At 31.6% G+C, this 288,358-nt stretch overlaps 1 long non-coding RNA gene across 1 annotated transcript; it reads left to right on the top strand.

The window, feature by feature from the left end:
• The first annotated feature begins 214,349 nt into the window (after positions 1-214,349).
• Positions 214,350-222,877, top strand: LOC143236397 (uncharacterized). The gene is made up of 3 exons (XR_013019547.1): positions 214,350-214,441; positions 217,510-217,615; positions 222,653-222,877. It is a non-coding gene; the product is annotated as an uncharacterized LOC143236397 (long non-coding RNA).
• The last annotated feature ends 65,481 nt before the right edge of the window (positions 222,878-288,358 follow it).

Raw genomic sequence — 288,358 nt, 5'->3', positions numbered from 1 at the left:
ACATTCATTTGTTTAGTTTAACATGGTTTTAGTGTTCGAATTTCCAAACATTTGGTTAAGTTAATTAATTCGTTATATTGCACAATTATATTGGTAAAGATAATAATATGTATCTGTTGCTTTGTTGTTGTTGTTTTGAATTAAGCACAAAGCTATACAATGGGCTATCTGTGCTCTGCGCACCACGGGTATTAAAACCCAGTTTTTAGTGTTCTAAGTCCGCAGACATACCGCTGAGCTACTGGGGGGGGGTGTCTGTTGCTTTAACAGACGTCTTAAGGTGTAATAGTGACTCAGTAGAAATAATTAATTCGAAAAGTCTTACATACACTTCCTAGACATGTAAATGTTGCATTAAGACAGATGTTGATTTTATACAGAAACACCTAAAGTTTCCACTAAAAGTTATGTATAATAGATCTTCAAATGCATTTTTTTATTTTATTGGCCTCTTAGTATAGATGTGTGTACGTAGTGAGAGAACTTCCCAGAGAAGATTGTCTTTTCAATTTACTTTCTCTTGGATCTGTACATCCACCCACGTGTTGGCCGTGCGTGGGGACTTGTAAATAGGAAGATAAAATTTTGGTGGTTGAGGGATCCAATCCTAACACACCACTTTGGCTTTGAATGTTTGTAAATAGGTAGCCTTGGGGTGTCCTCACGGTCAACCGACTGGTCTCTTTCTTTGTTCCTTTTTTCATTAGCATATATAACTGTTAGAATTTATTGTTAAAATTTCGTTCTTCTTACTAAATCTGTAAAGTATCTTAATGCTTATTCATTCACGTATTAAGTCGCAACAATTTTTTTTATACCAGAATTCCTTACAATAATCGAAGTCATAAGTGACAGCTACCGAGTGTCAAAATATTCATGATTGCTGTTAGTCGATAATCATTCACATTGTACATAGTATAAAGTATAAATCAATTAAGGAAAACAAATATGACTTCTAGCTTATCTTTAGCAAACATGCTCAAAAACTGCACATTAGAATGCTTATGTGTTACTATTTTTGCCATGTATACTGTTTAACAAGATACTCTCTGTGGGTTTTTGAAATATTAACAATTTTCTTTCTGAGCTATTTCAAATTTTACTAATGCCAAATTCTTTAAAATTTGCTCTGTCTAAGGAACTTCAGTTTCTAAGACAGTGGGTTCAGCAGATAGCTTGATGTGGCTTTACTATAAGAAAACACACACAAACACACCTTTTATAAGATTTTATTTTTAATTTGGGTACAAAAACACAAACTTATCCATTTAAATAAATATATATAAAAACTAAAAATTTCAGTAGTTTACAGTTTCTTGAATTAAAAATTAATGTGGTTGGCGGTAATTAGAAAATTCATCAATTAATTACATCAGTAAATGGTGTATGGATATTAATTAACTTATTCAATCTTTACTTTCTCAAAATAAAAAATAAGAATTTATATTTAAAGGAATTTGAAATAAGTATAAAACAAAGTTATTTTATTGTGGTTATACGATCTATATATAAATTATTTTTTTTAGAGGAAGCATAAGATTAAAATATATTTCAGAATTTCATGCACAGCTACCCAAGGGCTATCTTCGCATAGTCATCCTTAATTTTGATCTGATAGTACAGAAGGAAGACAGCTACTCAACAACACTCACTGCCAACTCTTTGGTTACTATTATTTAACCAGATAGTGAGATCTTGTCATAATTCTTAGAATAAACTCACATCTATAAGTGTGTAATGCGTTTGTGCGGTAACGAATCGGATTCACAGTCTAAATCTGCTATTATCTATGATGTATAAGTCATCCAAATGTGGTAGTCAGACAGTTAAAAAGTGCCTTACCAAGATTTGTTAAGTGTTTAAGCCTTAAGTTTAGTTTGTAAAGAATTCACCTAGCGTGCAGGGTTATAGGGCTTGAACTACACGCTCTGCAAATGTTAAAACATCACTAATGTGTTTATAAGTATGCCCACGGACTAACTTTGTTTGAAAAGGGAAAGTAGTAACAATATAGACTAATTTGATTAAAGGTTACTTCAAAATATCAAGGTAGGCAACTGATGTAGTGCTCACCTAACATTTAAGATGTAACGATCTCAACAAACCCTACATTGCTAGTATTGACAAAGTATTGTGTCATAGTGCAAGCCAATCAACATTAAATTATTGAACGACGAAATAAATTTCACTTGATAACTTATATCCCAGTTGAGTTAGAATTTATGTCTGTTGTTTGAAAAATTTTAGAGCGCATGGAAACAACGCAGTTTTTATTTTGATGATTCTTCAATTCGTTAAATTTTCTGTTACTATTTTCTTTATTAAAAATCATGCATTTAGGTTCTTCATCCAGATCTCATTTTAATTGTTACATTACCTGTTATCCTTAATTTGTGTTCTAATGTTCTTTTCTCTTCTTTTCCTAATTTCCATATTGTAATTTCAACTTTATATCTCATAACACATTTTTCAGTCTGTTACAGGTACTTAATATCAGTTTTTAAAATTATATGAGATATAAGTAAATATACCAACTGATAAAATTTATGTATTGTTTTAAACAACAAAATCAGCAATTACGTTATTAATTTATATTAGATTATTTAACAAAACATAAGCCACCCCAATGGTACAGCAATATGTCTGCGGAGTTACAACGTTAGAAACCAGATTTTGATACCCGTAGTGAGATGAGCACCGAGAGGCCATTGTGTATCTTTGTATTTAATTTCAAACAAACAAATAAAACATGATCGTCGTCAAAAACTAGAGCTATTATTTTACGAAAAACGACTAATATTCATCAAGATGCAGTTAACTAAATATTTAATTTAATAAAATTTTGCATCCATTATTAGAAAGTGTGTGTTTTTCTTATAGCAAAGCCACATCGGGCTATCTGCTCAGCCCACCGAGGGGGTCGAACGCCTGATTTTAGCGTTGTAAATTCGGAGACATACCGCTGTACTAGCGGAGGACATATTAGAAAGAGAGTGCATTCCTAATAAAAAATTGTTATAGTTTTATGAAAAACAATTGTTTCAAAATCTTGCCATTAAAGTCGTAAATAAAAAAGTTCGCCATCATGAGAAATGGTTTCCATTTTAAATTTCGACTGATAGTACCAAAGTAATGACAATTAAGCATGTGTAAAATCTATTTTTAGTAACTTCAATTCAAACTATTTAACTAACATTTTTTTACTTTAATATATTTTTGTTACTAATGCTGTATCTATATCATTTTTTAAGTGTTAGAAAATGCTTGTCAACAATAGCATTTTAATAATGTGTTTTAAGGCTTAGTTACACGTCTTTTACCGTAGATAAATGAGATTCTATTGAACAATGTGTTTATAGATATAACTGGTTCAACCCTCTCGTTTTTCTATAGACATCACGAATAGCCTACCGCCATTTTGCAATTCACTGTCTGCGCACGTGCTCACTAAGCTGATTTTAACCTGTGGAATGGGTTATGCATCATTATTTCTGTCTGCGATACTTTTACAACATGCATTAGTGTGCCTTGCGTGAGGAAAGTGTTCATGCTTTCTCTCGTGCCCAGTGAATGCATCACGTAGAACGTGAATAATTTTTGACAGCCTTGAATGACGGCCGTTACTGAAGAAATGTCTTTCACAAGAATGTTTTTCACCTGAGGTTCTGAAGTTCATTTGCTAAATGTTCAAATATTTGAAAAAAAAGTTAATAAAAAATCGGGCCGCCCTCACGGATTTCAGATAACATAACATCTTGTCTGAGCTCCTAGAGTTGTATAAATGACGGTATTCTACTCATCATTAAACGTCAGACGTTCTTTTTTCTTCCTACTTTACAACGTCCTATGAATCTCAAGAAGAATTATACCCTGATTAGTCTAATGAAAGCTCTACCACTTGTAGAAGTTACATTTCAAAAATCCCTTGTTACCACTAGATCAAACGTAAACTCTTGTTATTAAGCCAATTTATCATTCTGTTAATCCGATAAAGTTCTGTGTGGCTTATTTTTTTTAATGTTGGTCGATTGTATTTTGAATAGGTAAAACATGTAATTATTTCTATGCTATTCGCTTTTAATGAGCACGATTTATTTTGATGAAACATGTGCTTGTTTATGTAGTATTTGCTTTTAATAAATACGTTTTTACTTTGTTAAAACGTATGACTGTTCAAATATTATTCGCTTTTAATGAGCACATACAATAAATAATGTTTCGATTCTTTTATACTGAAAATCATTAACTCAGCACAAAAACAAATCAAATATGAGATTATGTACAACTTTACGACAGCTAAGAGACGTAGTTTTAACAACAATAGTGTAAACTACATTGTTCCACCACTACAGCTATATACGTTTACTAAAACCATGTTATTAATTTTTCATCTGACAGTATTCCATCAAAAAGTAACTATATTCTCGTACATCATTATCATGTTGTATTTTTCAGTTAAACTGCTTGTTTTTCTTACTCAAAATGATTTATTTTTAACATTTCTTTTACCGTTGGCATAAATAAAAATTTATATCACTTGTATATTTTAATAAAACAAGATTATTTCCCTCTAGCTGGGGAACCGTATTAATTTGTAAACGTATATGTAAACTAATTTTGGATAAAAAGTTATCTTCGCAAGTTTTTACTTTACACTTACTTTTATTAGGTTAATATTATAATACGAAAAGTAACCAAAGTTGTCAAATGTTTTTATGCTGTTGTCAGTTAAAGAAATTTAATCTGATTTCTTTAAGCTAGTACCTTTGAAATATTTATCCCGAGACCTTCCTACCGCTTCTAGATTGTCTTTTGATTCTTCTGAGATTGTTGGACCATAGTGACAACCTTTACTGATAAGATTAAGATGTAAAGTAGTTAAGACAGAACGAGTTAATAGCTTGCGAGTTTTGAAGTTTCTGTATAGTTTTGTACTGTGTGGTGAAAAGGTATAAAAATGTTTTTATTGTCTTTGTTCGAGGCCATTTCGGTTGAATTAGTTCTAATTTATCTTTCTTCTCTTGGTACTTGGTTAGTCCTCTTTTCTTTGAAAATGTACAGTTTAGTTTGTGCGTAAAATAATCAGAATTAGCCAGAGTTAGTTAAAGTCAGCCATAACCGAGGGACCAAACATATAGTGCATAAACGTAGATTATAAAAATAGTCTACATGTATTTCCTTTGCATGTGTTGTTTTTCATTCTCTTGATTTTAACACTTTATCAATTTACATCACGGCTTTTTATTCAGTTTTATTTTCTTTTAATACACTCACCTGCGAGTCACATAGACATTTCTCTTTATATCTTACTTCATACAATAATCACGAATACCACAGTAGTTACACAGCTTTTAAGCTAAGATGCGACAAAGTTGTTGTCGATGCTTTCTAATCATAAATGGATGAGCAAAGTTATGACTCAAAAAGTCTGTAATCTCCTATATTACGAATAATAATCATTGTAAGTTTATGAAACCAAAACTGTATTTCATATCAGTATAATATGTGTATAGTTTTTAGTGGGGTAAAAATATTAGGTTTTGTATGTTTTTTAGTTACTGATTCTGTTATTTGAAGTAAAAAAATACTGAAGCAATATTTGATATTTACTCCAGTAGGTTTGTTTGTTTTTTTCTTATAGCAAAGCCACATCGGGCTATCTACTCAGCCCACCGAGGGGAATCGAACCCCTGATTTTAGCGTTGTAAATCCGGAGACATACCGCTGTACTAGCGGGGGGCACTCCAATAGGTGTGTTGTATTGATGGGCTTACATATCGTTTCATTTGTGAATAATTTTTCAAATCTCATAAAAACAAAGGTTATCATCAGAGTATTGCTTTTTTTTTTTTCAGCCAGGTCACGCACATCTATGGACTTCATCTTGTATCGGATGGTGTACTGAAATCAAGAGTTTGACATAATTACCTTAATTAAATTGGAGAAATGTGATGAGAATATTTAGAACTATCTTTAGTGTTACAAACCACTTTAAAATATAAATCCTTCCGACAAAGGGAACTAAGTTAAACATACGTAATAAACTGTTATAATTCAGCTCCTATGTTACACTGACATTAAGTATATCATATGCATATTTCGAAACGTTGTAATAGATTTGATTATGTGGACGCAAACTGATGCTTTCTATTTACCTGACAACAATGATGTTGTAAAATAATAAGGCTAACACTTTTTTTTTCAAGTTTACTCAATTACTGAAAGACTGTCTATGTTCATTGAATAAAATATATTGATATGATCAAGAAAATGCAAGGAGATTAAAATGTTTAAAAGTAACTGTGTCCATGATGATAAAATTTGATAAGAAAAACATTCTTACGTAATGTTAATTGGCAAATCTATCTTTATTACTTATTATAGGTACCAAGTCAAATATAAAGGACAAGTCTAATTTATTTTAAAAATTGTGTAAGCTTCTGTAGCAGCTACCTTCGTGCAATAAAATAAGTGAAAATACTGTAAATGGTGCACCTTGCGTTGATCTCCCTTTAAGAGAAAATACAACTTAAGTAAATATAGTTTATATTTTAATATTCTGTGTTTCTTTATGGTGTGATTTTAAACCTAAACAATTAGAAGTCATAATTTATGTTATATATATATATATATATATTCTATCACAGTGCACTAAATGCTTATTTGTTTAACCAAACTAAGGCATTCAATTAGTACGTAACAGATGACTTGAAAAGTAACTGAGTTTTATGGTTGTTTACAAAGTATGCAAACGAGAGTGGTTGAAAATACAAACGTATCTAATAAAAATGTTCATTAACGCCATTTATTATGAATATTTAATGCGTTTAAAATTGGTGCTATATAGGTTTTGTAATTAAATATCTGTTTAGTAAAGAAAACTTCCTCTTTACTTTTATATTTGTGCTACTACTTTTATAATGGAGTTACTTTCGTTGCCAACGAATAAAACAGAAATCCCTAACTTTGTACAGCTAAATCTTACGTACTACAGATATAGGTGATTAACAAACTCTATAAGTTAATGTATGTTTAAGGCAGAGTGACTCAGAGCGGTGTATTATACAGGAAAACGCACTCAAAAATAATTCTATTCACTATTATCTCTGGCACACCAAAGAAGAACTTCTTTTTCTTTAAGAAGTATTGATACCTAAGTTTTATGGGGTTTACAAGAGGTTAATCCAGATGGTACCTAACACACCCCTTGTGCAACAGATGGCCTACTGGAATTCCCTCTAGTAGTGGCAAAGTCTGTTTTCTAAAGCTTTTCTGTATTATTTGAAGATTTTTTCCTAATTCCACTTGCCCTGTCGCCCGGTATTCTTGGTTCATTTTAAAGTACTTTCCTGTTAATCCTACTCTGTAATCAGTATGGCCACGGAAGCCTTATTGTAGGCTGTATGCTAGAACGAAATAGAAAAAAATCAAGTAGAAAGAACACCTTATACTAAGACAAGATTGACTGTGGGACATGCTATTTATATATCAAAGCATGAAGTGACCTTAAGCACAATATGTTTCAGAGAGCATGAGGCAATTAAAGACTTCAGTGCCGTTATCCTGAAGGAAACAAAATACGGATCCACCACACTCTCATAGTTGCACAATAAATACAAAACATAAGCATAATACAAGAAATAGACAATGGTATTGAAAAGTTGCGCGTATTTTCTCATTATTTCCGTTAAGTTTAGTTAAATATGGTTTGTTTTATTCAATGTATACCGAATGATTAAGGTCGCATACAAGAATAATATATTTTAGCTATCATGAACTATAAACCAGTTGTAATTATTCACATTAGTTGTTGATAGAAAACAATTTATTCGCGATAGTAAACATTTTGTAATAACTTACAATGCCAAAGGATCTCAGACCGGCTAGGATACGACAGAGATAAAAGTAGTATAGGTGATATATATATATATTCACGTATAGTGTGTGTTTGTGTTTTCTTATAGCAAAGCCACGTCGTGCTATCTACTAACCACACGGAGGGGAATCGAGCCCCTGCCTTTAGCGTAGTCCGTAGACTTACCGCTATAGTAGCAGAGAGCATATAAGTACAAAAGATTAACACTCAACAGACAAGTAAAACAAAATCAAAACAGCAAATCCAGACCTCTGAAAATGGCATTCTGATAAACAAAAAGAAACCCAAACAAAAATGAAAGACGATACTCAAATCTAAACCTAGACTTTGGAGGTGACTACGCGAGTAGGACCCACATTGAGGAATGGATACATCAACTATCTATCAGTTTTAATCTTCCTTTGTCAATCTCATATGAATAAATTTGTAAAGTTAAATAATAATAAAATAATCAAAAGTAAATTAAAATAAAATAATCATAAGTAAATTAAAATAAAATAATCATAAGTAAATAATAATAAAATAATCAAATTTAAACAATAATAATAAATTAATGAAATTAAATAATAATAATAAATTAATGAAATTAAACAATAATAATAAAATAATTAGAATAAATTGAAATTAGGAGGGGAGATGTGGTTGCTCAAACCTACAACGCTCAGATCTATATCACCCTTCCCTGCCCGCAGACAGTTGTGGGAAGATGACTGTTCTTCAAACTAAAGAAGAAAAAAATAGAAAATAAAGAAAACTGAAAAAAAACATTACTCTTTATGAATAACTCTACTTAATGTCATTGCTTTTTTTAATCTATGTAGCTCGTAAAATTTATTGAGGTCTTAAGCGATGAAATAAGAAAACGAATATCGTTTGGGTAAAGATTACATTCATACCAAAAATCAATCATTTCATTCTCATTCCTCGCTGGTACAGTAGTAAGTCTACGGATATGAAACGCTAAAATCAGCGATTCGATTCTCCTCGGTGAACTCAGCAAATAGCCGAATGTGGTTTGCTATAAAAAAAATACATTTTATTTTTTCCGCTATCTTACTTTGAAACCATTTTAAAGTATTTAAATATATAAGGTAAAAACAAAGTTTTCTTGCGTATTAGCAAGCTGAAACCTTTGACTAAGCCTTTGTCATAGTCATTAAAATTGTAGCATTGTGTTCAAAACAATTTCTTAAACAAAACAAAACTATTTTGATGACAAGAAACCCACGGCTTGAAAGAGTAAAGAAAAATTTTATTACAGGTTCAACCGTAGTAACAACTGTACAGGGTTTCGATAAGCTCTTGCCATCAAAACCTTGTGAAACGTTGTACATTTGTTACTATGTGGAACTTTGCAAAATGTTTTCTTCATTACCCATTCAAGCTGGCCCGGCATGTCCAGGTGGTTAAGGCACTCAACTCGTAAACTGAAAGTTGTGAGTTCGAATCTCAGTCTCACCAAACATGTTCGCCCTTTCAGATGTGGGAACGTTATACTGTTACGATCAATCCCATTATTCGTTGGTGAAAGAGTAGTCCAAGAGTTAGTGGTGGGGGTTATGACTAGTCTTACACTGCTAAATCAGGGACTACTAGCGCAGATAGCCCTCGTGTAGCTTTGCGCGAAATTTAAAACAAACTAATCCATTCAAGTCGTCTTCATATTAAAACTATACCCAGACAAGATATCTTTATTGTTGATTTCTCGTTTAAATTAATTTTTTTTCTAACTTACTAATTGAAAATATCCATTACAAATGCCAATAAAAGAAACGAAACGATGCTTAAAAAGAACGTGATATGGTGTGTTAGTCATGAAATTCTTATTATTTCTTGGAAAAAAGAGTCATCAGATGGAATATAAAGACTTGCGAAAGAACAAAATAATTGGCGTCCTCATTTGAGTCCTCCAACCAGTTTGTCTATAAAACTCTTCACTGACAATAATTATTACCTAATAACAATGTGTCTGTTTATTACTTTTTTTTTTCTTTTTTACTGGGGTTAAGTTTGTACCATATTTAAGTATTTATCTATTCCCTTCGATTTGGCTAGTTCGAGGGTATGATTTAACTCTAACATAAAAATTATCCACTATAGGTGATTGATTGCATAAGCTATAAAAAACTAAATTTTTTACACTTTAATTTTGGAAGGAATTACTAAATAGGAGTGCTCGAGCAGCATGTAACATTAGGATTCATTCTAATAAACAGGTCGCGAGCTCGAATCCCTGTCGCACCAAACATGCTTGCCTTTTTAGCTGTGGGGGCGTTATAATGTGACGATCAAGCTCACTATTCGTTTGTAAAAGAGTAGCGCAAGAGTTGGCGGTAGGTGGTTATGACTAGCTGCCTTCCGTCTAGTCTTACACTGCTAAATTAGTGATGGCTAGCGCAGATAGTCATTGTGTAGCTTTGCGCGAAATTCAAAACAATTAATCAAATTAATCTAATAAACAGTTTAGATGAAAATTGGTTTTCAAAAACATATTTTATCGATTAATACGTTTCTAGAAATATATCTTATTTTCTTGACGAAACAAACATAAACAAACGCAAAATTAAAGAAGCCTTACTTGTACAACAACTCAAGCCGAAAATAAACCAATACAAAGGATTATATTAAATATAATTAAATATATTAAATAGTCAAACATCTAAGCACGCTCTCTACATTCCTACACGTAATTACACAACCCCCTTCAAACATGTGGTCAGCTATCGGTCAGTTACCTCTTTCTTTCTTTGTGAAACTGACTATGACCGAATAAGGTCGAAACATTGTTCGCTCCTCCACAGGAGAAGTTTTTCAATTCATACCAGTCGTTTTTACCTATAAATTGTTGTTACTGTTTTCATTTGGTAATTACAACCAAGAAATCAGACGATAGCGCTAAAGATCAAATAGTATTTTTCGATAGACGATGGGTACCGCGCATGGATAACAAGCCAGCCTAAATAGAATCAAACCCAACAAAATATTAAAACTCCCAAGAAAACTTCTATTCAGCACTCTTTAATAGAGATTTATTAAACGTTATTTTACAAATGTTATCCGCATACTATTCACCTCTGCTTTTCGCTTGTTTAGGTTTTTCCTTAGCTCTTAATTTCATCTCAAGCATGAGCACATTTTACCGCAAGTTTCAGAATAATTTCCGTATCAACCAAACAACCTTAACACACGGGTTTTTATCACTTATTAAATTAGATTCATATTTCAGAATCATCTCTTTAACCTTGCAGCTTAGAATTAAATAAGTTTAGTTATTTCTTTTAAAAAGTGAAAATTTATTTATGTGGTGTCCAATTTAAGACAAAATATTTTCAATGTAGATATATTTTTATATGTTTGTATATCGAATAAAAGCTGACCATTATGTTTGTACAAGAATGCGTCAATAATAGATATCGTACTTGTTCAAGATATGATAATCTGGAACATTATGTAGAGTGATATCTTATATTTGATTGAGAAGAATAGTGGTTATTATTCGAAGTCTTTTCGAGGATTAATTATGTATACACCTTCTTTCAATAGCATTATATGAATTTTTGTTTTTAAATTTAAGTAGTCGGTAGCATATAATTTATACATAAATTATTATCCTATTTCTCGTGATAACATTTAACACGTAACTCTTTGTTAAATGCGCTTGACTCACAATTAAAAGGTCACAGGATCAACTCCTATGGTAGAATAGTCTCAGCCGTTTCAGCCGTTATAATGTGTATGCTAATTCCATTATTATTCAGTAAGAAAGCAGCTACAGAGCTGGAGTGAGTGGTATTAACTAGCTAGCTGCCTTCCCTTTTTCCTATCACTTTAAGATAAGGGTCGGTTAGTGCTGACATAGCTTTTCGCGAAATTCAACAAAAAATGAATGCAAAGAAATATGGACAAATATCATAATGAGTTTACGACAACTAAGCTGATGTTCATGTCTAAGGAAATACATAAAAAATATTATAAGGTTGACATGTCGAAAACATAAATGAAAAGTTTAATTACTAAAAATTAATGAAATAAAACAAAATGAGATTTTTCAAAACATTCTTTAAACATCACATGACAATGTCTAATAGATGAATAGGTATTAAAAGGAAATTAAATTTTTTGTAAAGGAAAAGCAGCACTTGAATCTCATTGTGAATTCGATGCTCACGAAAAATTGAAATGTTTTATGGCTTTTAAGATTTCAGGAAATTTTGTAAAAAGATTAAATGAGGTTACTTATGCCGCCAGTGAATACAGTACCTATAATCGAGAAATCAAATATAAATTAAGCGTAAAACGAACAAGGTTTTATGTTTTTTCATACATATTTTAGCCATAACGATCCTTTTTCTCTTAGCGAATTAAATGTTAATTTCAGATCTATATATTTTGTAACAAATATTTGCCTGTGAAACCTTTCATTCAGTACCAAAACCCATCAACTGGGCTGGACCTATATTGGCCAAAAGTAGAAATGAAATACTATTTGGTTGGTTTGTATTTAGTTTCGCACAAAGTTACACGAGAGCTATCTACGCTAGCCGTCCCTAATTTAGCAGTGAAAGACTAGAGAGAAGGCATTTACTAAACATCACCCACCACTAACTCTTGGGCTACATTTTTACCAACGAATAGTGGGATTGAACGTACATTATAACGTTTCCAACGGGTGAAAAGATAAGCATGTTTAGTTGGACTGAAACCCGAACCCGTGACCATTACATTGTGTGTAAAGTACCTAAACCACCTGATCAATAATACTTTTATACAATGCAATAAATGCATTGCAGTGGTGTAGAACAAAATTAAACAAAATATATGATAATTTGCCATTTATCAAAATTACTTTTTTGTTTAGATCACGATTATAATGTTTCGAGTTTAATTAGATCCATGTCTATTATTGCTAAATGTATATAAAAGCAGATAGATTATTTTAATTTATGTTCTACTGATGTTCAAATGAAACGCTGATAACTGTGCACAAGAGTTTGCGTTTTCTCTACTTACTATAGTTTACAAGTTAGTCTAGGACTAGATATTTCTGTTTGGAACTGAAAGTGCATACCGTCTTAAACGCAGAAAAGAGAAACAGAATCAAACATGTTATTTGCATTTAATGATAGTTTACGGCTCCGATTAAAGCGTTCTTTAGCTGCCATGAATGCTGTATTAAGTATTTCTCGTTAATAAATGTACGAAAGTGATAAACGTTCCCAGTCTAAGTTAATTACATGTTCTCCAAATTGTTTTTTGTTAAAAAAAACACACCAGAAATATCTCGCATGTGTTTTAGTTTTCAGCGTATTTGCCAAAAAAGTTTATTTCAATTTCTGGTGGCGATTTCTGTTCATAAGCTAGGTTTTTAGACACTAAAAAAATGTGCAAAGTTTACTTCACCTAAAGATAACATTTCTCTGATTAGAAGTTTTGCAAATATAATTCATACAGGCTGTATAGAACTAATAATGGATTATTTAAATTAGATAAATAACTTACTTTGTCTTACATACGATACTACTTGTGTCTCTGGTACGTCATTGAAAACACAACAGTTAAAAATATGTACTGAGGCATTGTGATTCCGAGGTTCGCATCCCGTTACCACACTAAACAAACAGAAACATATATCGCTCCACACTTTGAGCATTGAGTGTGTTTTAATTTCGACTTTCAGGTACCACAGATTGGTCTGTTAAGCGTAACCCTATAATTTAGTAGGTGGAGTTGACTAGGTGACTTCACTTTAGTCTATCACCTCAGAAGTACGGACAGATGAATGCAAACAAACCTCAATCACCTTTTTATGAAATGCAATAAACAGGCACGGCATGTTGGTTATGGCGCTTGACTCATAATCTACAGGGTCAAAACTCGTCACTGAACATGTTTGCTTTTTTCATTCGTGGGCAAGTTAATTTTTTTGGTTAATCCCACTATCTGTTGGTAATTAGTACCAAAACATTGTTGCTGACTTTTCTTTAGTCTGTTTCTTATACATTACTTACGACCAGCAGTGATGAACATCAACTAGTTTTGCACGATATTTAAGAAATAAAGAAAACTTGCAAGGTGAAGGATAATTGTGAAATCTAACAAGTGAAATACTTACGCAAGCTGATGCTGATAGAGGTCGCAATCTAAAATAAGCTTCGGTATTAAAGTTGTTCTATTGTTATTTAGTTTCACAAAGGTTTTGCACAAAGTTTATTATGGTGCTTTATAAAAAAGTAAACTTAAGACGTAACTGCTCATGGGTTGAAGATTGAATAAAATTTTAATCTCAGGTTGTAGCATTGAGCAATTATTACGGTAATTTCCACTTTATCATAAAATACTTTATCGGAGGAAAAAGAGAAAGTAACTATTAATCTTTGTAATGTCAAATTAGTATGTGAAGTTAAAAATCACTGTTATATTAGTAGCACATTTACCATGACGTTTAATATCTATATTCAAAGGTAATTATTACATCCGAAAGAATTATTTAAATAAACACTGCAATGAAGTACTCTAACACACACACGTTAATGACTTAGTCAAATCGGTGCTTTGTTTATAGGATATGAAACAAGACTTGCAATATCAATTGTTCAGTATTAGAAACATTAAACTAAATATGAGTTAACTCAGTTACGTGCTAAAGCGAGTTTAGTACAAACTACTATGCAACTGTTATCTAATTTAAATCATTTTTTTTAAAGCAGGCACCGGAATTTCTTTCTGTCACAGGTGTCTTGACCGTCTATCCATTTACTCAGTATATAAACAAGGTTGGACTTTCTTTAAATGTTATCTTACCTTTACGAACCATTAAGTCAGGAAAGAACTTAAGGTATTTGTTCCGACTCTTATTATTTTACCTAGTTCTGAGTAGATTATTGTACAGTTCTTTTTAATAAGTACAAAATAATATATTTTGAATATTACAGTATTACTTCTATGACTCATAGACGATTTTCCTCATAGATTTACAACTTCTTTTTTATTGAGCCAATTTATAAAAAAAAACATAAAACCTTAATTATTAATACAGGTGGACTACTTAAAATAGTAAGGTTTTAGTTTCTTCACGTGTTAACCAGCATGTTTTATTCTATGTATTTTTAACTCTTGCAAATTTAATATTAATTTTAGAGTCTCTTCTGTGGTTTATATCTATTTAATAAACTTCAGTGAAAAACTTCAATAACTTTTTCTTTATTCAGCAAGTAGAAGAAAAATGTAAAGTAGTTTAAGTTGACATATTATGCATATTTGACTTTCACGGCCTTTTTTTAAAAAATCTTTGTTTGGATTTTCCTCTGGTTTAGCTATAGAAGCTATAAAAAAGGAAGAAAGTGACCGAGAAACAGTAGTTTAAACCTTTTTAGCAAATACTAAATATACTTTTCACGAAATTCCACGATGACAAACGAGGATCACAGAAATTATAAAATTTCTAAACGTATTGTTAAAAGTGAGACCATGTTTCATATCATATCGAAATATAATATCAATTAATAACATCACTGCTTTAAAAGCTCTGTTTAAATCATTCTATAAAGAAAAACCAAGCAAAGAATATACAAAAACTGAATCTAATAAGGTAGAGAATTAGTTCTATCAAGTGTTTTGCATATCTCATTGTAATATCATTGTACACAAAACTAATAAACAGATTGATAGGTGGTTTTGTTTATGTTCTTGTAGTAGAGCAGTGACGAGGTAAAAATTTCATATTTTTTGAATGATTGACTTTTGGAAGCAATACTATGAATATTTTATCACGTAAAAGAATTTATGAACTTTTTAGTTTTTATAGACCGCATAGCTCAATTTAAAATTTTAGTTTTTGGATCCACCCACCTGATAAAATAAACTATTATTCAGAACAAATAGAAAATGGTACCACAGAGAGTTATAGATAAAGGGAATTAGACATACAAACAGACAGTAGATAAATAAAAAGAGCCAGAGTCAAACGAATAGATAAATAGACAGCTGAGAGCGAAGTTATCTTGATGTTATTTTCACTTTATATATTTACTTTAAGTAGCTTACACAGGCAGGGTTAACAACTATTTCTTTCAGATAATCATCTGTGTAATACCTACAAACTTATGAGGATCTAATAAATTGAGATTTAGCGATTTAAACCAATGGATATTTAAGTATACTTACGTATTATTTTACTTGCGAAGTAATTTAAAGATATTAGTAGTCCTTTATCATTCACTTCATTTAGCACTCTTAAAATTGCTTCTCATTCTTTAAATTATGAGATAGCTTTCCCCTATATTCTAGACACACGCACGTACAAGTTCATCCTAATCTTTATTGCTTTTCTCCCTCACATACACTTGTTCCCACTGAAACGATTATTACAAGTTTACAGTGATTTCTCAAAAGACGTGGAACTTGAGGGAAAACAAACATTCTTAGATGATTAAATCTTCGTGCTTCTTTGTTATGGTAATTAGAAAATCCCCATCAATTCACCAGCGTGGTTGAGGACAATAATGCTATAGATTCAATACGCTTGACCTTAAAAAGAAAAGAAAAAGTACTTTGTGTCTCCCTAGCAAATGTCAGTTCATAATATATGTAACGTAAACATGAAATTAAGTATTCAGTAAGAACAAGTCAAAGAGCTAAATGTTAAAAGAGTCTACACATAAATTCAAAAGGAACGGTTCTGCTCTATAATTTGGAATATTACCCGAACCTTACACTATATTAAGTTAAAGTATGCTGACATTAATGGCTACTTAGTAGCTTGACTGATTTTCTTTTTATTCCAGTCTGACGTTTATTCTCTGTGACAGAGGGCTGAGTAGTCCATATTTTGATATGAAGTTATATTAGCCATCGTTTTCTTTGTTCCTATCTCTGGCAGAATACATGAAAGTCCCTTGATATCTTAGAAGTAATCAGCCTACTCAAATACTGGTCATAGTTTGTTATAGCCTCAGAATTATAACTTGCTTCCATCTTTGAACAGCATGTGTGCTACTAAATAATATTAACAAAAACACCTGGATTAATGAATAAAGACATTAGTTTCCAATACAGAAGTATAATAAAATAATAACAACAGAAAATGTATTTTTTATTTTATTTTTGCTTCAAGAAAATAAAAACATTATAAATAAAATTTCTATATATATATTTTCATGTTTGAATTTTATTGAAATATTTTGAACGTATAAGCAATATTTATAATAATTAATCGTTCAATAAAAATAACTATCTGACATTGTGTAGGCATTTTTCAAACATTTAACTATCGAATCTCTACATGTAATTAATGAAAGACATTTATGATATAACTGACAAGTTTGTGATGTTGCATGACATACAGAAATTGTTATTACATAATCTTCCTGATAACATTGTCTTGACGAAGACTTGTGCATAAATATTATAGTTAATAACATTTTCTCTTGATAAAGACGCTTGAATAAGTGCTAGTAAAACCTTTTTACAAGAGGGCTGACTGGCTTCGAGTTTCTTATGCATTTATTTAATAGTTTCAGTTAAATTTAGAGGATGAGGCAGCCTAGATGGACCAATGGATCATTTCTTGTTCTAAACATTATGTTATGTGTTATATTAAGATTCTATCTTGATGAATGTTGATAGCATAATATTTTTCAAGAGCTATTAGTCATATCAACTTTCTGTATACTTATGTCGAATTATGCAGCTAGTGATTTAAGAAAAATAAATAGTTTCTTTAATACCTATCCCTTTACAGTAAGAAATCCAGCAAACATGGATGGAAACAATACCAAAAGCATAGTATTGAGAAATAAAAATATTACGAGAACATTTCCTTTATTGCATGAGATGTGAATTAAAAGTTATATATTACTATTTGAATGAAGTCACTTATATAGTTCTGGCGCCCAAAGTATTATCATATTTCACTATTTTTAGTCGAAACGTCCATGAGGTATACCTTAACGTTATATATATTTAAACAAACTCAAAGCATCGAAAATTATTGAATTACAGTGTTTTTGATTATAGTCATATCTTTTTAGAATGTTACAAACTTTATTTGCTGCATCAATATTTACTAATATGCAAGGAATTATTTTTTTTAAATTATTACTTAAAAGTAACTTGTAAAAGAAACAATAAATTTTAAACTGTTGTATTACAATATTGTTCATAACATTCCGATAATTTATATTTTTAGAAGTTTCATTCAAAGCAAAATTATTATAATTATTATTTACTTGTGCAAATGTTTGCTTTTTTGTTCTTTCGTTTATTTGCTGTTAAGTACAAAGATCAATGAGGTGATTGTGCTGTGTCCATTAAGGGTATCGAAGCCTGATTTTAAATGAAGTGATAACCAACAAGAAAGGGCCGGCATGACCAAGTGATTTGAGAGTTCGACTTGTAATCTGAGGGTCGGGGGCTTGAATCTTCCTCACATCAAAGATGCTAGCTCTTTCATCCGTGGGTGCGTTAAAAATATCACGGTCAATCGCACTATTCTTTGGTAAACGAATAGCCCAAGAGTTGGCGGTGCATGGTGGTGACTAGCTGCCTTTATTCTAGTCTTATACTGCTAAATTAGAAACGGCTAGCGCAGATAACCCTCGTGTAGAGTTGGTGTTGCAAAAATTCGAACCCTTAAACTAAGATAACAAGTCGAGTGCCTTAACCACCAGGCCTATAATAATAGTTTTTTCCAATCTAGTAATCCACATCAACATATTGATCTAAATAACCGCTCTATGTTCTGGGCGATACTTTAAGTAATATAACTCTTTATTTTGACCTTTTTACTTTCTTCATACACACAATATCACCTTTATTTGCTGCACTTTAAAAAATTATAAGGTAAAATACCAGTTTCAATAATCATTCTCAGTCAATAAAATATATTAGTCCTCTTAACGTTTATTATTATCGTCGTGTGATTCAAAACAAATAAACAATATACTCAGCAAATACTGATTACGCATCGTTTCATTTTTTGTTAAGTTTGATTTGTATTGCAAATTTCATATATTAAAACAAAAGTATGCATCAATAAACATTAAATTCTTTTTCATTGTACTTTTCAATCAGAGTTATAAAAGTAAGTTACCTAGTTTCAAATTAAGTAAGGATTTTAACATAAAAACGTTAAGTAATGAAATAGTTATTTTTTAGGTAGAAAAAGTAAGGTCTACAAATAGAAATAAAAGATATAGCTGTGTATTTATTTTTGTTGGTTATACATAAATAATTTTTAAATCTAGGAATTAATATTTGTTTTAGATTAAATTCAAAAACATGTTATTTTAGTAACCCCGTAAGTGAGTAAATGTAATAATAGAAAAGTGTAAGCGCCTCAGAAGTAATACCTGGGAAAATATAAACAAAGAAGTTTATGAAAATGTAATATATATATATGTTTTTGTACTGTAGACTAAGCTTTCTGTGCGAATATCTAAACGCTGTAAGTTGTCTGTATCCTAATTCATGACACTTGCTTTTACGTTACGTCTACACAGAAAATCTTTTTAAGATTATTACTTTATAACTTTGAAAACTTAAATTTGTACTTTAATTGATGGTTTGTCTTTAAAATCTTCCTGTGACAACGTATCCATATTTATTGAGCTACTGTTCATTGTCCTTTTAATTGGTATACACTGGCCTGTTTTCCTTCGCAGAATTGACTTCGAAATGTTTTACAGGGGAGGTCAAGATAAGTATTCAGAAAAACTTTCTAAATCCCACGGAATAAGCTACTTTCACAATTTTAGAAAACTGTAATTGTTTAAGAAACAACTTCAGACGTAAAAAAGGAATATAAAGGGATAATGTTTTTATCGAAAGTCAATTCTTAAGAGTATGTATTAAATACATAAATACTCAGGTTCAAAGATAGACCCTCAGCGAGTATGTGTTTGTTACATATAATTGCATTTGGTCCGTATTTCTCTTTTGATATTCATCTGGTATTCTTATACCAGACTATTGATATCCTTTTGATCTAATAAGAAGATTTTGTTCATACAACGTTCAAGTAATTTTAATAAGACGTGTAACGCATTTTTTTTGTTATCTATAGGTACATTTATCATAAAAGAACTGACTTAGCCAAATGATTTATCTTACAGGAGTAGACTTGGTTAACTCACTCATTAAAGGTGAAAAATAGGTAAATAGTTAAAAATAGGGTTACAATTATCCAATGTTATTCCAAATATGTAACAGATTATGAAAAATATCCAAAAGCTCTCTCTTACCTCATGTTTTGAAAGCGATTGATATACTTTTTTATTTTCGAAATTTTGAGAAAATCGTATATACATAAACATTCTCTAACTATTTCAGGACCTGTTAGTGACTTAAGATAATCATTCACACTCGTTATTGAAAAGAAGAGGTTTAGTATCCTGTTGGCTTTCTCGACACCATATATCAAAAATATGATTTTTTTTTCAAATTATCTGTAGTTTTTAATCATTTTCGATAAAATTCAATTAGGATTTAAAACATGGAAATACATGATAAGAATATGCATAACACTTTTTTGAATACAAAATAAATTGTTTATCCATGCAGAAACAGTAGCTAGAAGGACGACAAAAAGTTTGACAATCATTTTAAGAGCTAATTTACGATCCCCCCCTAGTGGCTCAGTTGTATGTCTGCGGACTTACCACCCTAATATCCGGATTTTGATACCCGTAGTGGGCAGAGCACAGATAGCCCATGGTGTAGCTTTGTGTTTAATTCAAAACAATAGCAGCTAACTTACATATATATATATATAAACTTTTTTTAATGATTTGCCTTTATAGAGCTTTCCGTGTTAATCTGTGTCTCCAGGTTTCAGATCGGATCTCTTATATTACACAAGATTTTTCTTTGAGCTGAAGTATCATATTCACCGATATGTTTGAATTATTTTACACCGCCTTCATTATTCATGATAATATTTTCAATTGTTCTATAGGCAAGTAAATTAACACATTAATAGCCCTATATACTTCTGAATTTTAGATTACCATTTTATGTTATATCGTATGCTATTCTCTTGTACTAATGGAAGATAAAATATGTATAAAAAGTAAATTAAATTTGCGTACGTCTAACCGGCTTAATAAGAAGTCACTATATGTTACAATATCAAATAAATTGACAAATACATACAGGTAATATTTGTCTCATGTTCTTGAAAAATTAACCTGGTACTATTAAGGGTTAAGATTGTGACGTACATGATGTTATTAGGTTAAATCTGGAGAGGGGCCTAATAACGAATTGTTCAGCACGCCAACGGTAAGTCGTATACATCTGTTTCTTACGTCATTGTGTTGTTTTTAATTTTTTTAGTATAACATTAATATCATGTACTTACAGGTATTGAGTTACCTGAAATATATAGTTAACTATTTTTGAAACGTTGGTTAAGTTTGGTTTGTTTTGAATTTCGTGTAAACCTACACGAGTGCTATCTGCCCTACCGCTCCTAATTTTGCAGTGCAAGACTAGAAGGAAGGAAGTTAATCATCATCACCCACCGCCAACTCTTGGGTTACCGTTTTACCAACGAATAGTGTGATCGAGTCTACATAATAACTCCCACACAGCTGAAAGGTCAAGCATGTTTAATGGGACGGAGATTCGAACCCCGCGACCCCCAGATTATGTGTCAAGTGCCCTTAGCCACCTGGCCGTGCTGGGCCAGTTGGTTAAGTAAGAAACAACATGTATTCATTTTCAACCTTCAAATTATCAAATCTTTCTTAAATATCATTCATTGCTAATGGGATGAAACTATTATTTTTTGTTAACAGATATTCACACATAATTATTTGAGGCCTACTTGCACTAACATTCTCTAATGTTGGACTGATACACTTGAGAGAAAGTAGCTAGTCAACGTTAATCAGCAGCACCCTTCGTTAACTCTCGAGTCACTCCTGTCTAAAATAATAGTGGAATGGGCCATCGCTCTTAAAACGCATCCATGGTCTTAAATTGTGGAGCGCAATTATTATTGTTGCATAACGGGGCGAATGTTAAACACTCAGATCCACAGACCGATACGTCAACCACGATCGGCCCATGGTCAAGCAGACTCTCTGTTATTATACGTGAGAAATTACACTACTTATAATTTCTAATACTTTAATTTTAGTTCATGATGGTTAAAGTTGGTTTGTTTTAGATTATCGTTATGCTGTCTTATTCAATTTCATTTTGTAATGGTCATTAAAGCAACAGTTTTGATACTTTGCACATTATGCACTGCGTTTTGTTTCATATTCTCCAAGATTATAATTACTGATGACCGTTTGAGAAATTACATATATTTCTCTTTAAAATAACAAAAATATCCTTTTTGCGTTTCTTTTTTTGAAGAGTATATTTAGCTGTAGTCTACACATCAGCAGCAACATAGGGCTAAGTCTAAATGAATTATATTTGTAAAGACTCAGTTAAAGCAATAAATCTAACATATGTGAATTTTTTTTTCATGTTTTGAATTGCGTGTAACATTTTAGGCAGGCTATTTAGGTGCATTTGTAATTTACTGGATAGAAATCACATAATAGCATGTTGCAAGTATTTCAGTATTTTAAAAGCGTAAGAATGATAAACAGAAAAAAAACACACACCTACTGAAAATCTTTTACGAAAGATTTAAAACAGTTCAGATTCACAAATTTACCTAAGGTTCATGGTGTCTTTCATCATGAGCCGTAAATTAAAACAAGTAACATTGTTGTTTAACTAATCATTGAATTAGAGTCACGAGTTTTGGTTTTCATGTTATAGACGTAGGATGAACAAGATCATTTTTACGATTTATAAAATAAGCGTGATTTAAAAATGGGTTATAAAGGGAGATCATAAAATCATAGAATAATTCCTGATTAGCGAGGAATCTTCTGAAACAAGAAGAAACAAAATCAAAACCGTGGCACGTTTTGAAACTTTACAAATTCTCCAACATCATTTCAGTTTCGTACCAAACGATTGATTCATAGTTATGCTTTGATCATGAGCCAGAATATATCGTCGTAATTAATTTTTCCTGATAGTCTGACTTAAGCTTCACTTTGGTGGTCTTTCATTAACCTTTCTTGAATTATGTGCAAGCATGATAAAAATAATTAACTAGCTCATATCAGGTTCGCAGCTTCAAGGTCATTTTCAACAATTTTAAAATAATGATCACGCATACAGTTCAGATAAATCTTTATTTCGTCAACCAATACTTTAGTTTAAACAAATATTTAGATCCACTTAAATATTCCAACCGTTAAACAAGTCAGTCACTCAAAAACTCTCAAACTAATCAGATGCACATTTGTCTTTTTTTATTTGCTATATATAAAGAAATCAGATTTTTCGTTGAGCTATAGTGCAGATAGTACAAAGCAGTAATACTCTATAGCATAAAGAGAAGCTACATATTACAGATTGAAGACATAACAAATATTTGATGGGAAAAAATGTAGCAGGAAAATCAAATTACTCTTACTAACGTTAAGAAGTAATAACTGCTCTTTTATTTGTATTACTTGTCAATATGTCATTCTTACAAATTAAAATCAGTGGCTTGTTTTGGAATTTCGTACAAAGCTACTCGAGGGCTATCTGTGCTAGCCGTCCCTAATTTAGCAGTGTAAGACTAGAGAAAGGCACCTAGTCATCACCACCCACCGCCAACTCTTGGGCTACTCTTTTACCAACGAAACGTGGGATTGACCGTCACATTATAACGCCCCCACTGCTGGGAGGGCGAACATGTTTGGCGCGACGCGGGCGCGAACCCTCGACCCTCGGATTACGAGTCGCGCGGCTTACGCGCTTGGCCATGACGGCCAAAATTAGTGGCATATTGACTATAAGTAGTTTGTCGTAAAAACCTTTAATCCATAGAATATCATTTTCCAAAACCTATCGAAACTAAAGAAAAATTGATTACTACATGAATCTTTTCAATCTTTTTGTAAAAAAGTACCAGTCAAAGATACGTTCATTATCTTCTTATAAATTTTATTTGTGAATTATTTGGATATATATAAATTTTAATTAACATTTATTAAAAGTATTTAATTCAGAAATCACTGAATTAAAGAAAATATTTTCTTTCTTCAGGCTTTATTGTGTCATTAAATTGGTAACTTATTATTATTATTATCTATTTCTACCATAACATTATTTCTGTAAGTGACTGAACGATGGGTGTATTATTGTTCCATTCTTGGGTTTTTGATTTTTAAAAATTAAATCTTCCTTCTGCACCACAGATATCTCAGAAAATGAAACTTACAGTTTTACACCAGTCTAATAACTTTTTATAAACTTATACATATAAATACAAGCTCTAAAACCTTTAATAAAAACGTCTTCCTTTTTACGTACGTTTGATTAAACACCAATAAATGAAAATATCTATTACACTACCGGTTGCAATTTCAAAAACTTAATGGGCAAAATAAGTCTTGTCGAGTTAATACTTTTCGGTCAAATGACAGCCTCAATCAATATGTAATGAGTAGTAATTTAAAGTTTTATATGACTTAGCTTAAACACCTTGAAAAACGGTCCCAATAATTAGTAAAGGCAAATTCAGACTCCGTAAACTCCAATCTTTTTACTTCATGGAACTAACGTATGTGTTTTGAAAAATTTGCTTACCATTACGTGTAACGTTTTTCAAAAATATCCGATAATTTTATGTCTTTTTTTTTATATCTCGAAATGATGCTCGTTTACACTCTATTTAACTCTGATTGATTTCATTTCTACTATGAAAAAAAATTTAGCATAAAACCCGCCCTTAACTTCACATAACCAGACCTTGACTGAGTCGAAACCGTACTAAACACAGATGATATTAGTTTACGGCTGGTTATACTTGATAATACTAGTGAATCACATGAAAACATTTTCTACACTGCATCTAAGTAATTAGAGTCTAACGCAACAATAAAAGTCGAAATGTAACTCGATGTCTAAAATGTATTTCCATAATTTGTACAACTGATGCTCGGTAATAAGTCTCTACATCTAGGAACTCAAAAATGTAGAATGGACTACTCGCATAAAACATAATTAAAAAAAAAGTTAACGCCGTCTCTTAGACAAGAAATATCAAAAGAGGTTAAATATAATGCAATATTAGCAGAGTAGCATTTAACATTATTTAGCTGATTATAGGTCTCGTTATGGTAGAGTTTCGAAAACAACTGGATCAACTGTATAACTAAAGCGTTCATCACGTGATTACTTTCTAGCTTTGAGTCCTTTCACTTTTTTTAATCTAGTTCACACCATTACAGTTACTTTTTAAACAATTGATTATAAAATTTTGCCTGAACCAGTACTCTGTACGTTGTACTTTTTTTAAGCGAATGGTGTTTTTGGTGCTGAATATGAAAGATATAGAATGGTTTACATATCATTTCAGATAATTTGACCCATAAGTTTTAAATACTAATTTTTCGTTAAATTGTCTTCAAAGAACAATCATAAACCTTTTAACTTTACATTCACTCGTACAGATACTGTAAATTAACAGTTTTGGTAATTGGTCAATCTTAATCATTAACACCCACTTTCAACAATAATTATTTTGAAGTTCTAAATCAGTCATTTACATTTTTTCTAATAGAGATCAAAGACAACCAAACCAAAGCTGTTAATATTTTAACTAGTTTTATAATAAAAGTATTAATTTATGATTCATAATTGTTGCATTTATAAAAACTATTTTATTACGTACACTGCTGGCCAAAATCTTAAGGCCAATGAACATAAAGAAAAAAATATGCAATTTGCGTTGTTAGACTCAACTACTTATTTGAGTAGAGCTTCAAAAAATGAAAATAAAAAAGGGAAAATAAAAAACTTTTTAGCATTTAATAGGGAAAATTTGAACAATTTTTTCCCTATTAAATGCTAAAAAAAGTTTTTTATTTTTATTTTCTCTTTTCTTATTTTCATCTTTCGAAGCCCTACTCAAATAAGTTGTTGAGTCTAGCAACGCAAAATGCATATTGTTTTTTTATGTTCATTGGCCTTAAATTTTTGGCTAGCAGTGTATCTCGTTTGATAAAGCAAGTCACATTTCAGTAAAAGCATAAATTGTAATTTTTTCTGTAAACTTAGTATGCCATTAATTGTGTGATTATAAGTACAATCACACACGTTTGAACATAAATTTCAAAAGCGTATTTTCTATGGAGTTTAAACACTATATTAAACTTTGATATTGGATCGCAGCTTCTGTATGATCTTATTCTATATGTCATCTTTACTGTTATGACAACTGAAAGTAATTTTTTTCCCAAACTGAAACATATTTCATGAGATATGAAGAAGAAACCCTTAAGAAAAGCAGTAAAAATCAACTCTATAAAGCAAAAATCATGAAAATAGGAATTTTAAGTAAAATATACTGAAGTTATGATAAAAATAAGTATTAAGAAAAATTTCATGAAAACTGATGGAAATCGGTATTGTGAAGAGATACTCAAGAAAAAAATAACAGAAGTCAGAAATATAAAATAAAACTTGTAAATACAACGAAGGAAATCACCATTAATGGAAAAACTCATTAAACAGTGATAAAAAAAGTAGAGTTATAGAACAGTACTCATGAAAAGAAGGCCCGGCATGGCCAGGTGGTTAGGGCATTCGTATCGTAATCTAAAGATTGAGAATTTCAAATCCCATCTACGAAACATGCGTGGGGGCGTTACATTTCTGACGGTCAGTTCCAGTATTCATTGGTAAAAGAATAACCCTAGAGTTGATGTTGTAGTCTTACATTGCTAAATTATGAGCGGCTAGTGCGGATAACTCTCGTGTAACTTTGTGCAAAATTCAAAAACAAAACAAAAACAAATAAAAGTTGGCTTACGTGTAAAGGAATTTGTTGCATTCGTCGCATATTTTCTAAGCGAATCGTAAAACTGTTACTATGTTGTACATGCTAGTTTACAATATTTCTCAAATGTTTCATACCAATACGCACTTTTCATTTTGTAACCCTTTAATTTCAGAATTACTTTATCATATCACACCGACCTATTCCTTTTTGCTCTATGAAGGTTTACACTTCCTTGACACAGTGGTTAATGTAAACTCATTTTATTTTCCACAAATTACAAATACGCACTAGTTTGTCGACTTTATATTAAAAGGAACCCCGAGATGAAGTTATTTTGAGAGAGTATATATAACAGAATAGAGAGAGTGTTGTGTAACATAGCGATGTTGACTTATTAATGAGGGGAAACTGTAGTTCAGAGAAAGCCATTTAGTGTGTCTGGGAAATTTATGGGTCTTCTAAAGCTAAGACCTATCCTGATGTTAGTGTGAGCCTGATGATTAATTCTTTATTATGAATTACTTCGCCTAACTATTTTGAAAGAAATGAGAATAAGACAAAGAAAGCGGTATCTATGAAATAAAGGTATTTTTCCTTGTCGTGTTTGTTGTGAATAATAACCACCAAAACTAATGGTTAAGCTCTCAGAGCGAATACTTTTGTCCCTTGAATATAGTATAATACATTACAATAAACCCCGTTCTAGTAGACAGACTTTTTTGTAAACATAATTATCTATGATAACAACTAGCCATATGGAAATAAATAATAAAAAAAAAACTCAGGCGTGAAGCCTAAATTGTCAGTTCGGTTCTTTGTTATATTTAAACGACGATAGTTTTTCTTTATGTGTATGTCTGAGTAAATTTTTAAGAATCTTAGAAGAGAAAAAACGATTGAGTTAAACATTCATAAGAGTTTCTTAGAATAATAAACTATAGAACTCTTCTAATAAGGTAAAAGTTAAATGAACAGAACTGAAACATTTGTCATTTATCACTCCTAACTTGGTTGTAAATGTTAAAAAGCTGTATGTATTTTCATACACACATACACACGTTTGTAAAATTCTTTTACGTCACTTTAGACGATTTGCTTTTTTTATTTTTTCAATACTTACTTTAAAAAATATCTTTATATAAGCAAGTAATGGAAATACATTGCATCCGTTGAGAGCATACCACCGATAGCCTATTGTGTAGTTTTGTGGATATCTACAAAGAAACAATAAATGTGTACTTTATAAAATCTCATATTCATATTCTGTCAATAGAAAAACAAAAACAAAAACAGCACATGATCCAATAAACATAACTTTATATGCCTTCAATACACTTTTGGTTGTAACACAATTAATAAATAATTTAGCAAGCATTCTATTGTCTATACCTTCAAAGACACTATATCCGATAATGTTCGTTTTTGCACTTGGCGCGGTTAGGAATGATTTAGTTTTCTATTATTGTTTAAAACTAGCACTGCACTGTTTTACATACTTTTGAAAGATCAAATATTTCTTTTACATAATGAAGTACATTCTGTATGTACACTAATTTACTTAGAGCTATAAAGCAGACTAGTAAATGTTAATACGGTAAATATTAACCGCATACAGACAACTAAAAGCAAACTGACTTCTTTGTCAAACTTTTTTTGACGGAATCGGTTTATTTATACATATAAGTCAAGAAAGCAAACCTTTGGTTTTTACTTTTCCATAACTTAGGGAAGTTGGATACATATTTGCACTGAAAACATGAAAAACGTATTTTAAGCAATATTCAGTTTGTGCACGAATTTATGTACGTAATATTTTAATATTATATACATATACATAAACAATTTTAAGCTAACTCAATAATTTCTTCTTTCTCGTGCGACTCGTACTCTGAGGGTCGCGGGTTCACATCCCCGTCGCACCAAACATGCTCGCCTTTTTAGCCGTGGGGGCGTTATTATGTTACGATCAATCCCACTATTAGTTGGTAAAAGAATAGCCCAAGAGTTGACGGTAGGTGGTAATGACTAGCTGCCTTCCTTCTAATCTTACACTGCTAAATTAGGAACGGCTAGCACAGATAGTCCTCGAGTAGCTTTGCGTGACATTAAAAAAACAAACCCACTCTCGTTTCATTATAGTTTTCGTTTTTGTCTGTGACGTATGTTGTTGGCTGTGTATTGCGCAAGTCTACCTGTTCTGGAAATTAGTAGAAGATTTTCAAAGTAAGAATCAACAATACTTGTTTCACGGAAACGCGATAGAACTTTGTTAGTACTCATTATTAATATTAGTACTATATCTTTCTATTACAAGTACTGCTACATATATTGATTTTGATGTAAAATTCATATTGTTGTTAAATATATAAATTGGGAGCTAACTTCTGCTCCATAATTGAATTTTCATTAAAGGACATATACATGTTAGCCACATTGGAAGGAAAGCTTGTTCCTATTGTAGTACCCACCATTTGCTTATATACTTGTTCGTTAAAAATAATATAACTATTATAAATACAAAAATGGAGTATATTTTACAATGAATTTAAATAAATTTAAATTTGGGAACAGTTATATTATTATTTATGAAATTATCAAAAAATCTCAATGAAAACTCTGATCAAAGCTTTTAGGACTATTTTAGTATATAGTGTAGCAAAGTCATATGTAACATGAGAACTGGCAGTTTTTGAAGAATTTAAATTATTCAAACATTTCTGAAGTTAAACGTTATTTTAAATAATCAAAAATAATGATTCTGATTGTTCAAAAACTGTGTCTTTATATTTTCGAACAATACATCTAGAATGTTGTTAAGCATGGAGACAGATTTAATAACTGTATTTAAAGAATTATTAATAAAGCTGAATTTCACGGAATTATTTAAGTGAAAATTATATTTAGAAATTCACACAACTATATCGTTAAGAAAAACTATTTAATTACTTATATTTATGTTTAGTTCTATTTAATATTTTATATTCGTATTTAATATTTTTTTGTAAAGGTGGAGTTTGGGAATTTAATTAGTGCAAATATCAGGGTGGATTCATTTCTACTTTAAGAAATTTAAGGATATCTGCCTGTCCACAAATGGCTATAGAGAGTGAAACACAGTATAAGCTGAGACGTTGTTGATGTAGGATTCGTACTCTTATTTGATTTTCTACGACAGCTGACAATATTAGCATCACCATTTGATTTTGTATGATAGATAGGATATTCCGAACGCTTTGTTTGTTTGTTTTGAATTTTTGCACTAGTTATTACCACCCATCGCCATTTCTTGGGCTACTATTTTACCAACGAAAAGTGGGATTGATCGTACCAATATAACGTCCCCTCGGCTAAAAAGTCAAGCATGTTTGGTATGATGTTGCTTCCAACCCGCGACTCTCAGATTACGAGTCGAGCGCCCTAACCACCTGGCCGTGCTAAGTATTTGGGTGCTATTACCACAAACGTTATCCGCTATGACATTAAGTTGACAACACGAACCGATAACGATGATGTGATATTCAATTCATTATTGTTTTATAATGCTGATCCAATCGCCTTTTAAAAATTACTGTAATCAGTAGTTTGAAAAATATACAATATAATTATAAATTACTAAACGTTGAAAATAAATTGGCATTAGAACTATTACTTTCACAAGTAATCGAAAGTTGTTTTTTTTTTGCTGTGTATTTAGGATTCTTATTTTTTCATAGTACTTATTTGTTTTAAAACAAACAAAGCTAAAGCAGTTCAAAAATTGTTTACAGGTTGCTCAGAAACTTGAACATTTGGCGTTGATACCTGTTTTCCGAAATTTGAGCTAATATAGTCAATTGGTAATGAACAGAAAATTTAAATATTTGTATAATTTGTTTTATTCAGAGCCGGTATGAAGACTTCAATATTAACGTTATGAGGTCGTATACTTAACGCTGAGCCAAAGTGAGATTTGATACTAAAAAGTTTTATTTTCGTTATTATTATTTTGTGACCAGAAAACTGGTGTTTATGTATCTTACTTCGTTTTGTTTTATTTTTCTTTTCATTTCGCGTTCTCTTTCAATGACCAGCGCATATTCCTGGGAATAGACATAACTCAGTTTGAGAAACATTGAAATATACCGTTACTAATGCATTTTTTAACAACTCAAACTACTAGTGTACGGCAAAAACTTTATAAAACATTTCAGACACTATTTGCAATTTTACCAATATGGGTCTAAATTGAAAATTTGATTGTCTTTTACAATGTTCTATGTCTGGTATCCAGTTTTACATTAAAAATCAAAACATTTTTAAAAGCAAATTTAAAGAAAATGTCGTCAACATCTTGTAAGTCTTATTGATGTTTATAAATTAAATCAGTCACAGGCGTAAAATGATTATTTATCGATGAGGACCTTAGTGTACAAGTCTAAGATAAAATATTTAAAACTTTAATGATTGTGAAATAAAAGGCATTGCCTTCCTCAGGAGACACAATGGTATTTTTGATGGCTTATCAGATTAAAATTCTGTTTTTGATACCCATGATGGATAGAGTAAAAATATGTCATTATGCATCTTTGCTCTTAATAATAAAGAAGCAAAATAAATGGATAACAATCTAATATTTGAAATAGATTTTGCTCAAAAATCCACAGATATTCTAAACCTGATAGTCCTGTAAAGTCATTGAAATAATAATTTTTTTCAGAACCAAGTATTTTAGTTCACAAATAGCATATCAGCAAATATATTTATACACAGTCTTGAGCACAAAGTTTGCATATTTTGTGTCAACTAAAATCCCAAACAAATTTAATCAGACACGTGTAGAAGGACGTGTAATTCAGCATTTCACTTATCACAACAAAATCTTACCATAGATATATAATGACAAAATAGCACACCAAGTTATTATAAATATCGTCTGCAAGTTTATATCACTTTATATTAAATACTCATTACTCGGCTGATCCTCTTCGCAGCCTAATAAACTTAGCAAAGCGACATGACATGATGTTTACGAGGTTATTGATGTAATCCGCCGTGATTTCATTCACAATTGTTACTAGAAGGAGTTAAAACTTTTCAAAAATAGTGGTTTTGAATTTTCATTAGCTATTTTCCAACTCCGTTATGCTTAACAGTTCCCAATAGGATTACAGTTTGCAGACTTTTCTAACCATGGCAATCTCCTAATATCCTCCTGGTCCAGGTAATTCTATAAATCTACTACTGTGCCCTAGCATATGGCAGAAATATTATCTCCATGTGATGCCTGTTGGAGGAGCCATTGACATTTTCTTGAAGGATATGATTATCAGTCATATCAATTCTTCTTTCCGATCTGGAATTTTCGTGATATCTTATCAAGGGTTCATGATGATTTCGAAATTAATTTCGAGTCAACGTAGATACTATTCACTCAAAAAGGGAGCTAGCTAGCTCTGTATTCTTTGCTGGCCTCACGGCGTTTACAAGCTAGTTTTTCACCCCTGAATTTATGTAATGTTTTTGTAAAAACATTAATAGCCAAAGTAAATTCAGTGAAGTTGAATGTTTTGTAATGCTCGAAATCTACAAACGTTGCTGGTTAAATATTTGTAGTTTTCCGGCTGATAAGCGTCAATCATAATTACAGCTTCCGAGGTTTATACTGTACTAACTGTAGCAAACCAACAATATAAAATATCTCTCGGCATGTTGGCTTATAAACGTCAAGGCAAAGTTCTAGAAATTTCAATTTCGTAAAACATATATGGGTGATTTATACACTCGAGATTCTTCTACACATTTTTGTAATGGACGAGAATTTTGCAATACACATTTAACAGTATAAGTTACACGCATTTCGGAATATAAATATAACTTACGCAAACATCGATATTAAAATAAATATATAATAGTAAACCCGTTACAATACAGTCAGAGTAGCGATTGTTAAGCTGTCCAAAGCATTGCAGTACATTTGTTTACTATTTACTAAAAACAATAGAAAATACATGCAATACAATTTCGTAATCGTAATTCTAATAAAAATAAGATATTCATTTAGATATCTATTATTGTAATTAGGTGGGCTTATATCGATTCGTAAGTTTTGATATGTTTCACGATAGCTGGTCACATTGTTATACCTTATGAGTTCACTATATGTGCTTGATTTAAATAAAGAAAAATAAATGCAATCGCAGTTCAGTTCAAAGCCTTTTACAGCGATTTACAAATATTACAAGAAAGAGCCTCTGAAGTACCACATCAAAGATTTGGCAGTCTTTTTTTTGGACATGAGATTTACATGAGTAACGATGAATTTCACAAATATATCATATTTAGTTTCAAAGTATTTTTGTATTCTGGTCCTGGTTGTTGTATTGACGCAGCTCTCTTTTACTGTAAAAAAAATTACAAATGCATCAATAAACAAACGTCAAACAGCAAACCGCAAGTCTCCAATTCCACACCTTGTGATCGTTAAAGAAAACAAATGCGAGTACACCTAATCCGTTACTTTGATCTTAAAGAGACACTAACAACCTTATGATTCATGATGAATTTGTTTCTTGGAACGAATGCTTTTCTACCCCAACAAATATGACAAAATTAATGAAGTAGAACGTATTAAAATAGAAACTAAAGTAAAGAAATTTATTTGGAAATCTGATTGAATACGAATAAGCAAATTACAAAAGAACGGAGTTCAGTTTGTTATGTTTCACCGTAAAGTAATAAATGTCATTTTCGCCAGTACATTTTGAGAAAATAAACAAACATGAAGTTTTTAACGGATAAATGCTTATTATAAATCACTTATATTGGTTTAATCGTTGGCCAATATGTGACTAAACACATTAATTCAGTTTCTAATGTTAATAACAATTCTAGACGTTTAAACATATAACCGCATACGTATTTTAGCCAGATCATTTTTACATGAAATTAATTTAAGATAATGAATATAAGTCAAAATCACTAGAAATATGTTATACATTTATATTTTCCTACAGTTTAAAGTTGTGCCTTTTTAGTATAGATTACATGTCTATCTAGCTAACCAACCAAATCGTCTTCATGAATGAAAGAAAAGCTAATAATGATATTCATTCCCTACATTCAATACGTTAATTGAAGTTATAAATGTAATGGCTCACTGTTAAGTTTGAAGTATTCATATAAAGGCTAGGATATCATATTGAAGGGCCCGGCATGCCTAAGTGTGTTAAGGCGTGCGACTCGTAATTTGAAAGTCGCGGGTTCCCATCCCCGTCGCGCCAAACATGCTCACCCTTTCATGACTAGAGCTGCTAGTCTTCGTGTTGCTTTGCACGAAATTCAAACCAATCTGAAATATCTATTTGTTGTTCAATGGAATTCACAATTTTAATAAGTACCATTTTGGGACTTAGTGACGAATATCGTTGAAACCAACTTTCCAGCATAAATCTGGCTGGTTGGTGTAGTTTGGGCAAAGGTGCATACGATGGGGAATCGAATTCAAGAATTTAGCACTGTAAGTTCGAAAACTTACTTCTGATACACGGAGCAAAAGGAAAATACAAATGACTAAATGGAGAGAAAAAACGTCTAGAAAGGTATAAAAATATATTTCTTTATCTATTTATTTATGAGTATAATTAATCTGGATATATTATAATTTAATAGAAAGTACTTTTCAAGCTCTGATAACTTATTGTCCTTCGTATAATCGAAAAATGATATTTATGTGAGTCTTTTAGTTTCTATTCGTAGAAAAAGCTTAAAAGGTGAAAGATTAAATATTTTTTCCAAGTAATTTAAACAAAACTTAGAAACCATGGAATAAAAGATCAAGATTTAACTCAAACTCATGTAAGTATGTGAACCAGAAAGACTTTACAATACGTGTTTTTTATATTGTTTGTTGTTTTTAATCAGTGTACGGAACTTGAAAATCAAATTTCAACAATAAATGTATCAGATGCATGATACTCTGACGTTAAACTAAAAACTCTATAATCTACCAATTATGGCTTCTGCTTTCACACTGACATTTAACAGCAATTTTCAAGGAAAAGCATTATTAATAGAATTTATTAAACTAATTAGGGTGTTTATGTGTGTGCTTTTTTATTAGAGCTAACTCACATCGGGCTATCTGTTGTGTCTACCGAGAGGAATCGAACCCATAATTTTTGCGATGTAAATCGGAAGAGTTACCGCTGTCCTAAAGGGGAACAACTAATTAGGGAAGGTAGAATAATGTGAATAAGTTAAATATGAAATGTTAATATCTGAAGTGGGGGTTTGTAGAACGTAAACCAGTACAATGAAACGTTTTGATATTATGACGATTATATTGAAATTTAAAGTGACCTAAAAACTCAAGTAACAATTACTCCAAGTTATAAGATCTTAAATCTACATGCAAGAGTAAATTTCACAACTTTTTCCATCATTTTATAATTGCAATATGAAAAACTAGTTAAAAATGAAACATATGTCACTAAGAGAAATACAATGTTTTCGCAGTCATTCCAAATATTTACGTTTATTATCTCAAAAATAATAAATGATTATGCATCTTGATTATCGAAAAGAAGTACGAACCTTTCATATCAATAAAAATTTACTATTTTACATGAAATTTTCAAAATTGCTTGGAAAAGACATTTAAATTGCTAAGCCTCTAATTAATTTAATAATGTCAAACTTATTAAGAATATTTATTACTTATAAAACCACCACTCCCGTTATATTTGATAAGGTACTGTAACATTTTAACAATAACATAGTTGGTTTTATCAATATTAATTTCAGAAGTCTAAATCTTTTTTGCACTTATTTTACAGAAATTGCTTATTGATGCATTTTTAATTACCTTTTTGAAAGTGAAAGAGAGCTATGTCAATAACAATATCCAGAAGCAGAATATAGGGATATACTTTGAATCTAAATATGATACCTTTGTGGAATTGCTTGCTATTCACCTTCTAAACACTATTCATCTTGAAAGAATTCAAAGAAGCAGGAACTTCAGGTGACTGTTTCTCCGACTTTTTGAAACCTAATAGCAGTTTTATAGTATATAGATGTAGATAAAAGAGAGGTAATTACTATGATTATTTAGAGTTATTTCGTATTACTATCTCACGCTAGACAAGGTAACATATTCGTTCAGTACGATCATTCTAATAACTAGTGAAACGAGTAAGTTGGCGCTTTTTCATTTTTTGTTTTCCTATTGAACTTAGACATCATCCGCCTGTGAGGTTCAATCGCGCATGCCCTCTCTTTTAATGGTTGGTCTGTTTCTAAAAGATATTTTTGTGTTGGTGCTCTAAGTCAACGAGTTTCACGAGATACTCCAAGGATCGGATTAACTCATGTGAATCAATCGTAAAACAGGCGTTTTGACGTATTCCAGTTGGTTTGTTTTATTTTCTAACTTACCTTTCAAATTTTTGCAAAAGTTGTTTGCACAACCGGAATCAGGCTGAAGTAAATGATTAGGCAAATACGTTGTGTAATTAGGGAGATATTTTTACGCGACTGAAGACTTACATATGTAACAAGAAACTAATTACAAGCAAGCACTTATATAGGAATTTGATTTCATGCCTCATTATTAGCCTCATTCTCAATTTTTCTTTCACGCAGTTACTTATTACATAATAAGAGCACATATATACCACTGTTAAACGATACAGAGCTCAAAATAGCTCGTAGCTTTCTCAAACAGTTATGTGGGCCTGAAATTTTTGTTATATTATTTTAATAGCTAAAATTCATGCCTTCTGGACGGAAGTTATGTAAATTCATGATTATTAAAAGGTTATTTTAGGACATGAAATGTTACTTCACTTATACGTCATTTAAAACTCACATACACACAAATGCCCGTAAAAACTGCAAAACACAAAGTGTCAAATCGCAAAATTGTATGTCGCTCTCCCATGAATCCTATGAGCTTCCATGCCAAATTTGGTGAAGTTTCATCTAAAGGGAGTAAATTAATGGTAAAAGACACCCTTAAAAATGTCAAAAAGCAAAATGTCAAACTAGAAATTTGTATGTAGCCCTGCACAGACCTATTTAAACTCTGCGAAGTAGTTGTATGGACAGACAATAGACAAAACAATTTTATTCATATAGATTTACAACTTCGCGCATTAGAAAAGGAGTGCAATAAGGATTCGTTATTCTTAATGATAACGTCGAAAAAATATCCAAAAGAAACAGTAAGGTTTCACAAAAGGCTAGTTAGAAATATAAGTTAATCTGAATCCCATATTATAATTTGATTATTTAAAAACTTTCTCTTTTTAGCAGGCTTTATATAATTATGTTGCTGGTTTATAAGATTCGTTTAAAAACTAAACAATACAACATATTTTTGTAAATACGCAAAAACAACTGCTTCTAACTAAGCAAAACAAATTGTTTGTGTATTTTATTGAAATTTACTACTTCTTATATCACTTGTAGCGTTTTCATTTAATTTTTTTAAATCAGTGTTGTTCATTCACTTCTGGTATTGATGCTTCCTAATCATTACTAAAATATACATTTGTTTCAATATTTTTATAATTAGTTCGTTTTAAATTTATATGCATAGCAGTTAATTTATAAATATTCATGACTGGACTACTGATCAGGTGCAGTGAACGAATTCTTATTTTTCGAGAAAGTTAAACTTCAAACATTCTAACCAACGAAATTGTATTGTAGCGTTTTACTTAAAACTATAGAAAATATATAAATCAAAATCAAATGTTTTATTTTTTATTTTAATATATATGAACGTCGACAACAACAAAAACTGTAAGCCATATGTCCACATATATATATATTGGAACAACAAAAACAAAGACGAGTGAACTATATGCCCATTAAGTTATTGGAAACTGCATATTGACTTATAACTATAACTTTCAGTAATTCTTGCAAGCTAGAGCGATTGTTTCTCAGGTTTGACATGCATTGTTTTGAAATGTGATATCTGTTTTCTGCGACTGAGTTGTAGTTAAACATATGGAACAAGAGAGATCTCGGAAAACTGTGTTGTTTGCGATAGTGGAGACAGAACGATAGACCTTTCTATTAGCGTGGAAGAGATTATTGGATGTTTTCACTGCTGTATCACACGCACTGTTCCTGTAAATTGATCGTTACATTGAAACATTCCTTGGTACATAAAGTGACAAAGGAATATAGTTGACGTTATTTTTTTTGTTTGTTTCTGAATTTCGCACAAAGCTAAACGAGGGCTATCTGTGCTAGCCGTCCCTAATTTAGCAGTGTAAGACTAAAGGGAAGGCAGCTAGTCATCACCACCCACCGCCAACTCTTGGGGTACTCTTTTACCAACGAATAGTGGGATTGACTGTCACTTTATAACGCCCCCACGGCTGAAAGGGCGAGCATGTTTTGCGCGAACGGGAAGCGAACCCGCGACCCTCAGATTATGAGTCGCACGCCTGAACACGCTTAGCCATGCCGAGCCAGTTGACGTTAAAGACGCCTATTTGTTACTTGGTAAAGTTGTAACCGGTGGTAACCAATAGCATACGTGGCTGCAAAATTTAAAACATAAATTGAAAGGGATATCTACAATTTTTTCAGCCTATAAAGTACCACGTAGTGCTTCATCCACGTTCATGCACAAGTATGCAAACATAGAGACAATATCTGCAAGACTCTTGCATAATGCACTAAATTATTTTAATAAAAATTGGCATAAAAATGATTTAATGTGTAATCTCGACAGATACTACGTACATAGTCCTACGTATCTCTCTCCTATAAATATATATTTAAGAAATATAATCAAGCTGGCTACCATGCACTAAACGCTTAAAACTAGTATTTTTTTTTTTTTTTTATGTTTTCCTTTTTATTTATTTTTTCCTTTTTAGTATTATTATTATTTTATTTTTCCGATAAATATATATGGAAAAAGGAATATATATATATATATATAAAAGAATAAATGTGAAAAAAATGAAATAAAATAAAAAATAATAATAAACAGATAATGGAAAAAAAAGAGTAAATCAAGACAATACATCGACATTGCCCTGAAAAGAGCCGGAGTAATGTTTGATACTCTGGCTCAAAAGTACTACAACAACAACATAATAGTAGCCGACATGAAAGCTAGGGATGGAGGAAGAGGTATTGTGCACCTGGCCCTCCTGAGTATTTAAAAATTCAACATACCCAAATACCCACAAAGAAGAAGCGAGCAAACGGTGATCTACAATTTTACAACGTTACCTGATCCATATTCCTACCTTACAGAGATGAATCTTCATTAAAGCGAATTGTTTAATTTGTTTTAGCTAAGGAAATGTGAATGAAAATAGATACGTGACACTTCTTTATTCAGTTGTACTTAATAATTGTACATTATGAGGAAAATAGAACTTGTTGTTTGTTTCTTTTGACATCGATCCAAATTATATAGTGGTAAATATTATAAAATATTAGACAATTGTATTTCAAGCTGAATTGATAGATAAGGGTCAGTTTCTTTCGTATACAGAAAATTATATCTTAATTTGACAGCATTTTAAACTTCAATATGATTGTTTGTTTGTTTTTGAATTTCGCACAAAGCTACTCGAGGGCTATCTGTGCTAGCCGTCCCTAATTTAGCAGTGTAAGACTAGAGGGAAGGCAGCTAGTCATCACCACCCACCGCCAACTCTTGGGCTACTCTTTTACCAACGAATAGTGGGATTGACCGTAGCATTATAACGCCCCCAATGATGCTGAAAGGGCGAGCATGTTTGATGTAACGGGGAAATCCTCAGATTACGAGTCGAGAGCCTTAACCACCTAGTCATGTCTGTCCTGTTTCATATTGTCGTAGTTATATTATTCCATTCAGATATGCTAATAGTGCTGCATTAATTAAGGCTTATCAATATTTTGAAATATCTATAAATATGCAGGTATACACACACATATACATATATGCATAGAGAACTTCCTCTCAGAAGTTTATAACGACGGATCATTTTAAATATCACTATAATATTAATATAATGAATAACTTAGAGTATCAGCAACACCTTTACATCGTGCGAAGCCACGACTGGTCAGAAGAAATTTTTCTGATATTCATGTGCACTTCTCTTAACTTACATTTGCAGACTTAGCTCACCAAAAATGGTATTTCTCTCTGTTTTTATGGGTAATGTATAATTTCCAGTTTATTATAATTTGTATGGAAGGCACTTTAATTCATACAAATTTCAAACATTTTCCTCACAACCAAAATGAAGCACTTATTTCTTACTTATGTGGTGTTTGTTTATACTAATTAATTTTTAAATTGAAAAATTTGATTCATGAACACTTGGCTAACAAAACAATGAAGTTGTTACAAATAAATAGCGACACACAACATGGATAGTGTTAAGACTATACATATATATCCAGTGCTAAAAGTATGTAAGCAAATATTTGCAATGCTAAAACATTATATCTTAGCGTACAACATAAAAAAGATACAAGATAAGACGTTTACCAGTCTGTAACAAATATTCTAATTGAGTATTACAGAATATCATTTTAAATACTTTTAAATACATGATTCCTTTGACTAAATTATTTGCTTTCAGAAACAAATTTGGTTTATGTTTCTTTATATCAGCTAAGGGAACAAACAACGTAGTTTACTACGTTTAAATATAAAAACACTAATTTATTTGTATATTATTAGTTTAAACGTTGCATTATAGAACTCATGTATTTTTGAAAAAAAATACTTCATTGTACATTTAGAACTTAAAAATCATTATTACTTCTTAACTTAACAGTTATTAAGTAAGTACAAAAATAAGTGTTTATAGAGAATATATTTAAATGTTTCTGTGACATTTCATTATAATTTGTAGGGTAAAAGGAGTAAAATACAATGATCTTTCTTGTCATATAGGCAACATGAATCATGCTCATAGTTAAAAGATTTAAATAATGTTTCGATAAAATTAGGCAATTGAGGAAGGCAGATGGTTTGATGAGTTCTAGAATATATACTGTTTATGTCGTTTTAGTGTAAAGCTGTACAAAATTATCGCCCTCTGTCCATCATGTGGAATTGAGTCTACGATTTTTGTGTTGGAAGTTCGTAGACTCACCTGACCCAACGAATGACTACATAATTCAAAAGGACCACAATAGCTACCAACTACAATGAATAAAGAGAGCTTGAAATTCTGAAATACAATATATGCTCATTTCATCAATATTAAGGTATAGGTATTTTAGTTTTTCAGTAGAAGCATTACTCGAACATTATTATCATTTGTCTTTACGCAAACTCAAAATAATGATGCTTATTTATTTTGTGAGCACATATTTCAAGCCTAAATATTTATACAATTAAAAGACGGAAATTCAAAGCAATCCTTTTGAATTAAGTATCCATATCAAGCATAAATGTGAAATTATTTGACAAGCAGATCTGAATCATTCTATCAAAAGACAAGAGTGAACTTTATTTTCTGAAGCTACTTAATAAAACACGAGGACATTTAATTCTCAAACTCATTTATTTCTAAAAATGGATTAAACAAATTCACTTATTACAGTTTTACCTCGTCAGTTCTGATAATATTGTAATAAACTATATCCTGTTAATAGTGAACTCATAAAGTTATAGCAAAAGTTAGCGCAGTGTATGGCATTTTATATTTATTTCTGTTTCTCAGCCTCTATGCCATTTACTAAGTGTTACATTCAAAAGAAACGAACCAGATATTCATTCGCATTACAAGAGAGCCCACACTTCAGCATAACAACAACTTCTTTAAACTGTTAAAGTTATGAGGTTGTTTAATGCACATTTTTTTCCTGTATCGTTGGAACGTTAGATAAGAGATAAATAATAAAACTAGGATTTTTCTTCATCACTTTGAAAAGCAGCTAGAACTGAAACGGAATAAATAAATGTATTTATAAATGTTTCTAATGTGAAATTAATTACCTGAAAGAATTGACCACGCTGTAAAAAGTATATATTCCTGAATGTTATAGAAAAATTACGACGGAAAATATGATTCATTATTAGGGATCCTATTTTCTCTTTATTTGCAGCTAATAAAGGCATTAAATGTAAATATCAGCACAGGTATCAAAAGATAGTAATATAATTCAACTTTACGTCAATCCAAGATAAAGGTAAAGTTTTTTTTTAATTTTAGACACCTCTGTTAGGTATACAAGCAATGCGAAATCGTTTATGAAGGAAAACTTAAATGTAAAGATATATTAAATGAAACGAAAACAATTGATTAGAACATATGCTCTTGAAAGAGTGTTAAACAAATTGTTCAATATTTTTAACAGTTCCAGATAAAAGTTTTCAACGACAAAATGTATATAATTTGAAGTTCTTAATATGAGCCACTAAAGTGATATTCAGTGCAGTTTCTTCACTTCTCTTCTTATGAGTTAACATTTGAGAATCGTATTGATTACAAAATTATTGTTTCTTTCTCCAAAGAACAAAAACAAAGAGGGATTAATAAAGTGACAAAGACAAGCAAATCACTAATGGCAAGGAAAAATACGCTGATCGAATATTATTTAGTTAAACATCAGGCAAAACAAGAATACAAAAACAGAATAAAATATTAGGTTATCCTATAGTAATGTTCGAAAATTTAATACAGAAAGTGCATCATCATTTCTTTCTTTGTAGAAGTCTCTAATGACTAAAATATGTAGTAAGACATGCATGAAAATGTTCAGACAAATAAAAGAAACTAATTCCACTCTACTTTTTAGATCATTATTCAAATAAATCTTATGAAGATGGATGGGTCTCAAAAGTACATTAAGCAAATAATGCTTTATGAGTTTATAAAAGGCAATACTGCAGCAGAAACTGCACGAAACATTCAAGGTGTTTATGGTGCGGAGTCTCGCAATGAAATAAAATGTCGAAGGTGGTTTCAGAAGTTCAGCTCAGGTGACTACAGCTTAAGTGATGCGCCACGTTCAGGTCGTCCTGTTGAGTTTAATGAAGACTTACTGCTGGCTGCACTTTATGAGGATTGTGTTGTAACAGTAGAAGACCTATCACTGAAGCTTAATTCAACCCATTCAACAGTTTACCGTCATCTGTAACAGCTTGGAAAGGTATAAAAACTTGGAAAGTGGGTCTCCCACGATTTGACAGAAGCTAATCTTAGAGCAAAAGTGAACATTTGCACTTCTCTGCACTCTCGTGAACATCTCACCTCTTTTAGACAGGTTAGTGACTGGATATGATAAATGAGCATATTATTAAAATGTTAAGCGCTGCAGACAACGATTCAGTGCAGGTAAACTGGCTAAAGCACAGTCCAAAATGGGCCTCCACCCTAGGAATGTCTTGAACCGTTTGGATGGGATACTGTTGGTGTAATTCATTTGATGTTGCTTCCACTCAATGTAACGATTACATTAGACTTCTATTGTTAACAGTTAGAGCACTTGGATTTTGCACTGAAAGAAAAGATGCCTGTTTTGATCAATCGTAAAGGTGTTGTGTTACACCAGGATAATGCACGGCCTCATAGATCAATTATAACGTCTGCAAGAATGAAGAGATAGACAAGGAAAAATTTCCACACCCTCCTTATTTTCCAGACCTTGCCCCATCTGATTATCATCTATTTCGAAGTTTGCAGAACCATCTTGATGGAATAGAGCTTGAAACACATGAAAATGTCCAAATTACCCTCTCTACATTCTTTTCCTCTAAATCTCAAAAAATTTTATAGAAGTAGCATTCAGAAGATTGTGAATTGTTGACAGGAAGTAATTAATAATAATGGAACATACATTACTGATGAAATAACATTAAAAGCATTTGAAGTCCTCCCTCTTTTACTAAACCTAAAATCAGACATTACTTAAGGGATGACCTGAAAGATTAATCATAACGTAGTTTGTTACTACCTTTCTTTGAAACACAGTATCGAGATGGCGAGATTTAATTGTCTATACTATGTTCTCATGTGATTTATTGGAGTAATTTCATCAATATAATATTTTTATTTATTTAAGTGTAAAATGTTTTTGAATCACGTTGCCTGCAATGCAATTTAACATCACAGTTATTGTTCCGTATCTTCATCAAAACAACCTAAGTTTGACTGCATTATAGAAAATAATAGTTTTTTTTTCAAACTAAATTTATCTAAAATAAACTACATGGAAAATACTTAGTTATGAAATTTAAAAAACAAATATTTATTTTAAATCATTAAACAGTTCAAAGGTGTTCCAGAATTCCAAACAAATTCTATGTTTATTCAACTTCTAAAACCCCCACTTTTCATTTCATTTACATCATATATGTTTTTAGTATTTTAAAGTGCAATAACATATGACAGATTTCAAAACCAAGCAGAACAGATTTTGTAGCAGATGCTTTCATATTCGCCTACGTTTGAAACGTTACGTATAGGACTTCTAAATAACGCAAAAAGAGCATATACATTTAAACATCTTTGAGATATATGCCTTATTATATGCGTTTTTGGATTGTTCCATATTATTTATTGTTTTTCAGGAAATTCTTAAAATGCTATAGTGGGATCATTTGGTCATACCAAATATTTGCATTTCTATTCACGACACAACTGAGGCCCAGCATGGTCAGGTGGTTAAGGCACTCGACTCATAATCTGAGGGTCGCTAGTTCGAATTCCTGTCACACAAAACATACCTCCCCTTTCAGCCGTGGGAGCGTTATAATGTGGCAGTCAATTCTACAATTCGTTGGTAAAAGAGTAGCCCGAGAGTTGGCGATCTGTAGTGATGACTAGCTACCTTCCTTTTAGTCTTAAACTGCTAAATTAGGGACGTCTAGCGCAGATAGCCGTCGTGTAGTTTTGCGCAAAATTAAAAAACAAACTCAACGTAAAATAGATCTTCTCTAATGAATCTGAAATTTTAAAGTTTGCTTAGATTAATTAAATTTTATCTAAGAATATGTTATCACAATAATATAAATGAAGTAAAATATTCCAAAACTGAACAATCTACTGAATACTAATAATATTAAAATAAATATTGAACAGCGAAGAAGTTTTCAATTTAAATTGTTCACGTTGAACTTTTCATTTATCATGCACCAATTCTCGGTTTCTTATTGTATTAAGCTCTAATAACTATAAATTTTGAAGTTTTAAAATAAAAACACATGTTTTATAAATAGTGTGATCATTTCTTGGAAGATTTAACTTCCTATAACTTCCAGAGTTTTTATAGCTTATGTAATTAATAATAACTGAATATTTTCGCCTAAAATTAAATAATGTGACTAAGAATGATCCTAAATAACAACCCATATTGTTTCGTATTTATGAAAACAAAATTTGAACGAAAATATTTAAATGAATTATCAAAACAAATTGAAATTCTGTAGCACTAGGAAAAAAAGGAAGAAAATAAGCACTAACACTTTGCATTATCAGCAAGTCAAAATTTCAACAACTTACGACAATTTAACACAATCTTTTTCTTCAAAATTTACAAGAAGCATAAATTATGTTCTATTCCCTTAGAAAATTCCTTTTCTTCAACATGAAAGAAATGGAAACTAAATCACATAATTTTTAATAAAGGACGGCCACCAAATTGCACTACGCAACATTAAATATACTTAAGGTATTTTTATTGAATATACTGCTAAAATTAACACGAATAAAACAGATAGAGTGATTTGTCATTGCCAAATTATAATTTAGGAACCGACTTTGTATCACTTTCTACTAGAAATGACTTGCTGCCTTTGAAATGAAATATTGCGTGAAGATTTTCCCCTAGCTTTCATTTGAAAAAGTAATGACATTTTCCGCCCTGAAGTCATGCAGTAGCATCTCCAAATTTAGAAACTACAGCTACAGTATGCTTTTATTTTGTCTGACTTCAAGCTAATAGATTTGAAGAAACTATCTTATCAACAACATATTTTTTATTTGTAAAGACAACTGAAGATGCCAAACAACGTCTACATGCTTTAAAAGTATCAGAAAAAAGTGTGAAAAGCTAAAACATTAGTCTGTTCTGTTTTGTCTAATTATTAAAATATTTTCGTACTCTTACAAATTAATTTAGAAGAGAATAATATAAAATTATGGAATAAGAAACAATGCTTTAACCATAATTTTATGAAGAACAAAGTACTTCAGTTTATCCAGTAACAAAAGAGGATGGCTTTGACTTTGATATATAGTATTAAGAGAATAAAACATTCCCAACAGCGCAACAACATGTCTGTGGTTTGTTATTCTATAAACCGGTTTTTGATACACGTGATGAACATCACACAGATAATCCAGTGTAAAGTTTTGTGCTTAAACTACAAACACAACAGTACTTTAGTTAGTCATTATATCACTTTAGTAAATACTAAAACACCATTAGATATATTAGAAACAAATACAAAGAGGAAGACATATTAAAATTTCGTATAGCTAGTTTTACAGAATTATTGGGAATTTTGAATAAAATATTGAAGTGCTACTTTGCGTGACTTTTCCGAAGAAGTGGCTAATGATATTTGTTGTGTACACTAGTCTGTAATACGATATTATTGATTCGATATCTTCTATCGTCTACATATGTTCATTCGTAAAATGGTTCAATTTAGTGAATAGTATTGATTTAGTTTTTACTTCGTAATCCATCAGAGATCGGCCAGAATGTATCATAATGATTTCTAACTACACAACAAGGTTTTATAGGTTATTATATGTGGTTTATCTAAAACGTTGAAAACTCCATTATATATATAGTGAAAATATATGGTAGGAGATAATTCGGTTAAATTCAAACAATATTACTTTTTTCACTTCCTGGGGTATATCATATTTGAATAAAAAATCATTTAATATATTTTTCTTTCATCGAAGAAATATTTCCTGAAATTTCCAATTTTTTTTTTTTTACTTTAGAAACTACCAACTTTTAAACTATTTCGGACAATCATACATTAACTGTATATTTTTTATGTCTGTCATTAAGGAAACCACGATAATACACAATTTTGTAGGATTTGCAGCATAAGGAGCTGAATGTCATATTGAAATAATTGATTGTTCCAAAAATCTTGTTTTCTCTTTAACGCTTCAAATAACATTTTATGATATAAACATGTTTATAATTTCATGTTTATATCATAAAACAGTCTACTCCAAATAAATCAAAGTCACTTTTTGTCTAGTAACTGAAAGAGAGTGAATGAATGAAAAAAATTACTTTTAGTATATCCATTTAACACACAATTTCAGAAGAAGAAGCACGATTAGAAACCAGATCTTGTGGTTGTTTTACTTATAGAAAATGATAATAAAAATCCTTATTGGATAAAATAATTATTTTTCACTTCATAGCATTATTTCATGCAAATAATATATTAGTCCAATGACATTTTGCACTAATATTTTCCAGTCACAAATATAATCGAACGAAAGTTTAGTTTACAAATCTCAAATAGTATTAAAATCAACTTATCAAATTTCTTGAACCCAACCTTCAGTTACAACAATAGCTTTTTATTGATATAATTAGAAGTTTTCCCAACACATTAAATTAGAAGATATAAAAAACTCATGTTATTTTTCTTTGTTTGTGTAGATCGATAGGTAAAAAAAAATTCTTTCATTTGGAAAATATATCAGGCATCATATTCACTAGTGAATTAATCAAGTTGATCATATGTGATAACTGAATTACATTAAGCGATGCTGCTTCATGGATTTTTGGCATGAGAGGTCATATAACTTATCGGAAGACCAAATTTTAGCGAGTAATTCAAATTATTCGAGAATAACAGTGCAATAAAATGAAGCATAAGAAGACAGGTGTAAATCACACGATAATCTAATAATCTTATAAACTAAACGTCTCTCAAAAAGAAAACTAATAACCAATCTGGTTCGTAAAATTAATTGATACAAATAACAGATAAATAAGGCTTATATTGACCTATGAAAATATGTCTTGGTTATTATTACTTTTTCGGAGTACACGTAATATACTGTCAAGGTGAAAAAACTGTATTTTTCAAAAGTCAGTGGATAATAGAAGTGACAAACCTGGGAAATGTTTTCTAACAGTTTTCGTTTGGGGTTGTAATATCGACTTTTTACATTGAGAATGTTTTATTTTGTTTTCTCAGCCACAGTTGAAGGTACTATAAAAGAAGATTATAATCTAAATTGCGTTATTGAAAATATCAATTCCAGAAAATATAATGATAAATGAATCATTTGAAAAGTCGTCATATTGTCTTTTATACTCATATCCCGTTAATTGGAACCTGGTTTAGTTCCCATGTTTCAGGTATTCATATATATATATATTAGTATATTAGTGTTTCCTATGGTTAGAGATATACAGATATTGTAGTTACTTTTTTGTGAATACATTTATACAGTGACTTATGGGAGAAACCCCTCGGTGGACTCAGCAGATAATCCGATGTGGCTTTGCTATAAGAAAACACACACATACATCATAACAAGCGTTTCAATCTAATTTTATATTTTAAATGATTCCAGTGAATAGCCTTCATGAAGAAAAGTGAAGATTAGTTAATTTTAGTTGAATGACATCGTTGCTTTGAATCTTATTGATCTGTACATTTATTCAATGTTCCATCAAACAGTTTCCATACTTTACCAAGAAACTCTACACCATGTTCTCTCATAATGCTTCACACATTTTTCAGAGTGCTTAAAAGCTGCACAACTGAATAGGTAAGTAGAGAAAAGGTGACTTGGCTATCAACATTCCATAAACAATTATTCTTTAGCATAAAAAATCACGAATATGAAAATAAAAATATCATCTCACATTCACTTTTTTCACACTAATAGCAAAAATAAACTATTTTTTTTATAAAATGATATGTTTTCTTGTGGCTTCAAACTAAAAATCACTAAATCATTACTTAATAACTGTTTAGAGCTCAGTAATAAGCATTGTTTTTCAGTCTAAGAAGTTGAAAATGAAGCTATATCAAAATATACTGTTAATGGCAACAGCAAAACCAAAAAAAGAAGTGTATGAAGTTTCTTTAAAGATATAGTCCTTCCTAGTTTTAGAAAGTAACTGAGGAGACATGCATTTCGTGCAGCAGCACCAGTTAACTATTTACCAAATTTAATAATTACATGGAACTAAAAAACCGTCATAATGTAACAAAATATCGTGTGTAGAGAACAGTAACAAAATTAAACAGTAAACAGGACAAGTTTTCAGAAGTAATAATATTGCAAAAACTGGTTTCGTCACATTCGTGAGAAATGTGAGACTGATAACAACACACGAAAGTGTCGAAACTAGTTTATCCAATAACAAGACTTCTGACAGTTTGTCCCTTTCATTTTTGTTGTTATTGTTTTTTGGAAAAGAAAAGCTATATTAATATATGTTTATATATAAATAAGCAGATATGTTCATCACCCAGTCGTAACATTAAGTATATTTTGCGTACTTGCAACCCAGAAGTTTTATCATTATTCACGAAGTGCCTAAGGTTGTACCATTGATGAAATAAAAACATTCCACATGACGGTTATCGTACAATTTTATTTGAGAACGATGTTGAAGGCCTTCGACCTTAAAGGTCTGCACTGATAACATTCAACTTAAAACATCACGATCTCCACTTTTGTTTTTGTTTATCTCAAGATTAAGAGGTTTTCAGTCTCAATTTTATTATTAATACAGTCTTACCTTTAAAATAAATGGATGGCCTCAAGTACTTAGCATAGAAGTTCAATTACGTTTTATTAAAAATGAAAAAAGACATTTAAGAAAGACTTCTCGACCTGAGAAAAATTACATGTTATGCTTTGGATAGAAAAATTAAAACCATTCTGTTAATTAAATAAAGAACGTTTTTAAAATCATAAAATTTAAGTAATAGCTGAATGTCTCTTTTAAAGCTACAAATATCACAAAATAAATAAATACATAAATAGATAGAATATTAAAGAGACTGACAAAATATAATGAAGAGAGAGATAAGCGAATAGGATGAAGGATAAATTAATAGCTTTAGACAAAAAGAAAATATAAATAGAAAGATTCATATAAAAAGATAAACAGATAAAATGTATGGAATAGACATATGCATAAAAATAAAAAAATGAATGTATAATTTAAGCAAATAAACTGGCTGAGATAGATATACGAATAAGTTTACAAAAGAGGATGATATATATATGAGTGTGAATTTAGCGTTAAATAAATACTTAGATTAATAGATTCAGATAATTAGAGGTGTAAATAAAAAGAGAAGGATAAAGAAATCGATTATTCTAAAGAAAAATAAAAGAAAGACAGACACGAAGAGATGGAGATCCATAGATAGATTCATAAATTAAATATAGTTACGCACATGTAAAGAAAATATGGTTAGAAGTTTGATTTTTATTGTATTGTAACATAGACAAAACAAGTTTGAAGTGTTTCTGTACGTGACTTCTCAACAGCTTTGCATTAGGTTTTTACCGTTTTATAGCTGATACTTATTTTGCTCTATTTGAATATTAATGCTATTAAGTGAAGAAAGATAGCAGACAAACTGAATAATAGACACATAGACTAATTGAGAAAAGAACAGAGACATTAAAAGAGAAGTTGAAATATCAGTTCTATCAGCCTGACTGATAGGAGTTTAAGACGTATATGAACTATGTTTATAGTTGTTTATCCGTAACACTACATTCTCGATCTGAAATGCCTTAGTGCGTGAGTTCTAGTCGTTTATATAGTGATTGTGTATTGTATTATTTTTCATTCATGGAGTCTCAATTTAACATCTTATCCAATTTGCTTTTGTATATCCTCAAACAATCTAAACTTGCACTGAAATGTTGATATAGTAAAACTGAGAAAAATATATTTCAATAAATTACTGCCTGTTGTAACAGTAGCAAAGTGTTAATAACAAGTTTTTCAATATATATTTTAGTATTTGGAATTAAGTAGTTTGCATAAAATATCGTTATACACATACGTGATATACACGTGTTCGTCTTTAAAAAATACAGAATGTTACAGCTATTGTTTAATATTTTCTTATCTGGATCTGTTCTTTTGCACAAATTTTTAAAGATTTTACGATCGTTAAATTTACGTTTTCTTGAAGAAAGCTCTTGGCTTTAAGTTTCAACGTCATGATAAATTTAAAACGTCATTAACCAATACAGCTTATAACCAAAGTATACAATAAGATTCATAAACGTGAGATTATTTTGTGCGTATAGCGCTACACATTAGGTTATCTCTATTTTGTCCATCACTAAGAATCAAACCCCAGATTTTAGCAATGTAAGCTTGTAAATTCACTGCAGTCCCATCGGAAAAGCTTAATTATCGTGTCTGAGGTATTTTAAACGAGAAGAAGACTTATATTGCCAAATTGTATTATAATATCTTATATATACGAGGTCTGTTCAAAAAATACGCGGACTGACGTCATAAAACAAAATGTACTTTATTTAGAAGTTACAGGTCTGGGACCCCTTCAAAGTATTCTCCTCCCTAACGCCCACACACTTATCCCAACGGTGTTTCCACTTGTTGAAACAGTCCTGGTACGCTTCTTTTGTAATGTCCTCCAGCTCCTTCGTCGCATTTGCCTTAATCTCGGAAATCGTCTCAAATCTTCTTCCTTTCAAGGGTCTTTTGAGTTTGGGGAACAAGAAAAAATCGCAAGGAGCAAGGTCAGGTGAGTAGGGGGGTGGGGAAGAACAGTGATCGAGTGTTTGGCCAAAAACTCACGAGTTCTGAGGCACAAATTTCACAGCAACGCGGTGCATCTTCAATTTTTCGGTCAAAATCTCGTAACAAGATCCAACTGATATCCCACACTCTTCAGCAAGCTCCCTGACAGTCAGACGTCGATTTTCCCGCACCAGGGTGTTGATTTTGTCGACGTGGAAGGACGTCCAGGACGCTCATCATCTTCAATGGACTGTCGACCATCCTTAAAACGTTCATGCCACTTGAAACATGCCGTACGATTCATAGCAACATCACCGTAAGCCGTGTTAAGCATAGCAAACGTTTCAGTCGCAGATTTTCCAAGTTTAACACAAAATTTCACAGCAAGTCGTTGCTCCTTCAGGTCATTCATTCTGAAATTCACCAAACGAAAAAAATCGCACTTCACTTAAAACCGCGTGGCTAATACACAAATGAAAATATCTGCAATCGGGAAATGGCGTCGTAATCAGCTGATCTGTGCAAACCTAGCAACACCAAGCGGATTCACCTGGAACCAACTGGAGCCGCGCAATTCAAACAGTCCACGTATTTTTTGAACAGACCTCGTATATATATGATTAATGTAACAGGTTTACTGTTGTATATTTATTTTAGTGCCTACGTTTGTTTCAGCATAGTTTTGTTGTTTGTTTGTTTTTGCAAGTGACGTATGTTCTTGACTGTATTGTGCAAGTCCCGCCTCTTCTTGAAATCTTGAAACGCTTTTGAGTGTTAAAATCAACAATATTTCCTTGACGAAAAAGCACTAGAACATTGTGGAAATTTTTATAAACTCATCTGATTCCTATAAAAGGCGACTAGCCGAGAGACAAATTAAAAATTTTATTGGACAGTTAGGGTTAATATGCTGTAGGTCTAGGAAGCTATAATTCTGATAAAGGCTTATTAATAGAAAAACTACAGAACTGGACCAGGAACGTTATAGATTTTGAAAATTACAAACTGTTCCATTCAGTGAATTACTTCGGACGTTGTTATTTCTGCGAGGACATTAAATTCCTTCCGCGGTAAGAAGTGAACTGATAACCGGTGTGAGGCCAACCGAACTTGTTAGTTTATACGAGGTGCAACAATGTCAACTCAAAATTCATTTGCTCGTCGTGGACGTAGATCGTCGATAACATAACCACTTCCAGACCGGATATAACACTCAGTATTGTATGTAAGTTTGTAGAATTTTGTATATAAATCATCATTTATAATAACGATTAATAATAATTGTCACTATAAACTGTGTTGTTTTTATGTGTGTATGTTAAAATAGATTTGTGTTAAAAAAGAAAATTGTATGTATGAATCTTGTTGGCAAATACCATAAATTTGATACATTTTAACATTTTTATATATGCAAAAACGGCTCGTTTGGGTTGAGAAAATATTTTACATAGAAGAGCGAACAACGTTTCGACCTTCTATGTAAAATATTTTCTCAACCCGAACGAGCCGTTTTTGCATATATATTTCTCTACAAGTGGGTTTTCTCGACATCACTGAATTTTAACATTTTATTAACTTCTACGTTAAAGTTCAAATTTCCGATTATTTGAAACAGTAATACGCTAAAATAAGTAACATAATAAATCAGAGACTCGTTCCGAATAAATTACAATACGTAACGTTAAAAGAAGTAACGTGTGTACATGTGTGGTTGCGTGTGAAGTTTTTGAAACTTCTTTATAAATAAAATTAATAATATGGAAATACAGACTACGTCATCATATGCGTAACAGATGGCTAATTGTAGAATATGTTAGGCATTGCAAAAGGGTATGTACTTGGAAAACGGATTTGTCATTTCTCAGAAACCCATCTCAGACAGCAATGTTTATTTCTTAGGGTTTTATGTGTGAAATTCTTCATTTGCTTATACGCTCTTAAAGTAGCAATAACGTCACATTGTTAAAGTTTCATACTTGATCCCCATTCACACGTTTTAAAAGTGTTGTTAGATCTAATGTTTTCAAAAAATCAAGTCAATTGGTTTGTTTTTTATCTCCTCATTCAGCTAACATTATATTTTGTACTAGATTTTTTTTTTTTAGATATCATGTATTGTAGACTAGGTTAACCCTTGCACTCATTGAGATACCCCACACAGCTATCAGAGTGGTTCAGACAAAAATATGTACCTAACCTCTTACGTGAGAAGTTCAGACAGGTCACGTAACTTTTTTACTTATTTCAAATAATGAACATTGTCATTCCATTTAATAATCTTTGTACATAGAAATACAAAATGCCATAACCAAAAAAAAAAAAAGTATTTCGCACATGAACCACAAGTTTCTTTTCTAATAAACAATTAAAATAACATTCTTGTAAACCTGACACCGTACTTTGATTTATGATTTTTTTTAAACGGGTGAAACTGAACCTATGTGTATTAAAACACAATACTTTTTTTTATTTAGATGTTTACATTTCACAACTATATGAGGCATAAGTTATTTGTTTGCTTCGCTCGTCCAATGAGACGTGAATTCGGCAAAATTAATCTATTGTAGTTGGAGTAACGAACGAAGAATAGATTAGACCTCTACACCACGTTTTCTTCACGTAAGTTCAGTTTTGTCGGAAAAAAGAAAGTAACGAACATATAGAAAACTCACACTATGTCGCAGTAATATTTTAGATATCCTTTTTTACTGGTAAACCTTATAGGGTCACTAAGGAAAGATGTGTATTTAGTCTTATTATTAAGCATATTACACTAACTATCAATCAACAGTTAGTAGTACGCCAGTCTAAGATGTTATATACTAAAACGCTTGATGTTTCGGAAACAACTCACATAAATAGCATTCTGATTGAGGTTTTGGGCGATGTAAGTGAAAGTTACCTGATTACCACTGGTTCTAAATGAAAGACTTCATTGGTAATGTTGACCAATATGTAAAACAAATCATTCAAAGGCTATTATGCGTTTTATTATTATTTTGATAATTTAACACCACAAATATTACGTAATTGGCCTTAAAACTAAGACAAAAATAAACCTTCATCATTAACAAATATCTTTTATCCTTTGTACAGTCGAAAGCGTTGACAATTTGCGTTGGTATTTAAAACGTTTTAAATGGTGAATAAATGTCAATTATTAAATATTTCGCTGGAATTTTAACACATGTTTCATCTATTTGGTCTTAAAACTAAAACAAAAAATAAACGTTTATCATTACGAAATATATTTTATCCTTTGTACAGTCGAAAGAGTTCACAATCTGTGACAGAATGTCCACACTATTTTTCCTACTTTCTGACCTAGAATAAAATAAAAAGGCTCAAGTTTGCTATTTAGTCTCTTTCAAAGTGCACACGTACTTTTGTTAACAATAACATTTCATTTTTCTGCGAAGTTTTCACTAAAAATTTGATGATTAAAGAATTATTTCGAGACTGATGAAATAAGTAAAGATTAGGTACGTTTTAAGAGTACAAACAAATTCATTTGTTTTCAATTCTGTAACTTTCGTTAATGATTCAACAATGGCTTCCCATTACTTGTGATTGACTACTACACTAATAAACCAAAATATTTGACATAACATCCTAAAAGACAATATTTGTGAATATATTGCGTTAAATTGTGATACGCAATGTTAATAGTATTGTAATAACAATAGTAGTTATAAGACCATTAATGTGATATCCTATGTATTCTATAGATTTAAATATTCTTGATTGATAGGATTGGAAAGTCTCTAAACTGAAACTTTCGAAGACGAGTGCTGAGATTCTTATGGATTAAGTAAAGTTTGTTTTGTTGAATTTCGCACAAAGCTACTGCAAGACTATCTGTGTCAACCGTTCCTAATTTTGGATAATGGAATTAAACATCACGTTATAACGCCCCAACTCTTGAAAGAGCGAGTTTGTTTGGGTGATGAGATTGGAATCCGCGATCTACAGATTGCGAATAAAGTGCAATTGAGAAAATATAGAAATAAAACTGAAAAATATCTCACTTGTTACCAAGTCTACAGCCAAGAAATTTTCATTGGGAAAGGTGAAGAAGTAATTATATAGAAAAAGCAAAATTACTTTAAACAATATTAAAATGTGATTTAAATCAATTTGAACTGCTTAATTTATATTCAATTAAAATGGCTACACACAGTGAAGAGATAATAAAAAAGGCAATTTTTTTATAATGATTTAATGAGGGAAAGACCAGACTCGTGTTTCATTCATAGTACCGGGAATATGCGTTAATGTATACCTTAGATTACATTTAAAATATACTTTAGTGTTATGTAAAAACTATTGTTAAGACTCACTATTGACCTATCAGAGAAAGGTTCTCTCTGTACAGAACAATTGATGTGAAGGAAAAGTTTTCAAACAATAATCCAAGCTGTAGCACATTAGATATTTTAAATAAAATGTTCAATATTAATGTAAGTGAGGTCTGTGTTGGAATGTGATACAGTTGTTAGTAAAAAGAAAAAGAGAAGAAAAGTACTTGAATAAATTTAACATCTTGGAAATTATCCATTAAATGTTCATAAAATTTTGGTAACAAGTGAGAAGCAAAAGTATTTAAGCATCAAACATTGTGACTGATAATGTTTTCTCGGGAGTTGCAAAACTCAAAAAAAGTATCAAACTGACGATTAAAATATGAAATGGAACGAGAAAAAATGTTATATAAATGCTCAATGACATGATCCTAAGCTAAATAGGCCTGGCATGGCCAAGCGTGTTAAGGCGTTCGACGCGTAATCCGAGGGTCGCGGGATTGAATCCTGGTCACACTAAACATGCTCGCCCTTTCAGCTGTGAGGGCGTTATAATATCACGGTCAGTCCCACTATTCGTTGGTAAAAAGAGTAGCCCAAGAGTTGGCGGTGGGTGGTGATGACTAGCTGCCTTCCCTCTGTTCTTACACTGCTAAATTAGGGACGGCTAGCTCAGATAGCGCTCGAGTAGTTTTGCGTGAAATTCAAAAAACAAACCTATGTTAAAGATTTATAAGTATATAGAGATGTGTAATATTCTAGGAAAATTCATAAGCTGTGCAAAAACACCATCCAACAAACATTTATATCGTATGAAAGATACAAAAACGTAGCTTATATTACTAACACCCGTGACACACATCACAGTTAGAACTTATATAATGAGACAAAATTATAAAGTGCAATAAATGACGTCCAAAATATTTAACTAAATTGGTGAAACAAGAAGTATTCATACTGAAGTAAAGGTATGCACTCTACAACAAGGAGAACCGACTATTCGGGATTGGACTTTTTTTTTTTTTGTCACTGATATTTTGCAATTTATGCTAAATCCCAAAAGATTTGTTTTTGGTTTGTTTTGAAATCTCGCAAAGCTACAAGAGGGCTAGGTGCGCTAGCCGTCCCTAACTTAGCATTGTAAAACTAGGGAGGGCAGCTAGTCATCACCACTCACCGCCAACTCTAGGGCTACTTTTTTACCAACGAATAGTGGGATTCACCATCACTTTTTAACTCCCCCCATGGCTGAAAGAGCGAGCATGTTTGGTGTGACGGGGATTCGGTCCCATAACCCACAGATTACGTGTCGAGTGCCTTATGCACGTGACCATGCCGGGTCAAATGCTGCAAGAAAACGCATTCATAGATGAGGACAAATAACAACACTAAAGTTTACTTGTTTTCTAATATATAATTTACGTTACAAATAAACTGTCAAAACAACAGAAGAACAGCAGTGTATTAAAACTGTCAGAATCTATGAAATATATCTTTCTCATCCCTTTTTCTTTAATCAAGTGTTATTTTAAGACGTTCTAACGCGTAACATAGATCTGTTTCTATAGATATATACACATAAACATGTTCATACATCCGTAGACACAGATTAACATTTCTTTTTGTATGCGCGTAGTTTCTTGTACGACTAAATTATACATAACATCCGAAATGGTATTTTAACTCTGCCATCTTTCTTTTTCTATTTTATTTTAGGGTGGAGGTTTTATTTTTCCCTCCGTATATTTGATATACAAATCATCAAATCTAAACCTCTGACTTATGATATTCTAATAAACAAAAACAAATCTAAAGAAAAATAAAATCAAAGACATTGTACAATGGCCTGGCATGGTCAGGTGGTTAAAGCGTTCGACTCATAATCTGAGGGACGCGAGTTCAAATCCCCTTCGCACCCAACATGCTCGTCCATTCAGCCATGAGAGCGTTATGATATGACTGTCAATCTCACTATTCGTTGGTAAAAGAGTAGCCCAAGAGTTGGCGGTTGGTGGTGATAACTAGCTGCCTTCCCTCTAGTCTTACACTGCTAAATTAAGGATGTCTAGCACAGATAGCCCTCGTGTAGCTTTACGCAAAATTAAAAAATAAACAAATTAAAATGATCTAAGGGTGCAGGCTACAATAGGGGTTATAAAATAACCAAAATTAAATAATTATAATAAAATAATCGAAAGAAATAAAAATTAGGAGAATGTGAAATGAGTGCTCAAGCCCACAAAGTCCCATATCTGCATCATCCTTCACTGACCAGGGAACAGAAGTTAAGACTGGCAGACAGTGTATCCGCTCAGCAAGGTGGGTTTTCTTGCGCAGACACCTCCAAAACCCAGGATACATTTTATATCCCACATTATAGTCTGTACTTTGGAGACCCTATTGATTTGTTCAGTTTCTTTATTTCGACATTTGGTTATTATTATATATATGTATACTAGCGGAAACAGTTAAATATTTACAGTCAAATTAGTATCTTCATTGCAACTTAAATACAGGATTTTTTTGAATAATGCAAAATAATTATATTAGTAGACTCTGAATTCTATAAGCCTACTTATCTTAGGGTTAACATTAGTTATACCTTTATTAAGTACACCCGATGTTAAATAAAGAGATAAATTAACACCGTGGCTTGTGTATTTTTGGGTTTAATTTAGTTAGGGCAAAACTTTACTATACTAATACTGTCAATAAATAAACTTGTAGTCTAACCTTAGACGTATTTAAAACATTTCTAAATTTTTAATATCTTTTTGTGCAAAATATCTGCTAAAGTATGTGTACATCCTCTGAAGTGAAGTGCGCCTGAATAGGTATTTATATAGTAAAATACGCGTGTTTTCGAGACAAACAAAACAGCGTTCATTATTATAACATTTGTAAGTAAATGTGTTTAATCTTAATAATCTTAATAATCTTAAAAATCTTAATTTCTTTGTATGAAATATATATTTTGCAGCAGTCAGATAAAACATTACATCACATTATCACGTCGGTTTCAAGCACGCATAACAAAAATGATGTTATCAAAATCATAAAACTCGAAATTTTACTTTTGTTTATTCTGAAATACCAAACCTAATCTCTACAATTAGATAAATGCAAATGTGCATCAACATATTATATGTAAGAAAGTGTATTTTGTTTATTACATAAGCCAGCAGATCTAATCCCAGAGGTTAGTATTTATATAAACGTATATGTAATTTACGTTTTTAAATTCCTTTTTGATGAAGTTCAGCTTATACTTAGACTGAGCACGTGACATTGCTCAACATTCAAATTGAATTATTCTATAATGAGTATATTTAGAATATAACTTATTAAACTTATTATATAGTGTTGTAGAATAGCATTTGATCTGTTGTTCTATATACATCTTGATACTTTACAGTGTCAGCTGGCTTCTGTTGACTTTTGTCAATCACTTGAATTCATATCACGTGTGTTAAAATTGAAGTTTACTTATCGATGTAATGATGTTACATACACAATGAACATTATAAAAAGAACCTCAAATTTAAACGTTCAACTCCTCCTCTGATTCGAATAGCTCTTTTCCATAAAGTGTACGAAACTGTTTACTATCCATAAGGAAAGTGAATAACTTTTTCACGAAATACCAAAGAACACCCAAAAGAAATAATAAACTGTTAATTAAACACTAGTCATACAATTAACTATAAAATATTCAGGTGTGTCCTTAAAAGTTTGTTGATCAATCTTCATGAACAAGGTAAAAATTCAAACATGATATAATGTTAAATAAAAATTAATAAGAAATTTATCATATGTGTTAATTGTTTGTTTGTTTTTTTGGAATTTCGCACAAAGCTACTCGAGGGCTATCTGCGGTAGTCGTCCCTAATTTAGCAGTGTAAATCTAGAGAGAAGGCAGCTAGTCATCACCACCCACCGCCAACTCTTGGGCTACTCTTTTACCAACGAATAGTGGGATTGACCGTCACATTATAACGCCCCACGGCTGGGAGGGCGAGCATGTTTGGCGCAACTCGGGCGCAAACCCGCGACCCTCATATTACGAAGCGCACACCTTAACGCACTAGGCCATGTCAGGCTCCGTATGTGTCAAAGTAACCAACTTTGAAATGATGTTTATATACATACACCTTCTGCTTACGAAAAGAGGACTATTGTTCTCTTTATTCAACGTGTTATACAGTGTCTGCTGAATCAAAATTAGTCCCAATCTATACCATTTTTGTGGGGAAATGTTTTTGTGCGTTTTTCAGGATAAATGTATTCTTTTTTTTAAAAACAAAGTTGCAACTAATAATCTCTATATGGGCTATTAAGCCAAATATTCGAATCAACACGACCATTTGAAATTTCAGTCATAAATGTACCTTAAAATATGGGCAATCAATTTGTCTCTATGTTTGTTTTTATTTAAGCACAAAGCTACAAAATGGGCTATCTGTGCTCTATCCACTGACATATTTCTCTGCTACTGGGGTCGATTACTTATTGACAAAACAGAAAGGAAGCATTAAATCCTGCGAGTACTATAAATATGACTTCTTTATCAAACCATTAACTTCCAGGAAAATTTCATCGTCGTAACTCTTTCCCATAGATCATTTAAATCCATGACATTTTTTTAAGATTTTATCTTATCATAAATTTACAAATTTAAAACAATGGTTATTTCAGTTGTTATCCGGAGCTTTTTAGAACATGACTCGTGATTCTATATTGCAACGGCTTTGAATATAGTCAAGTTGAAGAATTCTAAATTAGAGATTAATGAAACATAGAGTCTCGTGAGTGTTAACTGAAGCTGTATAGAATATAGGTTTCGGTTATTCTATTCTGTAATTTTTTTACAATATAGATTACGGAGATTCTAAGCTGGAGCTTTGTAAAATATAAATAGTATAGTGATCATAAGCTGAAACGTTTCAGAAAAAAGAATCTAGTTATTCTAAACACACGAACTTAAAATTGAACCTTCATGTTGTTGCAATCCTCACACTTTACAATTTTACTTCCTTAATGATAAACAAAGTACTATCAACATTGATTTGAAATTAAGTAACTGAATCATAGTCACTAAAGTAAATCGTAAATTTGATATAGTTGCGACAGATAATGTAATTAATTCACTATGTTTAAAGTAAGTGTTTTCTAGGTAACACTTTCTTCATTCTAATTTTTTACGCCCTTATATACTGATAATTGTTAAAATTTAACTGACGCTCATAAGTTGTAAACTAATATTTTCAATAAGACGAAAAACAAATCTACACACTGAATCTTATTTGCTAAGCGCTAACATTGGGAACAATTTATATTTACTTTTGTAGCATGTGCAAAAAAATAGTAAATACACTAGTGCACTAATTTATCGATCTCGTTTATTGGATTAATTACAACAATGTGGAATCTAACGTAGTGGATGACCAAAATAATGGTAGAAAACTAATACATAAATATTACTAAAATTCTGGACTATCAAAAGAATTGCCGGTTTATTTTTTTTAAAGTATGATAGTTATATGTAGTGTTCTTGCTAATTCTCATAAGTAAGTTTTAAATTACTAAATAACTTTGTTTAAAAATAAGAAGTATTAAACTCTTTTATCTTCGTACAGTTTATTTTGAAAGTATCTTCGGTACTGTTCATCAATAAGCTGTCACTGTGTTACTCTGTTAAGAATGAAAATAGTAGTACGAAACTTTAATAATATTTCATCCATAAGTTTCCACTATTGTCTGTAAAAATACTAATATTTACGTGTAAACCTACCTCGTCCATAACTTCATATTTGGCTCTACATGGCCAGATGGTTAAGGCGCTTGACCTCAAATCTAAGGGCCTCAGGTTCGGATCTCTGTCTCATCAAACATGATTGCCCTTTCAGCCGTTGGGCGTTATAATGTGATGGTCACTCCCACTATTTGTTGGTAAAAGAGTAGCCCAAGAGTTGGTAGTGAGTAATGGTGACTTATTGCCTTCCATCTAGTCTTACACTGTAAATTAAGGACGGCTAGCGCCGATAGCCCTCGTGTAACTTTGCGCGAAATTCAAAAACAAACAAACAAACTACCCTCGTATTCTTATTCCACTCCTTATTATTAGTATCAGTATAAGTTTGTAATTACCATTTTCAAAATCAGCTTATTTTGATATAAATACGCATAATCTGCTATGCAACTCTTCATAAATTAATATCCAACTGAAATTCTAAGATTAACGCAATTCCTTTTCGTAGAAGATACATTTCAAATATACTTTATCCTTATGTCTATGAGCCGAATACCCTCTGAAAAACTTAGGAAATAAGAGAGTTGTAAAAAAAAATGTATAGTTGTGATAAATTCGTAGTATAAATTACTTGCAGCTTGCCCCCAGTGGCTCAGCGCTATGTCTGCGGACTTACAACGCTAAAAACCGGGTTTCGATACCCGTGGTAGGCAGAGCAGAAATAGCCCTCGAGTAGCTTTGTACGAAATTCAAAAACAAACAAACTTGCAGCTTAACATCCAAATTATAATGCAGTATTTCAAAAAAAAATCTGATATTTGAATCTCAAACATCTTACACACGTTTTAGAGTTATTTGTTACATATATTTTTCCCAAGCAGTATAAGAAAAGAACTAGCAGCATTGATTTACCACACTTTTATAACTCTGCATAACTTACAAGATGATAACATTATATAAGGCATGACTTATCAAGAAACTGTGAATTTGCAAATGAGTTGACAAGGATGAAAAATTTTTAAAGCGAGTCACAGAAGAAGCTTTCTCTGGGAAACATGTGTCACTTGTCTAAATGTGTCACACATTTTTAGCAACAAATGTCACATGCTAATCTTAGGCCCCGGAACGGACTTTTCTTCCGTTTTTGGAGTAAGCAAAATATGCATGAGAACAACTATGATTTTCCAAAAGGTTTGGTATACACGCTTATAGTTTCAATCGAGCCAACAGAATGAGCGTTAACATTCCATCATTTCTTCAAGATCATTAGTATGTGCCTCGATCGAAACAAAAACCTTTACGTGGAACCTACACGAAACCTTCATAGTAAGTAGTTATATTTCAACTATTAAGATTTAAGGATATTCGAAAGGAGCACGTTATCGTGTGAGTGAATACAGAAGACACGAAGTTTGCACATTATAACATTCTTGACGACAAACCCAAAGTACAGTGGCATACTGACTAATTGTGCAGCTGAAAACTTCAAGTGCAACGAACACTTATTACTGGAAAAAAATTAGTGAGTTACAAAACGTGCATTTTTACTTACAATCCTTCAATATAAGTAGTCTTTGCAAAATACTGTATTTTGCACAAACACGTATAGTACAAATCGTTCATACAGAGAGATTATTGTAAGATTTTTTTTATTATTATTATAGAGAAAACGAAATATTTATGGTGAAAGTACTTAATACAAGTCGATTAGATATGTAATTAAAGTTCTAACATTTAAACCTTAAGTCAACATATTTCAGTATATCCGATGCTTGAACAAATAGTGATGTAGTGTGAAACGCAAGTGTAATGAAAACTTAGTAATAACTTAAAATAAATCGACTTTTTGTTGTTATTAACACTTATCCATGTAATTTATACTTTACTGCTGAGGTTCGTTTCTTCCCTCTATTTACATGAAAATTAATTGTAATATATACGAAAAATAAACGTTTATGTACCTAAAAAGAACAATGCTATTTATTCTATACCAATTTCTTTTTGTTTGCTTTTTTCTATATAGGAATCCACCCAGTTTCCTAAAGTCTACTAACAATGTCTTTAAACATAAATGTCGAATGACTTTAAAAAGTATTTAAGTTAATTTTTCTTAACATACAGTTGGGTTGCTTTAGGAACATGAAAATAACGTCATAATACCTAAGCTGATAAAAATGTTAATCATTCTAGACAATTTGATAATTTCGCAAGCAACGAAATAAAACATGCAAGGTGCTCAAAACTGTCACAAGTCTTCAATCATTTAATTCCTAATGTTATAATGTACGCACAGTTTTGTGTTACAGCACATTTACCAATAATGCGAATACACTTCTGATTCATTCAATATACGAAAATAATTTGTATTCTCATACTAAATGCCAAAATGATCGCTATAGATAAATATGGAATTTTTGGAGCACTAACTTCAAACAAGATTATATTAAACATTTGAGAAATTTTACAGAAGGAACATAATTTTCAAACGAAGTTTTTCTTCAACATGTAAAGAACTACACAATTTCGTATGAAAGTTTGAAACACATTATTACTAAAAAGTTAAATTTATCTTTCGTGTCAAAAATATACTTGAATGGATAAAAATAATGTGTAAACCTCATTGATAGAAAGTAAAAAGGAATTATTATGAAAAATCAGATAACGAGTAAGTGTCACAATAAACTTAGTAAGTATGAAAAATTACTTCTCTAGCTCTACCGTTAACTGTCATCATTTTAGAAAGAAAGAGGATTTCGAAATAAAATTAAATAACAGGAGCTGTTGTTGACGTTACACTAAATATAAAGAACATTATATACACTAGCTTCATGCACCAAACGACCACAATTTTATTTTTAACCGGCTTATGTTGCCATATATCAATAATATAAAAAGTAATTCTGACGCGCAGGTGCATGAAGAGAGGTTCAATACTCGCTAAAAAGAATAATCGTCAGTGTTCGCTCAGCAGTCTTTGTGGTGGTAATAAAAATATGTCTGTTTTGAAAATTTATTTGAAATACATTTTCATTAACTGTCTTCTTCTTTTTTTCCGTTTGTTACTGGACTTTCTGCTCCTATAAAAATTCAGCATGGGCTCACCAATATGAGTTAAATACTTTTGGGTTTTTTTTTAGAAAACGATAACGTAACCAAACGTTTCACTGTTAACTTAGCACAAAATAGTGTCATTCGTAGTGTTACACATAATTAATAGTGTTTCAACAGGTAATATCGTTCAAAATATCATGTTGCCACGTAGTGTTAAACAGAAATGGTAATCTGTAATGGTTAGACGTAAATCTTACTTTTTTTTAAATATTGAACTCAGTACATGGTCAGAATTTAAAAGCCACATAACATCCGATCAAAATTCTTAGCGTAAGTAATATGATTAACACTCATCGAATATTCTTGAACTACAGAAAAATTATTAAATATTCTGTAACGCTTATGACTTAGGCCTAAAATCCTATAAAGTGCCGAAACTTTCTGGAATGCAGATTTGAGATCAGCGAACTTAATAGGTTCGAACTTTCCAGAGAGGATGTGATGACTTACATGTGCGGAACTTTTTACACTCTAGAAGTTTCTAAACTTCTATAATAGCATACAAAGTTCGGTAAGGATGGTGTGAAATTAGTACGTTCTGCAGTGACCTTTCACAGGCAATGCAGCCTGCCGAAAATCATCACGCTCGAGTTTTCAGGAAACTTGGGACTGTGTGTGACGGTTGATGAAAAAAAGCTGTGATTGTATTTGATGGTGAAACTGGATATTTTAAGGCATATTGTTTCAAGAAATTTTTTATTCTGACCAGATTAGTTAATTTTTTAGTATGTTTTTGTGACTGAGTGAATACTACTTCGTAATTGTGTAAATATTATTACTGTAAAATTATTTTGTTGTAATTTAGTAAATTTGTGAATAATTATTATTGTAAATTTGCCCTGTCTTGTTTATTCGTTTCACGATCGGTAATGCCTATCGTGACACGTTACTCTTTGCTATGGTTCTAAAAGTCATGTTCTGCAGACAAATTCCTTTTTCTGGATTATTCTAAAGAACTGTAGAACTTAGTGTTTGATTACTTTGAAAAAAAATAAATGCTTCCTTCAGATGTTAAAACAAGAATGTTAAATATTAAACGTAAGTGATCCACTTTTGTCAAAACTAGTGTGATGTAGGAATATACCAAAGGTTTTTCCTTTCCATAGGATTAATGTTTAAGTTCAATTTATTATTAATTCTGAATAGTTTCTAGCTTGGCTTATGAAAGTGACTCAGAAAATCGTTAATGTTGCTCAGAACTAGCTTTATTACTTTGTCTATTTTTCTCTGTCTTTCTTTGTTGATATCATATGTCACCTTTTCTTCCTATGAAAATACTCCAGCATTCTTTCTCAGGACAATTGGATGATGCTCGTAAGTTTCATTTGACGAATATGTGAGAGAATAACTCGTCACCAGTTGCCGCAATAAAATACAAAGAACCGAGGTGTCTTACAGGATGGAAACTTTGTTTCACTACAGATTTACAGGGCTTTTATCATGACTAATTTTGCAGAGTTCAACTAATGAGAAGTGAAGCTGAAGGTCCAGTCACTGACCGAGGAAAGTGAGCGTCGATTTATCCACCCCAATGCACATACATTGTGTTTTTGCCTTTGTAATGATAAATATTAAATTCATAATACCATATCTTGTCGAAGTTTTTGTTCATTGGACTTATTTAGTTAAGTTTTAATTTTAATTAATTCACTTTTATGCGCCTTAGAATGGTTAAGGAACAAAAAAGTTGGGTGCGCTGACTTCAAGATATTGGGTTATTGTAGACATTAATCTTATATTATTGAAGTATATACTGTTTCTAATTCGCACACTTTGATTTAAATGTTTAACAGACTTTTTTTGGGGGAAATAACATTCTAAACACAAATATGAATGTATGTTCTGAAATGATATTTGGTCGCTTGAGATAACAGTCAAGGGTAGGAAACGTCCTCTTGTGGTTGTTGGGGTTTCACAACTCTGTGAAGGTCCATTACAAGTACATTACAACCTCAAGACTCATGGATAACTAACAGCTTCTGGTACACCTAAATTTCTGATCAATAAGGCTATTTCTTTAAGAGTTGATATTGATGAAAGTGTAATTCAGTGTGAAAACTATCATGGAGCTGTGGCTTCACGTGAGGGGAGGGGTCTGTAGAGGTGGTCTCTCATTATAATTATAGGCAGAGTGCAACCAGAGTACAACCCATCTCAGGTGGTAACGCGACGAGAAACGATTGGAGGTACTATTGGTGAACAATATCTGCCAACTGGACCCTCTCACCAATAAATAAGATAGTGAGCACTGAGTGGATCATGAAACAGTGCTGAAACTTCCCGAGTGTGAAGTTAGGCTGTTGACGTAAATACATTCCACCAAAGATTTTCAGATCTGACTGAGATCAGAAATAAGCTGCTACGAACACCTTGCTACTCTTTCATTCACATCTAGCATCCTTCTGGATGTACGATCATAAATGACATTGAGAACTTCGTGAATAGGTAATGATGAAGAAGTTAATGAAGAGATTGTTTGGTCTCATCCACAGGTATCTTTGAGGAAGGATAAACAAATTACTCCTTTGGCATTTAACGGTTGGACACAGGAGGATTTGAATCAGTTTTTAAAATGTTTTAGACAATTACATACGTGGAATCGTTGAACTTTCAAGTTGGAGGATTAACACCACGTATTGAGTTTGGATAGATAAGCTTTAAACGTGGCTGAGTATCTAAGCAAGAAGCAACTTAAAAGTTATAAAATATTTCATCATCGAGTTGTACCAAACTTTTGACCAAATGTAAAACAGCGCAATCCTTCAGGTCGCGTTCAAGACTCAAAGGAGATGACCTACAGAAACCTAACCACATATGTGGATGATCTTCATAAGATACATTTAAAGTGCATTCTGTGAAGGCTTCAACGCATTGTGAGGGTATCTAAATGGACAAATATACGGAGATTCTACTAAGTAAAATGTTGTAACACCACTTGCATATGAAATACCTCTCATCAAGACAGGCAGTTTTCCGTGATAAGATTTAATGTAAAAGGTACAAATACTTCACAGGAAGTGAAGAAAAGTGCAATAACACATACAGTGATTTCGATCCCAACAAACCATTCCTTCCCAGACTCACATTTTGCATCAAAGCCAAAAGCAGCTACGGGTTTAACCAATCTCCCATGCGTGTTGAGTTGCAGTTCAACTATTACATGGACAGAACTATTCCATTCCTCCAGTAGCATAAATGTTGCACTGGTTGCTGGTACCTCTTCCTAAATGTGGGGAGAGAACCAAGTACTTTGTTCGCGCAAGCTTGTTATTTTTGAGTAAAATGTCCACACCTTGCCACTTCGCAACGTATGGGCATTTGACATATTTCACTCACAGGACAGTAGTTTTTCCAGAACAAACAGCAAAAAATTCAGTGATTATAGTGCAAGAGGCTAGAGAAACCTAAAACAGGTTTGACTGCTGACTTAGATTAGTCCAATGAAGAAGAACCTGCACCAAAAAGTGTGGCAGTCAGCCCAGCTTTTTCAGAGTTGGGTGGATCTTGGTTTCTGCTTCTTACCAAGGTAAGATAAATAGACAGTCATAAAATTGCAAGATTTCATGGTATATCAGGCACGAAGAGCAAACCATTACTAGTGTCAATTGGTACAAACATTATTCTAGTGGTGAAGAATAGTTAGACATTAAAGTAGAACCGAATAAACAGAGGACTGTATAAGTGTGAATTCGTGACTTGGACTCATAGCTAGGTGGTTGTTAGTTCAAGGCTAACCCTCGTCATGCTGTTGCGTCCTTCAGCAAGATAATTTACCCTCTACTTGTTCCATTTATCGAACTATATGGTAGACAGCAGTTATTAACTGAATATTAACATATAACGGATTGGCGTCCCCCCCCCAGGAGGAATGTATCATCATTCCCATCAGCTTTTGTCATTTGAAATTGGATTCAAGAGCCACAGACCTATGTGCCTCGCAAAGACACAGCAAGGATTTAACTAACTTACTCATATATAAGTGACATTTCACAGTTTACTACAAATAATGTATTGTGCATTGGTGTCATATTAAACAAACATTAAACCAAAATCCTAAAGTAAGAGAAAGTAGAGTAGTCAATTGTCCAAGATGGAACAAAGTCTTCGTGTTGCTCTGTAATTATAAATACTTGACTATCCATCTATAAAATGAAATTGTTATCAATAGAGAAAGTGAAGTGGTAGCAACCAGTGCCTATGATAATGTTGGGGTTGCATCTGTAGCACAACATCAAAAAGTAAATACAAGCATTTCAACAACCTGAGATTTTTAACTGAATATAGTGATGTCAGTCTAGAGTTAACCCAGGAGAAAAACTAAGTGATTGTTGACAGAATTTGTCAATGTGTTAAATCTCTTGAGGAACGAGCGTTTTGACTGGCCTTGTAGCTACCAGGTAATCATGAATGTACTCACCGTTTTAACCAATAACTCTACGATACAAATTGCAAGTAACACGAGATAAAGTTACCATGTTGAATGATGTAATGCACGAGTTCTTGTAAGCGAGCAATTTATCGCTTACGTTTACCCTCTGTTTTTATGCTGTTGGACTATTTATGAAAGTCGAGCTTCCTTTCTTGCACTGATGATACTTCTACAATAGGTAATAGTTATTAATTTAAAGTGTGTATTTACAATATAAAATAAAAACATTTAAAAAGTGAAGAATGTCTTACAGCTATTACAATTTAGGTGACTTTCTAACTGAAGCGTAATTGCATTAAAATAAGTTTCATAACTACTTCATTTTTACTAGGTGATAACAACTTTCAATCTGTAGGTTAAATCACTAAATATCTTAAAACAATGTAACATTATATGTTGTTAACATTAAAATTTTGTCTTTCATTTGCTTATAAATGTTGTAATAGAAATAGAAGTTTGAAGGTTAAATGTAAAAATGAAACTATTCATTTGTAATATTTATATTATAATAATTTAAGTTAAACATAGAACCTCGGAGACTTGTAAAGAAACATAGAGAATGGGTACTTTTTGAACAAATAAATGTCACGATATACATACAAAGATAAATTTAGAATTTATTTAAATACTTTATTTCAAAATTCAGAAGTTAAAACCTCGTTCAAGAGTTATGTTTTAACTCAAGCATATTTGTACACACTGATAATAAAGCAGTTTAATTAACATTTGAATGTAACATTGTAGATGACCATGATATACACACTTTTCCTACCTATACTATGTATTGATCTTAGGCAAGTGAGTACTGTAACGCCCGTTGACATCTTTCTTTTATCATGAAGAAACAAAATGTATGGATATTTTAGAAAGGACCCTTTAGCTAAATACCTTAGATGTAGCATCTGAACATAAGTATATAAAACTAGACAATAAAAGTAGATCCAAGACTGCTTTTATGAGTAAATATATCTTGTATGAATTTGCCATCACGCAAATCGGTCAGTATACCACACTCCAAGATTTTAAAGACTAATAGAGCTTACAGTGAAAGAAATGCCTGATTAGGGTCAATTTTATATTAGTGTTCGGTCACACATTAAATGTGCTTCTAAGAACTACAAATTGCATGATTATTTACATGAAAGTGAACATTGTGATATTGTATGTAGAGACTGAATCACCACAGATACTGCTAAAATAGCAGTAATTCATCATTGGCTTCAAACAGTTATTGCTTATATTTTGTGGCCACCTTCTCAAAGAATTCTTTGAGAATTCCCCATTGCAGTTTGGAATTTGAGCAAGCATAACAGTCCCTAAAATGTGCTTTAGTAAAAGCCCTAGTTTTGACATGTCCACAACAGAGTCATGAATATCTGCTGGTCACCATTACCAGTAATAGTGGAATAAGAGCAACGTTGTCACAGTAACAACATGGAGTAGAATGAGTAAAAGGATACACTGGTTGTATAACCATGACTCCCATACACAGACACTATATTATGAAGAAATAGTTGTTTGTAACTGTTGTCTTTATGAAACCATTTCTAACTCTACTTGCATCATAAAAATACATTGATTGAGCGAACCATGGGTCATTGAAGGAACTCATAAGTTTTAAAGACCCGAAGGAATGATAGCACACTAGATAAAAGCAATGCATGATTATAACTTCTGTAAAGTGTTGGTTTTATGATGACACGAATTTTAAATCACCGCCTCAAGAATGACGAGTTAGTGAGAAGTAATACAAATTGTCAATCATAAACTTACTAAGAGTTTTAGTTTTAAGTGCAACGAATGAATACGCACTTGCCCAAAATAGTTGCCTAACAACACAAATGACTAAAAGTTAAGAAGTTGTTCATGTATATGCTCGTATTTGATCAAGACGTTTTGCTCTGGCAGACGTTATGTATGGTCTTTCATTTTCAGTAGATGTTCCACAGAATGCAAAGGAATTTGTAAAGTACATAAGACCTGCAATGGTTGTTGCAAAAAATTGCATGTCAACAGCTTGGAAAGGCTGTCATATGTCAGAAAGGTGCTGTAATAAGACATTGAAAAAGTGGATATACCAAAATGAAGCATCTAGAATCTACATCATATGTAAATCATATCTCATATTTTGATCCAATGAATTGGTACTTTGACTTGTGAGATACAACAGCCAGAAGCACATATAGGCATATAGTACAGTTTTGGTCAAAATGTTTGCATATTTTGTAACAAATAAGATCATTATTATTAAGATAAAATACAACTACAATTAGCACTGTCAAATGTAGTTCATGTTAAGCATCTACATGTCAATTTACATAATGAGTCAGGCTCTAAAGACATTATGAACGATTTATTGGAACAGAAAATTTCATGAGACACCCGTAGAAAGATGTATAACTCAGCATTTCGTCTATTATAACAAACCTTACTAAAACCTATAAAGAGGCATGATGATGATGAATAGCTAGCTGTCTGCATATGTACTGTATAATCGTCTTTGTACTTCCTGTGAGAATGACAAGCTTATATATTCTGTTCTCTAGACGTACGACGAACACAAATCCTATCGTCAGATAAAACAAATCAGAAACTCATCTAAAAATATGACAAGTAACCAGTGTCCTAACTGTAAATTGGTATGCTGTCTTGCCCAAATAACACAGGGACGGTGGTGAATTACAGTTAATATTGGTTTGCAGATAGCTTTTCTTGCAAATTAACCTTTCTTACTCACTCTCTTATTCACTGTTCTTCTAGATACCGTAGAATGAATGCATTCATATGATTTCTGATTACTGGCTAGTGTGTTATTATCTCTATAACAGCATATATGTTACTTAAATTTTCAAAAAAAAAAAGTTTCACTTTTGACATTGGAATATTTGACAGATTTTGAATGCTCACAGAAAGATAAAAGTAAATGCAAAATTAACACTATGTTTGAGAGAAACTGCATGGAGAAATAATCAATAGAATGAATCATATGAAACTTGCAGACAGTAGCTAAGATATTCTAATAACAAATATGAACATGATGAAGCCATTATTTTATATGCTTCTGATAGAATACCTTCAGTCATGCATATAGGAAACAGTGAGAGACGACTACAGTTTTAAAATGTTTTCATACCATTGTTTCAGCAAAGAGGTAATCGTAATGCATGAAAATTCAGACAGAAAGTCTACTAGGGGAGCATGAAATGTATCATCCCTAGAGTCAAACTTTGCAATTCATTCTTTTGCTAATACATATTTTATAATTTAGGGAATGTTCCCATAAATGGACAATAGAAAGGTTGTTGTTTTACATACTCAAAAGGAGGAAAACTATTACTTAATCCTACTTAATGCGTATGTGTAGAACATGGATTTCCAACAATGGGATGTAAGTTTTTACGAGAATAACAATAATGGCAGCATGGCTGGCTCAATGTAGGTGCGGTTAGAACCCATTAATTACCAGTGGGTTAAGTCATTCAATATAAATGGTGAAAATACATTCTTTATAGTTATATTTCGCGTGATGTAGGTATGAAGCCTGTTTAGGTGTCACTTGACCTCGAGTCTCATGAAATACTTGGCCTTTAAACGTATTTTTAGGGAGTAACAGCCCTAACCGATTAGTTTATGAACCTCCTTTAGCCTTTCAACCAATTAGATTTTAACAACCTAGTTAATTAGTTAGTTCGTTATCACCATTAGATTCCATCTAGGAACATAGGGCCGCAATCTCTTGCGGATTCTTCAACAAGTATTTAAGTGAGTAGGTTGTTAGCCCACTGCACCGAGCCGTCCCTAATTTAGCAGTGTAAGACTAGAGGGAAGGCAGCTAGTCATCACCACCCATCGCCAACTCTTGGGCTACTCTTTTACCAACGAATAGTGGGATTGACCGTCACATTATAACGACCCCACGGCTGGGAGGGCGAGCATGTTTGGCGCGACGCGGGCTCGAACCCGCGACCCTCGGATTACGAGTCGCACGCCTTACGCGCTTGGCCATGCCAGGCCAATAACCTCGTACTTTCTCTATAAACATTCAGTATTTAAGGTCAAGATGAACTAATCTCAGTATCTCCGTTACATTTTAATCATAAGAAACATTCAGTAGTTTTATCTGCATAACAGAACCATCTGCAATGAAACCAACTTCTCGTTTGATGGAGACTTTTACTTTTCCTTGAACCCAAGGATCCCTGAAAATAAATTGACTTTTAAACAGTGGAGACCAAGGATAAAGATGTACTGCTGGAGAATACGTCTAAAGTAAGGAATCTTGCCAAGCTGGTAGCTGGACTAACTCCAAAAGCCCAGATGTCAAACCATTTCATAAGAAAGATATTCTAGTAATAACCACTCAGATCTTGACAGGCAGGAAGGGAGAAATGCCTCACCTTATTCCTGAACCTAAAAATCAGAAATAACGCCAGCAGTACTTTCAATCAAAATATAGTAGCGGTCGTCAGAGACAGAGCCAGCATTTCGAAGTCCAAGCAGAAGGTCTTGACTGACAATAATGGAACCCTAGTAACTGCAGAAATTGAAGTACCAAAAATGTTCGTTTGTAATTTTGCGCAAAGCTACAAGAGGACTATCTGCGCTAGCCGTCCATAATTTAACAGTGTAAAACTAAAGGGAAGGCAGGTAGTCATCACCACCCACCGCCAACTTTTGGGCTACTCTTTTACTAACGAATAGTGGGATTGAACGTCACATTATACGCTCCTACCACTGACGGGGATTCAAACATGTGACTTTCATATTACGAGTCGAATGCCGTAACCCACCTGGCCAGGGCCAGCCCAATAAAAAGTGAAGTAGAGAAACTACTGAGTGGCATTAAAAACTGGAATTACTTACGATCTTGTCCACTAATATTCATCATATCCAGCTTATCCTTCTGTAGATCCTGGTGCTCAAGTGTTGTTATCAGAAATGATGGTGAATTTCGACTGAACCCTGTTCAATAAAGTAAAAGATCAGCTGTGGAAAGGATGAACTCCTCTCTGTTGTGATTTCAGGAAGACATATGATAACTATCCATGGGGATATAAGTTATAAAAAAGTCTTAACTAAAGATTGAGTGAGTTCAATAACCCACGTATAAACAACAGACACACTCAGGAATTTGATGGTAGGACTGCATTAACTCTAGCTGCACTGGGTAAGCGTGTGTGTGTGTGTCTCATAATGTTAATATACCGTTAAATGGTATCACGCTATTACTTTAATGTGGTCATTGTGATTTGGAGTATGATTATTTCATAAATTTGTGAAGATTTTTATTGATAAAAATAGTTTTTAAAAACTTTAAGTATAAAAGTTTCATTGTTATACGCGTATCTGCTTATGAGTTAAGTTTTTGCTAATTTTCAATTTTGGCGATTCAACTAATTTGCTAATTTGTATATTGTATTGTGTCTGTTAGTTAAGTGATTTTATTTATGTATTAGTATTTCATTTTCTGTGTAAAATGTTAGACTACTCCCATTAAAATGGGGCAGGTGATCAATGCTATGCATTTTACCTGATTTTCTTATAATATTTTTAAGCAGTTTGTTTTTAAAGCGAACAATGTATCTGCGCATATTTGATATGGTTTTCTTTTCAATCTGTTTTATTTTTTGATCTTTATGTGCACGCATGTCGTATTTACGATAAAAGGTTCATAAGTGTATGGAATTATTTTCATGGTAAAGAACTTATTTTTGTATTGTATTCATATTAGTTTTGTTTTACATGGCTCATAATATTATTGTAAATGGTCATGTATTTGATGTAAAATAATATTTGGAGAAGAGGAAACTTAACATGCTTCTTTAAAAGCCAACTTGAGGCAAGACTATGATAAGGAAGACAGGAAATGTGGCAATGGTATATACGATAGATTTCTCTTTGCTGTACAATTTATATTTTTTGTTGTATTATTATTATATTTTTTTAATATATGTCATTTTAAATAAAATACGTGAACCACAAAATCATCACGTTTTCTCTTTCTCTGTGTTGATATCATACCCTCCTATGCTTGTGAAAATGTTACAGTGCCCTTCCATTAGCTACTGGTCGATTAGATTATTTCTGTAAGTCCTAGTATACATGTGTCGTAAGATGGTAATCATTCAGGTAGTGGTATAATCCAAAAGAGAAAAGTTGATGTTACTTGCAATATAGCTTTTATCATGAATGGTTATGCATAAATTCGTCTCGAAAGAAGAAAAACTGAAAATTAAGTTACTGATTTAGAAGAGATAATGATCAGTTTATTCACAAACACATACATACACTATGTTTTTATCTTTGAGTTCACAAATCTTGTGTTGTAGTGCTTTAAATTTTATATTTCTATTTATCTCTAGAGCTAAGATCAGTCAATAGATAATTACTGCTGTCCCGTAATATCGAATTTTGTTGAACCCCTGTTTAATGGACTTATCCAATATAGTTTTCAAGTTAATTTAGTTCACCTAAATGTGACACACTGTTAACGTAACGATCAACACAAGAAGGTTGAGATAATTTTTAATGTATATGTATATATCGTAGAATATTTACTATTATACATTTATTTTAATATCTATGTTTGTTTCAGCTTAATATATATTTAGAAATGCAAGTAACTTATACTGTTAAATGTGTATTGCGAAAATACCGCCTATTCTCTAAATTTATAGAAGACTTTCGAGTGTAACAATCAACAATGTTTCATGTGCGTATGTATATACTGGTGATTTCCGGTATTATTGTCAACAGGACTTTTCAGAACCTCGCCTTAACGTTTATAAATCGACGCACCAGGCGACAGTTAAATATTGCTGATGGATTGTTATAATTGGTATATTATGATTTTCGGAATCTATAACTGTAATAAATTATTATTATTCGGGAAATTATAGTTACTTTACGAGAAACGTTTATAGATTTCGAGCAATACAAAACATTTTACTTCAGTAAACAAACTTTAGGCGTTAATATTTCTACGAGGATATTAGATATCTTTATCGTACAAAAGTCAGCTTTTAAACGGAGTGAAGCCAGCCAAGAATAGAGTGCTAGTTAGCCATTAAAATACGTATAATAGTATCAACTCAAAATTGATTCGCTTATCATGAACCATCCATAAAATATTCAACTCCAGGTCAGATAGAAGACTCAGTATTGCTTGTAAGTTTGTAAAATTTTTGTATGTAAATCATTATTTGTGATAACTATTACTAGTAACCATTATTATAAATTGTATTGTTGTTTGTACATTAAAATGTATTTGTGTTGAGAAATAAAATTTTGTGTATTAGTCTTGTTGGCAAATGTTATAAAGTTAATACATACCGACATTTGATTAACCCTTATATTTAAATCGTAATACATAAGAAAATAAATCGAAAATTCGTCTGAGATAAATTATAATATGTGACAACATATAAGTATACATACATACATTTAAATAAAGTTAAATAAGTAAACAAAATCATAAGGAAGGGCTGCGTTTAAAATAGGAAATCCCAACCTCTTGTTAATTATATTATAATGATAAATTTTTAAGCCATAAACAAAACTTATTAAACTTAAACAAAATACGCTGGATATTTTAAAAAAGATCCTAGGGTACAACTATAACGTGGAATTATAAAATGTATCCTAGGTTTTAGAAGTGACTACGGAAGAAGAACTCACATTGCAGTGGGTATACATCATCTATCAGTCTTAACCTCCAATTCATTCGTCTCACATAAAAAGACCCCACAACGTCTCACATCTATATCACTACCCGCAGATAGTTGTGGGAAGGTGACTGCTCTCCCAAGTTAAAATAATAATAAGAAAAATATAAACTAAAGATGACAAATAAGTAAAAAAAAAAAAAAAAAAATAAGGACAACAAGGAACTTATGTATGCAAAAACGGCTCGTTTGGGTTGAGTAAATATTTTACGTAGAAGAGCGAACAACGTTTCGACCTTCTTCGGTCATCGTCAGGTTCACAAAGAAAGAAAGGGGTAACTGACCGGAAGCTGACCACATGTTTGAAAGGGGTTGTGTAACTGAGTGTCGGAATGTAGAGGGCGGTGTTAGATGTTTGAATATATAATTTTATTTTATTATATTTAATATAGGTATAAAGGCGTCCCTTTATATTGTTTTATTTTGGATTTAAGTTGTTGTATAAGTAAGGCTTCTTTAATTTTGCGTTTGTTTATGTTTGTTTCTTTATTTAGTATTTGAGTGTTTTCTATGTTTATGTTGTGTTTATTTGACTTGCAGTGTTCAAAAACGTGTGAAGGTAACTTTTTATGTTCTTTGAATCAGGTTTCCATTTTTTCTATTTTTTCTCCAATATAGAAGTCGTGGCAGTTATCACATTGTATTTTATAAATAATGTTGGTGTGGTGTTTGTCAGTGTAGTTTTTACATAGTATAGACCTCAGTTTTGTGCCTGGTTTTTGAATAAATTTGGTACTAACTGGAATGTCATATTTTGTTAGTAGTTTTTGCCAAATGTTGGTTATTTGTTTGCTGATGTCGGGAATATATGTTATGCAGCAGTATATGGTTTCGTGATTTTTTGATTCATGAGATATATTTACTTTTGTTGATAAAAACAAAAATAAAGGTAATACACAAAAGGTAATGAATAAAAAATAAATAAAGGTAAGATAAAACTTACCTCTTGAAGTTAGCATTCCTCCCCCCCTCCCAGTATGGTAGAAGCACTAATTAACACGACATATTGTTGGGAAGAATGCTAACTTCAAGAAGTAAGTTTTATCTTACTTACTCCCAAATGATAGTATCTTATTTTATTTGTTTTTAATCTTGTCTGTCTATCTTTTTCTTATTCTTATTTTAACTTGGGAGAGCAATCACCTTCCCACGATTGTCTGTAGGCAGTGAAGGGTGATGCATATGTGGGACCCACATCTAGCTCTTCTAATTTCTAATCTTCTTATGTGAGACTAGCACTGGAGGTTAAGACTGATAGACGATGTATCCTCACCGTAGTGTGGTTTCTACTTCCGTAGTCACCTCCTAAACCAAGAATACATTTTATAATACCACGTTGTAGCTTGTATCCTAGGATTTTTAAAAAAAATATGAAGCGTATTTTGTTTAATTTTAATGTGTTTTGTATAAAGCTTAAAAATTTATGATTATACTACATACATACATATATATTTAAAGATAGTATTTTTGTTTTATTTTAGAGTAAAGCACTATCTGCCATTTGAAGCCACATGTGTTAATATCTAATTGCTATCGTTCTAATCCCTTATACTTTTTAATGACTCAGAGAAATATATATTTAAATGGGCATTAAATAGGAATTATGTTAAAGCATTCCAAAAAACAAACAGTTTGTTTTGAATCAAATACATCTTACTTTGGGAATATTTCTTCTTATATTATGTATCGTTTATAAAGCGACACACGATTTACTTATGTACAGTTAATGCTTAATGATGTTATACTTACAAGGTTTCAGTTAAAGTAAAGGTCACCTTCTAATTGAAACATCCTATAAGCATATTAAGTATTTTAGCCATCCCGTTGTTTTTTCTTCTGCTATTTATCGTCCGCAGCATTATGGTTTGCTTATATCCAGCAGGTAAGTTCAGAGAACTTAAATATCTGAGAAACGCATAATCTCGGAAGTAGTATGCATCGAACATGGATTTCGAGTGAGAAAAAAACATACACTCACACAAGTGAACACATAATAATAATTTTTATCCATCAATATCTTATGCTTAGTGTTTCGTTACAGCATTGTTAAGACTTAATAATAAATTTAATAATAAATTAACTTCAGTATTTTGCTCGTTCAACCTCGGTTTAAGTATATTTATCCTTTGTACGCAGTCTTCGTTCCCTGTTCGTTTTTGTGAAGATTTTTAATTGTCTTTCATTTATACGTTCTTTACATTCATTCAGTGTATACTTCTTGGTGCTTGATCTTCCAGCTTAATATTTCTGTGTGAACTGTTAATCACCTAGTGGCGGCTCTAATATAACCTATAGAAAATATAGAAAAGTTATTTCCCTATACTACATTAAACGTTGTGAAGGTAGATATTTGATCCTTATACCTGAAAACACACTTCAATCTGCAAACAAGTCTGCAGATTTACGAGTTATACTAGATGACAACATACATAAGTGGCTTCTGATCGGAATAGTCTATTTATTTTATATACGGCAGGGCTAAATAACATTTTTTGTTTAGGTTAAATAGAAAGACTCATTTTGTTCAAATAATCTTATAGCAAATATTTTAATTCTAGAAAATGTTTCACACATTACAAGAACTGCGTTTTTTTTTCTCATGAAATTATTTTCCGATAGAACTGACAAAACAAAAAAAACTTTATGGGTCACTAATAGATGATTAAGAATAATTGCATCACGACTATAAACGAATGTAATAGATGTAATGGTACCAGATATGATGTTATATTACAAAAAACAAACAAAAACATTTTATTCCTTATAAACCGATTAGAAACAAATACTGTTAAAATTTAGGGTTAAATTACCCCCTCTTATCGACTTAGTTTATCTAAAACATGATGTAAAACGCCATCATAAACTCCGAAGATAAGGTTAATGACTTATTTTAAATACACAATGAAATCACAACGTTTTGCTTGGGAATCGCTTACACTGTAATAAAGTTATGGGTATCATTCATAGTGAGACAAGGAAAGATAATGATGTCATTCGACTTCAACATATGTCTGTATCTAATCTTGTCCCGTTGCTGTAACAGTGCTTGAACACTGTGATTAATAAAATTGCGTATGAAGCTGCTTTTAATGATAACTGTGTGTCGTACTCTCAGTTTCATACTTCTTCAACGCATGTAAAATACCTTCAAATAAAAAATCCTGAATGAGTTTGAAGGGGCTATTGCACGTATATTTTTTCTGTATGAAATAATAAGTTGTTAAATATGATGTTTTAAAAATTGAAATCACTTCAAACCATTGAAAGATATCAAATAATAAATTATATTTAACGAAAGCTTAGTGTTTTACAAGGTGACTTTTTTATCTTTACTTTTGTCATAAATGTGGAAGAATTAAAGTTTTATTTTCAGTATGTGATAATACAGCGGACAAACTCAAGACTTAAGATTTAAGCGATTGAACTAATACTACGAACTAGATATGTTAAAATTGATCTGTGATCTTTGGTTTTAAGCTTTCAAAATTGATTGATTAAGCTTTTCGTATAGAATCCTTATTTATCAGAAAATGACCTCAATAACATAATCATTAAATTAAATATTATTAAATTTTAAAACGTTGCAGATCAAAGCACATACAGAACCAATACTGAATCAGAGTGCCCGTGATAAACGTCAGCGCTAGTAACCATATCAAAATTCTTTATGAACCATGTAGTAAGATATTTTGTCTTTAATTACACGCTAAAAATGATCACATATGATACTATTTATCGTCTTCCGTTAAACAGAATTTTAGAGAAGGGAAGTAGAAGCTAAAATCAATATACAACGTTGAACTAAAATTTCATATGAGACTAATTCATTTGCGTATTTCTCAGGATGTTTGCCTTATTTCCTTTCCTTCATAAAACGCACACAGTAATGGTTTGGGATACGTTATAGCATACAATGGACTAAACTATACTAAATTTATTTAATGTATTCTGCCTCACACATACCGTACATATAAATAAGCTAGTCATAACATCTCATTAACCTATTTAATTAACTTGTTCTAGCTTGTACGTACAATAAAGCGCGTATAAACAAACTAGTCACAACATATCTTCAACTTACTGAAGTACATTTTTCCAGGTTATATATAGAGTATGACATGTATAAATAAGCTAGTTTTTTACATGTCCTCTACTTAAATAAGGGAAAGGTTCCAAGTGAACACAGTATAACGTCAATAAATAAGCTAGTTACAACATCTCCTCAGGTTGCTTAAGTAAATTGTTACAGGTTAAACATACAATATGATGCGTATAAATAGCTAGTAATACCATGTTCTCAGCTACTTTAAATAAATTGTTCCAGGTTATACATGTGTATACAAACTAGTCACAATATTGTGTCAACTATATTAATATCATTAATTTATCTAGGCTATTATTCTGACTAAACTTACTGTGTTACATATAAAATAAACACGCGCATGTTTTCAACAAGCTTATGTCTAGAGTCTTTATGTTTACATGGAGAGTTAGGTGTGTCAAATAGTCACGTTTTATACGGACAAGTACGAGTCTGTGATCTCAATTTACAAATGTTTCATTTCTGTTACGATCGCGTGTTTTACAAAACTCATACTATATATAATTTTTTTTTTATTTCAATAATGGCGATGGAGTATTTTGTTTCCATTTTCATAATTAAAAGCTGCATATTATGAAACTGTTTTGTTTCTATGTCATCTAATAACAGGATAACTTCATTGTCATCTCTACAATGAGCAGAACAGATTAAGTACACTATGCTCGTACTGAAATATTGAAATGTATTTGTAGCTATATACATTTCATTCTGAATATAACAGATTTGTTTGTTTGTTGATAGGTACAAAGCAGCCCAATGGGCTATGTGTACTATGCCCAGTAAAAATATCGTCGAAACCCGGTTATTAACATTACAAGCCTCTAAAATTGTCACTGATCACTGGCAGGTATTAAGAAGAATATAGTGATAGAGAGATAGATAAAATATTTCTCAGAACGGCTGGTATGGGTATGAACAGTTTTATCAAAATAAAGCAGAGAACAATGTTTCGACCTTCTTAGGTCATCTTCAGGTTAACAGAGATTCTCGTCATCATGAGATAGCTAGATAGACGGACAGATTACTTAAACCTAGAATTTTTTTTATTATTGTAAGTTAATCCTTTAGTGAAGCTTCTACAGAGAAAATTTAGAAACATAAATATCTTATGTAGTGATTAACTAGTTATTAACTGTTTTAAATAAGTACCATTCTCCAGGTTACATTATAATAATAGAAAAAGTAATGCATAAGCGTTATATACATTAAATTTGTTTTTCGTTAAACACAAAGCTACAGTATGTGCTATATCCACCATGGGTATCGAACCCAATGTTAAGCTTTACAAGTCTATAGACTTGACGCTGAGCCACTGGCGACTACACTTTAAAAATGCAATAATTCTGTGTGATGTGTTTGCAGATGTGTATTAATAATCACCAAACTAACCTAAAGCCAAGTTTAAATATGAAGTTAAAATATCGCCAAGAACTATTATAGCTTTATAAATAAATTACTCAAAACCATTTTATAATAGCTACCACACCAATATGAGACAGGTACCGTTGTATAATATTCATTTTCACACCAACTATGACTTAGACGGTTACGATTTGTAGAAATACACCAGATATTTTTAACTAGTATTATACATGTAAAATCTAATAGGTCGAAGGACGGATACCAAATTTTACCCCAGTTTGAAGTAAAATAATGCCTATTCTTCAGTCATCGTAGAGACTAATTCCAGTTTTAAATACATTTTTAACAAAAAAAATTTATATGAAATTGTTCTCAATAGAATAGCAAGGTATGTATTTTACTGAATTTTAGAACATTTTATCAAAGAAGTTTACTCATACTATATTAAAACTAATATGAGTTTTGTGTTACAATTTTAGTTACCTAGTTTACGGTGATAAAGAAGAAAAACAACCTTCTCGTATATGTGTCACACATAAATTACATTGTTCCTCACTCTATGCAAATACAGAATTATATTGTTAAAATAAATACACAGTTTCGTCAGTATAACTTATAAAAATAGTCTCTCTGTGTTATAGCGTTGAAAGAAATCTTCATTTGTACTGGTTTGAAAGTTAATACCAATTTTAGATGTGTTGTATATTCATTCACTTAACACAAAAACCTCTAAACTTTGAACATATAAAAAATAAATATATATCTAGTGTTAATTCTTATCCTTGTCACAAAGATGGACACTATCTGCAATATATACATATATATATATACAAGCTTATGTAATATGTATTTCCTTGTTTTGGTAGTTCTTTAAGACAACATAATTACTTGTATGTTTCCACATAGACTGAATAGCATGTTACCTCTAGTAACTATGTCATAAATAAATAACAAACGCATATGGTTGCCATGGTATCGAATGCTTTGACCACAATGGTAACGAATTACACGTTTCTTACATTTTCGCTGTGTAAGTAAGCTTCAAAAGCAAATTAACACGTCTAATCTTATAAATTGCGAAACAAATTGTAAGAGTGAAAGTTTAGTTTGTTTTATCAGTACGTTATAAATACATTATACGATATTCTCTTTGGTTAAATAAAGCTACAATTTATATCAAATTACCAAATTTTTTCTTTACTGTTACAGTCAAAGTTAACGCCCTACTACAAATATATCACTTAATAAAGATTTTCATTTACATTAATTCATTTATACTAGAAGCTCTAGTGTAATTGAATGATCCAGCCATCAGTTTCAGAATAGCTTATGCAATAATAAAATACTGATTTATTATATTAATGAATAGAGATGAAGATTTCCTATGTATATATTCTCGAATTTAAAGTATTAATTCATTTTGGTTTTATATAAAATTTATAGGACTGTTATATTAAGCTTCATAGGCATACTGTATAGATTTTTAAATCTGCAGCCTTGATATCTTTAAAGTTAACTAGCTTAGCATATGAGAACAAAGAAATGCAAACATTAAGAGAAATTAAGTAGGTAGACAGATATCTTTAGATTTAAATAAGATCGTTTTTACAATATAAAACATTTGTCAGAGAAACTCAAACATTACTTGTAACTATTTATTTGTTTTTGACTAATCCTCGCTATTTTTGTCGATTTATACATTGGACTGATTATTTTAGAATAATAAAATTTCAGGTAATAAAACTGTAGGTTATTTGCAAGAGATCTGCACTTATGTTTTGATAAAAATAAGACAAGTTAATCATTATCAACTAATACAACATAGTAATTTCGTATTAAGAATAAAGTCTTGTTTTTGTAATAGGGAATATGCAAATTGATTATGAAAACAAAGCAAAGTGAAAATCTATCCTATTATAAGGAAAAATATATTAAACTAAAATTCAATTCATATAAAGAGACAACGGGAACGTCAGTGAAAATTTACTACGTCAGCAACTTAAAAAAAACTAACCGTCTTCAAGAAATCGGAACAAATAAAATATTTGTTACACATTCAATATAGTTTAGTACTAAGATATATTATTGATAATCAATACGTTCTAAAAGAAACGTATAAGTAAATATTTTCATTGTTATGACAAAACGAATCTAATAAACAAAGGTATGGTGACCTATAACTTCAGACAATATCGTGTAGAAAAATGTTACGTGATAAAACATGTTTTATTTATATCCATAATTTTCTTGAATAACAAGACATTAGACAGTGTCTGCTAAGGTAGAAATTTAATAATTATCAATGGCTGCAAAAATATTTAAACGAAATTATTTTGAGGATTACGCTTGCAACATAACCAAAATAATCACGAAAATACAGCGAAAAACTATGTCTAGAGTTCTTTATTGGTACTAAGTAAAACCTTGTCAATTACCTAAATTTTATTTTTTATTTTACTTAGTGATGAATCAGCTTGAATTGTCAATTTCGGCTTTATACTCTAATGTTTCCCGATACATAGCGCTTAGGTATACGGTGTGGCTCTTCAATCAATTTCTATAGCAAACGGGTAGATTTTGTCAACTAAATAGATCACTTAATAAATGTAAACAGTTTTTAAACGATCATACGAACATGCCCCATGATGTGTAGAGCACAAATAGCTCATTGTGTAGATTTGTGGTTAATTTCAAACAAACAAATTTATGACCGCGAGAACTGTTTGGACAAGTTGAGTCGAAAGGACAAAATGGAATAATGCAGCTTGATCTGTGTAAGATTTTTCTCCCTAAAATAGTAATGAATACATTTTTGACTTGAATTAGTACTATTTTGCTTATATGACATACAAGAATAATTTTAACATTTTTATAAATAGACATTGGGAATCTATATGGAGCTGAATGTTCGTAAAGGAGAATACATTTTTCATTCGGTAATCTCTAAGTTAAGCTAATATTCAGTAAATGACTAAGCTTACAATAACATTAAACCAAAATAGCTTTAAATAGCGCCTTTTATTTATGCTAAGCCTTCTTTACTACCAAATTCTGTCGTCATTTGGTCTAGTGGACGAATGTTTGCCATGAATAAACAGCTTAGCGTGATGAAAAAGCAGTTAAAGTTAATACTATTGAATTTAAGATCTACGCCCAAGAGAGAAAAGACACTTAAAGAATGATATTTTTATGCAGAATCGAATAATATTTGCTTTTAATCGATATTTTAGACAACATAGAAAGCTCGATAAGTCAAGAAATATTTTTAACAGTAATGCGCCATTGAAGCTATTCGTCTCCATTTGCTCTTAAGTATCATTTTAACCCCCTTATTTTCAGTTACCAAAGATACTTGCAACACAGAAAACAGGAGAAAGCAATGGACTTACAATCGATAAGGACTAATGTGTGTAGTATTATCTTCTCAATTGTTTCCTAATTATCATCCCTAATCTTTAGTAATGCTATTCTGTCCAATAAATTATATTTCTATATGGCAGTCAGTATGGGTAGGGATGAATTAACTGGCTTAATAATAGTAGGGAAGTATTTACTTGAAGCAATACTTACCAACAGATTACATTTAAAAGCTCGCCTTACAGAATTGTTTTTAGAGATTGTTCAGATACAGATAAGTTGTGATTCCCAAAGGAGCAGAAAATTGGTGATTAGGAAAAGTAAATAATTTTACTGATTTATTTTGTAGCTTGTGTATGTGTGTGTATCAAAATGTACAGTGAATAATATACAGGCAAAAATATGTAGGGAATCATCAGTTGGGGTCTTTGTTGACGCAATGTGTTTCAAAAAGGAAATATATATATATATATTGAAAGGATTTCATTATGGTAAAATATGGCAGTAATACACCAAGAATTGAGCTTCCACTATAGACCTCATCTAATATTCTTATTATTTGCCTTCAGTTGGTAAGTAACTAAGGTTTGGTGGTATGTGCTGTTAACCAACTGCCTTCCTTCTAATGCATCAATTTGAAATTAGGGACGGCTAGTACAAATAGCTTTTAGGTAGCTTTGCGTGAATATCTAAAATAATCAAAATTAACATACCCATGTGAAACATATAAACTTAATAATACTAATTTTTACCAAAAAAAAATTATGACATTCATTCTTAAATAGTATGTAAACTATCAGCCTCAAACTACACAATTCGAGTTAAATTATACAAAAACGATTAATGTATTGTTTTTCCATGCCGTGTAAAAATAGATGGCTCAAATTAAAATTATTTGTAATGTTCACAGTTAATAATTGTTTGAAAGCAAATATTTTCAATGTACACAAAGTAGAGTAAGACGGTAATTTTTAACAGTATTTAAACGATTGCTTCAGGTAAACCTTACAAAAATCTAGGTGTAAACAATTTTATTGGAAACAGAGATAACCAAATTTGTCACCATTTGGTGAAACCAGACTGTATTTACCATTCTGCTTGTTTTATTAAGCACAATGTTTATCTGCAATCTTAAGATTTTGTTGTTACCACAAAAGTCAAAGAATGTTAAAGTAACTTTGAATCGTACACTGTGTGCAAAACTTTTCACTTAACAGTATAAAAAGAATGGCAACTTATTGCAATTACTTTTAATCATTATTTTATGATGATCGTAATTTTGAAATATTCGTGAAAAACTATCAATTTAGCTGTATTTGTACAATCATAATATTAAAAGATTGCCAGTTATTTGATGGTAACCATTTTCAGTGAATGCCCATTATTGTATAGTAAAATTATCTGATAGATATATTTTGTTGACAGAAGATATTTTAATTGTTGTTAATTATTACAGCTGGTTTAAAATGATCTAAAATTAGATCTGTCCTGCTTCTTATGACTTTAAAAAAAGTGGTCCACCAGACTGTTAACTGTTACTCAAATTTCCTGGGCCACATCAAAGAGACTTTACTGTAGGTCTATGATATAAATCAGTGATCATCTGTTTCTTGAATAACATATATTTTTCTTTGTCCCATAGGCAGTTAAAAATATAATATTAAGGTTTACTATTACTTAAAAGCACATTTATAACGAAGCATAAATTTGTACATTAGTAGTTTTAAGCTACTTTTTTATAAGGTTTGTTCAGGCATCTATAATTCCTAGGTTTGATTTAGATGTGCAGTTCTCAAAAAGTCAGAGTACGTCTTTGCTATAGCTTTTGCTAAATTCTGAAGTTCGCTTTTCTGGAATACTGCATATACTTATAATGTCTTAACGGAGAAAATGTACCATATACATAGCATCCAGTTTACTTGATCGCCCCTTCTCTTCACAAACTCTCATCAATGCTTGTGGAATGTCTTCCCATCGAATACTGCTGTTTTATCTTGGTGTGTTTGGAAGTGAGCTGTCAAAGAATGAGTAGATTGAGCTGGTTGATATTGATAAACAACGATGAGGTGTGGGTGCTAGAGAAGACTGTGAATAAAAATAAACTTCACGGGTAGGACGATTTAAATGGGTAATTACAGGCTACTTCACTGGAATTAAAATATCACAATGAATGATTAAATAATTCAAATAAGAATTTACGTCAATTAGAAACTTAGATCTGGAGAAAAGAACTATGATGCATTAATAATCAATTCCACTATGAAGACGGATTGAAGTAAATCTAGAGTTGATACTTGTAAATAAACTGAAAATAAGATATTGTAAAGATAAAAAAAAAAAACATCATGAATATTTTAACTGTTCGCCATGTAAATCTTTCAAAAATTTAAAATAATAGTAACTATAAAAATTGCTTTGAAACAGTGAAGTTACGTATCACATGGTTAGTTTTTGTATATTTCACCCCACAAATATCCTATAAATTATTGTACAGGCCAGATTAGAGAGCCCAGTGTTAAATGCCACTGAACTTGGCTGCTGTTTGTCAAACCACAAAATAGCCAATTATAGTACATATTAAGTATATAGCTGCTAATATTGATCACTGTTTCGTAATAGGTTATATTCGGCTTTCTTTCCAAAAACAACAACAAAAAAAATGTCAGTATGGTCCGTGTTTCAAATTTGATGATCGAATTCTTCTTTTGTAAAACATGAATAAATAATTAAATATAAGCGGTATACAAGCCACAGTAGACACATTCCCTGGTTTATTTTGTTGTTAACAAAAAAGTGAAAGGTCGTGGAAGTTTATATGTCATGTAAAGTAGAAATGTTGTTTCCAATAATACAACAATTGATTTGAAAATCATGATAGTAAAAGGAAAAATGAAAAACACGGCTTTGTCTTATCTTACCATTTTATTTCTTTTAATGTATTACAGATACTTTTTTTCACATTTAACCTAAGACTGTTTATTAAAAGTGGGACAGTTATTGTAGCTAATATAATTTAGGTGCACCAAAACTTCAGAAAAAGCAAAACTTCCGTACTGCATAGATAGTAATTGATAGTTCTTTGCCGACTTTTTACAAAAACTGGCCTTTAGGACAAACATTGTTCCCGATATGTCATCCAATAGTTCCTAGATTAAAGATTTACGCATTTATACCTATTATGCAAGTGATAAAACTAATAAAGAGAAAATAAATAAAACACTGTTTCAAGCACTACATAAAAATCTGCTTCTACCTTTATTTACATCACCGTAATATATGAAAATCTGAACAAAGAGTAAAAATAACTACATCAATGGACGTGCGTGTATGTTATGTATATATTGACAGAGCTTTATTTCAAAGCTTTTAACTACTTTATAAATGGCCCGGCATGGCCAGGTGGGTTAAGGGGCGCGACTCGTAATCTGAGGGTTGCGGGTTTGCATCCTTGTCGCACCAAACATGCTCGCCCTTTCAGCCGTGGGGCGTTATAATGTGATGGTCCATCCCACTATTCGTTGGTAAAAGAATAGCCCAAGAGTTGGCGGTGCGTGGTGATGACTATCTGCCTTCCCTCTATTCTTATACTGCTAAATTAGGGACGACTAACACAGATATAGCCCTCGTGTAGCTTTGCGCGAAATTAAAAAAAAACAAGCAAACAAACATATTTTGTAAATAAAATGTAACGTGCTTTTCTGGTTTTCATGCGTTCTCGTTATAAAATCTTATTAATTTTTTAACTGATTGGGCAAAAGAACAATTACGACTTATGTATATTATGTTGATATATTGTTCCCTTCATCCATCTCCATCCTTTACTCAGTATATGTATGAATTATTTCTATGTGCGGATAATTGCATGTGTGTTGCAAAAGCTATATTAGGAATAAAAACATGATAATCCATTATTATTTTATTTTATTATGTAAAACACTCATAATGTGTTATTTATATTATATAAACGAAAAAAGAGAATTATAGACATCTCTTCAGTGAATAAATATATGAATGAAAATATATGTTTTTTTTTTGTTTTAATATTCTAATCGTTATCATGTGATTTCATTTGTTCAAGGTTTTATTTATATAGCTGAATGCGGATATGAATCATGAAGACCTAAGTTAAACAGATACGTTTTCCCATCGTATGCAAGCTCGACACTTCGCGGCGGTGTATAATAATGAAACTGATGTAAATAACCAGAGGTCGTTATTGATTTCTATAACATAGAAATCCGTTGATGATTATCTATGAACTCGGTAAGCGAACTACTGGCCTTAATACTAGTTTGAAACTATTGAAGAACTTTCTGCTAGAAACTGATTATCAGGGGAAACGGAATAGAAGTTTGTGCCTCTGAAAGTGATCCTTAGATCCTGTGGTATTAAGCCTAAAAGTATTACTATGTCTTTAACTTTAATTAACTATCACAAGATAAATCAATCATTTTTCTGGTGATTAATAAATTATTTAAAAAATGCTTATCTTTCTGAGATAGAGCATTCATAATATTATGTTTTTTTTTCATATACTCTTGAAGAAAAGAAAATAAACGATGTGGATATCTGCTATTGAACTTGTACGTACAAATTGAAAAAAAAACAAAAACAGTATTGATTTGTTACCTAAGAATAAACACAGAATTCGAGGAGACAAAAGCAGATACCTTAACATTTCGTACTCAGTATGTTAAGAAGTTATCAGGGTGGAGTAATGCTGAAAGTATCGATGTTATTATTCCAAAGTACTGGCTCGCATAGAAACCTTAACCTGGAGGTGTTGTACGATGATAAAGTTCAATAAAAAGTATTTATTACCTATCTACGCTGAGTGATGTTAGTTACTAGTATTTGGAAAACAGATAGAAAAACATTAATAGAGGCATGTCGAGCGACATGGAATATATTTAATAACTAAATTCATATTATTTCCAACACTTATCACATCCTCTATATACTTTACTATAATTCAATACATAAATCAAATAAAAATAAGAGACTATTAGTGTCGCACACATAAGTTAGACAAATCAGTTTAAGCGTAGTATTACAGTTGTACAATATAATATACTCTAACATTATCATTTGATATCTCGGTATTATATTTTAATTTCGTAAAGATGTTAGAAGAATAGTAACACAGAGCTACTTTCTGCTTATTGTTCTATCGGGCCATCATTAAAACATTTACGTGTTTCCTTACAAATGGTGACCTTTGAAATGCTATGGGTGTATACCAATATAGTATGGTTTAAAAAAAAATGTGTTCACCATGCTTCTTATGTCGATTTTCTAAATTATTTTAATAACCTTTTGGCTCAAACATTTTTATGATTAATATCATATGTATTTCATTATTTAAACAACATTTATGATGGGCGTAAAAGATCCTTTTCCGTTTACAGTGACTGTAGAGAAAAAAAAACAATTGATAAGGTAAAGATACATTAACATCTGTTACTTGTAAAGAAACTATAGATATCACCAAAGGCACTTTAAGAATCATAAGTTTAATTCAGAAAAGTCTACAATGATGCAGAGTGTTTCAAAAACTACCACAGAACGTATTTTAAACATTTTCTATAATTCTCAATTAGTATATCAAGCCTGATGGTAAACGAAGTTGAAGAAAGTATCACAGCGTTGATACTCGTAATACTCTCCATATTGACATGCATTTCAGTAGTGTTGAAAGAGAGAGAAAGAAAAGTGTGGAAACGATGTCATTTTGTGAGAAAATCGTTCGGTATGCAGTAAGATGTGGGTTTGAAGCACTTTGTACCATGTATATTCACTTTACTGAATAAAAACTATTTGTGTCTTGTGGTCAAATATTACTCCTCCTACCATAAGTGGTTTTAAAATATAGACATTTTATATATATATATTTTTTTACAATCGCCTTCTAATGTAGGCTATACATACTGATTTTATGCTAATTATTTCTAGAACGAGCTAGTCCGAGTTTAAAAGTGAAGTTAGGAAGGACATTAAAATACTTTGCCAATTAATACCTTGTATGTGTAATCTAACACCCTATTCCGTTGTTTTTATTTTAAGTGTTATTAGAAAACTTTAAAAATATAACTGAATACACTTTAAAGCATTTGAGAAATTACAATTTTTAACTGCAAATTGTGAACTTCTGCTTAAACGCATTCATAATAATTAATATTTGTTCTTTCAATTAAGAAAAAATTTAATATATATTAAGTTATATACAACGTTAACATGTTTCTCAACATTGTGTACCTGGAGCAAAACGTAATTGGCACACTTACTTATGATTACAGTTAACATACTTCGGCTTTAAAGTTAAGATTAAGCAACCTATAATTTACTAGAGACTAAATATATTTTAAATACAATCACATACTGATGAAAAGATTAAACTAGTAGCTTGATTAAGAAACTTTACGGGCTTGGTTACCTATATCTACTTTCAGTTAAAGTGTTCGTTTTATCGTCACATTTTAAGCTTGCAAGAAGCGGTGACATCCTAGTGACAAGAAGTGGTTTATTCCTCGTCTTTATAAGCAATATATCCATGTATATCACCTATACCTAGAGACATTTTGATTTTCCATTTCATTATTGGTGCTCTAAAGTTCTCTGTTTAATGTAAGAAAACTCTAATTTTTAGTTTAGTTGTTTAATTTGACTAACATACAGACACATATATACATTAGTTTATGGAATGATGCAGAATTCAGGAATGCCAGTTAACAAAGACTGTACCGCTTGCAAAACGTCTTTACTCTGCTATTAACTTGTAGAGACCAGGTGGCGTTCGTACATTATGCATGGTAAAGACTAAGTTAATTAAAGATGTCGAAGAAAGAGTTTACGCTCATTAAACAGCAGCTGCTAAATGTTGTGGAGGCATTGTTCTGACTTCTTTTACAAACCTTTAAAGACTTAGTATATCTAATACTTCTTACAGGTTAATCGCTCTGTCACTCTTATGTAGGAAGACGTGATATTCGGTTAAAAGAAGTAGAAACTTCATATATCAACGTATGACTCTCTGCGAATAGCTGTATATCGGTTTTTATTCACATATGTATGATGCTAATTATCTAATTCGTGCTTCATTAACGTTACTTTGAAAATTATCTTGAAAGAAACAAATGTAATAAAATAACCGAGCTCGGAAAGATAAATTTTCCTTTACTATAACTAACAACTTATACGATGTCTGTTTCATTAACAGCACGTCAACAAAATAGGTTGTTTGTCTCACTGTCAAGTTTTAGGTCTAACCCTTCAGAATTTTACAAACTTTTCACAAAATATGACAAATGATCTTTGTCTTAACTCTTAAAACCAATTACCACAGTAGATTTCAACACGTGCTGCTAAGTAATTTATGAAAAAAGACTCCATTAAATTCTATCCGAAGTTCGTTCTTTATTTAATTATATTGTGTATTTTAACCCATTTTACTTATTATGACAAAGCACAATAAAAAACAACTAATAATCGGTATAATTGCTTCAGCTAGAAGTTACGGATTTATCATCATCTATCTATTTTAATATTAATGTTTGTTTAAGTTCAATTTATATTTATAAATGTTCATAACTTATACTGTTAAATCTGTATTACAAAATTTCCGCCTATTCAACAAACCTGCAGAAAATTCCTATCAAGTTTTAGGTTATTTGCAATTGTAATACGTAACATAAGATAATTAATTTATTCTGGAATTTTAAAACAAAACGGGTTTACCCTCAGACGTACAATTTTCATCCGGTTGTGATTTCATAAAATTTAAACCAATAGTGTACCGTGGTTATGATTTTATACAACAACAAAATTTTATTATACACAAACACATATGTACAAGGACGATTATAGAATATCAAAGACGTTCCACAGATTAACACATGTGGTGCCTAGTCCTATATTGAAAGAAAAAAATTTAAATACATATCAGAAGTTTTAAGTTAAAAGTTTTTCGTTATAGCACAAAATTTCGATCTTTATATTAAAAAAAACAACTTTTCTATATTTTAACTTATATATTTGTTAGATTTTAATGTAATATTTTGTAAACACCTGTTCTAACTGCATAGTTTCCAATCTCAAAATGTAAAAAATTAAAGTTTTTTTAATTAAAAATCCATCTTTTTCTTATCAAGTATGCCAAATAATATACTTCAGTTATCTTTCGCTCGTAAAAAATATCTGGAATCGTTTATAGAACTCTTTATTAAGTATAATTGATAGTATAAGCTACAAATATTTCAATTTTACATATTTATTTTCGTTTTCAATTTTTAATTGATATGTGGAGAATTACATGATTGTGTAACTAAAATATTGCCCCCAATGGCATAGCTATATGTTTGTGGAGTTAGAATGTTAGCAATCTGGTTTCAATACCCGTGTTGGGCAAAGCACTGCTAGCATTTTATGTAACTTTAGACAAATCTCAAATAATCATAGTTTAAACAATTCTTAAGATAATTCGTATTCGATTATGAAGAAAGAGAAAATTTATTTACTTTTCATTATTTTTAACACAAAGCCGGACAGTAGGTTATCTGTATGGATGTCCGCCATTGGGATTGTGTCCCAAATTATAGTTTTATAAGCCATCCCGCTTACAGCTATATTACCAGGGGATTTTAATATTCATAACAAATTAATAATTGCGTTTATTGTATTACATAAATCATGACATAATTTAATAGTTAATGTATGAAATTAGTACTTATTATAATAAATAAAATTCACCAAAAAAGCTATTGTATTCTTGAATCATTATACTTTACATTACTTGGATTTTTTAATATATTTTGTAAATTCAACAACTTGTAAAGTAGTTTTATATTCTAATTTGATAATTGTTTGTGAAATAAAATAATAATTTGTAAGTTATAATTCTTTATTTAAACTTCTTAAAATTGATAGTAATTCGAAATGTAAAACGTAATATTACATTTTGTGTTAATGTTGCTTGGTTATCTAGAATTCTTAGATAAGAAAAATGTATTGGAAACTCCAATAACTATAAAAAAATTCATTTCTTAAATTTCAGGAGCTTATATATTTATCGTTTGTTGATAGGTCTAACTTATATTACATTAAACAAGGTTTTTACTTACTCGCTCATTTATTTTATTTGTGCTGCACTTTAACCGACATTTGTTAACTTTATAAAAAAACGTATTCAAAATTCATAAACCAATTTAGGCTAAAGAATGGTTGAACAAAAGAGTTAGGTCATTGTTAGGGTGTAATCTGATATAATATCACATAGGTCTGTTTCTGGTTTGTTTTGTATTTCGCGCAAAACTACACAAGAGCTATCTTCGCTAGCCATATCTAATTTAGCAGTGTAAGACTAAAGGGAAAGAGGTTAATCATCACCACCTACCGCCAATTCTTGGGCTACTCTTTTACCAGCGAATAGTGGGATTGACCGTAGCATTATAACGCCCCCACGGCTGAAAGGGCGAGCATATTTGGTATGATGGGGATTTGAACCAGCGATCGACGGATTACGAGTCAAGTACCTTTACCACCTGGCCATGCCGGGCCCAAAGGATTTGTCTGTCCTGGTTATGCGAGCGTATGTGACTATCTAAACACGCGCGTAGTTATTTAAACGGATATAAACGACGAAGCTTATATAAATATGCCGGTAGTAGCCATTTTCTACAACATATTCAAACCTTACTAATGTCTTTAGAAATAGATCTAATATTACGTCGTAGAATAACATTAGTACGAAAAAGTGTATCCCTAATTAAACTAAATCATGTGCAAGGTTACAACGTTAACATATCTCTTTCTATATCGAATATGGACCATATTTAATAAGAGTTCCACTTATCATAAGCTTAAGGCAAGTGGATTTAGACTTTTTGTCTGCTATTATAATTCTTTTTATATTATTCTAGAAACTATGTATTTAAAGAAGTACTTAGTATTAAATATACGAATTTTATAGCAAATCTTTTGCTGATCTCTGCTACTTACTATATGATTTAGTTACTTTTTTGTTACTATCAGCCAGATTTTCATTTATTCTGTTTAGTACTGTGAATATCGAGTTATATATGGTATGAAGAAATAAAGGTACGAAATTAGCATCTTTTTTATATTCCTGCATAGACATATTCTATTTGTAGAGTTTAGCCTTTTGGTGAAATTTAGTTACGTTAACGGAGGAATTTCAAGGATTAACCGATTTGTATCGTCTTATTCTTTTTCAAAAACCAGGCCATCACAACAGTATATATCATAAGTAATGTGATACTTAAATTTCTACAGTTGTTATAGGAGTTGGCTAGAAGAGAAAACGTACATTAAAAATTATTTCTATAACGCTTTGCGAACAAATTATCTCAATCATTAATTTGTTTAATGTTGTCTGTTATCATAGTTTACAGAAAGTACCAGTTACAAATAATTTAGAGATGAACTTTGATAAAATTTAAAGTGTCATTGCTTATCGGACGGGCCTGGCATGGCCTAGCGCATTAAGGCGTGCGCTTCGTAATCTGAGGGTCGCGGGTTCGCGCCCGAGTCGCGCCAAACATGCTCGCCCTCCCAGCCGTGGGGGCGTTATATGTGACGGTCAATCCCACTTTTCGTTGGTAAAAGAGTAGCCCAAGAGTTGGCGGTGGGTGGTGATGACTAGCTGCCTTTCCTCTAGTCTTACACTGCTAAATTAGGGACGGCTAGCACAGATAGCCCTCGAGTAGCTTTGTGCAAAATTCCAAACAAACAAGCTTATCGGACTTAAATACTGGATGGAGATAATGTTTTACCTTCACAGCAAGATATTTTATTCATTTGTAATTAAGATTCTTTACAAAGTAGAATGTGATATGAATTGAAAAAAAATCTAAAGAAATCTTTAAAAATTTAAATTAGTTCAGTCAGTTTTTACTGATTTTTAATTATCTTTATAAATAAATATGCTATGATAACCATCTAAAATCATTTGTAGCTTTAAATTAAGATCGTTCTTACAAATATGAGCATGTACAAAATGAAGTAAGAAACACAAAAGAGACTAAACTCAATTTCCTTTCTTTTTTTCATACAATTATCGCAATGGGTTTATTTATGAAAGTGTCCGACAAGTTAACTTTTTCATTTAGAATTTACATAGTGAGGATTGTTTTATGTAACTGAAAATTTCACTGCACAACTACTAAATGGAGTAAATTAATAAAACATTAAAAAAAAACATTTAGGAATACTGAAGGGATAATTAGGATTTCCGAAATAAACAACAAGAATTATAAATTTACAATACCTGATGTTCTCTCACAAAAATAAATGATTTTTTGTTCTTTTCTTAGGCTTTTATTTTGCTAATGGTTTTTGTAGGGAAGTACTTAATTATGTATTTCATGATGTAAAATTATTATAAAATACTTTCCATGCACTAAAAGAGTATTCTTACTTCTCAATAATATTTTTGGTCCAGCTGAATAGTTCAAAATGTTTTTGTTGCTGTTATTTTTTATATTTATTTATAAAATATTCTGCTTATTTCTGTTATATTTATCTACCATCTGAGCCAAGTTATAATGTAACGCAACGACAAAAACAGAAAAATCGTTTATGGTGATCAATTCTTTCTTTCACCTCATTGATGAAACCGTATTTGATAGGCATTTTGTTAAACACATTATAGTCAAAACGCACGAATTATTCGTTTCATATCTTATTACAAATTATGCACTATCTTTATACTTTAAATAATATAAAACTAGAATGTAAAATCCTTATTTTGATGGCGAATCAGTGAAATCTTACTTAGAAGATAATGTAAGTAAACAATTGACTGGTTTCAAAATCATAAAGAACAAACGTACCATTTCCCTGATGAGTTGAAATCATATCATTATACTAATTTATCTGATATTCAACAAATAATTTGGTTGGTTATCGTAATTTAAAGAAGTTTCAGTAATTTCTGATTGAATAATTTATCAAATTAAAGTATAACTCAGTCAATAAAAATTACACCATTATATGATAAGTAGTTACTGTTTACTCACAACATCACTGGTATTGCTGAGTGGTAAAAATTAATTTAATACTAACACAAGCATACAGCCCCTCAGTGGCTCAGTGGTATGTCTGCGGACTTACAACGCTAAAAACCGGGTTTTGATACCCGTGGTGGGCAGAGCACAGATAGCTCGTTTTGTAGCTTTGTGCTTAATTCAACACAACAACAACAACACATGCATACAAAATACATCGCTGTATGTAAAGGTTAACGATGATTTCGATAAATATTCAGTAGGTCAAGGTGAAGGTTTTGTCTTTACAGACGCTTCTTCAGAATCGCTGGAAACAGTTAGCTATTCTAAATGTCAACGTATAATTTATTACCGCGGGCCACTAATAGCTCAGTGGTAAATCTTGTTTCAATATCTGTGGTGGGCGCAGAAAGATAGTCCTTTATGGTTATTTGTGCTTAGAAATAAGCCAAAAAAAAACAAAAATATTAATCATTATTTATTAATACAAAAATATATACAGAGCTGTTATAAAAGTGGTTTACCTGTTCTTACTTATATAAGTTCAAATCTATTTTATAAGCAACTTTAAACAACATTTTCATTTTAATATTAAAATGTGTATGGATGTTGGACGATGGATTATCCATTGCAATATACGCAAGCTCACATATCTGGTAATATATACAAATAGTGTTTGTTGGTATATTTAGATTTAAGCACAAAGCTAAACAACGAGCTATCTGTGCTCTGCTCACAACGGAAATCGAAATCCGGTTTTTAGCGGTATGAGCCCACAGACATGCCGCTGCGCCACTGGGGGTAAATTACTGGTGTAACATTCGGATTGTCAATATAGTTAATCGTTTATTATAAGATTTAACTTGTCTACTTTAAAATAAGGAATTTTTATTCACAAGGATATATCAATAGGAACTCACTCACCTTAATGCTTAATATTTAAACTGCAATGTAATAGCTTCTTTAAGTTTATCATCAATGAGCTTCAAAGCTGTTTTTAATCTTCAATAAATTTCAAAACTAAAACTGCATTTTTGTTTTTAAGGCCAGGCTTGACCTAATGGTTACGGAACAAAATGGCCCTTTCAAACTTGGAGGCGTTATAGTATGACAAGCAATCCAAAAAATAGCGGTGGGTGGTGTTGACTAGCTGTCTTTCTTCTAGTCTCTCAGTGCTAAATTAGAGACGGCTGGTACAGATGGCTCTCTGAGTCCTTTGTGCTAAATTCAAACAAAATGAACAATTTTTCTTTGAGTTTCTAATCACATTGTGAACATTTTTGACACGTACCTTTTTCTATCTTTCTTTTAATAGTTTGGCTTATGGATTGCCTCGTGCAATTTTTTTAATACCAGTTTCTGTTCAAATGCTCCAGATACTTTAGGAGTTTATACATTAATTTCTGTTGTTCTGATTAAGGAACATCCATTTTCCAAAAGCGTTAATATATGTGTGTGTATATCTTTATTTTTACACGTATTTTATTGTAACTCAAATACAAAAGATTCAGTACATAATATTAAAATGATTTTAGAGTCTTCGAACGTAGTTACAAATCCATTTCATCATATCCGGTCATGCTCTATCTAATAACCGTACTAATAACCCAGTAATGGAGTCTACATTGCAAATGCTCCGTCGTAAAGCTCTAACATTTAAAGCAAATTATCTCTCCTTAGTTGCTTTCTACAGTACATCTATCTGGGAAACGACAGTTTTCCTGTGCCTATTTCAACAGTTTTATAGCACAGAAATTCAAAAGTGACTGTGTTGGCGACTTGATCAGTATCGTTTTGTATGGAATAGTATAAAAGTTACGTGGTGGCTGAACGGATGTGTCGTGGATATAATTTGTGTACAAGAGACTTGTGTCAGGTTTTCAAATAAAAATCCTTGTTAACTATGTTGCAAACTGTTGCTTAAACTACGTGGATGGCTTCTGACTTTGACCTTTATATTTGTGAAGTTTTACTTATCACAAGACGCTGAATTTTGCACACTTCATTCGGGGGCACGATTTGTTGCAAATCATTTTAGATTGGTCCTGACGCTCCAGACTGAGTGATATTCCTTTCGTTTCTAATGTAATTAAGCGCGAAATATATCACTGCTCAGAAATTATGAAACGCCAATATGGATTAATTTTTACACTGTTTCGAAAAGTTATCAATGCTTGGTTGCATCACACTATTTAAGAAACACGAAATAATGTCAAAATTTAATTCAACTTCTGCTTTATAAAGGTTAAAGTTGTCTTGAGAACTGCTGATTTGCATATCCTTATAATTTTAATATGATATATATCTGTTTATTAAATGTAGGTTGTATAATTCGTCTTCACACAATTCAAGACTAGTAGACTAAGCTTAAGTTACTTAATCTTCCCTAGTATATTTTTAAATTATCATTCCTTATCAACTTAAAACAAATTATCATCGTATTGATTCAAACTGGATTCTTTTTTTACTACGTCAGTTCAGCAAGTATCGTTTGAACCGACAGACTGGTAAACAATTATACCTAAGGATAATTACGTTCATTTTCCAGAAGAGAAAAGAAGAACTAAAAGTTGAATGTTAGATATGCTTCTAACTATCTAACAGGAACTCACCTCAATGCTTAATATTTAAACTGCAATGTAATAGCTTCTTTAAGTTTATCATCAATGGGCTTCAAAGCTGTTTTTAATCTTCAATAAATTTCGAAACTAAAAATGCATTTTGTGTTTAAAGCTTGGCTTGATCTAATGGTTACGGAACAAAATCGCCCTTTCAAACATTTTTCACGTTCAACGTTTGAAACATAAAACAAACAAGTTTAGACAACAATGATAAAGCCTAACACTGTAAACTTTCATCTGTTTTCTAGACAGTTTACGCTGACCTTAACTTTTTATTACTTTAAGACGAGTCTGGTTTTTTTAAGCTCAATTTAATTTCTTAGATAGTAATAGAGCGTTTTCTGTGTATTGTTGTGAAACATTTATTGCATTCAATTTTTGAATTTTTGTCATATTAAATTTGAAATTCGAATTAGTTGTTATAGCTTCTCAACATGTAATGTTAGTTTGCATTTTTCAATAAAAGTGCCTATCGATCATCATGCAGTCCTCGAAACGATAGTGTGGCTTAACATAATTACATGTTTTAGAATTTATCCTAGAGTCAGTTATCACATCTATCGTTAATTATTACTAAATTAAATGTTAATTTAATTTTTGAACTTAAATAATAAAACGTAATTCAGAATTAACTAAGGAAATTGTCAATTCTTCGTATGTTTTATGCTTGATATTTTCTTAAGTAAATAAATTTTTGATTTTTTTTTATACTGACCTTATTGTAAAGTTGAGGTAAACGGATTTCATTTGTTGTCATGGTTAGGAGCTCATACTATCAACTAAATTGAATTATTAATTAGTTAACAGGATATATACCCACTAAATCCTAAGTACTAACTGCCCCGAACTAGATCTTTCGCCTTCTTAATAGAGAAGATTATACGCTAGCCATTCTTATTTATAATTGAATCAATTAACTCACCTGAATGCTTTTAAATTGTTTGTAACTAATTAACAATTAGGCTTGGGTGATTGAAGAGGCTATTAATCACGACAGCGTTCGTTATTAGAGTTTACCGGAGGTATAAAAAGTATAAATTATTATACAGCTCTCTTATCTGGTTTTTTAGAAATTGTTTTACGTATGTAACAACTGCTCAAAAACTGTTTTGTTAGATATGGTATAATAAATAGCTTAAAGACTTAATATTCAAATTATGTTGGCATTTCATAACTATGTTATGTGACTAGATCATTTCAGTGTGTTCGTATATAGTTATACAATGGTCGTACTCATTTGTTGTGTCGCACTCAAGTGCAGACGCTTTTCCCATGTATACATTTTAACCATGTATAGTTTCAAAATTACAAACAATTCGAAGATTTTTTTTCACGCTTAGGTGATTCAGGAAACTTTTAGAATAAACAGATTATATTCATTAGCGTCAAAGGTTTACATAATGATAAATGACTATTTTTCGTGGCTCGAGTTTTATGAGATGTTCTCGGCTCTATTCAACATGAAGATCACACTGATGATACGGAGAACAATGCGTTGTATTTTACGCTTTATGTGTAAGATTTTTACACTAAAAGGTAATATATTATTGTAATTTTTCTAAAGATTATAGAAAATAAAAGATACTGAAGTGTAGTACAAAAGATTGAGTACGTTACATTAAAAATATTTTTAATATGTCTATTAGTAAGTCATGTGACGAAATTTATAAGAACTACATTTTAACGACATTTAGGGTTTTAAGTAATGTGATGCCACAAAAAAGTAATCGCTCTGGAGAATGATATGCAATAACTACTTCTGATACCAAATATTCATATACTTCGATCATAAAAATGTTCTCAGGTCGTAAATTTATAACGAGTTACTGATCAAAACTCGGTGAATAGGTGGTGGGAAACTATCGTTCTCGCAAACTATATCGGCAACGATTCAGTATTTTTCAATTTTCGTAACCACCTTGCTGGTATATGAGATGTGGGAGAAACAAACAAACAAAAGAACAAAGTATTCAAATGTAAATCGTGACATTTCTTTGTTGCATTTGCATTTTGGTAAACTGCAACAGATTAAGGAGGTAACAAACTGATCATTAGTATCAATAAAGGTTAAGAAAAGCTGTTCTAAATGAATTATTTAAAGAAATGAAAGAAAAAATGGCGTAATTTGGAAGTGAGAGGCTATGCTATGTATCCATTCACCATGGAAACTACGCTGCATTATATTGTAAAGATGCATGACCGGACGAAATTACATGACCTGTGATGACGTTAGAAGCTTACAAATGATTTTGGCCCGGCATGGCTAGGTGGTTAGGGCGCTTTATTCGTAATTTGAGAGTCAGCAGTTTGAATCCACGTTTCATCAAACATGCTTGCTATTTCAGCCGTGGTGGCGATATAATATGATAGTCAATATCACAATTCGTTGTAAAAAAGTAGTCAGAGGGTCGTTGATGGGTAGTAATGAGTAGCTGTCTTCCATTTCGTCTTTCACTGCTAAATTAAGAATGGTTAGCACAAACAGCCCTCATGTAGCGGTTCGGCATGACCAAGTGGGTTAAGGCGCTCGACTTGTCATCTGAGGGCCGCGGGTTCGAATCTCTGTGACATCAAACATGCTCGTTCTTTCATCCGTGGTGGCGATATAAAGTGACGGTCAATCCCACTATTCGTTGGTAAAAGAGTAGCCCAAGAGTTGGCAATGGGTGGGGATGACTAACTGCCTTCCCTTTAGCCTTACACTGCTAAATTAGGGACAGCTAGCATAGATAGCCCTCGTGTAGCTTTGCGTGAAATTAAAATAAAAAAAATCTCTTTTAGCTTTACGCAAAATTCAAAACAAACAAACAGAATCGTTTTAATATAAAATACTCAACTTCTGTATTATCTTAATTTATTCAACGACTGTTTTTGTTAATTCTATCTTTAAACTATAAGCTTACTCATTTACAGAATTGCTTATCTAATGCAATTATTTGATACTTTAAGAAATGACAGTTTATGAAAGGAACATTGATTTCTTCCTTAAAAAATGATTACTCCTTAGCATGAGTAATCAAATATATTTACATTCATCTTCTTACTATGCTGCTTTATGTTAATAAAAACACGAGATAAACTGTTAAATATTTTTAAGTCACCAGAACTTGGAAATCATCTTCTACGTATTTAGAAAAGAAAAACAGTATAAATTATACTGTTAAACAGTAAACAGTAAATTGAACCAGTATAAAGGTACAGTAATAGAGAGTGCTGAACGAAATAGTTTATAATATAAAACGATCATGCGTAATGTAAATAATGAACAGAGATCATTCTCGAGTTGCTTTTTATTTTTAAATTAAATATACTTCAGCAAACGGTCACTAAGTTTTAGCATATCAGAAAATACTTTAGTGCTGTTATTTGAATGATATTATTTAAGTATCTGAAAAATGTACCCCCAATCTAAAGATAAAACAACACCATTTTGAAAAAAAATAGAAACAGCTGTTAATTCATTCAGTCAGATGTTTTTTGTAAGAACACAGGACAAGAATGTATAGTGTTAAATTTACAAAGAAAATGCAACCAAAGCTTCAATTCGACTTAAAAAAATTACATAGGTCGATTTAGTCTCCTGTTAGTCTCCTGAAGGTAAAAAGTAATAAATTAGAACATCAGTGACACGTTTCTGGATTAATTTTATTCTTAAAATCCAAACATTATGGTAAAAATAGCGTAGAGTATTTTGTAAATCTAAATAGGGGTGGGATGGTAAAATAAAGAAGCCTTATATAGCAAATGTGTTAAGTAATAACACTTGTAAGTGCCTTCACTTTCTTTTTAAATAAATTATAATAGGCAAAAGGGAAAATGTTATGCATTATAAGTTTTATAATGGAATAACGTCAATATGAAGTATTTGTAAAATCTCTTTATGAGTGGTGTAAAAAAGTGTCGAGAAACATTAACAAATTCATAACGAGATATTGGATTATATTAATTTACGAGTAACCGTTTCTATGTCCACGTTAGGGTCATAGCAAGTAATTATGGAAATCTGGCCTGAAAAACTTCAAATATATGAAAGTATCTGAAATATTTTAGTAACCTACTGCCAAAGGAAAACCCTGTCTTATTATTTCATAAATGATCGTCGTGTTTTAATAACAATAATATAAAACATCGAATTGATTTTGTGTATCAAAAATATGAGAAATATATAGTTACTCTTATACCTATGATTCTAACAACAAAATAACCAATATTTATTTTTATTTCAACGAAATCCAAAATAAATGAGAATTTATAAAAAATGGATTTTTGTTTAAATGCATATTTTACATGAACTGATCTGATCGTTCGTCTAATAACTGCTGGATATTTTTAAGCTGTAAAGATTTCAAACCTTTATATATAAATTGTGTATGTCTATATTGTTTTACCCTTAGTTTTTACACTTAAATTATTATTGAAGGTTTCAACTGGATACTGCTGCTAGTTTTTTGAAGAAACTATAGTTTTAGGATAATCTTTTTATTCAGTTTTAACGAAATAGCTGTAAGGATGAAAGGGAGAAAAATCTTCATTGCCTGTGCTGTAAGACAGTTTACAAAACGAATTAGTGCATGAGATTTCGCAAAAAAGTAATGTGAAGTAATTTATTTTGCGCAGGAGATTTATTAGGTGACCATGCAATGACCCTGAATAAAACTTCAAAATAATCATGTTGTGCTCCTTTTTAAATTTTCCCACATTAAAGAAAGAGCTTTAGTGATAAAAATATCACTTCATAACAATTTATAGCTGTTACAAATATGTACATAGTATTTAAAAACAAAAGTGAAACAGCAAATATAAAAATTACGTTTCTGAATAAACAAGTACATTTGTATGATTTATTTTAAAACATCTTCACATTTTCAGCTGTGTTAGTCTCATTACAATCTAAGCCTTTTGACAAGTTGGCAAATATTTATTTCTCTACGAAGTCCTATATCTATAAAACCGTTTTGATAAAAGTCGCCTGACACTTTAAAACGTTAGAACTTCATTATCAGACTTGAAAACAATGGACGTAACCTAAGAAAGTATTGATCATTTTGAACAATAAATTTCTCGTTTGCCAAAATTTTCGATTAGTATTCAAGGTCTTGTTCTTCACAGAACGTGAAGAGTTTATTAATGTATGTGAGAAAAATTCAACGTCTATTTCATTGTCTTATACCAAGGTTGCTGCAGACCAAAAAATATAAGGATTGTGATAAAAATCGTTTCATAGAATGGGGACCATTGGCTGGCTTGTACTTCATCAATGAAGCGATCGCACTGCGTCTTTCCACCTGCACTGTTCACACGCCTCTATCGTTTGTCGGCAACATTTGGTCACGAAAGGCTCTCTTTTAACCACACAAATTATCTTTATCTTTTTAGACTGACTAGGATTTTTTTCAAGTTTGTTATATCATATTCCCAATGGCGCATGACGGAAGGAGAAGACATGTTCGTGTTCGAACTTTTGAGATGTTTGACACTTTTCTCTCATAATTACTGTGTGAGAAAGTGCATGATGCAGATGCACTCAATCTTTTAACTACACAAATATCTCTCTGAAATGGTAGATAAAGAAACAAAAATTCCTAAAATATTCGTCATTATCTAACTTTCAGTGACGTCAAAAAACAAACCAAGAAACAGTAGACAGACACAAAAATTCGAAGTAACCTATAGTTATAACACAGAATTTGTTGTTCAACAATTTTCAAACAACAGCACAACGTTTACTTCGAAATAGCAGAGAAACACAAAAAAAAAAAAACAGGTTGTGGCAGTAGCATTTTCTCTTCTTCTTTTTTAAACTTTCAAAGATCTTTCTCCAAAACACAGTAGGTTGGAGAATATAAAACCTTTGTACGATTACATTATATGTATATTGTATAAGAGAGTTAAGTATGTTATATTAAAACCACTCTGGAGAATGAACACGTCGTTACGGTCCATATTGCAACGACTGATCAATCTTAACCTAACGGTCATTCCTTTTAACAAAAACCATACAGCGTGGTTTCTGACGCAAAAGGTTCCGTGGTAAGAGTATAATGTCCAACACACACCACTCTTCCATAAGGGCTTTTAATAGTCTATATTGGATTCTAGGACAACAATTTCCAAGCAGCCGTTTCAACAATCCAATTATGCATAATTCTGCTGTATTCAGCGACTTGATTGATTTGTCTTGCTACGGAATACCCGTTTCATTCGCCAAGAGTATGTGGCAAGGAAATTTGAGATAGGGTAGAATGCATTTTATTGATGAACCCGTACTTTTCAGTAAGAATAGATTCTTTTCAACTGTCTTGAGTACAGTTTATTTACTGTTACTTGATGCCGCATTCTGCTTATGTTATCTTTGATACACTATTAAAGATTTTACCTTAAAAGTAAGTTTAAATCTTAAATGAATTCACGGTGTCTTCCATTAACTTCATAGCAATTCATCGTTAAATTTTCTCTTAAACAATACCTGTTTTGGTGTGTATTTTGAGTGTTTGTACTGTTATTCTACAAGAAAATGCCTTTAAATTAACAGTTGATCTGCATATCATATTTTTTTAGCCGTGTATTTCAATTGGTATCTAAAAAAACGCACATTTTAATTCATATGAAATACACATTAAATACATTTTGTGCATGTATTTCTGTTGCTTTTCACAGTTAAGTTACAAAAATATTTTAAAATTAATGGTTAAAACACATAAAATAATGGTTTTATTATATATTTTAAGGTTGTTTTTTTATAATTTCATCCAAAAACAAGTTAAATGACTCATCAACGTAAAATAACCTTGCCATTGGTTGTTTATTTGTTAGCAGAATGCTCTCAGGCCCAACATGGCCAGGTGGATAAGACACTTGACTCGTGATTTGGTGGTCGCGGGTACGAATTCCTGTCACACCAAACATGCTCGCCTTTTCAGCTGTGGGGGTGTTATAATGTGCGGTCAATCCCACTATTCGTTGATAAAATAGTATCTCAAGAGTTGGCGGTGGGTGGTGTTGATTAGATGCCTTACCTTTAGTCTTACACTGCAAAATTAGGGACGGCTAGCATAGATAGCCCTCGTGTAGCTTTTCGCGAAATTCAAAACAAACAAACCAGAATGTTCTCTATAATCTCTTCAACCATGACTTTTGAATGTATTGTATTCGTGAACTTCCTGCTTACAAATTTACAAACCACAAGAAAAAAATATTGAACATGCTTCACTTATGAAATGTGCAATGATATACGTACGTTTTGAAGATCTGAAAGGGTACCTTACAATATTTATATTTAAACATCTTGAATTGTATGCGCCTAGTTTTTAGCTGGGATAAATCTTGAACGTTATTCAGCATAGAAGAGATTAATCCTAAAATTAATAACCCTGCATTACTTTCTGTAGTCCAGTAGTCTCGAACTCTAGTCCTAGAAAGCCGCAAACCAATTTGTTTTATAAGTAAAGATCAACTATCCGAACAGGTAGACAAACACAATTGTTAAAATGTGCAAGAAAGGACACCCAACTTTGGAAAATTAGGAAAAAGGATAAAGCATTAAAAATTATTTCAAAGCTTACACATGTACTTAAAATGTTGCTAATAATAATAATAGTATTAATGGTAATTTATGAATCAGTTACGTAAATCCAAAGAAATGCCTGAAACAAGAAATGTGTCATGAATAGTGTTACCAAACCAAATTTACCTTGGTTATGTTTATATTTTACAGCATTTGACGGGGTAGGCGGGTGGCTATAAAACATAAGTTGTCAAAAATATATTCATCTTTAGGTAGACCTAAAGGTTTTTTATCCTTTCTTTTTCATTCCATTTTTATCTGATCTTAGCTGTCATAATTAAGTACGTTCATTTTAAATAACAGCGATATGCTAATACCGCAGAAATCCTCTGGTTGTTTTTGCTACAATTTGGAGTGTAGATATAGCGACTGATATTTTGACAGCTTGCTTCTGAGACTATTTTAAAAACGCGTAAACAGTTTGTATTTTCCAAAAGAACAGTTTTTATAAATGTTATGTTAATGTACAACCATATATTATTTTTAAATTTTAAGACGGATATCAAATATTGTTCATTACTATCTTTATCATATTCTTTTGTAACAGAACATTTACGAGAAAATAAGTGATTATTTCAGACTTATATCATATTGAAGTTCTTAGTAATAAAAGCTTAAGACACTCATTTTAAAAATATTTTTTATGTTTAAAACATTTATATATATATATAATTTCATCCAGGTCAACTTTGCGGTCAAGGTCTGAACATTATCTCTTAGTAATGAAAAAATGATGAAAATTCATCTAAAGGTTAAAGTACTGTACTACACCGTTAATTTAAAGAAATTCCGTCTTTTCTGTTTTTGTATTTTTAAATAATCTCATATTGAATTAAACAGACATTAAAAAACTGAGCCTAAGAATGTAAACAGATTGTTCTTTTCTCTCATCAAATATAGTTTGGTATTATATTGATATAAGTTAATTAAGGAATAAAATGAAGGTTATTTTTACCCTAAATGATGATACACGCACTATGTCTTATTTTAAATTAAAACTAACCAAATTCCAATAAACTGAATCCAAAGAGAAAGCACTGTATCATTTCTTTCTAATAAGATATATGAATAGACATAAATTATATTTTTTAATTCAATATTTTTTTATTATTTGCATTGCAGCAACAAATCACATATGAATAACAGTGGGGTTAATGTTTTTATTTCAAGAGTAGTGTAAAATTTGAACTATTATTATTAGAAAAACACATAATATGTATATCAACATATTTTTTTCTTGTCAAATGGATAAACATAAAACTAAAGAACATTCAACCTAACAATAATGAAATTAACTTGTATTTGAAAAACAGCTAATTTTTGAGCAATGGCACACCTTTCTAAAATAGAAAATTTGTCCAAAATAAATAAAAACACACCGAACTATTGCTTGTTTGTTTTTTATTTCGCGCAAAGCTACTCGAAAGTCCCTAATTTAGCAGCGTAAGACTAGACGGAAGACAACTAATCATCACTGTTAATATTTGTGTTATTCTTTTACCAACGATTAGTGGGACACATCACACATTATAACTCTTCCACGGCTGAAACTGCGAGCATGTATGTTGTGACGGGGATTCGAACCCGCGACCCTCAGATTACAAGTTGAGCGCCCTAACCACCTTACCATGTCAGGTTTTCTGGAGTATTGTAGTGATACAAAAACTGCTGGAATGTATTTATTCAGTAATATATTTTATCAGTTCTATCGTTCGGCGAGTTACTTTACTTTGCATGGTAAATAAAATGCGACGTACAGTCCACATAACAACAGCAAATTCATACCTTTTATAAAGTTCCTACAGTCTACGTTAGCTTGTACACAGCTGTAGGCCTAATAGCATAAACAACATTACAACACTAATTCCACAACTAAATTTTAGCAGGACTACATGCAACGCTTCAATGTAAAATGCGAGAAGTGTGCCTAACTTAACTACCTTATCTTGTATAAACAAATGCGTAGCTGAAGTAACGTAACTGGATAACAGAAAATACACAAAAACTTCTCATTAAATTCCTTATTTTTACTGTCACTTTATGAACTGTCTGCTCCATCGTATATATATTTAAAACAGCCATCTATATTTTAGTGGAACTTAATTGGCCTTACCTCATGTGTTATCTAACTAACTTTTAAATCAAAACATTGAAAATATGTTTTCAAGCAATAGAATACATTAAGTATATTTTTGTTGTTGAGGGCAAATCTACACAATGCCTATCTGTGCTATGCTCAACGTGAGTGTCAAAACCATTGACTGGCTGTACAGTAGGAACTGGAAAGTTAGTTTCAAATTAAAGGGTATTCATAATATCAGATGAAACATCTAAGCAAAAACTACTGCACTTGATGATAATTATTTCCACTAGTTTCAATTTTTCTATTGTTTTAAACCAATACAAGATTTATTCTTTATGAATTGAAAGAATTATAGTTTAAAGTTAAAAAAAGGTTGTAAAATCCGATCCACTTCCATTACAATGGTGAAACGTAACAACACTGAGATTCATTGATACCATTTTCTTTCGGGGAAAAATTATGTGTTCTGTAACTATAGAATACAAAAGAGGTGGATGTGTTTTTTAACAGTTTTAAAATGCTCTTACAATATTGTATTAAGATACATCATAGTTTTTACACATTATTTTTCGAATATAGTGACTTAAGTAATTCAAAGTGGAATGCATGAATAAGACTTTAAGTTATGTTGATAGAATTTAAGACTGACTTACTGCAGTATAGAAATACAACTGAAATTACTTTTTTTAATTTGGCTGCATTTTTGAAGTTATTTCATGCTTGTTTACAGTGGTTAGATTGATCAGGAAAATTAATAAAGTAACAAGAATAAAGTATGAAAATTGAAGATACACAAATTGAACTTTCACACATTCTTTAAGTTGAAGATGCTCAAGTTCAGCCTATCAACATAACTTATCTTTTGGTAAGTTTTTTTCCAGTAGCAACAGTAAGAAACATCGATTGGATGATGCTATTTATTAATTTTTTTCTTGAAAAATGCATTAAACATTCAGCTTTCTGCTGCATGCACCGTTAAATATCTATTAGTCCTAATATCTTTGTTATACCAACACCAAACAAGCTGGTTCTGATTTTTACTTTATTAAATATCTTTGTTTCTTTTCATACTTATGGAAAAAAAATAAAAGTTAAAAAGGGATTCCCATGTGGATAGAATATTAGCATATGTCTCAATTCTTATTGAAATCCTAGATGTATATCTAGTACAAGCTCGTTTCCTTTTTCATACAGGCATAAAAATATTGTTTTGATGTTTTATTATTACACTTAGCCACTCACTGTCCATCAGAAAAAAAAAAAGTTATTTTTCTAGATGCCATGTTTAAGGTACCCACCTTGCTATTCACAGACTGACAACTCCAAAAATGTCTGCCACTGGTATTGATATGAAACTTGATCTTAAGTTAAAATATCAGAGAAAATCCGAAGGTAACAAATGCATTACAAAGCAAATGAATTGGCTAAGAGATAAAAATTCAAACTAATGTTAACGTGCTTGTTTCTCGTACATTTTTTTTTTCTGAATGAAATCGTAAATTGGCATTTAATATTTTTTTTCATTGTACGAAAACATTCTAATCCCATGTCTGTCTTTATTAACATTTTTTCCCATATTTATTAGGTGGCGCTTCACTTTCATTCCCTACAATTAAAGAAGGTAGAATCCAAAACATTAGCTAATATATAAAGCTTTAATTGGTATTTAGTTGCTATTTCTATTTGTATCTGTTATTATTGCTTGATTATCTATTCATTTTACTGTGCCAATCATACTTTTCGCTGTCTTTTTAGTGCAAAGCTATACTGCTATATACTGCATTGCGTAGAATCGAACTCCAAATTTTAGCGTTGTTAGTCCGTAAACGTACCTCTGACCAACCGAGGAATACCATTTTTACTTCATACAAGTTTTGTAAGTTCTTTCTCCTTATTCCAACCAAAATAACAAATACGTCAATCAAAAACAGGGATCTTAACTCCAAAGTCACAGCATCCTTTAAAAAAAAGTGTATTTTCAGATCAAAATAAATTATGGAATGAAATTAAGAGAATCCTTCTATATTTCAACAAAAGCCTAACTAGCATGTGGAGAAGGAAAAAATTTAGGGAGAGTAACGGTTTACAGAAACCTCAAGTTACTGCTATTATAAGATATGCTAACTTATATTACACGCTAGTATTAAAATGTCCTTGAAGGGTATGCTATCTATTTGTTTTAATTGTTTGTTTGAGGCCTTCTTAATAGCATTCTCTATGCATTGTTAAGCGTGTAAGAGACAACGATTCGAAGATTATCTATAGAACTGCGTAAATAATAATTCAACTATTGTTGTATGTGATGTGTAGCATTTATCCTTAACACGTCTCCACACTTCTTCAGTTCTTTACTGAATAAAAAAAATGTCTTGAAAAATTCTTATCAGTTATCTTATCCGCAGTGTCTGGAATCTGCACGACTAGCAAGGTCACAGTGGCAAATGTACACATGCAAACATGCGTGATTCGGTCGACCAACAGAACTGCATTTCAATTTTAGTCAATTAACTACCAACTTTATGGCTAGGTTTTACTAAGATTTGAACAAAAACTGACATGTGAATGCCGAGATAAACAATATAAGTGAATTAAACCATCTTCTGAAGATTTATATTCGAGCAATTTAAGTTCACTAAATATCATAAACCAGTCCATCATACCAGGTGTATAATATCAGAATGAAGAAGTAGCTTTACTTGGAAGCTTCATAAAAAAAAAGATTCTTTCCTCTCCAAATAAATAGATAAGCGTCATGCGAATAATGAGAACGCTTTCTTTCGAGACAAAATGTATGGACTTTACTGAAACAAACCTACAATGTTTACTAAAACAATAATTTTTCTTTATCATCTACTCGGTCACTTCATTAAAAGTCGTTTATCCTCCTCTTGGAAACAGACAGTTAACAATACAGATGAATACAACAAAATATATCAAATGATTAACCACATTTACAACTTTCAATATTCTTATATGACCATAAACACTTCAAAAACATTTGATTTTGAAAACCTTAATCTACTTGTTTCATTCATTGTTATTTTCGCATCTGTCATGTTTACTGAACTCTAACCATTCTTTCATTTACTATACTTCAAATAATTGTATGTCACACACGAGTCAACAATAAATTTACGGACTAACAACTTTAAAATTCAGGGACTTGATTCCGTATGGTGGATAAAGCACAGATAGGACATTATGTATTTTTTTCGCTAAAGCAAAAAACACATAAATTTGTGTATGTTATTTCGAAAGTTTGTGCAAATACACTTAATATACTATATCTGTTACCCCAACGCAAAGTTTCAAAATGTGGTTCTAAACCTGCAACTACATCACGTTTGTAACTATCTCGGCAACTTTCCGATGTTGTTGTCAGTCTAACTTTGAAACCAAATAACATAATAACACACCAAACTTTGGTGTTTTGTATTACTTATATTTAATATGCAATAAAATACCAAACAATTTCTTGTTCTGATATTTATAACAATCTTGGGTTACTATTATAAACTAGCGAAGTATTTAGGTGAGTATGTGTTTAATATTTCTGCCCAATGTAATGTTTCGTTTAAAATGGGAATACACAGTTCACTGAAAAGTAGTAATATAAAATTCTTATAAAGAGGTATAACTTTGAATCCCTTTTCAATATTTAAAACGAAAAGATGCTTACATCGCTAAGTTATAAAATACATAACTTGAAAAAAAATGTTTTTTATACATTTAGCGTTCAATACTTTTTAAAATAAGTGAATGAAAATCAACAGTGGGCAGCTAAAACGAAATCTCGATCATTTATTATGAAAAGCTATCCGATATTTATTGTTCATCTCAGAAATTTAATTTTTAATATTTTATCAAAATACTATAATTTATGCTTCTCTTTTTTCCAAGTGAAACTTATATGCAAGTTTCTTTCAAAGGTCTATAAGAGGATTATTCTAAAAATAATCCTATATATGTATATATAAACAAATAAAACTATATTGACATTACCGACGGGAAACAAAATTTTATATATAAAAACAAATTATGGAAAATTATTTCAAATATTACTCAAATATTTTTAAACTAATATTTTATAGCTCTTATTAAAATGAGTAAACATTGCATATATTATAAGCATTTTTGAATAGGAAATATGTAACATCTTTTCATCTTTCATACGACCTGAACTTTAGAAACATCACGGTAAAATATTGATTTTCAGAGCCAATGGTTAAGAACAAATTGAATCAACTTAATAAAGTCAATAACAGACAGCTACTGAGTAGTAAACATTACTTTAACTACTGAATACATAATAAAGAGACCAGTTATTAGAATATACAATGGCGAAAATACATGTCTGAGTTTGGGAAGCTGATCGGTTCACCTTAATGATTTTATCTTTTATATAACTATGCATACATGATGATTCTAAAATTATGCTATATTAGAGCAAATAAATCTGACACTATTGTACACCAGAGTAAGTTGAATGATTTTGTTGGTTTGTTTGTTTTTTGTTATTCTTACATAAGAACTATAGAAGGTAGCTTGTCGAAACTTGGGTTATTCTAATCTGATTAAAGAGTAGAGTTTGATTGCTACTCGTATAACGCACTAATTACTCCAAACTGCAGGTTCAATTTATGTACATATGAAACAGTTATTTCTATTTTTAACGATAAGAAAATGCTTTGTAACAAAATTAAAAAATATATATATAACTGAAAATAGTAATTATGGGTAATTTTGACATGAGGATTAATATTTGTTTCATGGAATATGATTGTAATGTGTGACTTACAGTTTGTAAATGTCATGACATGCAAAATATGCTACTATTCTTATATTGACCAAATATATTTTATTTACTTTGTCAAATGGAAATGCGAAAAAAGTCATGATTACGTTATGTATAAAAAAACAAAAAAACACGCACATACACACACACATATATTTCATCACCTAGAATATGCTACTTTTGATGAGATACACTGCTGGCCAAAATCTTAAAGCTAATAAACATAAAGAAAAAAATATGCATTTTGCGTTCTTAGACTCAACCACTGATTAGAATAGTGTGATTATTTTTATTCACCGCAACATTCACCTGTTGTTTTTAAACGAACTAATTTGAGATAAACTAGATATGAACCTTATGTTGTCGTTAATTAATTTACAATATCATTTATCACGACCAAGTATCGTTATTAGAATCTTAATCCTATTTAAGAATGATCACGAAAACATGTTGAATACAAGTACACAGTCTTGCTTCTTGAAATAAAAAAATTATCTAAACGCTAAACTTGACACACTTCAGAAGCGAGTATTAAGCAAGATATGGCATATTAAATCCTAAACCGAGACGATAGTTCAAATACAGAAACCGTCAAAAGATGTAATGGACCATCTTCTTTCCTGTTAATCAAATCCAGTAGTCAAATGTCCCCACGTCTATCAACGACTCTTACGTCGAAACTTTGTAAATATATTTTGAAGTAATAACTGGCATACGATATTTCGAAAATCATTTAGGTCACAAAAAACAAGAGGAAAGAAAATAGAGTAGATTTTTTTTTCTTTTGAACTTGAAGCTTATATAAATAATAGCAGATAATAACATAGATAATAGAGCATTAATAGCTGACATGTAAACTAGTTTTTCGAGTAAAATTTTCTCTCAAGTAAAATAATAATCAAATATGAAATATATTAAACTAGCACTCCAAAAATTGTAAACCCAAAACTTATGATTGATTCGTTCACGATTAAAGACAACACAATAATGAAAACAAAAACAAAACCTTTTCTAAACTCGTGAAAAAAAAACTAAGTCTGAATGTCCAGGTTAAAATAATATTTTGCACACACTAAGGCTAATTACCCTGGTAAATTATTTTTTGTTTCATAAATATTTTTAGTGACACAGTGTTATATCTGCGGATTTATACCTATTGAAACCAGGTTTCGATACCCTTTGTAGGCAGAACGCGGCTAACCTATTGTGTCGTTTGTACTATAAACAAATATCTTAATTTTTTATAGTTATAATTACAATCAAATTCAGACATATAAAATGTTTATACTCTGTTAAGGTGATGGTTTAAAAAATCATTTTCTACAACAGTTATTTTTCATGTTTAACAAATTAATAAAAAATATGTGAAGATCTGTCAAGTTAATTGTTTAGTAAGATTAGCCTGTATAATAGAAATCAATATTTGTTACTTTGGTATAAAATTACATAGTGGGCTACCTAAGCTCTCTCCACTACAGGGAATCAAACCCCGGATTTTAGCGTTAACAATCTATAAACTTGCCATTAACCCTCCAGAAAGAGAAGATGTTAACAAATGGATCTTTAGAGCTTCTTTCGTTATCTACCAGAAAAAAGAAGATAAGTATTATTTTAAGTCCCTATAAGATGTATTGGGAGTACTTTCATGCAAGAGATAGTTTCAACATTTAAAGGATAATATGTACAAGATGTAAATACGAAAAATTAAGATAAAATATATTTACGAAACAAATAAATTATATACTTCAATTACAAATAATGAAGTGTATTTAAAACAGGACAATGCCAATGCTACTTTGTATAGTTATTCAGTAAAAAATGCCAGCCAATCGGTATTATGAAAAGGTGCAGATCCCTTTCACAACTATCTCAACCGATTTTTTTGTATTTTAAAAAAATGCATTCATGAATAAGCCCACAATTGTATAACTCCTACTTCTAATAAAGCATTAGAAGTTTAAATAAATTATTTTTAATGATAATACTGTAAATCACTAATTCCAGGCACAGTACGATCTTAAAGTACTTAATCGCTTATTTCTTGTATATGAAATGTAGTGAGTGTATTACATAAAACTTCGTTCTAATGTGTGTTTTATGAAATATCATCATCAGTGACGGATGAAAATAGCCAATATTAGCTTATGTGGCAACGGCGCTAACATTTCTTTTTCTTCATCCAACATACCACTGGTTAAGTATAGTGCATAAGAAGATTCTACACTCCCTCAAAAGCCTTTCCATATTTATAGTCAATCACCACATACAAATAAAACAACTATTTCAATCATCTTTTATATTCCAGTCACAATCCCAACAGTCTGACACAGGAATTGCACGCAGTATCCAATAACCTTTACAAAAAAGTCGTCTAATTTTTGCCCCATTTGGCTACCTACTCTCCTGCCTTTCTCCACCCGCTACTTATTGTAGGATGTTATGTCCTGTGGATACATAATATGGTGGTAAATGCTTGGCAACTAAAGGCGCTACCTGTCTAAATTAATAGGCAACTCATTTTCACCAACACAGTTTGTTCTTTAATATAATTTCTTTTGCTTTTCTAAGGTTCACTAGAAAAATGTTTACAACTGAGGAAGATATAAAAAAGCCTTTATGTGTGTATTCCAGGATAACTACTACCTTAGTATTACACCTTTTTCATTCGCACTGAAAGAACTTAACTTGTCGAACTGATTTACATGCATGTGAGCTAACGTGATTATAGAGTGTCATTTGAAGTGGAGATAAATTAGCTACGTATGAATTTTTTTTTTGTTATTAATAGCCTTATACGTTTGATATTTTGATACAAAAAGTTTTGGCAGAGATGCGAATGCGTTTTCTTAGTGGATTTATGTCACAACAGTGATAAACTATTGCGATGTTAATATGATAAAATATTTTTAATGGAATTTAAGTACATAGTTGATTTATAAGTTAGATTAATAAAATCATGAAGAGAAAATATCTGCAAAAAGATATAATAATTAACTACCTTTGTTTTGTTGGTTGGAATTAAGCACAAAGCTACACTATGCGCTATCTGTGTTCTGTCCATCACGGGAATCGAAACTCTGGGTGGCTGTTAACTATCTAAGATAAAACAACGAAAGTTTTAATAATGCTTATTAGGACTAGACCTAAACAGGCATGTTTCATGTTCAGTCAGTCGTTTACTAGCAGTATTCTTTACTTTAATTGTATACTTTATACTATATTTTACTTTATTACAATTAAATGCAGTCATCATAAAATTGAGGTATAGTATACTTTAAACTATACTTTACTTTAGTTTAACACCTGATTTTTATGGTGGCTGTATTTAATGTAGTATTATGACATAATATATGTGTTGTGTACGTGAATGTAATTATAAATTTATTTATTAACTGGGCGTATTTTCATTACTTAATCAGATTACGTTTCATTTGAATCAGAGGTAAAGTTGGAGTTTATTGCCCACTATCCTTAAAAGTCCCAGCATGGCCAGGTGGTTAAAGCACTCGCTTCGTACTCTGAGGGTCGCGAGTTCGAATGTCTGTCACACCAAAGATGCTCGCCCTTTCAGCTATAGTGACGTTATAATGTTATGGCCAATCCCATTATTTGTTGGTAAAAGAGTAGCCCAAGAGTGGGCGGTGAGTGATGATGACTAGCTGCCTTCCCTCTAGTTTTACACAGTAAAATTGGGGACGGCTAGTGCAGATACTCTCGTGCAGCTTTGCGCGAAATTCAAAACAAACCATCCTTAAAACTCTTTCGCGATGTTATCGGTATAATATACACGAGTTTGTCATCACATTTGCTCACGTTAATTATTTGCACTAAAACATTTGATATAGCTGGTGTGTCTTTAGAAAATTTGGTAGACTTTTAGAAAAGATTAGAAGAATATTCCACACAAAAAGTTAGATTTCTAATGACATATTTTTGCTAAATGTCTGTTTGTGAAAATATTGAGTCTGTTTAGTTATTATTCTTTCTACCAAAATTTCAAATATTATTTGTGTAATCGTTAAATTTTCTAAATACATTACAAGCGTTTGTTTTTAATAAGATTTTACATTTTATGTCATTTTATATACTCTAACTGTGTGGTTTGGCAATCGACCAACTTCATAACCATCATAAAATGTGGGAAAATAAATATAAATTATGATTTTTCGTGTTGGAATGATTACATATTATAACATGAAATACAAATGTATAGTCTAAGTAGCTTAAGCCTCATAACGCTATATATTTATATGTATATATTTATTATTTTTTATTATATTGACTTTCCAGTCATGTCTAGCTGGCATTACATAACTTCCATTGACGCTATGCATGTGCACTTATATTACGTATCCAATAATATGAAACTGACCTCTATATTTAGGTATATTTTAATATTTACTTTTGAATTAAGAAATGAAGTAGTATATGATATTAATTTTTGAATTATACTTAAATTCAAGTATAATTAATAAAACAATAAAATTTTGAATGCATTTCTTCAAACGCAATGCCATAGCCTTTGACATGTGATCCGTCGCGAAGGTCTCAATCAGGGACAAAGTGAATACGTATCCATTCCCTACTCTGACAGTGTTCTGCTTTAGGTAACCAAAGAATGGTTGGCGATATTACGTTCTTGAATTGGCAGTTGGTGAGAGCTTGAAGGATGACTAAGATGCCATTATATTTCGAGCCTGTAGTACTGCGATCTTAGGGACTGACTTTACAAAGCCTTCTAGACTGTGCAAGATCAGCAATCACCCTGAAAGGTGCCAGGTTACAATTACATTTTTTTGTTGTTATTGCAGCTTCCTGATTGTGCCTTTGACCTTGTGTTTTAGAAGGGAACTTCTGATCTACTTGTAACTCGACACCATGAACACTTTCAAATTACCTCGTTGAGAAAAAAGCTATATGTCAACTGCCAGACAATATACAAATAACACCAATAACAATCCAGCTGTGGACACTCTATATATTGTACATTGTAATAGTATGATTCATCATGCATTTTAACTTTATAATTGGTTTTTATATTTTCATACATTTTTTTTTTAATTTCTAAGATACATTTTTTTCTAATGTAACTAACTGACCAGTGTTGATGGTTGTATTTATACTTTTATCTCTTAGATCATTTCATTTTATTTTATTGTTTACATTTTAATTTGAATTACTTTCAAGTTTACACCATAATATTGATTTAATTTATTTTGAATTTGATTTTTGTAGAATATGTAATGATTTTGATTTATTGTATTACAAGCTTAACCCTTAAACTGGGGTTAACATGATATTATACAAGCATTTTGCACACAACATTTTGAATGAGTCATCGCAAAAATTCGCAAATCTTTGTGCATGGGGTGGTAGGTAAATTTACATAAGCCGCAATCGAATGGTTAATGTATATTTTTAATTATTTCATTTTCTAACTGTTGGAGTTCTATGTGTTAAACTTTCTTATTTTTGTATCGAGATTTCATACGGGTGAAAAAATGACCATATTGTGTCGACCAGTGATATTTTTTCTATTTCACCCAGAGGTGGGGATCTATAATCACTAAAATTATCATGAACTTCACCACTTTAAAATTGCTATTTTCATTCAGGTACAGTCATATAATATTTGTCGAAGTTTACATGGTCCTGACTTCAATTATGATATTTTCGAGGTCGTACACATGGACTAATACATTCACACTAGTAAAGGTTAGTTTCAAACTAGCCTTTGTATGTTTTCGTATCGATATATTAGAAAACAATTTATTCGAACAAGGAATACAAAAGCTTTAACAAGCTGGTTTGAAGTATCTTATACTTGTACTTGAGTCATTTGATGAATTATGCCTATAAACTTCTTCTATATTTGTTTGGCTCGGTATTTAAATGATAACATAAATAACACTTTAACCATTACTGTCTCGCAGTGACACAACAATATGACTGCAGATTTACAACATTAGAAATCGGGTTTCAATACATTTGTGTAGCATTGTGTTTAACTTCAAACAAATAAACTTGACCACTACTATGTGTTTTGTATCCCTGCAGGCGTGATGAGATTTGTAATTAGGCAAAATACGTCATTGGTACTGATATAGCAAAAATTGTATTGTTGAGATATTACAATATATTCATATTTTTTTCTCTCACAGTTCTTAATGTTTAAGCCTGATATATCCGTGTTTCTTTCTAGATTTCTCTTGTTTTGTTCTTAGCTGTTGATTTCTTTGATACCTGGCCCGGCATGGTCAAGCGTGTTAAGGCGTGCGACTCGTAATCTGAGGGTCGTGGGTTCGCCTCCCTGTAGCGCCAAACATGCTCGCCCTTTCAGCCGTAGGGGCGTTATAATGTGACCGTCAATCCCACTATTCGTTGGTAAAAGAGTAGCCCAAGAGTTGGCGGTGAGTGGTGATGACTAGCTGCCTTCCCTCTAGTCTTACACTGCTAAATTAGGGACGGCTAGCATAGATAGCCCTCGAGTAGCTTTGTGCGAAATTCAAAAACAAACAAATCTTTGATACCTGCGGCCATATTACAAATAGAAAGCCCAAACGTTTATGATAACCAAACACATAAATGCATTAGTGCCCCCAGTGGCTCAGCGGTATGTCTGTGGACTTACAACTCTAAAATCCGGGTTTCGATACTCCTGGTGGGCAGAGCACAGATAGCCCATTGTGAAGCTTTGTGCTTAATTCAAAGCAACAACAACCATTCGTCAGTCTCACATAAGACATAAACTAGTAATAAATATAAATTGGAAGAGCGAGATCTATATCACCCTTCACTAGTTATGGGAAGGTGACTGCTCTTCCAAGTAAAGAAGGAAAAAAATTAATTTAACTTTTACATTCTACCATTTTCATTAATACCTGAAATCTTACATTGTAGCTATTTTCAAGCGCGATTTATGTTTCACTCTTTCCCGAAGTAACTGATCTCGGTTCTCAACTTTTGACACTGGATAAAAGACTTTATTAAGGTGCAGTATCTGTAAGAATGAAAAATAAATCATAAAATGATCATACTTTGACTATTTGCTAGAGAAGATTCGATATTACCTTGCTACAACGAATGTTCTAGAAAAACTAAACAGTCATTTTCAATATTGTATTCATTTTGTGGTTTCAAAGGGTTTACGTGTTTCGGTAGTTTCAAATATACCCAATAAAAATGTTGTAATGAGCGAAAAATTCTAAATTAGTGAATTTTAAAGTGTGAAAATCAAAAGTAGTCCATATACCAAGAAGAAATGAACACCGTTAACTTCTTCTTTCTTTTTAAATTATGAATTTATATAGAATATATAAAGTTACCTAACAATATTTACTAAGATATAGTGCGTGACATATCTTGAATACAAACTTAAGATATTATTTTTGTAAAAACAATAAAATTTTACTTTGAAGTGTGTGGACGTTACCATCGTATTTTGGAACTGTGTTTAAGTCTCATGACTGAAAGATGTCGACCAATCATAAATAGCATTCCGCTTGTAAGTTGACCCTTTTATAGTATATAGACTGTTAAAAAGTTACTTTTGCATTATTTAGGTAATTGTTAAGTAGCTAAAATGCCTTTATTAAATATTTTAAAGTTGCATCTTTAGTTAGCAGCCAAGAATATGTTTTTAAGGGATTTCGAAGTCCAAGTTTAAAAGTGATAAAAAAACCTCCTATCAGAATTCGAAAGGTAGCAGTGATAACGATATTAAGCAATACATTTGTTCCAGACTTTGATTTTTATCTATATCTGCTTCAAAAATTGGTAGCATATGAAAGCTAAATCTATAAGACTACGATGAATGGTTGGTTGAAACATTAGCAAGCATATCGAAAATTAGGAATAAAATTAACGTAATTATTTTAATTATTATACGTGTTATGCGTCAGGTTTGCTGCGTTTTAATTAATTAGTTGAATAAGTTACTAAGTGATGTTATTACATTTAGCTAGTGTATATTATTCTTTATATACATATTTATGTCAGTGAATCATAAGTCATTTAAATATGGTAGATTTAAAGCACTTCACCCTGTTGACTCAATGTGCTAATGTTGAGGGATTATAACACGAAAATTCGGTTCTCAGTCTCTTTACAGTATTCGTCTGTAGAAAGTCCATTGTGCAGCTTTGCACTCGAAACACACAAATCTCACTTTTTTACAAATGTAATGCTGTTGTTATTTTTCTTGTTTAGTTTGCTTGTTCACGGATATTTCATAGAAGATAATAAGCTACCATCTGGTAATAAATTCAAGTAATGTACCTCAACAAAGATCACTCTGCTTAATGTATTACAGTACCCTTTAGACATAAATGGAAATTTTAAAACTCACTATTATAGTAGCGTTTAGTACTTTTTGAAGGGTATTAATAATTTTTGGGGATTTAGTTGTTAAGTAATTTGATTGTTTTTTTTTTTTTTGTTTTCAAACTTATTTTGGAGGGAAAGATTTGAGATGATTAAAATTATAAAATGATTTTACAGTGTCATTTTTGTACTTGACCAGCATAAGCAGAGTAAAGTTGGGAGAAAAAAGTTTCTAATGAATATAATCAAACGAAATATTACTTATTTTAAGGATCGTGTATGGCTTTTTGATATCTCAAAAGAAATGTTTCATAAAGTAGCACTTTCTTATTTAAATGGGCAAAAGTAACTTTGTGAGCTATTACAAAAATTCTTCATTACTTTTTATTAAATTACGTAAATGTATTTACTAAAATTGGATGAATTATCTTAGTTATGTAATATATAGTAAAATGTAATATTTTGAAATTTAAAACGCAATTCACTGCATATAATATAAAAATTCACTCAGAATGGAAAAATAAATTGAAAAATTAACATATAAGATCCATATATTCATAAAACTAATCTAAGTTTGCGAACAATAGGCAATAGCCTATTAGATTATTTTCCTATTAAGCATAAAGCTACATAATAAGTCATCCGTGGGGTGCCCATCGCAGGGATCACATATAAGTTTAGCGCTCCCAACACCCGCCACATATCCACCAGGAGGTATTATTTAGACATGATGTTATTTTACACGAGATTTTAATTTGGTGCGTCTTGCCGATTATGTCATTACGATATTTTTGTAAGTATTATGCCTTTCTGGTAAGGTTCGAAACACAAAATTCACTATGAAAGCAACAAAAGAATATAAAATAAACGATTACTGTGTACATTATAAGCGCAACCAAATTTTTAAACACGATATATTTTAATAATTTCTCAAGTGTCTTCACAAAGACATGAAGCGTGCTTGATAGATGAAATAATCTATGACTTCGTCAGTCCACCCACCAGGAAACAGTTGATGTCACATACACTATGCAAAAAGCGTAGCGCCCCCATGTGCATGTAACAATAGTGAGCATGCACTTGACCATTGTGAAAGCCTTTTAATGTTCTTTAGTAACGGTTTGCCGTTTAGACAGATACTGATGCTTGTTTCTAGTTATCCTGGCTTTATGCTGAACTTTTGACTCCTCGCTCAGTCAGCCATTAATTATTCCTTATGTATAAAGGGTTGATTAAAAGCTAACCGCTGCAGATCTTCGTATATCCCTTGTCTTTGCCGCTGTACAGTTCAACATTCAATGACAGTAGACGAGTATGAGCTGATTAATTTTCCAAGACATCAATTAATCTAAGTCAAGGTAGACAGTTTTTGTGAGCCAAGTTCCCGACAAAAGATAGATTTAATAGACACTCCTCACAAAAGAGTTCTACCTGCTTAGATTGAGGATATTAATGCAAGGTAGGAAAAGCAAGCAGGTGTGTGGGTAGGTTATAGTAATGACCAAATATTAGACTGAACAGCTGATGCAATACAATATCATGTATTCACCACTTCGTTTGAATCAATGTGAATTTCGTTAGCTTTCAATCTAGCTTAATTCTGTTTTTCACAAACTAACTCTTGATATGGACAATACCATTTGGTGTGTTTAGAGTAATATAAACTCGACTTTCACAAATTAATAAATACTTAAAATACTAAAGAATATGTTAACTCTTAGTTTTATTCATTTTGAAAATGTTTAGTTTTATAAGGAATGTCGTGTGCAATTAAAGTAATATAAATTAATGGACAAAAATCTATATTTTATTTTTAGCATCAACTAACAAATCCATCTAAAGTTTACTTATAACTAAAATAAGATATGTTACAACTGGATTGAGAATTACACTGACGATATGCTTAGCATCATAATACATGCATATATTTCCAACGTAGGATATGCGTGACCAAAACTGCCTTTACATACTTACTTGATTCGGTTCTGTATATCAATCTAATGACTTATTCTGTTAGTTCGTATGATAGAACACTTGGCCAATGCTTTCAATTAAAGTAGTTTGAAATCACTGACGTTAAAAAGTAAAATTCTCTTCCTATATATGTTTAAAAGTGATGATTATTTCGAATCTTCTTACGATAGAGGAATAAAATTAACTATGTGTGTAGCCGGAAGTGGGAATATTTTGTCATCATTCGATATAATCATATTTTTCTGTTTTTTCATGATAATGATAATTAGATCTATGAATGAGATGAATAATGTAAAAATTATCGATGATAGAAAATAAGGTAAACTCGTTTAATACAAAAAAAAATAAGAGTGCCCAGGAATTTTGGAAACACTTTTTAAACCTGTACATAGAAAACCATTTAACATAGAGCTACATGGATGATTGCATGTGCAAGAATAATGTTCAAAGTTTGTTCACACCACCCAAAAATTTTATTAACATGTTATTACACGTAACTGATACCTCATTACACTGTAGTATCAACGCCTGCAACACGCTTAATGAAACATTTCTCAGTAAGTGATTGTAGAAGCAGAGATGCGATCAGCTGGCTCCCGTTTTCTCTGGAATTATGGAGGTTTTTATTTTAATGAAACTTCATAAAAGCTATGTTTTACGCTAAGTTTGTGAGTAGAGATGAATTGCGTCAACGTATCCATGAGGTCTTCGCAAATACCACTTCTTCAATGTAAAACAGTTGGTTGGAGATAAGGTCTTACTAGAGATTTTGTGTGTAACTCATGGTCCACATGTTGAACAGTAATGTTTGTGTGAAGAAATAAAATTTTAAACATTATATTTGTGCATGCATTAAATCTTGTGTCTCTATCTTAAATTGTTTTTTTCAATTTTTCTTGTAAAACTATAAGTTGCAAGTTGTGGGGAGGTACACAACACCAAGATAGTTTCCAAAATATTTAACTTTATCTAAAGTTTGTTAAATTATGATGGTAATTTCTGTATGATGGTTATTGATAATGCAGTTTGAAAATACTATTCAAATGAAAACACTAAAGAAAGTTGTTTTTTTTTTTAATTATATTTGAAGTTTGAGTTCCAAAATCAGTCTTGGTATTACAAGGCTATAATGTTTCTTGATAGATGACTCTCTCTCTTTATATTCAATGTTTTCAATATTTTTCGGTGGAAATATCTGAGTAGTGACGCTACAACAACCACATGACGAATTATAGTATCGTGTCACGTTCAGTACAAGTTAACATATTTGCTCTTTTAAAATGAGTGTATCGATCCCGAATATGTGAGCTATACTCAGTCTAAAATGTTGTCGTTCAGAACGAAATATATTAATAAACACATTATCAGTTAAGGCCAAACTTTGTTGTATACAGCGTTATAGAAATACAAAGGTCTTTCTGCATAAAATGCATTTGCAGACTACATAAATCAGTAACATTAAGATCCTGAGATTCATTCAATTTCACAGTGACTACTAATTATATATATTATTCTTTTGAAGTAAAAAGTTCAAATTAATCAACAGAAGGGAATTATTTCGACAGTTCGTTATATACTTCAGTACGATAATGTAATAAATGAGATTTAAATAGGTATTCTAAGCTCACATTTTTTGTTTTTCTTATTAACAGTATTAATTCATAATTTTAACATATTATATGCGTCACGGGTACTTCAAAGAACCTTTTGTCTTGTAATAAACAATGACAATCTGTACCAAAGAAAAGCAACAAAAACTAAGAGCAAGTGTACTTTTCACTATCCTATTTTTTTTCTTTTTTTTTACTTAGAAAAAAGGTTTATTTTCGTTGTCTAATGCAGAAGTGATCTTTGACTGGGAAAAACATTCGATTACTTAACATGAGCAAATATAGAAGACAATAGTTAGAACGGTCGCAATTTATGTTCTCATTTTTAAATTCAAGTGGTTGCATTTAATAATATGATTAACCCACAGTGTGTGTGTGTGTTTTTCGTATAGCAAAGCCACAAAGGACTATCTGCTCAGCCCACCGAGAGGAATCGAACCCCTGATTTTAGCGTTGTAACATTTGAACAGATTTGAATTAAAACACAAAACTATTTTTATTTTTTTATGGTATGGTTACTAAATGCTTTGCACAAATGATACTTAATTGCATGTTACTTTGGTTATTTTTAATTTTGCACAAAGCTACTTGGGGTCTATTAGCACAAGCTCTGTAGTTTTAAAATAATAAGCTAAAGATAAGGTAGCTAGCTAGTCAACACTACGCACTCTTGAGTTACTCTTTAACAACAAATAGTGCAATTGACCGCCATATTATAATATCACAGGGGCGGCTGAGAGGGCGAACGTGTTTGGTGAATGGATTCGATCATGCGACCCTCAAATTGATTCTCTATTAAGACTTCACCATTTGAGTTAAGGGTTGATATTGATTTTTAAAATCTCTAACTTAAGGTATCCTGTGTAAAGAGGAAAATTAAATAGCAAAGTCAATGAAATGAATTTGGTTCAATTTACTAAGTGTGAACTTGTAACAGTTTGAAAGTAGTTTGTAGAGTCTGTCAAAACTAGCATTATACACATAACTCTCTACAGCTGAAAAGTTAGGTCAAAATAAATTTACGTGTAAAAGTTCCTGAGACACTGTATAGATGAAATAGCTTTTCAAAAACAACATAACAAATCGTATTTTAGGACTTGTCAATTAAACGCCTTGTTTCATTCAAGCTTTCTGAAGGTATTGTTCTAATATAAATATTAAGTTAAAGAATCCACTATTCGTTCTTCTTCTCCATTATGGCTCTTGTAAATATTTACAAAATTTCATAGCCAGAATTCTCTAAGTTTCTTTGCATGCGTTATTTACAAACATGTAGATATTTGTGTCTTGCAATTATCGATAAGCTAAATCTAATTTGTTATATTAGTTTTTGTTGATTTATCATTCAGATTTAGTAATGTTGAATGTATTAAATATAATGAAGCCCCAACGACAAAACAATGGCTAAAATAAAATAAAAAGGTTATTGCATAAACATCTGGAGAGTAAAAACTTTCTAAACTTTTTATTAAAACTTGTAAATCCCTCTAATATCCAATACAACTTTTAAAGGACGACCAAAACGTTGCTTTACAGCTGTAAAACTCTGATAAGTATGTCAAGCTGTTGGAGGCTCTTGAGGAATAGTAGTAGCTACTGCACTATGTTATAATATGTACTTAATATTATGGTATTACTTCTGATTATAAATATAAGATACCAAGATATGTACATTACACATTCTATGAACATGAGTTTAAAGATAGAAATGTTCAATGAAGATAAACCAAGATGAGAATAATCTTTATTATTTAGATATTCTGTGATGAAAAATATGCTAACATGTTGTCAATGTATAGGAATTAATCATACTACGAACATATTAGTATAATATGATTTAAAACTGTGCAATAAAATCACTATGATATGCTGTTCATAAACTTAAGATACAAGGACTCATCATGTCGGAAAATATATCATTGTTTCAAATAACATCCGGATTTATCCTATGCTAACAGACGAAAACCCATTCAATAACATGTTCAAAAAAACAGTTAATGACTGTTGAATGTTCCAAACGAAAAGCATTATTGAGTTCCATGACTTTTATTTACACTGAATCTTTAGGTTTGGTGAATGAAATAGTTACATGTGAAATTTTTAATCAAGGGTAATAAAATGAGTATCGAATTATCCAAAATAAGAATTAACACGAATAGAAAGTACTCGGAATGGTAAAAAGATGTATTATTAACAAAGCTGTAGATAATGCTTGGTAAATAAAATCCTTAGAATAGCTTATATACATTGGATTATCAAATAAAACAGTATTTTATAGAACTGAACGATTTCTTTTGAAAACAGTGTCTCACCTAATTTTTATAATTGTGAGTAAATTAAGAAAAATTGACCTTCTCCCAGACACATCCTCTTCTGTTAGTTTATATACATCTTAACTTTTAGCACAACTATAAAGAATCTTATTGAAATAGTCGCGTCATGTCCAGGTAGTTAAGACGCTCTACTCTCAACATGAGGGTCGCAGGTTCGAATCCCCATCATATCAAACATGCTTGCCCTTTCAGCCGTGGGGGCGTTATAAGGTTCGGTCCATTCCACTATTCGTTGGTAAAAGAGTAGCCAAAGAGTTGGCGGTAGGTGGTGATGACTAGCTGCCTTCCCTTTAGTCTTGCACTGTTAAATTAGGGATGGTTTGTGCAGATAGCCCTCGTGTACTTTGCGCGAAATTCAAAATAAACCAAACCTTATTGAAACAAAAACCACTGAAACTCTATAGCTAGTTTTAATTGGTAAGTTGCACAACACAAAATTTTAACATCAATTTAAGAATAAATAGGCGAAATATTATCGATGATTCCTAATAATAACTTATATTCTCTTTTATAAAGGTTTAAATTAACCAAGAATTAAAAATTCATGTAACTTACACCACATAAAAATGTAGTTAATTCTTGAAGAAATATTGGTTGGATGACAGCCAGAGAGAAGATAATGTATCATTAATTCTATTTAATTAGAATTCGACCACACAGAGATTATGCCAGTGTTATTGGTCTAGGAACATTCTTTTATCATTGAAAATTTTATTTTTTTCCATAATGTCGTAACAAGTTCAAACGTCTATACAGGAATTATTGGTACAATAAAGTTTGATAAGGATAAAGTTTTATCCCGATAGCTTTTTCCTTTACCCACGGAAATGAACTGAGCATCACTTCCAGAGATGCATTAGCTATCAGATAAGTGTGGAGATGCCAGACATCTTTTGCTAGATTGATTTCAAGAATTAGTGAGGCGCTGCCATCAATCACGTGACTTTATATCTCTTCATCATGCCACAGAATGTTGTTGTCTAACGTGAGATGGTCCTTAGACACTGCCTTCTCCAGACAAGATGCTAACTACTTAAAGGAGAAAATAGTGCAAAATCAATTGTTTTCTTATCAATAGGAAGTCATTACTATAAACGTTTATAATGTTGGAAATTGTTTTATAACATTTATTTACGCCGCTACTGAGTTGACAATGATATTAACCTACAGAAATTTACATGTTTGAATTTCATTATTTTTAATGATTATAGTGTGTTAAGGAAAAATTAATTTTACTTTGAATGAACCTTCAATACCCCTAAAATTATCAGACAATTCAACTTTTTTATATAGATTTGATTTATTATTGTATCCACATTCAGTAAGAACATTTTTATTTTTACTCTAATTCTCAAAAAAAACGAAAAGAAAAATTGCACAACATCCCATTTTATACGCAATTAGTTCCCCAACAATCAAATATATTTAAAACACAAATTGCATTTTCATTCCAAGTATATATACAAGATAAATCAAACACAACAAATAGCTCACCTAGATAATAAAATAAAAGTATATGTGTGTGTATATTTATTGTGTTTCAGAAACAAAAGCTCCTTCAGCACTATATACTGCATTTCTAGTTCTACGCGTTACAAGGTGTTTGTTTCACAGAGAAAATGTATCGTTTAGTACATTACTAATAATCTGTTACCCTTAGATCACCTACTCAGAAGAGATACTCCTCAGTTAAGTGTTTCGTATTTTATATGTGAATTTTGAATTTTGTCATTAGCCAAGTAAATATTATATTTATACTTCCCCATTTTCAGCGTAATAGAGAATCTGATATTGTTAGCACAATGTGTAATTTATGTAAGAACTGTAAAACGTTATAAAATGTAATATGATGTGAAGAATATTACTATTCTTCTAATGATATCTGTATTACATTATCATTTCTTTAATTGTTGAGTTGTGTATGAAATCTGTAGCAAAATGTACTATATCTGAAATAGTAGCCGAAGTTTCATTACACGCAAAGCTATTGAAACCATTAAAAACGGCATATAAATTTACTGTCAGTTAAATCTTAAAGAATTTCTGTCAAAGACAAGCACGAAAGTGAATTTTAAAATTGATGTGGTTGGGTAAATAAGGGCATTTCAATTATTATTTTTTGATGAATTACATTGGATAGCACCTATAGTATTCTACAAAGGTAGTTATTAACAGCACGTTCACCTGTATGCACCCAATAACTTGTCTCTGTAATTTGCCCGATTGTTCCTGCCACCTTTTGTAGGGCGTGTCCCAAAATACTTTAATAGTCTGGAAAGTAAGCTATATAGTTATGAATCTTTTCTCAACCGTATAATTAAAATATCTCAAAACCGCTTAAATAAAAAGCTTTTCATTTTTTTGCGTAACCGAAACACTGCGAACATAATGCAAAAATAAGGATACCTTTGTTTGTTTGTCGTTAAGTACAAAACTGCACAATGGGCTATCAATACTGTACTCTAAATCCAGCTTTTAGCGTTAAAACCCACCAGACTTACGAATGAGCCACTGGGAGCCATATATATTATAAATAAAACAACAGAAAAAAATTCAAATCATGCTTTATGGAATGTAATATATAAGCTAGAAAGAAGACACTCTCTTAAAAATACGGTTGTAAAAACCTTCTACTATTCTGAATTTATTATTATTTAGTGATATTCAAACCCCCAAGAGTATACCTTTCTATTCCTTATACATACTAATTTGTCACAAAATAAACACCTAAAACCTAATTCAAACCGTTTTAAGGGTTTCACTTTACTTAATATAATAATATTGAAAATTATATATTTGTTACATCATTAAAACATTTTCGTTATTACAGGTCATGAAGATTTTAACTTGTACAAAATTAATACAGCTGAGTGTATGTGTGTGTGTGTGTGTTTTCATGTAGTAAAGCCACATCATATTATCGAAATCGAACCTCTGATTTTAATACAACTGAAATTAACCATAAAGGGAAGATCAAGACCTATATTATTATGATATTCCTAACACTAACCAATGAAAGTACATATATATATATATATATATATGTATTTATTCATAACAATTGAACTACAATATACAAAGATTTCAATATTTCATATTGTTTACATAATCTACTTTTTGTTAAAATTATATAGATATATTTATGTCGTAAATCCCTCATTTTCCATGATTATTATTTCTGTTTGCTTGGGAAGCGAATGAAGATAATGCATCTTATTGTCATATTTCATAATTATTACTTCCAAATGGCAAAGATGGGTAAGCATTGTAATATCATATCATCTTTCGTGAATACCACTTCTATCCTGGATAGAGTATATGCTTTGTAACTTATTATCAGCTTTACTTGATATTTCCATCATTAACAGAAGTTGTATGTAGAAAAAAAACACATCATAATACCCTAGTATTTTTTTTCATCGAACGAAAGCAAAGAGTGTTAAAGTTTTAACTTGTTGTTAGTTTTAATTAAGTTTCCTGAGAATAGAAACATAAATGTCTTTGTTAAAATGTGGTCAAATTTCAACTACTAAAAATGTTGATCACCATCGTTAAAAACAAGTGCAAGTAAAATAAAAACAGCATCATAAATGGTTGGTTATATGTTCTTTGTAAACAGAGTTTAAAATCGGTATGCAGAAGTATTTTTGTTGTTTGTTACAGTATCAGAAACGTCCACAAATTAGTATATTACACCAAATTGGTTTTGATTTTTCTCTTTTATTTGTCGTAACAGACAAAAGGGAATTTCTAGTTATTTTCTCATTACATATTCATACAAATTTCTTTACGTGTGTGTGTGTGTTTTCTTATAGCAAAGCCACATCGGACTATCTGCTCAGCCCACCGAGGGGAATCGAACTCCTGATTTTAGCGTTGTAAATTCGTAGACTTACTGCTGTACTAGCGGGGGCAATTTACTTTACCATCTGATACATTGAAAACCCTCAACGTATAATATTAACTAACAAGAAATAACGTAAAGTCAAATTGAAATAATCTGTATTAATTAAGAATATTTAGGTACTATAACAATTATGTTTCGAAAAACTTGAAAGTTTTCGAATCGCTTTCAAAGTGTGCGTGATTCTGCTTTAAAGCACAACAGAACCTAAATACTTTTCCGACACTGAAACTAACTAGTCACATTAAATATATAAAAGCAAAGAAACGTTTCACCATAAAGAACCAAAGCTAGATTTTTATAACTATCATAAAAACAATATATTTTTCCATAGAACGCTCTAAGCCTTTTTCTTTGAAGAGTGAATGAGGCAGAAAAAATCAACATATACCAAAAGGAATGCTCATAAACACAAAAGCATAAAGAACAAGTAAATCCTAACATGCTTGAAAAATGTATAAAAATACGCTTACATTCGGCTCTATACTTTAACCCTTAAAATTTTGGTTTACTATGGTCTGTGCTGTTATTTGCCACCCACTGTGCTAGGTCGCCAGATTTGTGATGTTTTCTAACTACCAGTTTAAACATTATTGCCTTCCTAAGCAAATCTCCTCCAGTTCAAGGTTTACATCTCTACCCACTAAAAAACCTGCTTTAAAATCCTCACATAAATCGAACAGTTTTAATCCGTTATCCATTACAAAAGGCAGTTTAAGCTCTTACGTGATCAGCAAAGATATCTTACTGTCCCTTCTTGACTGAGACAAACCAACTTAGGTTTCAAATGATATTTAGATAAAACATTATGGGACTGGACGAGGAAAGAATATTAAATCAAGTCAATTACTTAGTTAAAATAAACCAAGACGAATAGCTCTCTTTAAAAAAAAAACTGAGAGAAAAGGGTTTTCCGCATTATAAGTAAAAATATATAAAATCTCATTTCAATTTTAGACATAACATTTAGAAATTTTCACAATAAGAATTATTGTATAAAAAAGTAGAAAATTTTTTTTTTTTGTACCATGTCAATACATGGATTTTGTCAACGCTGATTTATTATGATATTTTAGAGAAGAAGCTAGTACAAAAACCTTTACCTTGTATTTTAACAAGTCACACATCTGAGCAGCGGTGGTATTTCGGTGTTTACTTGTAAAAAAATAAAAACTTATTATTACCTATTCTGTTTCAGTCCGATTCAAGTTGCAGCATTTTGTGTCTAAAGTGCAAAATTAAAATACTCTGTGAGTAAACCTAATTGGTCTTGAATCGTTGTAACGATATTCTAGTTTACATAGTTCATTTTATGTAATTATTTCAAAAGCTAATTACATACAACATATCAAAATTATATTTTATAGCATTACTGAAGTAATATAATTATGATTTAACAAATAAACGCTGTTCTAGAAACTAATTACAAACTAATTCAACACATTTTAGTGCTACTACTACTACTAATGCTGATAAATATTATAAACAGCAAATATATAACACCCCACGAATGTTGTAAAAATAATGTTTTTTCTTTACTAATTCTTCAGAAACAGTTATCTAAAATACTATATCAATGCTTAAAAGTACTACAAACTGAATCTTTACTAATCACATACAGGTGAAAATTTAGGCAATTTTTTTACTCAACTTCATGAACTTTTTATTCCTTTTGCGGTGGAGTGATCTGTTTTTTTAATTATTTTATTTTCAAATTTTATTTTTGTTGCACTAAGAATCCCAAAAAATATTTTCATCTGTGAATCACAAACTTTTTCTTTATTAAACAATTTTTGATTTTTACTATATTTCAATTTATTAAAATTACTAGGACTAGTTGTCTCAATACAGTCGAAATTATAGCACAGTGATTCAACATTTCGATAAAAATTCCCCAGTAAAACCAAATAAAAACAAAAAGGCACGCAATCAAGCTTATCGAGTTGAGATGTGAATCAGTTTCTAACCGTCTTAGGAGAAGAAATTGAAAATAAAATGTAAAAGAAATAGAAATTTTAACAAGTATTTGTAAAATAGCTGGAAATAATACAAAGTTATAGATGTAATCCATACTGTGTAACAGCAACTTTTTACTTTACTCGTAGAAACGCATAACTACGTTACGAGCATTTTCAGAGAAAACATTTGAATTGTGCTCTATTTTATCTAAGTATTTTATCGGATTCTGTTTATTTATTTATTTTTGTCTTTTTTCATTCCTTAATCAACAGGTATCTTTCGATAAGAAAATTACCTTTAACTGTTGCTCAAGTATTCTATCTTGTTTAATGAAACTTGCTTCTTTACTTCGCATAAATTTTGGTTTGGTTTGTTTTGAATTTCGCGCAAAGATTCACGAGGGCTGTCTGCGCTAGCCGTTCCTAATTTAGTCGTATAAGACTAGAAGGAAGGCAGTTAGTCATCACCACCTACCGCCAACTCTTGGGCTACTCTTTTACCAATGAGTAGTGGGATTGATCATCACATTATAACGCCCCCACGGCTGAAAGCGCGAGCATGTTTGGTGTGATGGAGATTCGAATCCGCGACCCTCAAATTACGAGTCGAACATCTTAATCCACCTGCCTGGCCATGTCGGGCCCTTCGCAGAAACATAAAAGATGCATGATAGTTAGATGTGTCTCGAAAATATAGTCATTACAAAGATGTCCAACACGTGCTTATCACTAGCATCCTACAATAAATAATCACTCAACAGGTACGTAGATATATATATATTACAAAAGAACGTACAAAAATAATTAGTGTTACAATGCATTAGACAAAATGAATACATCTTTAGCTTCATTGCTTTTAATTTATTTCAACTCTGAAACATTGTAGTTTCGTCATTTTTGTGAAAATTTATTGTGAAACTAGTGAGTTAGCTTTCTAACCATAAATTAAAAACGTTAACAATTGCATTAATTTGGGTCTTCTAAACTGTATAGCAGTAAAAGATGTTACAAAAGGTTTATCTGAATGTTAAAGTCATGTATACATTTATCCGAAATAGAAAATGTTAGAAATAAATAAAAATATCTAACTTGAATTCTCAACTTTACAAGAGATAAAAGCTGAGACGTGTACTATAAGAATGCTCCCATACCAAAACTGCTGCATAAAATGAAAATAATCTATATAAGGTAGGCTTGACAAACTCTAAAACTACTTTGCTTTGCCTGTCGTAATATAAACTCCTTTTGTGAATCTTTATGGAAGATTTTTCCAAATATAGAATTTGAAACTGTTCATGGATTGGACACGCAGGAAATGTTGTAATCTCCTTAGATAATATTATTTGACTTTCAATCACCTTCCTAAGTCATTCATTTTTCATACTAAAGTTCTAACACAGCCTGTATTACAGTCATATTTCTTAGCTATAAAAAGGTTATCTCTCTTGTTATTAGTAACTTATTAAAAAACTCATGTTACATTTGCTAAGGTAGGAAGTTTAATCATACTTTTGAATACAAGATAATCAGTATAGGTCTTCAATATAACATATTATTGAGGTTAAATATAAAACATATTAAACAGAAAAATTAAAACAAATCTTTAAATTCATTTTTCAATCATTAACTGGAAACTCATAATTTCAATTTTGAAACTACTCGCTACTGAAATTTGAATTAACAAAGAAACAAAAAAATTTCAATAAAACATGTGCTTTTATACTAATACATGAAAATGTTCATACAAAACACTTTAAAGTGAGAAAAACTTTAGATATACGTTACGTTTTGAAACAGGTTGTTTCCATAGAGGGCCAAAAAAGAAAATTAGTGGGTTGGTTGAATTTACTAAGAATAAACATTAGTACCGCAATCATTTTTTTCTGAACACGTAGTTATTAAATAATTATACACTACTAATTGAAAATCGATCAACAGGCCACTCACTTCAACATTACTAAAGTGATATTGAGAGACTAACAATAAAAAATATGGCGATTATAAGACTATTATAACTATTAAAAGAGCTGCGGGAATGGTTGATACAGTCCTGCGCGAGAGCTATTTGTGCTAGCCACCCGTAATTTAGAAGTGTAAAATTTTAGGGAAGACAGCTAGTCATCACCACAATCCGCCAACTGTTTGGCTACTCTTGAATAGCAATGAATAATTGGATTGACTGTCACTTTGTAACGTTTCCACAACTGAAAAGACGAGCATGTTTGGCATGACGAGGATTTGAACCCATGACTCTTAGATTATGAGTCAAGAGTCTTAACCACCTGCCCATGCCAGGTCTAGTAGAATCCTCGTTTAAATGAACATGTGGAGGTGCGCAACATAACCTTTCGTTCAAAACATTTCAATATTATCAAATTACAAAATATAGCTATCACTTACGAATAATAAAAATGAAAATAATATTGCACTTAAACGAAGATAATTCACGAAGGTGCTTATTTCATTTTGATATCAAGATGTGATTGTGACAGACAAATTAACATCATACTTATAATTTGCTGTTTGTTTCGAGGTAAAATGTGTACATAAACAACTTGTGTCTCAGACATATGTTCACACAATAAAGTGTTTTATGCTGCTTTTGCAAGACAACAAGCATTTAACGTTCAAAATTTGTCAACTAGGCTTTCATTGAAATAACAATGTACAAATAAGTATGCCACAGTATAATTCCATATCGCCAATTAAAATGCTTTTATATTTAGGTAATAAAATGTATTTATTCTAAAACTTAAATCAAATTTTTATACATACCTAAGTTCTACTAGATAATTACTTTTAATAAATATAAAATCTGTTTTAATGTGTTCGTTAAGATACACTACAAAAACATCTCAGAAGCAAATTATAAATTTCCATAAAATTTAGGTAAAACATAACAACTTCTGTTTCTTTATAATATTAGACAGCGATTAATTAAAACAGATGATCCCAAAGCAATAAAATATTTAAAGGAGATTATTTTTTATAAGCACTTCCAACAGTAAATTGAAGAAAAAGCCGTACACCGAAAATCAAGTCTAGACAACAAGTTACCCAAAGTGTATTTATATCAGATCCGTATACCGTGGCTTTGATAAGATAACCATAATTTTAAATAAGACGGATCTTATTTTGTGATATAATCCTTTGACCTTGGTCTTCAGTTATTACGTATTTAAACTGTTACTTTATTTTTAATCTTGTTGTATTTTTAATACATGAACATTCGAATTTTTTTGTAATTCTGTCATTGTGTTAAACAGAATTATCATCACATAAAGCATTCGAATGATTTTGCGTTTACAAACGATTTTAATTACTTTAATTTTTATTTGTATGTTCGAAATTAAGCATAAAGCTACATAATGGGGTACGCCTGTTCTGCTCACCAAGGGGATCGAAACCCTGTTTCTAGCGGTATGAGTCCGTAGACATGCCGCTGTGCCACTGGCGGTAAGTGCCTTAATATTTAAACTTTACCCACAAGTCTTCACAGTTTATTTCACCTGAGGCAGGTGTCCTGCAAGAGGGGTAGTTAGCCCTATCTTATTTATCATATATGTGAGTAATATGCCACTATTGGACCTAAACTTTGCGTCACAATTTTCTGAAGATGTAGCGGTCTGGAAAAGTGCACCCACTCCATCAATAGCAGCAACAAACCTCCAACCAGTCCTGAACAACATAGAATAATACTGTCAGAAATATAGAATAAAAATAAACATACCGAAAAACTAAGTAGTACTATTCAACGCATTAAATAAACTAAAAAACAGATCCTCCGAAGTTATACATGAACGGTTAACTTTTACAGAATGCTACCTCGGCAGAAGTTTTAGTATTAACCTACAATACCAAGTTAACATAGATACTGCATGCTAACAATATACTGACTAGAATCTAAAAACGAGCAAATTATGCAGGAAACCTATCGGCTAAAAATCAAGGCATTTTTGTGAATCACATAATAAAATTCTACAAAACATACGTCAGATCCATTATAAAATATGCATTTCAAGTCTGGTTAAGCATATCACAAAAAACAACTACATAAATTGCAGAAAATACAAAATTCAATCATCACCACAGCATATAAAATATCGCGTAGCACTTCATCAACATTCATACACAAGTACACAAATTTAGAAACATTATTCGATAAACTCTTCCATAATGCACTAAATTATTTCACTAACAATTGGCATAAAAATGATTTATTGTGTAACTTCGATAGATACCATTTACTTAATGTGCATAGTCCTAAGTACACCTCTTCAATGAATATATATTTAAGAAATAGAAATTAAGGAGACCACCAAACACTAGACTTTTAGATTTAGTATTATATACATAGTTTATAATTTTTGTATGTAATTAGATTTAAAAAGTAAAAATATAAAAAAATAAAAGAAAAAAAGGATTGTAGACAAATATGGACATTGTCCTGAAAAGAGCCGCAGTAAGTGTGGGTTACTCTGGCCCTCAAGCACAACAACTTCAATATACTAGTAGTTGAGAATTGAAGGAGGAAGAAGTTTTTTTGCACCTGCCCCTCCTGGGTATATAATTGTCAACATACCTAAGTACTCATAAAGAAGAAGCAAAGTTAACTGTAGTGTAGAAATGCTTGTTTTAATATTGTTTTATTCATTGAAAGAGAGTCAAAACAGGTCTAATCAAAGATTTTATCAAATCTCTAAGAGAGAAAAATCCTAGTTACATGTCAGTTTCTAAGTTAGATATTAAACACATTTTACATATACTTGATTGAACAGAAGCATTTACTAATATTTTATCTACTTTCTATTTTATATGATTTACGATTCTTCATATTAAAACATTGGTGACAGCTGTAAGACGTTTGTTTAGGTTCCTTCAGTGAACAAGATGTCATTACTGGCGTACATTAGGAAGACTACAATGTCGAAACATATGGTTTCTTCATTTATATTAGAGTTTTGATTTATATACTCTCCACCATCTCTTCTTTTTCCGTTATACAATCTTTTTACATTTGTACTTCCTGCAATTTTGAAAGATGTATTATATTTATGTGTAAGTTTGAAAGAGAACTTACAGGTGCTTCTGTCCTCAAAAGAACCTGTAGTGTCTTATTTATTACCTCTGAATATCAACGTCTCGATAACTACTGCTATCAATGTATTTATGCGTGTGATAAAAATTGTGAAGCCCCCTAGTAGCACAGCGGTATGTCTGCGGACGGATACCGCTAAAACCGGGTTTCGATACCCGTAGTGAGCAGATCACAGATAGCCCATTGTGTAGCTTTGTGCTTAATCATAAACAAACAGAAATAGTGAAATTCACGAAAATGTTTTAATGTCCGCAGACATACCGCTGAGCCACTGGGGAGCGAGTTTATTGTAAATGGACTCAAAGTGTTGCACATATCCATAAGTAACAAATGATATTTATTAATAAGATATATAATATATGATATACAAGGTTTTAAGTGAATACACTTACCTATACATATGCCAGATTTCCTCAGAGAAATCATTTCAAAAGGAAAGTATCAAATTCAGTTGAAATATTAAATTACTCATGAAAAACAGGAAATATATTAACCATAATACTACAAACCACAATATCAAAAAGGTATTTTTACTACAAACATATCCACATTTTTCTTTAAATCTCCTTTATGAATAAATTTCTTACACACCTTTGCGGTGTGATTATTAAAAAAATTCAACAATGCAAAGAAAATGCATTTAAAAAAAGCTACTCCAAGTAAATTAAAGAACGATACTGATAGTTTGTTTGTAGCTTAGCATAAAGCTACACAATTAATTATCTGTACTCTGTCCAACACTGCTATCAAAACCCAGTTTCTAGCTTTGTAAGTCCGCAGACAATAAATACTGCTGTGCCAGTAGGGTAGGGCGATATTAAGAGACATACATAAATCGCTTCCCTTGGTTTCTATTCATCAGTTTTTGTTTTATTGATTCACAGGATAGAAAGTGGTAGGTAACATTAATATCTTCCCAGACTGTTTTTATTATTCAGTATATTTCCACATCATAAGTCTTATTTTTTCTTGAGTCTAATTTCATGTGATTTGTATTTGCTTCATAATTGTTGACGTTTTCGATGCCCAGTGCTTATGATTAAAACGTGTGTGTTTTTCTTATAGCAAAGCCACATCGGGGTATCTGCTCAGCCCACCGAGGGGAATCGAACGCCTGATTTTAGCGTTGTAAATCCGGAGACATACCGCTGTACTAGCGGGGAGCGTGACTAAAACGACTTAGAACATATTATGAATGATATTTTGTGATTTAGTAGTTGGGATACGAATAACGAAAATGCATCTCTATGTACACGTGTCATTGCTTCTAACTAATATTGTGTATGAGAGTGGAATGGCATGCATATGATTTATAATTGTTTATTGATTCTTTTCAATTAACACAGTATAAAAGACGTTGTCTAAACATTTAGAAATGTCTCAAGTCACACGCTTTCGTATGCAACATTGAGTGTAACATGATATTTATGAATGGTCAAGTAAACCACATCCAATTATACATTAATAAAATGTATTGATATCTTGCTGTTCTGTTTCGCTCCTTAGTGCCTCTTCAGTATAAGATGATGTATATAAATAAAATCATATAGCTCGTATCGTTTAATGAGCATTTACGTCGTGTAACTTGCATTCTTTTTTTTATGGCAAAGAGATTATGAGACAGAGACATTTGATTTACTGTTAGAATGTATGGGATAAATTTCGAAATTGTGGCCTAGTAAGTGCACTGTTGCAACAGTAGAAGACAAAACAAATTCATGTTGCTTAAGAGAAAGTATCTATAAGGGAAACTAAGAAATACCTTCAGTCGAAACTTTAGGCTACATATTCCCTCTTCTACCTCATTACAGAACTTACAACTTCTGCTTACTTAAACATGCTCTTCTAACGATTTATTTTTACTTAACTACAGTGCACGATTAAAGATAATTACAAATATCCGGCTTAACTTTAAAGAATAGGTCATAATATTTAAAAAAATAAATACCTTGATATACATTAAAACCTGCAATTATCACTGACTATACAACAAATAAGTACATATAGTTTAACATTCATATACTAAAAATTGTATATACTGCTACAAAATAATACCATAAACGTTATACAATCAACTTTTTCTAAATAATTCATAGACCTAAGTATAAATAGTTTAAAATTAATACAGCTACCGAGACAATGCAAAAATGATAAATAACTAATTTGATGTTTTTGGACAGCAGGGCATAAATTCTCGAATGCATGAATAATTTTAGTTTCTTCCAGTACAAAGAGAAATATTTTTTTAACATTTTCCCAAAACATGTCACAGAAAACATATTTTAAACAACTAGTTTGGCTTTGTTAAAGTACACACCACAGATTATGCAATAAAGAATAAGATTTAATTTGTTAGAATGAAGTATAAAATATCAACTCAGAATATTCCAATCTAAAGACTCCTTTTTGCACCCTGAAGACATAACGTTTAGAACGGCGCTAAAGTAAGAATGTTAATTATTAATTGTGTTTACAACCCAAAAGCAACAACGTTGTCAGATTGATTAAGTATATCGACGATTTGTGCGTAATTCTTATTCCTGCTTCGACACTTCTTTACTTCTTGTACCCGAAAAGAAAAAGCTTATAGTGTTATTCAGAAACTCAGTTACTCTGTTATTTACCTCAGTGTTTATTATCTCAACCAGATGAGACTAGCTAACTACATAAAAGCATTTGAAACTTTATAACAGCTGTAAGATATGAAAGTAGCAGACATTTTTTATCAACAAAATATCACCCGCTTTCAAATTGTGCAACTCTCAGTTTTTGATTTCGTCGTGAGGTGAGGAATAACATTCACATTGATTTCCCATGTTATTTATACATTTACCAGTTTCCTTGTGTTTGATCAGTTTCCAATCTTATCTTTATGTTTAAAGCAAGGAAAACATATTTGAGTAATAAAACTAACGTAATGATACAGAGAAATAATTCACGCATTTATTGAAATCATATTTGTTTATGCATACAGTGCAGAGTATAAAATATCATTGAACATAACGCACATGATTTTGCTTCGTATGAACTCAGATTATGAGAAAACGACATCATGTGACTTTTTTTAAATAACTAGATTTCAACTACTACAATCATTCGCTTTAGATCAGATAAAGTTTAGTTTTAAACTTTTATTCAGAACGTCGCTGACTCTCGTTTAGATTGTTTTAAAGTTGCACGCAAAAGGTAAAATAGGCTAGTCATTCTTAATTTTAAATCAATAACTTAGAAATAACTAATCAATAGTACTCATCACCAACTCCTATCGTTTCTGACGAATAGTAAAATTTAAGTGACACTCTTTTTTTGCATACTCAAAGATCTCCAGCTATAGGTTTACAACGCTAAAATTAGGAGTTCGATTCACCTTGGTGGACTCAGCAGGTAGCTCAGTATGGTTTTGTTGTAAGAAAAACACACATATATCCAGATCTTACACTGAGGAGCATTTCCATGGAAAAAGAACGTGAACCATAAATTCTTATACTTGCAAACGAAACAAAACAACTACTAGGCTGTACTCTAATCTTGTCACCGATATATAATTGAATTAGATAAATTTCATTTTTCGTGACTCTAACTACTTTAAATATTACATCTATCTTTACGTCAGTGTTAAGTATTAATAATAACAAATCGTATTATTTGTTCTAGTCTCTTCAAATATGTAAATAGTAGTTGAAATACTAGTCTCCTGGACGAAATGTATGCAAAATCACGATTAATTAATGAAAAGTTATCTTTATGTATGACACGTTGCTTCCATTATATGTAATTGTGAAAAACGTAAAAACGCCCATGAGAACTGCAAAATGCATAAACGCAAATTTGCACGTGTCTCGTAATGTTTTCAATAAACTTTGGATCCAGGAAATATTCACAATAAATGACAAGGGGCGACGTAGTGGCAAAAAATCGCAAAAACGTCCAGAAAAATTGCAAAATACAAAACATGACCTAATGAACTTCCACACCAATTATGGTGGCGATCCATCAATACCCTGCAAAGTAGTTAGTTACATGTGCATACAACAGACAATACTATCATATTTTTGTTGTTGTTTTTGGTGTGTTGTTAAGGAAATCGTATTATAAAGTACTTGATAAAGTATGACTAAGTTTTCTTAACAAGATAACGAAATAATTGGATTAAACATAATTTTTAAATAAACTACTAATGTCAAAAATTAATGACGTTTATTGCATTATTCTTTCTACTTTTTTGTAATATTTTTATATAAAACGACGATGACGATAAACACATGTTACGCATTGTAATTTATTTCGGACGAGTCTTCGAGTTACTATGTTTTGTACGTTAACGTATTACTATTTCAAATAACCGAAATTTTGAATTTGAATTTAGAAGTTAATTAAATATTAATAAGTATCGAATTTATTGCATTTGCTAACAAGGTTGATACACACAATTTCCTTTTTTATCACAAATATATTTTGATATACAAACATAAAAATAATAACATTTATAATAAGGATTCTTATTTACAGTTATTATAAATGATGGTTTATATACAATAATTTACAAACTTACAAATAATACTGTAGTCTTATATCCGGTATAGAATTGAATATTTTATCAACAATCTAGGTCCACGACGAGCAAATCAATTAAGCTAGTTAGCTGTAGTTTCTTGAGGGATCTCACACCGCTTACAAGCTCACTTCTTATCGAGGAAGATAATTAATGTCCTTGTAGAAATAATAACTTCGATGTTAATTCACTGAAGTTAAAGAGTTTGTAATTTTCAAAATCTATAATCGTTTTTGGTTAAAATCCGTAGTTTTCTGATTAATATGTGTTAATCACAATTATAGCTTCCTAGGCCAATTGCACACTAACTGTAGCTGACCAGTAATAATAATACTATTTGTCTTTTTTTTTTTTACGTCGGTTTTTATATACCAATCACGCGAGACTCTAGAACATTTAACAAAGTTCGCTCAGCAACAATACTGTTAAACACTAGTATTATATACATGCCTGGTACATTGTTACTTCTTACACTCAAAAGCTTTCTACAGATTTCGAAAACAGGAGAGACATGTATAATTCACAGTCAAAAATATACGTCATGTTTAAAAATAAAGTTATACAGAAACAAGTGTGAGTACTAAAGTAAATGTACAACAGTAAATTTATTACACATTCAAGTTCTAGGAAAAAAAATATAAAAGCAAATTACCACTTGAATGGTTTGATATCAAAATTAATTTGTCATTTTTCAACTATGCTTATGTGAGCTCTTGTATCTTCCGTGCTCAAAAGTAGTTAAAGAAATTTGTCAATCAATAAAATATATATTTATATATATGTATTCTTCACTGAATAATACTTTCTGCCCAAAATCAAAGGTATAATAATGTTCTAAGTCAGACTTAGAATACTATCTTTTGCAACTATCCCACACTTATTTTTACAATTTTTCTTTTAATTAACATTAATTTTATATAATGATCAATTAGAACTCACCAGGGACATCTGACAACAATATTCTACTGTAAGGTATCTACACAAAGATGCTATTTCAATTTATTTTTAATACTCATAACATTCATAAACTAAAGCCATCCAAATATAACACAAATTCATAAACACATCTTAACTACTATTTTTTACTATCGTCCATTATTCATAAAGGACGACAGTAAGAAGTGGTAGCGGAAGCATATTTTTGAATTTCTTTTACATAATGCTGTTTTTTGTTTATATTAATTCATTACTGTTTTATAGTACTGATTTTAATTGCTTATAAGCAATTAATTTATTGCATAGTATGATATTTATTGATTTATATATCTATTTATACATTATCCTATATAGTGTCGCATTAGAAGTAAAAAAGTACTTTTACAACTCATTACGTTCTATAGATTACTCTGAATGCTGCTACTAACATTTAGATTTAGGGCTTATCATTAATCTATACAATAAATTACGTTTAATAAGAACTGTATTCCATTTACTGTACTAACAGTGATGACTAGTAAGTACTAGTCAGGTTTAGAAGATGACCTAAAAAGGTCGAAACGTTGTTCTCTCCTTATCAATAAATGTGTATGTGTTTTTCTTATAGCAAAGCCACATCAAGCTATCTGCTCAGCCCACCGAGAGGAATCGAACCGCTGATTTTAGCGTTGTAAGTCCGGAGACATACCGCTGTACTAGCGGGGGGCCCTTATCAATAAAAGTTTGTTTGGTTTGTTTTGAATTTCGCGCAAAGATACTCGAGGGCTATCTGCGCTAGCCGTCCCTAATTTAGCAGAGTAAGACTAGAGGGAAGGCAGCTAGTCATTACCACCCACCGCCAACTCCTGGGCTACTCTTTTACCAACGAATAGGGGGATTGACCGTTACATTATAACTATCCCACGGCTGTAAGGGCGATCATGTTTGGTGCGACGAGGATGAGAACCCGCGACCCTCAGATGACGAGTCGCATGCCTTAACACGCTTGGCCATGCCGGGCCGTCAATAAAAGTGTTAATACCCATACCAGTCATTCTGAGACACAAATTACCCATTGATTTAAATAAACCAAGCCTCCAGTGGCACAGCTTTAAGCCTGCGGACTTACAACGCTACAGTTCGGGTTTCGATATTCGTGGTGGGCAGAACACAGATAGCAAGCCCGTTGTGTAATTTTGTGCTTAACGTCAAAACAACAACAACAACAAATAACCAATGAGAGAGAAAACGAGTTCAGGCATGAGAACAAAACTGGAAGTTTATGGATACCAAATTGTCAACATCTGGGAACACTATCCAATAAAGAAATCTGATGTTGGTTTACGACATTTCTTCATAAGGTCGTTTCTTGTCTGTGATCGACAAGTGGACTAATTAAAACTGGTTCGATAACCAGTGTTATATTCGGCGCCTGTCGGGTGAAAGTGGGTTTTCTCGGGGTACTCCCGTTTCCCCCCACATCAAAATCTTCAGGCATTGGATTTCTAGATCCCAGCCCAGGCAACCTTTTTGCCAGACCCAGAATCGGGCCGTTTGATTTGATCTGAACTTGAATGAATTACATTCATGTTCACATCTACCCAACTTTTTCTTTTCGAGACAGGTCCCGACCTTTCCTTCTTTCCACTGCTACCTTTGCCTCCACCCAAAAGACCATTTAGTGAGACATTCCCCACCCAAAAAGTCAAGAATAATAACGATAATTAATTTATTAAAATAATAATAATAAAAAAAACACCACTTAATCCTAATAACAATCCACGAAAGGGGACGAAGAGGAACTACAAAGTTCCTGAACACCCCAGTTGGAGAGAGAACTCTTCGGATTTCTCTCTCTCTAAACTGAACCCCCTGCCACGTTAGTTTAGTTTAGTTTACCAGTGTTATAAATGCTCAATAAAATCTTCGAAGTCAATATTTGAGTTGAAAAAAGGCCACTGAAGAGCTTACAGTATCTAACATCTAGAATAAATAGAGCCTACAGATTCTTAAACCTGTTCATTTGTTTGTTTGTTTTGAATTTTTCGCAAAGCTACGTGAGAGCTATCTGCTCTAGTCGTCCCTAATTTAGCAATGTAAGACTAGAGGGAAGGCAGCTAATCATCACCATCCACAGCTCTTGGACTACTCTTTAACCAACAATTAGTGGGATTTACTGTTAGATTATAACGCTCCCATAGCTAAAAGGGTAAGCATATTTGGTGATACGGAGATTCGAAACCGCGACCCTCAGATTACCAGTAGAGCGCCCTAACCATCTGGTCATGCCAGGCTAAAGGTCGCTGTTCGATAACCATTGAGAAATAATTCATTCAAACAATCACCAGGGAGCTAATTTTTATTGAACTTTTATTTTATGCTCTTTTAAGGTGATGACCAGTTTGTAGTCATGATGGAATTTGAGTCTGCTTGCTTGATTGTTTGTTTCAGCGCAAAACTACACAATAGCTATACGAGGGCTGTTTCACTGTGTCGGTATTTGGGTATTGATGTTAAATACCCAGAAGGGTCAGGTACATTTGACCTCTTCCTCCCTCCCGAACGATTATAGCGTCTGTCTTTAGGGTTTTTTTTTTATAGCTTTGGGCCAGAGTAAAAGTATAACATCATACTCAGGCCCATTTCAGGGCTCAGTCCATGCATGGACGAACAAGAAGTTTTTTTTTATTATTTCTCTTGTGTGTTTTTTTCTTCATTTTTTTTTGTATTTTTCTCCTTTTTATTCATAGAGAGAATGCTACTACTACTTGTAGTAACACACACACACACACACAAAAGTAATAATAATAATTATTATTCAATACTTGAATAATGATTCAATAAGAGAAAAAAGTAATAATGATTAAAAAAAAAAAAAAAAATAATAATAATAATAAAAAAGAAACAAGGACTAAGTGTCTAGTGATTAGTGGCCAGCCTGTGTTACATATCTTAAATATATGTTAAAAGGAGAGAGGTATTTAGGACTATTTACATCATGTACGTGATATCTGTCGAGATCACACATTAAGTCATTTTTATGCCAATTCTTATTGCAATATTTTAGAGAATTATGCAAGAGTCTTTCAGATATTGTGTCTATGTTTGCATACTTGTGCATGAATGTGGTTGAGGTGCAACGTGGTAGTTTATATGCTGAAGTTAGTACTGAATTTTGTATACGTTGAAGTTTCTGTACATGTGTGGGTGCTATGTTAATCCAGGCAGGTGATGCATATTCTATTGTTGGTCTAATGTACGTTTTGTAGATTTTAAGTATGTTGTCTGGTGATGTTCCTTGGATTTTACCTGAAAGACTTCTTGCATAGTTTGCTCTTTTCCAGATTCGTATCAGTATATTTTTAATGTGTGGTAACCACGTTAATTTTGAATCATAGGTTAGACCTAGAAATTTAGCAGAAGTAGCAGTCAGTAAAAGTGATCCATTCATATAGAGTTTTGGTGGATCTTTTTTCAGCTTATTCATTCTGCTGAATAATATGACTTGGGTTTTTTGGAATATTGATTTTGATTCTGTATTTCTGGCAGTATTCTTCGATGTTATTTAGGACTGGTTGTAGGTTCGTTGCTGCTATTAACGGAGTGGGGGCACTTTTCCAGACTGCTACATCGTCAGCGAACTGTGATGCATAACCTTAATTTAGGTCCGACAGAGTACGAGGGCTGTTCAAAAAATACGCGGACTGTTTGAATTGCGCGGCTCCAATTGGTTTCAGGGGAATCCGCTTGGTGTCGCTAGGTTCGCACAGATCAGCTGATTACGACGCCATTTCCCGATTGCAGATATCTTCATTTGTGTTAGCTACGCGGTTTTAAGTGAAGTGCGATTTTTTCGTTTGGCGGATTTCAGAATGAATGACCTGAAGGAGCAACGACTTGCTGTGAAATTTCGTGTTACACTTGGAAAATCTGCGACTAAAACGTTTGCTATGCTTAACACGGCTTACGGTGATGTTGCTGTGAAGCGTACGGCATGTTTCAAGTGACATGAACGTTTTAAGGATGGTCGACAGTCCATTGAAGATGATGAGCGTCCTGGACGTCCTTCCACGTTAACTGACGACCCACAGGTCGACAAAATCAACACCCTGGTGCGGGCTAATCGACACCTGACTGTAAGGGAGCTTGCTGGTGAGTGTGGGATATCAGTTGGATCTTGTTACGAGATTTTGACCGAAAAATTGAAGATGCACTGCGTTGCTGCGAAATTCAGCCCTCAGAACTCGTGAGTTTTTGGCCAAACACTCGATCACTGTTCTTCCCCACCCACCCATTCCACCCCCCTACTCACCTGACCTTGCTCCTTGCGACTTTTTCTTGTTCCCCAAACTCAAAAGACCCTTGAAAGGAAGAAGATTTGAGACGATTCCCGAGATTAAGGCAAATGCGACGAAGGAGCTGGAGGACATTACAAAAGAAGCGTACCAGGACTGTTTCAACAAGTGGAAACACCGTTGGGATAAGTGTGTGCGTTGGGAAGAAGAGTACTTTGAAGGGGTCCCAAACCTGTAACTTTTAAATAAAGTACATTTTGTTTTATGACGTCAGTCCGCGTATTTTTTTTGAACAGACCTCGTATCATGCACAGTTTCCTAACACACTAATACTATCTTAGAGGCTCAACTCAAATGGCACTGATAAACTGTAATTTTAGGAATTACAAAGACCAGGAGAGGTCGTCATATGACCAAAAATCTAGTACCATCTTAAAATTGAGAGAATAAAAGACAATGGCATTGAAAGGTTTGGAATTAGAATTTTTTATAACATATAAACATATGCTTTTTTTTGTTAAAATCATGTTCTTACTTTATAGTGATACATAAACAAAATCATGCCATTTTATAATTATTCAAATATTTTTGACAAATCAAATATTCCATCATACATTTACTCTTATTAGTTCAAAAAGCATCAAATGTAATTTTCACATATGAACACTGAAAAAAGAGTTTACAATCATCATCTTAAATCAAATGAATATTTTTTTTCAAAATTATAAACCAACACACTTACTGCTTATCATTACAATAAAAATAATAATGTAAAATGAAAAATGTGACCATTATACTGGAACATTTACTAGCAAAACTAATATAGTTATGATATTTATAATGTATTAATATATTATAAATGTATAATAATGAAGTAATATATTATAAGTATCTTAAATTATGAAATTCTAAATTACTAAATTACCTTTCGTAGAACATTTTGACTTTATATTCATATTTCTATTTCAGTTAAAGTTTATATATTTTTCATGTGTGTAACATTGTGTGAGAAAAAACACTGAGTTATCTCGAGACATCGTGCTAAAGACATGTCACTACATAAATAAATGAATAAATGATTCAAATTTATGTATGCACTTTGGTCTAACAAATATTTTGTGATACCAGCAGTATTATTTGTTCCTGTATGTGAGATTTCAGTTTCTAAGTTCAAAAATACTAGTTTATCTACTATTTGTATTTCAAATATTTTATAATCTATAACAATGTTTCAGTAACATAAATTATACAAACCGACAGTTACATATAATTATTCAGGGTAAAGATGATATATCAGATAATTATAGTATAACATAGTCTTATGATAAACTACAACCCATGAATAACGGTTTCCAGCAAGTATATTTAAATAACTAATACAAGTTTCAATTTATACTTATTATGCAAAAAACTCGTGTTTCATCACAGCCTAATATGCTATCATTAATAAATGCAAGTAAAATCAAACTTATCAAGTACCACAAGTATTACTGAAACACTTACTAATGAAACATTAAGATATATTAATGTACTGTTTACGAAAACATATTATTTTATAAAATACTGATCTACAGTCCCAAGTAATAATAATTGTGGTATATATTGGTTCTATCATGTTATTAATCATTAGAACAGATCTCCTAAAAAATATAGTGAACATTCTTCAAAGTTATTCGATCTAATATGATCACATAAGTCTTCTTTATTTCATAAATTATATAACTATTTTGGTGGGCATTACACATTTTGTCCATCACATTACTCCTCCTCTGTCCTTTAAAACCGACATGATTCACCAGAGCCTAATAGGTATATCAATACATGTAAGTAAAGTCACAAACTTGGCAGATATCATATACACTGATTCATTTATTAACGAAACTTCAGATTATGAAAACGAATATAATCCTAGATTTATCACAAATCATGTTCATGCATCCTACATTTGAAGATTTTAAGAATACATTTGTAAAACGTATTGGCAAAATATTTTGTTGTATTTTCCTTTGAAAGATATCTTCCATCAACCATCTTACAATTTAGGTTTCATTGAAATTTATCTGTATGGCAAACTTCTCTGACAGGTTTATACGCTTTTTATATTTATGGGTAATACAAACCGAAACATCCACGCACAATAAAATACTAGATTGCCAAGTTTAAGTTAAATTTCATACAATTCTAATACATTTCAGTTAGTGTACAATTCATTTATATTTTTTACTGACTTGGACTCTCTTAGTGACCTTTTCTGTGTTCACTAGTCATATTGCAGTCACATGACCTCAACTTAAGAATGAATCTGTTTCATTGTAATACAGTATTTGAAGGTAATGAAAACTACTAAGAACTAATGTATATTAACAAAAAACACTGATTTTAGATGTAAACATTAAATTTTTCTCACTTGATTATTCAGAATGTATAAACGTCACAATGTTTATGAAAATTAAATATTCATGTAGTAATAGTAACGTTTTGAATATGGTACATTATCTTTCATTTATATTTTATAAAATATCATACCTTCTAAATGCTTTAATACTGAACGAAAATGTGATGTTTTGACATTTTTGACGAGGCAGAGATAACATTATTACGATCTTGTATGACATAAAGTACAGAGAATGTGTTAAATACTGTGATGTTACATAACTCTGTCATTTGAACAATAAGTACCACGAACACCGTAGTGGACGTTTTCAACGAAACGATATACTTGTAAGCTCTATGGTATCGTAACGAAATGTATGGTCTACAAAAAATACATATCTATCCTTTTATACTAAATGAATTTATAAAGAGCTTTCTTATAAAATCGCATATAAAAACATATCCGATATTCACCAACGTAATTAAATTAATCTCCAGTGACAACTGGTTAAAGATTTACGAACTGTCCAGACCTCGCACATTATAGTTAAGTTAGTATTATTCTTACCGTATAACATAATGACAAGGTTTTAGTTTTTGCCTAAGAGACGTTGAAAAATTGTTACAAAATTTACACAAGTTAGTAAAATTCATTGTAGAACTAGAAATAAGATAAAGTCATAACACAGTTATCATACAGTTCTCCCTTGAACTACGAACATAACAACAAAAACTTTAAACATAAAATTTTAATACAGAAAGACATGTAGGGATGATATATGTATAATCGCTTCCATTCTTTTTGATACGGTCATCCCTATATCAACTTCAATATAGAAAATGTTTCTATTACTTGAAATATGTATGCAAATTTACGGGACTATTAACACTATTAGCATATAGAAACACAAAATGCCTTTGTAGAATACATGCAATATGCTTAGCAAGACCATCCACCAATAGTATCATAGCAAGATCATCAGTCTGTAATACTATGCTCCTAGAGAATCTTCATAACGCTTTATATACCTATAAAATCTTGGTAACAGCCTCCGCCTATAGTAACAAGCACTCTGGTATGAACTACGATACCACTCCACTTCTCCCAAAACAGAAGCGCTCTCTAGTGCCACTTGTTAGACACCATCGTCCTCTGGTGCCTATTGTGTTTATATAATATGAATCATGTAACCCTCAGATGTCAGAATATTTTGAATTTATTTTTTAACCCTCAGATGTTGGCATAATTTGCATGTTACAATAGCATTAAATATTGATACATATCTACATATCGATACATACATACAACGATACATATCTGGAGTTTGAATGTTTTACCTAATACAAACAAATAGTCCTTTTCAAAGCTATGCAAAATGGTAAACACGCATATGGATATTATATATGTAAACTATGAATTACATTGTACATTTAATCACACTGTAACACATAAAATAATAATTGTATATATTCAAATGCTTTGTTTATTATAGAATAATGAAGTGAAATTATAAAGTAGATAATTTGATTATATGCAGAGCTAGCCAATTTTATATTAAAAATATTGTATTCGAGATAAAACATTGTCAGGTATGGTGTAGTTACAGGTTGTGACACATCACGACTTTTAGTCACTATATATAACTATATGCTCTTAATAACAAATTTTAGAACTATCTGGTCCCTGGTTAAAACTATCTTCCTATGATGCCAGCAGTAGGGTGAACCCTCTCTCACTTATTGGGCGCTATATTTTAAATTATTCGAGATCCATACTATTCTGATGTGTTAAATGAACCTAACAGGTCATGTATTAGAACCGAAAATATAAAGAAATGAAAATAATTTATTCTGTATTAGTCTCTTTACAGTCAGAAAATATTTTTAATCATTTAAACACTGTAAATAAGAAAAATGGCATTTAATTAAATATTTTAAATATGTTTTAAACACATAAACACAATGTAATTTCCTGATTAGATAAATGAATTCCTAAGTCAAAATAATATTGAAACTGAGACTAGTTATTATTACAGAATTTTTTAAAATCATTTAGAAACAAAATGAATGAGTAAAACACCTTTGTCTCTAAAGAAAGTTACTTATTAGCATAATTAAAGTGTCTTGCTGCTGTTTGTTCTTTTAGAAATAGATATAAATATTTACAAACGATGGGCCTCAATTTTGACTTTTATAAGTAAAAGAGAAAGAAAACAATCAACTCCAGCCTATATTTGTTTTTTGGTTTGCTGTTAGTTTTATCTGTGAAAAAAAACTATAGAATTGACTGTATGCTTCTGTCTAACTCGGAAAATCTAGTTCTGGATGTTAGCATTTTAAGTCAGTAAAAGTACCTCTGACTGTGTTTGTTTTCTTTTCTTTACGAATTTATTCATTTATTTTTTATGAAATTATTATTTGTAGCTGCAGCATAGCGGCTCATAAAACAGATTCAAGTTTCGTTCTGTTTTTCAATTATAAACTTTTCGTTATTAGCTCTACCCGCTTCATCGACTTCACATCTAATTACAGCTGCAGCTATTTAATTTTCTCTCTTGTTTTCTCAATGAAACGATATCTTATTCTTGCCTTCATTGAAGTTATAACAGTCTTATCTTCTGGTCTTATTCTTCAAAAATACGAATTGTTTTAACTTTTTCTTTTAAAGGTTCTGTTGTACATTACCACGAAAAATTCTAATTAAGATGAAATTATAGTTTAAAGCAATTCGCTATAAAAGTTCAAAGCTGCTCCTCGTATTTTTTTGCGTCGGAAGTATGATACAATTATTCTGCTTTAGTATTCTATCATCGAAATATGTTACACATAAATGCTAGCTACATTTGCGTAAAGAGTATTCATCCTGAATTACTCTAAGTCTTAGCAGTGGCAGTCGTCCAGTCGCTATTATACGGAAAGAAATACAATACTTTCCTCTAAAGAGATAAACGGTAAATATCATACAACAACAAACAACAAATGTTTTAATTTCATTTTCATTTGTACTAGTTCGTATAACCCATCTAAGCAAATAATTAATATTTCAGATATTATTTAACACAAACAAACACACACACACGTATATATGTATATGCTCTATAGCTATTCTTAAGTACAACCTCCGTCTCTGGCTTAAATATTAAAACAGGAAATGAAATAACAAAGACAGATCTTAAATTTTCAGAGTGAATTCCTTGTCAAAACAAATCCAAAGAAAATAAAAAATTAAATAATAGCCCAGAATATGTAATTGATTTCAGAATACTAAAATAACTTACATTACATTACAAACTCTGAGACATATATCTATCTACACATATTCATCATATAAAGCGCAAAATCTTAGAAAACAAAGAGAGGAAGAATTGAAGATACAAGAGCCAGGCCAGATGAAATTAATTCTATATGTTTTTTTTCTTTTTCTTTACATTTATCTATTTTTAGAACTAACTTATAGATGAATAATGCAGCATCAAGGTATTTAATTTTATTATTTTTAATCTGTGTAGTTTAATATCAAAGCTATAAATGCAATGAAGTTTCTAAACAAACCAGTTTGTCTAATTTCGTGTAATATAGCTCTGTGATACACTTGAACAGTTAAACTTTTTATTACAGAATAACCAATAGTCCGCGTCGAATAAATTTTATTCGTATACAAATTACATTTTTATCCAAACTGTTATTCTGTCTGACCACTTATATTTATATGTATATATATAACGACACCTTAAAGGTAATTATTGATTCCATAGTATCACATTTTAGGTTCATCATCTATAATGGACTTTATCTGGAACAGCTTTACACTTATAATATATAAAAATTGCTACACTGCAAAGAAAAAAATCAATCTAATAAAAAGCAACATCCAAAATATAAATCTTTGATACTTAAAGTGTTTTTGTTTCTCAAATACAAAGTATCAGCCCGCAAGAAGCTGTCATAATATATCACTCAAGGTTTGACGTTTTAATATCTTTCAGAATAATCTATTAAAATTGGTTATTCTTAGATTTTTTTATTTTAAATTACTCAAAAAACAATTTTAATTTAAGAAGTTATATTCTTCAAAAAATACTCACTGATACAATAGAAAAAGAATCCATTAAGTATCATATATATGTAATTGATAATATATTTTAATTTTTTTCTTACCAGTGGCATCTTTCCATAAGTGATATTATCTTTTGAATAGCTGCAAATCTCAGTTTTTACGCAAATGTGTAATCTAGCATGTAGAAAGCAAATCACGCTATTTTTAAACTAGATACAAATTTACTTTATCATTGTGTGTTAGAACACATGGAGCACGCTTTAACAGTAATCTGTGTAACAGATATTAGCGATAGAGAATATGCACTTACATACGTAGAGTATTTCTTGGGCGCTCTTAAATCGTCTGCTCTTTATGTATATATACTAGTGACTTTATATATATGCAAATATTGTTGGTTATATATTTGCATATGATTTAGGTTACATCTTATTTATACTGCTGTCGACTTATGAACGTTAAACTTGTACTTTTTGTCTATGCTGTTGCTCCACAATTACCACTATATGTATATGTGTATATATTAATATGTTATTTTAACTCAAGAACAAGCCGAAAGAAAACCAAATTAAATAAAAGACGCTGAATCAACTGAAAATATCCCAGGGTACAAGGTACAACGTGGAATTATGAAATATACTCTAGGTTTTATTTTTATTTCAATTAATTATTTACTTAGGAGAGTAGTTACCTTTCCACAACTGCCTGGAGGCAGTAAAGGGTGATACAGATGTGGGACTTCGGAGGGTTGAGCACCCACATTTCGCTCTCCTAATTATCTATTTCTATATCTATTGCTACTCTTTATATCTTATGCGAAACTGGCGAATGGAGGTTAAGACTGATAGACGGTGTATCCTCACTGCTATGTGGGTCCTTTTTCGGCAGCAACCTCCAAAACCTAGGGTACATCTTATAATTCCACATTGTAGCTTGTATCCTGGGATAATTTCAGTTGGTGCAGCGTTTTCTCTTTTTGTTTAATTTGCTTTTATCTCAGCTTGTTTTTGAGTTAAAATAACAAATTTATATAATTAGTCAAAAGTTTAGATTTGTTGTTTTTAACGCAGTCCTTTCTTAAGATTTTGCTTATATTACTATTTAACTTCATTAAAATGTAATTATTTTCACTAACATATATTGTGCGAGACCCGGCGTGGTCAGATGGTAGGGCGCTTGACTCGCAGTCCAATATTTGCAGGTTCGAATACCCGTTCCACCAAACACGTTTGTCCTTTCAGTCGTGGGGGCGTTATATTGGACGGTCAATCCCGCTATTCGTTGTTAAAGAGTAACCCAAGAGTTGGTGGTAGACTGTGACGACTAGCTGCCTTCTCTCAAGTTCTTTGCTGTTAAATTAGAGCCGGCTAACGCACATAACCCTCATGTATGTTTGTGCGAAACACAAAAGCAAATAACAATGCAATATATAATATATATGTATATAACAACAATTAATAATTAAAGTAATAACTAGTGAGAAACTCAGTTCTTTAATCTTTATGAACTAGAAATAACAGAGTAAAATCTTAATATACAAATGAATGACAAGAAATTTAACGTCAAATAAGCATATTTGAATAACTCTGTAATAAGCCAGCCACATCCGCGCATAGTTACATACAGTAAATAAAAATAACACTATTGAAAGTTTAAGAGATGTATCTGTCGGCTTAACACAAAACAGTCGATTAAAAGAAAATAAATACTACTCGTGTACTTTATCAACGACAATGTAAGTGTTAGAAAGAAATATGCATTAAAATAAATCATAGATACGTAGAAGTTTAACTTTTCATGCTAGAAATATAAAAAGTATAATCCTTACCATCTAACTTAAAAAACAAAACAATAGTACAGTTTTTATTTTAACTTTAGGTCGAGAACCTTAAATTAAACATAGGTATGTATAGATGTGCTCTGGGGAATTTCTTATAAAGTTAAAACTGCTAAGGAGACATTTTCGCATGTGACTATAATGTTCTATTTAAATATGATTATATGAGAGGCAAGAGCTTGGTTAGCATTTGTAGTTTTATTGAATATATTTTAGTTAGATGAACTTATTTTAAAAAAAAATCGTACATTCTAATACAATAATATTTGCTAAATTGTTCAATAAACAAAGTACAGCAAATAAAAGTAACGGTAATAAGAAAAATTGGACAACGTGGAGTGTAACTATTACTGTCGTGATATTTTATTACAAATTATCTTTTGTGCAGCAAAACTAAATCAGGATAGAAAGAGCTTATTTGAATATTTCTTTCCTTCTTGCAGAAAAAAAACTAATACTTTGAATTTCACAAAAGCCAATAGAAATCGATTTCCATTTTACAAACTGGTTAAATAAATTATCTTAGAAATAAAGATATAACTTTGAATAATTTATGGTTTTATTTTCCCTTCATCTGGTGCTCATTATTCAGTGAACCCTGTCTATTTATTATAAAATTCTAACAAACTGGGAAATATAATAAAAAGCAAATAGTGTATGCATAAACAGTTAATTTGATTAAATGAATGTCAAATGTTTAAACATCGTTTTTATACATTTTCTCTTCATATTTAACGTCATAAGCTCTGTACGAAAGCTCCTTAGACAATAGGATTAAACTAAAAATAATTCAACATTTCAAAGAAAAAACTTTATGACTTTCCAATGAAGTCAAAGTTGTGAATATAACAAATACATTAGGCATATTTCTTTCATAATAAGTTTAGCTTTCCACTTTAAGCATGATAGCCCATGTTGCTAATATTTGATACAAACCTTGTGTAGTCATTCATAGGGATAGGTATTGATACTTTCAACATTTTATTCCACTAAGCCCTCCAGTGGTTCAGCGGCAGGTCTGATCTCTTATAACGCTAATAAGCTGGTTTCATAGCTCACTGCGTAGCTTTGTGTTTAACAATAAACAATTATGACAGTGAAAATTACGTTTATAAAATATTTGATATGTAATTAATATTGCACTTCTTATCGAAATTATCTTTATCTATTGCTTAGTTATTGAGTAGTTTTATTATTTTAGGCTACTGTAAGTTTTACTTAGCCAGGTGTCTACTAACACAAGACCCGAAAAAGTTTTAATCTACACAGATTTCAGATACTTTGTCTACACTGAGCAGTGATGTAAACTGCTGTAGATTCTATTTATTCCAGGTGTAACGCTATTGTAGCCCTTATTCAACACAAGTATCGAATTTGCGGACTTTATTTAACACAGTTTTAATTATTTAAGCAGTTTCAACTTAGTCCACTTGTCAGTCTTAGAAAGTTTAGATAATAATACTGACTTAAATTTTGAGCAGTAACTATAAACATATTCTCTAACATTAACTTTCGTATCCGATACGATTCAGCATATTCAATGCAACAGATGACTCCAAAGATTTTTGAAAATTCACCATAATATACTAAAACACACAAATATTTACATTTAAATAAAAGTAAAATACATCGTAATGTGACTAATAAATCATAGCATTTGCAATTGCACAGCGAAAGTAAGTTAATTCGGCTTAAAACATAGAAGCCACTAGGTGAACATTTGTGAGCAGTTTTCTAAAAGTCTTAGTCCAAGTAAAAACAGTCTCATTTTGAGAACGTACTTGGATCAGGTCACAAATTCCAGGTACGCAGATGGTACTAAATGTTTCAATTTGTCTCTCTATCATTATGCTCTAAAATCTAAAATTATGAAAATACACGAACATAACTATTAAAACATTTTAAAAACAATCTTCTTGATGCTCAATGTTTTAAAGCTTTGACGTAAATTAAAACAGCTTTCATCACCAGCATTCTGTTACTAAAAATAGCTTTTTTGTTTTAAGTCATGTAAATAAACTACATAGCAACTGTGACCTTGCGAATTTTAACATTCATTCCATAATTATTTAATAATCATATGATTCTACAATGACTAATACAATGGACTACCCTATATCAGATGCCCATAACATGATTCTGAAGACAAAGAAACAAGTGATGTTATATTAAGACAGGCTACTGCCATGTTTAGATTAAATATGATTATATATGTGGTATGGATATCTTGTTCTTTATTAGTTTAACTCCTTCACTTTTTTGTAGTTGATTCCAGCTTAATTTGTTTAGTGAAGTGCTCCACCACCCTTTCGTTTGTAAGAAGTAAGCGTACAAAGAGCAGTGGAATTGGTGTTGTATCGAATGACTGATCCGTATGCAAAGTCGCATAGTATTTTGCATATTAATCAAATTGTCATCCAGAATCTTAAATAGCATTTACAAATGAGCAACAACTTTTTTTTCAAAACCAACATCAACCTCTTTAATTGTTTCTACTAGCTAAATTCACTAAGTTAGTTAGGAGTTAAATCTATATGTTTAGATGTTGATTTCTTAGGCTGAACCTGCAATAACCTTTATACAAAAACTAACCTGCATAAAAGAAATTTAAACTGACTAATATTTGGATTGATACGTTTAGAAGTTTTTTGCTGGTTACATAATAAATACATTACTGCTGCAAACTGTGAAACCGAGAGCTCATTACTGTAAAATATGCTTATGCTCTTTACATTGAAACCATGGGGCTTCTATACGAGAGATGGTCGAACTGCATTATTCAGCCAGTTAGAGTAACCCAAGAACTGTTGTTTACTAGCTGCCTCTCCTCTAGTCGCTTGGTTCAAAATTTTGGACGGTTATACGCAGCTAACCCTTGTGCAGCTTTCGCAAATATATTAAAACAAACAAAGGTACATTACTATGAAATAGTGATTCAACACATTTCAACTGTATGCTCGTTGGCCTGTTAAATATAAAAGGAAATGTTTCAACAACATTGTTAATTTATATATATTTATTGTTGAACAGTTAAGCCATATGAGGATAGTAAATGTCACAAATCTACAACAACAACTTTTATCTGAAACGGCACCCAGAAATATCATATGATTGACATAAGTTTGATATCAAACTTTTATGTTGCACGTTAGTAGTACACCATCCTAACAGCATTCAAACAGCATATATAAATAGAACTTGACTACGACCCTCTTCACCCTACTTCGTGTTCCTGCTCAAACGTGTGAAAAAAACTTATGCACCTTTTTGATGACCGTCTGTGTTCTGCTCTTGGTTCAAATAATAATGTCTTATCGCAATTGCAAAAAATGTAAAGAAGAAGCTATGCTCAAATTTGATCACTTTATTTTTAAACATTTACGAGTTATCCTGTGACCAGAAAAATAGCAAATAAAAGTAAACATGAATGAATACCCACACTCACGTCGATCACGAGCTGAAAACTTAAAATAAATGTTGATAATACAGGTTACAAACATAACTAAAACTAGCTTCATTAGAACTTTAAGTGTAGATTTAAAGTAAATATATAGCTAATTAATAACATTCAAAAGTTTCAATTTCAACAACATTATTTTGTATGATCTTCTCTTCGACTAAAGATCGTAATAGAACGAGACCGTCTTCAAGATAATATTTTTCTCTTCAACTATTTACGTAGTGATAGTTTCATAAATCTGGTCGAACATTGCTTTTAAATTTATTTATCACTGTCTCCATTTATTCACTTTTATAAGATGATAAATTAGAAAATGGGACAAAATTATTATAGGTCACAACAGAACAGGAAACTCACCAAACTTAAACAGTTTCATAACATGGTGCAGTCTATCAGTTTATATTTATTTAAACATTTATTTTTACATTATTTCATGTTTAGTAAAGTATGACCGTGGTTAGAGTGCTCTATTTGCAAACTGAGGGTCGCGAGATCGACCACGTGGATGTTATACCTTTCAACCAATCCACCTATTCGTTGGTGGGGGTGTTGACTAGCTGTCTTCTCTCTAGTCTCTTATGTTATAGCTAAAACGACTAGTGCAGATGACCCTCAAGCAGCTTTGCGCAAAATATAGAAAAGAAGTAAGCTATCAAAACGAAAAATAAAAGAATGTATTTGATTGAAAGTCACCTTCTGTGCACATGAGGATTGGAATCATTCTGTACTAATCAATGTGGTCTAAAGAAGAAAGAATTCAAGAACAGAAACCAAAGTGCAGATATCACATTGTGTTTTCAAACTGTAGGTATAGATATATGTATATATAATCTTTGGCGTTTGTTCTTACCCTTACATAGATCTAATTAACTTCCTTACTGATTTCGGTTAAGATACATCTACACACTTAAAAGTATGGACACAGACAACAGACAGTACTATTATATTTATAGATATAATTTTCTTAACGTATCTGTCACATTTCATTTCATGGAACAACAAGTCTTTAATTAATAAAAGACACACAAAAAATTTGGAAAAAAAATCCCATAAAATACACGCATGAAACTTAGATATGCATATTTGCTGTTAATTTCAAACAACTGAGAGAGAAAAACAAATAGAGTTTCATACATAAAACGTGGACATGTAGAAATAAAGCGACGATACTGAAGTAGAAAAACAAAATTTGCTAATACTAGAAAAAGTATATGCGTTCGCAAATCTCGCATGTAAAGTAAAAACTAGAACTTAAAACATAAAAGCAGTTGTCAATTTTCAAACATACAATGTTCCACGTTTAAAACTAATAATTATTATCTACAGTCGCTAGTATAAACATGTGTACCAAAGCAATATAAATGAACTAGTATTAAGGTAAAAACACTGTTTTAGAATTAATCACAGGTTTAATAAATAAAACTTATCTTGAACTTTTCTTCATAATCACAAACTGTATAGGTTGCAAAAGGTACGGTTGTCCCCACGGTAGATTTGTTTGTTTGTTTTGAATTTTGCACAAAGCTACTCGAGGGCTATCTATGCTAGCCGTCCCTAATTTAACAGTGTAAGACTAGAGGAAAGGCAGCTAGTCATCACCACCCACCGCCAACTCTGGGGCTACTCTTTTTACAAACGAATAGTAGGATTGACCGTTACATTATAACGCCATCACGGCTGAAAGGGCGAGCATGTTTGGTGCGACCGGGATTCGAACCCGCAACCCTTGGATTACGAGTCGAATGCCTCAACACACTTGATCATGACGGGCCTTCCCCACGGTAGAGCTGTAGATGTCGAAGCTTGTGAAATGGATTCAAGTCCTTAAGACACTACAAAATATTTTCACCAAATTAATGTAGGTGCGGCCCCCCGCTAGTACAGCGGTATGTCTCCGGATTTACAACGCTAAAATCAGGGGTTCGATTCCTCTCGGTGTGCTGAGCAGATAGCCCGATGTGGCTTTGCTATAAGAAAAACACACAAACACACAATGTAGGTGCGTAATATGAGTGACAGACAATTCCGTAGAATAAAAAGATTCATAGGAAGCTGTTGACTGGCCGTCTTCTCTTCGATCATTAGTTCAAAATTATGAACGGTGGTTTATAGCCTTAATAAATTTGCTATAAATAAAACAAAATACAAATAGCACAAATAAAATATCTAATAAGTATTTCTATTAACTATAACAGTGTAGTACATCAACCAAATTCATATTTAACCATCACGATTATAAACCATACACTCAGATTTATAAACATTTTCATGAAACAGTCCAATCCAACAAGCGTATAAGGTTGTCTTTAGAGGTGTGAAAACCAAGCAAGCTTGGTATTATTGATGTAACTTATACACTGAAACAGTATTCAATATAACAGTTATTTCATTCATTTGTTTTTTTTTATTCGTTTTGTACAATTTCGATTACAAATTTTAGTCCAGATGAATTCCAAGGCATGAATATTTTTAGAACAGATATTTTCGTTTCGAAAGTCATTGTTAATTATTAAAACAGCTGATACAAACTTGAAACAAATTATCGCATCTTTTAAACTATTTCATAAATCTGAAAGTGAGAAACTATGCTTTCTTTTTAAAACTATTTAGAAATGATGTGTTTTTTTTCTCAACCAACACAACAGAGTAGGAAATGCGATAAAATGTTACTCATAACACGTTCTATGATTGTATAAAGACTTAGAATAAATTTATATATAAAGTGTTTTCTATCTTTAGCCAAAATTACTAATCATTTTTTGATCATCTACATTTTTAAATGTTATACTCAGCTTCTAATCGAATATGAAAATATGTTTGTTATTTTACTGTAAATCACAAAGAATTAACTATGCTCTGCCACTGCGGGTATCGAATCTGATTTTTAGTGGTATAAGCTCATTGTTTTGCCGCTGAGCTACTAAAGAGTAAGATGAAAGAAATGTCACTTTACCATTTTTTGATGCTGTGAACTTACAGTTAGCTAACAGAGACGAACTTTACAAACTCTACTCTAAATCTTTAAATTGAGTTAATGAACCTGTAATATGAATCAAGTATGAAGTATAAAAAACTAAATTATGTTACACTTGATTTAAACCGAAACGCCTGTTAGATATGTAGAGCATATGCTTTCAAAAGGACGCACTTGAAAAAAGTAAAATCGAAATTATGATGAATAAATAATATTATAAACACTAAGCAAGAATATATGGGTTCTCATAGAATTAATATTCGTTATTGATGTCCAGAATTTTTTTATTCAAATCTAAGGTCCTTCCGTTGGATCAGTGTTAAGGGTTTGTTTACAACGAACAGTGATTTTAGATGTTAAATGTTGTAAATTGGGCACCAATTATTATTCCTGATTTTTTGTTCTAAGAATTCTCACATTTGAGGCTTACAAACAGATGTTAATCTGGTTAACATTTATTTATGTGTGCGGACCTAATTCCGTAATTAGCTCCTTTATTACAAAATATTCAATTTCCATACTTTGTGCCCTCATTTTGAAGGTATGGCTTATATGTGTTACAATATTTAATTGTGCTTTAACCATATGAAATTAAATAGATGTATACCAGGGTAAGTTGCAGATAACTTACGTAATTTATTGTGTGAATATTTATGATATGTCTCGTCGATACAAAATTCTGGATTGGCAATATATCACAAAGAGTTTAACACTTTCGGCACCCTAACACTTACAAACCATTAGAAGAGTCTTCTTTCGGAAGACTTTCGGATCTAAACGCGTTTTGATTTGTTATGATATTAACGTGTTATATTCCTCAGTACAACGTTGTCTTGAAAAAAAATACTAAAGTGTTGTAGACAGTGTCTTACCATTTCAAGGCATTTTACAAATTTTGTTTTTCTTTGTAGTTAGTTTGTGTGGACTCGCCTTCACACTTTTTGAACTGTAACATTCACGTGTTTCCAAACCAAGCAAATTGCAGTCTTCCTTTTCAGTTCTAGTTTTTTTTTATGATAAAAGTTTATTTTATCTTGTAATTTATTGTTTTTGGAACTACATAGGTAAGAGTTAGATAACACATTTTATAGCATACACAGCTTTTCACGTTCTAACTTAAATACTTGGTGATAAAATGCATGCTAACCTTTTCTTTATTAAACGAACGTCAAATTATACAAAGTGTTTTTATTTTATTAAATGGTGAACCTTTTTATCACATATGTTTATAAACAGTAACTATTTCTTGCGCAAGTTTTATTCTAAATCATTAACTGAGCGAAATATTACAAAACAAAACGTCAAAATACTTTTACTTTACTATTGCTTAATTTTAAACAAAAAGGTATACAGAATTTTCTGCTTATGAATATACCAAAAATAAAGTTGAATAACTTTATTGTTATTTGCAATAACGATAAAAAAATTAAATACATAAAAATAATAGAATTGTCAGTTGTTGTTTTTTGTATTATTTTTTCTGTTCTTGTTTCTTTGATAAACGAACAGTTACTAAAAGTTCGAAGCTACAGATACTACAATAATTATTTATTTCACAATTTCGAAAAACTCCTGGCTTGTTACAAAAAGCTATTTTCCAACAAGATGGAGCATCACCCCACTTTGCTCTAATTGTTAAATTGCTTATAAACCACACTTTTCTGTAGCGTTTTATTGGTAATGAAGGATATAAATGGTCCGATCATCCACCCAATTTAACTCTTTTACATTTTCATCCCTGGGGCCTTTCGAAAAGAAAAGTCTACCACAACAAAACAAAAGACTAAAATAATTGAAACATCAGATTCGTGATGATATCTCATTCGTGCCTATTACTGTGTTAGTAAATGTTATTTTTGTTTAGAATTTCAAAGATTAGTACATGAAATATAACGAATGATGAAAGAAATGCAGAAGTCCATTAATTATTGAAACTAAAAGTAACAAGGCTACTACTTGTCTTCATATTCAATTTTAATTGTTTTCTTAAATACAACTAGAGTTATTCAACTTTATTTTTTATATATTCGTTTTCGGACACTCTATATATCATCATAATTCACAAATATCAACGCATTAGTTAGAACCAATATTAACCAAAAATTTAACTTTTTATTTTGACAACAGTTCTTATAATTTCTGGATTAAACAATATTTCTTTCCTGGTTCTCAAAATTATATAGAGACACTGTCTGAAGTAAGTCAGAATAGTGTTCAAAATGTTAATTATATATGTTATGTATTATTTTTATAAGCAACAAAATTAAATTTTAAACTTGTTTTATTTCTTAAAGGACAAAGTAATAATAACTCAGCCACTCTAAGAGGATACTTTTGATGTTCAGAGGTAAGAACATATTTGTTAATGAATAACTTAGGTTTATTTTTCCGTAGCAGAAAAAAATAATGAAAGAGCACTGTATCGTGTTTAACAGTTAAAAGAAAGAAACAACGATACTTTGAGGACGAAATAATAATATATAATAAAACTATAGTACATAAAGATACTTGTACAGGAATACTACTTTCAGACTGAAGGAAGTAGGTGGTGCCAGTACATAATGTATAAGGTAAACTTGCTAATTTTGTTTTTATTGGTTTAAGTAGGGACATCTGTTCTTCTTGTGATTTATCATGTGCTTTTCGTATTATAAGTATATGAAGCTCAGCAATGTACTGCCATAATGTAAAATATTTCCTTATACTTTATAATGCTTAGGCAGTTCACATACAACAGAAAACTTGTAAAATCTTGTATAATCGAAATAAATGCTCACTTCAATTAGCATCATACAGATTACAACCCTCACGAGAACTGTTCTTCAATTTTAAGTTTATTGGTATTCTCGCCCTTCAATGACACAATAACACATTTATAGTAAAGTAAAACCTATTTAGGTAATACAAATCCCTAACTGTATGTATAGTGTAATGTTATATCTCTTCAGATGCCAGTTAACACTATTATAAAATTACGTTTCTTAAAAATCTGCGGCAATTTGTTCTCTAAAGATATGATATCTGTAAATAATATTGTTGATTCATACTATAATTTCCTATTATTTAAAGGTTTAAATAAAGTTACACATTGGCCCTCTGATGTGCACCATGTAATTTATTTTTAAAAAATTTGAATTGGAAGTCAAAATAGGAAAGACAGCATTTCTTTACTCATTATCGAAATTTCTATGTCACTAATCGCATTCCATCAAATAGTATTGCAAAGTTTAGATTAGCTATGTTATGAAGACGAAGTCTCCCACTATAGTTATTACATTCGAGTAAATAGTTTCTATGCATATGGGTTTATGTAAGCGCTATTATATACACCCTTGTGCAAATTAATTGAAACAAATGGTAATTTTACAATATTTTCAGCATGGCGGCCGGTGTAGGCTCGCTGGACCCGCTGATTTCCTTTAAATGCCATTTTTTTCACACAGACGGCGTCATTAGCTGTGTTTTGAAATACGGTCGATCTAATTTTGGGATATATGACGAAATTTTGAGAAATATTCCGTCATTCGAAATTGCTTTAGAAGGGCAAGGAGACCAGTCAAGAATCAACTTCTTACCAACTCAATGAAGAAACAACGGTATCAATAGGATCAGAAATACAAGAACTGGACGCAAGAACATTGGAGGAAGGTGTTATTTAGTGATTAGACTCATTTCTTTGTACAAGGTTAAAGAAGTCTGCATGTTCGCAGATTTCCGGGTGAGAAACTTCGACAATCTCACATCAATCAGTTCGTAAAACATCCCTTGAAGAAGATGTTTTGGGGCTTTATCAGCTACAATGGCGTCGGAGGCTTACATATCGTAGAAGGTATGATGCGAGGACCACATTACATTGAAGTTTAGCAGAGAAGAGTCGTTCCAGAATTGAAAAAAGAAATTTCCAGAGGGATCTGGCTCCGTGCCACACATCGAAACTTGTGAAGAATTTTATGACTACAACGCGAATAAAGGTGTTGGACTGGCCTGGAAACTCTCTGGACTTAAATCCTATTGAAAATCTTTGGGCGATTTGTAAAGAAAGACTTTGGGGAAAAGACTGTACTACGAAAGATAAGCTAATTAAGGCCATAATTGATGTGTGGTACCGTGATCCAAAAATTAGTAAATTTAATAAAATTATATTATATATACTCTTCATAAAGAGAAACGCAAAAGGGATATTTTTTTTTTATTTTAAAGAGAAATATATGTAATAACGTTACAAGCTCAGAGTATGTGAAGTTACACGTGTTAAGACACTGATTGTCAGACCAAAATGACAATAAAAGTTGTGCACTTTGAAAACGGAGGAAAACATCGGATTTTTCGCCAAAACGCATTCGTGACCAATAAATTTGTTTGGGAGATCTGCATGTTCTGCAAGTGCAACATGTGCAAAATCCCTATAAAGGTGACGGGTTCTCGGTTTCCATAGCTCAGTGTTCAGCCACCAACACGCAATACAGTTACGCCAAGACTGAGTGAAGCACGACGCAACAACGCAATTGGTCGCTTGGAAGCAGGCAATCTCGATCAGATGTTACCAGAGCTGTGAATATCCACCCTAGCAACATCACAAGGCTATGGAATCGTCACCAACAAGTGGATCAACTCGTGACCGTCCACGATCTGGCAGACCTCGTGTGACCACGCCCGCACAAGATCGCTACATCCGGTTACGTCACCTTCGGGATAGGACCACCACTACGACGTCTACTGCCTCAACCATACCAGGGCTGCGTAGGATTTCCGATCAGACCGTACGCAACCGTCTACGAGATTCTTAGGCCCCATGTGCAACCCATCATGGTGAGCGTCAACGACGTTTTTTCAACATGACAACGCCCGTCCTCACACAGCCCGACTCACCACTGTCTTCTTGAGACACCACAACATCAACGTTCTTCCCTGGCCCTCCAGATCACCATATTTAAACCCCATCGAGCATCTTTGGGACGAGTTGGACCGACGTCTGCGACGGCGACAACCTCAACCGCGGACTCTACCTCAGCTTGCAGCAGCTTTGCAGGCTGAGTGGACAGTCATTCCACAGGATGTGATTCGTCATCTAATCGTTTCCATGGGCAGGAGATGCCAAGCAATTATTGATGCTCACGGGGGGACATACTCGTTATTGACGTTGAGTGACGTTAAACTTCAACTAATGAGCGTGGACTTCGCCTTTGCAGACTTTGGATGTTCAGCATTGAATGTGCAAAGTTTCACACATGCCATACAGAACTACCCGGAATAAATTTGTTAACAATTTGTCTGAAATTTTGCCTTTTGCATTTCTTTTTCGAAGAGTATATATATGTACATATATATATGTAACAAATATGTTCATTCTAGTTATTTTATACATGTAAATATTACAATACTTGTTATTTTTTCAACTAAGCTGAATTTATTGACGGTCTTGACTTGAATTTATGTATAATGCTAGATATAATCAGATTCACGTTCATACAGAGGTAGAGAGACTGTTTTAGTCGTTAACTGCAGATGAGTGCTTATAGTAAATACGTAATAGAACTAAAGGTTATATACAGAGAAAATATTAAATAAAATTGTCAGAAAAACATTATTGTAAATAAGAACTAAGTAAAAATGTCTTTCAATAGAAGATAAATTTTATAACAAAATAATTAAGTTATAATCAATGTGCACAGACACACTGCACAGACACTGTATTGAAGTAATACTTTCCATTAAAAGAGCTGTTAAAATATAAAATAATAATTACAAATAATAATAAATAGTGTTGATTATAAACTTCTCAGATCACTCTGCTTTAGCACATCAGTTTTCCCCTTGTTAGCGGTGTTTTTAGTTCTTAAACCAGTAACACTTAACGAGGATGGACATGCTTAGTGAATTTTTCAAACACAGAAACAGAGTTGTCACATGTAGCTTCATTGTAATAATTGTTATTATTAATTTTTAGCACAGAATTATACAATATGTTATATGTACGCTGCACACCGCGATATTTGTAACCTCGAATTTTACGATTTCAATACAGAAAAATACCGTTGTTACCTGAGAACTTTAAAACTGTAAATTGCTATAAATTACATACAAACTTAAATATTATTCAGTATGTAGAAAGCTCTAGACAGTTTTTCATTGCATTATTTAAAACAGGGTATGATATATTAGTATAGACAATAAAATTTTAGGAATATTGTTGTTACAATTTTCTTTTACTTTTTCACCATCAACATTTCACAGCCAGAGATTAATAAGACGTGAAGCTATATTAACATTCATTAGATGCCATAACCAAACAAGTCGAACGAAATTTGTAAAATATAGTATTTAAGTACAATTTAAATAAAGTAAAACACCATAACATTCAGTCCCAACCAGTTATCAAATCTAGCTGGTATAACACACAAACACCACCCATTAATCTTACTGTAACTACCAAATACTTTTATATGCGATAAGTGTTCATCAACAGAAAAGTAGTGCCAAGCTGTATAAGTGATTTTATTAACAACTGAAAATACTTATTAGAAGTTTTCAGTAAAATTTTCTTAATTTCTACTTCTTTATATTTCTTTAATATATTTTGCTATTTATCGTATAATTAATTTTAATATTAATTTTTGCATCAATATTTCAACATTAATAGTACAATATGGCAATTTATTGCAATTATTACAAAATCAGAGTAGTTTTGAAGTAATAATACTTATAACAGAAAAGTAGGATACATTACTATTAGGAGAAGGTAAACCATATATTGGGAAAGAAGAAAATCGTTTATCGAAATTATTTGGATAGATATCACTGCCAATTATTTTAATTTTTAGATCCAAATAATGTGGTTCTACATTAGAAATTGAAGTATTTTTAATTTTTAATTTTACTAGATACATAATGTTAATATCATTATTTATGTCAAGGCAATTTATACTAATTAAATCATCTGCATCTGGAAGTTAAAATGAAAATATCCGGCTTTATGTAATTTCAATTAATCTATTCTCAAAAATAATAAAGATATACATTTGTAATACAAGTAAGATAGTTAGCTAAAACTGAAACTTTTGTTGCTTGTTTAAAAACCTGGTTATTGAAAAAATATAATTATTTAGATTTATTTATAGTTCAATAAGAGCAGTTATTAGACAGTCGGTCATTTTATTAAATAAATTACTTAATAATTTATTTGACGAACTTAAAAAGTGTATGTATTAATATTAAAAACAAGTTTTGGATAATAAAAATAATTAACCCATTTTAGAATATCAAAGAAACTATAAACAAGTGAAGAATATTCAAATACTTTTTTTATTATACTGAAAATAATAATTTTGTTAAAAGATTTAATTTCTGTTATGAATTCATTAATAGAACAGTTCTTTTATCTGTTCATAGAACTGGAAGAAAGAAAATTTAGCTCCAAAAAATAAAAGATATATTAATTTTTTCTATGTATAATAATTATATTTTTTCAATAACCAGGTATTTAAGCAAGTAAGAGGTATTCCAATTAGAGCTAACTATTCTACATGTATTACAAATTTATATCTATTTTCATGAGAATAACTTTATTGAAAATTGTATAAACCCAAATATTTTTACTTTAACTTACTGATAATTTAATTGTTAAGAATATAAATAATGTTATTAACACTATTTATCAGGTAGAATTAGAAATTGAAAATACATCAATTTCTAATGTAGAGGCACATTATTTAAAACTAGAAATTCGAACAATTGATAATAATTTGAATCTAACTATTTTTGGCAAAAGATAATATTTTTTCTTTTCCAATATGTGATTTACCGTGTGTTAACAGTAAGGTACCAAACTCTTCTGTTGTAACATTATTAAAATAGTATGTGATAAATATAAAAATGTATTATACAAAGATAAAGTAAAAATTAAAGAAGTTTTTCTGAACTTTTCTGATAAATATGTTTAGTTGTTAGAAAATCATTTAAACAGCATGGCACTACTTTCATGCGACTGAACACCTTATCACATATAAAGGGAAATTAGTCTACTGACTTTATGCGTAGTGTTTGTGAGTTATAGTAAGTAGTTTATATAACTGTTTTGGATTACTTGTACTAGTATAATTTGTCTACCGTATTACTAATTAGTATTTTACCACTATAATGAAAGCTGGAATGCCAGCTTCAGGAGGTAAGCTTATCTTACTTATCCTCAAGTGGTAGTACCTTAATTTGTGTTTTCTTTCTTTTTTTTTGCGTTTTACTTTGGAAAGCGGTCACCTTCTTACAACTGTCTTCAGGCAGTGAAGGGTGATATAAATGTTGGACGTTATGGGGTTGAGCATCCAGATCTCGTTCTTCTAATTTCTATTTATTTTTTATTTTATTTTATGAATTTCTTCATGTGAAACTGGCGAAGAGAGATTAAGACTCTTAGACGTAGTCACAATCAAAACATGGAGTTCATTTTATATCTCACATTATAGCTTGTTCCCTGGGGGTCCTTTTGATTTGTACAGTGTTTTTTATTTTTGTTTGGGCTGGTTTAGTTTATTAGAAAATGTTGTTAGTTAGAGTTTCGGATTTGTGTTTTTAATGCAGTCTTTTCTTTTGATTTTGTTTTACTTGACTCTTGAGTATTAATATTATATATATATATGTATAGCGTGACTGATTTATTATTTTATATTCATTTTAATATCAATGTTTGTTTTAGTTAAATATATATATTTATAAATACATGTAACTTATACTGTTAAATGTTTATGACATATATATTATACATCAGGTGTCAGATATATACATGACATGAATACTGTATGTAAATCTCGAGATGAAATCAAGCTCCTTTTATAGGTTTAGAAATATCTATAAAACTTTGAATACGTCTTGTTTGTCTCTTTAAAAAACAAAATCATTGTTCAAGGGTAATATATCCATAAAACAAAAGTGAAAAAGGTAAAAAAGAATAAAGTGATTTAATAACCATACATTTGAAGTCTTGTTGAAAGAAAAATAGATAAGCTGCTAAGCGATACCATAAAGCGTATTAGGGTCTAGTGCTCAGACTATGAGTTACTTTCTTCAATGCATAAGTTAAGACAATTTATAGAATAATTAAATATTAATGACTAAAAACTACAATGAAACTAATAAAAGATAACTTTACTTAGTTATGACTAGAGAAGTTTATTTTAGTTCTTCCAGTACTCCCTTAAGAAGGAATGCATAGAAAATTGAACTTTTCGTTAATGCCAAAATGAAACTAAACCCACATCTCATTATGTCTAAATTGAATCATTCTTATGCGGAAAACATTCTTAGCGTTTACTTTTAAAAGATAATTGGAATTATGTTGGAGTTAAAACAACTACTACAATTTTCTAGTTATTCGTTTTTTTAAATATTTAATTTTGAAAAGAATTACAGCACAGAGGTATTTTAAAAAAGCATTTTGCGCTACCAGTGCTTGATATAAGAAAAACTTATTAAACACGTGGAAAGCCTTTAGACGTTTATGATTAAAAAATAACGAAATGATTTATGTTTGTTTGTTTGTTTTTGAATTTCGTGCAAAGCTACACGAGAGCTATCTGCGCTAGCCGTCCCTAATTTAGCAGTGTAAGACTAGAGGGAAGGCAGCTAGTCATCACCACCCACCGCCAACACTTGGGCTATTTTGTGACCGTGGGATTGACCGTCAAATTATAACGCCTCCACGGTATGTTTGGTGCGACGGGGATTTGAATCCACGACCATCACGAAAAAATTTAACCTCAACAAAACGTGTTCACTTGAAAATTGAAATATCAAATATGTTAACAAACTTCAATACTTTGTCTTCGTAACGTACGATTTCTATGTTTTTTAGTTAATATTCTCATCGGAATGAAGTGTCGCAGATAATGTATATTCTTCGTCAAAATATTGTTGAAGATATATAATTTGGTAACCGAATTTTTAGAAAATAATAGGTTAAATTCTATGATTCCATTGGATTTTGACTTCGTTTTGATTCAAACATTTCCATAGAAAAACAAAAGCTTTACTAACTTATAGTTATTTTACTAATTCTACGTTTGTGTTTTTTGATATTTGATATTTGTAAATGAAACTTTAAACACTGAAATTCCATTGAAAAAAAGATCAGCTTAAGGCCATTAGCACATTATTTTGAAATTACCTATTGCAGTATTAAGCGTATTTTAACTTAGTATCCGTTACACAGATAAGCACAATATCAGAAGGAAAGGGTCGTTGATAAAGTTCTTAATTATCTAATCAATTCAACAGGCTTGCACCTGTGGCTTTAGCTCCACTTGTTTCTTTTGACGTTAGTATTGGTTCACACAACTGGTACTATTTAAATAAAATCACCTCAGCAATATTTAAATTACAAAATAAAACCATAACATGTTGATTTAATTTTTTTCATTAGTGATACTTAAACTAAATGCTTGAAGATATTTTTAAGACATCCAAATAAATGCATAAAATGTCATACAACATACAATCTTTAAATTTTATTGTTTATTTAAATGTATATGAGTTCACACATACAGAAACGAATTTACACAGCATACCGCTAAGTAAAATAGACCTATAAATATAAAAATAACTCGAGAAAAACACAATATACAAATAGTTGTACCATGAACAAATATATCCCGTGAATTAACATTATTTTTACGAGTTCAGAATCAAAGATAAATATGCAGTATTGTTGTCCACAGTGTTTAGAATAGCATGGCCCCTTCAAGTGCTCTCTGAGAAGAACTGTAGAAAATGACCCATATTAAACGGCTAAAAATGTTGCAGGACAAGTTTAAGCGTGTCCCAATATCAACAAACGTTATCTATATAGCATAGACTACAAAGGCAGAGTAGATGGATGGAAGTCACTTCTCGCTGTAAGCAATATCGTACATCAACATCAGTGGGCAACACAACCTCATATCTTTGGTAATACTATAATGTTTTCCAACAAGTCCAGTTTTGCACCATTCGCAGACATTGGATACACCTGCGTTTAACGACTTTCCTTGCATGAACTTCCGTTGAACCGTCTGTAAATAATGAAAAAAAACGGCAGTATCTCTGTTATAGTCGAACCATTTGAGCAGCTGACAACAGCTGGTGGTATAAGAAGGAATGGTCACGGCTGCTCAAAGCTTTACAGTTCTAGAATAAAACCTTCTACGTGTTTACCTAAGAATTAAGTAAACAGTTTACAAGATAGTACACTATTTTCGAAAAAGTAGAGATCCTGAACATTCATTCTAGTTCCAAAGGCAATGGCATGAAAATCATGGCCTTAACATTCACCTGTACGCAGACCATTTGTCGGATACAAATTTTATCAAGCATGCATGCTCCATCCTTGATCGTTCCATCAGAAAGGTTTCAATCAAGCGTACCTAAGTTGTTCACCATAAGTAATAAGAAATTCTATAAGATCAGACCTTAAATGTTTTAAATACAATGTGTAATCATATTTCTGTCTAAAATAATTTCAAAGGGTAGATCTACGAATTACTAATGGTAATCTTGTTATTTTTGTTTCATGCTTGAATATTTAATAAAACTGTATTCTTTCTGGAGTGGGTGGTTCTACGGTACTTATTGAAAGCTGTATATATATATATATATATATACAATTAATCGTACATAAATACAATTAACCGCACACAATTTCTGACCTTTAAATGTATTGGAAAATTTCAAAAATACAATGGTCGTTTCGACAGTTTTATAAAATATATATATATATGCATGTGCGTGTGTGGTTTTATTATATAAGCAGAAAATAAACTAAATAATATTTCATTTAGACGTGTCAATTTATTCTTTGTTATCTTTTATGAAAGTTTTATTACACACATTGCACAATAATACTAAATCCACGAGACTATTATTTGTAAATATTTTTCGTTACAATTCAAACGTTTAATAATCCCTCATTTATCTTTTAAATTCTAAGAGTAATTTGTTTGATTTTTCAAAGGTTATTTTCACGACCTTAAGTCATCTTTCAGTTGTTGGATGATTAAACGAAACTGGCATAAATATTGTGAAATCTTCTTTTCACCAATTTGTGATCATGTATAGCATTTTACCAAACTTTAAGAATATCGTTAATATTCGGCAAAAATAAAGGTGTAAAATAAAGCCCTCCTGCAGCACAGCATTAAGTTTACAAACTTATTACATTAAAAACTGGTTTTCGATGCCTGTTATAAACATAACACATAAAAAGCCCTTTGTGTACTTTAGTGCTTAAGTACTAGGAAATAAATTCTCAGACAAACATGATAAGAAATCAGTGAAGCGCCCTCTTCGGACACCTATTGAACACTCTTTTTATTTACTTTTATTGCTAGCTATAACGATAATGTGTTTACTCATAAGTTGAGAATTGTCAATATGTTTCTCATGACATTCGTCCAGAATTTTTACTTTTGTGAACATAAGTTGAAGTATTATAAAATGGCAAAATGAGTAGTTGAGAATTTCATGTTCCGTCACTTTATAAATCATCTATTACCACAGCTTAATGCGTGCTTGCTCGTCGCTACTATTTTATAAATGGTGCTGACTTCACTCGAACTATATAATTTTCTGGTTTTGTTACATTTCATAGTGTTCAATTATAGTAGGGAGGTATAAACGTATACTTTTAAATACGTACTTCTTATGCATATTTCAATTTTTTTTTAAATTGACGTACAAATGATTCAGCAAAATGAGTTTTTGAATTTTTCTGTTGATAACATTTACTGTTGATTAACTGCTAAATATCTTACAACTGCTTATGATTAACAGCTCAGTAGCTTTACATTTACTTGTGGCTAACACATCAGAAAGTTAAGTCTACTTTTGATTAATATCTCAGTAACTTACATTTGCTTATATTTAAATGCTCAGTATCTTACATTTGCTTATATTTAAATGCTCAGTATCTTACATTTATACCAATTAGCTGTTAACTATGGATTTTTACTAAAGGGAAACTCATTGAATTATTTATTTCATGCATAACTCTAACTATCAAATAGTAAAAATGTACTTAGCAAACCTTTTCATCCTTAGTCTATTCTAACTAAACTTCAGATCCAACTGCAAAAGCTTGTTATATAACAACAGACCTGATGTATTTGTCATCAATAGCGAGCTCTTCACGAAAAGTCTTGTGATTGTGTAAAGTTATTTGTCAAATACGTTTTTTTTTGTAAGTGCCTTGCATCTCTTTACAATATATACACAAACAAGATATGGTGTCCTTAGAGATCATAAAACAAAATTTACATATCATTCCTCATAAATTCTTAAACAACATCAAATTATCATTGCACCACACTGATTTTTCAGAACGCCATTAAGAAGGTAAAAAGACTTTTCCTGCTGTGTTAGCCAGTGTTAAGTGCATGAGTATGTAAACAATGACAAATGGAATACTTATAGTCCATGATAATGAAAAATTCTGTGTTGAATGATTGTAACATTTTTTCACCATTTTATTGCAAAAGTGGCACAAGTGTATGGCAAGCATCGTACGCAAAAATATTTTTCGTACTTTTTTCTTTTTATTTAAAAAGATAAACGTAAGCTGTTGACATGCGTTTAACTTAGAGATATTTTGGTTTTCATTCGTTTTCATAAATTTGTTTTAATACTTCAAAAATAAAAACGAATTGCTGACCAGTAACTAAAGAAATATTATCATAATAATGTAATCGCCTTACATATCGTTGCAGTGTGATATATATGTCTATATATAGAGAAATGATTTACACAAGAGTGGAAAGTTACCACTCTTTTTATTTTCATAAAATCTTCATTATTTTTCTTTAATATCACATTCAAAATTCCTCCAACTGATTTCTTTCCAGAACAAAAATAACATACAAAATATGTAGTTAAATACATGTATACTTGATGGTTCAATTTCTATTTCAAAATTTAAAAAAAACTAATGTTGACATAATGAACATAAGTTCGCCATCTATTCCAATTATTTCTCGACATCTTAATATTAATATTGTTTACATACAAAAGTAAACTTCATTATATGTAATAATCTTTATCATGATTGTAATCTCCAAGTCATGTTAAACATAAATAGTACAAGGAGAAAGTTCACACCGATTGAAATATCTAAATAAATATTTCTAGACATGATAGTTAAATGTTTGAATCTTTACTTCATCTCAATTCTACAATCATCCAAAAACTAAGGTAATGTTTCGTAAATTAGTGCTTATTACACCACTTGAATAGAAAATACATCTGCAAAACAAAGCCTAGGGAACATGCTACTTTGAAAGAACAAATTGTGTTTCTAAGTTTGATTTATTTTAAATTTCTCGCTAAGCTACTCTAGGGCCATCTGCGCAAGCCATCCCTAACTTAGCAGTGTAAGACAAGAGGGAAAGCAGCTTGTCATCACTACCCACTGCCAACTCTTGGGCTACACTTTTATCAACAAATAGTAGGATTGACCGACACATTTTGACGCCCCCGACTGAAAGGGCGAGCATGTTTGGTGTGATGGGTATTCGAATCCGCGACCCTCGGATTACGAGTCGAGTGCCTTAACCACCTGGTCATGCTGGGCCATGTTTCTAAGGATAATATGTTATGGAAACTTCATTTGAGTTTAGTGAAATTAAAAAGCACAGATTTCTGTAATTTACAAATTTGAGAAAAACTATTAAGTTTCAAGCAACAAAAGCAATATTCTAATGTGTGGTTTAACTTCGTACTTTTGCTTTTAACAGTCAGTAATTTTCTACAGTATGTTTTCAGTTATTGCTGCAAAATTTCATGGAACAAGAAATGGCATCATTTAGTAAAAACAAAAGAATATAATCTATGTAGTGGATGTACCAAGTTTTATAACTGTTCAATAGTTTATAATACTGAAAAGAAGAGAGATAGACTGTATGAACTTTTTCTTGTGTTATATATATATATAAGTTAGTGATTGCAATAGACAACACTACGTAAAAAGAAGTTTACTTTTATATGTTTAAAAAATTAAGATGATGAAAAATAAATTGGCCAGATAATGAACCTAATTTCGTCCTGTCAGTATAAGTGTTCAATTTTGAAAATAGAAACTGCAACTTCCGCTCAAAAATATATTGGAGCTTATAAAATACAATAGACTTGTTACTTGAATACAATTAAAATTTTCTAGTTAACTACTCAAAGGCCACTTGATTTTGAAAGCTGCAATTTCTACAGAAAGAATTATTTTTTTTTTGTTCGTGTCATGGTGAATCAGAGATACTGGAAGTTTTTTTTATTTTCATGTATAGGATCCTTTTCTACCATCTTTCCACCCCATTACAAACTAGAGGCGCAAATTACAATTATACTAAATCTTGACAAATATTCTAAAGCATCTTAAGATTCATACAATACTAACTTATGCCAGACTTCTTTCTTCTTTACTGATTTTAATTAGAGAAAATTTTGGAGCTTAATAAACTACAGGTTTATAGTAGTCTAAAAAAGTAATTACACGATTTTTATAAAAAATGTAGGCCGTCTCATACATAGCTTCCAAAGCGAAGATCATTCAATAGAAAAATATTGTCTATAATACGGACATGAAGATTTGGACAACACTTTATTTCCAAATGAATATTCAGTTTGATTAATTAATAACATGTTTTTTATTTGTTGGGAAAGATATTCATTTACTACGATGCTATTTGTTTTGAGTAAATAAATGTGTGTGTTTGTTTTTTTTATAGCAAAGCCACTTCAAACGACTTATTAGTCTACAAAGGAGAATCGAACCCCCTAATTTTAACGTTGTGAATTCGTCGACTTACCGCTGTACTAGCGTCGGTCATTTAATAACCGACCCTTGAATAGAAATACATACTTACTAACAGATCAAAATGCAAAAAAATTTTCTTACTGAAACAAAATGTTGAAACTGATTTATCAGAATAAAGATTTTGCTTATAAATATATGAAATTGACACAGAAATTAGGCTTTTATGCGTATGACAGTAGTTGTTGTAAGTATGCTATCTCAATATGGACATGTTTTAAAAGCATACAATTCTTTTCACTGAAACAAATGTCTATTCTGTTTCAATATGAAAGAAAAGTAATAAACAGCTTCTTCATAACTAGTCACAAAATATTTTTCTTTTAATTCCGTATACTTTCTATTCTAATGGACACAAACCATATGGCGAACATTTTGAACTATTTAAAAAGATCTTCAACATCAACACTAATTTACTCAAGCATAAGATATTTTATTGTAAACGAGAATTGTAAATAATTATAACCCTAGGAAAATAAACAATTCTAATGTATTCAGAGTATTTTAAGACAGGAAGAGGTAAAGCTATCCTGAAAGTACTCAATATTTTAATGTATGGAATATTTATTTTCAAGGTAACATAGGTTATTTAAAGAATTTAACTATATTTCTAATACCTATAATTTTCATAAACATATTCTTAATATTTTAAACTGTAAACATACTACAAAAAAGATTTCAAAATACAGAAAGGTTTCCATGAAACACAAGATGAAGTGTAAAATATTCCCAACTCTTACAGAGTTCTACGTTACAACTGATTATACATTAGATGGAAAATGCATCGCAGGTGTAAAATTAACTACGATCAAAAGGTTTGGATAAAATGTATTCTTCAACAATTTAAAAAAAAAAACACTATTTTCGCTGGCGATAAAAATTTAACAAAACACAACCACTTGTCAAAGAATAAAAGGAATAGAGCGTAACTGCGATATACGCTTGAGATTTCACCATAATAAATAAATCGATCCTTTATTTATAACCAGGTAATTACTATATCTAGTTTTCTTATTGGTATATTTAGAATTCTGTGGAGGTTTTCTTTAAAAAGTCGAAATACAGTTATAAGCAACTGAGCTCATAAACAATAAACAAGAAAAGACAATGCTTAAACGCTTATTTTTGAAATAGGACATGTTCCAAATATTTAGTGAAAAGCTATGTTTACTATGTCTAGAATATCTGTAGGTAGGGCATGTAATTTTCACAAAACAAGAAACATTTTCATTGAACATCAAATTTATATCTACCGAAAAATGGATCTACTTTTAAACAAGTGAAGTGTCATTTATAGGAACAAAATCTTGCTCTATTCACTCGGAATGAAAAAAGAATAAATTCTGAATTAGATTCGCTTGTCTAAATATATTATAATAAAAATTAAATAGTAAAAACGTGCACCCTCAACCATTTATGAGATTTGTGATACATATCGTGATTATTTTAATGTATTCTATATGATCTAAAACTAAACTTACAGATGAAAAGAAGCTATATACTGAGCTGCATATGTTTATATGTTTCAGTAAAATACTTTCTTCGTAATATGCTAACTTATTACATGAATCTTTGTTGACATGAGCTTGCAGAAAATCTACATCTCTATAAGACGTTACTTCAATACGACAGAAATTGTATTTATATATTTATTACATATGAAGAGCTCCGTGCTCCGCATGTTGAAACTAAAATTGACTTTACCAATCTCCGTAGAGATGGAAATGAAAATTTATTATTAGTTTTAGAACTCCATAAGTTTTCTTGTCTGTTGTGTTTACGGTTGGCCCTTAAAATATCGTAAATTTACTGATTGGACCATAAACAGAAGTTTAGTATCCTGCGTCTGTATAACAGTTTTCACCTTATGACTAAATGCATTCGTTTTTGTTTAATTTTATTTTCGCGCAAAGGTGCACGAGGGCTATTTGCACTAGCCGTCCCTAACTTAGTAGTGTAAAACTAGAGGAAAGGCAGCTAGTCATCATCACTCACCGCCAACTCTTGGGCTACTCTTTTACCAACAAATAGTGGGATTGAACGTCACATTATAACGCTCCCACGGCTGAAAGCGTGAGCATGTTTGGTGAGATGGGGATTCGAACCCACGACCCTCAGATTACGAGTCCAACGCCTTAACCCACTAGGTATACCGGACCGCATAAGTTTAATAAATTAATATTTTATATTCTAGGTAGTTCCAAATGCCTTGGTACAAAACATAATCATTAATTATTGCGTTTTCTTCATTTAATTTGTTATCTTTTTACAGAAAAATCGCAGAGGTATTAAATAATTTATCATTAACAATAACTGATAAGCAACATTATAAAATGACCGTCCCCTCTGCGGACTTACACTAATAGAAACCGGGTTTCGAAACTCATCGTGGACAGAGCACGTGTATCCTATTGTTTGTGTAGCTTTGTTTGTAACTACAAACAAATAAAATTTATTCAGTGTTACTAAAGAAGCGCATTTCGCAACATAACTTTTTTCCCTTATTTCTCTGCTAAATATATGTAATTCTATAATTTTATCAATTCAGAGCTTGATGGTCAAACTTAGAAAACATTGTATAAATTATAGAAAACGGAAAATTTTGGTTTTCTTTATAAATTGGTTCAAGTTATTAGTTTTTATTTTATTTTAAAAATAATTATTTTGATCGTTACTGAAGTTTTATAATATCTTCTTATTTTTGAAACACATGACGCAAAAAAGTATACAATTTAACTATTGAAATAAAATCCTCTATACTGTTAATCTGCGAAATATTATGTAGAGCTGTCATAAATAAATACTTTAAACCTGAGTTCATTTAATATGAAAACCTATCAGAGAATTGACTTCTAGTTAATGAAAATAAATAGAAATTTCTACTTTTTTCTACATTTTTGGAGCCAGCGTTAAAGCTTCACTGTACCACGAACATTATAAATCCCACACTTTCTAACAATTTCTAATAACATCCATTCATGGTATTTATTAAACTAATAAGTATAGCTGGTATTTATATATCCACAGACATGACGCCTTTTGGAATTGGTTATCTCTTTGCACATGGATTGCGTCAGTCGCACCTCTTCAAGTTGCTTAACCTTGACGCTTCAGTCAGCTAGTTGTTTTCAAGATACCTTTTCTCGTATCATCAGTCAGTATTTTAAAACAACGAGTGACAGCAAGAAGCTAATTCTTCAAAGCTCATATTTTCGGAAAGCTGCAATATCGTTCTGTTTGTGTATAGCTATTACCACGTGTTTGCGTCTTTGCAGAGATAAAAGTTTTGCTTTTTTAAATTAAGCACAAAGTTACACAATGGGCTATCTGTGCTCGGCCTACCACAGGTATCGAAAACCGGTTTTAGCGTTTAAATTCCGCAGACATACCGCTGAGCCACTGGGGGGGCAGAGGTAAAAAACTTTAGTGGCATGTAGATTAATAGAAGTGTCTGTTACATTTTTCACTCCCCTTATCCATAAATGGTCATTTAAGAAAACACTCAGTGATCACACTAAAGGTTATGTAAGTTTCCCTCAACAAATTGCCACGATAAGGAACTTGCCCTCATTATACTATTCTCTTTCTACGAACTTCTACTATACCTACTACGTGTAGATTGTTTGAAGTTAAATTAACTCATGCATCGTTTGGAGAAGTCTATCTTATCTTTCTTATATTTAAGAGTTCTCAAGAGTTGGTTTGTTTTAATTTAGATATTCGTGCAACGCTACACAAGGGTTACTTTCTACGCAAACCTTCCCTACTATAGAATCGATAGACTAAAGGGAGAAAGATAGTAAACAGGACTATTAAATATTTCCTGCTAAATGTATGAAGTATGATGCTTTCCTACTTGAGACTGTTAAAAATATGCTGATCTCCTCAGCAAAACTGTCCTTAAAATTAATTGTGTGAAATGTGAAAGATGACAGAAAATTATCACAAATTACAACACACAATTCTACATTTTAATGTAAATATCGATGATTACTTAGCATTACTATTACTGCAGATATTTCTAATCGTTTAACTTATAAAAATAGTTTGCTTTGAGCTTCACGAAAAGCTTCAAGAGAACTATTTGCGTTACCCATTCCTAATTTAGCAGTAAAAGATTAGAGGGTTTGTACGTTTGTTTTGAATTTCGCACAAAGCTACACAAGGGCTATCTGCGCTAGATGTTCCTAATTTGGCACTGTAGGATTAAAAGGAAGGAAGCTAGTCATCACTTCTCACCGCCAACTGCTGGGCTACTATTTTACTAACGAATAATGGGATTGATCTAACTTTTAACGCCCCCATATCTGTAAGGGCGAGGATGATTGATATGATAGGAATTCTAACACGCAATCCTCATATTACGAATCGAACACTCTTACCACCTGGCCATGCTGGACCTAGATTAAAGAGAAGGCAACATTTAACTTATAAAATAGCTAATAAGTGCAAAAAATTCTTCAATAAATATAACACTGTTGTTTGGCTTGCGTACTTTTGTTGTGTAAAAGAATTTATGTTAAATATTTACACGAAGCAGTTGGTAAACTGCATAAAACGTGACTATATTCACAAATATAATGGATTCAGAACTTAGAAAAATTAACAAAAGTAAGTTTACGTTCCACAAATATCTCGTTTGTTGACGACGATGGACTCCAGTCATAAAGTACAGACTGAAATATTTTGTAAACAGCTTTACATATGTTGAACTAAACAACTAGAAGTAGCCTTGACATTCACCTTGTTTGTTTGGAATTAAGGAGATATTTGCACAATAAGCTATCTGTGTTCTGCTCATCACAAGTATCGAAATCTGATTTCTAGTGATGTGATTTCACAGACTTACCGCTATGCTACTGTGGAGGCACATTCACCTTGAGACAAGTGAGCTGAGAAGTGGTGAGGAGCTTAAATTAGTTTGGTCGTTTAGAACTTTTCTGGATTTAGTTTTATACTTTTAATTATGTCTATAATGTCCGAGCTGTTTGGTTTTTATCTTTTTCACTAATATGTTAAATATTCCAGATTTTTTTTCAGGATTAAATATTTGTTTAGTTTCAATAAGATTGGATGCAAAGGTTTTATTCATTTTTCTTAATTTGTTTGTATGGGATAGCCTGTTTGACTTAGGTATAAGGTACTGCAATCTTAACATGTTAATCGGCAAAGAACACTGTTGTTGTATTTTTATGATTTTGTCTTAAGGTGGGTATCAAGCTTACTACTGGTTTTTTGTTTAAATTACATATAAACATGTTTACAAGCTGTTCCGGTTTGTGCCTGTTGATGTATTTACTGGCGAAACCATGGTCATTAATAAATGGAATATTTGTGAAATGAAAAATTGTGTTTATTTTTATTACTCTATTCTGTAATTATGAAGATTCACCAAATATCGCCAGTTTCAGGTATCAATTATATAAAAAGGATTATATTTTCCATACACAATTATAACTACATTCTGTCTAAAAATGGCCATGAAAATTAAGTTAATATCCAGCCTATGTTACAAACGAGTGTCATGTTTCATTTTATTATGTCAGGACCCATTTGTTCGTTATGTAACAACTGTATCAAGCAATCCTTCTAAATATTGTGTATAGTTTTAACATTGACAACAAGCATTCTACAAGAATTTAAGATAACTTTGTTGGATTAATAGAAGAACTCGCGTTTATTACAAACTAGCAATGTTACAAGATTCCATTGCAAGGAATTCAATGACACAAAGTTTTGTCCATTGACTGAATGAGTTAGTTTGTTGTATTTTTGCACACTTCTAACCAGAGTTCATATTTATTAAGACTAAACCTAAAAAATACTACTTATCTATCACTTTAAGGATGCTGGTCACATTACAAAAATTTTTGCATTGAATAACAGATAATATTGTTCTGCAAATTGGAATTGTTTCAATTTCAAACTTCTAATCTAATCTGTTAATGTATTTCTTCTTAAAGTAATAAATACATACGCAGAAGTTTACTTTCGACAAAATATTTCTTGAAAGTATACTTAACTTAAGTTTTTTTAAGAACTGTAGCAGTAAAACATACTTAATTCATACTGTTAAAAAATGACTTTTTTACATTGATAAAGTGCTGCTGCATAAGTTATGTTATTAAAAGATCATCTTTAACTTAAAATGTTTTCATAGATGTCACTTTCTGATCCAGCTAAAACAGTTAGTTATGAGAAAATATCCTCATTATGGACAACTATTTCCATAATATTATTTAATAACAACTATGAATAGTTATTTTAACTCAAAACTAGAAATTTAGTATAAACGAAAATATTTAATTCGTTCAACATTGTGATGTACATCTTTTGAAACCTAGAGCGTTTGAGAACTTTTTGAGATTGTGTTAGCATTTAAGAATCATTCGTTTATATTTCATTATTGCATTAACTGGTAGAAGTCTAAATGATTCGTGCGAAGGAAGTAGGAGAAGGTTATTTAACAGTTTCAAAGAACTTCGTTCACAAAAATAAAGAGGAAAAATATCATTAAATCACGGATACTGGTAATTATTCGAAATATTTTAAAAAGATATTAACTTTCAAAGACAAAAACTAAAGAGTGCTTTTTGTGCAAGGAAGAAAAAAAAAGTATTTTCTTTACAATTTTACAAATTCTTTGTGAGAGGTTGCAAAGGAAAAATTTGCCGCTTCGCTACTTTTGTCACTTTTTCAAGAAGATAAAAAGACAAGTCATCTTAAATAAACTGAAAGTTAGGTGAAAGTTAACAATACTTATTAAAACAAGTAACTGTATGCATGGAATTGCTTTTTTCTTATGATATATAAGCTCTTTATTTTATATTAATAAAATATTATATTATCTGTCATTAAATTTTGAGATAAATATTTATTAAACATTTTGCTATTAAAAACCGGAAGTTTGTTATATATACATACGCATAAATATATGTATAATATAAACAGGAGATCAATTCGCCTCGGTGAACTCAGCAGATCGCCCTATGTGGCTTTGCTATAAGAAAACACACACACATAATGTAAATTGAATAAAATATAGAACTAATACTGTTTCTCAACCAAAACAGTGATGTTCTACATTAGTAGCAAAATCTGCACTGATTATACTGAACGGCATTAATAACGCAACAAGTAATAAAACGAGTTATTTCGTACAGGTTGAGCAATAACTGTGCAAGCACGCCTGGGTTTTAATCATGAGTATTCTCTGAAAACAATTCAGTAGTTCAGATTATTTTAATCAGTGTGATTACGTGTCAGCATTTAAACCAGTCAAACTTATCCATCCCTTGTTGTTGTACATAATGTAAAAGTATGGAAAAACTTTTGTATGCAGTACACTCTGTTCCTTCAGCCTATAAAATGGCGGGTATTAAAAGTTTAATTTCACCACAAAGAAAGATGCCACGGCTGCCGCAAGAAAGCAGAGATTAGGCAATCGGGATGTTAATGACAGGTATGACACAAGCCAGGGTCCCGGCACACTTCAGAGGGCACCTTCATGCACGACAACCCACGTCCACACACGGCAAGAATGTGTACAAATTGTTTGAATGAGAATGTTCTGGACTGGCCTCCATATTCGCCCGATATGAATCCCATTCAGCATCTTTGGGACATTCTGGATCAGCTCATCGATCATCGGAATTCTGCTCCCAGCTCTCTCGCTGAACTACATGGAACACTTCTGGCTGAGTGAGAAATCATCTCTCAGAGGCAGATTGATAATCTAGTTACATCTATGCCACGCAGGATCCACGATCTTCTGACGGGATACCCGTTATTAGTGTTGTGGACGTTGAAATCCTAATTAAACTATTTGTGTACTTGAGAGAAGGCAGATAGTCACCATCATCCAACTCTTGGGCTACTCTTTTACGAACTAATAGTGGGATTGGCTGTAATATTATAACACCCCCACGGCTGAAAGGGCGAGTATGTTTGGTGTGATGGGTATTCGAACCCGCGACTATCAGATTACGAGTCGAGTGCCTTAACCACTTGGCCATGGGAAGACATGCCTGGTAGATTATTAAAACTATTTGATATAATGACCATTTTTAAAAATTCTATGTTATGTTGTTTATATGGTAGGCAGAGTACAGATAGCACTTTGTGCAGCTTTGTATTAATACAAAGAACAACATTATCAGAGTAAGTACTCTACACTTTTAAAGTTGCGGACAATTCTAGTATTCTTTTTCATTAAGTTATTAATAACTAAATCAACTTGTCAAAGTTATTTATCCGTTTGGAAAACTATTTATAGTTTATAACTAGGAAGAAAAACAAACAAACATGTATCATTAATGATACATAAGCGTAAAACAAATAATAACTGCAAACGTCCAAATTAGAAAACTTATAATTACGAAATTTTAATATTAAATATAGATTTCTCGAAGTTCAATCTGATTTCCTCCTCCAGTGGATGAGAAAGTAAGTTTTTTATTTACAACACTAAAATCTAAAGTTCATTTCCAGTGGTGGACAGAGTGCATATAGCCTATTGTGTAGTTTTGCACTAAAACAAACAATCAAGCAAGCAGACTCAAATTCCATCCTGACTACAAACTGGTCATCACCTTTAAAAAAGCATAAAATAAAAGTTCAATAAAAATTAGCTCCCTGGTGATTGTTTGAATGAATTATTTCTCAATAGTTTTCGAACAGCGACCTTTAGCTTGGCATGGCCAGATGGTTAGGGCGCTCTACTGGTAATCTGAGGGTCGCGGTTTCCAATCCCCGTATCACCAAATATGCTTACCCTTTTAGCTATGGGAGCGTTATAATCTAACACTGCCTTCCCTCTAGTTTTACATTGCTAAATTAGGGACGACTAGAGCAGATAGCTCTCACGTAGCTTTGCGAAAAATTCAAAACAAACAAACAAATGAACAGCAACCATTTTAAAGAAAGCTTTGTTTGTCACGTTCTCTGTATCAGTTATATCTTTCACAGCTGGGGTTACCATACGATTTCTAAATGTTAACCAGATATGTTGTTTAGAAGATATTTTTAACACACTGTACATTATTCATTTTTACAAATGAAGCTTTTACAAACAGCCAGGTATACTTTTGTAGACTGTTCTAAAATGCCTCGTTTTAATTCTATATGTAATCACGCCATTTGTAACAAAAGTGATAATACGGCCTTCATTTCTGAATTATCTATGCAATCTTTGTGAAAAAAATTTAAAAACTCTTCGTATTTTCCAAACCTCAACGTTATTCAGGATTTATTACTCCAAGGAAAGGCTCAGAGATTTCATTTTAGTAAGATATACTTATGAATGAGTACAAATTTGAGATTTTTCACGAATTTTAAAATACTAGTTCTGTAACAATTAGAAATATCTTCTAGTTCTTACGAAACACCTCTTGATCTTCCCTCCAAACAAGACCGTTGTTTGTCTTGGCCTGTGTAACTGTCTGAAATCAGCTTCCGGACCGATGTCTAGGTTTCTTGTCATTTCGATTTCATTATAGATTTTATAATCAATCTCGTTAGATTGACTTTTTATTTCTTACAGAACACCCTCAGTTCCCCAAGTCTGCAGCGACCATTCCAACGGAAGTGCCAATAGATTCACATTATGGTTTTGTATATAATATTTTTAATACCTATAAATACAGTAAAATCCAAATTGACGATAGAACTAACCAAGCCCGGCGCTTTTGAGTTTGAATTGTTTTCTCCATTATTTTCCAAAATATTAAGCACAACGAAATTTGCTATAAGATTTGTCCATACAACCTCAACGTACTCAGGTCTAGTTGTCTACTTAGCTGCAAACTGTTTTCACTTTTTTATAGCTTGCCTTTACATTTCAAGTCTCTTTGTGCACTTTGTGAAAAATAAACACACACACAAATAACAATAAACCATAGTATATTTACCAGGCATGGTAAAACGAATGGTATAATGAATTGTTTGAAGTTACCTGACATTTTCTGCCATTCGCTTGCCTAGTAAATATACTATGGTTTGTTTCCACTATTTTCATGATGCATTCTTCAGACTTACATGATACAATATCCACAAATCGAACAACTAAGGACAATTCGTCTCATTATTACTGATGTTGGGTATAATATTTACCATTTTGGAACAAAATTCAGACTCTCATTCTTTTCTATTATTGCATTGGTGATCTCTTTACTGAAAGCTTAGCTCAATTAAATCATTTAAGCTTTGTGAACTTAATACAATGCACGATACTTTTCTTACATAATGATTTTATAGCTACACTTTCATAATTGGATGGAGGCGTGGAAGTAAATAACACGTTTTTAGCAAAATTTTCCATCGTCATAATTATTGTTAATACTAAATGCTAATCCATTCTAAGTAACTTATGAACTTAAACATTGTTGCTTTGTTAATAATATATGATTATTTTAACCGATAAAGTTAACAATATTACGCAATACAAGAGTGTGTTATTCCCTGGTCACGTGTTCAGTTATCTTGGATTGTTTTTACCCAACTACCTTTTATCTTCAAATCATCATTAATCCTAGTAAACAGAGTCTATTATGGCTTTTCACTGCTCAAATCTTCTTTTCCAAGTATCATAAACACATGATCATTGTCAATGCATTTAAACGTTACATTTCAAATTGGAATCAGTTTGTATCATGTAGGTGTAAATGTGCACTGGTTTCCTTTTCGACCATCTCGTAATTTATAGATACACTGATTAATTAGGTTGGCATGGACCATTATTAATTAGAAACATTACTTGGTATATATATATTTATTCAGCTTTTCTGACCTTTCATGTGACTATGTACGATTATCTGCGATGTCATAGTTTTCAAAAACATATTTTTAAGCGCTTCCAGTTAATGGAGATTTAGCAGGTCATCACTTTCTCAGTGTATCTCTTAATTTAATACTGTTGACTCAAAATCAATTGCAAAAGACACAGTTCAAGTGTTAAAAACATCAAGATTTATTCTGAACTGTACTTTAACTGCCCCAAGCTGTGGAGATATCTACATGATAAAGTACAAATACCGTCAGTATTCCTTGTCTCAATAAATTTGTTGACACCTACTATGTTAATCATTAAACTGGCGTAACGCTTCTGTTTAATTATTAACTTCGATGGTCGTGTTGTAAATTCAAGAGTAATATTCCTCAATTCATTAAAACAAGTATTGACCTAAATGTTGTTGAATGACTCATCTTGGGATTATTTATGTTCTATAATAAAGGTCTTTCATGATGACATCAGTAAAAATGGTTTTTCCAGACTTCAATGCAGCGACAGTTTTGACACTTGCTCCTATATTTTCTATAAAACTGGTGGTCTAAGTAATACTATAGAGCAGTTTTCTGTAACTGTGAGAAAAAAGCGAGAGAGTACGCGAAGAATCGTTGTCATAATGTTATATATTGGTATAGAACTATATTAATATATCGTCATAATAAGTTATCATAATCTTACCATAATTTTTATATATTATGATTGTGTGTACCTTTATGTTTGAGTATTAACATTTACCACAGACAAGGGAACGAGCTTTGAGAGATTATAATAGTTTTAGTACAGTAACTGAAAACTGTCCAACGATGCACGTGAGCTACTTTCTTAAAAATTATTTTCCAGAAAAAAAAGCACATTTCAATTTTTTGTAGATTTATGGCTTCCATAACCAAAAATTAGCTAAAACAATTAATATTTTTTGTATAATAAGTAGAGACTGTCCGAGAGTGTATATGCTGCCTCGTAGGATGCATATAAGAATTCCTTTACTTATGTCACCACAAGTCTTTGGTTTGGCTTTCCGAAGTTACACCATACACTACTTTGTTTTCCAGCAGTTCCATCCCTTTGGAGGTTGATGAAGATATTCTACTTTTGCTATCTTAACCTTACTAACAGAGGATATTCGATATCTTACGAGAAGATCTGTACTGAAATTGATAAAGAGCTACTCTTGAGAGCTGGTAAGCTTCCTGATGTAGTTTTAGTATATTAGACCGGGTAAGGTCTAATATATTCATCCAGTTTATTTGTTTTTTGCTATCCATCTGAGGACCAACCACTCTTAACTTTGTACAATATTTTGTTTGAGCTAGTCACAAATACTATGATGGTGGTGTTGTCTCTTTGTGATTCATACCTTTCAGAATCCTAAAAAGAGATTGCTATATGAGTTCTTGTGAAAACTAGAATTTTTCACCTACATTATTCAAAATGTTTTTGTTCCATGAGACGAAGAATGTCCAAATAGCTAAATCACTATTTTTGGTATTGGAACTATTTGTGGCTATAATCATGGATAGACGTTCATCATTGTTTATAAACAGATTTTATCATTCACTGCCCAATATCCACAATTTTTGTCTAGACTGATTTCTACAGATCCCAATAGTATCATATGTTTACATGACATAGGGAATATCTGAAATATGATAGTGACAAATTGTCGCAGTAGGAGCTGTTTAATGCTTGTCCACCCTTGAATATCTTCTGAGGTACCTTCAGGCAAGCCCTAACATATTTGGTATATATGAGGGCATTGTGGAAGTAGTATTTCATTCCAAATGAAATGTACAGTGACGTTTATTTGTTTATATGTTATGCGAACAAAGTTGCCTCATGTACTTAACCAAATGGCTGACCCTCCTGGGTTAGGGCTAAGCTACACTTGAATGGTAGAACAATCGAGGACAGAGACACATCAAAATGTAACAATAGAAACAAAAAATCAAAACAAATTAACAGAGAAAATTCTTTTAGAATAGAACATAGCAGTATAATTCTTTCAACGAGATAACTCGTATGAGACGATGTATTCGAGGCTGTTAAAATTTAGGCATTTCACCACAACAGGTAATGTCAGCCTCACGAGTATTGGTTAGATTTCAATTACATTTTCATGATCGTTCATGGACAATGAAACTAACTAAAACACATATGGGCATTAAGTATCAACATTTTAAAATTAAACCAGTATCTTTAACTCCAAAGAAAGTTGATATTTCTAATATACCACCTGAACTAAGTCATAGATTTATCAGAAATTTGTCTTCAAATGTTGAAACGGAAGGTGGTTCTATTCGCACATTACCTGTGTCAACACAATATCCAGAGTGAGTTTAAACATGTTAAAAGTTTAGACGACAAGTGTGTATTGAACCGATGGCAGATAATGGTTTAGAAAAAATCCAAACAAATTGAATTATTTTTCAGAAAATTACCATTATACATAGTATGTAAGTTTGTCAATGCAATGTTTCAATCGCCCTCAGTTAAAGGAACATGAAGAATCAGCAACTGTTAATTCAAACATTGCATGATATTTGATCAAATCTGAAGAATTAAAACAATTTATACCACTATATCTTGTTTTATTTTTAAATTGGAGAAACACCTACTACTCAAAAATCAATATTAATAGCTTTAAAGCATAAAAATTATATGACAATTCAGTAATAAATTCTACAATTATTATATTTTATTAGAGATTATATTCAGAAGAAATGGTAAATGAAATTAACGATTCTTTCTATAAAGGATTACCAAAGCCACTAAAATGTATAAAAGAGTCTCTAGATGCTCAATTAACGCTTACAAAAATTTTGCCCTATGATTGGTATTTGTATACTAAAGGTTTTTAACAAGTATCTGGAAAAATGAAAAGAAGCACGAAAAAGGCAGCAATAAAGTTAATACCTAAAAAGGGAGAGTGGACAGTTTAAAAAAAATTGGCGACAAATATCACTTTTATTTACTGCTTATAGAATATTTTCGAAAGCCACAACAACAAGAACGAAACCTGTTATAAGTCAACAGATTCATGAGAGTCATACTTACTTTTTTCCAAATCGATGTGTTTATGATAATATATATGTCATACGTGATATAATAATACTTGCAAATAAAAATAATGAACGTTTAACTATTGTAAATTTAGATCTTGAAGAAGCCTTTGACGACATAAATCATAATAATTTTAAAAATATACATAAAAATTTGCTTTTAATGGGAATATTATAAAAACGGCTGACGCAATGTATAACAATATCATACTTTATATAGTTCATGGGTCACTGTCAACTTCAGCTTACACCAGCAATAGAACCTTTTCTTTATAATTTAAGAAAGAAAATTACTTTCTTAAGATAAATATCAATTTTCGTATGTCATCAAAGACTTATTCGATTATATTATTCGAAAGTATAAATATTTATATCAGACAGTAGTCAGAATTTAATGTTATTCAAAATGCAATAAAGAAATTTAAAAATATCTTCGAAACCTAAATTCAACGAAAAAATCGATTGACTTATGGTCTGGCGGTAAGAAAACACGAACAGAAAATAAGTTAGGCTATATATGGCCGGATAAAAAATAAAAGCATTTGAAATGTATTAAGGAAATTTTTGGTATTGATTTAGAGATAATATAAATGTAATAAACTTATTACAGTCTAAAAGCATTTTCAAGGTTTTTATCATGAATATAATATTAATTCTTAATCAAATTATTAGTAGTATTATGTGGCACAGATTTTAAATATTAGAATCACCTAAGAATATAATAACAATTGTTTTTTTTTAAAAGTGTACAATTATTTTGAAGGAAAGTTATCTTGAAAAATAAAAATACTTTATCTTTCAAAAAGGTGCGTGTGTGTTTTCTTGTGTTATAATCACATCAGGTTATCTGCTCAGTCCAGCGAGGGGAATCGAACTCTCTGATTTTAGTGTTATAAATCTGTAGACTTTCCGCTGTACTTGCAAAAGGTGAAATAAATCTTATATCCTCGAATAATAAGCTAACTATTTATTGGATTCATTACTTCAAACATGTATTACATAAACCAATCTGTTCGCTCGTCCGAATAACAATTATAATTGTTTTTAAACGGACATATCAATGTTTTGATTTTTTTTTAATGAATCGTATGGAACCACGAGGAAAGTTAGGAATGTTTTATAGCTCTGATTTAAAGATATATATGGTGAGCCCTTAACATAAAAAAAAAGAAAAATTCAAAACTAGTCTGTTCAAATACTTCTTAAAGAGCTTTTTTTCTTGAAGTCTTATTTGTTTGATAATACAAAAGATCCATTTTGTTATTTTTATAGCTGATAGATAAAGTGATAACAACATCAGACATTGCAGATAATTAAGAAATAGGTAAGAAAACATAAGATTAACTTTAATGTCACAATTACAGAATGATGAAAATGAATATCGTTTAAAATTATCAGTGACTACGAATACATTACAGTTTAAACACATTGTTAATCCTAGCTTAGAATCACCAGTAGTAGAATAGTAGATGACTAAAACGTGTACACAAATTTAATAAAAATATTTTTTTTGAATGACCATTATTTTCAATTGCCTAAAGGTATGTGGAAAGCAATAAATAGAAGTCGCCCAAAAACGTAACGCAGATATGCAGTGAAGACTTATGTATGTTTCATACACTACCTAATCCATTACAGTTAAGCGAATAAATGTGACTGAAAACGAAGTATATCCATACTGTAATACTATGATAAGTAGCAATTGGCATATGTAATTTATGTATATTGCAAATTAACTTTATTGGATAATTCTTAAGATATGCTTAATAATTTTGAGTAGAATACGTAAATCGTACGATTATTGGTATATATGCTCTTACAAAAATTGCAGGAATTCCAAAGTAATTGAGGTATGTAATTTCATAATTATTCTAGGAAAAAGTACTATACACAACTATTGGTGCAAGATATGAAAACAAATCAACATATTCCTTACATTAACACAATTAAAAAGAAATTGTTACGTAATTCCATTAATAGTTTAAAGTCACGATTTACAAAGGAAAAATATGGGCTGAACAAATTGGTGAATTAGAATTATTTAAAAAAAACTGAATTCAAGAATGGTAATAGTTTTCATGGACCAAAATTGTAAAATTTCCTTGTCTTGAATAATTTATTATTTTTCCACTTTCTTTGAAATATATGCACCTATATATATTTATGTGTTAATAATTATTGTATAAGGTACTGTATTAAGAAAACAACAGTTAATGATGCGATTAACAATTGCAAAATAGTAGCTTGAATGTTTTAGTAAAAGTGTTCATAATTATTTCCACATTTTACAACTATTTGTTAAATAGTAATTTATTGGGTGGCCTGGCATGGCCGAGCGCGTAAGGCATGCGACTTGTAATCCGAGGGTCGCGGGTTCGCCCCGCGTCGCGCTAAACATGCTCGCCCTCCCAGCCGTGGGGGCGTTATAATGTGACGGTCAATCCCACTATTCGTTGGTAAAAGAGTATCCCAAGAGTTGGCGGTGGGTGGTGATGACTAGCTGCCTTCCCTCTAGTCTTACACTGCTAAATTAGGGACGGCTAGCACAGATAGCCCTCGAGTAGCTTTGTGCGAAATTCCAAAAACAAAACAAAACAAATAATTTGTTGGGAATTATAAACAAAGCTACACAATGGACAATTTGTGGTCTTTCCACTACGGGTATCAAAACCTGGATTTTAATGTTGTAAGTCCACAGACATATCGCTGTGCCACTGGAGGGCAATATAGTTAAAGGAATTTTTTGTTTGCTTGTTTTTGAATTTCGCGCAAAGCTACACAAGGACTATCTGCTCTAGCCGTCCCTAATTTAGCAGTGTAAGACTAGAAGGAATGCAGCTAGTCATCACCACCTACCGCCAATTCTTGGGCTACTTTTTTACCAACGAATAGTGGGATTGGCCGTCACTTTATAACGCCCCATTGCTGAAAGAGCGAGCATGTTTTATGCGATGGGGATTCAAATCCGCGACTCTCAGATTACGAGTCGAACGTCTTAACTCATCTGGCCATGCCGGGCTGTGTTAAAGGAAATCGTTATATTAAAGTATCATCCATTTAAAATATGCAGTAGCTAGTAATGGATGTTACGGATAAGAGTCATAAACTGGTCACGTAAATAATCTAATGGATGAACATAGTTTTATTTTCCTGTTAAACTGATTGTTTGGTATCAAACTTGTAAAAAGTTATTTGGTTGTTTTAATAAAAAAAATTTCGTACTTGATCATTTGCAGATCATAAGCCTGGATCAAACGGTTGATCATTTAGTGTAATATAAGCAAGAGACGTTCTTCGGTTGTTATTTCCTGCTGCAACTTTCAATACGTTGATGTCATGGGAGCTCTAGTTAACATAGTGAATTATATTATAAGTCAAAGATGACTCTCACGTATTTCAATGTTTCTTCTGAAAGAATGGCAGTGCTCATAAGCGATGGGGATAGTTAATTATCCTAGTATGTTTGTTATTCTTGAGCGTGCAGTACACATTTATGGCTTTGGCAAGACTGATGAACATATCTGTGTCATTGTGGAGTTTGATCATCTTGCTTTTGCTTTCAGCTTTGAGAGAGCCTCTGCTTACACCAGAATTTTATCTGCAATGATTATCACACAGAATTTGCTTTGACTGTCAAAGTGGGTTAGATCCATTTTACAGATGTTTAAAAGGACTTATGATCCCTAAACCAAACCAGTTTTGATGGCAATTAAGTCTGATTACCAGGTTTTGTGGTTTATAATGCACATTCTGGTTGTTAATGCAGATTTCACTCATCTTGCATATGTTACGCTGATGTCCATTCTGAGGATTTTACTAACAAGAACAGGTAATTGAACTGTATCATAAGCATCTTTCCTACATAAAGCTAGAGCCAAGGTATTCTGACCAGTTTCAATGTCTTCTCATGTATCAGCTACAACTTTAGCAACACTGATTCAAGTTCCTATGCAACTAAGAAAAAACTTAATGATGAAAGCAAGAGTGGTTCCGCCTGATAAGCAAGTCTTCTAGTTACAGCTTTCTTTATGATCTTGCCTATGATATTTTGCAGGATGATGATTTGATTGTTTTAAAACGAGATTAATCATTCAGATTTTAAGTAATGATTTCTTAAAGTCATAATTCCACATTTCAGAGATACTACTTTTTGTCCAGCTTTGTTGAAACTACAACATTATCTTTACAAGGTCATTTTTTGTATGCTTCCTAAAGATGGAGATTCTTAGACATTTTAATTTGTAGTTCCATCTGTAAATTTATTTATGGCCTGGTGTATCTAGTCTAGTCCAAGCTAATTCTAATTTCCATAGCAGTAAACACTAATGGCTTATTTTAGGATTGTTATACATTAAGCCTGTACTAAATGTTTTCATAGTCACATTGGTTAAGATATATCTACAGTAAGGCATTGCCTTGTTCTTCATTTGTACAGAGTTGTATTCCGCGATAGTTGTAAATTATTTATATATACTTCATTTTATTTGTGGATTTGGTTGGTTTTTGTTAAGCGAAAAGCTACTCAATAGGTTGTCGATGCTTTGCCCGCCATGAATATTTTGTTTATAGAGACCCTTCCGTTAAATAGCTACATTTCGAACACCGTTTATTATGAAAATTTTTATATTAACATTATATATTCCAGTTGCTACACAAACTGTATAGACTCTATACTGTTTATGTATAGATCTTTTAGTGAGTAAAGAGTATTGTGAAATAACATTATACTAAATATGTAATTTTGAGGATGATTCGTTGTCGTATGTTTTAATGAAATACATTTCTGCTTCAAACCCTTGCTGATAGTATGCAATAAAACATAATGAAAATTTTAATTTTAACGAATGTTACAACAATATGGAAATTTTACAGGACTTTACAAAATTAATAAAAATAGGTGAATATGTTGTTATTCGTAAATCTCTGCTTTAACAGTTCTGAGGAACTGAAATAAAAAATCTTAAACAACGCCATGAATGAAATAGAAATTAACTACATACAAATAAATCTCCAAGTAATTTTTTCTAAGCTAATTAAAAACATGGATATTAATTCAGATGTATTTATTAGTCGTATACTAGTTAAATTAGTAGCTTTAAACTCCAGAAGTCTCTTTGTATAAACTATCCTGAATGTTTCGAATAATTAATAAGCAAGTTAAATACGATGTTTTGTTGGCTTGTAAAAATCATGAATGTTTACTGCTTTACTGACGTAGCACTCGTTTCTTAAAATTTGTTAACTTAATTTCAAAGAAGTTGCAATAAGAGAGGTAAAATAATTTTTATTAATATCAGTTTTTTATTCCTACTCACTGAAGTAAAAACAACTCTAATTAGAAAATTTTGCTGGATAGCTATTGTAGATCAATTTCAAATATATTCCATCAACCAACAAATAACTTTATTGACTTTTGTTGGGATTGCATGTATAGGTCGCTTTCCATACCTTAGGTGTCTGTGACTTGTTGGTGATAAACTTCAATAATAAACAAAGACCACAAAGTTCAGTTGTTTTAAAATAACATAATAAATAGTTGTTACACATAGACTGGTTCATTTACCCTGGAACACAATTAGAAAAGACAAATTATCATTCCATCTCTGTTATTACAACACAGCCTATGAGAATTTTATTTTAAAATAATCACTGTAATTGTTAATCAACAATTGAATATAGAGCTGAAAATAATTGTTCCTTTTCGTCAACTTTTTCACAGGTTGGTTCAATTATTTCAGAATACAATTTGAAAAGACGAATTATTCTTTTTGCTTTGTTATTACAATACAATCTGTGATAATTTCACTATACACATTGTATGGCTAAACTCAGAATCACACAACCTATACCTAGCTATCTGTATCTATCAAAATACGTTTCGACGTGTATTTATAGTATAGAACGTTCCACGAACTACGACATAGTATGATGCAATAATAATCAATTAAAACAATGAGAGAAACAAAGAAGGTTCTCGTGACATAATCCGATAATGCAACATTGCCAGTTCACAACAACTGAACCACATAACGTATGTTAAAAACAGCTTAGTAAACAAACTTTCGATAAACTATCGCTTCTAAGAACAACTCAGTTTAACACAGATTGTATGTGTGTGGATGTACAGACGAAGAATATACTAAAATTGATTACTGTGTAATCCTAAAAAATCCTAAAATATATAATTATTAGGTTTTTAACACAGAAGTTTGAAAATACGTTAAAAGGTCAAGATTTTTGGTGGCTCCATCATAACCATAAACCGGATTCCACACTAACATAACATGAAATCTAGTTACATATATGTAGCTAATACAACTTTGAACACTTAGAATTACACAATCTATCTCCACGATTCGTAAAATATATTTATTAAAGCAACGTTTAGACCATCGTCAGTAGCTATTATGCATAATTGGAACATAATGACGTTCTAATAAACAATTCTGAAAAGGTATTGAAGTATTTTCTAATTCTAATTTCTGTATAAAGATCACATTCTTTTGTACACTTTAAGATATACAAATATATTAAAATAATATAAATATGTACGTGCTTATGAAGGCAAAATGATATCTATAACGAAAACTCATATACACAGAATAAATATTTATATGTTTTACAATTTCCAAATCAACAGAATAAAAGGAAACACATTCGACTTATGGAAACTACGTATAAAAGTTTCTAATGATAGATATTTCTTTCGTTTAAACCAAATGATAAAGAACCCACAGGCTCATTACATATTGATTGAAGTTTATTGAAGCAGTCTGATAATTTATACGTTACTGAAATGAGATGTATAGACTTTACAGATATGTTCTTAAGAAACATTTGATTTTTCGAAGTCATAACTCGGATATTTTATAATTTATGTTTTTTTTTAATTTGCGAAGTTTTTTCTTTAATTACTTAATCTGGAAATTTTACTTGAGTCCATGCTTCATATATGGAAAAAAATAGAGTGATATTTTATATTTTCAGCAACGAGATTGGTGTTTACTTATGGAATTTATAAACTTTAACTTCATCTGGAACTTCTATGTTTGAATATTAATTACTTTAAAACAAATGTAAGATGTCCTCAAAATTGCTCTCAAGTGGCAATAACTGTATATGTATACATATACACGGTTTGGTTTTGTTGAATTTCGCGCAAATTTAGTATTAAAAGAGAGTTCGTTTGTTAGTTTTTGAACTTCGCGCAAAGCTACACGAGGGTTATCTGCGCTATCCTTTTTTAATTGAGCAGTGCAAGACTAAAGGGAAGGCAGCTAATCTTGGGTTCCCACCGCCAACTCTTGGATTACTCTTTTAACCAACGAATAGTGGAATTGACCGTCACATAATACGTACCCAAGGCTGAAAGAACGAGCATGTTTGTTATGACGGGAATTTAAACTCGCGACATTCAGATTACGAGTCGAGTGCCTTAACCACCTGGCCAACAAAGGAGAGAACAAATAGATTACTCACAAAATTTTACAATGAAAAAGTACATAAAACACTGAGCACATTATATCCAATAATGTATCATGGATTAGATTATCGTGTGCATATGGTTTTCGGATAGATGTAGAAAGAGTGACAAGTAATTTATTAATATTTGCACTTAGCAGATTGTAGATGTATTTTATTAGATACATTAATAATAAATGTTGGAGCAACTAACCTATCCTAGTTGAGTATGAGCACAGTCGTGTTTACCACACATTAAAGACTTCTGTTCGACTTTAGTCAAGATATACCTGTATGACTTCTTATTCGAATACAGTTCTGTTCAATCCTTTTTCTTTGACCCATATCCATGTTATATATCTAACATCATTTATTAAAAGTAGTATACATATCTGTATATATTAAAATGTATAATATGAAAGACAGACAGCTTCTATAAAAATTATGAATGTAATAAGGATTAAAACGGACACAGTCGAATTTGATGACAATGTCAAGGTATATGGTTTGAGTGTGGTTGCTATTATTACAGTTATCAGTAATATTTTTCATGAAAGCAAGCTGCACGCGGTCCAGCGATTAGCGCTCTGGATTGCGGATATTTGGTTCTCGTCTATTTACCAGCTCGCTTCTCACACTGGGTGTAATGGGTGCACTGAAAGAGTAACATCAAATTTCATTCTTTTGTCTTACAAGAGTAGCTCAAGAACTGACGAGGGGTGATGTTGATTAGCTGCACTTACTCTAATTTGCCCTTTTAAACATTGTAAGTAACCCATATAGTATTACGAGTAATTCAACAAAAGAACCAAATAAACTCATGTAAACAACCTTTTATTCTTACTTGTAAATATAAGAATGTGTGAATCTTCACCAGATGCAAATCCTTGTTTATCGTCTTCTTAATGGTATTGGAAGATATGACTAGATTTACCACAATAATTCTTTTTGAACCATAACATTTTAGAGATGAAAAACTTATTATGGATTTACTTAGATGGCGATTACAAGGACTGTTGGTATTCTGAATACGGTGCAGATTCTTCTCCATTTTCTGACAAGCTCGTTAGACAAGTATACTTACCCTTAACCATAAGTCTAACCATTGTGACACTGCATTGAAGAATGGTTCGGGATTCTTGGTGGGCCAATTATATTTAGTGAGTCAAAAATCTCAATTTTCCCTGTTATTTTGAAAAACATGTGAAACGCCGAAAATACACTAACATAGAATGTTTAGGTATACCGGGGTGGACATATGTTACCTGATATTACGGCATGATATATAGTTCAAATCAAGGTCAATTAAATGTTATCTTTGAAACTATCAATCCGGGGTAAAGTATATTAATAAAAATGTTTGGTGACAACAATATTATTCTAGGTACGCTGTTTTACTGATAGATTTCAGATGAATATTATACATTTTAAACTAAAAATGTTTTGCTGTGATAGATAGTTTGGTGTGTAGTGATGTAAATTATGCACTTGGATGGCAGTTATGTCATGACATTTTGACAAATGGTCTCCAATATGTTTAAATATTATATGTCCGCACATTTTCGATATTCTACGTCTACTTCACAACAGTATGAAAATCAGAATTTCTAACTCATCCTATATAGTTACTAAAGATGTTGTATGTGTCAACACAGCCTATATATATAGTGACATGCCACTATATTAATATATGTAGATTGTTCAATTTCTTATAAACTGGAATTAATCTTCTGTGCATGTTAGTCGGAATACATTTTCAGTGTTAACGACCTCAGAAATAATTATAAAAATCTATATTTACTTCTGTTCATTAGCTATTGATTATATATACATACATCAATTGGTATAATGATTTATACAGGCGATATATCATCATATTTCATTATGATGGTCAACACGACAGAAAAACTAGCTACATATAGTGTATGATGTATACGTATGTATTGCACGCTTCACATTTGAAGTAATGTGACTGATACTTGATGTGAATTAAAACAAAAATAGCTATATCCTGACTGGATTTGAATTATTTTTGATCAATTGGAGTTTTGTGACTGAATGTCAGAAACCAAGATACCATGAATAAAGTTTATTATTTCTAAGAGTATTTCTAGTATCACTGATTGATAGTTTAACTGAAGTAATCTCACAAACATAGAAAATGCTGGACAATATTTCAATATAAATTCGTCGTCTGAAGAAGCAGCTTTTATAATTTCAATGAAGTCGTAATAATAAATATTATCTGAAGTGCAGGACAGTCTATACCTAGGCCTTGAATCTACAAAAAATATGGCTCTCTGATCAGTCTTATGAATTATATTAACTCCAACAGGTCTAGTTTGTTAAACTGGTCGAGTAAAATGTGAAGGGTAGTTTGCATATTAATCTTACTTTTCTCTTAGAATAATTGTGCTCAGTAGTTATAATTATGTCTTATTCTACAAACACTGGTGTTCGTGTACTATCATAGCAATTTTAGTGGTATTTATTTTAGGAAATTTGTGGTTTAGTACATTCTAAACTGTAGGAAAAACAGGTAGCTGCAAATTTTGAATTCCTGACCTTCCGTTGATGTCCAAATATTCTCATTTTACTATATGTGTGTTCTTCTTTTGTCTACATTTACTAGTCATGGAATAGCCTTTAACATTTTCAATGCTCCATCTTTTTCTACATGTAACACCATTAAGTAATTCCCGTATTAACCTGCATGGGATCGTGTTATATTCAGAGATATTTTCACATCAGACACATATGGTGTTGGAAGAATGTTGCTTTTGTCTGTATAAATAATTTAGCGGATATTTGCTTCATACTTAAGCCAAAGTTACTTTCCTAGTACAGTAGAGGTAAGTTAAATCAGGACTACGTTTCTCCTACTTCCAAGTACGCCGTACTCATCATAACTCGGTTAACATCTTTCTTCTTCAACAACCTAAATACCTCTATACCAATGTAAGTGTATCGCATCTTTCAGAACTAATATCATTGGCACCATAGATGCTCTTTTATGGTTGCAATTCATGTACAAAGTTTTACTGTCAATGAAATGTGTTTACTCAAATATTCTTGAACTTGTCTTACTTCAATATTCAGAAAAACAACAGTAACCGATACTTGTTTCAATCACACAAAAAATATATGACATCTCCTGTATCATGCAGGTTCAGTAAAGCTTATTTATATATAAATGTTGCTGAAAACTACTAATGTCCCTAAGTCTTTCATTGGTGAAGAATAGCACATTCCTCAATATAAATACACTCATAGTTGTGGCTCTTATACTGTTAGAAACCGTGTTTCGATAATCGTGGTGAACAAAACATAGGCAGCCATTTGTGTTTAATAACAACCAAAATATAATTGTATATTTTCCGTCATGTTTCGCCAGTTTCACAAAAGTTTCTAAGGTTTAATAGATCAGGTTCTTCTCTAAGCAAAGAGTAAAAATTAACCATCACCGCCTAATCAATTGATGTCTCCTAAGCAAACCAAATAGGAGTAAATATTCTAGACCAAATCTCTCCTAAGCAAACCAAATAGGAGTAAATATTCTAGACCAAATCATTGTTGCCTTTTCTATATATCTACTTTGAAGAATATTACCGTCAATGTGACGTGTACATCATGACTTATTTGCTCTTCTTAACTCAATCAGGAAGTTATTTATTACCTGCAAATTTTCATGACATTCATTGCTTTTGATACTCTTCAGCATTTCAGGGCAATTAATTAAATTCATATTTTCATATTTTATTCGACTGATTTAAAGTGCACCAAAGTAATGCGTAGGTGATGAGAAACGCAGTTTCAAAGAGTGTTAAAGTTGTATAGAAAGTGTCCTATTGAGAGCATATGTTTATCTCCAACTAATCTATCTGCAAAAATGTTTGTGTCATTTTAAAATGTCATCGTGTGTAGCTTTTGCCTTGAGAACAAATTAACTAACTTGTTTCGTAAAAACACAATCTTTTTGGTATTCCAGTGTATTTAATTTAACTGTATTTTGAGAGTAATAAAATAATAATAATAATTACTGTATGAACTTCGATTAGCAATATTCATTTCTTCATTAAAAGATTTTCTACCACCAGTTAATTCCATGTTTTGAAGCACAAATTGCGTTTATTTGTTTACACGGTGCTTTAGTCATCACCATCAAGGAACATAGGGCCGCAATCGCTTGTGGATTCGTCAACAGGTACTTAAGTGAGTAGGTTGTTAGCCCGCTGCACCGAGCCGTCCCTAATTTAGTAGTGTAAGACTAGGGGAAGGCAGCTAGTCATCACCACCCACCGCCAACTCTTGGGCTACTCTTGTACCAACGAATAGTGGGATTGAACGAAACATTATAACGACCCCACGGCTGGGAGGGCGAGCATGTTTAGCGCGACGCGGGCGCGAACCCGCGACCCTCGGATTACGAGTCGCACGCCTTACGCGCTTGGCCATGCCAGGCCACACGGTGCTTTAGTGACGTTGAAAAATACTCAGCATTGATAAACTGTCTTATAGTTTTATAATTGATTGTTATAACTAAAGTAGAACTTAATCATGTTCATTCTTTGTGTTTTAGAAGTAATACTACCAGTATCATTTTTCTGTGGAACTCTTTCCAACGGATAACAAAAGGAAGTTTTTTTTTCAGGACAAATGTTTAGTAATATAGCTCACGTGAGAATTTAGGGTTTCATTAATTTTAATACGTATCCACTGAGGCTTTTCAAATATTTCTAACTAGTATTACAAAGGAATACGATACATATATTTTCTGGCAAACGCTGCATAGTATTGTTTAGTTAATATCGTTAGCATATTTTGTAAACATTAGTTACTAGCGAATTGATGTTTTTGAAAGATGTGTCTTTAGAATAGCGAAAAATAAACTGTATGGAGCTTCAAAAAAATTTCTAAAGCAAAGGAGTGTACAGAGTGATGTAAAGAAACAACTACAGTTTTTGAGGTATCAGTGAAAATACTTTGACTCAGTCAGCAGTGATAGTTTTGACTTTAGATTAATGAGACGCAGGAAACCGGAATATATACTCGGAGATATGAAACGCTATTTTTTTTTATTTGATTGTAACTACTAACGCCACCTTGAGCTTTGTCAAATATATTTGCTTTTAACTTAATTATTCATTATGAACTGGTCTCATTGCAAATGTAAATTACTGTTTGAGAAATGTGCAAGTAAATTTAAAGAATATTAGGTCATTTGGAATAATTCAACATAACAGTCTTGGAAGATTCGTCAAAAATGAGAAATTAGTACTTAAGTTTCAATATTATTGTATATAACAGTTGTGATGTTTATATTACGAAAATGATTAATGAACACTTAAAGTATCAGTTATTAACTCTTCCACTAAACTTATTCACAATCAAAAATGTGTTTTGTCATATATCTCTGCTTTTTAATCTAAATGTTTAAGGGCCCGGCATGGCCAAGCGTGTTAAGGTGTTCGACTCCCGGTCGTACCAAACATGCTCGCCCTTTCAGCCGTGGGGGCGTTATAATGGTACGGTCAATCCCACTATTCGTTTGTAAACGAGTAGCCCAAGAGTTGGCGGTGGGTGGTGATGACTAGCTGCCTTCCCTCTAGTCTTACACTGCTAAATTAGGGACGGCTAGCGCAGATAGCCCTAGAGTAGCTTTGCGCGAAATTAAAAACAAACCAAACAAACTTTTATTGATAAGGGCATTTCGCTAGTACAGCGGTATGTCTCCGGACTTACAACGCTAAAATCAGCGGTGGGTTACGTTAGTCAGTTGTCTCTCAATTCAAAATTAGGGATTGCTATCTCAGATAGCTCTCGAGTAGTGTTGCGTGAAATCAAAACAAACAAACCTAATTGTTCAAGTTGAAATGTTCTAAATGTTAACGCAAATTAGTATACAATGATATTTCTTTTATAAATCATTTATAGTGAAAAATATGCTAATATTTCTTATAATAAAGTCATGTGTTATGCATTAGTCATTCTTAATAAATCGTAGTTGCAAACACTGCATTGTTAAATATATAACGATTCATAAAATGTATGCTGAAAGTAAAATGAATATTTCTCATTTTGTTCTTCATAAAATGCTGTTCAGCTACATCTGGTGACTTGTTTCAACCAAAATTTTAATCTAGGGCTATCTTCTTTTACCATATGCATGGAATGTTATTTCAATTTGGAATTTGGATTAGTTTACCACCAGGAATTTTATCTTCTCTAGACAATAATTTATGTGCGAAGTCTATAAAGTTACTGGTTCCTAAAGATATAAGATAAAATTATCAAAACGCCATCAACGTGTTCCAAGGTGTGTCAGTGGCAAGTTTATGGGCTAAGATGCTAAAATCCGAGATTCGATTCCACGCGGTGGATAAAACTGTATAGTCCACTGTATAGATTTGCGTTAAGAAACACAAAACAGAGGCAAAATGAACATAGTATGGTAAGAATCACCATTTGATAACAAACATACTGATTTTATGCATGATTATATTGATCAATTTTATAATCAGTGATACTGATTGAAAATATGCGATCGCTGAAACCAATATATTATGCATAAGCTTCTGTAAATTAAAGCATTTGTCATTTATAATATTGTAAATTTCAACCTTATTTATATTTATAATGAAAAAGTTAGTTTCTCCTAATGATTAATAGCTATATTAATATTTTAATGTGTATATCATATTCAGAAAGTTTATAGATAAATTCACAAAGGTCAATTTACAATTTTGAGGAAATCAACTGCTATTTAGTGTTATTGCAAATTACTACACGGTTATAATCATTCGTAAACTGTGTCGCGTAGTTGTGTCTTATTTTAATTGCTGCAAAAAGTTAATTATTTTAGCAATGAGTTAAAAAACTATCACAGTTGATGGAACACTGAATCAGAGCTATAAATATCACCATTCTGCATAAGTATGATCGAAAATACAAAAGTTAGCACATTGGTTTCTGAAATATAAAACGTTCTTAGTAAATCCAACCTATTGAAAAGACCCCAGTGAATTGAGAGTTTATTTTGGAAATCTTGCATATTTCTTTTGTAATGGTCAGGGCAAGATAAATATATATCATACCATAGGTATCACCAGAGTGCAAACAGAGACAGCAGGTCATACTCTACTTCCTAACATTCATTTACTGTCAAATGGTGCTTGGTGCAACTACGATAAATACGTTGATATTGCGGGTTTTTCTGTCATTGACCTGATTTATCGGTAGACGTTATTGGACGCAAGGACTCGCGGGAATTTTGTTGAATAGTTTGGCCTTTCTGTAAATCCAAGTCACATCCCTCTGGTTAAATATCAAAAAATATATATAAGAGATATAGCTTTTTGTTCCGTGTTCAAAGATGGTTTGGCATTACGACAGGTAGAAATGTCATTACTGGACCGTTAGAAACTGTGAGATAAATTGACAGATGTTCAATTCCTAGTCAAATCGGCTTCACTATTACATTTTATCATTCCGTGTCGAAGTTTCTCTTTTGCTGTTGGATTTGAACAAGTAGTATAATGTTTGACGATCACATTATATAAGTATATTTGTTTTGTTTTAGGTATTGGAAATCCCAATAACGAAACACAAAAGTACCTTGATGCGCAAGTAATAATTCGACAGGATCAAAAACATAAAGTCCAAGTGTAAAGCATTGTAAATAATCATTACAACACAGTTTTCTTGATTTTTTTATTTTAATTTTTTTAATACGAAATGCTCTTTAATCTTTCCCGTCTGTGCAAACAGATACCGGTGTACTTATAAATGCAGTTTACCTCACTTCCATTTTCTTATATGATATTACACAGTGATTAAGATATATACATCAATATAAACTTTAACCTTTTTTTTCAAAAAAAAAGAAAGTGCAGTTGTTTTTTTTGCTTAAAGTTTAGATTGTCCAAAAGAGGCAAAATATTCTTTTTGCATTTTAGTTAACCATTACGTAATATTTTATATTAAATAACTTAACCACTATGATATTGTTATAAAGAAATAATGTAACAATTCAAAAATAACCCAACATCACTGTTCAAATTCTAAAATTTCATGTGACTAAAAGTCGGTGAATTTTAAGAGTATGAATTTTGTAAATATGTTTGTCATTTCCAAAATGTTGAAAACACTGCTCGAATTTTTTGTTAAGACTAAGTTGTTAATTTTGGTAAAGTGTGCAATTCTGATAAATGTGCACGCACTATAAGTACAAACAAAATGCATTAAAATTTATTAAAAATCATATTAAAGTTGGAACTGTATGTAGTCATAATTTTAAAAGATCCCCCCAAAAAACTGACTCGAAGTATTTAAGCAGTTAGAAATCTATAGAAATAAAACCTAAAACCTTAATCAGTATCACCATTACAATTGTGGTTAACGTTACGTTCCATCTCTTTAATTAAATACCTTCTCACTAAGGAGTGTATTATTAATGTCACTGATTTTCTCAATCGGCTTCATTGCAGGTGCTCCCAAGTAGCACAGCGGTATGTCTAAGGATTCACATCGCTAAAAACCGGGTTTCGATTCCCGTGGTTGGTAGAATACAAATAGCTTATTGTGTAGCTTTGTATTTATTTCTAAACAAACAAATCATTGAACGTTTATTGACATTTTATGTTATTTCACCACAGCTTTAAATAAAAATAACACTATGTAACAAAAGTTTTTACTTTTTCTTGTTCCTGAGCAGAAAGTGTTATTTCCCAATTGCATATGCCTAAAGTAAATGGTAAAGACCCATTTTTCTGTTAACTTTGCTTTTGTGATCTGGGTAATGAAATTTTCAAATTTACCCATTTTCCAGAACATTTCAGGTAGATTCAGTGTTGGATAGCTCAAAGAGAATTTTCTCGAGCTAAGAAGAATTTTCTAGAATGTTGTAGAAGCCTCAAAGCTGTGCTGCTCCATAACTGGATTAAGTATCCGTCTCTTCCCTTGGCTCATTCGGTGAACCTCAAAGAGGAATACAACAGCGTCAAGCCCTTGCTAGAAGCCTTGAAATATGATGAGTATGGCTGGGAAATTATCGGAGACTTCAGAATGGTGGCATTCCTGATGGGTCTCTAAGGAGGCTTTACCAGGTTTCCCTGTTATCTTTGCCTTTGGGACAGCAGGGACACCGCAGCGCAATACAACAGGAAGCACTGGCAACGGACCAAGTTCTCTGAGGCACAATGTCAAGTGTGAACCACTAGTGAACCTTCAGAAGGTGTTGTTTCCATCATTGCCACACAAAACTGGGTCTTATGAAATAATTTGTCACAGCTCTTGATAAGGAGTCTGTAGTCTCCAAATACCTTCGAGACTTCTTCCCTAACCTGTCTGAGGCAAAGGTCAAAGCTGGTGTCTTCGTTGGACCACAAATAAAAAAGATCCTGGAGTGAACAGAATTCCCAAAGAAGCTCAGTAGGAAGCAAAAAAAAAAAAACTTGGGGCAGCTTTGTCGTAGTGGATCGGGCCTTCTTGGGCAATCACAAGGCCGAAAATTATGTGGAGCAGGTTGAGGCTCTGGTGAAAAACTACGGCAAAATGGGCTGCAGGATGTTCCTGAAAGTCTATATCCTTGACTCTTATCTCGATAAATTCAAGGAGAACATGAGAGCATACTCAGAGGAGCAATAATAGCGCTTCCATCAAGACATACTGGACTTTGAACGCCGCTACCAAGGAGCATATAACAAAAACATGATGGGAGACTATATTTGGACTCTGATACGTGAAATGATTTACATTACAGTCGCAAATCTCGAAACACTTCTAAACATTTTTGTATAACTTTAATATAAATACATGGAAATCTTGATTAATATGTTATTTTATTCAGACCTTATGGAAATGAAAATGTGCAAATATTCCCATTTTTACATAGAAAATAGGTTAATTTCTAAATTTTATTATCCAGGTCATAAAAGCAAAGTTTGAAGGGAATAATGGCCATTTTCTGCACTTTTACAACATAAGCAATTAAGAAGTAACACATACTATCCAGAAACAAAATTTGTGTTACATGGTGTAATATCGAAACCCTCAAACACACACACACATATATATTTGAGGGCTTCATAACAATCCTAACAAACGTATATAGACTATTGAAAATGGCATGGCTTTCTTTATGGAAACTTTTGACTACAAGACACATCGTTCTTCGATATATCACTAACAACTTTAAAGTGGGAGCAGTTAGGTTGTCAAGTAATAGAATGAATGATTTGTTAATGTTAAGAAAAAGCTGGCGGTGAGAAGTGACGACTAGCTGCTTTCTCTCTAATCTTACATTGCTAAATGAGGGACAATTGGTGCAGATAGCCCTCGTGTCGCTTTGCGCGAAATTCAAAAAACAAATAAACAGTAGTTTTATGTAATAGCTTTATAATGCCAAATCTTTCATTTAAACATAAACCATATCCCGAATGATAATCTAGATTTACCCTTTTACACATGAAACAGAAGCAATGTATAAATAATCATTGTTTTAATTTATACATTCATAATTTTACTATAAAAGTTGTTTTTACAGTACATAGAAACAGCTACTATCACAAGCATCCTTGTATTCTAACTGCCTTAAAAGCTAAGGGTTTGTAGCAATACTGTTATGTAAACATTATCTTTAAACCGTGGTTTCTTATCACATTTCGAAGTCGTTCAGTAGCATCATAATTTACCAGCTTACCGCAATGATAGAGTTGTCCTGCGAACGAATGAATTACAAATACTAATAACTTTTTTACTTATTATACATATTTTCTGTGTTGAACACATTCTACAATGTAATATAAAAACCAACCAAAAACAGCTTTTTATAGTTACAAAAGCACTGATTATTTAATATAAACCTTGGGAGGTATGAACTAAAAATATTTGCTTATATAAAATAATTTGGGGAACAAGCTACGTGTAATGTAACATATATTTAGCAAGTATTATGAGTTTTTAATGGCACAGTAAGAATGTGTGAAAAACACTAGAGTTGAATGTGTAAAAACAATTTTTCAAATCTCTGTTGCGTCCCACAAGTCACTGTACAGTAGGTTCTTCGTTCAATACAACAACACCTCAGTTGGGTTGGACAATGAGCGACAAAAGATTCTATGAAACGCTTTATATATATATATATATATGCAATTTAATATTTTAATAAACGTTACGGCTTAAACGCCAAATATAAGAAAACCAATACCCTAAAACTGTTATAAAAATAAATTAATCACAGATGTTTTCCACATTCCTCTTAATATGTTCATTGCGATGAGAATGTTTCTGAATATATTTTAATCATTGAGTAATGAAACGTTTTAAATGAATTTTTGTCGAGGTTTTAAACACTGTGTATTTGTATAGGATATTTCTGTCACTTTTAATATTCAAGTTTTACCTACACGTTTCATTATACGTTTCAAAATATTGAAAAACAAGTCTATAATACGTATGCCGAACAGTTAGTAGGTCCAGCATGCCCAGATGATTAAGGCACTCGACTCGCAATCTAAGGGTCGCTGGTTCGAATTCCCGTCACACCAAACACGCTCGTCCTTTCATCCGTTAGTGCGTTATAATGGTACGGCCAATCCCACTATTCGTTTGTAAAAGAGTAGCCCAAGCGTTGGCGGTCGATGGTGATGACTAGCTGCCTTCCCTCTAGCCTCACACTGCTAAATTAGAGAAGGCTAGTGCAGATAACCCTCGTGTAGCTTTATGCGGAATTAAAAATAAACAGTTAAAAATAGTTTTTCACATATGTATAGCATTAAGTCCCGTATTAACAAAATATTTATAGCTGTTCTAACACCCTTTTCATTAATTCATCCCTAATTATTTTTTTTATATTCAGCTCATGTGCTTTTATTACAAGAGTAATGCTATAGAAACCTTGTTTTAAATGCTTTTGATCATTATTTAAAAGATATTTTCCTATCTTGCATAAGTTACAGTAATGATGCTGTTAAAATTTAGTATGTCATAAAAATAATTCTTATTATAAACACATTTTTTATGGTAACGGTGTAAAAAACCTAGAACTGAATTAAGATTTACTTACTTATTCTGGAGAGGTTAACTTGTAAGAACATGTACATGTACATTATCAAGTTTGAGTATTAAATTAACAAACCTGGAGTATTTAAACTAGTTTGGTTCATTCAACATATGTCATGTTTCATTACACATTTGTTGTCGAAATAATGTTTTATTCTATGTTAATTTTAATAGATTAATGTACAAATTTATTTAATACTTGCTCTTACGTTGATGTCTTATATCTTACAACATTCAGCTTTTCGCTGCAATGTGCTCAGATATTTCTCATTTAAAACTCTTTTAAAATCATCATAAATTACAAAGCTCAATATTTTATATTCATAAAACACTGACGTTAAGCAATTTCTTAACAAATGTATTCCTTGTTATGGAAGTTCCATTGCATGTATTTCTACGCAATGCTTTGAAGCACTTAATACACTTTAGCGTGTACTTTTTACGCAAAAAAACATTAATACCTTAAAAATAAATTGACTGAAGATGTTACTGTAATATACTGTACCGGCATAAAATAAGTTTTGGTATAAACGTGTTGGCGATGGAAGGAAGAGTCGTAAAACCTCAAGTTTGGTCAGGTAGCATAAAACGCAGGTTCAAGAACATGCTTACGAATCAATTATAATAGTTTGCACTGTAAAGTGACCCTTAAACATAGATAACTGTATTGTGTTTTCAAGAATGCAGAAGTATCGATGAAAGTGATAAAAATTGTGCAATACAATTTCCGACCATATATTCAGTGCGGTGAATCATCGATGTAATTATTTACTCAAATGTTATCATTAGATAATCGTAGCAATGGTACTAATTCGTGAGATTCTATTCACATTTCATCTGCACGTGATTTTGCGTGACAACCAAATACGAATTAAAGTTATTTTTTCTTTAAACATGTTGCACATATATCTTATACAGATGTACTGACAGGCAAAGCTGTAAGTTTATGATTCTCTTACCATTTATAAATGTATTCTGAAGCTTATTTTTTCACCTATGCTATTTTATTTTCGTTGTATATGTAGGTGAACTGGGAAATATAAGCTTGATATTGTTTGTCTCTCTCTCAATTTGATATTCCTCTTTATCGTTACGTATCTTTGTAACTCAAATACTACTTTACATATTTTATTCCAATGTTGTACAATGGGAGTCAAAAGTTTCTCAAAGTAATGAGATTCCTCGAAAACATTTTGATTTTTTAACAGTTTCTTAGAAATACTTAGTACCATGTATTCTGTCTTCAAAATTGGTATCTCGGTTCCATATTTTTGAATTCTAAAGAACGACCAAATTTAATTAACCTTTACACTTAACGATGTAAGCTGCTTTGATGAAATAAAACTTACACAGTGGTCGAGTCTTCGTTATGGCACATAGTTTATGTGTTCTCACGGATCGAGCAGCTCGGGTTTTGAAAGATGCAAATTTCATTTATAACTTCATTGCCACCTTGATACTTTGTCTCATTATTACTTTTTACAAAATATATGTACAATATTTCAAAGCAATGTGCAATAGTCTATACTTAATATATTGTTTGGGTACAACCAAGGACCTGTTGGTCCATCTGGGCTGTTTCATCTTTTAGGCGAAAGTAAAATTATTATATTAAAAGATTAAAGTTAGCCTTTATCATGAATATGAATATTTGTGTTCACTAGAATTTTAATTCTCACTGTTAAATATGGAAAAGGTTGATGCGTCAACATCATCAACCCTTTTAACAATCTTGAATACTTCAGTCAGATTCTCTTTAACTCTTCCTTTTTCAAGAGAAACCAAGTTTAAGGATTTAATCCCTCCTATTACAACATCTTCATCCGAGGTACCACTTTAGTAACCTTCGACTGAACCCCTTCCAACAATTTAATGTCTTTTCTAAGGTAACGAGCCCAAGACTGAACAATGTATTCCAAGTGTAGCCTAACTAGTAACCTATATAAAATAAAATCTTAGCCTCTTTAGACTTGTATTCAATATATTTGTAGATGAAACCTAAAATCTTATTTGTCCTACCACTAACACTGCTTGGATGTCTCGAGAGACTGATCAATCATTACACCAAGATACTTTTACTTCCATGATACTGTTATTCCGATCCAAATTACACTTATAATTCAAATTATGATAATCTACATGCATATCTTGCATTTTATTATAATTGAAACCCATCTGCCATTTATTTACCTAACTCACTAAATGATCTAAATTCTTTTGTAAAGCGGCAGCGTCTTCATCCCAGCCAGCAACACTCACGATCGTGATATCATCAGCAAATTTAAATAATTTATTGACCATTCCTTCATCTGTGTCATTAATTTTAATCAAGAAAAGCAATGGTTTTAAGACTAAGCCCTGAGGTTCACCACTTGCAACATTAAAGCACTTTGACTAAACTCCATTTATAACAACCCTCTGCTTTATTTAATTGAGCCACTTTTCTATCTAATTACTTAACTTATCCCATACACCTGATAACAACCGAGGTACCACTTCAAAGTAAAACCATGTTGATTATCTGATAAAATTCTAAATTTTGTTAAATGAGATTGCAAGGTAGCTTTTATCAAACTTTCCAAACATTTACCACAATTGATGTAAGACTTGTTAGCCTATAATTACTGGTACAACTTCTATTACTTTCCTTGAAGATAGATGTGACATTAGCTAATTTTCAATCTGTTAGTACTTGTCCACTATTCAAGGATTTACAAAAACTGTGGCTCACATATCCAATACCTCATCTCCTTCCAAACTTTCGGGAAATATATTATCTGGCCCAGAAGACCTATCATTTTTTAAACTTGACAATTTTATTTTAACAAGCTGAGAATTTATGCAATTGTCTTTTTCGACTTTGTTTCCATCTATCAGTTGCACAAGATGAGGAATACTGCTTAAGTCTTTATTTATAAAAATTGTAGAAAAAACAGTATTTAATAGCCTAGCCGTTTCATAATCATCACATACAATTATTTCTTTGTGATCCCTCAAAGGTTCTATCCCCATTCTGACATTTTACTTACCCGTAATATACTTTTAAAATCCTCACTGTTAATTTTTGTTTTAAGCCAAATTTTTACATACATCCTTTAAAATGTTATAATTTCCTATTTGGCCAATTTCTTGATCCTCTATAATCTTCTATAATACCAATAAATTTCTAATGGATACTTCATACAAGCTAATTTTGTTTTTCAAATAAACTTCTCTACACAGTTAGTGAAGGATGTAATCTAGTAGTTAACGTGTCTAACTGTGGATCTGATGGTTCATGGTTCGTAAAATAAAGTTCCCTAGTAAAATTTCACTATTTAGTAGCAGGTGTTTTTGACTAGATGTTTTCTTTCTTTAATCATTTATTTAAAAACTATAGACTGCTAATGCGGATAGCCCTTTTGTAACTTTGTGTGCTCTAACATTTGAAACAAATTAAGCGGTAAGAAATGGATAAAAGTAAACAAAATTATTTCACGGATATTTTTATGTAAATTTCCTTTAGTCAGATAAAAAAATTCAAGCATTTGTGACATGTTCATGCAGGTTTTTTTTTGTTTGTTTGTTTATGGCAAAACTACTAACATTATTTGCTGCCATCCTTAATTTCGAACTGCCGATCAGAGCGTTAGCAATTTGTCTACAGAAATCAGACTGACTTTTAGGACTGATAGTCACATTACAACGTCTCCATGGCTGAAAGAGCGAGCGTGTTCGGCGTTGAGCCTCGATCCAACACATTTCTAGTTCAATTCCTTAACCACCAGTCCATGCGTGGTTTTATGCTGACATAATCAGGAAATCTGACAAAGGCATGTCTAAAGAGTAATCAAAATCATAAAGTACTGAATGTAAATTTTGTTATTTAATTAGTCGCAGCCTATAACAAATATCTGTGAAACTGCTTTTATATGTTGGTGTACTCAAAAATAGTACAGTTGTATTGTATTTTAAATACATGTTTATTTATATGTACATATTTGTGAATTTGAATTTAATTTTACAGTTTAAAAACTCCTTGCGCTAACGTGGCTCAATGAACAGTGTACCAGTACTGTGGAACCGAAGATTCATGGCTCGAATCCCATTACCACAGAAATGGTAATTGTGTTGTGAGTATCCTACAAGAGTGACCGACAAATCCCATTGTTCTGTTAGACAGCCTAAGAACTGATGATGGTGCTGTTGATTAACTAGCTTCCCTTTAATCTATCAGTTCAAAATTAGAAAAGGCCATGCGTAGATAGCATCTATGTTGCTTTGCGGGAAAATTTTAAAGAAAGACATTATTTTCTAGATGTTTATTGTGAATACTCATTTATGTGTGCAGAAAAAAATTATTTTATCCGTTCTCCTAAATCTGTCACATCTATAATGTATTTTTGTGACAGTCCACGATGTCTTCTATAACACAAATGATTTTTTTTTCTTATTCAAGTGGTTACTATTAAAGAAAGATTACTGGCTTGTTTAGCATCTACTGTATTAATTCGTATGCACATAAAGCCAACTCTTGTTTATGAGTTATTCTACTTGCACAACTTGTGAAACTCTCATATACCCTATAGAACATGAGTTTCAATAGCTTCAGTGATTGAATGACTTGACTGATTGCATTTCATCTGCTGCTTCAGACATGGCTGCCATATTCGAAGTAATGCTCCTTGTGTACAATATTTATTTGTACAATCTCATTCTTTCGAAAATATTTAACAATAAAAAATCCAGTGTCTTTGTTTAGTTATTTTATTTTCAGCACATATTGTATTTCATAGTATATGTTGCAAGCAATTTTTCGGCATTCTTATAAGAGTTAAGCTTGCTCTTTAAGAAGCAAATTAATGTTTCAAGCACTTCAAATATATTAGTATGTAACAACCACTGACAGAGTGGTCACACATGTTTTTTTATGGTTTGTTTATCACCCATAATTATGTTTAATTATTATGAACTGTAACTTTTCTTAAATGTTCTTAACAACTCTTGTGGCACAATTATTAGGATTACGTGATTTTAGTGAAAGAATTGCCTTCAGGCTTGTCGATTATTAAGTAGAAATGAATAATTATAATATTAATTATAGCTTAACAACAATTATACTTTCATAAACAAACAATTTGAAATATTCAACAGTGACGCAAAATTACTTGAGCTTCTATAATATTCTCAGAGAAAATATGCTTTTAAGACTTTTTTTTACATGCAAAATTCTATTTTCTATTTATTGGTTCAGTCATTCTTCATTGTTACACAAAAAATATACGATTCACGAGTTCTAAAATGTGATAACGTAAGTAGTTTACAGCATTTATACTAAGTAGTTTTCCATTTTTTTCTTTGAGATTAGACATGAATGAGATCAACAATAAAGAAATTTGAGGGGCTTATAAAATATTTTATTATCGACATAAGTCAGTGATTTGAATTTGGGATGTTACAGCAATGATTTTTTTTTTAATTAATCGAACACTGTATTTTAGCTTTTCTATTGGCTAAGATTGGTTGTTGAGGTATATATTAGCTCATAAATAAACTTACACTGATCGTTCTATGATGCAAATAATTTTTCTTCATGTAGTTCATTTGCATTGCAAGTTTGTGCAACAATGACCGTGGAAAATAAACGGTAGCTATGAACTGAGACATTCTACGTTAACAAAACTCTTTGTTTTGTACTTTGCTGAACTAGATAGTATCCTGACCTATCAAGTGAAAATCTTAGATTGATGGCGTATCCAAGATATTTTATATTAGTTTTGACCTTTTGTAATTCGTAAAAGATATGAAGGATTTATATATTACCAAAACTACATAATTTATTGGTAGGTCATATTACGACTACCGCCCTTCTTCAGATCTACACACAGACTAGCTATTAAACTTTTTACAGAGACCTCATGAACGGCACACGGAGCACCACGAGGTTTTAACAACACTTTTCAAGTTGGTAACGTTGTACAATAATGCTTGTGATAAATAATAAAAATGTAATAAAACTGTGACATTTTAAAATTTTCGAACTATATTACAGCTGCCTTCCAATGCACAGCGGTATTTCCTCGGAGTCACACTACTAGAAACCGGGTTTCGATATCCGTGGTGGTCAGAACACAGATAGCCCATTGTGTAGCTACGTGCTTAATTTCAAACAGCTAAAATAAAAATAAAAAATAATAAAAGGTACTACTTAAAGAAGGCAGTTAGAGTTAACAAAATTTCAGCTAGACGGAGAAGAATATGTGTGAGGAGATCTTAGGTTTCTCTATGGTAACTATTATAAACGAACTTATGCTGTCACTATGGGTCTAAAATAGGGCCATCTTTTACGAATTTACTTGCCTGGTATGTTAAGAATCACAGCTGGCCGTCTATTGTAGGTACATCAATAATGTTATTGGTATAGTCTCTGGGTGCAGAGAGGAATTCGTAAAATTCCTAGGTTTTGTAGCTATCTTTAATCCCACCCTCTAATCTACATAAATAATCTTCAGCAAAAAAAAAAGAAAACTGCCATTTCCGAATTCTGAACTTTCTTTTATAAATAATCGAATCACTACTAGTGTTCATTATAAAAACCACCGATTTTTATTCCTACCTATATTTTGACATTTCTCATCCACACAGCACTAAACAATTCATTACTAGCAGATCCTAATAAATTGCATGATATGTAGTGAGGATGATAACTTCAATATCAAAAATTAATAAAATCGTTCTGTTTTTATCCAAAATAGAGTACACAAGATTTATTGTGCACAAGGCTGTGTCTACTGTGAATTTTAAAACCCGTGGATCACTTTTACGACCTACTGCAAAAGCCAACAAAAAATGGATTCCTCTTATCTTAACAAATCATCCTTGAAACAAACAAAAAATACAAAACAATATCATCATGAATAACTAGAAATTACTCAGAGAAAATCCGGCCACCAACACTTCTTTAATGATCGTTCTTTAATATTCTACAGGCACTACACAAATCTTCGTAACTTTTTATTGCAAAGCTTTTTTACATCCAACACCCAAAATGGGAACCCACTTATAATACATAAGTACATGGATTCAAATTTTCCTTCGACATATGACAGCCTTTTATTTGCATATCATCATTGCCTGATTTACTGTATTGTATACAAACAATATAGAAAACTATAGATATTGGACAAAAGGACCGTTTTCTGTGCTATAGAATCCATTAATATTTTAGTCATTTAAGAAGATTGTATGAAGATTATCCACCTGGATAACATTTTAGTGGCTAGGAACATGACATCAATGACTTCTCTGTGCTGGGGTTCCAATATTCACCATCTGATACGGTAAAAAAGGGAATGACTTGAAAATAGACTAATTCACAACTGGTAACATTCCACCCGCACAAATTAAGTGAATGATTTTCCTTTATTAAATTTGATCACTGTTATATCTTCATATGATCACATTATTTTTATTTTTATCTGTTATATAGTCGAAAATGTTTTTTTTACAACGCTATAGTGTTATTATATTACCTTCTTTATTACAAGTGTTGTTGCACAACTTCATCGACTGTTGTCGTGTTGTTAAAACCATCTGTTGTTCATTTTGTGCTCCATGGTGCCTGATTCAAATCTTTAATAGGTAGTCTATATTTAGGTATGAAGAAGTTATTTTGACAATTTATAAACCCTTCATATTTTTATACTTTTTGATTGATGAAAAAGTAATTTTATAGTTTTTGCATTCCTTGTCTAAAATGACGTCACATAAGGGATGCTTAACGCTGCTACTTTTATTTTTGTAACATCAGTAAAGCGTGCACATATCATGAAATCACTAGAAAAGTTATGAACTCTATGAGCTACATCGGAGCATATCATAAGAATTTCAAAAGCAAAAAAATGCGTAGCATAGATATATAGAAGCATAAAAACCCGTTGATTATAGATAAATTATACAAATATGATTAACATAAATAATATATAGAAACTGTTAATTGAAATTATCATAGAAATACAATGCGACTGAACAATCAATCCATTACTCCTAGTTCCTAAGAATTCACAATTAATTACAAAGAACTTATACAAATATAATATATATACCTATAGAAAGCGTTAATTACAATAAGTCATACAAATTTAATACACTTAAATAATACATGCAGAAACTGTTGATTAAAAAGAACACATAAGTAGTTTGGGCGTCACCTGTGCGCACGCCGTTATATGGCGCTAGACGCCTCTAGACCTACGGAAGGGAAGAAAGGGGGATATAATGATGTCTTCAAAGATAATGACGTCATATATAGTATCAGATGAAAATGTATCAAAGTATCAGTCAAAACAATATATCTGTTATTGACATTATATCATTTATTAATATTTTAAAGTTTAGATGCAATATTCGATGCTTTGAAAATATTTGTACATATGAAAAAAGTTTGGAGGTGTCTTAGCCAGTGATTAAAAACCTGATCATCGTCAATGTGGATCAAAGTCACAAATATGGTAGCCGCTGGGTTTGTAATTACATTGGTAGAGATGAAAAGGGGAAATAATTTGATCCATTAGGATTACGTACGTCCATAAAATCTTAACATAAAAAAATCATCAAGAAGAACCGTAATTCTAAGATAAAGCTGCTCAGTATCAAACAGGTCTGACTGTAACCAAACCGAACCTTAAATTCTATCAATTTCTTCTCTTCTTATCAAAAGATTGTTTCAAGCGTGGGCAATAATGACATCAGTATTTCCATTTTGTGTATTATAAAAGTTATAGAAAAAATAGATGACTTTAAAGTATTGGTAGGAATAGAACATTTAGATATAATGGGAATAACTGAAACATGGTTTTGATGACATAAATTTCGATCAAAATATATAGTTATTGGTTATATAATTGGAACAGAATAGTAAAGAGAGGTGAAGAAGTGGCTCAATGTGTAAAGCGTGAGTTACATGTTGTTGAAATTGAGAATATTAAGGATAATAGCAAGGGAACTGAATCAATTTGTGTTTATGTTACTGAATATCGAGAGGATAAGCTCTTAATAGGAAGTTGTTACAGACTACCGGACGAAATTGATGAAACTAGTGAGAAACTTTACAGTAAGATTAAGATTTTAGTTCTTAATAAGATAATAATTATGTGTTGTTTTCATTTCAGACGTATTGATTGAGAAATACTAGAGTCAAACCATGAGGGAAATTTGTTTGTTTGAAGTTAAGCACAGAGCAAACCGTATTCCAGCGTTGTAAATCCACAGACATAACACCTAATCACTGGGGTCACATGAGGAAGAAACGTTTCTGAAAACTGTACAAGATGAATTACCAAGCAACGTATAAGAAGTAATGCTATTTTAGATTTATTGTTAACTTCTAATGTAGAAATGATTGAAAAGGTGGAAATTGGTGAGTACTTAGGTACAAGTTGTCATTGTTGTATTAAATCTGAGATTTGTTACATATTGAAATCAGACATAATGATAATTTGATTCTATATTTCAAAAAAGTGAATTTTTAAGGGATGTAACAAATATCATCTGCTGTGAACTGCACAGCTGGGTTATTTTGAGATATTGAGCAATGTAGAAATTTGTTAAAGAAAAAGTTTTCAGTATTTAGAATGGTAGCTGCAAATAAAACCAGGTTAGCTTACAAATGGCACAAGAGGTAAAGTTAAAGAAAACACAGCACAAACTCAAGAAATCTAAATTGACTGGTATTATAAAAAAGTTTAGAAGATCAAGAAAGATGGTCAAACAGGAAATTAGAACATTCATAAGGAAATATGAAAGCATTTGACTGAAAACATAAAATCTAACAGTACATAGAGGAAAAAAAATGTTATGATGGGGATAGGACCTTTGATGGATGACAGAGGAAGGCTTCTATCCGATGTTTATAAAATAACTAGGTCATTAAATTCTCCTTTTTCTTTAGTTTTTTCCTAATGAAGACTTAAGCAGTATTTCTTATCTTGTTCAATGGATATATGAGAACAAAGTTGAGCAAGACAAATTATACAAATTCTTTTTTTTTTAATATAACTGGGAAATCTAATGAATGGTAAGGGTTTTAAGCCATATAATATCATCCTTAGAAGTTTAAAAGAGGTTAAATATTGAATATCAAGTAGCAACAGATTTCAAATTAGCTAATGCCACTTTTATCTTCAAGGAAGATAATAGAGGTTGTTCCAGTGATTATAAGCCTGCTATTCTTACATCTAGTTTCGGAAAATATGGTAAAATATACTTTGCAGGCTTATTTAACAAATTTTATAGTTTTATCGAATAGTCAACATGGTTTTACTTAGGGAATATTTTGCCTTAAAAATCTTTTGCACGCTTTGAAATAATTATTGTATATGTAGATAAGGGTAAGAGTATAGATTTGATGTATCCATATTTTCAGAAACCATTTGAAAAAGCGTTACATGAAAGGCTTGTAAAGAAAATTATCTCTGGAGATGCATGGAGATAAGTTAACTAATTGGATAGAAGAGTGGCGTGATTGAAGAAAGCAGCATGTTATTATAAATGGAGTTCAGTCAACGTAAATTGATGTTGCAAGTGGTGTATCTCAGAGATCAGTCTTAGGACCATTGCTCTTCTTGATTCATTTTAATAACAAAGAGGAAGAAAAGATTTAAATTTGTTGATGATATTAATGTTTGTGTGTTGTTGACTGTTATGAAAATGTTGCTGCTTCATAAAAGGATTTAAATCATTTAGCGAGTTGAACAAATAAATGGCAGTATGGTTTTAATTATGATAAATGCAAGACACTGCCTGTGGATTATCATAATTTGAATTATAAGTATAATTTGGATGGGAAAAACCTTAACACTGGCATGAAAGAAAAAATGATATTTTAAAACCATCCAAGAAGTATGCTATTGCTGGTGTATCTACAGAAATTTTACATATAAGTTTAAAGTGATTATAATTTCATTGTATAGGTTGCTGTTTAGGCCACATTTGGAGTATTATGTTCAGTCTTGGGCTCCTTACCTTAGGAAAGACATTGAATTATTGGAAAGGTTTTAGAGAAATGCAACTAAAATTGTACCTCGGATGAAGGAATTGTCATTGTAGGAGAGATTAAGTTATTAAACTTGTTTTCTCTTGAAAAAAAAGAGGTAATAGGGATCTGATTGAAGTATTCAAGATTGTAAAAGAGGTTGATAATGTTGATGCATCAACATTTTGATAGTTAACAACGAGAATTACAGATCAAGAGAACACAAATATTTATTTAGGCAAAGTAAAAGCCGTCTTCAGCTAATATAATTCTATTTTTTAAATAAGGTGGTTGGCCTATGAAATGGGTTCCTTTAGGATGTTGTGGAGGCAGTTAGTTTGAGAGAGTTTTAAAAATGTTTGATAGATATGTGAATGATAATGGCTAATATCAATTTTTAATAGAATTATTTTGACTTAGAGGATGGAACTGCGGAGATGGATCATAAACTCTCTAAGCATTTTAATGTTGTTTTAATAGAGCTTGTTTGTTTGTTTTTATTTGACGAAGTGTGTGTGTTCCATTTCCAAATGATTGTTTTCAAAACTGAGTATTTTCTTTTTTCTATCTTTTCGTTTTATTTTTAGTAATTTTATCTGTGTATTTATCTAAATAGCTAAACCTTTGTAAATACGGTATTAGTATTCAACTATATTTGTTAATCGAACTGTGTACTTAATGGAGATACATGCAGAGTGTGTAATCATAACCAAATGAGCTTTTCTCAAACTAAATGACTTAGTGACTAGAGTTCAAAGTGAGTCCCCTCCCAAACAGAATCGATCAGCAGCTTTTGAAGCATGTTGTTTGTAAAGTTATATATGTTTTCAGGGAAAATTGGACTCACAGAACTGGAAGAAGTTTGATGAGGCCTGATTTGTCCATAGTACGATGAAGAAGTTGGAGCGTTACTGTACAAAGCTTATCAAGAAATTCTGTCGTCATATTAAAGTAGTACGACGCTCGCTTTGTAATAAATATGAAAAGAAAACACACATTAGAACGAAATAAATTAAGCAGTATGTAGATATATACATACACGCATACGTAATTTAGGACATATACAGTTTCTCTATCAGTAAAATAAATAATTTTTATTCGTATGAAATAATTTCTGAATATAACATTTTTTTATTGCTGCCGGTTTTATGCGATTATTCACGAAGACCCACAAAACTAATTTTCTTCACTGTCTTATCATGCATTGGTGAATATGTTACATTTACATATATTTACAACATTTATTTCATTACTGCTTATGTTTTACAGACAGATTCTAAAAATATATTATTTCGCTTTTAATGAAAAATTCAATTTTGAGCTGGTAAGTCACATGAATTAACAATTACAGTATTATTATCACGTCACTTGTTTATTCACTCTTTCATGTTTCGTTTACAATGTCTGTCTTAAAACGATTATCAATCACCACAGCTGTTTTAAATTTACCTATCTATTAAGCCTTACAACTAATTAAGAAATTCCATTACTAATAAACATAATTGACCATTTCTCCTAAAATTTGGAAGGTAAGAGAAAAATGACTAAAATACTTATTAAAGATTAAAACGTAAACAAATTTTGTAGAAAAGCACATGAAAGCATAAAAATATATCTTAAGACTTAAAGTTTCTTGTCTTTTGTATGATTTCTTTAATAAGAAGGTAGGCTACATGACATCACTCTCACATAAGATATCAGTATGTCAACGTATATATATATACATACATATTTAGAAATCCGTCCAATTATCACATAAACTGGTTTTAAGCTATAATATTATTTTGTATGTTGAGACATTTTCGTTCCTATGAATTACGTGACTTGAAAAACAGCCTATTTTACACATCCAAGAAGCTAAAAGAATTAAGCATAAATTATGAAAATCAAATTATTATAAAACTTGTACCAGTAAACAAAGCCTTGTAAAACGTTTTTGTTTTTTATTTATAAAGTTAAAGTAAATATGTTATATGATAATACATTATTTAAGGGCTGCATATGGCCTAATAATTATCGTCCTCGAGCTATAAGTCCAAAGTTTCATAGTTAAAAGCCCATTGCAACAAAAATATGATCCAAACTTTGGAGCATGTGAATGCATTACAAGAGTGATGGTGAAATCCTACCTTTTGCTGATACAAGAGCAGCATAACAGGTGGCGGTGGTTGCTGTTTAGCACCTGGCCGCTTTCTCCTACCAGATGTAAATATGGTGACAACTATAAGTCAACGCTCCTTTGTGAGAATTTAGGTGAAAACATCTGAAATAAATAGATATATGATTATTCATATTAAACAGTTGAATCGACTTCTATTAAAGTTGTTTTTAAAGAGTTTTTACATTAAAATTTGACACATATTTAATGTTATTACTCGTTTTATCACTTTCAATTACACTGCACAACAAAGTTTTTGCTTCTTGAATACTGTTAAGTGTCCCTTATAGATTTTTGGCTGCTGATCACGAAACTCACATCCAGATTTGCCCATCACGTACCGTTTCATTGAAATCTTCAGTTTTGTCATGTTTTTCTTATATTTGTGTCTAAAAATTTTCGTTTCTGTAGATGACCTATGAACAATGTTTCGTGCAGTCTGGGCATGTCTAGGCATGAAATTGGGCCAAGTTGGAAGCTGTTTTGTGGAAGTATGCAGTCCAGGCATGCCTGGAGAGGCCGGAGCCAATTTGATACTGTCTCAGTAGGCTATAAAAATGGCTTGCATACACAGATGCTGCTCATTGGATTAATATAGACCTTATAGTGTGCACGTATTGTTTCATAACATAGCATTGCCTCAGTAGCACTATAAGAAGTAAGTTAGATGTTATAGACGTTTACAGGACGATTGGTGTCGGTCAATATGTCTCGTCAATGTCGTAACAGCTGCGATACGTTATGCTATATTTGTGGCGAGTATACGCTTGTTCATCAGAGACGCTCAAAGACTGCTCTTGTGAAGAAAGCATATCATCTGTACTTCGGCTGTAAAATTGGTGATCAAGACCAGGAATGGGCGCCTCACATTTGTTGTGCGACATGTGCTGTCTGTTTGAGAGCTTGGCTCAGAGGCACTCGAAAGACAATGCCGTTTGCTGTCTCGGTGATATGGCAAGAACAGAAAGACCATGTGACAGACTGTTACTTCTGTTTGACTAATGTGCCTGGTTTCTCTGCCAAAAACAAGAAATCAATTGAATACTCTAATCTGCCTTCAGCAATGAGACCCGTGCCACATTGCGACAGTCTTCCAATTCCGAAACCACCAGAGGAATGGACCTTAGACGAACCAGATGAAGAAACTGCAATGCAGGGAACTGGCAGCGACATTGATCCGGATTTTGAACCGTGCTCCTCAGGCGATCCACATCTCATAACACAGCCAGAGTTAAACGATCTGGCCAGAGATTTGGGTCTGTCAAAAGCAAAAGCAGAATTGCTGGGTTTGAGACTGCAGGAATCGTATTTGCTGTTACCAGGTACGAAAATTTCTGTTTTTCAAAGCCACTAAGATGATATAACCAAATTCTTTGCACAAGTTGACAGTTTCTGTTTCTGTGTTGACATCGAAGGCTTGTTTTCTGCTTTGGGTTGTGACCATGACCCGCAAGAGTAATGTTTTTTTATTGACTCATCAATGTTAAGCCTCAAAGCTGTTCTGTTACACAATGACAACGAATGTTCACCCTTCAATACCTGTTGGCTATGCAGCAAACATGAAAGAAATTTACGAGAACATGGAAATGTTGCTGAAACACATCCAGTACAACGAGTACAACTGGAATATCTGTGGAGAGAAGAAAGTCGTTGCTCTGTTACTGAGACTGCAGCTCGGCTATACAAAGTACTGTTGTTTCATCTGTGAATGGGACAGTCGCGCCAAAGAGTCACATTATTCTAGACAGAGCTGGACACTCCGTAATTAGTAAGTTCCAGGACAGAAAAATGTGGCGCATAAAAAGCTTGTCGACCAGGCAAAGATTTTTTTGTCTGCTCTTCACATAAAATTGGGACTTATGAAGAATTTCGTAAAAGCAATGAACAAAGAAGGCGAAGGTTTTCGTTATTTAAGACAGATGTTCCCAAGAATAACTGACGCCAAGATCAAAGATGACATTTTTGTTGGTCCTCAGATAAGACATGTTATGTCTGTTAGTTGGGCCGGAAAAGATTGCCTGGAAAGCCTTCAAAGATGTTGTTGACAATTTTCTTCGCAATTACAGAGCCCAACATTACATTCAGCTGGTAGATAAACTTCTCAAAGCATACAAAACAATGAAGTGCAACATGTCACTCAAGATTCATTTCCTCCACTAACACTTGGACTTCCCCGCAAATCTCGGTACTGTCAGTGACGAACATGGTAAAAGGTTTCACCAGGACATTGCTATAATAGAAAAACAATATCAGGTCAACTGGAATCCGTCAATGCTTGCTGACTACTGTTGGATACTGCAACGTGATGCACCGGCCATTGAATACAAACGAAAATCAGGAATAAAACATAAACGCAATTAAATAAGTTATTGCCGGTAAACAGTTAACTGTCTATTGCTCTGAGTTTCTACGTAATGAAGCAAAATCAAAACTATATTTGTGCATACCCACCAGGTACATGTCACAATCAGCAAAAACTTTTCAAAAAATTGTGCAGTGTTATTATTTTAATATTTGTAGTTTAATTTTATTTCGAGCTTTGCGCAATGCTGCGAAAGAGCTATCTATAACAGCCGTCTATATTTTGAACTGGTAACCTAGAGAGAAGAAAGTTAGTCAATAGCACACGTCACCAATTCTTGGATAATTCTTGTCTGATCGAATAATAAAATTTTACAGTTACTGCTATAACACATTAATAGCCCCAAACGGATCCCATTTTTGAAAAGGGGTCGGAAATCACGAATTACACTCAATTCTCATTTTCAGTCCAACCACTTAATAAGTGGTTATTAACGTATATTACGCTGGTGTTTCTTTAAGCTGAAGAAGCTCGTTTCTAAGTAACCCCATTTAATGACATTTTTCATTTGTTTTTAAAAAGGGGTATTATATATCGTATTGGACTACTGATAAAGCTTTATGGTACTTATAACTATATTTAGAAAATTAAGCCTCAAAATAGGCTTAGTAACGCATCCAAATAATCATCACGTTAAACTTTTCCTAACCGATAAATGAGAAAGAATTTGATGTTTTAATTTTATAATTCAAAAGAGACAGTTTCCACCAAAATAGAAATACAGTTCTAGTTTAGCAGAATTCTGAACCTTGTTGAATTTGCCAGTTAATTTACTCTGTATGTTTTAAAATAAAGTTTATCTACTTTGATTTGTTAGTTGGCGCGTGATCTCTGAACTAACGGGATTTAACAATGTTAGTCTACAGTCAGTATATTAACTTAGTAGTTGTAAGAAGATGGAGAAAAAGTTTCAAAAAGTGGTATTTGGAATACACGTGTTAAAATCACGAATTATAAAAAAAAAAATATTATCTAATATAGCAAACTTAGTTGAATTTATGATGAGCTTAAAAAATTCAAAGTTACTCTATTCCATTTTGATGAAACAGCTTTTATAAGGAAGTCAAACGTGGGGGAACTGTTTGCTGCCACCTAGAGTAACAGTGTAAACATTTCATCATTTCCTACGTCTGTAATCATTGAAGCGAATGTAATTCTAGATCTGATGGTGTACGCAGAAATCTAAGCTCATCACTTTCTGGATCCACGGCTCTCAATGTGGTTTGAAAAGCCCATCTGGAGTTCACAGCAGGTCTGCTCTAGTGAGTCAGCATGTTAAGATCAGAGCATCTCATAAATAAATAAATAATACAGTAGAATCATTTGTACTTGAAAAAACCATGGGCATACTTGTCAAGAACTCAGTTCCATTATGCACATTATTTTTGTGTGGAATGAAAAGCGAGAATGAATATTTTGATTTTTACTAGCGGAAAGGAAAGGTCTAGCATATTATGTGAAGAAATTGAACAAGCTAGTATTTATAAATTATTTCTTTCTTTCCTTCAATATTCAAGCGTTTTCGACAACATTCTTACCCTTTGGTACTTTTGATTATTATGTGTAAATTCACCAGAGATGATGATTAGTAACAGTCGCTGATTTGTACACGCAGTATTTGTTTATTACATTTTAGTTTCAGTTTAATTAAAGTTTAGCATCAAATAATTAATTACTCTAGTCTATAAAAGATTATTAAGCGATTACGCTATACTAAATTTTCTTTGTGTGACACACTGTGACATATTGCGATTAAGTACAAGACAAATGAAGTTATTCCAAATGGAAAAAGTTACAATCTGAGAAGACGTGGTAATCTAAGTATTAGCGGTTTAGGCCTGGTGTCGAATTAAGACTCTCTTGAATATGTAATTCCATTTAATCCTCAGTTCCAACCACAGTACGAAAACTGTCAACTTAAATTGTAACATTGCATTCTGACTGCAAGTAGTAAGCTATATTTAATGTATTGTAAATTCTCATTGATCTATGCTTTTTCTTCAAACCCATAAGATCCTCGTAGTAGATCAGACATATATTTTAAAGAACAAACAAAAGTTGATTGATCGCTTCGAATATACGCGTAAAGTTAAACAGTGGCTACCTGTGATAAGCATTTGTAATTGTAAATTCGGACTAATAATTACTAGTCAACAGCAACCAATGCTACTCTAGGGCTGCTTTAATCGATCGAACAATGAGAATTTATTGTTTCTCTTATGAAATGTGTACCCACAACCTCAAAGTGTGAATTGTGATATTACAGCAAGAGAATGCAATCCATGGATTTTTAAACTACATAAGAAAAAGTAAATGTGTATTTAAAGAACGAAGATTCTCTTGTAATCTACATCTTTTGTGGAAAAACCTGAAAATAGGCTTAAGTGAGAATATATGTGGGGGGTAATCTTCCTAAAGAGCGTATCCTTTTGACGTAGATAAAGTGTTGCCTTGTTTATGTGTTCCAAACGATAAACATTTATTTTCAGAAAACTGTTTTGTATGTTTGTTTTAGAGTAAAATTATTTTGGGCTATGCCTAGTAACGTATTTTAATAAATGTTACTGTAAATTTTTCGTAAGCTATAGAGATTGACAGAAATTAACACTTAAAATATAATAAATAAAAACACTGTTAGTGAAAACCTTTAAATGTTTACTTTAAAGATAATTAAACTCAAATAAACTTTATTCAACAACTTTATTGAGGATGCTTAGATCTTGCTTATACGATCTCCTCACCCACATGTTTGAAACCTTTAACATGAAATATTTGTAACAAGGGAATAGCGTTTGAAATGGCTGGTCTGGCTGCCAATAAAATAAGTTCAAAAGATTTTAAAGCAAAAATTAATTCAGAGGAGCTAATGACGATTACAAAGTTACAACATTAAGAATTTTGGACAAACTGCTTTTTATTGACGAGTATCTGAAAGTAAACACGCTTTTCCAGGATCATTATATAAAATTCTTTAAATTTATTGTACAACTGTCTGTGTTATATCAATTTATTTTCAAAATTTGATGTTTCAAGCATTTAAACCTAACATTTACAAAATTGACGCTGGGATGTTTCATCAGTTAGACGACAGCATTGGCATTTATCTTAAAAGTACTGCTTTTAAAGTGATATTTATAATGTATTCTGTTGGATTTCCAAATATTCAAGTTTGGACATCATGTGGTGATAATTATTGAAGAAAATAACTGCGTGCTATTGGGTTAGATGAAAAATTTCTTGACTTTCTTTGCTAATCCAATGAGAGTCACAACAACAAAGAGGCTAATAAACATTAATATAACTTCAATATATAAGACTGGTAGAAAGGAAACCTTAACATATTTTTGGTAATTAAGAGATACAGAATCAACAAACATTTTGAGAAGCCTAGCATAGTCTGTTTTAATCCCAGCTTTTGAGATTTATGTTACTAAACATTGGAGAAAATATATTCTGCTTCTTTTTCTTTTTGTTCAAATTTTATGGCAGAGTACAGGGTTTATTTTCATCCTTTTACAGCTTTGTCCAATTTAGCTAATAATTAATTACCTAAACATTGTTCGTTAAAGAAGAAAAACACATAATACATGAGTAAACTGCTTTAAAGGATTTTGGTTTGTTTGTTTGTTTAATTTCGCGCAAAGCTACTCGAGGGCTATCTGCGCTAGTCGTCCCTAATTTAGCAGTGTAAAACTAGAGGGAGGACAGCTAGTCATCACCACCCACCGCCAACTCTTGGGCTACTCGTTTACCAATGAATAGTGGGATTGACCGTAACATTATAACGCCCCCACGGCTGAAAGGTCGAGCATGTTTAGTGCGACAGGGATTCGAACTCGCGACCCTCAGATTACAAGTCGAACGCCTTAACCCACCTGGCCATACCGAGTCAAGGGATTTTGGTTATGCAACTTGTAATTGGCCACGATTAGTATAACTTAGAGTTCAGTAATTTTTATACACCTTTGAATACTTATGTTTACTGATTAAATGTTCCCCAGTAAGTCTTTGAACTTACGATGCTAAAATCGAGGATTAAATTCCCTTCGATAGACACAGCAGTTAACCCGATGTGACTTTGTTATAAGAAGACATACATAATCATCATCCAATAATAACAATTATTCTGAAAGAATTTTGATAATCCACAATTTTATCTAATTTATTATATAATTTGATTTGGCGCAGTAAAATGTTTAATAATTTTTTATACAAATTAAAATGATCAAGTTTGTTTGTTTTTGAATTTCGCGCAACGCTACTCGATGGCTATCTGCTCTAGTCGTCCCTAATTTAGTAGTGTAAGTCTAGAGGGAAAGCAGCTAGTCATCACCACCACCGCCAACTCTTGGGCTACTCTTTTATCAACGAATAGTGGAATTGATCGTAACAATATAACGTCCCCACGGCTCAAGGGGCGAGCATGTTTGGTGCGACCTGGAGTCGAACGCCTTAACACGCTTGGCCATGCCGGGCAGAAAATGATCATGTAATTTTCGTCTAATATTTTACGTGTATTTCACAAGATATGGCTGGGGAAACAAAATTACCCTAGTAACCGAAATAAACTAAATAAAAAAAGTACTGACAAAAGGGTAAAATATTCTCTTTAGATCATTCAGATAAAACACAATTTAATACATATTTTATTTGTTTGTTATTTTCTAACTGTTTCTCTTGTTCACGTCACATTTTCAATTGAATGATACATATAGTCATACAAAAAATATGCAACTTTTGTCACGCTATTTTGTATTTTACAACATTATTATAATTTAACAATGTATTTACATTTATTTATTAAATTTGGTTAACTTTCTTTGCATTTCTTTATACGTTCATGACTTAAAGTGCACCCCCCATAATACGTATTTTTGTTGGTTCTTAGCATCCAATAGAAGCTAACGTACACCCATAGTTACCAAAAGAAGTGAGGCGGTTCTGGTTTGGTTGATTAGCCTTGCCAGTAATCAAGGGTGAATGTGTGACCTTTTTCGCTTTCAGCCCCAACTGACGTTGTACTCTTCAGAGTGTGGAATCTTTAAATGAACCATGCCCTGTAATGCGTGTCTACGTACAGTCACGGCATTCTTCTGTATCTCACATTACTATTACAAAAGGTTGGTAAGAAAATAGTGGTTTATTTTGAAGAACATGTATCTCTTTTTACTTTATTTACTAGACCTCATTAGAGCAAATGAGTTACTCCTTTTGACAAACTATGCTTAAGGGCGGTTTAACAAAATTAGGAAATGGGCTCTGGCCAAACAAGACATGGAAATAATGTCAGGGATACAGATCAAAACAATAAATGCTCTGCCTGATTTTCTTTTCCCATGCGCTTTTATAGCTATAATGAAAATAATTTATTTAGACTAGAATAAGTTCTTAAGTAGTAACAGAGACAGGTCTATATTTAATTTACATAGTACTTAGATAAACCGTTTTGTCTGTAATTATCGCATAAAAAGTAGTTTGTCTGAAAAGTGTTGTAGAATAACTTTCAAGACTGAAATACAATGTTATAGCTTACTTGACTTAAAATTTAGCAATGCAACTCACTGAAATTATTTGAAGAGCAATTTAGTCTCATTTTACGAAAGGAAAAACAACGTAGTAGTTTTTTTGTAAATATCTTGTTTTGTAGTTTCTGCAAAAAATAGCGAAAGAACACAACTGGTTTTCCTATTGGGAACAAAGAAAACAACTAATTTTATTCATTTATAACACATGTTGTTGCAGATGAAAGATCAACCATTGAATAATTATATCATGCATGTACTTGTATTGAAAATACATTTTAATCAAATGGGACTTTATATTTAGAATCTACACAACCCACTCCAGACTGCTGATAAAACTAAAAAAAGAGAAGAAAAACCGGTGATATTACACAAATAAGTTAGATTTCCAAAGGAAATTAGAATTTTCTTGATTGCATAATTATTAATCCCCTTTGTTACGACAATCCTAAATCACTTTTCAGGCTCAAAGGATTAGTTTTAAATGCCACATAATTATTGTAATGATCTCCTTCTGTGTGTAATTAAGCGGTTTAATTTGATTTCAGGGTGGATGTATATGTTCAGGTTACAATTCACATACTTGCATAACTCAATCATCAAAACCAAGGATCTTTTCAACAAGTTACGAATACAATGGTAGAGAAGTACAAATCATGATAAGGTTACAAGAAAATTTCAAAGTCGCTGATTATCATACTGTGTACGGTGAAGTCCATCATTTAGAAGTGTAGTGGGATTCATAACATCTATTCACTACCTAGCTCAATTCATCATTTCAAACTAAGCAGCCGGGCAAGCAGAAAACTGATTAGAGATGCCACTGTAAAGCCAACAGTGATTTTGAATGTAAAGTTCCATATCTGAGATGGAAGTCAGTGATCATAAATAGACAATATGTATGCACAGAGCTGGCTTATATGAGCGATTGGCAACAAAAAAGCCATTACTGAAAAATTATCGTATAGAGTTTGCAACAAACAGGTAATTGATACTGTAGTCATGTGGCAGCAAAATTTGTGGTCCAAATTCAAAGCATTAAGTCTGGCACAAGCCCAACTCTGCACACCACTCAGCATCCCAAATTCAAGCGTAGTGGTGACAGCTCCATGTTATGGGGATGTTTCTTATCAGTAAGGACGCTTGTCATGATTGAGGCCAAGGTGGACGGTGCACACACAATACAGGTGAATTATAGAGGAAGACCAGCTTGTGTTAGCAAATAATCTAAAACTGTGACGAAAATACGCACTTGAACAGGACAATCACCTCTAACACCAAGGCCAAGTCACATGGAAACAGTTTCAAAAAAAAAAAAAGTGAATGTTCTGAAGAGGCTCATTCAAAGTGGTAGCTTGAAACCAACAGAAAATTTATGATGAAACTTGAATATTACAGTTCATAAACAATTCCCAATTAATTTGTTAGAATTAGAGCAGTTTTACCAGGAAGAGTAAGCAAAAATTACACCATCTGTTTGTGCAAAACTATTACAGATCTATCTAAAAATAGTCGCAGCATTAAATGCTGACTTATGCAATCATGAAATTTGAATTTACATATTTTTTGGCTGGTTCCGCTGACGTTTAACCTTTTTCACATAAAACAGCGTTACGTTTCACCATTAGTTTTGAATAAACAAAAGTTCATTAAAATGTTTTACATACATTATTTGTATTTCATCAAATGTGACGTTACTGGTAGGAATGAATACTTTGTACTGTAGATCAAACTTAATGATAACAGTACTGAGCCTATAAATTTTAAAGAAGACAGTTTAATTTAATAATATAAAATGTGTGAAATAAAATTTTTAGAAAACACGTTTCATTTAACAATCTAATGTGTTCCTCTTGAGATCAGTAAAACTTCAACATACAAAAGCTATGAAATTATAGCATTCCGGATCAATGAAGTACCACAAACAAGTGTTGCGATTTTCAATAAACAGCAGGTTCAGAAAATATTTTGAAAAAGATATATCGAGCCAAGAAAAAGGAATACATAATCAACCATTAATAAAAAAGAAACATTTTTTTTATTTTTACTTTCTAAAAACTAAACAGAAAAGGTACATCATGTCTAAACAGGATACTGAAAAATTATTAATACTCAGTTAAAGGTGAAAGATCGGGTAAATATCAGATTATTAAGCAAGACAAAAAAGTTCTACTGTAGTATCTTACAACTGTAGATCATTTACATCAGTGATTATTTCCCTGATACATATTCAACAGGAGATTAATCTCCATCTCATACTAATTTGTACAAATCTTTGTACCACTCAACCATTTTGTCATGAACCACACCCAAAGAAGTGAAAATAAATAAATATGGCAGCGTGAAACACTAACCCAGGAAAAGTATTCGTACAAATATATGACTATTCACAACCCCTTTGCAAGAATTTTAGCCAAATGCAGACTAGTTATACAATTTTTTAAACTTTATTAAAAAGGACTTTTGCGACTATAATTTCCAACTAATTTTATATTTTTTGTCATATAACAAACACTAAAGTTATAAAATAATAAAACATGATAGTTTAATAACTGATGCACTTGACCCAATACTTAAAATTGACGTAAAAAACCAAAGTAAATAACTACTGTAGTCTTAAACTTCATCCACCATTGTCAGAATAATTATCAGATTTTTTATGTGTGGATGGACCGCATTCCTCATAGTAGGTGTCCATGACTTGTTAATGATACATTTCAACAATGGCCAAACAGCACAGAGTTTACTTGTTTTAAAATAGTATATATGAAAACATATATAAAATCTTCGTTGCACAGTTAATTATCATAGATGTATTTAGAGGTTTAAATAATCATCAATTTTCGTCAAATATCCACATATGCTGGTTCATTTACTTAAGAACGCAATTTTACAAGATGAATTATTCTTCTCTATCCTGTTATTGCAATACAATCTCTGTCAATTTCGCTTTAAAATCGCCTCTATACCTTTATTTTTATAGCTAAAAGTGCAATCACGTGGTTTAGGGTTATTTAACTAAATAACTAACTCAATCTACATTTTGTACACGTATGTGAAGCTTAACCGAGGGCTAAAACATTCTACATACTACGAAATATTATTATTCAATAATACTCAATCACAACAACGAGAAAAACTTAGAATGTTCTAGCAACATGGCTCAATAAAACAATAATCGCCATTTCATAACATTTGAGATATAAAACGACTGCAATCAACTAAAGCTTCTAAAAATGATTAGATTTCACATTGGTACAATAGTTAAACTATCTAAATCATAACACTCGCAATAACTTAAACAATCGTGTATATCTAATAACAATTTTATTTAAATCACATAAGATTCAATAAACAGGTAAAATAAATTAGATAAATCAAAGTAAATAAAATGAAATAAGCAGAACTTAATTATATAAAATAAACTGTATAGAAAATCCAAAGTAAAATTTCAAGAAGAAGATCAGGAGTTGTTCCCTAACGCTGCCACTAGTTTATTACACGTAAAGCACATGTGATACGGTGTTTAGATCACAGTTCAAGTACTAATACAAATATGGTCAGAAAATTGCTTCTGCATATTCATTATTATTTGTGGCACTCTCTTCTACTCTTCTATTTTTGCATTAAGGGAGGAATATAGTAACCATGCTTTATAACTACGGTGTCTACTTAGCTACATTACACACCGACTATTACAAATGATATACAACGCACCATTTACATTTGTAAATAATTTGTTAAGTGATGGATGTTATATATGTTGGTAAGCGTTTATAAGCTTGCGATGATAGTGTTTTGTCCCACTGCTTGGAATTTATTATTAAAGTCTTTCATTTGTTCTTTCTGAAATTTTTGAATGTCCATTCCAGAATTATTACTGCATATACTGATTGTCATCAGTTCTACTGTATTGGTTTTGACCATTATCCGTTCTTCAAGACCCACATATTTAACCAATGAACATGCTCGCACTAGTACGTGATATAATGTATCGATATTTTTGAGTTACCAACCTGCAGAATCTAAGCTTCATTTAAGGATATAAAGGTTGCAAATTATGTTAAATAGTGTAATAATTCTTAAAACTATAATACAATTTTGATTCAGAATTTTTATGTAAAGCTACATCAATGGAAATCTACTTATTATCATCTCTAATTTTGAGGTGATCTATTAGATGGAAGGCATCTAGTCAACAGGCAATTACTGATTATTCTAGTGATACTTTTTCACAGTTTGACTAAATATTGAGGTTTGACTCTTATTCTTATGCACATTCACGGCCTTAAAATGGGAAGTCTGTTTTTATGTCAGTGAGCTGTGTGACATAAACACTCAGATTTACAATTTGAGCACAGTGACTAATGGACTAAGCTTGACCCTTGCTCTGAAACATATTTGTACAAAACTCACCATATTGTTACAACCCTTGTCACTAATGTACTGTCATGCTCTTTCTGGTAGCTGTGATCATGACATTGTCTGATCACACAGAAATCCATTGGCTGTGCAAGTAGTGATTTAAACCGTATATTTTTAACCATAATAGCATAAATACTCGTTTATTGCCCAAGAGCTTGAGGTGTATGACAATTGAACTAATATGTGATGGAAGTAATTTTTATAAAATTAAGTTGTGTTGCTTTTCCAGGTGGAGATTGTTGATTATGTTGCGAACTGTTTCCTCAGCAAATATGAATAATGTTTTTGCCTGTTCTTTGTACGCTTCATTGTCTTCAAGATTCTGCAATTTCCTTACCTATAAAGGCTGCACATTATGTTAAATAGAGTAATATTTCTCAAAACTATGATACAATTTTGCTTCAGAATTTTTGTGCAAAGCTACATCGGTGAAAATTTACTCATTACCATCTCTAATCTTGAACTGATCTAGTAGATCAGTATGTGATATGACATGACACGTTGCAGATATTTTTCTGAATGGGTCCCCTGTGGCTCAACAGTCCATAGGCTTATCAAGCTAAATATCAGGTTTTGATACTAGTAGTGGGTAGAACACGGATAACCCACTGTGTTACTTTATGTTAAATAACAAAAAAGCCCTTCGGAAAGTTTTGGTGCCTGAATTTTATCGTTATTCCTTTGTTTTCCGTTACATTATGCACAAGTGACATCTCTGTTTTCGAAATGTTAAATTTCACACATAAATAAATCTTTATGACCTGATTTTATAGATATTTTGTGTTTGAAATGCTGTTATATATTCTTTCTAAAAGGGATCAGTTTTGAGTGGCATTACATTGCTTACAAAGTGGCAATATGAAAATGCAGTTTTGAAACAGTTGTGAGACTGCGACTTTATTATGGTTGTAGTTGTTACATGACTTATTTATTTTCATGTTCATAATCGTTTTAATTTCGCCTGCTCAGCATTTAATTGGCACGGGCTTCCCTTGGTGATCATTGCACATCATATTTAATATTATTCTCAATGATATTCAGTTTCTAGCTCCTATTTAAATAGATAAAAATGTTTATTTAAAATATATAGTATCAAGGCTTCAACACTTTAATTTACTTATTAATAGGGAATAGTCTTTCAAACGTGACTCGATTATATTTGATACAACACAGTTAAAAGAACTTCTATATTATGTTTTATTTAGATAGTCTAGTTTCTGTTGAGTTTAACCGTTGACCGAGATTTACTTGTTATAAATAGAGCTTATCTCCCGAGTCAACTGGTGTTCAAGCATTTTTAGTTCTTTTCTTTACGAAATTCTGATATCTTATTTAGAATTTCACGTCGACCCAGCAAAGCTGATCATTTGATGAACCTGTTTAGAACGACTTCGTTTCATGATTCTTTTATCTGGAAAAGGAAACAAACTAAAATATTAACCCTCCTATCCATGATATCCTATTCTAAATCTTACTGCTTAACAAAAGCCGGAAATGACGAAATAATCCCGGAAATCAACACTTGAAGACAAAAAAAATGTTATCTCCACATGTAACTTATGCTAAGGATTTTACGAAATTTCTTGAACTCTGTCCAGCACTTCCATTGTAGCAAAATCTATATGTACTATATCCTGATCTTATGTAGACTCTTCACTTTTGTCCCTTACGCCTACTTTCGTTTGTTGAAATTGATGTCCTATGGAGTTTTAACTATTCGGTAAATCCCTGCAGGTCATTCAATAATATCGTAAATCACGGTCCACGAGAACTTTCCGTTCCCGTCTTATTTCCTGACATTATCCAAAAGTTGATCAAAGAAACTTCAAGAAATATTAATTCATTTTCTGTTTCAGTCCCACACTTGGCGTAAGGTTGTTTGCATACGAAATTAAACACGGAGGCATGCTAATAGTGAAATGTGTGAAAAGACTGTATACTCGGTAAGTCTGATCAAAGAAGAGAAAAGAGCGCATGTGAAGTTAAAGCTTTTGAATAAATTCTTGCATTAAATTAAAATATTTTCAGCTTATTGGAATGTTAATATAACAACTTTTATAAAATCTGCTTTACTAATATATACTTGCTGTAATTGATTTTGAGAAAGTAGATACGTGTACGTATACATCATTTTACCAATTTATGTGTATTACCCCAAACTGAAACATATTTCTGTGAACCCTAAATTAGTACTGAAGTAGATACGTCGCTAGGCTGGTAAAAACCCAATCGATATCACATTGAAACACCAAAAGCTCCCTTGTCTGTGGGCCCAAGCCCCGAAATTTTATGCACCTTACTGTGCCTCTTTTGCACTGAAGGAAACGAAATTGTGTTCGAAATATATTAGGCTTACAAAAAATAACATTTACAAGATCGGAAAATTGCAATTTATAATGAAAGGATGTATAAAGGGAAAATTTTCTTTAAGAATAATTGGAAACGGGGTGGATAGAGACCTTAAGAGTGTAAATATTGCCGATGCCTATGCGACACAGAGAGAAGCAATTTTTTCTGTAAGAAACAATGAAATGTGGTATTAAAAATGTTGTGTTATACACCGAGAAACCAAAATACGTACTGTACATGTGCAATATCTGTAATATAATGAACTATACAACACATAATGTATACAGATTTGTAACTAATTCTGAGTTCAAGGACTTTTAAACAGCGCTTGTATTGGCCCAACATTTTTAACGGATTGACCGTTATACACTTATTTTAAGACTTACGTTTGTTTCAGTGTAGTTTTTTTGTGTGTGTTTGCTTGTGACGTATATTGTTAGATGTGTATTGGGCAAGTCCGGCCTGCTCTCGAAATTTGAAGAAGATTCTTGAAAGTAAGTATCAAAAATATTTGTTTTACGAAAACCCTGGTGTGCTCGATCATTATTGAAACTCCGAGAAAATCGCGAATTTCTTTTAAAAGCAGCTAAGCGAGAGACAGATTAGTATTATTAATGGACAGCTACAGTTGGTATGCTACAGGCCTACGATGCTATAATTGTGATCAACCCCTATTAATCAGGAAACTACAAAATTTGACCAGAAACATTTATATATTTCGAACATTAGAAACCATTCAACATCAATGAATTACATCGGACGTTATTATTTCTACGAGTACATTACATATCCTTGCTGGAAGGTGCAATCTTGTACCCGATGTGAGACTAGCCAAGATAAAATAGAGAGCGTTATCTTAACCGAGGTGTAATAAAATCAACTCAGTATTAATTAAGTAATCGTAGACCTGGATCATCGATAAAATATTCAGTTCTAGAGCGGATATGACAATCAGTATTGTCTGCAAGTTCTTAAACCCTTGTATATAAACCATCATTTTTAATAACTATTAGTAATAAATTGCATTGTTGTTGTTTTGTTTCTTTCTATATTAAAGTATATTTGTGTTAAAAAGGAAAATAATGTGTATCAATCTTGTTCTCAAATATATCAAATTTGATGCATACTAACATTTAATTAACTTGGAAATTCAAATTGAAATTTCCGGTTATTTGAACTAGTAATACGTAATGTCCGTAACATAAAAAAAATTGGAGACTCGTCTGAATTAAATTATAATACGTAGCACAATAAATTGGGGGCTCGTGCAGGATAAATTATACTTAGCACACTTCATTCAAAACCATTTTTATAAATATTTTGAAGCAGCTTTCTACACTTTAAATCATTTTCCTTTTTAGTTTAAATACAATTCAGAGTTTTCTTTCACATGGGTGTCAGAAGAGCCCGCTTGAGATTCCTTGGGCAATTTTTGAATAAAGATCCAGAATTACGTGCATGTTATTAATGTATGTTCATTGGTACGTTATGCAGTTAAATAAATATTTTAGTGCATTACTACCATATGAAAAAACGTCATCGACAATCAGAAGATATGATTTTTTTATGTGAAAGACTGTCAAATCTCGTGAAGATATACATGTTATATTGAAAGTTAGAATTATTAATATACAGATTTATGTTTCCGTATAATTAATTTTGATAGTTTTTGACAACATCGATATGTATATATTATTTCTTATGTTTTCTCTTATAGAAAAGCCACATAGAGCTATCAGCTGTGTCTATCGAAAGGAATCGAACTTCCTCATTGCAGCATTGTAAATCCGTACGCTTACCGCTGTCCCAGTGGAGGACTATTATTTCTTCAAAATTACTTTATGTAATAGAAAGTCGTATTTATGACGAAAGTAATTTAATATAAACCAACACTTCTTTAATATTGTTAAAATTAATACATTACTTAAGACATCATTTACACATTAAACTACCAGCTACAAGCACTAGTTTTTTACAGTAACTTAAAATCAACATAAAACATTTATTTTTACATAATTTAACTTGTAGATAATGTTATTTTTACATAACTAATTAAAATCATTCGATTCGTATTTGCTTCATGGAAAATATTGTAGCATTTGACTTGCAGTATTATGTTTAACAATATCCAATGACATGAAAAATGCATTTCTTATAAGCACTATCTTATAGAGAATTTTATCTCTCTGAAGTAAAACCAGAAAGACTTCTCAATAGCCGCGGCTTTGATTTTTTAATTTCGCGCAAAGCTACACGAGGGCTATCTGCGCTAGACGTCCCTAATTTAGCAGTGTAAGACTAGAAGGAAGACAACTAGTCATCACCACCCACCGCCAACTCTTGGTCTACTCTTTTAATAACGAATAGTGGGATTGACCGTCACATTATAACGCCCTCACGGCTGAAAAGGCGAGTATGTTTTGTGCGACGGGGATTCGAACCCGCGACCCTCGGATTACGACTCGAAAACCTTAACCCACCTGGCCATGCCTGGTCCAATGGCCGCGGCACTTAAAATCTTTTAGGCAGGATAAAAATGAATTAGTCTACAAGACCTTTTTTTCTTACTTTTTTGTCCGTCAGCATTACTAAACACGAGGCGCACGTATATCCGATTTGATCTTATTGCTCATCAGGATCGCTGCTAGTCTACTTTCAAATTGAAATTATTTTAGACAGAGTTGGAGTAAATGAACCTCTGAGACCTTGGGCCTGGTAAAATATATCAGTCGAAATGATTTGAACACCCAAGTCCAAGGCTATAATTAGATTTCAAATCAATCAAAATATGACGGAGCTATAAGCTAAAAGTTTGTATACTTGAAAAACTCGGAACCATTTTATACCGCGGCTAGAAATGATTATACAAGTCATATACATATTTTTACATTTAGGTATTTTCTGAAAATTTAAAACAAAAACTGATAAACTGGGAAATACTTACATCTTGCATAATGTATCACTGCTGTTTTTGAAATGTTAATTTGCTACTGAGTTTGTATTTTTATACGATTATAAGTGACGAAAAAACACGAGTGAAGTTAGTTTTGTATCAAGCCAAGTGTATAAAGCACCTCTGAAAGCTAACTTTAGTTTCGTAAATAAAAGGATATTGCATATTTCATGTTGTTATATTAAATTTTAAATGAACAGTATTACTAACTCAAGGAACTCAAAAGCACTTCTTGTACATATTATTATCGCAAAGTTCATACTATCGTTTAACTGATTATAGCTACCTGCAGCTCTCGAGTTTCACTCTTCCCCATAACTGAGTCAGACACCTATTCAAGCTTTGTACGCTTTAACCTTTACTAGAAAATTTAATTTGAATATTACTTCAACATCCTTTAGACACTTGAACTCAAAGGAATATATAGCGTTGTGAATGCTTCCATTCGTGATGCTGCTTGAAAGCATTTCTAAATTGGGTCTCTTTCGGTATAATTCAAAGAGTCTGAAGTGAAATCAACAAAATACATGAAATTGAAAAGATTCAAGATCACATGAACGACATGCACGACGTATCTAATAGATCTTGACATTTTAGCTACAAAACATGGAAGCCCTTCCTTTTAGCTCCCATTTAGACCAATCAGAAAGCAATGTTTCCTTAACGGGTGAGTCACGCCAATCCTTGTTTTTTCACGAATCAGTCTCCTTGTTCAGCTCCACATCACGTTTTCAATGCGGATAATGCAAAGTACACAGTTGGGGAAGCGTCGGTAGCGTTATTAATTATACTGCTTAGTTACGATAAAAGGAAACTCTTAAACTCATTAGAACTCTAAACTAAGTGCACATTTCATGTGTTTTTGACATTTATTATCTTTATCTGGTTTTTTTTTTGTTTCTTAAGACTAGAATTAGTTGAGAGAAACACCATTCTTTCAAACATGAATAATGTATAAAATGTTCCTTGATATATTGTTTAGGCAGAGATTCATGATGAAACTTTGTAGAATAGACGGCAACTGAAGATGAAAGGCGGAAGACTTTCGAAACGTCGTCCTCTACACTTGTGTCTCTACAGCAGGCAGTTGCCGTCCATTCTACAAAGTTTCATCAGTATAAAATGTTATTTTATTCCTGGATTATGTATTTATTTCTGTAAAAAAACAAAGAGCAAAGTATTCGCATTTGTATATAGCCTATTTCATACTCTGGACAATAATTTGATGTAAATTCGTTGCATACAATCGCAAAGGTTTTGCAGTTATTTAAAACCCGTAATTACAGGTTAGCTACTGAAAAGATCGATATATTCTATTTAATATTAATGCTAATAGTGCTAAAATTATTTCATATTTCTGTCTATAGTTGTTTATACAAATGTAATAATTTGTATATTTTAGTTTTTTCTGAGAGTTTTCTATAACTGTCAGAAAGATGATTTTTTTTACATGCAAGCTGATTCTGTTGAATGAAGCAAAGCCCTTACTGTATTAATCATTAACATTATTTTTGCTTCACAAGGAAATTTATCACTGCTATAAAATCTACAAAATTGTTCGTTAAACTTATGTTTCTCTTTTTTATACTTTCTAACTACATTAAATCAAATTAATTTATAAAACTATACTGTTTTATATATTTTTCTTGCTTTCTGACTTAGTGGAGAGATGTGAAACAAGCTGTAAAATGGTTTGAGCCCAACTAGAAATGTATAGACCTTTCTAATCCTAAACACTTTACCAGGAGAATAAGTATATCGTTTCAAAGGCCTAGCATGTTCTAAAGGCTGCAATTATTTGAGATTACGTAGGTTAATTATGTTTTTCGTTGTTATTTTTTCTCTCAACGCACGTAACAAATAAAAACTGAATGTATGACAGAGCGTATGACCTTTTTGTTACACAGCTTTAGAGGTTTCCCACGATGTTCAATTTTAATCCTTTAAATTCTATACCTGTTGAGCAGATTTTAAAATGTTGTATCAAAGTGCCAAGTATGAAAAAATATTTCCTTAATGAACTTATGTTTACTTTCTTGCGTTAGCTTATTTATAGTTATTCTTATTTGCATATAGTGTTCACTGAAAAACGCTATAATTTTAAAGAAAATGATAAGTGTTTTTTTCATATTTTTATGTAAAGTTTCAACACATTGAATACAGAAATTAGAAATTGTTATCGTGTTTAGTAACCTATATGAGCACCTAAGCCTAATGACTAATCAATATGTTTTTTACATTAGATACTTCTCAATAATTAGTTTATATTCCACGTTTCAGTTTCAAATTGAAAAGCATCTCTAGTAGAGGTTATAAAATAATTTATAACATTTTCCCGTCTTTAGGGAAGTCTTGATAAGAACTGTCATGTAGTAGAAGAAGACAGAATCATGCTTCCTGGTACACACACAATGTTTCTTAGAACAGCAATAAGTTACCACATATAGTCATTTTAACGACAGCTACAGATTACTACATACAATCTTTCTGAAGACACTCACGATTTACAACATACAAACCTCCCTCAGAGAGAAACAGATTGTTACAACATACGAATGTTCTTATGATGAAAACAGTATATTACCATAAACAATCCTTCTCAGGAGAGCAAAAGATTATTACCATATACTGGTTTTGGTTATTTTGTACATAGTTGACGCATAATGTTCTAAAGTGCTAGAAATGCAAAAATTAAGCTATAGAAAAAGAAAAGCTGGAAATAATTAGCAAAAGGAAGCCAAAGTTATATATGTGTAATGGATGGTAAACAAAACATTTTTATGTTTATAATCATAATAACCCGAGATGATATGTTTCAGTAATCTAAAACTGGGGGATTTTTTAAAAGTTTGACTTGATTTCAAACAGTTGTGTTTGATAGAAACGCAAAGTACAATACGAGATATTTTATTGTATTTTTTTAAGAGCAAAGGTATAAAAATAGGTTATCAGCGCTGCATCCAACGTTGGTACTGAAGAATATCAATGATGAACTATGTGCCTCTATTTATACATTTGAAATGTTTTAATGATATATTATTCATAATGAAAGCTCAATAATTTATGACTTAATGATAAAAGAGATAGCGCTTTTGACAAATGCAACTAACTAGTTAAATAAAAATAATCATTTAAACTGATACTAAAATAGGAAAATTCAAGACATGCTTAAATCGTATTATCAGTAGGAGCTGAAAACTAAAATCCTCTCAAGGTACTACTATGTGTTTGACCACTAATTTGTTATGTTCGGTTTCTTTACAGACTAAACTACTGAACTTGTCAAACTTTTGCAGAATACGTTGATGTATTACATAGCAGTTTAGGTACTATTTAAAAAAGAATAACAATGTTACATATATATATATATGTATATATTAAATGCGAGTCTCTTTTCTCATTTGAATTTTTATTTACTGATCAAAATTATTTTAAGTATCCCTTTGATACCAAAATTACTTTTGCTTTGAAATATTAATTGTGTTTCAATAAATGGGATTAATTTTGGGTAAAAAATCTAAACTGTACTTGTAATAAGGAGTGATTGAGATTTAAGATTTTTTAATTGAGTAATGCGAGCTTCATTACATACAAATAAATATAAATTCCGTTGTTTTATCTTGCAACAAGAAAATTGTTTCTTTTAAAGCTTTTGATAATAATTGACAAATGAAAGCTTTTTTTATCTTCTGAAAGTTGTTCTGTCTCTTTACTTCTTGTTTTGTCTCTTGCTGGAACAGCAATAAGTCTTCGGATTTACAGCTCTAAAATCAGAGTTTCGATTCCTTGGGGTGAATACAGTGCCCGTTTTTTATTGAATTTTACTCCATTTGGTGCATCAGCAATACATTTGAAGGCTTATACCGTTAAAATTCAGGGTTCGATCATTGTGGTAAATACGGAACAGTAACAGAAAATACGCTGAATATTTTACCTAATGAAAACACTAGCATTCTAAATAGTTTCAAGCAACGTTAAATTCCACCAAAATAATTCTTTGCAGTCTTAACATGCAAATTATTGTAGTATCATCAGTAAACCAAGCTTCTTAGCAAGGAATTTTAAGAATTTAAACTGTGGTTGTACTGCTTTCTTGATTACTTTAAAAACTATAATTTCTCGAAAATAGGTTTAAATAAATTAGGACGAAGGATTCGCTTATAGGTTATAATATATTGTATCATATAATATGGTCCGGCATAGCTCGGTGGTTAAGGCACTCGACTAGTTATCCGAAGATTGCGGGTTCGAATCCCCGTTTCACAAAAGTGCTTGCTCTTTCAGCCGTGGGGGCGTTGTAAGGTGACGATCAATCCCACTATTTGTTGGTAAAAGAATAGCCCAAGAGTTGGAGGTAGGTGGTGAAGACTGCTAAATTAGGGACGTCTAGCGCAGATAGCCCTCATGTAGCTTTGCGTAAAATTCAAAATGAACAATTGTATCATATAATAATGTTTTAAAATATTTTCCGCAGACACAAAAATATTGTGTAATGTTGATTAGCAAATATCTGTACCTGTAACATAGTTCACGAAATAACTGAATATTACTGTTTTCAAACTGTTAATACTTCGACTTATAAAGCTGAACGGTCAAGCATGCTAGTCCCCAAGATTCGAACTCATGATCCTCAGAATGGGAATTGAGTGTCTTAAGCATGAGACAACGCTAAAATCAGGGGTTCGATTCCTCTCGGTGGGCTGAGCAGATAGCCCGATGTGGCTTTGCTATAAGAAAAACACACTTAACCATGAAGCCAAGCTAATTTTTTCTTGAAGCTTTCAAAGAGTTAGCTCAGTTATTGATTTTGTTTGTATGTGAACATATATAGATTGTTAAAAATACATATTCAATGCTTTTTACTTAATATAAATTGAAGATAGAGAAATAATGTTATTGTGAATCTAAAATGAGATATATTTTATATCAAACATTTTTTTATCTTAACATAGCGTTGATTTTTTATTTATTACTTTAATAACTGTTGATTGTAACTACGTGTTAATTTTACTCTCAACAGGGAAGCATTTAAATGTATATAAACATAATGGTGTGTATACAGAAATGAAAATAATTGTAGAAACTCAAAGGTGGTACACAAACAGAAAACACAATCAAACAGTAATTCCAACTGAATGACAAACTTATTATGAAAAAAACATATTATTACAAAAAGTACAAAAAAGCAAGTAAGTTGTATAATACAGTAATATTGGCATTTTGAGTTTATTTTAAACAGAGCAGTACTCTTTGTTTTTAGTTTACCATAGATGTATCAATTTATGACTGAAGTATTGTTGTTTCTTGTTTGTCTTTTGAAAATAACTAAAATTAGTTAAAATCATATTGCTAGTGAAACATTAAAGAAGTATATTCATTAATTTGGCACATGTATCTTTTATGCCTTTTTGTAGGATAAAATACGCAATTTGTAATCTTTTATTTCATTTTTATTGTAGCGCAAAGCTAAACGATGGCTATCTATGCCAGTCGTCCCTAATTTAGCAGTAAGACTAGAGGAAAGACAGCTAGTCATCAACACCCACCGTCAACTCTTGGGCTACTTTTTTTACCAACGAATGGTGGGATTGACCTTAACATTATAACGACCCTATGGCTAAAAGAGCGAAGATGTTGGTGCGACGGGATGTTGAACCCCGTAACGCTCTAATTACTCCTTCCTTTGGCACATCCGAGTTGATTATACTTTATAATAATTACTCTGTTTTATTTTAATTCTGTAGTTATTTTTTTATTTTCTTTTTAACAATTAATATACATTGTATTCCTTTGGGATAAGTATACAATCGATTAGAATGATAGTTTATGATAGCCTATGATAGTCATGCTAAGTGTTTTTCATAAAAAAAATTAATATTGTATGTAACAAGCGAATAAACACAAAAATACGCCGTATTTTGTGTAACAAACACCAAAGACATTTTTTAAATACACGTTTTGTACTAAAGTAAAAGAAGCCATCAAACCATACATTTTTAGATAGATACATATAAAATTAAATTGCAATAAATTTCATGTTTATTAAAGCATTATTTTTATGATATTATTTGCTATTAACTTATAGTACGCCCATACTAAGTCTATAATAAACACTGGGAAATAAAGCTTATCTATGCATAATGCATACATCTCTAGAGCATCAGTATGAACTAATGGTTATTACATATATATGTAAAATAATTATCCTTGATGCGTCTTTTCAATTAAATTAGACCGCTCATTATCACGACTTGTTTAGTAGTAGACTTAGAAACCAATATTATCTTGTTTGACAATTACCTGTAGAATAATTGGAACAGAACATACACAAAGTCATGTGTCATATACCCTATGAAGATATCCCTAATTATCAGTACAAAATAGGCTTGCTTTGTATCATTGACATCTAATTAAATCATTTTGACAGTCTAGAAGTTCTAACTTGAATGTGAAATAGCTTCATTATACAACAAGTAACGACGTTAACAAACTTGATTGAGGTATAATTATTAAATTCAGTGTATAGATTACCACTGTTTTGTTTTAACATATGTTTTGATCAGGAAAATATCCACTTAAAATATCTCAAAGCTTTGGTTTTAAATTCACAAATATTTTATTTTTCAATCATGTTTTTATATTAATGTGTCATGTGCTCTGTTCCAGACGTTCCTTCTGTAATAACATTTGAGTAGAAAGCGGAAACTTCAGGAACTTTCATTATATATTTACTAAATGATTCAGAAATAATTGCATCTCTATGATACTTGTATCTATAAAACACACTTATTATAATCACAGTATTAATGGTTAAAGCCGAGAATTCAGGGCAAAATGATGAAAATGGCTTTAATATGTATAATGTTGTAGAATAACTAGCAATTAAGTTGAATGGCGGATCAAGTACATCGTAATGTCAATGCAAATCCTTAATGATTTTTTTCATACAACTCTATAGCTATCAGTTTAGTACTTGTTTCTAAGAGTAAATATTATGTGTCAAATCTAATATATTATCACTTAATTATTTACACATAAATTTGGCTTGTCGTGATCAACACTGAAATAAGTAACGAAAGGTTGTAAAAACAAAGATCAAATTGTAGTAATGAATTGGTATCGCACTCTGTAATGCAATATATTTATAATACTTTTGTCCTATTAAAATACTTTTTTTTAACCAGAGACATTATTTTGTTACCCAATTTCCTCGTTTTACAAATATTTTATTATGTAAGTTATTAATTCACGATCTCAATAAGAGGTATTCGCACGCTAATATAAGCCGAGACTAGAACATGCACCGCCCTGTACCAAGGGCCTAAGCTGAATATTAAACATCGGCTACATCCAAGAAGATAAGTTACATAATTTTTCCCATACTATCTAGTTCGGCGAGCGTTATTGTGATGGAATTTATCACATATGATTAAATGAATTGGGTACTTACAATTAGGTTGATTTTCATAAAAAATCTTCATTCTAACCCATATCCCTGATGATATAACAGTCTTTGAATATTTGTTTTATCTTAATTATAGTGTTGGCATTTAGACATGATTCTCTTACGTTCTTTTTCCCCAGAAATGTTTTATCTTTCTAACGTAGCGTTCCAACATGAAAATTAGTTTCTGGAGAAGGGGAAAAAAAAAATATATATATATATTACACCGCTGTACAGCTTAATTTCATTACACAGTTCTGAGCTATGGCTTCTATGGGGCATTGTTAAGACATTTTAAATACTTATGCATGCAGAACGTGTGCACGAAGATTTAATTTGGATTTTTATAACATAATATTTTTTCCTTTTATAACAAGGAAATGTAAATAGACATAAATATTATTAAATGCTGTTTCAGAGATATGATGTTTTCTAATACTCTACTAATGCATTTTAGTGTTATTTATTTGTTATTCCTCAATAATTGTACTTTGGTGTTTTGCAGTAAACAGGCTGTATTCCGTTGTAAAACACATGATCCAAGGTTAAAAATGAGCGTTCTTGGAACTTATTAATAAGGCCCATCTACGTGATGTTAAAAACAAGGATTTTAATTTATGGAACATGATACAACAGTATCACATTATGCAGCTTTTGTATCTCTCATACAAAAACAAACCTAGCATACAGTTTATGTCTCAAAACCATATCATTAACTTATCAAAAATAAGATAATGGTATTTAGTAAGCAGCTGTATAAAACCTTTTAGTATAAATATTTTTTCATGTGACAGTTAATCTTATGTAAACGATAATTTCTTGTATAACTATGACGTTCATTCTTGTTATTGTAACAATTTTCATCTTCACGGCTGAATCATTTCAGTAGTACCTTTTCCATGTTGTTACTATGACAAAATTTCTTACTTTGATTGGTAAACCGATACTTTGAAACTTATGTTCATAATGTCTAATAAATAAATGCGCTTTTAGCATTTATAGCTTTCTAACAGTTTCTTGTTTTGTTGTTTGAAATCTGGCGTTATAAGTCCGCAATCATGCCGCTGTGCCACTAGGTGATTGACAGTTTCTACTCTATAAATTATATTATTTCTTGTAAAAATGTATTATTATTATTATGTTTGCATAAACCGCCTTTTTACAACAATAGTGTCAATCATTGTTTTATCCATTTTTGCATATAACCATATCATCTTTGGAAAATCTTATTTAAAGACTTTAATTTTAACAATGCCGTACTCTGTAATTTATTTTGTGTAAAACACCGGGCTTAGGTTTGCCATGTCAATATGTGAAACATTAATTCGTGGGATCTAATACAAAATGAAAGAGTTCAACATTGTCTAACCCATTTGTATGGAACAACCAGTTTCTTTTGGTTTCTGTTTTTCTGTGTGGTAAATGTATGTGTTCATTTCTGCTTGAAAAATTGACTTTTAATACACTTACATGGTTTCAACCAACTCCAGGTGCTCTGAAATGTAGGCATAATTACAACGAAATATCACGATTTTATTCCTGGCTCAAAAACCTGCATGATTCTCCTTGAAAACATTATATATATGTATACACACACACATATATATAATATGTATGTGGAAAACTTGTGTTTTTCTGACGTATCCCAGTGGCCCAGCGGTATCTTTGCGGGTTTAAAACGTTAAGACCTAGACTTCAATACCCGTGGTGAGCAGAGCACGGTTAGCCCATAGTAAAGCTTTGTGCTTAAACTACAAAATAAAGGGTATTTATGGTACCCTTATACATGAACACATTAAAACAGAATTATTGCTCTCAAAACATATTATTTAAATTTTGAGCTTTTTTTTTTCAAATGCAATAGTGTGGTAAATCTTACAATATTTGTCTTAAAAATCACACAAAGCTTAACTAGAAACTAAGAACCTATATGCTTATTCTCACCTTTCAACACATATTAACCGAGAAACCAATATAAAGACCTATTCATATCGGAGTAGTTAAGTTCCTATATTATTGGTCCGTCAGGGCGCTCGACTCCTCTCTGAGGGTCGCGGGTTCGAATCTCCGTCACACCAAACATGCTCGTCCTTTCAGCTGTGGGGTTGTTATAATGTGACGGTAAATCCCACTATTCGCTGGTAAAAGAGTAGCCCAAGAATTGGCGGTGGGTGGTGATGACCAGCTGCCTTCCCTTTAGTCTTACGCTGCTAAATTTGGGAGGGCTAGCGCAGATAGCCCTCGAGTAGCTTTGCGCGAAATTCAAAAAACAAACAACTATTTGTTTACAGCTAAGATTTACTAAAACACATCAAAACAAAAAATGCAGCATGTTTAGATAAAAAATTAAAACTGTTTCACTAAAATCTTAAACTCATGTATTGAAGGCTGTGAAAATGTGTTAGAACAGCATAATAGTTTGCCATTCTTTCCATTTTATGGGCTAATTCTTCCATACTATTACAGAATGTAAATTTTAATACTCTAGTAATGCTTCACTGATCCTTGTTGACTGTTGAATGAGCCAGCGTGAGAATATTTATCATTCTTTAGAATTCCTGTATACTTGTACCAAGGTTATGTCATAATGGTTCCGCTTGAATAAATTTAGGATCTGAAATAACTATACAGAAAGAAGCTAGCAAGGAGCTAGCATATGGTATCAGTATATGGTAGAAGAAATAAATTTATTAGCACTTCACAAATAACCCTTGATAAAGACAGTGTTTAACGTTATATATTAAGTTTTTTATAATGCTACAGCCCCAAAAATGAATATAGAATTGTCTAGAGAACAAGACAGAAATGTTTTAAAATAGGAAATCAAAAGACATAATACCTAAATTCGATGATAGTGATACCAAGTATCTTTCTTTACGCAGCCTTCAGGAGAGAATGAAGATTTCCATTAATCTCAAGCATGAGATAAACGACTATTCACCTAATCACAGAAAAGTGTTCAGATCTACAGTATCAAGAAGACTCGACAACAATCGAATATTTAATCGTGCAGCAGTTGAAAAAACCTTTACCTAGATTTCTAAATATTTTCAAGAGATTGAAATTTGCTAAAAAGTAAAAAGTTCGACTGTTGATGATTGGGAAAGGATTTTATGAACGGATGAGTCCGAGTTTGAAATATTTAATCCAAAGCTCAGTTTGTGGGTCCAGATAGAAGGATGGAAGATACTTACTGCATTGCATATCACCTAGAGTGAAAAATGGGAAGCAGTATGATGGTGTGGAAGTGCTTTTCTGCTGAAAATACAGGAAATATGTGTACCAGTGGTTTGTGTACTATTGGTAATATATTCTAGTACCAAGAATTTAATGACTCCAAATACTCGTCCAACCTATACAGAAATTACTTAGCTAAAAAAAAATAAAGCTGCTGGAGTCATTCAAAGGGTACACTGGTCTCCACACAGCTCAATTCTCAAACCAATTGAGTAAATCTGGGATTTCACAGATCAAAAACTTGACTAATCAAGCTACTTCCAAAGAAACTTCATGGGAGTGTATCAGAAACATTTAGAATACAATCCCAAACGACACTTTGACCAAATGTGTTAAAATAATGCCTGAAAGAGTGTCTGCAGTTATTAAAGTAAAAGGGGAATCATAAAATATGAACTCTTTGCTGAACTCAAGCACTTCTAATGAGTTTGTGTTGAAATAAATATGAAAATGAATCAAATATTGATGTTTCACTTGTTATTTGCCTTCCATTTGTTCTTTGAAATGAGCCTGATATCTATTTTATTTTACTTTTTCCTAACCTTTGCCACGGTACTGTACATTGTAAGTAACTTTAATTGAACAAATTATAGAAATTATAGAAAAATAATATCCAACAGTAAGATGTTTAAACAAAATTGTAGTAATTAACTTAGTAAATTTGTAGTAATTTAGTAAACGTTTGGTCAGAACTACTATATATTGATGCTGTGATTTCAAATAGTCGCTTAGCTTTGTTTTAGAAATAAGTAGCGAAAAAGTCTACGATGTTTAAGTTAGGTAAACTGCATGTACTTGTTGAAGGAGTAGTCACGTGGTAAGGTACACACTGGTGATAAAACTATTTATCAGTGCCTTGGCGCGCCTAATGAAAAAGTAAAGTAGTCTAGCTTACACGTACAGGCTATTAATCATAACATGTCTGAAATAAACATTTCAAATATTGCTATGATACATGAAACAAAATAATCGAACTTGATTGTTTTATAGCATTTAGTTTTGTAGCCCATTTCAAAGAACCTGAAAAACCTCGTGTCATCCTGTGGATTATTCAAAGCAAAGAGATATTTTAAGCCTATAGGTTTCCCTGATTAGTTCTCTACCATATCACTAAACTGTTGGAATGTATTGAAAGTTGCAGTGAAATCCGTATAATAAATTATCATATTCATGACAGTTATTGCGAATTTTTCTAAAGTATTATGAATTGGTAAATACTAACGAGCAGTCTTTTTGGATTTTCTCCAAATTATCGATTTTTTCCCATAAAGTGCTGTTTTTTTATTATTAGACACATATGTAAAGTATTTAACGAAATGCTTTTGACAAAAAAAATATATATATATATATATGTGTGTGTGTGTGTGTACGTATATCAGTATTTTACAAAGTATTTTGATTTGAAATCCTCTTCGTAGGTCATTGGCTTCATTTATAGTACATCAAAATGCCCACACTTCCTGCCTTTAAAATATTATAACATAAGAAAATGTTTCGCAAATAAAGAAAAAAAACAAAAGAACCATTTTCCTAAAACTAAACAGTGAAGGCTTTTCAGGAAATTTAACGACACTTGATGACATTCCAGTGGGAACGTACGCCTACGTATGAAACTTTAAGATTATTTATGTTATTTTATAAAACACACTTTTGTAATGTAGTCTGTAATGGATTTACTGTTATACATTTATTTTAATACCTCCATTTGTTTCAGTTTGATACACGTGACATATATTGTTGGATGTGTATTGTGCAAGCCCCGTCTGTTATCTAAATTTGTAAAAAATATTTCGAGAGCAAGAATGAACAATATACAGTTTACGAAAACACTAGCAGATTATTTTTTAGTCGCTACATACAGTAAACTATAAGCCTCGGAAGATATAATTGTAATAAACTCTTACTAATCGAAAAACTACAGATATATGAACAGGAACGTTTATGGAGCTCGAACCTTACAGATTTCAGTAAATTAACTTTGAACGTTAATATATCTACAAGGACATTAACTATCTTTATTGGTAAAAAGTCAACTTGAAGGCTATGTGAAGCCAGCCAAGAAAAGGCAGATAATCCAGTTTAATTGAGAAGTAACAATATCAACTTGGAATTAATTTGCTCGTCGTGGACCTGGACAATCGATAAAATAGTCAGTTCTAGACCAGTCAGAAGTATGGTTTGTAAAACATTTATACATAAACCAGTATTTGTAAAAACCATTAGTATAAATTGTATTTTTGTTTGTATATTAAGACGTATTTGTGTTAAATGTGCGTTTTTCTTATAGAAAAGCCGCAGCAGGCTATATGTGGCTTTTCGAGGGGAATCGAACCTATTATTTTAGCATTGTAAATCCGAAGCCTTAAGACTGTCGCAACGGAGGACATTTATGTTCAAAACAAAAACTGTGTCTATCACTCTTATAAGCGAGTATCTTAAATTTAATACATATTAGCATTCAATTAATTAATTTTAAATTAAAATTTTCTTCCATTTGAAAATTTAATACGTAACATAATAAATTGAAGACTCTTCCGGGATAATTTATAATATGTAAGAAAACTATTTTCAGTGTGTCAACTACACCAGAATATTGATGTACTTCCTATGGTTTGTAGATTCATTTTTGAGCAAAGATAACGATAACTAATATTTATATAACCACTAATTATTCTACTACCATGTTGAAGAGTCAGTTGATATTCCAATAATGATTAGTTTATTTTACTTTTATAGCATCTGTACAAACCATGAACTCACAACACAAATCCAGAGTTTATTACGCAAACCATCAGGTTACGTCCACCATTATCTTGTTTTAAATATATAGTTTTGATGATTCATCGAAACGTTTACCCATCGTATAGAAAATATGTTATAGTTGGAATTTCGTGCTCGAAATCGATGTTATTTTTTTATTTTAATGAAGAATAATAGCGTATACAAAAATATTTAAATATTTTATTTCAAAAGTTCTGCGACAACATAACTGTTCTGTCTTGACCTAGATCACTACATAAAGAATGATAAAAATTTATAAATTGAATTTCAAGCTTCATTTTTCTTCAAATGAAATAGATGATACTGTAGCATATCTCTTATGTATTGGGGTTATTGAAGTAATTTTTCATAAAGTAAGAATTGAATATCACTACTTAACACAAACGTTTATATTTAGCACATAGTTAATGAAATTACCTGTCTTAATAAAAATTCTTATGAACTGATTAATTTTAAAAATATTTTCATTGGTTCGTCCAGACTGCGTTAATATATACAAAATTACTCTTTATTAAGTGCATTTTGAATTTTTTTTAATGTTAAGTTTCGTAATGTGGAATGGTTGTTAATATAATTATTAATTATTGTTTCTTATTGTAAAAACGTGGCATCTGTTCTTTCTTACTAATATAGTTGTACCAAATATATTTTATTTTCAACAACAACATACATACTAAAAATATATAAATATATATAGGTACGTTGGTGAAACATACAATATGAGGAAAATGTAAAAGTAGAAAATGGAAACATAATATCCCCAAAATTAACATATACCTCTAAAATAAGTTTCTCTGTCGATATTCATTCAAGTTTGATCATCTTCAAGCGTATTTTTAAAACATTTTCCATAATGATCTTTTACAAATCTAGACACAACTGAAATGCTTCGGAATACATTATGACTCATAGCGTAAACGAAACTAACTCACCACTGAGAGGGACGAAACACCCGTCTGTGTTAGTTGAATATATCCATATAAAAGCTACCCAGAGACCTACATTGGCAGGGATCAATTACCCTTTTATCTCTACTGCAGAGCTGTCACTGTTATCTGTATTTGATAAATATACAATGGTGGTAAAGTTGCTACATTTATTCAGTACTTCATACTAACAAAATTGAAGAATAAACGCAACAAATGTAAAATGTTTATTATGAGCTGACAAATCTTAAGAAACTGTTTTTAGTATGGAAGTAAACACATCTTGATATTTTTTCACACACACTGTGACATACTATAGTATTCAGTAGTGTAAGAAGACTAAAAAACAACACAAAATAAAAAAACATAATGATTTTGAGCATATGCACAAATTTTAAAAACAACAAAATATCAGTTATTCACAAGAATATTTGTTTTCAACCTAGATAGGTTGAATTCCATACTTTAAGTACTAAAATGTGTTATATATATCTATTTAGTTTCCTGACATAATTATTATAAATGTATTACTATGAAACACAATACATACGATTTTTTTTCCCTTTTAATTGGATGTTGTGTCATTGCAAAATTACTTGAGAATGTTTTAACCTACAAATAATGCATCGATTCAGGATTTAACAAATATTATTTATTTACCTAATACTTAGCTTAACTGACAAGCATACAGTTTGGCAAATTACTGGTTTAGCATAGTATCGCTTATCACATTGTTTTAGTTAAACATATAATTTTCAAAACAGGATGTAACACTCAATACTTCAAATATTTACTTGAAACTTGCATTTTTCAGCTACTTCTATTCGTTACTTACGACGGCCGGCATGGCCAAGTGGTTAAGGCACTCGAGTCATGATCTGAGATTCGCGGGTTTGAATCCCCATCACACCAAGCATGCTCATCCTTTTAGCCGTGAGGGCATTATAATGTGACAATCAATCCCACTATTCGTTGTTAAAAGAGTAGCCCAAGAGTTGGCGGTGGGTGGTGATGACTAGCTGCCTTCCCTCTAGTCTTACACTGCTAAATTAGGGACGGCTAGCGCAGATAGCCCTCGAGTAGCTTTGCGCGAAATTCAAAACAAACCAACCCACATCGTTACTTAAGTGTACAAAATAAAATAGATGGATACAAATCCAGTGGATTCATTGTCGTTTCATTCAAGTAAGTCAGACAATGATAAACGAAACAAATGAAAATATACTTTAAATTCACATAAAGCAGCGTTTTTAATTTACGTTGACACTTACATAAGCCCGAGTTTTCAGCGTCAACAAAAAAATTAAACTTAATCAAACAATTTAATAATTGCATTTTATTAGACAGTTATACATTAATTAATGTAAATATGTATTGATATAGCAGATAGTTCAGTAAAACTATTAGGGCACATAAATAATATTAGTTACAATTATTCATGCAGTAATTCTTAAATCTTCAATGCCAAAATCATAATAAGTAGGTATTTCTTAGTAGCAATAATTTATATTGTGATAAATAAAACTGATACAGCTTTTTGTGAGTAACTTAAAAACTACTAACGCTGTTTTCAGATAAATCCCCTTTTTTTGCATTTTTATTCTAAAAACGTGTTTCAGTTCACCTTATCATTCAAGGTAAGTCATTTATAAAATTATATATATATATATGAATTTTCTCCTTAACCTTTGTCCTATCTGGTTGAAGAACTTCAGTAAGGAAGCGTATTATGCTAATACAATAATAAGTTTGCAAACGACGATTCAGTGGCATAAGAAATTGATTTATTTTGGAGGGATTATGCTACATGATTCCACAGAACAATGGTATGAACCTTCTTCAGGTGTGATCTGTAGCTAAGTTATACAGGGCTTACATACTGCTTAGCTACAAATCGTAACTGAAGAACACATATCATTGTTCTGTGGAAATATGTAGCATGTTTACCCTAAGACAAATCCCTTCATTAACTTTATAATGAATTATTTGCAAGCGTTGAAGAAAGCTAAAATAAAAGTAAAATGAATTCAATGGTGGTCGCGGTGGAGGTTATGTGGATACAACATTTTTTTATACCGAAATTTACAAAACCGAATAATTACGAAAATCTTTTTTTTTGTTGTTGTTGTTTGTTTGAAACTAAACACAAAGCTACACAAAGGGTTTTCTGTGCTTTGCCCATCACGGATATCTAAACCAGGACTTTAATGTTTTAAGTACATAGACATACCGCTGTGCCACTGGAAAGCAAGAAAATAACTTCAAGCTGAATGTAAACTAAGCAATCGTAAGCACTTTTTCTTTTTTGAAGTGAAACACTAGAGAGGTTTATGTATCATAAAACAGCCCCACACCGATTAGTGATATTTGTTTGCCATCGACTTAATTAAGATTACAAAAGCTGATACTCGTCGAACCCACAGTTCCAGTTAGTAATGGTAAGGGGCTTATTATCTCGATTGAGTTCAACAACTTCTAACATTGTTTCATGATAATTAAATTAGCTGATCTGTGCATAATGCTGTCCACCTTTTACTGGTAGACTAGCAAACCAAAAATGTTTTTGGACTAATCGTCACCTTGGGTTTCGTCTTTCTACCGTGATATTAATACCGGTGTATTTATCATGACTTTCAACTAACATATACGTCCGCGAAAATATAATAATAAAGTATTTTGGAAAAATGACTTACAAACTTCTGACATTTTAACCGGCAGAAACTAATATGATTATTGGCAAAACACTAGCATCTGCCCAGTCATATTTAATAAAAAGGCCCGGCATGGCCAAGTGTGTTAAAGCGTTCGACTCGTAATCCGAGGGTCACAGGTTCGAATCCCGGTCGCACCAAACATGATCGCCCTTTCAGCCGTGGGGGCGTTATAAATTGACGGCCAATCCCACTATTCGTTGGTAAAAGAGTAGCCCAATAGTTAGCGGTGCATGGTGATGACTAGCTGCCTTCCCTCTAGTTTACACTGCTAAATTAGGGACGGCTAGCGCAGATAGCCCTTAAGTAGCTTTGCGCGAAATTCAAAACAAACAAACAATCTGCCCAGTCTTAATATTTCAGACAACAGCTGGGTCACAAGGAAATTGCCACGGGGAACAATTCAAGTATATTCAATTCCATGTTTACAAAAGCTAATTCTTGCACCAATAATTGGATACTCTTGACACATTTAATTTATTCTGTATGCGTTAGATATAGATTTGTAGATATAACAAAAGTCCCCGTAATCATTTTATTTGCTGATTGTTTTTAATGCTAAACTTAGTGACAAAATCAGCTGTGAGCAATATATTTTCTAATATAATATATATGTTACTGTTAGAACAACAAATTCATGTTGGAAAAGAAACGAAATAAAAAATTAAGTAACTAAATCACGATGGTGGGGAACAAATTACCTGAGATAGTGATGCTATAAACATAGTAGTTCATTATAAAACACCCGAATTCTGTGGTTCTCAAAACTGGTGCAAAAGCTTGAATAAATGTATTACACTCATCTTATAAAGACAGGCGGGTTTGTTTAATTATAAATAATGCTATACGGTAACTAAGGTGCGTCAAAATGAAACTAAGTCGTCGTTGCAAAGTCAGCTTAGCTATGTACATCTCATTACTGAAACAAACAATTAATCCGTGTAAACATCATTAGTGGCACAAACAAACTGTGTATGTAAACCTTATTATTGAAACAAAACACTAACTTGTGTAAGCGTTATAACTGAAGATCAAAAATAACTGTGTGACCTCATTACTGATATAAACAAACTGTATTAATCCTTATAACTAAAAAAATAATATATAAACTGTGTTAAATATTATACCTGAGAGAAACTAACCTGTGTAAATCTTGTTATTGAAACAAACAACTAAATTGTCTAAACACATTCAATGAAACAAACAATTTATCTGTTAAGAAACTAATAATCTCTGCAAAGCTCGTTAATGAACATATAAATTATATAAGCTAGGTATTCATGCTACTCCATACAAAGAAATTCTGTTCATGTCACTAGCTGCAGTACCTTTTGAATTTCTTTCTGATTAGATAGTTCAATTTGAAACTAAAAATCGACGTTCTCATAAACTAGATGGACTACAGAAATCAAATAGGGACAAATAATGTACTTTGAACATGACAGCTTTATAATGGAAACTGCTACACAGAAAAACTGTCAAGATAAATGGCTAGCAGATAGATCATGACTGAATGTGTTGAAATGGATTTCAACAACTTGGTTTTGGTTAGGTTTCAGAGTCATTTTAATATAAGTCATAGTCCAGGCACAGGTCAGTCTTATAGGAAATGCTTTATTTAAGAAAGATAAGTTTGTATTGCTTATTGTTGTTTTTAGCTTTTTTCCTAAAATATATTTTACAACATGTTATTTACTCATGGCTTAAAATCAGAAATGTTCTTGAATGTTTTGAAAACTTAAATAATGAAAATACGAAGTAGACTGAAGTATAGTTTGTTAGGCAGTTGTTTTCTATGTCATTTATATGAATATTCAGTTTACGTTTTAATAAAGTATTCGAGGTAAAAGTACATATGAGAGAAAATCACCAATTAAGTGAAATTATTTCTTGTTTCACTGCAGTGCTGTAAACTCATGTCTATCAGGAAATTAAAATAGCCTATAATCGAAGAAATAAAAAACTCTCATTAATATTAAATGGAATGGTCTATGCGTCTTTTTTATATATATAGAATAATCTGAAAAAATCCGTTCAACAACAAAAATATAAGAACAATAATAAGTTTTTACATATTTTTTTTATTACTAAATAACTATTAAATTTTGAGGAAACGATAACTGGAGCTATCTATTAAGTTAATTTATATTTTAAAAGTCATAGTGGCCCAGGATTCTTGAACATTATGACCTATAAGCTAAAAGTGATTTTAAAGGACCTTCTCCTCAGAACTTAATAATTACATAATCTGTCTGTGCACCTAATTTTTTAAAGAATTTTCTAAAAGTGATAACATTACAAATGCTTTATATATATGTCCCTTCCAGTAACTCAGCAATACCTCGGCAGGCTTACGACACTAAAACTGGGGTTTCTATTCTTTTGTTGGGTAAAAAAAAAATTAGTTCATTATCATGAGTGCCAAACTAAGTATTTATAAATATTTCTCTTATGGGTACTTTTACTGCTTCAATTTGCTATTTATCTCTTTTATTGAGGTTAAAGTAAATATATTTAATCAATATAAAACGTGCACATGAGCTATTTGTTTATTTTTACGAGTTAAGCGATGGACTATGATGTGCTCATATAGGATATCGAATTCAGATTTTAAGCGCTTCAAACTCTTTAAGCTTAGCACTGAGCTAACGAGAGGCCACATGGTTAAACCAAAAATATGTAAACTCAAAACAAGATCTATTTACAAACATTTTAGAAATAGTCCATAGCAAACTATCCACTAAAAATGTTAAAAAAACACTTAATTCACCTAATGAAATATTCCTGAATTGATATCCGTCTCTTGCAGCATCTTTAAAATTCCAGAATACACGTCCATAACAAACTTATGTAAAAGTTAGACTAAATACGAAGCACTAGTCTACCTATGCATTCAAAAATTATCCTAGCTATACTATATTTTTTTCAAGCCGAACCATGTTATTTGTCGTTGTGCTTAATGAATAAAACCTAGAAGCGCAAAGCTATTTCTTTCCTTGCGAGACTTTCAGAGTACATCGACAGGATTGCTACATTGTTCCAAAGTACATTACTTTGCATTACTTGTTCTTCTCTCTAACTCTGAATATAATATTAATTCTGTTAAATCGTTTATTTAAATTAGATAATTATCCTGATTTTTTTTTTCGTGTTAAAATACATTATTAGTACTGAAATCATTTTTTAAGAAGCTTTAACTATTTTTAGTTTCACTGTCTATCCCTGAAGAATTGATAAGTAATGCTGTTTTTTTCATTAGGCTCAAATATTGTGTTTTTGTTGTTTGCGTTTCTCTCTAATTAATGAGGCAACCTTATTTTATTAAAGTAGCATTCAAAGATTCGATCTATCATTAGAGCTAAATCGTCTAATCTTTGATCATTCAAAATTGTTTTTTATTCTAACAAGCTTTTGCAAAAGTATGGCGAGGTCAATTCTAAGCAAACCATAGACACAAAGATTCATTAGAGATTAATAGCGAAACTTGATAATTTTTGTTTGTTTGTTTTTGGAAGTTTGCACAAAGATATTTGCGGGCTATCTGCGCTAACTACTTTTTAGCGACGAAAAGTGGGATTGAGCGTCGCAAAATTAAGCCCCAGGGCTGAAAGATCGAGCATGTTAAGCTAAATATTTGAATACGCAGCGTGTAGATTGAGAGTTGAGCACCATAACCAACAGGCCAACTTGTGTGTATAAGGTCAATTGGTATATTCTTTTGATTTCAGTTCCTTTGGCGATATTTCTTATGAAAGGAACTGTTGATTTCAGTGTGGGACTGAGTGACAGTTGTGAACCTTTAATAACAAGCTTTTGCCAGTTTCAAGTTCTTATTTATTATTTTGCGGGCGTTACCTCATTGCACTCTATTTTTGTGTCGAAGGGTTTATTTTCTAACCTTATCCTTCACTTTATATTTTGTCTCTGTTTCCTATATGGTTCCTTGTGCATTTTTTATGTTTCTGTGAATAACGTTGACGACTCTCTTTATTTAAATATTCTCTGATTTGGTTCTACGTCGCTATCTCGCTGTAGTAATGTTTTTGGTTCAGAAAGGCTTTTTTTGTCCACCAGCATTATATCTACTCGTGATGGCATTTTACTACCGCATGGTTCTGACGCTATTACTTTTACTTGAGTCAATACGAAATTGCATTAACTCATATAAATTTATAAAACGATTACGTCTGCACTCTTTATGCAATATCTTATTAAGTAATTCTAGTTTGAGCATTAGTGTTAAGCATAGTGTGACCCTTGAAGAAGTATTAGTAAGGTACTTCAATAACTCTTCGAGAGGCATCATAGCCGGGCATATGAATTATATTTAATTTGATATATTAGTGCATCCACATTTGGTTCACACAAGTATTTTTAGTGTGTAACACATATGTAATTATTATGCATCATATGAACTACTCCTAATAAGGCATAACAAATAATTATATTATAATTCACGTGAGCATTCCAATCCTACTTTCAAATATGAATTAATACTACCATGCTAAATAAAGTGTGACACAAAAATTATAATATTGAATTAATTATGCTAATTAAATCATAAATAAAAAAAAACTCTGGAATAGAATGTTCAGCCTGAATGGTATCTTATTCGCACGTAGACTAAACGACCAAATTAGAATTCGATATTGTTCGGGTAATTCGTCATTAATTTTTTACCACTGGCTGAAGAGAAAGACCCATTTAAACATTTTCCCTGTTGCAAGAGTTTTGTCCAAGTCTCTGAATTGAATAATGGGATTGATTTTCACGTTTGAATGTGTGAAAGTTGTTCAGTAGGACCACTTTCCGAACTTTGGAACCGATAATCAGCAGCCCAACATGTTTACAAGTAGACTACGAACGACCCTATTTAGTAATCACACATTAATCATTTTAATAGTAAGTGGAATCTTTTATATAATAAAATCGAGCATGACTTCATCTGAAATATATTAAATACAATATATGAAATCTGCGTTTATCAATATATATTGTCCTTCAGAGACTCACCATATTTCTATTTATCACTTTCATCTAGTCCCGTAGGATCTTATATCTAGCAAGTAAAAAAAAAAAAAGTTTTGTAAATGTAAAATCATGTAGCGATGGCAAGGCCAAAGGAATGCAAGGAAAAAAAATAGGGATGATACAGCTTTATATAGATCGTGTTCACACGACTTTCAACATTAACATTTAACGTTACACCGTAAAACGACCTCGTAGCGAGTGTCTTATAATCGAGATATATTTCGACCCAACTTGGTTTTCCTTATACGCAAGTCCTAAGCTCTTAGTGAGACTGCAGACCATGATATTGTGATAAACAAACTGCATACAAACAGTGAGGAATATATAACTTCCCATTACAGCAATATTAAATTTAAATACGTTTATCAGTGTAACATTAAATTGTAACATTGAAAGCCATATAGTGATGCTCTGCGTATAGCAGTAACATGTATATTCCTGTTTACATTCTTTTTTCACTGTCACTTTTGTTTACTAGTTAAATGCACACACGTGCAATATCATATTTCAATTTATGTAGTGCATATTTGTGTATAGAAGCCACATTAATACTAGAAATAAATGGCCTTATAACACCGAAAGGTTTGGTTTTGTTTTGAATTTCGCGCAAAGCTAGTCTAGGGCTATCTGCGCTAGCCGTCATTAGTTTAGAAGTGTAAAACTAGAGGGAAGGCAGCTAGTCATTACCACCCACTGCCAACTCTTAGGCTATCTTTTACCAACGAATAATGCGATTGACCATGACTTTGTAACGCTCTCACGGCTAAAAGAGCGAGCATGTTTGGTGTGACGGGGATTCAAATCCGTGGCCCTCGGATAGCAAGTCGGGTGTCTTAACCACCTGGCCATGTCGAGCCAAAACCGAAAATTGCCACGCATTGCCTCAAAAAACATAGCTCTTCAACAGTAGCCCGTTCCTATATCTGACATATCAATTGTCAAGACGAAACTGCTTGAATCATCAGATTGTCTATCATCAAAGAAGAAAAGAAGGGTCACATGTATAAAAGTAGTTTCAACTAAATTTTAATGTTATAAAGTCGTTTATTTCTGGTACAATATCATAATTTTGAAAATAACTATTTTATTATTCATATTTCTAAAATTAAGCTATACGATGAAATTCGCTATAGGCAGAAATAAATTATTAGCTCACTTTACCTCCAAGAAGAAAAAAATTGAGCTACACATGCGTCTTTGGGACTCATTACCTGTTGAAAGAAAAATACCGTCCTTTTTAAATCTTAACATACAACAGTTTTTTTTTCTATAAGTACTTTTTACGGGAAATGATTTTAATATGAATTGTGTTTTCTCATAGTAAAGCCAGATAGTGCTATTTGCTGAACCCATCTTTGGTGTGAAAGGGATTCGAATTTACGATCCTCACACTAGAAGTTGAGTGCCTTAACCACCTAGCCCTGCTGTGATGAAGACTAAATACTGTTCATTAATATTTTATTTATAATATACAGGTTGTGCGAAGAGTTTATAAGAAATTTACTATTAAAGTTATGTTCTATTTTAAAATTCAAATACAAACAAATATATTATTACAGATTTCAATTCATGAAAGCCAGTTATTTTACGCACTTTACTTGCGATATTTCTTCAGCATCGTTTTGTTAAAAAAATACGTATTTTACGTTAAAAGTATTGACAAAGTCAACTGAAAAATGCAATATCTAGAGATACTCCAAGTGTTTTATTGTTGTTGTTAATGGAAAATATTTGAAGATAAACTTTTATTTGAAGGAGATCTAAAGCGTGTGATAGAAAATGCTTTCATGATGGTACAACATCAGCTGGAGAGACGAGAATATTGTTGGAAAATAAAACGTTTATGATTTTAAACACTTTGTTTCCTCATCTTATTTTATTTATGGGGAAAACATTTGCTGATGCTACTAGAAATTTGAATTGAAATTTATAACATGAAAGACGTGGAAAATCTTTGGAATAGAATCTGTAGAATGATTTGGACTTTAAAATTGAACCTTAAGCAAAACAAATAGTTCGATTTACTAAAAAGACCGATTAGATTACAGCATTTTAACCTTGTGTATATCAACATGAATCAAGAAAAATACATATTTCGAATAAACTTAAGCGTACATGCTTAACATCGTTCCTACACGAAACTTTATTCAATTTATTATGTTTACAATTAGTTATTTTATGTATTTTTCAGTATTGTTCTGAACTTTACAAGACTTCGCGGCTGTTTTACTTTTGTTAAGATAAAAAAACGTCTATACCTTTAACTCTAACCTTCTGTTAATCTCTTTAGTATTTACATCCTCATCAAACATGGCAAGCAGTAAGTAGTAAAATTGTGTAATTAAAATTTGGTTGGCCCGAACCTAGTATCCTATTTTATTTATATCGTTCATTAAACCAATACTGATTTATTATATTACTTTTATTTGTGTTTTTGTTCGAATCAAATATCTGAAATAGTCGTCTCTGACTAACTCTCTTATGCTCAACCCATAAATAATGCCTAAGGCTATTGCCCTGGTAGTATTTCCAGCTGACTGCATATTATTTCCAAGAAATTACTAAATACGATCTTCAAAACTCAGTCGAAAATTAATTGTTTAATCATATTACATAGAGGTCCCAAACAAGTCTCTATAGATTTGAATATTTTGACACCTAGCTAACTATTACCTATTTATACATCATGTTTTGTTAGGCCTTAGCGTTAACCTAAGAGCTCTTCAATTGATTAGTTTTAAATCCTTTACATATTTTACAATATTCCAAAACATATCAAATGCATTTTTCTCGGGATAGTATAAACATTGCCCTCCAGTAATGATTACATATACATTGAGTCTCTTCATACGTCTGTACTTGTGGCGATACTTATTGTTTAACGAACTGTGTTTAGGCTTCTTACAAATGTAACTAGAATACAGTCAAAAGCTTTATACGCTATAGAAGCAGTAGGAGAGAGTCTTTGTTTTGTACATAATTCATCACAGTCTTTTATTTCCTGTTGTTACATTAGCTTGACAGGATGTTTCAGACACTTAGTCTACTGCACTTGACATCAAACATTCATTCTAAAGCAGGTTGTTTTGAAGAATATTTCGAAATGGCGAAATGAACTAAGAATACGCACATATACAGTTTTTTATCGGTTGAAGAAAAGAAAATATATTGTGCTGTTAGACTTTTTATCCATAATAATGCGTATAATCGAGAAAATTATTTTGTCACAGTATTATACTATAGTAAATGTAGTGGGGTTAACGGAATAAACATGTGAGATTTATTAGAGTTATTTCTGTAATGGGATCAAATGATATCAGCAGGGCTCTAAATGTATATTTTACTTTGTGGTGCTATTGCAACGTATTTAAAGTAGTGAACTTATCTGCATAAAAAATTATTCTAATTTTTCATTGATACCTTAATTCTAACATGCTCTTTCATTTCAAAATGGACAACCTAACAAAAAAAATCAAAAGCATTGTGCTTATTTTGTTTCTGTTAGGCTAAAAGCGTTTACCAAACATGTATTATTATTACGTTTATTATTGGCAAAATCTGCCCAGTCATATTGAATAAAAAGGCCCGGCATGGCCAAGTGTGTTAAAGCTTTCGACTCGTAATCCGAGGGTCGCGGGTTCAAATCACGGTCGCACCAAACATGCTCGCCCTCCCAGACGTGGGAGCGTTATAATGTGACGGTCAATCCCACTATTAGTTTGTAAAGGAGTAGCCCAAGAGTTGGCGGCGGGTCTTATACTGCTAAATACTGCAGATAGCCCTCGAGTAGGTTTGCGCAAAATTCAAAAAACAAACAAACATCTTTTTATTGTATTCTTTAAAAAATTGTAGCTTGCCCAAAGTTTGATCTGTAACTCAAGAAAGCGGTACTGAATAAGGTTATCTGATAATTCCTCAAAAGCAAGTAATAAGAAAATTTAGCACAAAAAAGGCAGATCTAATGAAAATAATAGTCTTTATTGACTTCAATCAGGACAGAAATGGACACTATCTTTTGTGGCTATTTTTAAACAAATACAATGTAATACAACTGTTAATTAACTAAGAAAACTGAATAGTCAACCAAAAAATAAAATAAGATTGAATAACTTCAACTATTATGTTAGATGCTTCTATAACCTAGATATACATCACACATAACATGGTGTTTTAAATTTAGGCGCAATACAAACTACATTTCAGAAAACAGAGACAAAATATATCACTTGTTAGTAGAGCTCTTTACTCTGAATTTACATGCGAATCTTAAAGTTCTTTATGGTTTATATGTAATGATAAGTAGCTGTAACAGATAGCTAATTGTCCTAAGTTAGCACACGAAAAAGGGCTCAGGGGTCATGAAATCTAAAACTTTGGATGTAAAAATGATGTTATGAAGTTTTGAAACATCTCATTATGTGTAGTTATATACAAATCTACTGTAGATGACGAACAAAGTAATGTGAAATAACACTTCTCTTACTGTTGTGAAGCAAAACCTTTCACTGGTATATAGTTACTAATCATTTATTAAGTTCATTACCCAGAACCTAAATAAGACTAGAGTACTGCAAACAACCATATCTTCTTATATGCATAAAGTTCGAATTTTAAGGAGCTTTAAATATATTTATCTTCTTGTGACATTTTGGACAACAATGCACAGTAGAAGTTTAAGAATTTTATTGAGAAAATCTCTTTCACTATGATAGTGTACCATATCATATTATATCACACACCATACCCAATGTGATTTGAAAAACTAAAATTTGTAATTTGATAGAATACCAAATAAATTCTACTGAACCAGTCTTAAATATTTTGAAAATACTATATAAAAACTTACTAAATTTATAGAGTGTCAGCAACAAAATTCAAGTTATAATCAACGTCAAAGATAGGCTTATCCATTATTAAAATGATTTTCGAGAGCAAACGTAATATCCATGGTATCCATTTACAATACTTTTGGTAATATAATGTAGTAGGATCGTAAAGAAAAACTACAACATGTAAATAGAAGTTAAAGACTCCAAGAAATTATGTTTTTCAAGTAATATTATTCTATATATAATCATACATCTCTGTTGTGTTGCTTAACAATAACATATTTATAATATTTCATCTGAGATTTGCCTAGATCCACATTGTAAAATAATTTGTTTGACGCTACCCAAAATTATAATTTAAGATTTAACTAAAGATTTGACACTGTCACTGTTGAAAAATGTTCTAGTTAAGAAGGCAATGGATTGCTTCTAAAATAGATTACTGGAGAGTAAGAAATTTTCCCTACTTGAGGTGAATAAAATATTAAAGCGAGTGTATACCAAACGCATAGTTTAAGGTAGGAAATAATTTGTTTTTTAACCAGATTAAAGGCTTATTGATGGGGTCTCCTCTTTCACATATTTATGTGAAATTTATGTTCAATTTTGAAATGAAAATGCTCAACACATCTGAGATAAAACTTTTAATGTTAAATTATATAGATGACACGCTTATGGTGTGGCGGAATGACATTGAAACTTCACTGAAATTTGAAATACATCTTAATTCGATTAATCCTACCGTCAGATTTACGTAACAATGGAAAAAGAGAGTCATCTAAAGTTCTTAGATGTGACTGTCAAATGGCACAATAGACGGCTTTTAACTTCTGTTTATAGAAAAAATATTATGTGTGACAGTACTACCACACGATAGATTGTCTCTTCCATAGACACAAAAACTATCTACCTTTTCCACATTTGTGTTTATAGCTCTAAAAATATGCACATATTAATGTAATGTGAAAACAAAATTAAGTTTCTTAAAACGTGTAGCCAGAGACAGAGGATATAAACTTGAAATTATTGACAAATTGCATCATAAACATATCAATAAATTAAGAATGTTAGTGTGTTCAAGGTCAGAAGGCAAATGTAAAGTAGATAACATGAGAGATTTTTTTCTTTTTTTACCATGTAGTTAAGGCAAGACATTACCTGCAAGAATAGGTAATATAATGAAATAAAGGTATTTAAAATGTCGTGTAACATTCACTTCGCATTGAAAATTAAAAGATAAAATAGAGGAGACAGATAAACGTGTAATTTACAAAACTGTTTGTATCTGTGATTTATTTACATTAGCCAAACATGAAGATCATCAAAATGCAGGAACAAAGAACATAAAAACGTTTTAGAAAAATACAGAGTAAATGAATCAGTGTTAACAGAACGTGTGGCGGAAACATCAGTGTTACAGACTGTAATAAAACCAAGTTGATACATCAGGTAGAATTTAAAATTAATTAAATACTACAAATATTATTGAAATTTCAAAAAACAACAACAACGATATCATGTTAAACAAGAAGGCTGATCCAAATCTAAAAATAATAAATCGCTGGACTGATGCTTTGTAGTTCTGGGTAGTTTAAGTCTAGACGGCGTTATAGGAATATAAATGATTGTGGGAGTATATAAGTCTAAAAAAAAGCCCTTACCGTTACTATGAAGTCATAAGTCACTCTATATAGGTAAAGTATTTTTTAAAACATAGAACAAGTCTATAATTTAGTAACTATTTGCTGTATGATGATTTTAAGGTTTTATTCCTTTTAATTGTAGATGTTTTGCCTAAGTTTCGTTTAAAGTACTTTATTTCTGTTGTAAGTCAGTTCACTTACCGCTGATCCATAGTAAGGTTCTTCAGAGTTTCGGAAATGAAAACTGTCGAGAAAATATTTATGAATAAAAATTTCTAGGAAATGATCGTGAGCCGTCGTTTGTTTGTTTGTTTTTTTTACCTTCTGGATGAATCGGTGACATTATTCACACTAAGAAATTTATGTTTAATAATGTTCAATATGAGCAAACCTACAAACAACTAGTCTGTAACGAAACAAACTTAAGATTGATAATGGATCGCTTTAAGATATCAGATTTGTGTGTTTTGGAACATCATACGGAAAATATTCATAATCAGGTTGAAAAAGTTGTATTTATATAAAGGAAAAAGAGTTTTGTCTGTTGGTGAACTAGCAAAACATTTAAAATATTGTCGATGGAAAGACTTTGGTGTTTTTTTCTTTTGCTAGATGAATCTGTTTAATGAAATGGTACAGTTACATTTGTCAGTTAATTAATTTGTTTATCTAAAGCAGTGGTACCCAACCAGGGGTGCTCGAACCCCTTGGGGGTGCGGGATAGCTTTCCAGAGGGTGCAAGATTACATTTATTTCGGCCACCTTCACCTTTATTCTTAAATAAATAATAACTGTGAGGGGTGCGAGAACATTTTAAAATTTTTTAGGGGTGCGGGACATAAAAAAGGTTGCAAACCACTGATATAAAGACTTCGACTTTTTCTTGTTAGATATAGAACTGAAGAACAGCAGTTTGTATCTTAATTTTTCGGCTGTTGTATGAGATAACGAAAGACTGAGTTTCCGTTATAACCATTACTCTTCAAATATACCTTCCTTCAGAGTCAAAGCGAAATTTGCAACAAAACTTAAAATATAGTTGGAGAAATGGTTGAATTTAAGAAAATGAAATATTTAGAAAGTTCAGTTAACTTTAAGACAAATTTGTTAATAAACAAAACTAAACAATAAACTATCCGGGTGTCCATTGTAAATGTCTAAACTATATTTTTAGTATTAAAAGTCATCAGACCTCCCGCTGAACTACTAAAAGGGGTGGTATATTTACTTCAGTAATAGGTTTGGTTATTTTGAATTTCGCGCAAAGCTACTCGAGAGCTATTTGCGCTAGCCGTCCCTAATTTAGCAGTGTAAGATTAGAGGGAAGGCAGCTAGTCATCACCATCCACCGTCAACTATTGAGCTACCAACGAATAGTGGGATTGACCGTTACATTATAACGCCCTCAAGGCTGAAAGAGCGAGCATGTTTGGCGCGACGGGGATGCAAACCCGCGACCCTCAGATTACGAGTCGCACGCCTTAACACGCTTGGCCATGCCGAGCCTTTTAATAATAGGAAGTTCTTGGGTAGTTTCCATGATTTTTGTAGTTGTACATTTGATTATTCATAACATGGTTTAGATTGTAAGCATAATATCTATTTATACCTATTTAATTAGACGTGGGATTGACTATTTTATCGTTGTTAAAGTTAAAGATTCATTTATAAGCACCTCGTGGCTCTGCGGTGAATCTGAAATTTTATAAAACAAAATCGAGTTTCGGTATTCGCGGTAAGCTTAATAATAAAACAAGCATTCATAAGGAAAACAATCTTTCCATTTTATATAATTTGATAAGTAGCTTTCTTCAGTTTTTAGTGTTATAAGTGTAAATAATATTTTAAGTCTTGCCTTGTTTTTATACTGAATCCACAAAGTTTATAAACCGAATAGATTTTCTACGAATAGTTAGTCAAAAAAATAATTATTAAAAAAATTATTAAGGATGATCCCCACCCCTGCGTAAGAAGATTGAAGTGAGTTCAGATGTGTCGATCCTCCAACAGTTGGCAACCTAAACTTATATCATTAAGGCGCTGTAAACTTCTATCGGTTTTTTTTCTCCAGATAATCTTTACTAACTGGAAATGTGAAATACCAATACCAATACTACTATTAACTTCAATGCTCATAAAAAAACGAAAGCCTTGATGTAATATAAGATGCACAATCGTAACCATTATATACACACACACTAGCTGGACGGAAATTATCTAAAGGTTACTTTAGGACAAAGTCGCTTCCCTTATATTATATAGTTTTGAAAAGCAAAGTCCAAAAACCTCCAAAACACAATATGAAGCCGTAAGTTTGTAAGTATATTCCCGTGGACCCAAAAAATCTTCATGTTTATCAAAGGAGTACTGGTAAGAAACTCTCTTAAAACTGAATTTCTTTGTATTTCTCCATAGACTTTAAGAACCTCCATACCAATTCTGGTGAAGATTCATCCACAGCTTGCAAAGTAATGTCCTTATGGAAAAATATTCACCGTAATTTTTTCTAAAGCTGCCCACTAGTCTGTGACTGAAAAAAATTAGTCACGTTTCATGTTTATAGATATATATTTCATTTGTGAAATTTTGTGAACTGGAATGCACTTGCATGCCACAATGACGTCTAAATTTGTAGATAATTGGAAAACTATTTTAAAGTACACTCTTTAGTTACACCACCTGTATTATTTTACGTATAACTTTTCTAGAACTTTAACTTGTTTGTTGGTTTGAGAACAGAGTCACGTTGGGCTGTTTGCTTTGTCCACCAGAAATAAAATTTTTGCCTCCTCGTTTATAGGTTTTATACAAGTGTATGATAATATTGAAAGATAGGCCTTCAGTATTTACAAAATACGCTTGCCGAACCAAGTAATTAAACCTTTTAAATAATTTTATACTTTACTTGTAATTCTAATAGAATAAAATATTTCCTACTAACAATAGGCCCGGCATGGCCAAGCGTGTTAAAGCGTGCGACTCGTAATCTGAGGGTCGCGGGTTCGCATCGACGTCGCGCCAAACATGCTCGCCCTTTCAGCCGTGGGGGCGTTATAACGTGACGGTCAATCCCACTATTCGTTAGTAAAAGAGTAGCCCATGAGTTGGCGGTGGGTGGTGATGACTAGCTGCCTTTCCTCTAGTCTTACACTGCTAAATTAGGAACGGCTAGCACAGATAGCCCTCGAGTAGCTTTGTGCGAAATTCCAAACAAACAAAAAAACAGAATACTAACAACAGCAGAATTTATAAACAAAAAGTGCCCTCTAGTGGGAAGAGCTTAAAGAAAAAATTAATTTTCCTCACATAAGCATCAACTAACCAGTAAATGTTTCTGTTTAATGATAACATTTCTTAACAGTCTAACATTACTATTTTATCGTACGTCAAATATATTAAAAAAAACAAACAGGAATTGAAATATATACAACAAATTAATCCTATCGGTTGAGAAAGTGTACAAAAACGTTCATTCAGTTTAAGTTGTGCCCAATCCCAGCTGGTATAGAAGAAAAACATTGATCTTTTATTTTAACTTTTATTTCTGACATATTCTAATTCAGAAATTAACTAGGGCTACACGATTTAAATGCGATTTTTTTTCAGTCAAGAATTCAAATGTTAAATCTCGTTGTTTCTTGACTACACAAACTATTTAACTTACCACAAATATATTTGTTGTTGTCGAAGTTTCACGTTAGGTAAATTAGAAATATTATCCAAAGTATTAAACTGATTGATCTTAGACGTGTAACAAAGAATTTAAAAGACATATTTAAAACGCAGGAGCTTATTTTCGTTTTATAGAAGTCTCGAAAAACCAAAGAAAAAGCAACCCATTCTTTGATAGATTGCTTAGGCAGAGTATTCATGATAAACCTTTGTAGGATGGATGGCAACTGTCTGTTGCCGAAGCACAAGTAGAGAGGATGACGTTTTGAAAGACTTCCGCCTGAAGACGAAAGGCGGAAGACCTTCGAAACGTTGTTCTCTACACTTATTCCTCCACAACAGGCAGTTGCTGTCCATTCTACAAAGTTTCAAAAGTAGTCTCATGATAATAGATGTAAGTAATTACTTTTTGCAATTAGCTAATTGATTTTAGTCATATTTAGGTTACTTCCGATAAAATTGAAAGCTACTTACGGCTTATAATAATCTAAATAATATACAGTTATTCCAGATATATACTGGTAAAGTTGAGAAAGACTATATTCAGTAACCATTTTTTACATTTCTCTTTCCACGCATTACTTCTTTTCGTTTTGGTTTTTCTGTGAATCATACTTGAAAATCTTCAGTTAACAGTATTTATAATCTTTACAAGAAGTCTCAGGGGCAATATTTTATATATAACATGACAATAGAGTAGAACGACTTTGCCCAAATGAATTTAGTTTTCGCTTTAGTAAATACCTATAACTTATTTTACAAGAGACACGTCTTACAAGTTTCAAATGTACTACTTCTACAAATCATGATTCATTTAAAATCACTTTTTAATGCTACCCTAGAAGGCTGCCGTTTCCGGTGTTTTTGTTAAACAAATAAGAAATTTTCTAAACTAGCTTGCTAATCAACAGAATGTACTTGAAATATAATAAACTTTATACTCTCATTTATAAATACTTAAGCTGCCTTTTTCATGTTTAACAGATTTGATAGTTGTAAAATGAATCCAACAGTTAAAACAAGTTCAGGAATAAAAGAAAAAAATAGGCTCAGTAAGGTTTTAATTTCGGCCTTTTGTCAGCTTGTTAACAGAAATACTAATACCTTTTCATTCATACGCTCGTGGATTTGATTGCATGTAAATGTTCTTGACGTTATATTATTACTTTGACCCTTTTGTTCTTCGCATTAACCATAAATAGACACCTCTCAATTTAAATTAGGACAAAAAAACAAGCATTACGAATTAGTGATTTTAATCCTATTACAATTGGCGTTCATGTTTAATCAGCTTTCAGAAGAAAAAAATCAAACGTTAAATGCTTTGCTGAACGTAAAATAAGTCAAAATTTCTCTTAACATTCATCGTAGGATATAATAAGTTAAAAAAGAAATGAAAAAAATTTAAAACTCTTGTTGAATAATATGAAAGCATTTTCAAGCTAAAGCTTAAGAAATGTGTTCTAAATGGCGGTTCTCATTTATCTGGTATCCCAATTATTACGAGGAATGGGCAGAATGGAATTAGAATCTCCTTTTTCACACACATTGTGTAGAGGCGAGGTTTAACGTGATTGTTTGTTATGCTCACCCTTTAAGTCTCGGGGACGTTATAACTGACGGTCAGTCGCACTATTCGTTGGTAAAAGAGTACCCTAAGAGATGGCGGTGGGTTGTAATAACTAGCTGCCTTCTCTCTAGTTTTACACTGCTAAATTAGAGACGGCTAGCGCAGATAGCCCTCGTGTAGCTTTGCCCTAAATTCAAAAAACAATCAAATAAACCATTGCGAGTCGAGCGCACTAACCATCAGGCCATGCCAAGAGCTGGTTTAGTGTGACTAACTCCTGGCAAAAGGTTAGTTTTGATGATGCTGAACAAATTTTGTTTTTTAAAGCTGTTGGCAAGTTGTAAAAGTGAAAATTAATTCTGTTAGTCGGTTCCAAGAAATGGACAAATCTCTTTTGCTGTTGGTTAAGTGCCCTTTCTAGAAACTCTGCCAACTTTAAAATAAATGCTATTCATTTTAAAAAGGACGAAGATTCGTTCGGTTGTAAGCTATTAATTTTTGGAGGTGGATATACAGGTTTAATTCATGAGATACCATAAATTATTCCCCGTACTTTAAGTAACGGGTGCGTTATGAGAGTGACAACCAACTCCTTAGCATGGATGGTGAATGATAGGATGCTGGTGACTGGCTGCCTATCAAAATTCGGGACGGCTGCAGGTAGTTTTGTTATAAATATAAAATAATATGTAAATAAATTTAACTTTTTCAACTAAATAACTCGATATATCTCTGTGTTCACAATATAATAACGCAAAAGTGGCTGTAACATGAATATTTTAAGCGTAAAATGACAAATAAAAGTTGTTTTTTTTCTTAAAGTTGTTACATATTATCGTATAATTTATTTCGGACGAGTCTCCGATTTTTTATGTTACGTACGTTACTTATTACTATCTCAAATAACTGGAAATCTTATTTTTAATTTCGAAGTTAATTAAATGTCAATATGTATTAAACTTACAATATTTTCTGACAAGATTGATACACACAATTTTCTTTCTCAACAAAAACAATACAGTTTAAAATAATGATTATCAATAACAGTTATTACAAATGATGGCACATATACAAAAATTTTACAAACAACAGTGAGTCTTCTGTCTGGCTTAAAACTGAATATGTTTCCAACTGTTCAGCTCCACGACAAGTAACTTACTTTCATGTTAATATATATATCCATTTCACTTGACAATATCTAATGTCTCCGTAGAAAGACTGACGTCAAAAGCTAGTTCATTGAAATTGAATGGTTCGTAATGTTCGAAATCTATAAATGTTCCTAGTCATATATCTGTAGTTTTCCGATTAATAAACGTTAATCACAATTATAACTTGTCAGGCTCATAGTATACTGACTAGTGCGACCTTAAAATATATTCTGTCTCTTGACATCTTGTGATGTCTTGCTTTTATATACCAATCACGCGAGATTCTCGAACATTATAGTGTTCGGAGACACGCTAGTATTTCTGTGAATCACATGTTGTTGATTCTTGCTCTCGAGAATCTTCTACACATTTAGAGAACAGGCGGGACTTGCGCAATAAAAACTCAGCAAAATAAGTCGCATACATAAAAAACAACTATACTGAAATAAACGTAAGTATTAAAATAATTGTATAATAGTAAATAGTTACAAAGTACAGAACTACTTTACCACTGATGGAGCATCCTAATTCTTTGTTTTTTACACTGTTTATGAATATTTTATATCGTATTTAGGTATAATTTCGCCATCCATTATATAAACATACTCCTTATTTCTATGCATATTGTATTCGTTGTTGATACAAACAATATGCTGAAATAATAAATGTTTATGAGCTTCTTCAGCAAGCAGATGAGTAAACATAAATGAACCACATCTGAAAAGTGTTTCATTTAGCAGCTAGCCTCTTTTCTAAAGTTTTTATTGATCCAAGTTATCTGACATCGGGAAAACCCTCGAATTCATTTTGACAATCAACAGGGTTAAGAGCTCTGCTATGAATTAGGAAGCTGCACGTGCGACTAGTTATCTTGCTTTCCTTTTTTTCTTTCTTTACCAGTCGACCTAAACTCCATTAGTTAGTTTTCTGCAAGCCAGTATCTCACCTCTCCGCTTACTGAGCCACGCGTATTTGCAGGAAGACAATAAAGGAGATGATTTGGTAAACTGTTATGTTATGGTTCAGCAAAGAAAGCTTGGGAACATTTTCAGAAGCTGTAACGACTGGATGTTTGTTTAAACGATTATTCTACTTTCTTAGATATTTTACACAATTTTACGCCATAATTTTATCCGGTATTGTGAAACAAACTTTAATTTATATAATTCAATTTCCGTGTCTTACGTTTTCCTCGAACATCTATTTTTTTCTTTCTTTCTTTTTTCCTCGTTCGTTAAGATCTTAATTGCAGTGCGGTTTTAAACAATGCTTTGAGCACGTATTTCAAGCTAAAAAATATACTCTGCTGAAGTGCCAACATCTTAGTCTTGTAAGGAAGATCATTAAGCACTCTTGGGAAGTAGTCAAAATTAGATCTCAGCCGATATTGTTCTCCTTTATAATATTCTATGCATGGATTATTTCCCTCATAAGACATGCATTTACTCTATACACTACTCATTCTAACTGAATAAATATAACGTCACTTATGTATAGGTTAAAATGTTAAAAAAGAACGCGAAACGGTAAATATTATACAATAAATAAGCTTTTTTTAAATATTGTACAATAAATAAGCTTTTTTTAATATTGTACAATAAATAAGCTTTTTTTAAATATTGTACAATAAATAAGCTTTATTAAAAATAGACTATCATCATAGAAACAAATCCTATTTAAGTCACCTTACGATGAGATAAAAAGGACTTTCGTGATGACGAGAAACCCACTTGAAGTGAAAATATATCTCTAGATGACTGGTATGGGTATTAAAACTTTTATTAAAATAAAGTAGAAAACAACATTTTGACCTTCTTAAGTCATATTCAGATTAACAAAGAGAGTTTGCAACTGACCGTTGTCGGGCACATGTCTTAGGGACGAGAGTGTAAACGTGTACGGGATTGTAGGGGGTGATGAAGTATATGTTACATTATTAATTAGTATAGGTATAAAGGTGTTCCTTTAAATTGGTTTACTTTTTGGCTTGAGTTGTTGTATTTGATTTGATTTTGCGTTTGTTTATGTTTGTTTCCCTACTTAGTATTTGGTTGTTTTCTATAGTTATGTTGTGTTTATTTAACTTGCAGTGTTCAAAAACGCGTTAATTTGTTTTTTTGTGTGTGTTCTTTGAATCTGGTTTCCATTTTTGTGCTTGTTTCTCCAATACAGCTCCAGCTATTGCAGCGGTAAGTTTACGGATTTACAACGCTAAAGTCAGGGGTTCGATTTTTCCAGGTGGGCTCAATAGATAGCCCGATGTGGCTTTGCTATAAGAAAAGCACACACACACTCTCCAATATAGAAATCATGGCTATTGTTGCATTGTATCTTATAAATAATATTGGTATGTTGTTTGTCAGTATACTTTTTATATAGTATGGTCTTTAGTTTTGTACCTATTTTTTGGTGTTTACTGAAATGTTGTGTTCGTTATAACTATTTTCCAAATATTGGTTTTTATTTTCTATTATATCGGGAATATATGGTATGCAGCATATATTCTGTTGTTTCTTGAATTTATTATTGTTTGTTTGTTGTTGACAGTGTTGTTGATCTAGTTGTATGTGTGTGTAATTTTTTCAACGGTTTTTGGAGGAAATTTGTTGATGTTGATGAAGTGTTGTTTTATTTTGTTGATTTCATCATTAATTTTATCTGGTTAACATAGTTTTTTGACTGTGTTTATTTGGTTTCTTAATATGTTGAGTTTTTTGTTTTGTTTCATGTGATGAGTCCCTGGGAACGTATAAGCCAGTATGGGTGATTTTTCTGTGGATTTCTGTTTTGAATTGTGTATCAGTTCTAGTGATATTGAGGTTAAGAAATGCTACTTGGTTAGTTTTTTTTTTCTTGTTCACAGATGAACTTAATGTTGGGGTGTATCGAATTAACGTGATTGAAAAAACTAAGTGTGTGTTCTGTAAATGTGAATCCAGCAATTGTACCATCAACATACGTGTACCAGTATAGTGGTGGGTATAAAGCTGAATTGATCGTTTGAGATCCAATCTGTGTCATAAAAATGTTGGTTAAAACTGGTGACACGCGATTCCCCATACTTAAGCCCTTTATTTGTAGCTAGTTTTGGTAATTGAGCATAAAGGTAAGTTTGGTGGCAGTGAATTCTATAGCAGTTGGTAATTCGTTGCTGGGGATGTGTATAAATGGTTTCGGGTATTGGATATAAAGTTCTAAAGTTATCTTGCAGGATTCAGTCGTTGGGACTTCTGTGAAGAGGGAGATTACATCAAAACTGACCATTAAGACTTTGTGATTTAATTGATTGAGAATATATTTAAAGCTGAAAGAGTCTTTTAAAAAGGAGACGGCTGATGTTATATACTTAGAAAATGCCCACACTACATATTTCCGAGGTTGTAGATAAATGATTCGTAGGTCGACATTATGCGTCGTAGTGGACAATCAGGTTTGTGAGGTTTGTGGGTGCTGTATAATTGTGATTTGCGTGAGACGGTGTTTCGTATGTAAGAATAAACGTTTTCTCAGATTGTGTTGTTTTTATAAATTTGTGGTAGTATTTTGTTTAACTGGTTTTCATGTGTTTTTGTTGGATTTGTGTTTAGTAGTTTAAATTTGTTTGTATCTGACAAGATGATGTTCATTTTCTGAATATATTTGTTTGTGTTCATTATAACTATAGCATTGCCTTTATCAACAACAAACAAACAATAATAAATCCAAGAAGTAACAACCTACAAAACCTTACACTGTTCCATACCACATACTCTCGATATCAGCGAAAAAATAATCAACATTTGAAAAAAAAAATCATAACAAAACACAACATTCCAGTAAACACCAAATTTATTCAAAAAACAAGTACAAAATTAATTTCTATATCACGTAAAAACTACACTGACAAACACAACACCAATTTTATTTATAAAATACAATGCAGTAACTGCCACAACTTTTGTATTTGAGAAACAAGCACAAACATGGAAACTAGAATAGAAGAACAAAAAAAAACACTTTCACGAGTGTTTTTTTTAACACTGCAAATTAAATAAACATAATAGAACCACAGAAAACACCTATACACTAAGCAGGGAGACAAACATAAACAAACGCAAAATCAAAGAGGACATACTTGTATAACAACTTAAACCAAAATTAAATCAATATAAAGGAACACCTTTATACCTATACTAATTAATAACCTAATATATACTGCAACGTTCCCTACAATTCCATATCCGTTTATACTTTCGTTCCTAAGACATATGCCCGCCAACGTCAGTTGCAAATTTTCTTTGTTAACCTGAAGATGACCTAAGAAGGTCGAAACTTTCTTTTATACTTTATTTCAATAAAAGTTTTAATACCTATACCAGCCATCTTGAGATACATAAAAAAGACTTTAAAACCACATCATTATTATATGAGGTATTTCTGTATTTCTTTAACTCAAGCTATATTTATCAACCTTGAAAAGATAAAACTGCTGTCCACTGCAGAGAGTGTGGACAATCCAAGAATGCATATGGCCCGTATATTATAAGTTATACAGTTGATGTTATCTTCAGGGAAAATAAAATAAATCTGTAATATAATGATTAAAGATTTGGTCCTCTATAAACTATCGAATAATAAAGTAGGCGTAATGCCATAATATTCACACACTTAAGTTAATTTAGGTTAAGATATGGTCAGTAAATTAAAGCCCCTAAACATACTGGCCTTTACAGCTATATAGACGTTATAATGCGACGGTCAATCCCATTATTTGTTGGAAAAATAGTAGCCCAAGAGCTGAAGGTGGGTGATATTGAGTAGCTGCTGTTCCTCTTATCTATCACTGCTAAATTAGGGACAGCTACCTCTCGAGTAAGTTTGCACGAAATTCAAAACAAATAACTTTTAAAATACCATCAAACAATCTATAAGAATCATTACAGCAACAGAAATTCAAGAAAACAACTTTTGAAAAAAAACAACAGATAAGGACAAAATTCAAAACATATTGATCAAGAGATTATTATAGCCTCTCGCACCTTTATACAACTTATTTCCTGCAAACAATATACATATCACGCTTTGGAAACAGGTTGATGTTATGCTCAGAATGAATGAAAATCTGAATAACTTTAAAAAATACAGACACATAAGTTTAAAAAGCAATAATATATTTTCGGACATTTGAAAAAAAAAACATAAATAATAGACTCAAATTAGTTTGAAACTAAAGTTAATAATAGATTGTGAACCAAGCTCTAAGTAATTCTCCCCTCTAAACCTTATAAATAAGAATCTTACAGGTCAAACAGTGCTAGGCAAGCTGAATTTTTAGCAGAAATGTAGCTCTAATTTAATTAAAGGGATTTTGTATGTAAAAATAGAATTGTGTGTGTGTGTGTGTGTGTGTGTGTGTGTGTGTGTGTGTGTGTGTGTGAGATGAACTGTATTGTGAACACGGACTAAGAATTCGATCATACAAAAGTAACGCAAGTAAAAATATGACTCAATATTACCTCATGTAATAGAAATCGCACAAAAAGGGTATGGTAATTAAAATTACGGGCAATGAAATAAATGTAACATAATGTGAGTAATGCAACAATAACTTTAAAATTTTATTACATCGGGTTCAGCAATAGTGGAAACAATATAACAATTCCTGAGAGTGAAGAAGAGGTCCACGCTAAACCTTGCCTTCCCTGGTATAAAATACGGACCGAATTCCGATGAAGATGAGACTTTTCTCGGTAACTGTCTAGTTTATCCACTGTGTTTCCCTTTTTGTATAACATTGGTAATATTAGCTATCTTCCAAGAGGCCGGGGCATATCATGTTTTGAATTAAAAAACAATTAATACTGCTATGTAAAAAAACGATAGCTGAGTGCCTTTTTGCGTTGTATGACAATGAAGTATTTTTCACAAAAATCTGTGTAAGATCAATTTTTGACATAGATTGTGAGATATGTCATATATGATGGAGTAGTACTTAAGTGTCTTTCCCCATTAAATAGCTACATTAACTATAATGAAAAAGCCAACGACAGCTAACACTTGCAATACAGCATTAAAATAAAACACTGAGTATATTAAATGATCTTTGTGTGTGTATGCACAATGACCCCCAGTGGCACAGCGGCATGTCTGCAGACTTACAAAGCGAAAAACAAATATGGAATGTGTAGCTTTGTGCTTAATTACAAAATAATAAATATATATATATATATTTATATATACACGCACACACAAACACACACATATATAAACGTCTAGTGAATTAATCTAATAAAAAGTGCTAGAGTAAGTGTGGAACTGTCATTGAGTGTGCAGGGAAATCTCGAGGGCCTACCGTCAGGAAAGTGTTAGTTACGTTAACTGTGTATCATACATGTACATGGCCTTATAAAAAGGGTAGGATAAAGTATCCAAATTCAAACTATGAAACTCAGGCCTTCGTTTAAATACAACATTAATATTTACGGAAACGAAAATAAACAACTCCAAGGAAAAAAAAAGTCACGATTTAAACGCCGATGAAGACTGAATTTTACGTCGCTCAGAATAACGTTTATTATAATAACACCCCCAGAAGCGCCACAAAAATAAACACATACTTGTGCTGTAGTATAAGCACAACAAAACGCGAGGCAATACAAGTGGTATTCATCATTAGCAGTCTCCTTATTAGCCGATGGGGAAAAACTTCTAATACAAGGGTTATGATGACGTGTGTTGTGTAATTGTTTTCAAAATTCAAACTACATGTATCACCAAAATTATGTGCTAGAGAACATATTGGCCACTAGGGAAACTTTACGAGTAAAGTGATCATCATAATAGTTGCTCAGATGTTAATCGTTTATTTGCTTAAGTGTCACTGAGAGAAGAGCGACAGAAACGCTGTTTCTGAAACTTCGTAGCAGTGTAATTATAGAAGGTATTTTATTCTCTTTGAGATTACATAAGAAAAGGTAATGATCCTCTGTTCAGAAAATATATTGTTTGATTTAAACTTACCTAAAAAAAAAAGAGATGAAGGTTTATACAGAGAAAGAATTACCAGAATTAAGATGTAGTTGCGTTATTTACATTATAGTTGTATTATTACAGTCCTAATGCAATCCAAAATGTTGTTTTAATTCCATATCCCTTTTATTAAGTGTTTCTAATGTTCTGAGTCATCATATGTAGTTAGCGCTTTGGTTCCTCGTTTCATTTTCAGCTTGTACAAAAATGTTAAAAACAATTAGATGTAAAATGCAACTAGAATAGGATTGCTCTTCCTCTAGTGAACAAAAATAAATTACACCAGAGTTTATTTCACATTATAAATGGCTGTCAACCAATCAATTAGTTCCATGTTAGTGAAATTCCTGTAAAAGTGCAAGCTATAATAATATTCAGAGCAATAGTGTGGTGAATACATCCATGACAACTAGAACTGAAATATCATGTGATAAACGTTTCTAAGTAAAATATTTGGTGGTTTAAAGCTGTTTTGTATGACAGAATGAGATGAACTCTCATGTTCCAGCAGGATCTGTATGAAAACTCTGAAAAGAATGTATGTTTAGTATTGTTGGTATCAGAAGTCCACAAGGTGAGAAGCTCAAACTCTTCAAAAGAACAAAAGCTTAAGTATCTCGGAGCTCTTTATGTGATTCGCATAAAAAAAGCTCTCTCTTTCTTACATGTGTGAATGCTACTTTCGGAACAGTAAGATTCATATTAACATGAAATAACCTCAATGGAGTTTTTGCTTCTTAGAAACCACTGTTTAGAAAATATAACTGAACTGAAAGACTGAAATGGCATCAGATTTTAAACAATGATATTATTAAAGCTATAGAAGATGCTCTTTACATTTGAATCAAGCTCAAATTGTTTGCCAACACAGAATGAATTCGTTGTATGGAAAAAAGAAAAAGGTATCAGGTTAATGTCCAACATCTACAGTGAAGCAGAGTGGAAGACCAGTAGAATTGTGAGCTACATACGAGATAATTATATTTCAAATATTCACAGAATTAGTGGAGTTGTGATGGCTAACATATACAAACGGGTTTTTATACGTCACGTCTTTCCTCTAGAAACAATAGCTAATTAACTGGGATTAATCTAACAACAAGACAGTGATTACAAGCATGCATTAAATACACAGAATATATATCCAGAAGCAAAAATAGGCTGAAGACACAATCAGAACCAAAGCATCACCTGCGCAAAACCCCAATATGAATATTAAGGGTGTAAAGGTTTACGTAAAACCTAAGAAGGATAAATGGCAACCAAGAACTATTCTACCACCAGCTTCACGATAATTTAATAATTTTATTTGTTTTATTAGGACCAGAAAAAATTGAGTTTCGTGTAATATGTAGACGGTTATTTTACATAATTCTTTACATTTCGCTCTGCAAGTATTATAGTAACTAAACATAACTTTCTGTACACAAAAAAGTCCATGGTTTTGCGACATCTGTATTCCAGTTGCTAGTGTTATAGTTATTATTATTTTAATTTGTTTATATATATTAGATGTTGTTCGGTATTATTCATTCGACTTTTTAATCCGTTCACAGACATTTTCTGTGTTTATCTTAAAGCAAAGACGCATTAGATTATCTGTTGTGTCCACCACGGAAATCGAGCCCCATCTTTTAGATTGATGCGTTGTAACCTACTCCTGTCTCACCAAGACGTTCATACTTATGTAACGTATTTTCTGTTATACATTTGTTTTAATATCTATGTTTATTTCAGTTTAACATGTATTTTGAAGTGCATGTAACGTTTATTGTGAAAGTCCCGCCAGTTTTCTCAATTTGTAGAATATTCTCGAGAGTAAGAATAAAAAATGTGCAATGTATGTAAAATACTAGTGATTGCTAGTATTTATACCAAATGAGCTTTCTGAAACCTCGCCTTAAACTTTGTGTGTGTTTGTGTGTTTTCTTATGGTAAAACCATATTGGACTATCTTCTGAGCCCACCTAGGGGAATCGACCCCCGAGTTTAGCGTTGTAAATCCATAGACTTACCGCTGTACTAGCAGTTGGCCTTAAAATATTATAAATCAACGATCATAGATTGTTATA

The sequence above is a fragment of the Tachypleus tridentatus genome, chromosome 2 (genome assembly GCF_004210375.1).
Source record: "Tachypleus tridentatus isolate NWPU-2018 chromosome 2, ASM421037v1, whole genome shotgun sequence".
Classification (NCBI taxonomy): Eukaryota; Metazoa; Arthropoda; class Merostomata; order Xiphosura; family Limulidae; genus Tachypleus; species Tachypleus tridentatus.
The sequence above is the reverse complement of the archived record's forward strand: the minus strand, read 5'-3'. Positions and strand labels throughout refer to the sequence as shown.